The sequence below is a fragment of the Sorex fumeus genome, unplaced genomic scaffold, assembly GCF_029834395.1.
Source record: "Sorex fumeus unplaced genomic scaffold, SorFum_2.1 ptg000024l, whole genome shotgun sequence".
Classification (NCBI taxonomy): domain Eukaryota; kingdom Metazoa; phylum Chordata; class Mammalia; order Eulipotyphla; family Soricidae; genus Sorex; species Sorex fumeus.
In genome coordinates, this window is record NW_026606081.1 from 50,074,279 (window position 1) to 50,305,664 (window position 231,386).

Here is a 231,386-nt window from a genome sequence, read left to right on the forward strand (position 1 = left end):
GCTGCTCCTTACAGGGGGTTGGCAGGTAGGAAGGCATGTCCCACAGTCACCATGTTGTTCTCTAAGTAACTGCACCCTAGATGACGGGGACTCCCACCCCCACCTGGGGCCCTGGTCAGACAGAGCCCGGCTTAGGACCTGTGGCTGCAAGTCCGCTGGGCTTTCATAGGGAGCGGCTCTCTGAAGCGTGTCCATAGGCTCGGAGGGCTCCTGTCCAGAGTCGGAGTCAGGAGAACGAAAGGCAACTGACGCCCCTGGCCGGACCCTCAGCAGGCACAGAGCGGGAGCAAGAGGCAGGAGTATACCGCAAGGCGGCCGGGCACTGCTCTGGGGACTGTGGAGTCATCCCCCCGGACTGTGGGGTCCATCCCCCAGTACTGTGGGGATCAATCCCCAGGTTGTTGCTACCTCTACCCTCTACCTAGGACTATGGGGTGTCTGGCCCGTGGGACTATGGGGGTTCGTCCCCTGGGATAGGGGATCCATCCCCTGGGACTGTGGGGTGTTCATCCCCTGGGATATAGGTGACTGTCCCCTGGGACTATGGGGGTCTGTCCCCTGGGATATAGGTGTCTGTCCCCTGGGACTATGGGGTGTCCGTCCCCTGGGAATATGGGGTGTCCATCCCCTGGGATATGGGTGTCTGTCCCCTGGGACTATGGGGTGTGTCAACACCCTGGGATATGGATGTCTGTCCCCTAGGACTATGAGGTTCCGTCCCTGGGACTATGGGGTGTCCATCCCCTGGGATATGGGTGTCTGTCCCCTGAGACTATGGGGTGTCCACCCCCTGGGATATGGGGGTTCATCCCCTAGGATATAGGTGTCTGTCCCCTGGGACTATGGGGGTCTGTCCCCTGCAATATAGGTGTTTGTCCCCTAGGACTATGGGGTGTCCATTCCCTGGGATATGGGGGTCCATCCCCTGGGACTAGGGGGTATCCATAGTCACAGAATAATGCTCCCCCTCCTGCAGCACCCATTCCCACGCCCCCCAGTCCTCACCTGCAAACAGCCCCATGGGAAGGAGGGCAGAGGTGGGGTGCCGTGACCTTTGCATTTCAGCTAAATAACCATCTTTGCAAAAGTGTCCTGTGCAGTACTGGGGGCGGGGAGGGCCTGTATCACGGATGATTACCATCCGTCTGCTGTTCAGATTGAACTGTGTGTCTGGGGTTGCGTCTACTCAGCCAGCAGAGACTCGGCTCGGCCTCTCAGAGGTACCAGGAGGAACAAGAACGGCTGCCAGAAGAGTGCGTGTCCGTAGCAGGAAACCGTTCCCATACCTGAGCCCAAGGCCACCAAGCTCATCTGTGTCGGGGCTTCTAAATTTAGCTCCGGTCAAAAACAATTATGGGAGGTGCTCAGAGCGGTGAGCGGAAATCATCTCCAAAAGAGCAAAAGAGCGGCAGCCTCCGATTATAACTTTATCTTTTCCACGTTCTGCCCCAGCAGCTTCATCCGCTCCTGGTTTTGAAGTGTCTGCGCATAATGAATGGGGCTAATCACACTCTCCCTGCACGCCAGCCCCCATGGGCCCGTGGCAGAGGTATGGGCTGACTCGAATGACAATGGACTGAATCATTGTTTCTGCTCAATTAACTCACAGTGCCAGGTTGGGTCATGGAGCCCGAGCTCTGAGCCTGGGGTCTCCTGCCCAAGCCCCTCCCCACTCACCACCCCCTCCTATCACCTCCCCGGGCTCTGTCCTGAATGATGTATATTCTTTCTCCCCTGCACCAGGATCCCTGACCCCAACAAAGGAAGCATTAATGGGTTTGCAGTGGTGTCAGACTTGAGTGAGGGGTGTCACGCTTGGGGGGGGGGGGATTGTTACACTTGAGGGTGTCAGACTTAGGGGTTGAAGACTCGGGGGTATCAGAGTTGGGGATATCAGACTTGGGGCTCTCTCTAGCAGCCTCCAAGAATGAGGGGGGGTCGTGTCATCAGACCTGCTGTCCCCGTTCTCTCTCCTGTTATTGACCAGGTCCAGATGTCGACAGCCCTTGGACGTCTCCAGTCAGTCGGCGAGCCGTGAGATGGGCACAGATCTGAACCTCACACGAGCCGGTCTGGTGTGGGGACCAAAGCATGGCGGCACAGGGAGATGAATGTGGGTCCAAAGCCACATCACTGGTGAGGACAGAATCTTTAGGAGCCATTTGGAACCGGAAGTGTGAAGTGGATTGATTCCCACCACAGGCCCCTCAGTGAGCTGCATGATCCAAGAACCTGTGTTTCAAGTGTATGGGATGCGAGTAGGTGACTGTCATCTTCTACAAATGTCCTCCTGACATCATTAAGACAGTCGCTATCTGGGCACTCATTTTGGAAACTATATAATGCCGCAATGAAATAAAATGGCATTTGTTGGCTGGAAATTCTAGATAATCCAGCAACAACACCACGTGTAGGCCTGGATCCCAAGGCTATGAGAACCGTCATTTCAGAGGAGCCCTGGCTGACACAGACAGTCTCAGGACACAATCCCGGAAGGCAGCGCAATGTCTGAGAAGCATTTTCCATGGTCAGAGAGAGAGACAGCGGGGAGTTAAGGTGCTTGTCCTGCATGCACAAGACTTGGGTTCAATCCCCAGCACCTCATACGGTCCCCTGAGCCCCGCCGGGAGTAATCCCCGAGCACAGAGCCAGGAAGCAGCCCTAAGCACTGCCGGGTATGGCCCAACCCTTCACCCCGAGAAAAGCCCTGTGACATGAAGCCACAATTCTGATTTGGATCACATAGATCACTTAGTGGGTCCAGGTTTAAGTCATTTCTAGGTGCTCCACATGCATTCATACTCATCTCCAGCCTCGCCTCGGCCCTCTCATCTGTTCCAGCCTCACACGCGCTGACCCTGCCCATCCACTGAGCCAATCCCTGGCCCTTAGCTCCTTTCCCAAGGAAGTCCCGATTCCCGTTATCAAAATAAAAACATTTCATCCCATATTGTTTCACACACCCACGGAGAAGGAGGACAAGTCCGTCACCACTCATGCCGGCGGTGACCTGGTCTGGGAAACAACCCACGTCTGGTTAGCTTCTCCCTCTGCTGCTACGCCAGCGAGCACCGTGGCCCTGATGAGAGGGCTGGCCAGGAACGCTGGGAGCACCAGGTACGAGCTCGCCCTTCTCCACCGGGGGGGCCGCCTCCCTGCTTGGCGGGGCTGAGGGATCCCTTAATCCACTCTTGGGAAGTGGCTCTTCGCGCTCCAGCACAGCCCTTGTGTGTTGTTGCGAAATATGCCCGACGGTATCACATCGATTTCCTTCTGAGAAGCAATTCAGCGAATGCCAGGGAATAGGCAACTTCTGCCAGCGCTGTTTGCACCGCTGAGAAATTCTGCATCCCCTCGTTGGTATTAAAATTCATGATCTTCCAGCCCTCGGGCAGTAGTTTTGCCTCTGAAGACAATAAACACATCAGTGGTCGATGTACTTGAACAGAACGCTCCAGGCCTCAGGAAAGGAGTCTGCGACATTACCCAGGTCCCAGAGGCCTATTTTTATTTCCTCTCTGAGTTTCTCTCCCAGGGCCAGGCCACCCCGGCAGGAGAGGCCCATCCCCACCCCCAGCAGTGCTGGACTATTCCCATCTCACTCCTCCCAGGACCCTGGAGTCCAGATGTGAAACACAGGTTCTGTGATTTATGACTCCTGCCAGGCCAGACGGGCAGATCTGCAGTGCATAAGACACAGAAAGTGGTTGGCGGATCCTCGGAGCCTCCCACCCACAGGGGTCCATACCTGGCAGGTCACCAGACAGAGGGTGTGGTGGGGAGCACCGGGGGTCTTCACTGGGGTCTCCGTAAGAAAGGGCTAGCAAGCCTGGGAGTGTGGGCTCCATCCTGCTAACAGGCACCAGAGCACAACCCCAGGTGGGGCGCCTAGTGCTGGCCAGGCAGGACGCAGGCACAGCTCTGAGTTCAAGAGCGGGTGGTCCTCAAAGGCCACGCCAGGGATTTTCTTTTCTTCCTTGATTTCTTTTGTTCTGAGGCTGTGCTCAGGGCTGACTCCCGGCTCTGTGCTTAGGGATCACTCCCAGGGGAACTTACAGGGTGCCTGGGATGGTACCTGTGCAAGGTGAGCACCTCGCCCACAGTGCTCTCCCTCCAACCCCTCAGACCACATCCCTCGCTGTCTCAGGAAGGAGCAGATCCCGGAGGGGGCCCGGTCTCAGATCGCCTCTCCGCCCTCCTCTCCCCAGTCCGTTCAAATATTGGGGTGCAGAGATACCCCCTTGCCCACCTCTGTTCTCATGCCATGCACTCACTGGTCGGGGTGACCTCACAGAAACAGGCAGCCCCATCTTGCCCTGTGCCCTGCTAGACCACCTCAGCCAACTCCCTAGTCTCTGGTACCAGTCCATAACCAACCTGTGCCTCTTCAGAAATCCGTGCTGTTCTGGGGATCCACAAGACAAGAAGCATCATACCTGGGCGCCCCTGGCATGCCAAGAGGAGCGTCAGGCAGGCTGGCACAGTGTACAGTTTAACAATTTAACTCCAGTTGTATCACTGGAGATGATACAACTGGGCTCTCTTACAGAGGGCTCTCTTCTATCGGCAGCCCATGTCCTGCGGACCATTTTATTTTGATTTTATAACTTTATAAAAGTCATCAGTTTAGGGACTGGAGCCATAGCACAGCGGGTAGAGTGTTTGCCTTGCAAGTGGCTGACCCGGGTTCGGTTCCCAGCATCCCATATGGTCCCCCAAGCACCGCCAGGAGTGATTCCTGAGTGCAGAGCCAGGAGTAACCCCCCCCCAAAAAAGTCATCAGTTTAGTTACAGACATTCAGTATTCCAGCACCAATCCCACCACCATTGCACCTTCCTATCACCATTATTTCCAATTTCCCAACCACCCTTTGAGCCTGCCCCTATATCAGGCCCTCCATAATTTATTTTTATATTGCTTGTTATAAATAATTGGCTAAAAGGATTATCAAAAAATGTTTTCTTACAAGAAAGTTAGTGAAGAACTGGCGTGATAGTACAGCAAGTAGGGTGTTTGCCTTGCATGAGGCCAACCCAGGTTCGATTCCCAGCATCCCATATGGTCCCCCGAGCACCGCAGGAGTAATTTATGAAGTAACCCCTGCTGTGCATTGCTGGGTGTGACCCAAACAGAAAAAAGAAAAAAAAAGAAAAAGAAAAAAACTGGTGAAGATTGTTGTATCTCACTATGGAGACCTTAGCCCTTGTATAAATGATTACTAAGATGTTGTTACAGGTTAAGTCTTCCGTGTTGGCATTTTGTTCATCGAGATTGGTCACCTTCTACATTTCATCCCACCCAATCTGGTGTGCTGCTCCTGGTGTATCAGTGTTGTAGAGTTTGAGGTGTCGGCATTCCCGGCCACACACTCCAGGGTGTCCAAGATTTTTAATGGAGTGATACAGCTGGAGTTAAATGGTTAACAGGCTGGCAGCTTTGTGTGTGTGTGTGTGTGTGTGTGTGTGTGTGTGTGTGTGTGTTTCTGGAAGTACAGGAAGAGGCGGGGAGGTAGTCCATCCCCAACTCCATGAAAGCCTGGAGTGTTCAGTCACAAAACCCACATCCTTGAGTTTTTCAGTAAATTAATTTCTGGATGAGGCTCATCTGAGCAGCAGCATCTGGCCGGGAGCATGGAGCTGACTTGGAGTGTGGAGGTTTTCAGCTGCCAGGAGGGCTCTGTTTGGGTGGGCACTGGGCTCACTCACCCCCCTCTCCAGGGCAGTGGCACCATTTTAAAAGTAAGGCTCAGGGGGCTGGAGAGATAGCACAGCGGCTAGGGCGTTTGCCTTGCACGCGGCCGACCCGGGTTCAATTCCCAGCATCCCATATGGTCCCCTGAGCACCGCCAGGAGCAATTCCTGAGTGCATGAGCCAGGAGGAACCCCTGTGCATCTCCGGGTGTGACCCAAACAGAAAAAAAAAAAGACTCACCCACAGCAGTTTAGGGGGGGTCACCTGCAACAGTGTACTTCTGCCTGGGGCCTCCAAGGCTACACCCGCCAGTGTACCAGGGGGCCCATGCAGTGCCAGCGTCTCCACCACACCAACCTTGCACCTTTGCTGCCCTCTCTCCCCAGCCATAAGCTTCAAGTTCCTGGGAGCCCCTCAAATGTGGCTTTCCATGGTGAGAACTGGGATGGGGAGCAGGGGATGCTGGAGATATCGGTGGTGGAGAATGTGCACTGGTAGAGGGATGGGTGTTCGATCATAGTCTGGCTGAATCACAAACATGAAAGCTTTGTAACTGTATTTCATGGTGATTCAATAAAATAATAATAATAATAATAATAATAAAACAGTGCAAAAAATGTGGCTTTCCAGTGGGTTCTGTTCCATGTGCCCCATGACCCTGGTTTTCCAAACACCACTAACGTCGTCACTGTGATGAATGTAGTCACCAATGGTGGCTTCCTCCCCGAGCATCGGGCCGGGAAACACAGTCCCCTGAGCTGGATGCTGGGCGCTGAAGCGTGACAGACGGGAAGGCAGAAAGGCAGAGCGAGCACACGGACCCTGTCCTGCAGGCAGTAACACCGTGAGGAAGAGAAACGGGAGCCAAGGTCATCTCAGCCAGCTCCTCACAGGGCCTGATGGAGCCGCACAGGGCTTAGGTGTGCAGGGCCCTGCTGTTTGATCTCTGAAAACCCTCAGGAGCTGCTGGCAGGGGAGAGGGGACACAGCACTCACTAGATCTGTCGGCTTCCCTTTATAATCGTCCAGAGTGCTCACGGGGGGCTCCCAAGCAGTGCTCAGGGGTCCAGAGACACCCCCATTCCCACCCCCATGAGTCACAGCAAACTGTGCTGCAGCTCGCTGCAAGGGTTCCCCAAGGATGTGAAGCTGCGTAGCCCCTGCGGTACTGGGGACACCCAGGCTCCACAGTGCTGAGGCCTCCAGGTCCACACCGCTGATGCTGGCCGGGGAGAAGGGGACCATGTTGATTCAAATCTGGGTCAGATGCATGCTAGGCACAAGCCCTACACACTCTCTCCTGGCCTCAAGATTGCTTTCAATCAGTCTTATCGGTTCCATTTTTCCAGTTTACCACCACCAGTGTTTATTTTCAATTTAGAAAGAAGGGTTCAACTGTAGTTGGCAGCCTGCCTCATGAGCCGGGGGAGAAGGCAGCTGGAATAGAGAAGGGATCACTAAGACAATGATGGTTGGAGGGATTATTCGGGACGGGAGATGTGTGCTAAAAGTAGATAAAGGGCCAAACGTGATGGCCTCTCAGTATCTGTATTGCAAACCATAATGCCCAAAAGTAGAGGGAGAGTATGGGGGAACTTGTCTGCCATGGAGGCAGGGGGAGGGTGGGAAAAGGGGGTATACTGGGGACATCGGTGGTGGAGAAGGTTCACTGGTGGAGGGATGGGTGTCTGATCATTGTATGACTAAATCTCAAACATGAAAGCTTTGTAACTATCTCACAGTGATTCAATAAAAAGCAGAAAGAAAGAAAGAAAGAAAGAGAGAGAGAGAAGAAAAGAGAGAAAGAAGGAAAGAGAGAAAGAAGGGCTCTAGAGGCAGCGGAGCAGGTAACGTGCTTGCCTTGCCCATGGCCAGCTTGGTCCCCCAAGCACCACCAGGAGTAATCCCAGAGCACAGAACCAGGAGGAAGGCTATCACCAGGTGTGATCTCCTAACACAAACCTTTAGAAGTTATCTTACATTTGCATGGGAGAAAATGTTGCTCTGGATTTCTCTGCAGGAGCCCTAGTGTCTCTATGAGGTATAGATCATTTTGTAAATCTCCCTTTTCTTCCCTAAGCTATGTCTGGAGGGATCAGTGGGCCTTCGAGGGGCAGCCTCGGCCCTCCCTGCTGTGGGACACACTCCTGACTTCTGCAGCCTTGGAGGAAATGCTGCTTTTGAACGCTTGTCCAGAAGACCCAGGAGTGGAACCCTCAGGGCAGGTCCAGTTCTTGGAACTTGCACATGGAAAGAGCTGGCGGATGGGATTTCCCAGAGGGATGCAGACCCAATGGGCCCCTCCGAGGTCTGGCTTCCTCTGGGCAAGTGCCCTGCCTGTTGAACTACCTCTCCAGCCCCTCTGACTAGGGCCCCAAGGACACAGCCCTGCACCTCTGATCCTGTGACCCATCCTCCCGGGGATCAAGAGCTCTCCGTCCAGCTATGGAAGTCACAGAAGTCTCTAGAAGCTCCCACGAGGGCCGGAGCAATAGTACAGTGGATAGGGCATTTGCCTTGCATGCAGCCAACTGGGTTCAACCCCCGGCATGCCACAGGGTGACCCCCACCACTGCCAGGAGTAATTCCTCAGTGCAGAGCCAGGAGCATCACTGGATGTGGCCCAAAAAGCAAAACAAAAAACAAAAAAAAAATAAAGACGGTCCCACAAGACTGACCGGAGCTCAGGCTGGGACCCCTCTGCCTTGACTGGGTTTGGCTTCTCTCTGCGGGGCCTCTGTTTCCGGCCTGTTCCCAGCTCCTCTGCCGCAGCCTGATTCCCAGTTGCCGACACGTCACAGCCCCACACCGTCCACGCGCCGTTTCCTCCAGGGGCCGAGCGACTGTTCTCGATGCTCATTCACGCTCAGGTGAGAACAACCGGGAGGGAAAGGATGTTAGAGAGAACATTCATCTCCTCAGCAGGCGGCGGCAGACACAGAGGATAAATTTAGAACTTGATCAAGGGGAATGATTCGGTAGGAGAATGGCTGAGGTGCTGCGTGGCCAGCAGTCAGCCCCTGCGAGAGGCCAGACGTCCTCCAGCAGATCACGGTCGGGAGTTGTCTCTGACCCTCCTGCTCTGGGGTCTCTAGCAGGCCCTGGGAGAAGTCCAGAGCCTTCCTCTGCATCATCCCCACGGGCTTCAGCTCGCCTGTGGTCCAGGGGAGTCCCTCAGTGGCCTGAGCCCCAGAGCCGTGTTCCAGAATATTCTGTTCCCACCTCTGCAGCTCCTGTCCCCGTGTGAGGGAGAAACTCTGGTCGGAGCCCCCTGATCCGCATTGGCTGCTGGGTCACATCCCCATCACACAGAGAGGCCGGCAGGAAATGAAGGTCCAGGCCCCAGGCCGGGGCAAGGAGGCAGTTCGGCCTCAGCATCCAGATGCAGGGCAGGGGCCCTCGGGCTGTTCTGTAGATCCAACGTCCTCGAAGTTTGGGTTTCAAAGCCTCCTGGAGAAGCAGTCAAATGCCTGACTCCTGAGTCTCTCTCAGAGACAGAGTCCCAACTCGGGAAGGCTGGCTTATTCTTCCCTGCTCCAGAAGGCAGTGTAGACCCTGCCTACTCTTTCCAACTCTGGAAGGCAGTGTAGACCCCACTCACTCTTCCCGACTCTGGAAGACCAGTGTAAACCCCATTCACTCCCTCCGACTCTGGAAGGCAGTATAGACCCCATTCACTCTTCCCGACTCTGGAAGGCAGTAGAGACCCCACTCGCTCTTTCTACTCCTGCTGCCCAAAGCTCAGAGCTGGGTTGTTGCTCCAGCCACACTGACCCCTGCAGCCATCCAGGGACTGTCCTCTCTTCCTGCTCCCAACATGCCTTCCCTGCTGGGCACAGCACCAATCCACTGCCTTGTCATGGGCCCCAGCCTCCAGACCTCTTTATTTTATTGTTCTTTTATTTTATTTTATTGGCTTTTTGGGTCATACCTGGAGATACACAGGGGTTACTCCTGGCTCTACACTCAGAAATTACTCCTGGCGGTGCTCAGGGGACCATATGGGATGCTGGGAACTGAACCCAGGTTGGCCACATGCAAGGCAAACGCCTTACCCGCTGTGCTATCATTCCAGCCCCTATTGTTATTATTTTTTAAGTTGTGGCACTTGTGATTTACAAAGTTTTGTTTTGTTTTAGGGCCAAACCTGGAGATGTGCTTACTCCTGGCTTTGTGCTCAGGGAACACTCCTGGTTTTGTGCTCAGGGAACACCCCTGGCAGTGCTCCAGGATCTTTTTGGTGCCAGGGATGGAAGCCGGGTCAGCTGCATGCAAGGCAAACATCCTACCTGCTGTCCTATCATTCTAGCCCATGATTTACAAAGTTATTCATGATGGATGCAAATTGAATCAAATTGGATTAACTGATATTAAATACAAATAATGACGTTAAAATAATAGATTATAAAAATTAGGAAATGAATGATAAAAATATAAAAATATGACGTATTAAAAAAGTATATCAATTAGTTACTATGTTTTAATGTTATATGATAGGTTATATGGTAGGTATTGTACTTTCTTTTTTATCTAGTTACACGTTTTTGTGTAGTTTGGAATACTAAATAAATGGACTGATTAATGAAAGACAAAGTTGTTCATGATGGAGCTGAAGGCATACAGAGACCCGCCCCCAGCCGCTTGAATCCCTTCACGTGTCCACATCCCCCACCAATGTCCCCCCCACCGCCCGTTTCCTCCCCACCTCCCTCCTGCCTCCTTGGCAGGCAATGTTCTTTTTACCTTCCTGGCTCTGTGCTTTCCAGTATCATTACCGAGACGGGTTCGTGCACACCCCTTGCTTCCTTCCAGCACCCCCCAAAGCCAGAGTGACCACTTCCCTCTGCCCACCGGCCCAGTGAAGGCCCCTCCTGGGACTCATTCTCCTGGTCTCCGTTTCTCTTCTCTTTGGGCCTTTGTCATTCCTGACTGTGTTTCTTGATGTCCCGCCCATAAGCAGTCACTCTGTATCTGTCCCCATCCCTCTGACTGACCTCTCTCAGTCCATCCATGGAGCAACAAGTCACCCAAGTGTGTCTTTCCTTACAGAGGCTCCGTGTCACAAAGGAGCTGGGGAGGCCACGTCTGGGCTGGGGGCAGCGGGGGGCGGCTCTTGGGGAAGGGTGAAACGAGACGGTGCTTTAGCCACTCTGAGGGGTTCGTGTGATGAGTAAACACCATGTAGGGGGACCCCTTATGCGCTCGTCTGCCCGGGAACTGTGGCCCAGGCCACAGTCTGTCTGTCTGTCTGTCTACTCATCTCCTATCTCACCACATTTCCTTCATTTCCTTTTCCGACTTTGTGTATTTCTTTAAATGAGGTTTGTTTGGGTTTGTTTGGGTTTTGGGGTTTTTTTGGTTTTTTGTTTGTTTGTTTGTTTGTTTTGCGTCACACCCAGTGATGCTCAGGGGTTGCTCCTGGCCCTGTATTCAGGAATTACTCCTGGTAGTGCTCGGGGGATGTTATGGAATGCTGGGAATTGAATCCGGGTCAGCCCCGTGCAAAGAAAACGCCTTCCCCACTGTGCTATTGCTCTGGCCCTCTTTAAATAAATTCTATGTGGTAACAGCTGCAGGCCACGCCAGCCCCACAGAGCGGCTCGTGTCCCGTGTCCTCATGCCATGCTCACCCCTAGCCCTGCCCCTGCCTGCCATGATCCCTTTTTAATCTTCAGAGGGCTGTGGAGGGATTCTTCAGGACAGCCCCCTGGCAGGGACGGGGGGTCCCTCCTGGCCAGGCCTTTTGCTCAGTCGGGGGGCTGGCCACAGCGGGACACCTCAAAGGCAGTCACAGCGGCATTATTTGAGAGTGGGTTTGTGGATGACTGAGTGATGGGGTTGGGGGGTCACCAATAGCCTCAGATTCGGCGACCAACTTCCTGCCCTGCCTGCACGAGGTCACCTCCTGGTGCCCTGGCCCGGTTGCAGGCAGCGCCCCATCTGCCTTCAGGATCCGGTTTGCTCTGTGGCCCCAACACGCCAGGCACCACATACTGTACCTTGAGGCACCACGGGCCACTGGGCACTCCTCAGACCCCAGAGGATCAGGCCACTATATCTAAGGGCTCAAGTTCCCAACATCTCGACAACATCTGGAAACCAAAGCTCGAACCAGCTCCCCCAGCTGATCTGGCGGCAGTGAAATGACTCCTTCTCCAGTGTTCAGCCGCCAGCGACTCCACCTTTGGACCCTGACAGCCCCGGAGGAGTCCCTGGTGCTTGTCGGCCCTTAGTGCCATTCAGCAGCCAAATGAGGTGCAGAGCTGCCCTCCCGCCCCTCGTGGGCAGCTGGACAGCGGTGGCAACAGTGAGCTGTGAGGGTCCCCAGTGGGCCGTGCCCTTTCCTCCAGCAGGGATGCGGGGAAGGCTGGAAAGTTGGAAAGTGGCCCCTGGGGATATGGTGGGGATTGGAGATAAGAGAAATAGAGTCCCAGATACAAGGGCAGTTTCTAAACGCCCGCCCGCTATGAGTGTGCCACTGGGAGGAGGCACAGGCAGACACTGATCCCCTCCACACAGCCCCCCATGGAGCTGCAGCCCTCCTAGGAATCTGTTTTTCACCACCACCGTCACAGTCCATCTCTCAGCTCCCAGCCACCAGGCCAGGGACAGAAGTGCCTCACTTGGGGATCCCCTGTCCCCTGCTCCCCCATCAATGACCATGGGGTCTCTCACCCTCACTCCCACAGTCTGAGCTGCCCCCTCCTGAACCCCCAGCCCTGCAGCTCAGGGAAGATAAGCAGCTGGGGGCAGCGCAGCCAAGCCCTCCCAGCACCTGGGCTCACGTGGCAAGGATGACCCATGTGCAAGGATGATCAAGGAGTAGCGTGTGACCCCACCCACGCAGAAGCCCCAGGAAGTCAGGTGCCCTGGCCCGGTCCGCCCCAAGGCTGCTCTCAGCGGGAGCTGGGTTTGCCCCACAAAGGCAAAGTTTACAAACTGGTGGAGGGACGTGGCTACCTGAGGCCTGCAGAAGGGCCCCCGTGGCCAGCCCTCAGCAGTGCCGCCGTCCACTTTCCTTCAATACACCCTTGCAGTCACCAGGGTGCTGCGGTTACCGGGGTCTGGGCCCACCTTGCACCAGCTTGGACACGCAGACACACACTGGGGTACCCCGGGGGCCAAGCGGGAGAACTGAGGCCCTGCTCAGGGACTTCAGGGGGGCCCCCAAGAGACTCTTCTCACTTCCTCGGAATAAACAGCCCTTCCTGCTCCCCTCCACATCGCCCTGACCACAGGACTGTTGAGTACGCAAGAAAATGCTTGCTCGGGGCTTGTCTGGAAGCTGCACAGTGCCTGGGACCATCAGCCCCATGAGGCAGAGACCTGCCAGGTGAGGGTTGATTCATGTTAGGACAGCCAGGGGGAGGGTTGAAGCACGTGGCAAGGATGACCCGCATGCAAGGATGATCAAGGAGTAGCGTGTGACCCCACCCGCCAGGGGGCTGCAATCAGGGATGCGCCTCCGGGAAGAAGGGACAGAGGTGGCCACCAGGATGCAAGGAAGCCCAGAGGCCAGCAGAGGGGCCCAGCTCAGGGATTCCAGGGCTCCCCACACCCCGCATTGGTCCTAACAAACAGTGGACAGGACCCCTGCTCTGCACCTCCACAAGAGACCCCCAGACCACAAACGCCTCTGAAGTCAGTTGCAAGGAAAGAGAGGAGGGAAGGAAGAGGGGGAGGGAGGACAGGAGAAAGGGAGGAGGTGGAGGATGGACAAGAGGGAAGAGAACAGGTGAGAGGACAGGGAGGGAGGGGCAGGGGGCAGGCGTGTCTCACCACACCAGGCCTTGGTGAGCACCCGTGGACTGAGAAGATCACGTGGGCAGCAGGCAGCTAAGCGGCTGACAGCCCTGCTCCTAAGTAGCTAATTATGACTGTCAGCTCCGCATTTATCTTCATCTCTAAAATCACAGGCGCTGCCTCCCCTTGGGACCAAGGCTCCCCTAGGCTTCTGCCCAAGGAAGTCCTTCCAGAATTTTCAAAGCAGACATGTTTGATTTCTCCACCACGTGTACCCCCTTCATAAGGCAAAGGTCGCATGCACTCTTGGAGGAGGCCCCTTTCCAGACAGAGAAATCTAGTTCCCATCTCTCCCTCCCCAGACTGGCACACCAGTGTAGAGTCAGTGAAAACTCCCCAAAAGATGCAGTGAACAAAGCCATTGATTTGTACAAAAGACAGTAATTGAAACCGCATGGAACTGGAATAAAGACAGATGCTCAGATCAATGGAATAGAGTTGAATAACCTGAGACAGAGCCTCAGGTGCATGACCAGTTAATCTCAGATAAAGGAGCAAAAAATATGAAGTGAACCAAGGAAAGTCTCTCCAACACGTATTGGGAAAACTGGCCAGCTACATGCAAAAAAATGAATTCAGACCTCTTTTAATGCCATGTACAAAAGTCAAATAAATGATATCAGACCTGAATCTGTAAGGGACATAGAGGAAAATAGAGGCAGATCCATCCATGACATTGAAGCTAGAGGCAGCTTCAAAGATAAAACACCACTGACAAGCAAGTGAGAGCAAAGATAAACAAATGGGACTGCATTAAATTAAGAAACTTATGCACCTCAAAGGAAACAGTGATCAGAATACAAAGACAGCCCATGAAATGGGAGAAATTACTTACCCAAAACTCATTGATATGGGGTGAATATCAACAATATTTAAGGTACTGATAGAAGTTTGCAAGAAGAAAACCTCCAGGGATGGAGCGATAGCACAGCGGGTAAGGCGTTTGCCTCACACACAGCCAACCCAGGTTTGATTCCCGGCATCCCATATGGTTCCCCGAGCACCACCAGGAGTCAGGAGGGATCCCTGTGCATTGCCGAGTGTGACCCAAAAAGAGGAGGAGGAGGAGGAGGAGGAGGAGGAGGAGAAGGAGGAGGAGGAGAAGCAGAAGGAAAAGGAGGAGAAGGAGAAGGAGGAGGAGGAGAAGCAGAAGGAGGAGGAGGAGAAGGAGAAGGAGGAGGAGGAGGAGGAGGAGAAGAAGAAGGAGAAGGAGAAGGAGAAGGAGAAGGAGAAGAAGAAGAAGAAGAAGAAGAAGAAGAAGAAGAAGAAGAAGAAGAAAAGAAGAAGAAGAAGAAGAAAAGAAGAAGAAGAAGAAGAAGAAGAAGAAGAAGAAGAAGAAGAAGAAGAAGAAGAAGAAGAAGAAGAAGAAGAAAAAGACCTCCAACCCCATCAAACAATCGGGAGAAGAGATGAATGGAAATTTACCCAAAGAAGAAATACAAATGGCCAAAAGGCACCTGAAAAAAATGCTCTACATCACTTATCATCAGGGAGATGAAATTTGAAGCAACAATGAGATATCAGCTCACACCACAGAGATTGCCACACATCAAAAAAGAACAAAAACAACCAGTGCTGGCACAGGTGCAGGGAGAAAAGACTCTCACTCACTGCTGCTGGGAATGCCAACTGCGTTCAACCCTTTTCAAAAACAATCCGGAGAACTCCTTTAAAAGATCTAAGAATTGAGCTTGCATTTGACCCAGCAACTCTACTTCTTGGATAGAACCAAAGGGCCCCAAAACAAAATGTAGAAAAGACATTTGCTCCACGATGTTCCCTGCAGCACTATCCACAGTAGCCAAAATCTGGAAACAACCCAAGTGTCCAAGAGCAGATAGTTAAACCATGGTACATCAAAAAGATGAATACACAGTGAAGTATTCCTCGGCCACCAGGACAGATGAATCCTGAAAGTTGCAGCTCCCGGAAGGGACCTGGCGAGTATGGTGCTGAGTGAATTAGTCAGAGAGAGAGAGACCCGACAGATGGTCTCTCAGATTCGAGGCAGAAAGAAACATGATGGGTGCGTGACCGACACCCAAAGGCCACAGAAGACAAGACCTGAAGCCTGGTGTCCGGCAGGAAACATGCCATCCAAGGGGCCAGTGGGGAAGCTAGGGAGGGGGTGATGTCCATGGTTGGGGGAAGCGTCCAGTAGGAGGAGGAGGAGGGGCGCTGAGATGTGGGAGAGTGGGTTTGCTACCCTGACAGCAGGGTGGAAGCCACAGTGCAAAAGTTAAATTTAAACAGGCAAGACTGACACCCGAGGACAGTAGACACAAGGGCCAGGAGGATTGCTCCGTGGTTGGCAGCCTGTCTCATGCGCTGGGGGAGAAGGCAGCTGGGATAGAAAAGGGATCACTAAGTCAATGATGGTTGGAGGGATCATTCGGGATGGGAAATGTGCGCTGAAAGTGAAGGACCAAACGTGATAGCCTCTCAGCATCTGTATTGCAAACCATAATGTCCAAAAGTAGAGAGAGTGTGTGGGGGGGGGGGGGGAATTGTCGGCCAGAGAAGCAGGGGAAGGGCTAGGATGAGGAGGGAATACTGGGAACTTTGGTGGTGAAGAATTGTGCACTGGTGGAGGGATAGGTGTTAGATCATTGTATGACTGAAACTCAAACATGAAAATTTTTGTAACTGTAGCTCACTGTGATTCAATAAAAAAATTTTTAATAAATAAAAATAAACAAGTCTCTTGTAGAAGCAGACTGGTGGGTGAGAGGCTCATGGTTGGGGTGAGGGGGTCGGGGGGCACTGGTAAAGGGACCGGCGTTGAATGTTGCATGCCTGAAACCCAATCATGAGTGACTTTGTAGTTTCACAGTGACTAACTTTTTTTTTTTTTTGCTTTTTGGGTCACACCCAGCAATGCACAGGGGTTACTCCTGGCTCTGCGCTCAGGAATTACCCCTGGCAGTGCTCAGGGGAACCATATGGGATGCTGGGAATCGAACCCGGGTTGGCCGCGTGCAAGGCAAACGCCCTACCCGCTGTGCTATTGCTCCAGCCCCGTGACTAACTTCTTTTAAGAAAAGAAAAGAAAAGAAAAGAAAAGAAAAGAAAAGAAAAGAAAAGAAAAAAAAAGGAACAGGTAATGTTCGGAATCAGACGTTAAGATTCCTGCGTCTATAGGCAAATTGGCTTCAGCCAACTCTAGTTCCATCCCCAGCATCCCAGAGGGTTCACTGAGCCCCACCAAGAGTGATCCCTGAGTCAGAGTCAGAAGTCAGCCCTGAGCGCCTCTGGGTGTTCACCACCCCACCCCCCAACCCAGGGAAAAAAACCAACAAGACAAAAATTGATTCTTGCCTCTGAGTTTGATTATGTCCAAAAGCTTTACCTCCCCCCTGTGATAATGCTTCACAATAGAACTGCATGAAGCCTGAGAATGTCAGTGAGCGTCATCCTTGCCTTTCCCTGCAGGAGGGGGTCCCCGTGGCTGGGGATGGGGGACACCCCCGGCTTTCCGGCAGAGTCTGCTCGGTGCCGTGGGTCCGTTCTTCCCCCCGCCGCCCGCCGCCTTCCTGCAAGAGGCCTCCCTGCGGCCTCCCCCCTCTCCCCACCCCCTTAGTGCATCCCCCTTCCTCCCCGTGTGGCTGCTCGCTGCTCCTGTGGCCTGGAGGGTCACACACTTTGGCACGTGGAGGTGCCGGCAGGGGCAGCTGCGTGCTCTCTGGGTTCCAGTGCTCCCACTCCCACGGGGTCTCTCTGGCTGCTCACCAGGGCTCGCACCCCCGTAGCTGCAGGGTCCCGAGATCACAGAGTCTGTCACAGTGTCCCGGGTCATGGACAGAGGAGATGCTCAGACTGGGACTGGCACAAGCATGAGACACCAGGGATGCGGCTCAGGCTCAGGGTCCAGCGTAAATGGGGGACAAGGGAGGCCTGGACACAGGGTCTTTATGCAGGGGAGACCTGGACACAGACTCTGCTGGGGGAGGCCTAGACACAGGGTCTGGGGGGAGGCCTGGGCACAGGGTCTGCGGGGGGAGGAGCCTGGCTCCCACCATGTAGGGCCCTGAACAGCCCCCGAGCACAGCCAGTTGTTGTCCGTAAAACCCAAGGAATAAAGAGACAGACTCACAGCCTTGTGCTCCTCTGGGGGTGGGAGTGGGGGGCCCAAGTCCCTGGGTTCTAACTCCAAAGATAGATATTTTACTTTCTTCTTTGACATCTTCTGAGGAACAAAAAGAGAATTTGCCTGTTTTTAATGAAGTCGGTTCTTTCCATCTCGCAATTCCCGGCGGGCCCACCGGGCCCCGGGTCTGCGGCGGCACGTCTGAGACTCACCGTCGCTCTCCTCTGTCCTGTTCGTTCCGTATCTCGAAACATGCCACTTTCCCATTCCCTGGCAATTATCGTTACTCACTGTTCCTCATCATTACGCACGAATCATCCCAACCCTGCTTGAAAGAAAGAAAGAAAGGGTAGCACTCATTTGATAATGGAATAATGGAATCTCCAGAGAGACGACGCGGCTGAGGCACCCGCAGCCCAAGTGTCTCCCTGCGGAGGGGTCGCATCCTCTCCAGAGAGGGGCAAGACACCATCTTCACAGGCTGCTTTTCGCCTGCTCTGAACCCCGAAGACAACTCAGCATGCTTCATTTTCTACCCTGACAGGCAAAAAAAAAAAAAAAGGGGGAGAGGGTGGAGAAAGACATTTGCCTTTATTAGCTGAACCTGAAGATGAAATCAATGAGAGGCGATGCTGCAGATGCTGGCCGTGATGGGGAAAATTATCCCAGCCCTGGGAGCTCGATGCAGGCCTCAAATGCCACCTCCGGAGTGAGTTTTCTCACGTTTAAGAATCCACATGCGCACAGTTTGCTTCTCTCCCTTGCTAGGGATCACAGGCCAGGAGAATTGGCGTAGGCCCCAGTGCCAGGTTCCAACTCAGTCTCACTCTTGCTGGACTTTATCTTTAATAAATGGATTTATTTAACTGCTAGTAGATTCAATAGTTATTTAAAAGCTTTAGGGGCAGCAGCAATAATTCAGCGGGTAGGGCATTTGCCTTGCATGCTTTTGACACGAGTTCAATCCCCGGAATTCCATAGTTCCATCCCCCACCCCTGACCCCGTGCACCATTTAAACCTTTGGTGCATGTCAGGGGTTCTTGTGCGTGTGTGCGTGTGTGCGTGTGTGCGTGTGCGCGCGCGCGCGCGCGTGTGTGTGTGTGTGTGTGTGTGTGTGTGTGGAATATAAGCTTTAAGTCTAGATTCTTTGAAGGCATGTAAATGAAGAGCGGTTCAACCCATCTTTTGGTCTCTGGTTTTTGTTGTTCCTTTGGGGCTGGGGACACCAACTGGTTGGTGAGCCATTATTACTCCTGGCTCTGTGCTCAGGGATTACTCCTAGTGGTGCTCAGGGGACCAAATTTGGTGCCAGAGATTGACCAAAGGTAGGTTACGTTCAAGCTGGTGTCTCAGCTCCTGTCCGTATCTCTCCAGCGCAGTCTGGCCCTAGGAGCTATCATTCCGCCCCTCTGTCACTCAGGTCTTTTAAAGCCTCTGAACCAATTCATATTTGGGCAAGCGCTGCTCGTGTTCATCCAGAATGCACCGTGTAACGCCCATGGATGGCACTGTGTTCCTTCCTGTCCCTGTGCCCTGCCCAGGCCCAGAGCCTGGCACCAAGGAAACCCTGGGGGCACGTTTGTTGAATGACTGGTCAAGAACATGGGCAGCTCAAAGCTCCCATCACCCAAACTTTAACAACATGTTAGTGATATCCTATAGAATGTCTTAATGGCTTCTACCAAAATAGAACAATCTTCACACTGTTTCCTGTATGAACACATTTTTGTAAGCATGTTCAGCAGTTCTTCATAACAGACAATATGTAATATATTATTTTGGTTGTGTTTTGGGACAGGGATTGGGGCTTGGGATGGAAACATCCCGAATTTGGTGGTGGGAAGGTGTAATGGTGGTGGGATTGGTGTTTGAATATTGAATGTAATCAAACATTGTGAACTAACTAACTAACTAAAATTAAAAAGAATAGTAAGGACTGGAGCAATAGCACAGCGGAGAGGGCGTTTGCCTTGCATGTGGCTGCCCCGGGTTCGATCCCCAGCATCCCATATGGTCCCCCAAGCACCGCCAGAAGTAATTCCTGAGTGCAGAGCCAGGAGTAACCCCTAAGCATTGCTGGGTGTGACTCAAAAAGGCAAAAATTAAATTAAATTAAAAATAAATAAAATAAAAAGAAAAGTAATATAAAGTTCACGCCCAAATCAATCAGCTTAATCAATGGCTGAATAAATAGCAGTGCTCCTACATTAGCACTTAACTGCAGCACTGTTCTCCTGTTGTTCATCTATTTGCTGGACCGGGCACCAGTAACGTCTCCATTGTGAGAATTCTTGTTACCGCTTTTGGTGTATCGAATACTCCACGGGGAGCTTGCCAGGCTCTGCTGTGCGGACAGGATATTCTCGGTAGCTTGCCGGGATTCCCAGGAGGGACAAAGGAATCAAACCCGGGTCAGCCAGATGCAAGACCGCCCTACCCGCTATGCTATCGCTCCAGCCCACTCCTACATTATGAAAAAAAAAAAAATAAAAGAACATGGGCAGTCCTGATAAGAGGGAAGGCTGCTGGGTCTGGGCTGAGAATCGTCCCCCCACCCCTATAAGCGCGGACACAAACAACACACACACACACACACACACACACACACACACACACATACACACACGGACCCAGAGAGGCATGCGGCACCCCACCCTGAGCCCTGACTCATAGCCTTCTGGGGCCTTTTGTCTCCCAGCAGCAGGGAATCCAAGCAGAAAATTCACTATTAATGGTTCAATAAAACATTCAGGTCCTGGATGCAGCCCCTTTGGAGGCCGAGGCAGCCTGGAATACAGATGTGCTGCCTCGGGAGGGAGCTGCGTTCTCATTTCATCTCCTCTGTCATTAGAGCAGGCGCCGGAGCTCCTGGGGCCAGGCCCGGGGGGCCCCCACGGTGGACCCTGCCACAGAGAAGGGCTGCGTCCATGTCAGGGTAGACAGCAGCCCCAAAAAGTGCCTTTCACAGAAGTCCTCTTTGTTCCCTACATAAACGAGGGGTCAAAGGCCACCACCCCCCACCCCCCACCCCAGACGGAGGGGAGGCCGTTATCTCAGCACACCAGGTGCCTTTGAGATTTCGGGAGGCCCGTGTGACTCCATGAGACGAATTGCATTGTGCAAATGGCCCCTGGCAGTGCCAGCTCCTACAGGGCTTGGTAAGACTTGAGGACCGTGCCCAAGGCACGAGGGGTCACTGAGGGAGACTCCGAGGGACAAGGCAACCAGCTGTCTTCTGAGGGGCCTTTCACAGGACGTGCAAAACTAGACATGGAGCATCATTCATTTCACAGAGGACTAAACCCATTTTCTTTCCAAAACGTTAAAAAAAAATCTGTTAAAATTTCGTCTTCTGAAGCCACAAAAATCTAGCTTTGGGAAGACGGTCTGCCTGCCCCTTCTCACCCCTGCCAGGGTGACCACCATGATTGGATTTTGAGACAGGGCATTCGAGGCACTTTTGCATCAACTGTCTGGGCGCGGGGAGGAAGCGGGCTCTCTCCGGACTTGGCGTGGGGCTCTCAGTTGGCCTCGGGAGGGTTGGGTGGGCTTCCAACAAGAAATGTCAAGAGATTAGAAGATTTCCTGGTGACGCTCTTTGCTGAGAAAATGGAGTTTGTGGCTGGTGGCTTGCCAGCTTGTACGTCTATTTCTAGGGGATTCTCAAGCTGCCGCCGTTTCTACAGAACCAGAGACGAACACCAGCAGAGAGACTCACATGCCAGTAGTGTTTAGTTAGCCCAGTCTAACGCACCCATCAGCCAGCAAAGCTTTCCAAGTCTCCCACTGCCAGGGAAATGCAACTCCCTAAAAGCACTCCCCGGAGCCATCAGCCCACCCACCCGTCTGTGTTCACTCCCTCTGCTGCGTTTTCTCTGCTCCAGCCCCCAGTGGTCCCTCTGCACTCCCCCTGCCCGGATCTCTTCCACCTCCGACATATAACCTAGGGCCCAGAGAGCCAACAGAGGGGTAAAGCACTGGCCCTGCAGGAAGCCAATTGGGGACACCACAGGGTCCCCCAAGCACTGCCACGTGTGGCCCCCAAAACCAATCAAGCAAGAAGCACAGCCCAGATCTTCCCATTCTGCCACAGTTCCCCCACCACCTCAGCTAGAGAGCACCACCAGCTTTAGATGCATTTTCCTACTCTCTTTCTCTCTCTCTCTCTCTCTCTCTCTCTCTCTCTCTCTCTCTCTCTTTCAAATCTTCCAGCTGTGAGCTCACTGAGCTCAGGGCTTGAGTCCACGGAATCCTCTGCCTCTGAAGACGAGAATAGGGTGCATTTGGGGCCAGGGGGACGCATTGCCGTCTGCAGTGGGAGGGGGGAGATGAAAAGAAGTGGCTGCTTCCCACCCCCGTGGTTGCGAGTCCTTCCGGACAGTGAGACATGGACCCTGCAGGGACCGGGCAGGCACACACGGTGCCCCGTGGATCATCAGCATGGATGCAAGCGAGTAGGCAGGCGCTTTGCAAATGCAGGCATTTGTGCTGAAGGGTCCGACGTGGGTGAGACGGCTCCGAGGGGCAGCCACCACATTTGGCAACCATGGGGGCACTTGCATACTGGGCAGATTTCGCCCTGGAGGTCTTACGTCAACCCACTATGCCCGGGTTGGCTTGTTTTGGTGTTGAGGCCACACCTGCTGGTGGATAGGATCAGGGATCACCTCTGGTGGTGCTCTAAGGGACCGCTCATGTGCCGGGGATCAAACCAAGGGAAGAGTCTCACCCTTGTGCTGCTGCCACTCTGCTCCTGTGCCCTGTTGGCAAAGAATGACAGCCAGGGGAGGAGAGCGCCTGGCTGTCGAATGCCCCGGGAATGATTCGGTGTCCAAAGGCAGGTGGAAGCATTAGGAGGAAGTCCCACTTCATGGAATGGGAAATCAGGAAAAGGGGCCCAGAGTAGCTGTGATCGAGTCAGCCACACTGAGGTCTCCAGGACTCAACTCCCTTTGTCGTGGGGCCCTGAAGTCTCCACCCTACTGTTGCCCAAAGGGCCTTTTGCCAATAAACACAGATGTCTTCAAAAGCTTGACATCTTCTACACTGTCCCTCTTGGTCCGAGGCAGCTGCCAGAGCACCTGCGCTCACAGGTGAGATCCAGGCAGCAGGAATGGAGGCCATGAAGAGATTTCCTGCAGCTGCATGGGCTCCCTTCCAAGACTCCTCCTGGCAACTCACCCTATTAATTAGTGGCACCATGATGACCTACTGTGAGACCATGAGCGGGTCCCCCTGCCCCACATCCTGCTTCAGCCTCCACATTAACACACAGCCGCTGGTTCCCTGCGTGATTGGACCTGGCTGTGCTGGCATCACAGCCCAGCTATGAGGCCAGACGGGGCTGCTGGAGGGACGGAACACGCAGGGAGAGCCAGGGACAGCAGCTGAGCGTCTCTGATGGACAATCTGCAGCTGACCCAGACGCAGGAGAGAGCCCAACTGCCTGTAGAGCTGCCCGGCTGAGTGCAGCCTAAATTGCCAATTTGCAGCCGTGCGAGCCAAATGGATAACCTGCTGTTTTACCTAGCAACCATGAGCTGATGCCTGACTGATTGGAAATCAATAGTTAGGGCTCTTCTCTTTAAAAAAAAAAGATTTTAAAAACTAAGGGGTCAGAGAGAACCCAAGAGGCGGTGTTGCAGGCTTGGCGTGGAGGAGGCCTGGGTCCCATCCCCAGCACCGTACTGTCCCCCAACGTGAGACAGGTCCATGGTCAAAGCACAAGCCGGGGGTAAGCCCCTCATTGCCACAGAGGTGGCCCCAAGCCCCAAATTTTAAAATAAACTTTAAAAAAATAATGATAATAATAATTTGAAGCTTGTTTCACTTGAGGGTCACAACTGGCGATGCTCGGGGCTTACTCCTGGCCCTGCACTCAGGGATCACTCCTGCTGGCACTCAGGTGACTATGTAGGATGCTGGGGATCGAACCCAGGTCGACCGCCTGCAAGATAAGCACCTTACCCACGGTAGTATCTCTCCAGCCCCTCATTTGAAGCTTGGATGTGTGATTTGGCATGGCAGTTCCACAATCCTCCAGGGATCAGAAAACTTCTGTCTTTATATGCCATCGGCATTAGTCAAGATTCCCATCCTCAACACTGTACCTCGTGGTCCGGGGCAGCTGTCAGAGCACCAGCCCTCACAAGTGAGGTCCAAGCAGCAGGAAGTAGGCCATGAAGAGATTTCCGGCAGCTGCATAGGCTCCCTTCAAAGATTCTTCCTGGAGACCCACCCGGTTATTGGCACCGTGGTGCTCATGGAGCACTGTGAGCCTCGCAGAGGCCATGAGGTGACCCTTCCTGTCACACATTGTGCCACCGTGTTGTGGTTTAGTAAGAGCGGCCCGGGAAGTGGCTCACGTGAAATCAGGATCGAGGTCTGGGACGCCAGAAGCACAGTAGGAAGCAGAGCAGAGCCCAGGCCATACGCAGGGGAGAGCTGGTTTGCCGGGGCCCTGATGGCTCTGGCCCAGGTATAAGGTTCTGGCCCCAGAACGAACCTCAACAGAAACCGAGAATGTGGCCCCCAAGGCCCCGGCTGACGCAGGCTTCATCCTGAAAGCCGTGGCTTTGCCCCCAGACACGGGCTTGCTTCCTTGCCATTCCTGAGTTCTGCCTTGAGCGGGAATTCACACCACAGCTATTCTAAAGCACACGACACAGCGGCATCAGTGTCAGCCTGTCACCAGACTGGCACCCACAGGCCCTCTGTAATCCCAGAATTCCCCATCGTCACCCCAAAAAAGAGCCCGTCCCCGGTGCAATGAACAGTGAGCAGGAGGTCTGCTTTCCTCCTCCTCTGCCCGGTCCCCAGGGACACCCCGGCACTGAGAGTCTGGGGGTACTTCTGGGTCTTGGGAAAGCAGAGCAAATCTCCCGGGACAAGAAAGGGGGCTCAGGAGGACGAAGACCCTCCTCATTAGGGAAGGAATAGGAGGGGAGGACATTTTCGACAGTTTCAATGCTCTCCCTCCCATGCACACCCAAAGGCACAGACACACTTTCAAGGGGTCAGAGAGATAATATAGAGGTTAAGGCACTGGCCGGAGGAACCAGGTCCCATCCCCGGCACCGCCTATGATCCCCTGAGCCCTGCCAGGAGGGATCCCTGAGCACAGAGCCAGGAGGAAGCCCTGAGCACCGCTAGGTGCGGCTCCCAAACAAAACACACAGAAAACCAGACATACTTTCCAGGCACACTGTTGTGGAGCGGAGTTGCCTTTTGTGGATTCCGGGGGGTGTCCTTTGTGTCAGAAGGTAGAAGGGAGGCCCGGACCGGACACTCGGTAACAGCCTCACGCTCGTGAGGTCCAGATGCAAAGTCATTTTATTCGTCTCCTTCCGGGGAGGGGTTCGACCCATTCTGCAGAGGGAGGACCTCATGGGGTGACATCTAGCCCCGGCACCTGAGCCCCGACTCAGCCACTGCCATGTGAGTGTCAAGTCTGGACATCTGCCCGGTGCCACGCAGTGGGCAGCTGGCAGCCACCTCCTGCCCTGGCCTGGCAGGTCAAGCCACTCCCTCCGGGGCCCTGGCAGTGGCGGCGGTGACGGCCGCCTGTAGCGCATCAGGAAGGTTTCAGGGGGCCCCCGCCCGCTGCCCGCTCCCTCGCCTTTACTCCTCTGGCACCAAGGTGGCTCCGGATTGGGGGGCCGCCTCGTCACTGTCACCGGGATTCTGCTCCTTCCCACTGGCTCGCCACAGCTCCCCACGGCACTCGCAGCCTCTGGAAGCCGGAGAGAGGCAGCTGCGGGCTCCGGCTGCCCAGAGCCAGGTACGGCGGTGGAGCACGCACACACGCCCGCCAGCTCGCCATGTCACAGGTCCGATGTCACACGCCGCCAGGCGGGCTCGGACGTTCTGCAGCCGGCTGCATGCAGGGGGTCAGCGAGCGTCTGTGTCATCGAGGTGGGCAGGGAAGGGGAGGGCTGAGCGTGGGGGTGGGGGAGGGTATATATGCCCGGGTGGCTGAGCCGGCAGCACCCAGCCCCACGTCCGGAGGAGCCCCGAGCAGACACCTCTCCGTCAGGTAGGTACCCGCGCACGAACCCGGCTCCAGACCAGCCACCCGGAGCCGCCTCCGAGACGCGGGGCAGCCGGAGGGGGCTCTCTCCGGCCCTCTCCTTTGTCCAGGAGGCAGCTGCCGGCCAGCAGGGAGGGCCTTTTGACATCGTTTTCTTTGCAGCGCTCGGACGAACGGACGGACGGGTAGGGGGGGAATGGAGGTGGTGCGGGGCGAGTCGTCTTGCTTTGTTCCATCCTAAAGAGGGACGCAGGAGAGAAAGCTGAACTTGGAAAGGAGGAAAAGTTTGGATTGTCCAGATGTGTGCTACTCTGTTGTGGCCAGCTGGGGAAGGGATGGCCATGCCGTGAGGCCGAGGAGGGGGACGCAGCGGGGCCGGGGGGTCTCGCCATGCAGGAAACCCCTTCCCCGTTCTGCGCACCCCATCCCCACAGCGAGGACCCTGGGGAGCTGTTTCTCTCGGCAGCTGGTTCTTCCTTTCCTTCCCAGCCGCCGTGCCTTCGATGTATCCCTGAGGTGGGGTTAGTGGCTGTAGGTCCCAGGGCACCGTTCTCCCGTTTGCACCAGATGGCACCGACTCGCGGGGGAGGGGGGTGCTGTGGGCAGGACAGCCGGACCTGGGGAGCCGTGAGCGGTCGTGACAGGGAGCGGGGCTCCGTGCTCGAGGCTGCGTGGGAATCCCACATCCGCTTCTGCAGGGCTGACCTTGGTCTCTGGCCGGGGCCGGGCGCTGCAGGCGCTTCTGCCGTTGCCTTGCGCTTTGCTCGTCTGTCTCGTTCAGAAGTGGTGCAAACTCTCTGGCTCTTTCTCAGCCCTCCTTTTTTTATTTTTTCCCTCCTCCCTTTGTGTGTCTCTCTTGATTACCCGTGCCCTCCTCCCACCCCGCCCCCGACCCCCCAACATTGCACTCCGTTCCCCGGGCAAGTTCTGGGGGGGGTGGGATTTCAAGTCAGGCAGGCTGATTCGGGAAGCCGACTATTTAAAGCAAGCTGCTTTGGACTTGAATACCCGCTGGAGGGTTTAGACAGCTGCGTCTCGCTTCTTCACGCAGCCCATAATTGCCCCAATTATCACCAGCAACATTGTTCGGCAGACTGACAAAAGAGGAGCTTCGCGTGGAGTGTTCGCCGGCGAGCGAGCCCCAGCCCGGGTTTCTTCAGCAGAGAGGAGGAAAAGTAACCTCCTGGCTTCTTCTCAAAAGCTCCCAGAGAAATCGCTGCTCTTTCTCATTGCCTGTGGGTGGTTGCCACGCGCGCTCACACACACACGCGCGCACACACACACACACACACACACACATTTACAAAGTGTGGTAGTGAGAGCCGTCTCCTCGCTCCCACGCAGGCGGTGATCCCTTCCACCCAGAGGATGCGTGTTCCCGAGTCTCCTGCGGGGAGGGTCCCTGCAGCTCAGGTCAAAGGGTCCGACGCGGGAGCAGCCTGGGCTGGAGGGAGGGACGCAGCTCTTCGGCCCCTGCAGCTCTCTGGAGACGGAGTGGGTGCTGGAGGTGGAGGGGTTGCAGGGTGAGGCTCGGGGCGCTCCTCTGTCCAGTGCAGTCACACTCCAGGGCGCTTGGAGGGGCTCAGGGGCAGTCAGCGGAGGTGGCCTCTACGTCCACCCCTCCGTCTCCCACCAGCCGAGCCAGGGGACCCTCCTCTCCCTAACAGATAGGGCGGTGCTGCAAGGCTGCGATTCACGGTTCAGGGCACGGCAGAGACGGAGCAGGGGCACACCAGGAGGAGGACTACCAGGGGGAGGATATCAGGGGACAGTGCCAGGCTGTAGTGAAGCCCAGAGGAGCCTGGTCCAGACTGGCAGGGCCAGAGAAATGTGGAGGGGAGGGCGGGGGTGGGGGGGAGGTGGGAAGCAACGAGGCTTGGGAGCTGGGCCGGGGAAGGGGCCGTGTCTGAATGCAGGGGGAGATAGGGGAAGGCGCAGGAGAGCGAGGGGAAGGGGGCTTGGCAGCTCCTGGGGGGAAACTGAGCCTTGGGTTCGGGTTCATTTCACACTGATGCCCTCGCCCGCCCGGGAGCACTCAGAAGGAGGCGCTTCAGGTTCTGCTTTCTGTCATCTGTCTGCTGGTTCCGGGGCCTCCCCCTCCCAGCTACAAAGACCCTGGGGACCCCCTTCCTGTCCCCATGCGCTCAAGGAGGGATTCCTCCACAGAGCTGGAATGCAGGGGGCTGCAGCAGGGGGCCTTCTCTGCATCATCATCCTGGCCAGCCGCCGGGAGCACTGCAGATGGAGCAGGCTCTGGGAAACACCTACGTGGAAATGGCTGTCACACGAGGGCTTCCTGCCCCGCACACACTGGCTGAGATTCAGGGCACACTGATGGGGGCGGGGAGGCCGATGGGGAGGGCGGGGGGGAGGGAAGGGGCTTCTCGGTTTCTCCCCAGACAGACCACAGCCTCCCAGAGTGTCTGCAGGTGACCACAGGCTGGCAGCTGCCTCGCCCTGGCACCTTCCTGCACAAACACCGACTTGCTGGCCCTGAAGGCCCAGGGGTGGAGGGGAGGGTTGGACGCAGAGAGTGTCTTCCCCGCCCTCCCCCTAGGAGTCTAGGGTCCCAGGGAAGCAGCGACCCCCTGGGGTTCTGTCCTTCCCTCCTCTCCCTCCCACACTCCCCACTCCCCACTCCCCACTCATGCAGACAAGAACTACCCTGGCATTCCAGATGGGAAGTCAGACCCGGCCCCCTCCCCACTTCACTGCTGGGCCAGAGACCCCTCCCCCTCAAAGGGGCCTGGGTGCTGGGCAATACTGAGTTTCTGCAAATGGAGGTGGGATTTTAGTTTAGTTTTTGTTGTTGTCATTAATGCCATCTTCTTATCTGCGTCTTCGTGGATCAGACTGTCTGGAACACTCACTAACCCGCCTCCCCACTGGCAGGCCAGAAGGTGGAAGGTACTTGGTGCTAAGTGGCTGGCCAGAGGGTGGAAGGTACTTGGTGCTAAGTGGCTGGCCAGAGGGTGGAAGGTACTTGGTGCTAAGTGGCTGGCCAGAGGGTGGAAGGTACTTGGTGTTAAGCGGCTGGTCAGAGGGTGGAAAGTACTTGGTGCTAAGCGGCTGGCCAGAGGGTGGACGGTACTTGGTGCTAAGTGGCTGGCCAGAGGGCGGAAGGTACTTGGTGCTAAGTGGCTGGCCAGAGGGCGGAAGGTACTTGGTGCTAAGTGGCTGGCCAGAGGGTGGAAAGTACTTGGTGCTAAGTGGCTGGTCAGAGGGTGGAAGGTATGTGGTCCTACTCTCAGCTCTTTTGCTTCTGTTATCTTCTAATCTCTCTGGAAGGCACCCGGGGAGGTCTGGTCATAGGAACCGGCTCTGTACAACCCATTCACATTTTTCTGTCCATGAGTGTAGAACCGTGCACTGAGGTTAGGGCGATGAAAGAGCTGCTGCCGTCCAGCCCCAAGCAGCTCCCCGCCCCACCCACCCCTCCCTACCTCCCCAGCCTGCTGCTACACACACACACACACAAACACATGCGTGCATACGCACACACACATGCACACACACATGTGCGCGCGCGCGCACACACACACACACACACACACACACACACAGCCCCCGGAGCCGTGTCCTCTGGCCCTCTGGCCCTTTCCTGCACAGTTCCTCCTTCCCGGGCGAGCACACATGCCTCCGAACCCCTCACACGAGCTAGCACATCAGCCCCGCAGTGCGGGGAGAGCGCGCAGGGAACAATCCGGTGACCCAGGGTGGGCGCAGACAGGGGAGATGCCGCCGCTGAGCCGGTTTGCTTTACGCACGCGGACTGGGCCTGGCTAACGGTGAGGGGCAACTCTGCAGGCGAGACGCCGGCACTCTGGGAACCTTCCCCTAACATCCAGAGAGCGGGCTTCCAGCGTCATGCTAACGCAGTTGGTGGGCCGGTGATTAATGCCACCGTTTCTGAGTTCCAGTGCACGTTTCCTGTCGCTGTGCCCCGTCCATTCCGGCCCCGTTCTCCCGCTCTGTTCTGGCGGTCACCTTGTGATTTGCGCCTCACTCCTCTCTGCCCCGCTCCCAGAATGGGTCACTCAGAGACCCTGCTCTTGCCCCCCACTTCTGCCTCCAACGTTTCCCATTTCAAGCAAAGCTGAGGGTCAGTCTCCAGCGTCACTCGGGAATGCCTACCTGCTACTAGGCCTGGGCAACACTGCACAGCTGACCAAGCCCTGAACTGTCCGACTTGACTGGACATAGTTCCTCAGGAGTAGCCATCCGGGCCCCTTGTGGCCAGCTAGGGAGGCTCCCCACCTCCCCTCCAAAAGAAATATAAGCTATGCACGCTCACTGTCATGGTTTGCACCGGGGAAACTGAGGCCCAGTAAGAAAGGGCCTTGTTTAAGACTCCCTCCCCCAGGGCTGAAGCGATAGTACAGTGGGTAGGCATTTGCCTTGCACGCGGTCAACCCGGGTTCGATTCCCAGCATCCCATATGGTCCCCCCCGAGCACCACCAGGAGTAATTCCTGAGCCCAGAGCCAGGACTAAACCCTGAGCATCACCAGGTGTGACCCAAAAAGAAAAAAAAAAAGACTCCCTCCCCACAGGTCAGTGGCCATTACGGGGAACTAGCCTGGTCCAGGAACCAGCCCTTGCTCCCGGGAACTCCAGGGTCCTTGTAAGTGGAAAGGGACGCATGCTTCCCCTCCACTCCGCCTGACACGCCCCCCCCCCTTCTGGGGGGCATAGCGACCTCCAGAGGGACCTAGTGAAGGTGGAAGAGGAGGAGGAACAGAAAAGGAGGCCAGCCCGTTCACAGGCGAGAGTTCTGGGTCAGGGGTCCTGCTGGTGAAGATTCCGAGAAAGCCCCGTGCTGGGGGGGAACACAGACTGGGGAGAAGTCAGCACGGAGGAGTGGCACTCAGGGGAAGGTGCTCAAGGTGCAGGACAAAAGAGGGTCCTCAGAGGGTCCACTCCCCTGCAGGAAGGCAGACAAGAGGCGGCCGCAGGGGCGGGGGAGAGCCTCATTTGCGCTCCAAATGAGCTGTCCCACCCAGCCTCAGTTTTCTCGGCTCTGAAATGGGCACCACCATGCTCAAGCCCAGGACGGAAAGCAGTGTGCTCGGAGGGCCTCTCAGTGGAGCACGTGAGCCACTTCTCACCACAACAATCACGCTCTCACGAGACTCCGCTCCCACCTGCCCCCAGCCACGGCGCCCAGACACATGATTTGGAGGCAAAGCTGCTGCTTCTCAGTCCCGCTTATTGAACTGAAGGCACTCAGTGCATCTCAGAGAATCAGGGGCCTGGGGCCAGAGTCCATTGGGAGGGCTCTTGCCTTGCACGCAGCTGACCAGGGTGCAGTCCCAGGCACTTCAGGTGGTCCCCCAAGTCCTACCAGGAGTGACCCCTGAGCATAGAGGCAGGAGTCAGCCCTGAGCACTGCCCGCAGTGGACAGGAGTACATGTTGCTCTCCCACATTATTCCGGGGCCTCTAGGGTATATCCCAAGAAGTGGTATTGTGGGGCCATATGGAAGCTCACTATCCAGTTTCTCAGGAATGTCCATATCGTTATCCAGAGAGGCTGAACCATTTGGCATCAAATGAGGAAATGAGAGCCCCTCTCTCTCTACATCCAGGTCAGCGCTGGTTGTTCTTTTTTTTTTTTTCTTTTTGGGTCACAGGGGTTACTCCTGGCTCTGCACTCAGGAATTACTCCTGGAAGTGCTCAGGGGACCATATGGGATGCCGGGAATCGAACTCTGCATGCAAGGCAAAAGTCCTATCCACTGAGCTATTGCTCCAGCCCCTGGCTGTTCTTTTTGATATGTGCCAAAAACCCTGTGTTGTAAGATGACATTTCATCGTTGTTTTGATTTGCATCTCCCAGTTGAGTTACAAGTGCACTTTTTCATGTGCATTTTGACCGTTTGAATTTCTTCTTCAAGAAAGTTTCTGTTCATCTCTTCTCCCCATTTTTGATGGGGCTGTCTACATTTCTATTTTTCTTGTAGTTTTATCAGCGTCTTACCAGGTGGAGCCCTAAAAACCAAAGTAAGGAGGGGGTGGAGAGATAATACAGTGAGAATACCCCTTGCCTTGCACGCTATTGACCCAGGTTTGGTCCCCAGCACCCCATAGGGGCCCTCAAGCACCACCAGAAGTAATTCCTGAGCACAGAGCCAGTGTGTGACCAAATAATAATAATAATAATAATAATAATCCCTCCAAAACTCTAGGGGCTAAAGTCAGCCAGGGATCCTAGGTTGGTGTGGGTGTAAGAGAATCTCGTCAAGGAGCATGGCACACAGAGGTCGCGGGGTTGGGGGGGCATGGCTATCTCCCCCAGCAGAAGGGGAACCCCCACTCCCTTCTCCACCCGAGTACCCAAAGCACAAGATTCCCCATAGGTCAGAAGGCAAATTCAATTAACTTCAGCTTCAGCTCAAGCCTCGTCTGTAATTCTCCAAACAGATAAGCACCTAATTATATTGGCCTTGGAAGCCAGATTACATGCAAATTGATTAAGGCTAAAAACCCGCAATGGTATTTTATCTTTCTAACAGAGGCATGATTAAATTCACGAGACGCCATTCCCCAAACATGAGGCAATTACTCCGCGGCACGGGGACGCAGGGTGGAGACAGAGCTGGGGCCACCGCCAAGACCTCAGGGGGCCTCAGGAAAGTCGGGGTCACTGGGAGGCACAATCGCACATAAAACTCAAATCAAAAATCGTAAAGGGCTATTGGGGCAAAGCGATAGGACAAGGCTGAACTTGCCTGGCATGCGCTGGCCCTGGTCCGTTGACCAGCCCTGAGCACTACAGGTGTGGTCCAACACCCCCAAGATCACTTGAAAATAGCCATGAAGGGCTGGAGTGATAGCACAGCGGGAAGGGGAAGGGCGTTTGCCTTGCACGCAGTTGACCCCAGTTCAATTTCTAGCGTCCCATATGGTCCCCCAGCACCGCCAGGAGTAAGTAATTCCTGAGTGCATAAGCAAGGAGTAAACCCTGTGCATCGCCGGGTGCGATCCAAAAAGCAAAAAAAAAAAAAAAAAAAAAAAAAAGAAAATAGCCATGAATGCTAACAGAAGCATTTTTCAGGCTAGAAATAAAAAAAGAGAGGCAAACAAAGAGAACCCCAGAGTCCAACTGAGACCCTGGCAGCTGTGTGTCCGGGGGCAGGGGTGCTGCAGGGAGAATTCATGGTGTTGCCCCCTGACAAGAGTTGTTCCAATTACAGGGGCTTCCACTCTCATCCTGGGTGTCTCGACCCCTCTGAGGAGTGGACATGCATCCACGCAACGGGGCACAGGACCCAGAGAGGCAGGGGTGGGGGCTCAGGGGCAACCGCGGGTTCCCTTGGGGAGGGCGGGGAGCCCCACCCCCAAGCGGACCCTGTTGGGCTGTCCACAGCAGGACGAGTCGGGGCCACTTGTCCCTGGAACCCCCCTTCACCTAGAACGGCAGCTAACGAACACCAGGCCACCCTCGAGGGCGAAGGGAGTTTTAATGAAGTTCATGAAAAAGACAGAAAAAAAAGAAAGAAAGAAAATTAAAAAAAAAGAAACCTCACCAAGGGCACTTCATTAACCTCGGTCTCAGAATTCTGAATTGAGCAGGACACCGCCAGCCCCTTCCCTCCCCTGTGGCATGCACACACTGCCACCGTGTGGCCATGGGCGGCACAGCGGGCTCCGAGGCTCCTAGGGGGCAGGGGAGGCATTTGGAACCTAACGCGTTTTTCCGGAGCCCATAAGTGGCTGTCTCCGACGACAGAACAACCGTGGGCCCTAACAAACATGGCTCATGGCCCTCGAGGCCAGCGCACCAGCAAAACGTGCATCAGACCCCCTTCCAGCCTGGCTTTGATCGGTCTCTCCCGCTCCAATCTGCTGAGCGATTCTCCTACACGCTTGCTTTGGGGGGGCCACGGCCTCTGGTTCCAGGGTCCCAGCCATGCAGGCGCCTCCGGGCTCCTCCTGGGCCCGGGACAGAGGGACACGTGCCAGCTCCCTGCGCCTCCATGCAGGCAGCCCAGTCTGCGTGTGCCCAAGTGCCAGGCTTTGTGCTGGGTCCTGGAGAGCGGGCATCGCTGTAGGACGTGGTCCTGCCCTCTGGGAAGCAGAGGCGCTGAGGATGCAGACAGGACCTCAACTGGGGCAGAGCAGTGGGGCGGTGGGGGGTGGGGCTGACAGCCGGGCCAGCAGTCGAGGAAGCGGAGTGAAGGCTGCACTGGGCTCCCAGGCTGGGAGCTTCTGGAGGGCACCGGTGAAGGCGCCAGGGGCTGCTCTCTGTGGTGTGGGTTGTGGGTTTGGATCGGGTCTGTTGGCTTGGGGGCCCACTGACAGGTGCCCCGGGATCACTCCTGGCGATGATGGGGGCCATCTGTGGTGCTGAGGATGGAACCAGAGGGGGCTGTGTGCAAGGCAAGGGCCTCCCCCGAGCCCTTTCTCCAGCCCGTGTCACATGACAGCTGGCAAATGGGGAACCTTTAGCCACCACAAGCCACAGACACACTCTGGCCCGTTTTGCAGATGGGAAGCTGATGTTGAGCCACGGAAGCCACGGGGTCTACAGTGCGGGTGGAGGAGAGAACATCACCGTCCCCACAACCCAGCCACGGGGCTGTCCTACCTGCTGGCCCAGGGTCCCCCTGCTTCTTGTCGTAACCTGCTGCTCAGAGGTGCCAAGGAAGTGGAGGATCACAGCTGACCTGGGCCAGGTGGCAGTGTAGAGGGGCTCGTTTGGGAGAGGGGGAGAGAGAGATGGAGGGAGATAAAAAGGGAGGGATAGGGGGAGAGAGGGACAGAAGGAGAGAGAAGGAGAGAGGGGGAGAAAGGGAAGGAGGGAGGGAGAGAGAGACAGAGGGAGAGAGAGTGAGGGGAGGAAGAAAGAGAAAAAGCCATTAGCAAGACTAGAGAGAAAGAGAGAGAGAGAGAGAGAGAGAGAGGGAGGAAGGGAAAGAGGGGGGGAGAGAGACCGGGAAAGGGGGGAGGTAGAAGAGAGCGCGCACAAAGGGGGAAATGGCACTCGCTCTGCATACAGCCAGCCCAGTTCAATCCCCGGCTCCACATATACTCTCCGAGCTCTCACTTGAGCACAGAGCCAGGAGTCAGCCCTGAGCCCCGAAGGGTGTGACCCCCAACTTCCACTCCCTCCCAAAGACATTTAAAAAAAATAATAAAATTCGTCCAAAGGCACGAAGGACCAGAGGGAGCTGGGGACCGGATGAGTCACCGGAGGAGTCAGCCGACTAGAAGGGACGCCAGGACGGGCATGGGGAGGCCAAGCAGGGGCACTGCCAAGTCCTTGGCTCCCTCAGCCGGGGGCAGCGCAGTCCCTGCAGGCAGGAAGTGATGTCAGCAGGCGTGACTGTGGCTGGAGGGAGGCCAGCTCAGTGGACAGATGGACCCGGAGGTGACCCAAGCAGCGTGTAGGAGACCTGCTCATGGGCACGTGCTTAGGATACCCACGCGTGGGACACCTAAGCGCCCAGAAAGTGTGACCCTTGCTGCTCTCAGACGCAGTTTCCCTTTTCGGGGGGTTCTTCCTGGGAGCACGCCTCCGAGAGTCTACGTCCTGTGCTCTCAGCACCTCACCTCTAGCCTGCTGGCTACCTTTGCTCTGGTGAATGCTCTCTAGGTATCTTTTTTTTTTTCTTTTTCTTTTTTCTTCTTGGGTCACACTCGGGAATGCACAGGGGTTACTCCTTGCTCTGCACTCAGGAATTGCTCCTGGCAGTGCTCAGGGAATCGAACCCGTGTTAGCCGCATGCAAGGCAAATGCCCTACCCTGTGCTATGGCTCCAGCCCTTCTCTAGGTCTCTTGATTGTGAGAAATGCGCAGGTGATGTACCATGCCAATGGGGGTCTCCGCCGAGGGTCCCCCTTCTCCTCCACGGCACCTCCTTGGACAAATTCTTCCCGTGCTTGTGCAGGAGGAAACACTTGCCAGTCTCAGAGGCTGGTGCAGACTTTGTGTCTGACAGGCCCCGGGCCGACGGCTGCCTTTGCAAGGCTGTAACGTGCGCCAGCACTGTCTCAGAAAACACAACAAAGGGGCCTGTTTTTGTTTTCCGACACTCAGTCTGCCGAGGCGAAACTTTCCTGCACGGAATTTCAGTGCATCCATCCCTGGCTTCCTCCATCAGGGACACTCACACTTCCCCAGGGCTCCTCGCTTCCCCTTCCTGCTTAATTCACCAAGGCGGTTCCACGGGGACCCAAATGGCACCGCTCCTGATTTAGGAGCAAAGCCGGGAGGCTGCATTTCGAGAGAAGCAGGAAAAACGGCCCCGTTTGCTGGCTGAAGGATAGAAACTCATGCTCCGACCCGGGAGGGCTGCAGCTCTGCTTTAGACTGTTTCTGCTCCCCCTTAAGTGGCTGGTCCTGTGCTTTGCACCAACATCAGGGCTTGCGTTCCGGAAGCAGGGTCATGTCTGCAGAGGTGATAGACCTAGAATCCGGCAGAAGCTTCCAGAAAGGCACATCCCCGGGCAGAGGCACTGCTGGCTACACAAGGTTCATCTCTACACCTCACGCGGGCTGCACGGCCCTTTGCAAACCTCCCTCCGGGGCCTCGCCTCCTTTGCATAGGGGCCCCGAAATAGACAGGTGCCCTCCGTCCCTCTCTCAGTCACACACCGGGAGCAGCCCAGGAGGCTGGCCCGAGCATCTGTGTCCCCGAGAGGAACCGGCCCTGCGTGTTCTGAGGCTGCTCGCCCTGTCTTCCAGGCCCCGCTTTCCCACGCTACACCATGAAGCACCTGCTCTGTGGCCTTCTGCTGCTCAGCCTCTGCCCGGGCCGCACCTCCGGCAGCTGCCACAGGGACTGTCTGAGCTGCCGCGAGAAGCTGGGGCCCGCCCTGGACAGCTTCAGCCTTGAGGTAGGTGCAGGGGTGGGCAACCCGCAAGCTCCTGCCGCCTCCTCCAGGGGGCACCCTGCCCCCGGCCACCCGCCGGGCTGCACGTGGGGAGGAGGTGGGTTCAGACGGGAGTCCCTCCCGAGTCACCCTTCGAACAGGGACTTGCCCCGTCCCTGGTTCCACTCACTTTCGAGAACTTGGCGAACTCACAGAAGGCTAAAAAAAGAAAATTCGGATCACCTTCAACCCCATCCGTCAATCCGAGTTTTTTTCCACTCGCTTTTCCCCCACCAGGATCCCTCCCCTGGTGATTCATCGTTCCAGGAAGCCTTTCTCTCCCCCTGCACTTGACGATCGGTTTTACCCTTCCGCCGTGGGGGACATCTGTCACCCTCCATTTCTAAAACTCTAGATCATGCTACCGAAACACCTTCAAGCTCTCCTGTTTACAATTTGTTGGGTTCTGTTTTTTTTGGTTTTTTTTTTTTCTGTTGTTGTTTGAGGGCCATACCTGGCTCTGCTCTCAGGGGTCACTCCTGGCAGTGCTCAGGGGGCCCTATGGGATGCTGGGGATCAAACCCAGTTTGGCCACATGCAGAGCAAGCACCCTCTCCGTTCTGGCCCCCGAGTCTCCTATACTAAAGGTTGGGTTTGAGGTGCAAATTCAGAGTGAAATTGCCTCTCACAGATTTCTTAGGTGTTTGCTTTTCTGCACAAATTTTTACATTTAACATCCTCATCCTTTTCCTCTGAAGACAAATAAACTCCTTTTAAAGGCTATGCCCTTTGATTTTTTACTTGGGGGCCACACCCAGCAGTGCTCAGAGTTCACTCCTGGCTCTACGCTCAGGGACCACTCCTGGCAATGCTGACGGGACTCTATGTGGTGCCAGGGGTCAAACTTGGATCGGCTGCCTGCAAGGCAGGAGCCTTACCCCCTGTACTATCTCCCTGGGCCCTGGGATGCCCTGTTTTAAACTCTTCAGCCTTTTTATTTATTTATTTATTTTATTTTGCTTTTTGGCTATGCTCAGGATTCCCTCCTGGCTCTGCACTCAGGAGTCATTCCTGGCGGTGCTCAGGGGACCATGTGGGATGCTGGGAATTGAACCCAGGTCGGCCTCATGCAAGGCAAATGCCCTACCCACTGTGCTATCGCTCCAGCCCTCTTCAGCCTTTTTAAAAGCAACCGAAAGGAACTCCTTTTATATGCCGGGTAGAAACATAGCAGTCAAGTGACTGTGGACAAGAGGGCAACCCAGAAGCCCACATGCCAAGCTCTTCCTTGCTGTAGAGACTGTTCGTCTGCTTTAGGAAGCACTGTGCCCTGAGTTTCTTCATCCCTCTGGACTTGCCCTGAGTTTCTTCTCTGCTCAGGACTCTGGGCTAGGGCCAGGGAGTCAAGGGTGAGCAGAGAGAGTTTGAAAGCCACCTGGGGAGACAGGAGTCCCCAGCCACTCCTCAGGAGGGTGATAACTGCATCAAAGAGACACAGAATAGGGGCTGGAGTGATAGTACAGCGGGTAGGGCATTTGCCTTGCATGTGGCCAACCCGGGTTCAATTCCCAGCATCTCATATGGTTCCCCGAGCACCGCCAGGAGTCATGCCTGAGTGCAGAGTGCAGAGTAATTCCTGAGTGAAAAACCAGGAGTACCCCTGTGCATTGCCGGGTGTGACCCAAAAAGCAAAGAAAAAAAGGAGGCCCAGGACCCCAACATTGTCTAAAGAGGGCTTTCGGGGAAACTGAAATCTCTGCAGAGAGAAGAGGCAGGGAGTATGGTCCAGGGGCCTTGGGGAGGAGGACCATCAATGCCTACAGGAGTAAGTGGACCCAATGGACTGAGAAGACCTGGGTTTGGCCACTAGGCCCACATGCCTTTCCCTCTGGGCTGCTCCCTGGAGGTTTCAAAGTTCAGCCCCCAAACACTTGACTTAGTCCTTGTAAATAGAGCAGAGAGCGAGTTTACATGCAGGCCAGCAAGGCGCTGATTAGGCAATCTCACTATCACTGCTCGGAGCCAGGCCTGGGTTGAGGCCGACACACAGCTGAGGTCAGGCAGGATCTCGCTCTCACCAGCTTCCTCCGCAACCCTCTGCCTCGCACTCACACAACGGACTCACATGCTCCCATCAGTGCTGCTCACTGTCACCAATAGGCATGGCAAGCCATGTCCGGCATGGATCTGTGCACCTCATAGGCAAGTGCATGGAATATTATTCGCCCTTGAAAAGGAAGGAGCGCCCAGCGCAGGGGCCAGCGGGGGCGGCCTGAAGAACCCCAGGCTTTGTGGCCAGGCCAGAGAGAGAGACTTAGAGACAGCCTGAGAATGGGCGTGGCGGAGGCTGAGGGGAGGGACGAGAGCTCTTTAATGGAGACAGAGCTCCAACTGGTGCAAATAAAAAACACAGTGGTACTAGCCGCCTGCAGGTGGAACTAGAGCTAAGTCACTGAGCCGCGCAGGGTCACTTTCATACTATGCATATTTCCCAAAGGAGCATTAGGGACTTCTCTGTAAAGATGTCACTGAGGGGGGCAGAGCGATAGTACAGCGGGTAGGCATTTGCCTTGCATGACGCCGACCTGAGTTCAATCCCCGGTATCCCGTATGGCCCTGTAAGTACTGCTAGGAGTAATTCCTGAGTGCAGAGCCAGGAGTAATCCCTGAGCATCGCTGGGTGTGACGCAAAAAGCACTGGAGCACTGGAGCACTGTCCTCCCGTTATTCATCGATTTGCTCGAGCAGGCCCAGTAACATCTCCATCATGAGACTTGTTGTTACTGTGTTTGGCATATTGGATACGTCATGGGCAGGCTTTGCCGTGTGGGTGAGATATTGTTGGTAGCTTTCTGGGCTACAGAAATCGAACCCGGCTGAGCCGGGCCAGCTACACGCAAGGCAAACACCCTACCGCTGTAATATCCCAAAAAGCAAAAAAAAAAAGAGAAAGAAAGAAAGAGAGAGAGAGAGACAGAGAGAGAGAAAGAAAGAGAGAGAGAGAGAGAGAAGGAAGGAAGGAAGGAAGGAAGGAAGGAAGGAAGGGAGAGAGAAAGAGAAAGAAGAGAGAAAGAAAGAAAGAAAGAAAGAAAGAAAGAAAGAAAGAAAGAAAGAAAGAAAGAAAGAAATACTGAGCCTATACCTATACTTGCACCCTGGGCCACTCCTGGCTCAGTGCTTAGGGACTGTGGGTGCCGAGGGTGGAACCCAGGACACCCCTAAGCTTGACATAAGCTCCAGCCGTATCTCCCGACTCTGCAGAAATGTATTATTTTGTACTGGAGGCTGCACCTCGGGACTTACTCCTGGCTCCGTGCTCAGGGCACGGGGGTCCATACGTGGTGCCTGGAATCAAGCCTGAGACAGCTGTGTGAGGCAAGGCCCCTCACCCTCTACTATTGCTCCGGCCCAAATATTTTCACAAAGTGAATCAGCCCTGCGTGTCAGGGCCCCCATGTAACTGCCATCACCCCTACCCCTGAAGCATGTGTGAACGCCCCACCCAGGGACCAAGACTCAGGGGCTCTGTACTGAGATGGAAATGCTCTGGGGTCTCCCGAAGACCCATTGGGCCAGGCCTTCATTCTCTCATCTCCCACCTGCCTCCCGTCTTCCTTGGCCTCTTGGCCATCCTCCTTTATTCCTCCCCAGGTTCTTCCCTCCCCTTCTGGTCACATTTCTTGGAAGAACGATTCACACATGGGACTCTGAACCCCCCCCCCAACACACACACACACACACACACACACACACACACACACACACACACACACAAGAGAAAGGTATTACTCCTGAGCCATTCAAACACACTTCCCTGAGCAACAGAAGATGCTCTTGCCATCTCCCAGGGTGACCCTAGGGTGCAGGACACTCCCACAGATGCCTGCTACTTGCCTCTCTGTGTGCTTCAATGACTGGAAATCCTGTCCTCCCCCCAGCCTGCCCCATGGCATCCAGCTGTGCCCCTTGCTCCCTCCCCTAGCTGCTCCTGTACAAGGTAGGACACCCTTGGGGAAGCGTCCACTCTCCTGAGACCCGAGGTTCTCTCCACCTGTCCCCTTGGGGCCATTTCACTGAGTCCCCTGGACCCCCTCGTATAGGACTGGGCTTCCTCTCCAGGGGTCCCCGACAACCTCTGCCCGTGGAGCTGACCCAGGGGCCGGTCCTTCCATCAGATGGGCTCGCCGCTGGAGACGTCTGCGCATTTTCAAAACGTAACTCTCCGAGAACGTGGAGGCCGTTTCCTCAGCTCCGTAAGGTCCGGAGTCTCTGGGGTCCAGATCGCTGTTCTCTTTACTTCTTCAGACTTCTTCAAACCCCTTCAGAAAAGGGGCCAGTCAGACCTTGGTGGTATCTGCAGACATCCCAGCCCCAGTTGCTCGGTTATTTCTAGTCTGTTTTCTCCTGTAGCCAGTTTTTTGAAGTTTGGCGGAATCCCTCAGAAGAGCAACCACTGCTCAGCTCACCGCAGCTCTTGCAACCCTCGAGATTCAGTTCAGGGTCACCTCCCCAAATTCTTTACCCATTTAGGCTTTCCTGGGCTCTTTCCAGAACCCTCTGGGCCCTTAGCTTCCCGGGGAATCTTTATTGATCCCTCCAGGCTCATGGTCTGAGTGTGACTGGGTTTTGTTGGATTGTAATATTGGTTGACCAATGACTCAACCCACACTAACACATTGCAACATCCCGGGTTCTCTCCTAATTGTGATACTCTGCGATCTCCAGGAGGGGAAAAAAAAATGGATTTACAGAGTTGTTTCAGGGACAAGAAGATAAAACACTACACCCTGGGGCTGGAGTGATATCACAGCAGGTAGGGCGTTTACCTTGCAAGAGGCTGACCTGGGTCCGATTCCCAGCATCCCATATGGTCCCCTGAGAACCACCAGGAGTAATTCCTGAGTGTAGAGCCAGGAGTAACCCCTGTGCATTACTGGGTGTGACCCAAAAAGCAAAACAAACAAACAAACAAAAAAAATTACCCCCTACCCCCTGCAACTAAGTAAAAGGTCTTGGAAATTTTAATTTTTTTTTTTTTTTGCTTCTTTTGGGTCACACCCAGCGATGCACAGGGGTTACTCCTAGCTCATGCTCTCAGGAATTACTCCTGGCAGTGCTCAGGGGACCATATGGGATGCTGGGAATCGAACCCGGGTCGGCCGCATGCAAGGCAAACGTCCTACCTGCTGTACTATTGCTCCAAGCCCGGAAATTTTAATTTATCTAAAACAACTAGCAGGGAAAAAAAATCTACTTTCTGGCAATTCTATTTTTATTACCAGGAAGCTCTTGGCATTGATTGGCAGCAGGGGCCCTATGTTTCTCGTCTGCACGATTGATCTGCTAGTGTTAGCCCCGAGAGATGCTGGCACAACCTCCTCGAGTAAAGAGCTCCCACATGTCTCTTGTCAGAAGTGATCTGAGTCTTTAATGGCAGAAACTGGATGGTTCCGAGTCCGATGAGCTTCTTGTTTCCCTTCCAGCGGACGAATGAGTCTATTTTCCTAATCTCTCGCCCCAGGCATTGAAATGGGCTTTGCTCCGTTTCTCCCCAGCCCAGCTTTACAGCTCCATCTGGCACCAACCTAAGACATTGCAGATGTTCATTCAGCTCTGGCTTAATGGAGCCGTATCCACAGCGTGGGTTGTGACTCTGTACCCAGTTCACTAATGGGCTATTAGCTCATCTATGGAAAGAGACTTGTGGTTCCCTCACACCAGAGGGTTAGGCGTGAAGCTCACATTCCCATCTGGTGCTACAAATGCTATTGTCCGTTAGGTTCCCCATGTTAGCCCAAAACCCTCCCCTGAATCAAGACTGAAAGTGAGAGAAGCTGGAGCGATAGCACAGCAGGTCGGGTGTTTGCCTTGCACGCGGCCGACCCTGGTCCGATTCCCAGCATCCCATATGGTGTCCCCTGAGCACCACCAGGAGTAATTCCTGAGTGCAGAGCCAGGAGTAACCCCTGTGCTTCACTGGGTGTGATCCAAAAAGCCAAAAAAAAAAAAAAAAAGACTGAAGGTGAGTAGGTGAGTGGCATGTTCTGCCCTGGTATGGGCTTGGCCTCTGGACCACAGAGATGCATCTTCCAACTGACATGCAATCTGATTTCCATCTGGGCTTAGAAATCCAGATCTTCTAGAGGCTTCCAGAAGGTCCACTGAAGGAGACAAACAGGAAGCTTGGGTCTCCTAGTCTTTGCGGGATGGGCCATGTTTGCTCAAAGGTTCTCTTGTCCCCAGCCTCCACACACTTCTCTGGACTTCCCAAGGGCTGTGCATGCTGCCCTGCCTACCTGTGGACTCCTGTGTTGCTTCCCCAGACCCTCCGCCGTGATACTGGATAACTAGACAATCCAGATCAGTCGCCGTTATCTAGAAACACCACTTAGGCTTGTTTCTCCTCTCCTTAGTCCAATAACTTAATTAACATCCTAATTAGCAACTTAATTCGACTTCTTCACAAGTCTTTCCAGTGCGTAAAGAAGCTAACCTGCCTCCCCACCACTCCTCACTAGACTGCAGTAGCAGCCCACCCTCTTCCTGTGTGCCCACCCCAGCCAACTCCAGACATTGCCAAACGTCCCCCAAGGGAGGAACATGCCCCAGTTGAGACCCCCGGTGACAGAGTCGTGACTCAGGCTGAGCATGGCCGGAAAGAACAGTCTGCAAACGGGTTCTGGTGCTTCTCTCCAGCGGCAGCAGCCTAAGCATGTGCCTTGGACCCTTCTCCGGAGGCATCTTCCCTCCTTAAAGCAACTTCCAAAGCAGGACTTTTCAGGTTCATCCAGGAGGCTGGTTTAAAATGCAAATTCAGGGCTGGAGCGATAGTACAACAGTAGAGCATTTGTCTTGCCTGCAGCCAACCCGGGTTCAATTCCCAGCATCCCACAGGATCCCCTGAGCGCCACCAGGAGTGATTCCTGAGTGCAGAGCCAGGACTAAGTGCGTTGCCTGATGTGACCCAAAAAGCAAAAACTAAAAATAATAATAAAATAAAATACAATACAATGCAGATTCCGGGGGCTGGCGTCATAGTACAGTGGCTTGCACGCAGCCAACCCAAGTTAGATCACCGGCACCCCACATGGTCCCCCGTGCTGGCCAGGAGTGATTCCTGAGGGCAGAGCCAGAAATAAATAAGCCCTGAGCGCCTCTGGGTGTGGTCCCCAACACACACACACACACACACACACACACGCACGCACGCACACACACACGCACACACTCCAAGCCCCACTCCTTGATTGTTTACATCAAGAGTCTCCAGCGATTGTAGGCTGAGAATTCTCATCCTGACAAATGTCAGAAGTGAGTCTTAAAGAACATTTAAGTGGAGGCCAAAGAAATAGTACCGGGGTTAAGGTGTTTGCCTTGCTTTCAACCATGCCGCAGACCCTGGTGTGTTCCCCAGCACCACATATGGTCCCGAGGACCAGCAGGAATGATCCCTGAGCAACGAGGCGGGAGTGAGCCTTTAGTACAGCTGGGGTAGGCCCCGGCCCCCTCACCCCCATCAAATAGAAAATTGATGAGTAAAACTTGGAGGGGCAGGACTGAGACTCAGGAGAGATTAGAGGAAGTATGTGTGTGAGCAAAACGTGTTGCCCATGCTCACTTCCTTACAACAGAGATGCGTGAAGGTGGAACAAAAAAGTTAATCCAGTGAATCTTGGCTCAGGAACTTTAAAACAGCCATGGGGGTGAGGGTAGAGTGATGTACAATGGGTAGGGCATTTTTTCTTGCATGAGAACAACCTGGGTTTGATTTCTGGCATCCCACTTGGTCCCCCAAGCACTGCCAGGAGTTAACTGCTGAGCACAGAGCCAGGAGTAACCCCTGAGCATCACCAGGTGTGACCCAAAAAGCCGAAAAAAAAAGAAAAAGTAATAGAGGCTTGCTCCACGCGGAGGCCTGGAGCCACTCCAGCCCCACCAATACTACAGCCACGAGGGGATGGAATAATGCCCTCTGACACCCTCTCTCTGGGTTCTGTGAAAGGGCCCGCGGGTGCGCTACTGCTGGGCCCGGGCAGTCAGGGCTCAGGCCAAAGTCAGCCGCGTGCCAGCCGTGTGCCATGGCCCCCTGGCCTAGCTCCACTGCCCCGTTCTCAAACCACCCTGACACCCCCGAGCCCGAGACAGAACAAAATGAACCTTCTGGGGGAACTTCTCGAGCTGTACCCGGCTCCCAGTGCCCAAGAAGGCCCGGGGGTGGGGGTGGGGGGCATGAGCCCAACTCTCAGGTCTGGGGGGGTCTCGGGCTCATGGGAGCTGAGCCAGTGTCTGCCCGGGAGAGGGGAGTGGACTCCGCCCAGCCTCAACTGACACGGTCCCCACCCCGTCACCGCAGGTGTGTGTCCTCCAGTGTGAGGGACAGGGCCTCGCCAGCCCCCTCTGGACTCCGTGCACTGAGGCCATGGCGGGGGGCTCCTGGCAGCTGGACTCCGCCGGCCCTGAGCGAGTCGGGGGCGCCCCCGAGACGCAGCAGCTGAAGCGCATGCCCCGGGTCAGGAGCCTGGGCCAGGAACAGGAGCGCCCTGAGCCCGGCCCCCAAGACGTGGAGCAGAAGCAGCTGCAGAAACGGTTCGGCGGCTTCACCGGGGCCCGCAAGTCTGCCCGCAAGCTGGCCAACCAGAAGCGCTTCAGCGAGTTTATGAGGCAGTACCTGGTGCTGAGCATGCAGTCCAGCCAGCGCCGGCGGACCTGGCGCCAGAAAGGACACGCATAGCCGTCGGGGACCCCCGCCCTGCCGTCTGCCCTCCCGTGAGTGAACAGGGCCGAGAGGAACCCCTCAGATGTCCGCTGTCCACACACATATACATACATACACACACATACATACACACGCACATATATACACATACACACACATATACACATACACGCATACACACATGCACACATATATACACAGAGACATGCATACACACATATATAGACGCATACACACATATACACACATACACATATACATACACACACATATATGCACACACATATATACATACATATACACACATACACACATACACACATATACACACATATATACACATACACGTGCACACATACACGCATACGCACATGCACACATATATACACACACAGACATGCATACACATATATAGGTACATACACACATATACACACATACACATATACATACTTACATACACATACACACATATATGCACACATATACACATGTATGCACATACATATATACACACATACACATGTATATATACACATATACACACATACATACACACATATACACATACACACATAAATATACACACACATACACACACCCCTTCCAGAGTGTTGTCTCCGTGCTCCTGAGCCTCCTCTGGGGAGCCCCCGGCACGGGGCTGAGCAGAGCCAGGCAGAGATTGGTTACCATGGGGATCGCGGTGGTAGGTTAAGATAACTAATTCTCTCTGGCTCTCCCGGGCTTAGTTACTATGGGGACGGTGAAGAGGACAGGCCATCCCCACTCCCAGTTGCCATAGTCACCATTCAGCAGCGCCCCCTCATTCCCTTGGACCCTTTATCTCTAAGAACCCAGAGCTGGAGCTGGCCGTGCTGCACTGGCTAATTCCACGGCTGTGACGTGGGGATTTCCGCCTCGCCGCTCTGGCCTGGATGGGCAGATGGCAAGAACCCACCAGCCCTGATGGCCCCCACATCCCATCAGCAACTGGAGAGAGCAGGTGCCTGGCCAGATGCTTTCCCTGGTCCCATACTGGTATGTCCATGGCTGGCCAGCAACGGGCCCTTTGCGGTGCCCCGGCTGCCTCCCTGCTGAGCATGACGTGGACAGTTTGGCTGTGGACCTCGCTGCTTCAAGGCCACGGGCACCATCTTTCTCTCTCTTTTTCCTGCTTCCCGGGAGCCCCTTCTGCTGTGACGGGGTTTGGTTTGCTCGTCCACTCCATCCCCCCATTCTGTTCCCGCCTGCCCTGGCCCATGTCCCCCGGTACCTAGAAGCCAGATCAAACAGCCATGGCCGAGCCTGGCTGGCCACCCCTTCACGGAAGATTCGCCCACTCTGTCCCCCTCCCACTTCTGTCACTTGTCCCACTATTGGAACTTGTTCCAGCCACTCTGCAGGTGACCCATGCCGGCTCCCGGGTCCTGCTCTCGGACTGGCACTCACTGTCCACCCGCCTCAGTGGCTGGGGCTGCATTTCCTCTGAGCTCAAACTTATTATTCCAGCCCGCCAGTGCCTGACCTACAGGTGGCTTGCGGGAGGGCGCGAAACAAGCGTTAGTGGGCACCAGCAGCCCTAAGGAGCACTTGCCACGGCTAGGCCTACAGCAGGGTACGCCGTGACCCCCTGTGGCCCCAGAAGGTTCCGAGGGGGGGTGTGGGTGAAAGCCATGTCAGTGGGGGACCACAGCAGGAGGTGAGGGGGTCCTCAGAAGGGAACCTTCCTACGAGGTCAGAAGGGGCCACGAGAAACACGGGCTTAAAGGAGGGTCTCACAGCAGGCTGCTCAAGAAAGATGGACATGTCTGGGGGTCGTGCCTGCCCAGGGAGAACTCCCCTCCTCTTCCCAGCACCCCCCGCCCGTCTGTCTGCCTTAGGGACCCCATCCAGCCTTCCGACTGCCCTGAAAGTCAGGATTCGTGAGCTCAAGGGACAGCTTCCTTCCTCTCCCGTGACAGTCACAAGGCCAGAGCAGCTGAAGGGCTGGGAACCTCGGATCACCCTATTCTTATAAAAAAAAAATGGCAGGGTGCACAGCCCGTGGTGCTGGGGATCCCAGGACCACCTCCAGCTTCTCCCTGCAATGCTGGGGGGGGGGGGTACGGTGCCAGGGTCAGACTCAGCCACACACACAGGCACTGCCGTTTAAGAGTAATTGGGGGGCTCCTGTTTAATCCTTTCTGTCTCCCCAGGTATCCCGCTGACCCCCCCAATCAGCATGTGGCCAGCCCACCGGGAGCTGAGGCCGGATCCGCTTCCAGATCGCCCCTGCCCGTCCAGCTGCCCCTCCCCCGCCATCTGGCAGTCCCCCCATTCCGTCTGGCTGTTCCCCCACCGGCATGTTCCGTGACACCATGTGTCCTCACCAGAGTGTATTTTTGTAACTCCCCGCTGACGTGGACCCGCTCGCTGCCCTCCCCCTGCTAGGCGCCCTGGCCAAAGGAAATGGTCGGGGGTACCCCCGGCTGCCCACCCTTCGGGTTTGGAAAGAGCTGTTCTTCTAAAGACGTCTCTCCATTAAACTTCTCCTGAGCAAATGGTTCATATGGTGACTGGGTTTTCTATTTTAATTTATTAGGGCGGAAGCTGGGCCAAACCTGGAGGTGCTCAGGGCTGACTCCTGGCTCTGTGTTCACGGTCACTCATCATAGTATCCAAGGGACCCAGGTCTGTGTTCAGGGTCACTCGTCGTAGTGTCCAGGGAACCCGGGTCTCCCCACTGGGTCAGTTCTGTTTCTCTCTCTGGCCCCTCTTGATTTTGTTGTGGGTCACACCCAGCGGTCTCAGAGCAGACTCCTGGCAGGGCACAGAGAACTGCACACAGTGTCCGAGACCAGCTTGGTGCCTTCCCATGTCCGATCTCCCTTACCTCTCAGGAGTGGAGCTGAGGGGGCTGTGCGATGTCAGGGGTCGCACCCAGGCCTACGCTCTACCCCGGGGGTTATCTATCGCCCCATCCCTGGCGGCTGCTTTTAAAGGTAGAAGACAGAGGAGCGCAGACCCCAGAGTCTCTCTCCCTCTCCCCCGCACCCCTGCACTCCCCAGCCATGGCTTGACTGGACACAAAGCATGACGGTGAAGCCCAGGGCAAGCGCCCAGCTGTGCTGAGCCCCCACACCCAGGGGCAGAGTAACACCCAAACTGTAGGAAGCGGGGACGGGGTGCCCAGCACCTCACCCTGTGTATCTGCAACACGGTCCCCAACACCAACATCACCGTCACCACCATCACTACCATTATCACCATCACCATGATCACCACCACCACCACCACGATGACATCACATCACCACCCACCATGATGACATCACCAGAATGACATCACCGCATCACCATCACCATGATGACACCACATCACCATTACCACCATGATGACATCACCACATCACCATCACCATGATGGGGCATCACATCACCATTACCACCATGATGACATCACCACATCACCATGATGACATCACATCACCATTACCACCATGATGACATCACCACATCACCATGATGGCATCACATCACCATTACCACCATGATGACATCACCACATCACCATGATGACATCACATCACCATTACCACCATGATGACATCACCACATCACCATCACCATGATGACATCACCACCTCACCATCACCACTATGCTCACCATCCCCCCCCCCCGCACTATTACCACCACCCGGCATCTCCAATTTTAAAAATACTTTGCCCACAATCACACACACCTTACTCTTAGTTCTTCTGCCTTTCCTGAAGGTCCAGCAAGGCGGGCAGCAGTGCACTGCCTGGGAATGATATCCTGTTTCCAAAATCTTTTACCCAGGGTGGGAATTCTGCATGGACAAGGCCCAGCTCGGACCTTTGACCCAGCCTCCAGGACGAGAATGTAGCCCCTCTCGGCCGCATTCCCCTCTCTCCCCTTTGTTCTTGTCATACTTGGTGGCCACACTTGGCTGTGGCACTGGGAATCGCAACAGCAAATTGTCGGGGAGACACACCCGACAGTGGGGTGCCCGTAGTCGAATGCTTGGCCTCAGGCATGCAAGGCCCACACTCTGGCACAGAGGGAGCCCATGCCAGGCCTGGGGTGGCCGTGCACGGGTCACTGAGTCATTCTGAGGCTTGTTGGTTCCAGTGAAGGGGAGCAGGTGTAGGGGGATCAGGCCTGGTCTCCTGCAGGATGGCAGACCCCTCCCAGCCCCCAGACCACATTCACCCAGAAGGTGGCAGTGCAGGCCTGTACTGAGGCGCCCGAGAGTCCAAATTGCATGATTTGCACCCTCCTCAGTCACTGCCAAGGGGCTTGGGCATGTGGCCGGAATGTGCTGGCCCCAGAGGACTGATGCCCACAGTGGATCCTCGCCAGACTGCAGGACCATCCTCCATCAGCTCCGACCCAGGGGAGGGGCTGCTGGTCCGTGAGAGGCCAGACTGGGTCTTCCCCTGGAGGGCCACATCACCCCAGTGTAACACACAAAGGAGGGCATGGAGAGATAGTACAGGGGCTTAGGCGCTTGCCTGGCTCATGGCTGACACAGGTTTCACCCCCACCTCCATGTGAGGTCCCCCTAGTTCGGTCAGGAGTCAGCCCTGAGCACCACCAGGTGTGATCCCCAAGCACAGAGCCAGGAGTCAGCCCTGAGCACCACCAGGCATGATCCCCGAGCACAGAGCCAGGAGTAAGCCCTGAGCACCACCAGGCATGATCCCCAGAGCATAGAGCCAGGAGTCAGCCCTGAGCAGTGCCCAGGTCAGCAGCATCTCACCCCATGGACTTCAGGGCCGTGGAACGGGTAGTCACACAGACAAGGCACCATTTATTCCTTATAAAATATATTTCATATGGTTGCTGTAAAAACATTACATTTCACATTTCTCTTTTAAAAAATTTCTTAACAGTAAAAATAATACTTGGAAGACAGCTGCGGGGGGGAGGCGCGGGGGGGGGGGGGTCGCTAAGCTGAATGCACAACGTGGTTTCATCCTCCTCCGCTCCTGCTTTTGTTTCTGTCTGTCTGTGCCGTGCCTGGCCAAGCCAGAGCCGGCGGGCCCAGGGGGAAACAGGACCGAGTGCTTCCGAACATCCTGAGCACCCCAGCTGGCATCTTGGGGGTCCCCGGGGCACAGGTGGGGGTGCTGGCACACGCCAGCCAACCTCTGCCCCTCCGATGCTTTGGGGCCAGCTCAGAACCTCCCATCAGACTCCGTGGTTAGCCCAAGTGCTGGGTGGCTCTCGGTGGAACCTGACCGTGGGCCTGACCCAGTAACCGAGCCCAAGGCTCGGCCATCACAACCCCAAAGGCTGTTCCCCCAAGTCCGTCCAGCACAGGAACCATCCCCAGAAGCAGAAGTTTGCAGACAACTGCTTGGCCAGTCAGCGCCAGTCCTTCCTGGGACCCCTCTCTGCACTTAGGTTAGCTCTGCCCCTGGAGAGGGGGTCCTGGGGAGCGGCAGGGGGATGGAGATGAACAGCCCTGGCCTCACAGGGCAAACCCCCTCCCCTTCTCCAGCAGAGACAAGCAGGGCAACTCAAATTCACACATGACAGCCACAGGGTGGGGCCTGAGCACGAAGCCTCCCCTGGAGAAGGCCGGCGGGTCCGAGCGATGCCAAGAACCCCCCACCCCACGGCTCCTGGACAGGGCAGCTGTGAAGGGGTGGAGTGAGGACACGGGTCTGGGGGCGGCGGAGTCCCCCCAGCCCGATCTGGGAGCAAGCCTGGGAAAGCGCCCGCGTCTGCTTCCCACGGGGACCGGGGGACGAGGCAAGGGTCCCACACACGGCTTGGACGAGCCCTGGCCCAGCAGGGGCAGTGGGATCTCTCTCCTATTATTTTTAACAGTAAAAACAATACTTGGGCCCAGGGCCTCAGCTCAGCTGTTTGCGAGGTCCGAACGGAACCCAACAGATCCCCAAGCAGCAGCTCCTGTTCCCGGGAGGCCGCCACTGGTGACTCAGCAGACAGGATGATGCCAGGCACGCATGCCAGCTCCACGGATCATTCACCCACGCCGGGCACACATGCCAGGTACGCCCAGCTGAGGCCCAGAGGCCAGTGTGGAATAGAGCCCAGGGTGGATGAGGCTGCCTGGCCCCAGGGAAAGCAGGGGTGGGGGGGCGGAGGGGGCTTCTCTGAGCCCCTAAGGGCACCCAACAGGCCCTGGGCACCCCCAGCGGGCGACAGCTGGGTGGGCCTCACAGGGTCAGCTGTCCTCACTCAGTCCCCAGCTGAAGCCCCGGAAGCAGCAGGCTGTCCTCCAGGCTCCTCTGCCTGCCCGTGCCAGGCCCCTGTGCTCGTGGGTAGACAGAGGGGCCCAAAGGGACAGCTGGGCACTCTAGGGCACCACATTTGCGGAGCGTGGTGCAGGCGTGCCCCCAAGTGCTGGCAGAGAAAGGGGGTGAAAGCGGGAGAGAAGGCGGGAGTCGGGACGGGGCTGGCCTTAGCCGCCCTGTGACAGCAGGTGCAGCCCTGGGTGCCCACGTTCAAGTGGCCGTCACCCCCAAGGAAGTATCCGGCCGCCAGGAAGGCTGCTGAGTGGGCACAAGCCCCTGCCGCACCCGGGCGCTGCACCTACCGGCTGGCATCAGCCAGAAACGGGGGAGAGAACCCCACGTGCCCACAGTTCCCTCAGAAGAGCCGAAAGCCAAGAACCCCCGGTCTGGGAGTCGGGGGGTGTGGTGGGGGGGGTCCTCATTCTTTGGTCTCTGGTTCATGGCAGAACACCCCTGGTCAGGCGGGGCTCGCTCCTAATTTTAGGGGAAGAAAATAATTCTTTTCTTTAAAAGACAAAAATCCAAAGTTCTCCTGGGCAGGGACGGCGTTCCGAGGGAAGCCTCAGCTCCGAGCGCCCCAGCCCCAGTCCACTCCTGCTCTCGGCTTCAGTCCAGGAAGCGCTGGCACGCCTTCTTCCAGCGGCAGGCCGTGCACCACTGCGCCCGCTGCTCCACGCCGTATACCTTGCGGCACTTCTTGGCCTCGCCACGGCCTTTCCTGGCAAAGTGGGAGGACACCGTCAGCCAGGCAGAAAGTGGGGGCCACCAGCCTCCCCCCAGGCTCGCCACGCTTCCTGATGCTGAAGCCCCAAGTGTGCTGGACAGGACAGGAGCACGGGCACAGACCATGGGCACAGACCACGGGGTGAGACTACGGGCACAGACTACGGGGTCAGACCACAGGAGAAGACCACGGGGTCAGACCACAGGCACAGACCATGGGCAGACCACAGGGTCAGACCACAGGAGAAGACCACGGGGTCAGACCACAGGCACAGACCCCTGGCACAGACCATGGGATCAGACCACGGGGTCAGACCACAGGCACAGACCATGGTGTCAGTCCATGGGCACAGACCATGGGTACACGACCGTGGGCACAGACCCCAGGAAAAGACCATGAGATCAGACCACAGGATCAGATCACAGGGTCAGACCACAGGATCAGACCACAGTATCAGACCACAGGATCAGATCACAGGGTCAGACCACGGGATCAGACCACAGTATCAGACCACAGGTACAGACCACAGAATCAGACCACGGGCAGAGACCATAGGATCAGACCAAACTACAGGATGAGACCATGGACACAGACCCTGGACACAGACCCTGGACACAGACCAGGGATGCAGACCACAGGCTGACCACATGTCAGACCCTCTCACCTGGCACTGCTCTGGGTCCGGGGTGGAGAAGTGACAATCAGGTGAGACTTCACGGCAGGAGGCGGCGGCTGTGGCTCACTGAAGCTAAGCGAGCGGCTCCGGCCCTGGCCGAGGGAGAGAGAGAGGCTGTGAGCGGGAGGTGAGTGCAGGAACTATAAGGAAGGTGCTTCGGGGAGGGAGGTGGAGAACCGGGGGGGGGGGGGGGGAGGAGGGGGGGGGCGTGGCCAGAGGTGTGGCCGGAGGCAGGTGGGCAGAGAAGGGCACCAATGGCGGCGTGTTCCTGCCTGACAGGGAACTGTTTTCTTTCACTTTGTTTTGGGGCCACTCTGGGCAGGATTCAGGGCTAACTCCTGGCTCTGTGCTCAGGGCTCCCTATGGTAGTGCTTGGGGGACTCAGTGCCAGTGATGAAATCTAGGTTAACCTTTTACCAAGCAAGCGCCCTATCTGCTGTTCGCTCCTCTCGGCCTCCAATCAGAAAACTTCACATCCAGCTGAAACCCACAGTACCTGGTCCTGGATGTGTCCACTTTACATCCGGGACCAGCAACCTCAGGCCCCGGGTCCCGGGCATCCTGACCACCCAGAGGTGCCCACTTCTTCTTCTCTCAATTTCCGGCATCTCCTCCCTCTGCTGCCTGAGACCCCCAGAAACTACGCTCAGGCGGGATGACCTGGCCTCATCCACCCACAGTCTGGCCCTGACCCTGATCTCAGGCCCAGGTTCACTCTGAAGACGCCCCTCATCCTCCTATGGGCCTGGGCAGCAGTCCTAAAGGAGCATGGGACATCCATGGACGGGGCCACCTACCGGAGAGAGGGAGGCAGCCGTGGACGGGGCGGCCCAGCTGACGCTGGTGTAGATGTGCGGGGACACGGGCATCTGGAAAGACGGCACGGCCTGCGGGGACACCAGGGGGGTGAGCCTAGAGGTCCTGCCTTCCCGGAGCGGCTGCTGCGTCTCCATACCGGGGCCAGCCCAGAGCTCAGCCTGAGAGGGGATGTGACCGCCCCCTCCGCCTCTCCGACCAAATCCATGTACCCAATTACTCAGGTCTTCACCCAAAATGTTCTAGAACCCGCTCAAGAGCGAGCAACCCAGAACTCAGGACACCCATACCGATCTTTCCTCTGGAGGCAGCTCCCGTGGGGTGCTGAGGAGGCTGTCAGGGGCATGGGGGGAGGGTGGCTCATGGCCCTGGGGGGCTCAGGAACCCGGGAGGTGCTGGGGACCCTGGGAGCTGCACCCGGGTGCTCAGGGGACGGTGTGGCAGTGCGGACGGAAACCAGGTCGGGCAGGCCCTTGCCAGCCACGTGCCCACCCGCTGCTGATGCCCGCACAGGGAGGGCGACATGGGACAACAGGGGTCCAGCGTGTGCCCACCCCGCCCCATACCTGGTAGGCGTGGTCGGCCTGAATGTGCCAGAAGGAGCCAGGCGCCGACTTGCTGAGTGCGCGGGCAGGCGGGCGGGCCTCCGGGCTGCCCTGCTCAGGCCCCGAGGGTGGCGCGGGTGGGGGCAGCAGGGCGAGGGGGGCATTGGCTGCACCAGGGGCGGGCACGGGCTCGGCCGCCCCCTCCCTCGCCTGCACCTCGGTGTAGTAGAAATCCTCCTCCCGTTTGAATTGGTCGGAGCCCGCGGTGTCCCTGTAGGGAGAACCCGGCCCTTCAGGGGCGTGACGCCTCGCTTCCAGGATGGGGGAAACCGAGGCACCAGGGAGGCAGGGGAGGAAGGAGCCCCCTCCCCTCCCGATAAGGAAGCATGTGCACATGTGGGGTGGGGCTCCCTCCTCTGGGCCCGAGCAGGGCTCCGGGATCAGTGCTCCCCAGGTTCCCGCTGGGGCCGACCCACTCCCACTCCCGCAGGCACTAAGGCTCTGGCCGGCACCTACCCCAGGTGGAGGGTCCTCACGTGTCTCTTGATGCCCACGGTCGAGCGCAGGACCTTCCCGCAGCTGGGCCACAGGCACTTGTACATGACCTTGACGGAGTTCTGGGGGGAACACACGTGACTGAGGCCTGCTCCCCCCCAGCCCGGAGGGGACCCCGGCCTGACACCCGCCTCACCACGCACCTTCCGCTTGCGGGGAGCCGGTTCGTCCAGCAGGAACGCGTCGGGGTCGGTCTCGAAGCCGGCGTCGGTCTGGGGCGAGCCAAAGGCGTCGCCCAGATACTTGGGGCTGGCCTGGGGGTGCGGGGGCGACGGGGTGGAGATGCCGCTCCCACTCCAGTGCCCGCTGGTGGTGCTGCTGCCGCTGTCCGACACGTCTCCGCTCTCCTTCCACGGGTCGCAGGCCGCGCGGGACACTAGGGAGCAGGAGGGTGTCACTGGACTGAGCCAGACACAACACTTCCGCCCAGAACGGCCCGTCTCAACGGGAGCTGACGCATGCATGGACACATGTGCATGTGCTGTGTATAGTATGTTGTGTGCATGTGTATGTGTGGCATTATGTTGTGTGTGTGGTATAGGTGCGTGTAGTTTATGTATGTGTGGTGTGTGTAAGGGGTACAGGTGTGTGTAAATATATGTGGTACAGGTGTGTGTACTTGTGAGTGTATATGGTTCAAGTGGTGTGTAAATTTATGTATAATTGAGTGTGTGAGTGTGTATGGTTCAGGTGGGGAAGTGTAAATGTCAGTTTAAGTGTGTGTGTTTGTGTGCATGTATATGGTACAGGTGTGGATGTGTGTTAATGTATGTGTACAGGTGTGTGTGTTTGTGTGAGTGTACATGATGTAGGTGTGAGTGTGTGTAAATGTATCAGTGTGCGGTGCAGGGGTGTGTATTATACAGGTATAGGTATGTAAAGATGTGCAATACAAGTGTGTGTGTGTTATGTGGGTGTATGTGTATGTATGTATATACATATGTGTAGGTGTGTATGTGACACAGGTGTGTGTATATAGTACAGTTGTGTATCTGTGTACTGTATAGGTGTGTGATACAAGTGTCTGTGGTACACTGTGTGTGGTATAGTTGTGTGTGTGTATATACAGGTGTAACTGGGGGCTGAGAGCGGGACTCCCCCACACACAGGGCGGACGCAGATGCCCACCCTGAGGACACTTCCAGGCCTCATTCTGATGCTGCCGCAGGCGTACGAAGCAATGGGGTGCTGACTTGGGGGGCCCACACTGGGGGGCCCATCTGTCTGGGGCGTGGGGACAAGCCTCCTTAGGCTTCTCCCCCTGCGACCCGCACATGCTCCCCGAGGCCTGGCTCACTCCTCCTGGAGCAGCCCACAGCCCTGCTCCCCACCTCCAGGGTGCACCGAGGGCTCCCCACCTCCAGGGGAAACTGAGGCAGTGATGGCCCAGCAGCCCCGTCGCCCGGGGTCCCCCTCCTCACCTGAGAAGCTGGCCTCGGCGCCCGGGGGGCTCTGCAGCACGGGGCTGCAGGACAGGGAGGTCAGCACCATGGCCGCCATCATCTCGTCCATCTCCACTGCGTCCGACTTCCTGTGTTAAGCCAAGAGGCCGCGTGAGCTCCTGGCCTCCCCGCCACCCCCCACACCCCACTGCCTGCCAGGCTGTCGCCTGCACTCCCTGCGCCAAAGCTCCGCCCGGTTCCTGCAGCTGGGGCAGGTGGACACAGCTGACACCCCAGGCTGCCCCCCTCACCCCTAATTCACCTACATCCCATTGCTGAAAGTACAAAACCCACCTTCCCGTTTGTGTTTTGGTTTGGGGCCACACCCAGCTGTGCTGAGGGTTTACTCCTGGCTCTGCGCTCAAGTGGATTCAAGGACCATATATGGGGTGCCAGGGATCGAACCCAGGTCGCCTAGAGTAAGCCGCTTCCTAGTAGAAGGCGAGCACTTTACGCACTGTGCTATCCTTCCAACGTAGGTCTGATACCTGGCTTCTTGGCTAGACCCCTAATCTTCATCTTCCTGCTCTTTTTGTTGTTGTTGCTGTTGTTTTGTTTTCTTGGCCTCACCCGGAGGTGCTCAGGGCCTACTCCTGGTGGACTCAGGGAACCAACTGGGGTTCCAGGGGGGCTGGCCTGTGCTTCCACCTCTCCCGTCTCCTATTTAACAAAGCGACTATCCATCTCAGGGCCCTCCCCTCCCTGAGACAATGACACTCTCCACGTCAAGCATCGAGTTTGGACGAAGCAATGAACAGAAAGTCGGGAGCACGGAAACCAATCTCCCGACACAAACCTCAGGGCTCCATAAAATTTCACAGATTTATTTTGCTGGGGTAGGAGGCTCGGGTCACACCCACTGGGGCTCTGGGGCTACTCTTGGGTCAGTGCTCAGAGGTCACTCCTGACAAAGCTCGGGGGTCTACACCAGGCCCCGCGAGCAGACCCTACACTCAGCCCACCCAGCTGTCGCTCTCACCTCAGACCGAAAGCACAAACCTTGATATGTGAGGTCCTGGGCTGGGTCCCCAGCACCCCCCCACCACACACAAACACACAAACACACACACACACACATGCACACAAAACCCATAGTCGCATTCTTGGGAAGCAAGACTTCAGTGGCCGTCTCACGAACACGCCAGCAGGAGGAGCTGAGAGGACTCCCAGAGGCTGGTCTACACCTGAGCAGCAGCACATGTGCTCGAAGGTCCTGACCCGCTTCACTCTGCCACCGGACTGGGAGCAGCGAGACCAGCTGGGTTATCCATGAAACCCAGGAACACGTCCGTGGCTGGCGTGGTATCCTAGCCCTTTCCTTCCCATGTCGAAAGCAAATTCTCTGTCAGTCCATGGAATACAGGGACAGACATGGTCTTGGCCACAGGTGGGCTGGTGGTGCGTCCACGTGTGATGAGCGTGGACCCTGCATGAGCCCGGCTCAGCATCTCAGAACAATGCATGTGGAGGAGAGACACAGACAGAGGGACACGTGCTTGGGGGATGCTCTGTTCAAAACCTGCCAGTTCCGGGGCTGGAACAATAGCACAGCGGGTAGGGCATTTGCCTTGCATGCGGCCAACCCGGGTTCAATTCCCAGCATCCCATATGGTCCCCTGAGCACCTCCAGGAGTAATTCCTGAGTGCAGAGCCAGGAGTAACCCCTGTGCATCACCAGGTGTGACCCAAAAAGCAAAAAAATAAAATAAAAACCAAATATGAAGCAGCAGAAACAGCAGTGTGTAAGCAGGCCTGGCTCAGGGCCAGCTTGGGTCTGGCCCCCCAACACCGCTGGGTCCCCCAAGACCACCAGGTGTAGCCCCAAACAACAAACAAAATTAATAATAGTTTTTTTTTTAAATCCTGAAATCCAGGCAGTGGGGAGGGCATTCCACGTGGCCAACCCGGGTTCGATCTCCTGCATCCCATATGGTCCCCTGAGCACTGCCAGCAGTAATTCCTGTGTGCAGAATCAGGAGGAATCCCTGAACATTGCCAAGTGTGACCCAAAAAGACAAAGAAAAAAGAAAAGAAAAAATACCTAAAACAAAACTTCAAAATTTCGATCCTAGTGTCCCCTGATGAAGTGTTACTGACACGCCCCCTGCCTGGCCCCAGGGCCGGCTGTGGCTGAGGGCAGCAGACGCTGGCCATCCATCTGGAATTCAGTGACTGAGACACCCCAAACCTCAGCCCACTCCCCAGGGAAATCAGTTTCCCCGCATCTCACAGGCCGATGACACTCCCTTCCGGTTTGCGTGTACCCTGGGTGAGTGATGAGCGGAGCCCTGGCATCACTTGGGAGTGGAGCAGGGAAGAGCAGCGCAGAGTTGACAGTCCCGGGGCATGGATGCTCCCACACAACCCGGTCCCCAGAGAACCCCCAGGAGAGGCCCACAACAGCAGCAACAGAAACTAATCACAAACAGCCGGAGAGAACACAGCCCGGCCATGCAAGCGGCCAACCGGGTTGGATCCCCGCCATAGCACAGGGTCCCCTGAGCCCGACCAGGAGTGACCCCTGAGCATAGAGCTGGGAGTTAAGGCCTGAGCACCACCAGGCATGGCACTAAGGCACACCCCCTCCCCCCTCAAAATAAAACCATCCTCGGCCAAACCCCAGGGCTCTAACTGAGTTCCAGGACAGCAAGCACTGCCCTGGATATCTGGGACCTCTCTGCTGCCCGCCCTGCCCAGCCAGCACCCCCAGCGCCCCCATAGGCCGCGCCCCGCACCTCTTTGGGACGTCGATGTTCCTGGACACGGGTCTGTAGACGGGGGTCTGGGGGCTCGGCTCCAGGGGGGCCTGTGCCTCAGCTGCCCGCACCTCCTGGGCACGGCCACGCCCCAGCGGCCTCCGCTCCGGCAGACCTGCGGTCACTGGCTCCTCTGCCCAGCTGTGCTCCGGCAGCCCTGGGGCCCCGTGCCACACAGCCACCTGGGGGCAGAGACCGATGGTCAGAGATGCACCTCGCCCGCTACCCCTGGGGCCCCCACCTCTCCCAACACACGGTTGCGGGAAGCCCCAGCCACCCCCCCGTGGCCCCCAAGGAGTGCCGAGCAGACCTGCCCTCTCCCGGGATTTCTCTTCTGCTGATACGGGGGTCTGGACCCGCTTCAGACAGACTGTGACAAGGCCGGAGAGTGCATGAAATGGGGGTGCATGGCATGCGGGAGGTCCCCAGCCCCCGCCTTGCTTTCCTGGGGGTTCCCAGCACCTCACCATCGGGCCCACACTACTGCGCCTCAAATCCCCAGGAGTGGCTCCAAGACCAGCTGGGAGGCGCAAAAAAAAAAATTTTTTTAAAAAAGCAAACAAGTCGGGGCTGGAGCGACAGCACAGCAGGTAAGGTGTTTGCATGTGGCCGACTCAGGTTCGGTTCGATTCCCACCAACCCATACGCTCCCCTGAGCACCGCCAGGAGTGATTCCTGAGTGCATGAGCCAGGAGTAACCCCTCTGCATCGCCCAGTTTGACCCAGAAAAAAAAAAAAAAAAGCAAACAAGTCAATAAAAGGCAACAGAAGGACCCCCAAGACAGGAGTAGTAAGATATTCCCCACCCCCCCAAAAAAAATAAAACTCAGCCACACAAGCAGAGAGCTGGATGATCAGAAGGAAAAAAAAAGGCCCCATCTATCTGCATGCTGTCCCCAGGTACCCTCAAATCCCAACCTTCCCGCTGACAGCGTTCGATGCAGGGATTGGACAGCCGCCCTAGATGACCACACATGGCAGGGACCTCCCTGTAGGCCCTTGAAGGGGCTGGAGGGGGCTGTGCCAGGAGAGGGGGCCACTGGAAACCTGTGTTGGGGGAGAGAAAGATTCCCAGGGGCATCTGCCCGGCAGAAGCTGTAGACTGAGGCAGACAAAACATCACCAGCCTCCAGCTTCCACAGCTTCCAGGAGAACCCGGGTCCAGACCTGAGCGGCCGGCCACTTCAGGTCAGTGGCAGCAGTTCCTTCTCTGGCTGTCTCAGGAGCCGGCTGCAATGGGAGAGGGTCTGTGTCCCAGTCAGTCCCCACACATGGGACAGTCGAGCCTCCCACCTACCTTCTGCCCAGGCTGGAAGGCCGTCGAGGGCAGCCCTGCAGGGCTGGCAGCCTGCAGGGCCTCCTGGGGCTGCTCGGGGCAGGGCGCGTCCTTGGTGGTGGCTGCCTCCTCCGGCACTTCGACCTGTGGCTCCAGGGAGGGTGCAACTCCAAGGGGGCCCAGCACCCGGGCGCCCAGCAGGGACCGTTTGCCCAGACGCCGGGACAGCGCGCTGGCCATGCTCCTGCCGTTCCTGCGGGGACAGATGGATTGCAACCTAAGACAGATGCCCAGAGCTCTTGGAGGGCCCGGGACCCAGGAAACTCGGCCAGCCCCTCTTCTTTCCCGGGGCCTGAGGGGATGAGGAGCAAAGTTCCAGTAAGCAGAGAACTGCTTGCACGGATTCTAGGACGAGCCCTTCGGGGGGCACCCATTTTTATGCTTCATTTTAGTGACGGCAGAGTCTCCTGCCCCCACGCCTGGCTGTCCTCACCTTGGAAGGGGGCAGGTTGAGTTTCCCTCCCCACCCCGAGCAGAGCCCCGGCAGCAGAAGACCTCCAGAACCAGCCACAAGCATGCTGAGACCACTCTCCACACGCATGAAGGTACCAGCAGAGAAACAAAGGCATGTGGGTCCCAGGGCTGAGATCTCCAAGCCTGCTCGGATCGGGGCTGAGCATCCTCCACCCAGATCCTCCATCTTCCAGTAGGTAGGGGTCAAACCCACCAACTACTCCCAGCCCCTGCCAGCACCGTGTAATCCCATCAACAGCAAAGACCCAGAGCCTATAAAACCCAGCTCCTGGAAGCACACGGCTGCATTTGCGGCCGCGCGACATCTTATTATCTCATTCTTACTTTGGACAACCTGACAGGCTACCGAATGTAACCTGCCCACACGGCAGAGTCTGGCAAACTCCCCGTGGTATACCCAATATGCCAAATACCAGTAACAATGATGGGTCTCATTCTCCTAACCCTGAAAGAGCTTGAATATGGCACTTTTTAAAATCTCAGGGCTAGGGCGAAGGAGACATTACTGGTGCCTACTCGAGGCAATCGAGGAACAACAGGATGACCGTGATCGTGATTTTAGTGACTGAGGTTCTGTGGAGTCCAATAATGTTGATGGTTCCCGTGTCCGGGATTCCGACTCGGGCTTTGATTGCTACAAAGTCACTGTCCACTGTGGGGGGAGGATACAGTGGCCAGGATACTCTGTGCACGCAGTCAACCCAGGTTCCAGCCCCAGCACCCCACAGGCTCCATTCCCCGAACCCTCTCCCTCGGCCAGGAGGGAGGCTAAGTCGGCGTTTCCCAAATCACACATGCACCGAGGAACACGGGCAATGCTAAGCGAAAGGCTTTGGCTCTCTCTCTCCCCTCACCCCAGCATTTAATTCCGAATTTCAAGGTCTGGAATGAGAAAGCCAACCACCTCCTCCAGGAAGCCTCTGGAAAGCAGAGGCAGGGGGATCCCGGTTTGAGCAGATCCCAAGGAATCTCTTATGTGCCTGGAGGCTTTACATCGTGGAACTGAATCAGAACAACCAAAGGAAGACAAACGTCAGGTGTGGGATCTTCACCAGGACCAAACACCCTGAGAAGCTCTCTCTCCCCCCTCATGGCCCCGGGACTTCAGAAGCAGTGGCCACAAAACCACCAACGAACACCAGAGGGCAGCACATACCCAGAGCCCCAAAACCGCCCTTCTCATCACCAAAAACAACCCCGGGGCCGCCCCCACTTTCCAAACAGGAAGTTTGAGGTTTCCACCCCTGAAAATGAAGAAAGGGTAGTTATTTCCAAAATTCCTGGCCTTCCCGCCTGCAGACGGAGCCTGAGGGATCTGGCCCACGGGCCGGGAAGCAGCTTCTCTAAGTCTTTTCTAAGTTAAAGCAGGTTTGTGCTTTTTGTTGGGGCAGCTTGGACAAGATTGCATGAAGCTCTTCGTGGGGGAGTTCCTGCAGGGGTCCTTCCTGCTCTGTGCTCTGGCCTCTCTCAGCGCCCACCCCCACCCCAGTCCCTCTTGAAATGTGTTTCTGTGTTTTCATTCTTTCATTTACAGGAGGCCCAACTTTTAATTTTTGAATTCAATTTTACACAAGTTAAATTCGCAAATTGCATTTGTATGTAAAATACACAAATCTTAATTTTCACGTGTATTTTATTATTGGGGGGCTGGGTGGGGCACCACACCTGACAGTGCTCAAGGAGCCACATACAGTGATACAGTACCACGGGCACATCACATGCCTCACCTCGGGGGGGGGGGGGGGGGACCCAGAAGCAGAACAGTGGGTAAAGGGCTCGCCTGGCAAGCCGCCAACCTGGGCTCCATCCCCCGCACTATGCATAGAGGTCAGGAGTGATCCCTGAGCACAGAGCCAGGAGTATAAGCCCTGTGCGGGTGATTCAAAACCCCAAGAAGGATGAGTGGGTCCCCACCAGGGGCCCCCACTTCAGTGCTGAGTGAGGCCATGCTTCTGGACCTTTCCTTGATTGACGCCTCACAGATGGCTTAGCGGGAGAGCCCAGTGGGCAAGCCCCTCACCTTGTAGGCACAGGGCCGGCTCTGCCTGGGGTCCAGGGTGGTCCCCAGCGCCACAGCCAGGTGGGATGGTCCCTCCTGCGCTCTGGGCAAGTGTGAGGACCCCCCCAGGCAGCGAGGGGAAGGGAGGGGGGCTTTGGCTGCAGCCTAAAGCAGTGTCTGAGCGCTCCTGGGCTGCCCCAGGTAGCCACAGGGGGTGGCTGCCCCCAAAAAGTCAACACCCACAGGCACCAAAGCCCACAGCTGCAGGGAGGCTGTTTCAGTTCATGTTTAGAGGGTCACACTTGTCCAGGCTCAGTGGTGTTCCGGGGGGTGGAGCTGGCAGCCCTTAGTGTGAGTCCCCCAGGACACCTGGCACTAGCAAGGGCAGGCAGATTGATAGCACAGTCCTGTCCCTCTTTCACTGCTGGACATGTGACATGACATGGCCGGTCCCTGTGCATGTGTATGTGTGTGTGTGGCTGTGTGTTTGTAAGTCTGTGTGCATATGTGCCTGTATCTGTGTGGACATGCATAGATATATGTGTCTCTCAGTAAGTGCATATGTGATATGTCCGTGTGTGTGCATATACGTGTATGTAAGTACATGTGTGTCTAAGTGCCTCTGTGTGCATGTGCCAAAATGTGTCTATATATGTAAGTACACGTGTGTATGTCTCTGTGCATGTGCCAGAATGTATGTATACATATATGTAAGTACATGTATGTCTGTATGCATGTGCCAGATTGTGTCTGTATATGTGTGTACGTGTGTATATGTGTCCCTGTGTGCACGTGTCAGTGTATGTGTCTGCACAAGTATGTCCATGTATATATGCATGTGTACATGCTCACGGGAGGCACCAACACGCAGGGTTGCTGACCGCTGGGGACAGTGGTGGCACCCAGGAGAGTGTCCGATGACACAGCCAGGACACAGGCCCTAAGCCCCAAGGACGCAGTGCGCAGTCTCTGCTGAAGCCAAGGAGGGTGACCTGGCAGAGTCCCTCCCCAGTGAGCGGGTACAGACAGGGACAGTCGCTGCCTCCAGGGTCCACGCCAGGCGTCCCTCTTTCTATTTTATCCCCTCACCTGTCCCACGGCACAGGAGCGAGGCTGCAGGGCGCGGCCCGCGGGCTGATAATCTGCGTGTTGCTCGGAATCTCGGATCAGAAACTGGCTCGTTTTACTCTTTCTGTTGCAGCAGTCCCCGGGGTTGAGGGGGTCACATCTACCAGGGCCCGGGGCACGCCAGGCTCGTTCCACTGGACCCTCCTCCATCTGCTCTGAGTATTCCTTTTCCTATTTTTAGAACCACGCCTGGCTGTGCTCAAGGATGACTCCTGGCTCTGCACTCAGATCCTGGCTCTGCACTCAGGGATCACTCCTGGAGGGGCTCAGGGACCCGCTGGGGAGACGGGGATCAAACCTCGGTGAGCTGCGTGCCAGGCCAGAACCCTCCCCGCTGTACCTCAGCCCCTAGACCTTCATTTCTCCCCGCTTTGGGGTGGTCAGAGCTCACTCAGAGGCCGGACTAAGCCAAGGCTAAAGCAAAAAATCACATAAAAAACCCCTGGGACAAAGGCGCTCCCCGCTGCCCCAGATGTCCCCACATGGAGACACCACCTGCTGGACCCCCGCAAGGGACCGCGGTAGCTGGTCAGGAGGCCAGACTCAGTCACCGCCCCGATGCTCCCAACAGCTCCCAACCTCAAGCGTTCCCGGGATGCCTTTCTATCCAGAAAGTTCCAAAGATCCTAACTGCAGGGCACACAGTGGTCTGCACCCCCTTCAAGCACTCAGGGCATATGTGGGGGTCTCATGAGGGGGCCCCAAGTCCCATACCCCGTCCCACCCATGTGGCCCCTAAAAAGTGAACAGGTGGGGAGACAATCAAAGGGGCAGACAGGCAAGGCCCCAAATTCAACCCCAAGTGCCAACCCCGTGGAACCTCTAATTTATTTTATTGCTTTTGAGGCCACACCAGGCAGTGCTCAGGGCTGACGCCTGGCTCCTCACTCAGGAATCACTCCTGGCGGTGCTTGGGGACCAGTACAAGGCCGTCCCCACTGTACTATCGCTCTAGACTCTCTACTTCGAAATAAGTTTCTCCATCACTCCAGCAGGCACCAGGCTCGGCCACCAGTGCTCCCAGAAAAGCTTCCCCAGCACCAGGAAACACAGAGCGGCCAGCTCAGCCACCCCCTGTGCCGACCCCCAGGCCTGGGGCTCAGGAGAAGGACATGGATGCTTCAGACTCTGGGAAAACTTGAAACTGGACTCTCAGGTGCCGACCCCCAGGCCTGGGGCTCAGGAGAAGGACATGGATGCTTCAGACTCTGGGAAAACTTGAAACTGGACTCTCAGGACTAACAGGATGCCTAAAATTGGTTTTGGTTTGGTTTGGAGGCCACACCCGGCAGTGCTCAGAGGTTACTCCTGGCTCTGCGCTCAGGAATCACTCCCGGTGGGGCCCAGGGAACCACCTGGGATGCCAGGGATCGAACCCAAGGTGCAAGGCAAGCACCCTGCCCACTGCACTGAAGCCCCAGCCTTGGAGATTAAAGGTTGCCGGGGACCCCTGGAGGTGGGGATGATCCCTCAGCCGGCCTGTGAGCGAGCAGCAAGCAGAGACGCCACACTGGGCATCAGCACGTTCTAGCAGCAGGGCTGAGCCAGTCACCCTGAATCTCGCTCCAGCGGATCAAGGAACCTTGATCACAGCAAACACGCAGCAAACACATCAGTCACCCAGTGACGTGTGGGAGAACACAGTCTGCGGGGCTCTGGGAGGACCTCGTGGTCTGATCCCCGACATCCCAAAGGCTCCCTAAGGCCCAGCAGGAGTGACCCGAGTGCAGAGCTAGGAGTACGCCCTGAACATCACTGGTGTGGCCCCAAGAAGAGGTGGAGAGCAACAAAAAGGGTGAGGCAGGAGGGAAAGAAACACTGAGGCCTGCTAGGTATGGGGGAGCAGGAACCCCCCCCACAGGCACCGTGGCGGGGTAGGGGGTGGGGTGGGGTGGCGGGTGCTGACTCAGCATTTCCCAGGGAGGCCCAGCCGAAGCACTACCGCTGACCACTGACGCGCATCACCCCACAAACCTGCGTTCTTCCTCTGCGCTTTCCAAGCCCCCCTGCACCATGCTCCCGTCTCTCCTATTTCCCAGTGAATCAAGGAAATTCGGAGGAACGATAAATTCCCTTTGAGGGGCTGGAGCGATAGCACAGCGGGTAGGGCGTTTGCCTTGCACACGGCCGACCTGGGTTCGATTCCCAGCATCCCATAGGGCCCCCTGAGCACCGCCAAGAGTAATTCCTGAGTGCAGAGCCAAGAGGAACCCCTGAGCATTGCCAGATGTGACCCAAAAAAATAAATAAATAAATAAATAAATAAATTCCCTTTGAACAGCTGGGAAGTTTGAGGTTCCCCAAGACGGTCACAACCGACTCTGCCCAGGTATCTGCAGCTTTCCTGGATGTTGGGGGGAGAAGAAGGCCCTTCCTCTGCACGAAGAGCCAGAGCCAGTGGAGGGGAGCCTGCAAGGGCCTGGGGAAGCCAGCAAGGGGTCACAGTGAAAGCCCGGGTCTAGGAACCCCAAAGTGGACCCCTCAACACATTCCAGGTCGTCCAAATGGGGACAGTCCTTGAGCACTGCAGGGATGACTACCTGTACCTCAAAAAAATAATGTGAGCTGGGGCTGGAGCGATATAGTACAGTGGGGAAGGCTTTTGCCTTGCACGCGGCCGACCCAGGTTCGATCCCCAGCATCCCATATGGTTCCCAGAGCTCCGCCAGGAGTAATTCCTGAGTGCAGAGCCAGGAGTAACCCCTGAGCACCGCCCGGTGTGACCCAAAAAGCAAAAAAAAAAAAAAAAGTGTGAAGGAGCGGGGTTGGGATGTGTGAGGAAGCAGGTTGGTTTGTTGTAGAAGCAGGACCAGGATGCGTGAGGAAGCGAGGTTCGGATGTGCGAGGGGCAATGGTGTGAGACGGTCCCGATTTCCACACCCAGCACTCTATGTCCCCATCCCAGTACCACCAGGAGCAGGTGGCCCCTACAACCCGCCACGAAAAGCAAAGGAATGCAGCATCTGTGTATCTCCAGGTACCCCGGGGTCGCAAGCGTGCAAGGCTGGAGGGGTCCGGGTTTGCTGGAGAGCCTGGCCTGTGGGCAGGAATCAGATTCTTATTTGAACATCTCCCCCTCCTCCCTCCCCCTCTTTCTGCTGCAGTGCTGACCGCGGTCAACCACATTTGCTTGTGCCACTCACACACCCCGGCGAGCAGGGCCATGGCACGTGGCTACAGTGCTGGCCACTGACCGTGGCGCACACGGGCAGCAAGCACTGCACATCACACACGGTGTTTATGTTCTGAGTCACTGAGCCATCTCGCATGACCCACTTCAGAGGGTTTGGGGGTGGCGTTGGTTAGGGCCCATACCAGGCGGTGCTCAGGGCTTACTCCTGGCTCTGCACTTAGGGATCACTCCGGGTGGGCTGAGGGGACCGATGCACAGCGCCAGAGATTGAATCCAGTCAGCCCCCTGCAAGGCAAACGCCCTCCCCACTGTCCTATCGCTCAGACACCCCATAGTGTTTTTTTTCCCTTGCTTTTTGGGTCACACCCGGCGATGCACAGGGGTTCCTCCTGGCTCTGCACTCAAGAGTTACTTCTGGAGATTCTCATAGGACCCTATGGGGCAGCCACCACCGGTCTGCCCTTCCAGCTCTGACTGCAAAAGTCACCCCTAAAACCTCACTGCTACCCGCCTGACCGACAGCCATGGCTGATGAATGCTGAAGCGTGCTGGCATGGCCAACAGGCCTGAGAACCCGCTAAGAACATCAGGAAGGAAACTCCAGGCAGAGCGGCCCTGAGTCGCCGTGATGGATCCCCCATGCGCTCGGGGTTCCAAACGGACTTTCACCTCCGCACAGACTGTCCGGGGCTGGAGGCGGGGCAGAGTTGGGCTATGGCTCCCCTGGAAATCAGCAGGGTTCAGCCCAGGATGGGCGGGGCTCATGGACAGTGAGCAGCAGGTCCTCCAGGGTCACCTGCTTAGGAAGAACGGCACTCTCAGGCGAGACTGTGTTGATGGTGGTTGGAAAGTGGACGAGATGACCACAAGGGCAGGCACTGGCTCCCCCACATGCCGAGAGCTATCCTGTGTGCATGGATGCATGAAGAGCTGGGGTGCTGAGCCCCCGTGTGTGCATGTGTGTGTGTGTTTGTATGCACATGCAGAGCCTCAGCCAGACCCTAGCTGCACAGGCTGACAACCCCACGGAAGGCAGCTTGAGCATGTGGTCAGGGTGACCTTCCAGCTCCCAGGTTCCCTGAGTGGGAGGGGACTTGGACACAGGCCGTAGGGCTCGGGGGGTCGCAGCCAGGCCCTGGCGTGTGCAGCCAGGAGTGTCCAGAAGGAACCCACGAGCCGGTGGAGCCATCATAGCTCCAGTGACAGCTGGGACATGTTGCCCCTTCCACCCAAGGCAGGCACTGCGGTGACCCCACCCCAGCGGAAAACCCTGGCCCATGGGCAGCTGTGGGGCCACAAGCCCCAGCGCCTCCCCGGGGTTGGTGGTCCGCTTAGATCCCCATTTGCTAAAGACTGGCCAGGCCCTTCCCCCCAGAGCAGAGCTGCGCCGAGCGAGCTGGCGTAAGGAAGCGTTGGCAGAACTGTGGGAGTCTCTGAAGGAGGCGGCAGGAGGCCAGGGTCACAGCCCGGGGTCAGGGACGCAGGCTTTGCTGGGTGAGGGCCAGAGTCCATCCCGGCAGCCCTGTTCCTGCACCTCAGGGTGGGCCTGGTGTCTGGGCAAGAGCACTGGAAGGTCCAGCGCAGTTGGCCAAGTACTGCCAGGAGTGGCCCCCTACTAGGGCCACCCCCAAAAACAGGAAGGAAGAATGTGGGCTTCTTGGACACTTTCCTGTTGTTTGGGGGCCACACCTGGTGGTGCCCAGGGCGCACTCCTGGCTCTGCACTCAGGGTCCCTCCAGGAGGACTTGGGCAGAAGGCGGAGCTGGGGGGTGGGACCCGAGACAGCTGCGTGCGAGGCCGCGCCCTCCCGGCTGTGCTGGGGCCGTGGCTGGCCGCACTTCATCCCTGTGTGTGCAGCCTCTGGCTCGGCCGCCGAGGGAGCCTCCCGGGGGCCAGCCCAGCCCGTGGCCGCCAGCGGGATCTGGTTTCAGTCCCACCAGCCTCGCGCTGGGCGGGCAGCGCTGTGGGTTGTGAAATGTAGATACTAGTTCAAGGAGAGGCGGGAGGAGGGGGTAGGACAGGGGGTGTCTGGGGGACCCGGAGGGCGGTCCCGGAGAAATTCCAGTTCTGCGAGCGGAGCAGAGCATGTCGCTGGCGCTCTGGCCAATCTCTGCCCACACCCCACCCCCACCCTTCCCCCCCACCCCACCCCGCGCCTGCAGTTCTGATCCCTGACATCCAGCCGGCCCCAGCTCTGAACCGCTCCTATCTGCTCACAGCCACAGAACCACTGAGAACACCATGGGGAGGGGGGGCTTTAGAGGTCACCCTGGGTGCACTCCAGCCCGCAAAGCCTGCAATGTGGCCTGCTGAGCCTGTCCACTGCCTAGGACTGGCCTCACTGTGCACCAGTCACCACACAAAAGCACCCACAGGTGAGAGGGATCATGGGGCCAGGAGGTCGGAGGTGGATTTCACTGGCTGCAGGGAACCTTTCTGGACCAAGGAACCTGTCCTGCCCCAAAATGCACTTGCCAGGGGATGGAGCAACAGTGCAGTGGGCAGGGCACTTGCTCTGCATGAAGCCAACCCGGGTTCAATCCTCAGCACCCCAGATAGTCCTCTGAGCCCTGCCAGGAGTGATCCCTGAGCACAGAGGCACGAGTAACCCTGAGTACCGCTGGGGATGCTCCCAACCCCACCAAGAAAGAAAAGATACGTTAAAAAGCAGCTGTCAAAAGGGCTTTGGAGGGACTTGGGCAATAGCACAGCGGGTAGGGCGTTTGCCTTGCATGTGGCTGACCTGGGTTCGATTTCCAGCATCCCATATGGTCCCCTGAGTACCACCAAGGATAATAATTCCTGAGTGCAGAGCCAGGAGTAACCCTTGTGCATCGCTGGGTGTGACCCAAAAAGGAAAAAAAAAAGGTGGGGGGTTTCGGAACCCAGCACTGGGCCTTATACAAATCATTTCTCAATTACACCCAAGGAAAAGACAAAAAGGCCCCCCTCAGAGCAGGCCCTGTGCCCCGCCACCGGCCACCCACTGCAGAACTGTAACAGGGCCAGCAGGCAGCTGAGAGCTCCACGGCTCTAGCAGAGCGAGTGCCACGGTGGCAACAGTCCCCGTGAGTGACAGGACAACGGGCAGGACACCTGCCTCACACACGGCTGACTCGGGCCCAACCCCCAGACCAGGAGTGACCCCTGAGCACAAAGCCAGGAGCAAGTACGCCCTGAGCACAGCCAGGTGAGGCCCAAAGATCAAAAAAGAAAAAAGGGAGAAAAAAATAGACGACAAGGTGCCTGCGGAGCGAGAGCATGAGGGAAGCCCAGTGTGGGGAGAGCCCTCCGCAGCGCACTTGGAAAGGGGGCGCTGACCCCCCAGGCTCAGCCTAATAAGTTCCCAGGCCTTCCGGGTCCCCAATAACCAGAGGACAGAAAGGGTAGAGGGCGTCTGTCCTTTTTCCTGTTTTGCTCTAAAAACACACAGTGGCGCGTATGCTGCCCGAGCCCATGTGCTGCTTGTGCCCGCGTGGCCGGGCACATGTGTGGCCCGCATCTCCTCCCTCGAGATGTGGACTGTGAAGCTCTCCTACCTAATGCTGGGGTGTGTGTAGGAACTCTCTCTCTGACTCTGGAGAAGCCCGTGCTCGCTCTTGAGCGCGGTACTATCTCTCCCTTTCTCTCCCTCCTTCCCCTTCCTAAAAAAAAAAACCTCCAAATATAATATTTTTATTTCAAAAATAAATTTTACACACACACACACACACACACACACACACACACACACAAAGGCCCAGAGAGTGCAGAGGTTAAGGAGCTTGCCTTGCAGGCAGCCTACCCAGGTGTGATACCCGGGGCCCTCCAGGAGGGCTCCCTGGGCAGAGCCAGGAGGAAGCCCTGTGCACCACCACACGTGGACCCAAGTCCAAATACAATTTTTTTAAAAAAGGGCCAAAGAGACAGCACAGTGGGCAGGGCACTTTCTTGCACACGGCTGACCTGGTTCTGATCCCTGACTCCCCATCTGGTCCACTGAGCCCCGCCAGGAGGGACTCCTGAGCAGAGCACTGGCAGGGTGTGTCCCCCAAACCAACAATAAACAGAAACACAGACACCTATGGGTGCGGCCAAATAAATCCTCCCTTGTCCCGCTGTGTGGCCTGGAAACCGTTCTCAGCACAAAGCAGTCAATGGGCAGCTGCAGCCCTTTACCACCAGGAGTCCAGAGACACCAATGTCGGTGACAAATCACCAGGCACTACCTACATGTTTATTATCCGGTGCCCAGGATGGAACCCAGGGCCTGTGCTCTAACCACTGAACCATCTCCCCGGTCCCTACTGTTTCCACCTATCACAAGCATCTAAAATGGGTCATTCCTGGGCTGCAGTGATAGTACAGCGAGTACGGCATTTGCCTTGCACACAGTCAATCTGGATTCAATCCCCAGCATCCCATATGGTCCCCCAAGCACCACCATGAGTGATTCCTGAGTGCAGAGCCAGGAGTAACCTCTGAGCATCCACTGGGTATGACACAAAAAGCCAAAAAAAATTTTTTTTTCGTAAAGAAATAAATAAAATGGGTCATTCCCAGAGTCACATGCCCCCCACACTGTTTTTCTTCGTGTAAAGAGAGGGCGCTTTCTGGCACAAGGCTCTTTTTCCCCCAAGGCTGAAATGTGTGCAAGCATCTTGTGGACCTGCAAATCATCTTGTGACTGTCTCCAAACAGGAGAGAGACATCCACGCGTCTCCCTTCTCCACTGAACTCGCCAAAAACTCTTGCTGTGGGATGTAGCCTAGCAGTGTGCGCCCCCTTCCACAGATAGGGCAGATCCAAAGACACCAAGAGATACTTTGACACTGGCGACATCACTGAACCTCAGTCCCTGAGAAGGCGGGAAGCAGAGCCCACCCCACCCCCCGCCAGTCGCCCCACGGAGCTCGGGCAGAGGCATCCTGGGATCGGGGGCTGCCAGCTTCTCCTGTCAATGCTGGGCCTGCCCCGCCTGCCAGTCTCACCCATCTCAGGGCTGCACCAGACACTCTCCCGAACAATTTCACAGCATCGCTCCCACCTGCCCTGCCTCCTCCCACCCGACCCGCCTCTGCCTCCCACGTGGGTCCACGCTGGACCACAAAGGGCAGAAGCCTCTTCCATGGCACACTGTGTGCAGGGACCACCAGCTGACCCCATCACATCCTTGAACAGCTGCAGCAGAGAGAAACAAGTCACACGTGGGGAGAAAAGATGTGTCGAAGGACAGCTGGGGGTGCTGAGAGATGATACCACGTACACGTCCAGCAAGCACCCAGTCCGGGTTCAATTCCCTGCCCCACACAACTACCCCAGGACAGCCCAGGGACCCCCAGCATGACTGAGCAGCACATCCTCAGGGGCTTGAATGGAACTGGTGGCCCAGTTGCGGAGAATCACCCCTGGGGCCCCCAGATCTCCTGAGCACTATTTGAGAGAATCCCCCACACAAAGCTGGCACAGAGCACCCCCAAGCCCACCAGGAGCTCCGCAAACACCACAGCAAGGCAACAGCTGACTTAGAAATACTGAAGACTTTAGCAGGGGACGCCGGAGGGGCCATTCAGCAGGCAAAGCCACCCAGGGACAAATGCCACAGCGAGTTACAACAAGACACCCCGGCACACAGCCGGAGCACGGACAGACACTGGTGAAGGCACCCCGGGCACGCTCATTGGGGGAGACACAGCCACAATGACACAAAGGACGGTGGTTTGGCGGGTTCCCACCAGTTCAAGACTCTCCTCCCAGATGAGCCAGCCACCTTCATCCATGGCGTCTCCTCTGCCAGAGCTGAAAGATTGTTCAAACCAAAACCTGCCTACGGGTGCTGGCGAGCTGGGCTCGCTGCTAAGTGCCACCACAACCTGTAGGGCCGGCCTTGCATGCCTCAGGCTGACCCACCAAGTGTAGCCTCAGAGCACTGTGGCCAGTGTGTCCAGTACCCACAGCAGAAGGGACGAAGGGAGGCCCAGAGAGATCCCCATGAGGCGCCCAGGACAGAAACCACAGGTGGCCCATGCAGACGAGGGAGGCTGTCCAGCTGGGCTGCCGGCCTGACTCTAGGACAGTGCGTCCATGTCAGTGGACACCTGTCCACTCATGCAGTGGACATCCCCAGAGAGGACGTAAACCAGGGACTCTGGATGCAACTTACTGACCGCTTCACATGAGACTCCCACCTCTCCCATATTGTCTCAGTGGCCCCTTTGAAAACTAGGATATAGGAGCAAGCAGTACTAGTGTTTTGGAATGAGAATTGCTTCCTCCCAGTTATTATCTATGCACCAAGGTCTTTTCTTGAGGGTGGGGAACAGAGGAGGGTGCGGGCCACACCCAGGGTTGCTCAGGGCCTACTCCTGGCTCTGGACTCAGGGATCACTCCTGGTGGCTGTAAGAGACACTGGAGCTCACACCGGGCTTGGCCACACAGAGGCAAGTGCCTAACTCCTCTCCTCCTTCTGGCTCTGTTTTCTCTTGTTTGTTTGTTTATTTTCTTAAGATTTAAAATCAGGGGCTGGAATGATAGTGGGTAGGGCGTTTGCCTTGCATGCGGCCAACCCGGGTTAATTCCCAGCATCCCATGTGGTCCCCCGAACACTGCCAGAAGTAATTCCTGAGTTCAAAGCCAGGAGAAACCCCTGAGCATCGCCGGGTGTGACCCAAAAAGAAAAAAAAAAAGATTTAAAATCATATCCTAGATGCCTCTTAAGGTTTCGCAAAATCATTTCTCCCTGTGGTTTTAAGACTCCTAAACAGTTCTAGAGAGACAGCACAGAGGGCAAAGTGCAGGCAGCTGACCCGGGTTCGATGCCAGGACCAGCATATAGTCCCCAGAGTCCGGGCCAGGAGTGATCCCTGAGCAGAGAGGCAGGAGTAGCCCCTGAGCACTGCCACGTTTGGCCCCAAACCAACAAACAAAAAAATTACGGAAAAACACCACCAGATTTGACGTTTATTCCTTGCCACATTCGTTTCTGAATCCGGGCCCTCATTTGAGATGCCTGGATCCATCTTCTAAAGACGCGAGGCCTCCCTCCTACCTCGGCACCCTCCACCCAGCTAACAAGCAAACCGCTGCACCCTCGCCTCCAGCTCTCGGGGAGGGAGCGCGGAGCTGAAGGCTAAGAATAGAACCCAGGGCACTCACGGTCAGACCCCCTTCCAGGCTGACTCAGAGCTGCTCACAACGGGTCTTGCAGACGACTGTCAGATTAAATGAGTAACACCACGCAGCCCACCCCTTTGCAAACACGGTCCATGCCCCAACGGGTGCTCCAGCTGCTGAGATCTCGAGCAGACACGGCGCAGAGTGGGAGCAGGGGACGGGGTCCTTTCAGCAGGGAGGCTGACGGGGCCTCACTTCCCCCCAATTCATGTGTTTGTCTGCTTTTTTTTTGGTTTTAGGGCCACCCTCAGTGTGCTCAGGGCTTTCTCCTGGCTCTGTGTCCTGGGGTCACTCTGGGGCGGTGCTCGGGGGACCCTGTGCTCGCCGGGGTCTGCCTCATGCAAGGCAAACGCCCTCCCACCGTCCTGTCGCTCGTCTCCCAGTTTAAGCTTCAGCTTCCACTCAGAACGCAGCACAAAGCCCGGTTTTCTTTTATCACCATCAGACTTACAGCCCAGGGCAAGCAGGGCACGTCCCCTCACAGACCCGGGGCTCCTGAGAATATAACAGGTGGTACTGACTCACACGTCCCCACGCTATTACCCAACCTGGCTCTCTAGGGATGCAAGACCGGGCTGGCACCTGGTCACGCCTGCCAGACATTAAGAGGGGAAGGTCTGAGAGTCGCTGAGGCCCCTGGGGTCCCTGGCTCCCAAGCACGGCTCAGAGCCTTCACTAGTGGGACCTCCACTCCCACCGGAAGGGGCTACAAACCCAAGGCAGAGCCACCGCATAGGCGGAAGGGTATTTGCCATTGCACTGGGCCAACCGGGATTCGATCCAAGTACCTGATATGGTCCACTCCACTGACGATCTGCTGGGGAAGGGAGAGAGGGAGGGAGGGAAAGAAAAAAGGAAGAAAGAGAGAGGGAGGGAGGGAAGAAGGGAGGGAGGGAGGGAGGGAAGAAGGGAGGGAGGGAGGGAGGAAGGAAGGAAGGAAGGAAGGAAGGAAGGAAGGAAGGAAGGAAGTAAAGAGGGAAGAAGGCAGGGAGGAAGAAGAAAGGAAGGCAGGGAAGAAGGAAGGGAGAAATGGAGAGAGGGAGGGAGGGAGGGAGGGACGGAGGGAGGGAGGAACGAAGGAAGGAAGGAAGGAAGGAAGGAAGGAAGGAAGGAAGGAAGGAGGTCAGGCAGTTAGTTGCAGCCCACGGAAATCTCCGGTGCCAGAGAGTGAGCCCCAAGCCTCAGTTCCCATGTGTGGCTCTCAGTGACTGAGGTCACAACCACAACAGCCTACAGGGCCCAAACCAGGGAACGAAAAGTGAGCGAGTGTGAGAGAAAGTCCTGCGGTCAGGCAACCCCAGGAGTCCCAGCAGCCCCACTCAGAGCCAGCAGCCTCCCAAAGGGACCTTCTGAGCCCCCAATCCTGCAGTTTCCGGGACGTCTGCCCCTCTCCACGCCCAGAGCTCCCTGGGGCATGAGGGACAAGTGGTGCTTACAAGGACCCAACACCTTCCTCCCTACCTCCCCCCACTCCTGAATTACTGTTTGGGTTCAGGGGAAAGCAGGCAGAGGCCCCACAGACAGGCAGCCCTCTGCAGTCCCACCTCACGGCTCCGCACAGTCCCGAGCTGCCATCTGTGCTCAGTAAAGCCACATCCACGTGTGGGCCACGGGTGGTACGCGCCAGCACCCACCTGATGATGGAATCTGTGCTGGAATTATTCCACACCAGGGGATGCCACGTTCCCCAGTGTTCATTCTCAGATCTACCTCACAGGCCACATCTTCGTGTGGCCTAGAGACCGTCATGGCACAGGGCACAGCCCCCAACACAATTCACGCTCCCAAGTGCCACATCTTGGCCCTACACACACACACAAACACACACACACACACACACACACACACACACACACAAATACACACACCTCCCCGTCAGTCTAGTGGCTTCTGGCCATGTGCGGGTCCTGGGGGCCTGAGGAACCAGGTTTTCCTCTGGCTCAGGAAGCCACCTGCGGCACCCCCGCGGCATACGAGGTCTCTCCCCCCACACCCACAGCTCGCCAACACCTGTCTCTCCTGGACCTGTCACTTCTCTCCAGAGCTCAGGAGTGACTGCAGACGACTGACCGAGCAGAACAAGCTCTACCCCTGAAGACCTTCCACATCCCACTACAAGCCGTTCCTGTGTGATGCAAACTGGTGGAATCCGCTCTCCTGGGGCACAAGAAACCTTTTCGATCGAAACAAAAAAGGAAAAAAAAATGCATCCGAGGAGACAGCACTGCGCAAAGGAAGGACAAACTTCCAGAACTTAAATTTTTACCAGCAAGAGTAAGTGCAGCATTCACCGGTGGTGTCCATTTCATGTCCTAACGCAGGTCATGGTTTTAAAAAACGGTGCAGAAAACACAGCTCGAAAGTGATGAAACCAGCTTAAGCGCCTGCTCCGGGCAGTGGGGTTTTCACAGCCAGATTCCCACTGAAGGTTCAGGGCCAGTCCGCCGGCCCCTCTCCCCACCCAAGGGAGAGCCAGGCCCCGGCCAGCTGACAGCGGGCGCCTTCTCCGCTTTCTGTGGCCTTTTGCAATCCCGCGCCGAATCGGGCGGCCCTCAGATGTTGCAAGGGGAGGCCTGGGGAATTCATTCAGCGAACCACCCCGCGTCATCCTTGCCATGAGAACGCGGACCCGGGCGCCCCAGGAGCCAAAACAGGCCTGCTCATGGCGGGGGTCCTGCACCTGGACGTCCTACAGCTCCCCGATCTCGGTGCTCACACCCACACACACCCCCGCCCCAGAAAGAGCCACCAGGGAGAGTCCAAAGGTCTCCATGGAGAACAAATGTGAAACTGTCTGGAAGCTCCAGTCTTCAGTTTCGCATAATTCCACACAACTTTCCCCCCATTTCTGAACCCCGACTCAGGGTGGAGCCCATGGCCCCGTTTTCGGGTGCGCCTCGATCCCACCATTCAGGGACTGCACCATGCTGGCATTTCAGAAGCAGGCCTTCCTAAAGTCTCCTCGCCCTGAGCGCCACGCTCCATCCGTGCCCATCACCTCTTCCCCCAGGGGCCCCGGCAACCTTTCACCACACACCCACCCGCTGCCTGCAGGTCACCTAGCTCAAGCAGGCTGGGCAAAGGCCTAGCACCTTCTCTGCAGTCCAGTGTGAACTGCACCTCTCCAAAACACGCTTCCGATTTCTCAAGTTACCCATGCCGGAGGCTCCCAAACCCTGGAGTACCGTGACTTTCCAAGAGCTCGTTTTTATACATCTCTTTCCTTCAGATGTGGGGGCTCCTCCATCACCAGCCCCGTTGTGTACTTGGAGCAAGTTGCGTTCTCCAAGGCTGGAAAATCTCCTCCTTCCCCTTTCCAGTTTATCCCAGTCCAAACACAGGACATTCCTGCTTATTGATCTGTCTCCTCAAGTACTTTGGAAAGAAAAACTTCCTTTGGGGCTGAAGTGATGGTACAGCGGCACTTGCCTTGCCCGCGGCCGACCCAGGTTCAATCCCTGGCATCTCAAGTGCTGCCAGGAATAACCCCTGAGCATCACCAGGTGTAACCCCAAAACAATTTTAGGAAAGAAAAGACTTTCCAAATACTCTCTCATGCCACAAAGGCCCCCCTGGGACACCCCCCCCCCAAGTGTATACGGCATATTCGAGGTAAAGTGCTCTCAGGGACTGGAACCACCCTCACTATCGCCTCTCACCAGCTTTCATCTCCTTCTGCTGAGGGAAAGGCCCTGGTGTGGCCACAGCCATCTCCCTGTGTCGGGAAAGCCGCAGTGCAAAGGCCCCTCTCACTCCTGCACCTTCTCCTGCGCAGCCCTTGCCCCTGCACCTTACGGAGACTTTGGTTTTTGGCTTTTTGGGGTTACACTTGGTGATGCTCAGGGGTTCCTCCTGGTTCTGCACTCAGGAATCACTCCTGGAGGTGCTCAAAGGACCCTGGGAGATGCCAGGTATCGACCACCCCCTGCGCCCCGGGGTCAGCTGCAGCAAGGCAAACGCCCTCCCCCCCTCCCCGCTGTGCTATCATTCTGGCCCCTTATGGCGACTTTCATGCTTTGGCGCTACATGCATTTGACTTATTTCTGAGCTTACTGCTCTAAGTGGAGCAATAGCACAGCGGGTAGGGCGTTCGCCTTACAAGCGGCCAACATGGCCGACCCGAGTTCGATTCCTCCACCCCTCTCGGAGAGCCCGGCAAGCTACCAAGAGTATTCGATATGCCAGACACAGTAACAACAAAGTCTCCAATGGAGACGTTACTGGGCCCGCTCGAGCAAATCGACGATCAACGAGAGGGCCTTTACCTTTACCTTTACCTTACTGCTCTAAGTCCAATCTCCAAAGTTCACCCCACTCGGATACCACCCCCCCTTTGCAGTCAGAGGACATTCCCTCCAAGCCAAGCTCTTAGACCATTCCATCTGGCGGTGGGGCTCCCCAAGACCACAGGTTTCTGGGCCTGCACTGTTCTCCCTGGAGCGCCAGGCCTCACTGCAAACACACAAGCTCTGCAAAGGTAGCTGAGGCCTGAACTCCACTGCTTCTTCCTACGGCCCGGAGTTCCTGGGGACCCCACCCTCCGCCTATACCCCACATGCTGGAAAGCCTCCGGTCCATAGCTGGTCACCCACTTTCCATCAACGGCACCACACAGGCTTTTTCCGACTAGAGGGGTGTCAGGAAAGTAGGTAGGAGCCTCTTGCACCCACGACGGGCCGGGTGCTGGAGGCTTCCAAGGCCACCAAGAACCGACGAGGGAGGAGGCCGAGAGGGCGGGGGGAGGGTCCCCCCACATTGCCAAACAGGTGGGCTGCTTCAGATTCCAAATGCACCGCGAAAACCCAGGCGCCCGGCCCTCGGCTCCAAGGCGGGCAGAGAAACTGTTGCCTTGAAATTATTTGCACATGCCAAATTCCCGGCCCGCTCGGGGAGGCCCCCTCCCCCCAGCCGCTCGGGCACCCCGCGTGCCCCTAGTGCCAGCTCCCGGGAGGGCGGGGCGGGGGGCACCGGTGAGGCGCGGCAGGGTGAAACCGCGCGGAAGGAAGTGGGGGTGGACAGAGGGGCCAGCAGGGTGGGGGCGGCCCCGCGCGCGCTCGAGGGTGTGTCGCTGCGCGGCCCGGGGCCCGGCACCCGCTCGCTGGCGCGGTGGAGGAGGAGGAGGAGGAGGAGGAGGAGGAAGAAGAGGAGGAGGAGGAGCGGGACCGCCGAGCCGGAAAGGGTCCGAGCGAGGGGGGCAGGTCCGGCCGGTCCCGTCCGCGCGGCGACTCGGAGGCCGGCGCTGGAAGTTGGGGCCGCGGGGCGCGCGCGATCCACAGTCCCCCCCCGCGCCCCGCGCCCCGCGCCCCGCGCCCCGCGCCGCTCACCTCGCCCGGGCAGCTCCCGCCCCGACAGCTCGGCGCCGCCTGGCTCGGGGCTGCTGCGGCCGCGGCCCAGCGCCTGCTTCGCGCCCACCTGGCCGGCCGGCCCTCCCTCCCCGGCCCGGCGCTCACGTACGCGGCCGCGGCCACAACCCGGCCCGGATTCCCCGCCCGGGAAGGGAGCGCGCGGGCGCGCGGACACACCCCCCGCCCCGCGTACACAGTGGGCGCTCAATAAGTGCCCGGCGCACATGCGCACTCGGCCCTGACCCGGGGCCGACCCCCACCCCCCGAACCCGGCTCCCGGCTGGGCCCCCTCCCCCGCGCGCCCGCGCCGCCCAAACTTTCTCGCGCCTCCGCTTCCAGGCCTGGCGCCGGGACGGGCGGCTCCGAGCGCGGCCGAGCGCGGCCCCCGGGCGGGGAAGGCGGGGGCGAGCCGGGCCGGGTCGGGCCAGGCCGGGTGGATCGGACCGGGCCGGGCCGGGCCGGGCCGGGCCGGGCCGGCGGAGGCGCAACCGGGACCCGCCGGGGCGCGCGCGCGGCGAGCTGCAGACCCACCTTTGCATGGCCCCGCGCACGTCATGGTGCCTGCTCCATTTTAGGGCGTTTGACTGGGTTTTGCTCGGCGGAGGTGGGCGGGCGAGGTCTGGAATGAAATGGGAGAAAGTTAACGATTAGCCGTCGGGGCCTGGGCGCACGGTCCCCGACGCGCGCGGCCCCGGCCTTTGGAGAATTTGCCGCGAGCGGAGTCGAGCTGTTCCGCTGTCTTGCTGAGTGTGGGTGGTTTATCGATCTATTTCTTTTATTATTATTATTATTATTATTATTATTATTATTATTATTATTATTTAGAGCTAAGGCCGGGGAGCGCCAAGGAGGGGGGGGGCAAGAACCTGCATATTCATCAGGAAAGCAGCGGCGCGAGGAATCCGCCCTCCCCTCCCCGAGCGCCGGATCTGTTTTGGGTCCTACTTGTTGAATTTCCAGTTCCCCTACAGTCTGAGCCAGGCTGTTTTTCTTGCAGCGAGGGTGCTGGGAAGACGCAGAGGCGACGAGCCGGGCTTGTGATTCTGATGTAACTGCCCCGCCAGCTTTATGGTCTCCCGCTGGCCCCTGAATTTGCCCTGGGAGGGGGGACACCGGGCGTAGTGCCTCGCTCGGGCCAAACAAGCAATAAATATCCCTGGCCTCTCACTGACCACCTCCCACCCTCCCACCCTCGGGGAAAGAAGGACAATCTCTAAATAGAAGCCAAAGTCCTTAAGGACCTTGATTCTCCACTCGGGGCGGGGGTGGTTGGGGGCCCCAGGAGACAGGCTGGCCAAGTGGGGAGACCTTTCTGATCATTGCAATCAGAGGAAGGTTTGCTTCTCAAAACCGGCTAGTAGGTGGAGCCCATCTGCTGTTGCTAAAACCCAAAGCCCAGCCCACAAGGGTCTCCAATGCCAAGAGCGCCATGTCCGAGGAATCGCTGGGGAGTCCAGCTGCTCCGGAATAACTCACCGAAGAATTCTGCCCTTTGAACTCCTCTCCTCCAGCGAGCCTTCTTGGTTTGCATTAAAAAGAAGCAGAGGTAGGGGCCAGAGCAATAGCACAGGGAGTAGGGTTTTTGTGCCTTGTGCACTGCCAACTCGAGTTCAATCCCCAGCACCCCTTAAGGTCCTGTGAGCACGGCCCAGAGATTCCTGAGCTCAGAGCCAAGAGTAAGCCCTGTTACTGCAAGAGTAAGCAGACTGCTGCGTGTGCTACACCACCCCCCACGCAAAAAAAAAAAAAAAAAGTGAAAAGACTTTGAGTAGCTAAAAGGACCCCAGGGAGAAGCTCGGAGGGCCAGAGAGATAAAACCGTAGGTCTGGGAAACATGGAAATACAAGGCCTGGAACAGTGCTGGGCAAGGGAGGCGCAGACCCTGGCTCCCCCCGTCCCCCCAGCACTGCCAGGGACAGCCAGAGCTCGGCACCAAGAGTAGCCTCTCAGTACCTCTGGGTGTGATCCCAAGACCAAAAACAAAAACGCAAAAAAGGTTGGGAATGTGGCTCAGCCCTGGGTTCGAGTCCCTGGCATGAACAAAAAAGCATGCAATGTGCTTGTGTTCTTGGCTGTCAAGGCGCTAGGCTCTGGTGGGGGATTTATTAAAGAGGAGCTGGGCTCGGGCTCCCACAGTCCTCACGGGGAGGGGGAGGATTACCCCCAATATCCCTTAGCCTCAGGTATCTCCTTCAGTCTTGCTGGAGGAACGGAGGCCCTAGGGATGGTGAATACGCACACACGACAATTACCACACAATCACCATCCATCGCTGGTAATTACGCTTTAATTGCAGCACAGAAGAAGTGCCTTAGAGGAGAGGGAGAATGAGTCCAGGCGCACACACACACACACACACACACACACACACACACAGCATGCAGGAAATGGCTGTAGTGAAATAAAATTGTGCCCTTTTGGACGTGAGCTTGGGCCCGAATGAACATGAGCAGCTCCGCCTCAGGATTGAAACCACGGGTTTCTGTACACGAGGGGGGCTGGGGGGGGGGGGGGGGGTCCGGCCCTGGGTTTGGGGATTTTGTGTTGCTTTCTCCAAACACTAAGTTCCAAGGCTTAGTTCCAAACAGTCTTCCTAGAACAATTGAGACTGCATCCACTTGACACCGTGTGTGAGAGTGTGTGAGAACCTGCCGGTGCAAGGGAGAGCTTTCGGATCTGCAGAGCCCTCCGGAGTGCTGCCTAGAGGGTGTCTGGCGAGTGCGGTCTGCACGGATGTTGCTGCAGGTACGCACTTGCACAGCCCACATTCCAGAGGTTTGCACACTAGCGCCAACAAGGAGAGTTTCCTGCCCCAAACAGCAGTCTCGGCCGCACCCTGCACCTAGCGCTTTCTTGCAGGATCAGGAGCACACGTGCCTGGCACACACAACCCAGAGAGAGAGAGAGAGAGAGAGAGAGAGGGAGGGAGGGAAGGAGTAGGGAGAGGGAAAGGGAGGGAGAGAGAGCCCTAAACCGCACTCATGGCCCCCTGAACTTGCCCTTCTGGGGCTGCCCTTGTCTTGCTTCCTCTCACATCTCACAACCCCTCTCCCTGCTGTGGCAATGTAGCATTTGCCTGGAGGCAGGAGGGGGGAGGGGCCATGGCTCAGTGATAGAACACAGGCCTTGTGTGTTTGTGGAGGGGAGGGGGGTCAAGAAGGGGGTACGGTCACTAGCACTGTAAGGAAACATGCAGGCCCTGCGGGGGGCTCAGGCCCTGAGTATGCACTTTGCAGCTGATTCTCAGTACCCCCCCATACCCGTGATACCACGGGGAGCAACCCTGAGACCAAAGCCAAGAGTAGCCCCCAAGCCCTATGGGGCGTGCCCCCCCCAGAACTAAATGGAACAGAAGCAAAACTGTGTGGGCATCTTAACCCTCCTGTCCAGCTGGGGACGCGGCTTCTGCAGAGTTTCACCCTGAGACTCACAGGGTCAAGCAGAGCCAGCCCACCTCAGCTTGGGGGTTCCTGCTGTTTCAGGGTGATCTGAGGCAGAGGGGAGGCAGTGTGTGTGTGTGGAGGGGGGGGAGCTGCTTCCAGAATCACCTGTCTCCCACCCACTCACCTACAAGGCTTCAGAGGGCTCAGGACGGTGAGCGGCTTGACCGCACCCTCCTTGTAAGTGAGAGGCTGGATCCCAGCCCCAGTGCCACGCTCTCCCAGGGTACACGTGTGCACTGCCACCAAAGCACACAGCCCCCACCAGCACATGCCTGAGTTCACAGCAACGCACGCCCCCCTGCCCCCGCCATCACCCACAAGTGTGACATCAGAACATGCCAGAAGCTGCAGCCATGCACCACAGACAGACGGCAAACACCACAGCCACGCGTGTCTGGTCACCGCAGCAGAGGGAAGGGGGTATATACAGTTTAAAACTTGTGATGCCGATACAGATTTTTTTTTTTTGTCTTGGGGGTCACACCCAGCAGAGCTCAGGGCTTGCTCCTGGCTCTGTGCCCAGGACACTGCTGGAGGCTCTGGGACCATATAGGAGGAAGGGGGAGGAGGGATCAAACCCGTTTCGCCACGTGCAAAGCAAGCGCTCTACCTGCTTTATTACGGATAGCACAGTGGGTAGGGCGTTTGCCTTGCACACGGCCAATCCGGGTTCGATTCCCAGCGTCCCATAGGGTCCCTTGAGCACCGCCAGGAATGATTCCTGAGTGCAGAGCCAGGAGTGACCCCTGAGCATCGCCCGGTGTGACCCAAAAAGCAATAATATATATTGTAAAAAAAAAAATCCAAAACAAAGCTCCTCCAAGGCACCACACTGGGCATCATCCTCCCCTTTCCCCCCTTGGCAGCTGACGACGAAAGCCAGGAACTAGCTGCCCAGCCTCTGGCGCCCAGAAGCAGGCTTGCCCTTGACCTGGCTAGACCCCCTCTTCCCTTATGCACGGTTCGTTCTTGTCTGTTCTGTTTGGGGGAAGTACACCCCGCTGTGCTCAGGGGTGACTTGTGGCATGCCTGGGAAGGAACCTGGTCAGCCCCTGACGCCCACCTGACGCCCACCCATCAGTCGCCCTCCCCGCTGTGCTGTCTCTCCAGCCCCCAGCTCAGGACCTTCTGAGCAAGTTCCCTCGACCTGAACCCCATTCTCTTGTCCTAACCCCCTAGGAGACCAGGCGTTCTCTGAGGGAAAGCGGTGTGTCTTGTTCTCTGTGCAGCCCCCAGTGCCTGGGCAGACTCCATCACTGGACAAACGGCAAACGCTAAGTGGCTGTTTAACTAAGCAGGGGCTGGGGACAGGGTCAGGCCTCAGAGGCACAGTAGTTTCAGGGGCTGGGACACCTCCCAGTGTTTTCTGTCCTTGGAACAGGAAGGGGACAGCAGAATGCACCGTCCTTGGGCCAAAGCAGTAGTACAGCAGGGATGGTGCTTGGCTTGCACACGACCAACCTGGGTACAATCCCTGGCATCCCACAGGGTCTGCTGAGCACCACCAGGAATCATTCCTGAGTGCACAGCCAAGTAACCCCTGAGTGCCACGGAGTATGCCCAAACACACTTGATCACTTGATCACTTGACATCCCGTTACTCATCGATTTGCTCAATCGGGTGCCAGTAACGACTCCATTCGTCCCTGTCGGGTGCTAATGTAGCCCAATGGTGTCTGCTCGTTCCAGGAACACGAAGAGCCTCAAACCAATTGTTCAGGGTCTTGACGAAGAAGTCCGACCATCTCATAGGTGGGCGGCCATGAGATTTTTTGACGTCCCATGGAATCCAATCAGTAATGGCTCAAGTCCAGCGGTCATCTCCAAATCTCATTACGTGTCCACCCCATCTGATTTTCAACGCTTTGGCAAATGAGACAGCGTCCCTTTTTCTTGATCATCGACAGAGGTCAGAACTTCGGATTCTTTCCCTCATTTGAGTGAAGCGTGATACTCCAAGCATAGCTCTTTCGATTCCTCTTTGGGAGATTCAAATAGTGTTCTCATCCTGTTTTTGTAGGGCCCAGGTCTCTGAGGTGTATGTTAATGCAGGAAGAACAGTGGACTCGAAGAGATGTGCCCGGAGCTGGAGGTTCTTCATCCTCTTAGCTATTTCTTCTATGTTCTTGAAGGCATTCCAAGCCGCTCTCTTCCTCCTGCGCAACTCAGGTGCCAGGTCATTCGTCATGTTGACTTCTTGACCTAGGTACACATAACTGTTGCATTCGGAGATGTTCGTCCTGTTGAGAGTGAATGGAACGTCAAGAATGAGACCATTTCTCATAAACATGGTCTTTGTGAGATTCAGCTATAGTTCGACCTTTCCACACTCATGGTCAAAGTCGGCTAGCATTTGTGCCGCTTGGCTAATGTTTGGTGTTATAAGAACGATGTCATCAGTGAGCGGAGGTGGTGTAGTTGCCGACCATCTATCTTAACTCCCATTCCTTCCCATTCCAGTCATCGCATAACGTTCTTGAAGGCGGCACTGAAGAGTTTCGGTGAAATGGTATCACCCTGCCAAACCCCTCTCTTGACTTCAATGATCACCTCCCTGTAGAATGGTGAGATCCTGGTAGTGAATTTGCAATACAGCTCATGGAGGATCCTGAGTGCCCAAACACACACACACACACACACACACACACACACACACACACACACCAAAAAAAAATGAGGAGAAGGAAAAGGAAGAGGAGGAGAAGGAGGGGGAGGATGGGGAGAGGAGGAGGAGGATGAGAGGAGAAAGAGAGGAGGCAGAGGAGGAGGAGAAGGTGATGGTGGTAATAGAGGAGGAAGAAGAGGAGGAGGCAGAGAGGAGGAGGAGGAGGAGAGGAGGAAAAGGAGGTGGCAGCAAAGACCTGGTCATATCCCGCCTTGGGCACAGTGCCCCATCTGTGCCTCCGTCTCCCCCCTGTCTTTCCCCTCTGGCTCCAGGCGGATCCTCTGTTGGCTGCAGCCAGTGCCCAGTGCCAGGGCCAGTATCTCCCATCCTGCTCCCAATAGCCTGGCTTTCCCTCCTCGGTCCCCACAGCCCTTCGCTCTTCTCCGGCTCTGCTCCCAGGCCAGCAGTGCCTCCGCTGTCCTGAGAGTGGAAAGGAGCTTCCTGCAGATGTCCCCTGTGAGAGCTCGGCCCACTCACAGGTGCTGGTGACAGACACTAGGCCATGTCCCCACTGTTCCCGAGCACGTGGCTCCCTTTGTCCCAGCACTTTACACCACACAACAACCTGTCGCCACTGACTCAATTCTAAACTCAGGGAGAATCATCAAGCTTTTATTTTTGTGGGCTGCTATAGGCACCATTTCTGAATCATAATCGTTATTCTACAAATAATCATGGATCTGCTTAGAAAAGCAAGAAGCTCCCCCAGCCCCAGGTTCTGTCCACACTGCCTCAGCCCCAGCCTGTCCCTCTGGACTGACCCTCCCTTACTGCCACGGGACTGTGGTTCAACTGCTTTGGAAAATTTCTCAAAAGTTTTGGAGAGTTCTCAGGAGATGAAGAACTGCGCATCCACGTGATCTGTGACTCCACTACAGGGCACACGCACACAAAAACCGTCCAAAAGGGCCTGGGCATACCTGTGTTCGCAGCAGCCAACGTCTGGCCACAGGGGGTGAGTGGGGAAAGGGATCGAGGTCTGCATGCACGGCGCACACGACTCAGCTCTGAGAGACTCTGTTGAAATCTCACACTTGGCTGCAACTTGGATGGAACTGGGGGCTGTCATGCTAAGTGAAGTGAGTCAGAAAGAAAAAGACAAACACAGATGATCTCACGCTTATGCAAAGTACAGAGAAACCAAGCCAGGGATTGGATGGTCCCTGGTGGAGACAAACCTCGAAACACTCCCAGAACTGTGATCTGAGGGGGCGCAGGGGGAAGGATTTTGGAATGATGGTGTGGTCATCCTGGCACACTGACCTGGCGCGGTGTAATAGCACCGCAAGTATGAGACAATAAGAACAGTGCTGTTGCAAAGGAACTTTTATCGTCATACAATATTTCCTAAAAGGTGCTGGAGAAAAAATGCAGCAGATAAGGGTTGGCCTTGCACACAACTGACCCTGGTTTGTCCCCAGATACTTTTACATGGACCCCCAAGCACAGAGCTAGGATTAGACCCTGTCCACTGACTGGAATAGCCCCTAAAATAACAAGTTTAATAATAGCAAAACTAAGGACAGTATCAGGGGTCTTTGTCATTTGGGTGATGGCAAAGATAGAGCAACTTTTTATAATCAGAGTATGGGCACTGGCACTATTCAAATCATGCTATTACATTAATTATCAGTCACTGTCACTGTCCTCCCATTGTTCATCGATTTGCTCGAGCGGGCCCAGTGACATTGTGAGACTTGTTACTGTGTTTGGCATATTAAATACGTCACAGGTAGCTTGCCAGGCTTTGCTGTGCAGGCGAGATACTCTCGGTAGCTTGCTGGCCTCTCTAAGAGGGGCAAAGGAATCGAATTCAGGTCGGCCATGTTGGCTGTGTGCAAGGCAAATGCCCCACCCGCTGTGCTATTGCTTCAGCCCACATTAATTGTAATAAAATAAAAATTAAAATTTTACCAAAAAAGCAGAACTGAGTACTTCTAGAGGGTGTTGCCCCCCGCTTCCCAGCCTGTTGGGCTGAGGACGCCTATGACGTCCAATCCACGGGTCTAAACACACCTTCCACCTGGGCTCAGGTGAGCGGAAGAGCTCCAATGAGAAGGCGGAGAGAAACACTGCTAACTCTGAAAGGCTGGACCATCATCACAGGCTGGAAAGCACCATACTTGGGGCTTTCCTTTTGATTGGGTGGGGGTGAGCTGGGGTGGAGGGGATCGCTCTGTATCTTAGTGGGCAAAACCAGGCCCAGCACTGATTTTTCCAAAAATGGATTTCATTCTGCAGGTCCCAAGATTGAGGAATTCTAAAGAGATGCTATTCAGAAGGGCCGCCTGGGGCAAATGCGTCTCCTCTCTAGTCCCTCTGCCAGGCGTCCGGAGGAAGCAAATTGGGCGAGAAAAGATGGTAACTTACATCTGGGTTTGTCGCGGTCTCCCGAGAGGTGCTGCTTCCATCCCCATCACCACGTTTACAAGCCAAGCCAACAAGCCCCCGCCAGCCCCCACAGGGGCAGCCCTACCTGCAGCCCGCTCCAGCACCTCTGTGCCAGCCTTGGCATGCCTCCCTCTGAGTTCTGAATTGGTGAGTGTGAGAAAGAGGGCGTTTTTCAAAGTGGGAAGGGGGGGAGTAGCTGACTTTGGGAGCACGGGCCCTAAAGCCCGAAGACCTGGGCTGTGGAAGAATGCATAAGTCTGAGCACATCTGGTTTCCCCTTTGATGGCTCAGTGATTTCTCTGGCACAGGAAATCTATTCTGGATCAACGCTGTCTGCGCTCTCGTGAGCGCATGAAAGACGTAGAGGGAGTGGGGGAGGATGAGAACTGCTCATCTCCCTGCTTCGGGTGGGAAGACAAAACCCAGAACAGAACCATGCGAGAGGGGCCTGGCTCTGGCATCACCCCAGCATCATGCTCCCAGAGAGCTGTGGTGATGGACACTCAGGGTCAGCGGGGAAGTTTCTGCTCAGGCTCCGGGCTCCAGACACACCCCTCATGGGGCGGTTCACCAGGGAGCGAAGACAGAGGGTTGAATTCAAAAGCAACGTTCTCTGTTCTCCGTTCTCCGGAGCGAGCGCTTTCCCTTCTCCAGGAGGGTCCCGCTTTATACACTCTGCAAAAGCATTCTTCTACACATTCCTCATAAAGAGGCCGACAACAGCCAGTTTCCCTTCCATGAGGGAGATAAGGCAGCTGTTTGAAAGATAAGCAAGTTACAAATAAGGTGGGAAAATGACAGGAAACCTACAGGGAATGTCTAAAGAGTTATGCATCCCAGGGGGAGGCCAGCAGTCACCTCACTTCCTAGAAAACAAATATTTCTAGAAAAACCCCAGGAGGCCATGAAAAGAGAGAAGTCAGACAATAGCAGAACCACCAGTAAGAAGTCAGGAAGTGGGGACCTGGAGAGAGCTGGGAGCCTGGAGCACACACCTTGCTTGTACCAGGTCCTGTGTGGAATCTCCAACACGCTTGCCCCCCCCCCCCCCCGCCCCCGCCGGCACTGCCAGCAGTGACCTGAACACCCAGACACTGCTGGGGAGCAAGAAGCAAAGAATAGTCTGAAAAGTGTAAAGAAAATGTCCAGCCCTGTCCACGGACACTCATTTCCCACCAACGTATGCAAATGTCTGCGAGTTGTTGTCCTCGTGGCCTTTGTCCACTAGGCATCTGCTCCACCTTGTCCCCTTACAGCCTCCTGCTACTCATACCCCAGCTCCCCAAGGAAGCAGATTTTCCAAGGTGGACATCTGGATACTGTTTGTCCAGCTCTTCACCTTTATCTCCTCAAAAACTTTCCATCTTGGGGCTGGAGCGATAGCACAGCCGGTAGGGCGTTTGCCTTGCGCGCAGCCAACATGGCCGACCCAGGTTCGATTCCCAGCACCCTATATGCTCCCCTGAGCACTGCCAGGAGTAATTCCTGAGTGCATGAGCCAGGAGTAACCCCTGAGCAACGCCGGGTGTGACCCAAAATGCAAAAAACAAAACAAAATAAAACAAAAAAAAATCCTTTCCATCTTGCTCTCAGGCATTCCAACACTTCTTCATCTTCCAAGGACCCAGAGTTTGGTGGGAGGGCACTGTGACACAGGACACCCTGATCATCAGGAGCCTGGGGGCGCCCAGCAGAGGGACCCCCACAGAGGCGTGTCATAGTTCTGACCAAGGGAAGAGCAGAGGGAAGGGTGATCTGCACCCCGCCTCGCTACTCTGGGTCCCTGGGGTCCTGCAGGGTACCCAGGGTCGGGCTGAGAAAACCAGCAGCCCCTCAGTGGGCAGAATGTAAGAGGGTTTTGAGAAGTTCATGAACTCATAAGCATAAGCACGTCAGACAAACCCCAGCAGGAGAACCTGTTTCTGAAAACCTTTTTTTTTTCCTTTTTAGTCACACCCGGCGATGCACAGGGGTTACTCCTGGCTCATGCACTCAGGAATTACTCCTGGCAGTGCTAGGGGAACCATATGGGATGCTGGGAATCGAACTCAGGTCGGCCACATGCAAAGCAAACAACTTAGCCACTGTGCTATCACTCTAGCCCCCTGAAAACATTTTTGAAGCTGTGAGGATTGCCATGATTCTGTTGGAAGAGCTAGGACATGGGCCGTTTGAAGGCAACATCTTGATCCATACACTGAGTGGTCAATGACCAGAGTCTATGGGAGATCTGCCTCCCCAGTGCCTGGCGGGATTTGAATGTCCTAAGACCAAATGGTTTCAGGAAGGCAGAATCTAGAAGTCACATCTAGAAGTGTTGGGGGCCAGTATAGTGCTGGGGACCAAACTTGACATCTTACCCAGGCAAAGCATGGCTCTGCCACTTGTGCCAGCTCCTTGGCTGCCCCATTTGGAAGATTATAGAAGCCCAAGCAGACAGCTGCCCTCATTGAAGTCCCTCTCACTGATAACCTGCTAGGCTGTGGTGACATGGACAGCCAAGACTAAAAGGCTGGGTCATCATCGAGGACACACAACCCCTACCCCCATGCTCGCCTCCTCCTGGAAACAGAGTTCATCATCGTTGCTCCAAGGACCCCTGTGTGTTGGGCAGGTGCTGGGATAAGACACTGTAGCACCTTCAGTAAGAGGGAGAAGTGACCCAAAGGCTGAGTGTCCACCTGAATCCAGGGGGGGTGTCCTGGTCAGGAGGAAACAAACTCAACTTGAAGGAGCCTCAGAGGACCCAGGGGAAGCTCAGGGATGAGGCACCTGCATTGTGAGCCCAAGGCTTTGAGTTCAATCCCCAGCCCCACCCACATGCATTGAACCAGGTCCCTGTGGTACTACAGTTTGGGACCACCAGAGCCATAACAGAATGTGGAATCTCCAGTGCACAGTAGCCCCAAGAACAAGAGGGTGCAAGCCCTCACAAGCACTGCAATGCAAAATGTTTGAGTATCAATGCCAGAGTCTCGAACCACCCTCTGCCCCATCCCTAGCAGTACATGTATGAACACCTCGTGAGCCCAGTGGGTGCTGTCACTAGAATGGATGTGAGCGTCACAATCACACCAGCATGAGACCTGCATTCATGGCACTACTACAGGGGGCTGGAATGATAGCACAGCAGGTAGGGCGTTTGCCTTCCATGCGGCCGACCCAGGTTCAATTCCCAGCATCCCATTGGTATCCTGAGCACTGCCAGGATTAATTCCTGAGTGCAAAGCCAGGAGTAACCCCTGTGCATCGCCAGGTGTGACCCAGAAACTAAAAAACAGAAAAGAAGTAGAGTGAAGGGGAAGGGAAGAAGAGACAAATGAGAAACAATGGGGACTCGGGTACACTGGCGGAGATAAGGAATGATGGAGCTAGCTATCCAAATATCCCCACCAAAGACTCAACAACACTGAAGTCGTGAGACCCAAACTTTAATAACTAAACTTCACAGGTGCCTGTCGAGCAGGCCGGCTGGGGCTGGGGAACCTGGGAACGCTGGTGGAGGGAGTCGACAGTGGCGGTGGGATCAGTGATGAAACACTGCATGTCAGCAACCAACTATGAATTACTTGTAACTCACAGTGCTTTAATAAAATAAGTGTTGAAGAAAAATAAAGACAGAGTACTTTGAAAATAACCTGTTGGCTATTCTTTCTCTCGGGACAAGCCCGGGGCTGGCTCTCAGCTGCCTACCCCAAGGTATTCCTCTGCCCCTTTTCTTCCCTCCGTGCTTCATCTTTGACTTTCTCCTCCGGGTCCCCTCCCCTGGTCTGAGTCCCTGCCCCTGGACGGCGTGGGTGTGTGTCCTTCACTTCTCTCAGCTTCCTTCTCTCAATGTTCTCTCCATGCCGAGCCGGGCCAGGAGCTGAGGGACGAAGGTTTCCAGACCTTTCACCCCTGGATGCTGAAAAAGGTCAGGGCAGACAGATGTGGGGAAGGACCTGGCCCTCCTGCCCTCCTGAAGCCACTGATGACCTTTGGTGGGATCACCGTGGGCTGAACCACTGGCCACTGTTCAGAGGACAAGTGATCTGCGGTTGCTCCATCTGGCTTTTCGACTATGTGATTCGGGTCTACAGATAGCACAGGGGTAAGGCACTTGCCTTGCATGTGACCGATCCAGGTTCCAAGTCTAGAACCAAATATGGCCAAGCCCTGCCAGGAGTGATCCCTGAGCACAGAGCCAGGAGTCAGCCCTGAGCACCACCAGTATAGCTGCAAACCCGTTCACCCCCCAAAAAAGATGCTGTGATTCTGGTCCAGAGTCACACCAGGTTTGATCCATGGCACTGTGTGGTGCCCCAAATATGACCCAGAGTCTCCCCCAAACACCACTGGGGGGCTGGAGCAATAGCACAGCGGTAGGGTTTTTACCTTGCATGCGGACAACTCAGGTTCGATTCCCAGCATCCCATATGGTCCCCTGAGCACCGCCAGGGGTAATTTCTGAGTGCAGAGCCAGGAGTAACCCCTGTGCATTGCCAGGTGTGACCTAAGAAGCCAAAAAAAAAAAAAAAAAACCCAACAACCCAAAAAACAAACACCACTGGGGCTACCCCAAGCACAGAGCCCCTAAGCACCATTAGTTGTGACCCCAGGCCCTCCCCCGACAAAAAAGATGGCAGGATTCCAAGTGGCCTCTACTCATGGCTGGTCCATGTCTGTCCCTTAAATTGCTTCTTTGAACCCGCCCCCTCACCTTTCCATCCCTAAAGTCTTGTCTCTGGTTTTTATTCCTTTCCCCATCTTGCCACAACGCCTGCTGTAACCCAGAAAGCTCAGCCTTTGTCTCTGGGTGATTTCCTCAGAGCAGGGGTGCGCTTGAGCGCGCAGGGTGGAAGTGAAGCAGCGCCACCAGCAACGGGCTGTGTCCACTCGTGCACTCCTTCTCATCCAGCACATCCCGGGGCCCTCACTCGGATGACTCAGAGGAGCGGGAGCACGCCAGGCCTGCTCTCGGTGGCCGGCACCCAAGTTCCATTCTTCTCCGAGAGAGAATCAGCTACCTCTGCCAAACGGATTAGTCAGATCTCTTCTGGAGGCAGTGACAGGCCCTGATTCCTGCTCGCTTCAGCAGAAAATGTAACCGTGCGGCTGGCTGCCCTGAGTGGGAAGTCCAAGAGTCTGTGGAGAGGACAGACTTGGTGCAAGCCTGGTCGAGAGAGAACCCAGGGGCCCGAGCCGAGCCTCAGTGGCAGCTCCCAGGCCCCCGGTGGTGGAAACTCACCTCAGCTCAGCTCAGGCTCTGCAAGATTTTCTTTTAACAAGTTTCCTGGTGGGCTTGGCAATGGGGTGGGGCAGGAGAGAGAGAGTGCAGGGGGTGAGGCTGTTGCCTTATCCACCCAATCCGGGCTCTATCCCCGGCACCACATAGGGCCTCCCAGCCCTGAGCACAGCCTGGTGTGGCTCCCAAACAAACAAATAAATAAAAAGTTTTCTGGACAGGACAGCTGGTCTAGAGGTTGAAGCATCTGCTTTGCACACCACTGACTCGTTTCCATCCTCAGGGATGCAAATGCTTCCATGAGCACTGCCAGGAATCACTCCTGAGCACAGAGGCGGGAAGAAGCCCTGGGAGGCTTAGATTCCAGCTCCTCCCACCCAAAAGTGTCCCAGCAGAGAGAGTTCAGGGTGCTGGAGCACAGACCTTGCATGCAGGAGGCCTGGGATGGAGTACCGAGAACTGAGGGTCCCCCAGCAAGGAGCAGGAGTAACTTCTGAGCACCAGGGTCTGGCCCCCAAACAATCTACCAGAAGAAAGTTCCCCCCCTCCCACTTTACGACACTAAAGATTTTCCTTAGGGTACTTGGGAACGAGACTGGTAGCAGCTCCCAACTATGACACCCCAACTTGGCAACACCAGCAGAAAACAAATATCATTTATATATATTTTGTGTGATATTTTAAAATATTTTATTTGTGATGGTGGGTGGACAGGTTGGCTTGAAGCCTATGTAAACCACAGCAGACAGAGGACTGACTTTCCAACAAAATGAAACCTCGAAAAGGAAAATTTACACATGTTCTGACAAGAGAGGGGTTAGAGGGGCTTCTGTTCCTGGACCCTTTCACTAGCCACGATTTGAGCCCTGGGCCCTCCTGTGTACGTGGCCACAGGGCAGTGTGGAGGACAACTAACTGTCCATCACCTGTTACAGGTGATTAGTCAGTGCCTGAACCTCAACTCGGTGAGGGAGGCACGCTGCCAAGTGCCTGCTCTCTGCTGTCCTGATGAACCTCGGGAGCGTTCCACAGTGCAGGGAAACCTCTTTCATCAACCTTGGGCAAAAGCAGCCACAGAGGCTGGACGCCTGACACCCGCCTGACTAGAACAGATACCTGCAACTGTAGCCAGAGGCAACTGCCGTGGAATCATTTCCTGCAGTGAGAAGAGGAGGCAGAGCCCCCACTGGGGGCAGCAGGAACGCAGACAACCCCCCCTTGGAAGGCAGTGACCCCTAGGGAGCACCCATGCACCACAGACTCTGGGGAAGGGGGTCCCATAGGTAAAGCAATTTCAGGGGCTGCCCTAGGAGTTGCCGGCAAGCATGTGTGTGTGCATGCGCGTGTGTGCGCGTGCATGTGTGCATGTGTGTATGTATGTGTATGCGTGCGTGTGTGCGCATACATGTGTGCGTGCCTGTTTGCATGCATGTATGTGCGTATGCGTGCGTGTGTGTGCATGCGTGTTTGCAAGTGTGTATGCATGTGTGCATGCGTGCGTGTACATGCGTGTGTGTGCATGCGTGTGTGCGCGTGCGTGTGTTTGCATGCGTGTTTGTTGTGTCTGTGTTCGCGCGTGCACGCAGAGCAGGACGCGCAACAAGCGCGGAGCAGGCTAAGAAATTCAAACGACGCACAACGCCCCCTCCCCCTCCAAACCCAAATTGCGCAAGAGCCCCCGCCCGACCCTGGAGCGCAGCCGCCTGGGCCCCTCCGGCTAGCCCCCGCCCGCGGCCCCGCTCCGGCTCCGGCGGCAGAACGGATCCGCGCCGCGTTTTCGCGCCCGCCCGCCTGCCCTTCGGGTTCAAGCTCCCCCGCCAGGAGTAAACAAGCCGCCGAGCGGCAGCCAGTAGGACCGGCCCCCGGCCCGGTTTCCGGCGCCAGCCCTGGCAACAGGCCCCGCCCCTCGCGACAGGCCCCGCCCCCGGCCCGCGCCGCGCGCCCGGGCTCGTCCCCTCCCCCGCGGCGCCCGCCCTGCCCGGCGCGGTGCCCGGTCCCCGGCCGCGGAGGGCGGGTGCGTGGCGCACACGTGACCAGCCGGGGCGGGGCGTCCCTCTCCGGGCCCCGCGCTGGCCCCTGCTGGCCCCGCGCCCGGCCGGCTCCCGCGGGCCCCCGACGCCTGCGCCGCCGCCGCTGCAGCCGGGACCCGGATTCGCCCCCCTTGGCCCTCCCCGGCCTCCCGCGCGCCCCCCAGCCGCGTGCACGGGCAGCCCGCCCGCGTCCACGCAGCACCGCAGCACACAGGCCTCCGTTGTCCCTCCTGCCCACACCTCCTTCCCGGAATGTCGGAGGGCCCCGCTAGCCCAGCCCCCTGCCCTTCCTCTGACTTCCAAGCTGGGGAAACCGAAGGTTCTGCAAGGTGGGCTCTTCTCCCAGGCCAGAACCCTGTCTTCCTTTTCTGGGGGTCCGTCGGGACATCCTGGAACCGGTAGAGCCGGTCGTGGGTAGCCAGTTCGCACCTTTCGAACGCCCCCGCCCCCACCCAGCGACCGTGTCTTTGCCGATGACTTCCATCTGTCTGCGGGTAGCTGCAGGAAATGGATCAGAGTCGCAGAAACGATAGAAAGATAGTGCAGTGAGCTGGGCGCTTGCCTTGCACGAGGCCCACCCGGCCGGCTTCAAGCCCTGGGCCCTCATGCGGTGTCCCCAGCCCCACCAGGAGTGATCCCTGAATGCAGAGCCCAGAGTAAGCCCTGAGCACCGCCGGGGAGGGAAATAAATAGAAAACCCTTTAGGAGCCGGCCTGGAGGAGCAGTTTCCTCCAAAGTTGAGAACCTTGGCTGTGGAGCCTGGCTGGAAGGTTTTGCTCAGGGGCAACTCCCAGTTCCGTGCCCCTGGGGTTGTGTCTTGCAGTGCTGGGGCCGGAATTAGTGGGCTGTATGCAAGGCAAGCACCCTAACCCCTCCTCACCCCCCCTTCCATCTTTGCGGCTCTATGCTGGGTCTTTCTTTGATTCTGTTTTGAGGGCCACACCCAGCAATGCTCAGGGGTTACTCCTGGCTCTGGACTCAGGAATCACTCCTGGCAGCGGCCCAGGGACCATATGGGATGTCCTGGATATAACCCCGATCGGCCACGTGCAAGACAAGCGCCCTATTGGCTGTGCTATGGCTCTGGGCCTGTGCTGAGGTTTTAGAATTCTTCTCCCTCTGCCTGATACCTCCCACTAGGTTGCTGGCAGATAATCTATCAGACCAGGAGGAGCACACACTTTTGCATGCAGGAGCCGGGGTCTTGGGCACAGCAAGATCCCTGAATACCCCAGGGGAGCCAACAACCTTAGCATTATCGCAGAGTGGGGAGGTAACTCCTCCCGTATGGCCAAAAGGAAAAGCTAAAGGTAAAGGTAAAGGCCCTCCCGTTGATCGTCGATTTGCTTGAGCAGGCCCAGTAACGTCTCCATTGGAGACTTTGTTGTTACTGTGTCTGGCATATCGAATACTCTCGGTAGCTTGTCGGGCTCTCCGAGAGGGGCGGAGGAATCGAACTCGGGTCGGCCATGTTGGCCGCGTGTAAGGCGAACGCCCTACCAAAAGGAAAAGTCTCTCAAACCTGGCTCAGCTCTCAACCAGAAAGCCGGTGTTGGGGACTCACAGAAGCTTAGTGGAAAGTGGATGAGTCGATTGGAAGCTGGTTTATAAGTCAGGGGACTCAGTGTGTAGCATAGAGAAAACAGGCCGAGAAATTCTGAGTAGAGTCTGCAAAGTGTGCAGGGGGCAGGAGGTGTGGGGACAGGAAAAAGATGGATGCAGAGAATGAAGACAGCCTACTGGAGCAGGGAGGCAGGAGACCCCAAATATCAGACAGATAACCTTCCTAGGAAAGAGCCTGGCCACCCATTCAGTAAATACCAAGTGAATATGCTTGTAAAATTGTAAGTTAAATTGTAACTTCACTTGTAAATTGCAACTTGTAAGTTACTTCACTTGAGCGGGAGCCACATGTTTTCTTTTCTTCAGCTTTTAATACCTAACTCAGCTCTTAGGGAGTGAATGATCAGACACATATTTGAAAATTTTAGAAATAAAATTACAGGTATATATCAGGAATTGGTCCCATGGAAAGGGCCCTAATTTTATGAAAATTTAAACTTTGAACTTCTTCACTTTTTGAATTCAAGGTGTCTCGTTGGTCCCGTGAATGCTGCAGTTTGGAAGCAGAACAAGGCTTTGCTTTAGTCTGATGCGATTTTCATGGCCAGACACTGAACTGACCGTGCAATTGAAAGGAGGAAAAACTAAGCTCCCTAAAAGCTATAGATTACAAACAGTGTGTGGCTCGGGCCTGAGACCTTGGTGCGGTGCGAGGTTTGGTAGGGGAGGACTAAACTGTCCAAGGGCTGTGATGAGTCAGAAAATGCTCAAATTCTCACTGAGAGACAACCTGGGCTAAGAGAGTTCCATGGTGGGGGAGGGGGCGGCTCATGCTTTGATCCCTGGAACTGTCCTGCATAGCCCTCCCAGCAGCACAAAATCCCCCTTGGATATTGGAGGAGTGACCCCAGCATCTAGTTTGGAGTGACCTGGGGTGGGGGGGGGGAGAGAGAGAGAGAGAAATCTGAAGGATGGTAAAGAATCGGTAATATTGGCACTGGCCAAGACAGAGAATTTCTGGAGCGGCAAATGGCTCTCCTCTAAGTCAACACCGGATATTGAGAAAACCAAACCGGGTCAGAGAGATTTGAGTTGGATCATAGTGGAAGAAGATGTTAGAAGGTTAAGTAGAAATCAGATTTGGGAGAAGTTTTACACTTTCGGTGAAGGGGTTTTGACCTCAGCCTGTGGCTGATGGGGAAACCCTGAAAATAACCTCCCAGCCAGGTGCTGAAACAAGAACAGGACTCGGGCAGGCCTCTGCGCGCGCTGCGATTTGCATCTTTCGTAGACGGTTGCTGGCCATATATGAGCATTCACTTAACTTACACACATAGGAAGGCAGCTTCGCCAACCAGCATGTCTGTTTATTTCCAAATGCACATATCTCTGTGTGGGCGTGGGGTGAGGGAAGGGGGATGAGGTGTGGGTATCGGGGTCCCAGACCCTGGGCATGGTGAGATCACAAACCACTTTACACACCGCAGATCTAGAAAGAGGCTGAGCCTGGATTCCAGCTGCCCTGTGGCAGGGAGACTCTCCTGTCACCACCATCCACTGAGGAGACAGAAGCATTGTGTCCCCACCCTCTGGGTCTTTCTCCCAAGGGCCAGGGGGACATGAGGTGGAGATGGCACCTAGACTCATATTTCTAGAAAAAACAACATTCTGTTTTTTTTTTTTTAGGGGTGTTGTCTGCGTGCAACAGGGCGGTAGGGCGTTTGCCTTGCACGCAGCCAACTTGGCTGACCCGAGTTCGATTCCTCCGCCCCTCTCGGAGAGCCCGGCAAGCTACCGAGAGTATCTCGCCCACAAGGCAGAGCCTGGCAAGCCGCCCGTGACGTATTCGATATGCCAAACACAGTAACAACAAAGTCTCCAATGGAGACGTTACTGGGCCCGCTCGAGCAAATCGACGATCAACGGGAGGGCCTTTACCTTTACCTTTACCTTTACCTTTAGGGGTGAGTGTTGCTTTGTTTTCAGGTGCGGGGCCACACTCAGAGTATTCAGGGGTCATTCCTGGCAGTGCTCAGGTATTAAACTCAGGCATTATGCAGTTTGAGGTATTAAACCAGGTAGGCCGTATGCAAGGCGAGCTCCTTACCTGCTGTCCTATCTCTTTAGCATGTTTTGAAGGAAAGGAGATCCCTGTTTTGTACCTTTAGGAGCAGACGGAGCTGGATTTGTCCTCTGCTTCCAGCTCCAGAACCCTAAGCTCACGGCTTGCACCAGTCCCTTGCAGTTTGGGGTCCCTTGTACCCAATTTTGAACTCCTGTGCGCATTAGGCCCTGATAGTCCTTTCAGCTTCACAGCCCATAAAACCCAGATCTATTCCAACTGCATAACACCCAACTTGCTTCCGAAACTTACTTTCCTCATGGGAATGAAAGGGTCCTGAATGGGCTGTGGTTGAAGGTGGACATCTAAGATCAAGGCAGCTGGAGCCCCAGGTCTCGCCTAAGGCAAAGGGCCCCCGGGCTGAGAAATCCCTAATGAGCCACTTACCAAGCTGTTAGGGCCAAGCACTTTAGCAAGTATTTATGGCCCTAGCAGTTTCCTCCCTGTTGGCAAAAGTAATCCATGTAGAGATTTTTTCATTTTATGGTTTTGGGGCCACACCCAGCAGTGACCTAGAGTCTGGGCAGTACTAGGGGCTGGGGAGAGCCCTGCATTGGGCCTCTCTCCTGCACAGGAAGCGCTCCAGCCCTGTGAGCCGCCTGGCTCTTTGCTTCCTTCTGGAGTCATGCTCCTGCTTTCACGGAGACCGAGCCTGCCTTGCAGTGCATTGCACGTCTCTGGCCTTGGAATCAGCCGCAGCCAAGAACCCAAGGCCTCTCTCTCTGGAAGGCCCGAGGACACTGTTGGTGTGTTATCTGCTCACCAGGTGATACAGAGTGATAGGAATGAGAGATCCCAGAGCTAAGCAGATGGGGCAGGAAAAAACATAGGGATAGCCTCGGGGGCAGCGCAATGACCAGAAGGCCTCCACCAAGGAGTAAGGATCTGGAGAAGGGTAAAGTCTCCTGGAGTTTGAAAGTTGAACCCATTTATGAATTAGTGGTTCTTAGATCATGGTCTTGCGGGGTCTGCGGGACTCCCACGCTGTGCTCAGGAGGTCTGGGGAACACTCCCAATGAGGCCTGACCTAGTGGATCAGGTGCTCAGTGCTGAAAATCCTTAAGGCTCTGTCCTGTGGTGCTTCAGGCCTCCAGGGCCACACCCATGTTGGGAGCGAAGTTGGGGCTGTGAACCAAAGGAACCCCTTGACCCTGAGCTTCCTCCTGCCCCTCCCCGCCCCCACCCCCCAGCAGGATTGCACAGAGCCCTAAAGAAGAACGAGGCCTGGGCTGGAGCACAGCAGGTAGGGCATTTGCCTGCCACGCGGCTGGCCAGGGTTTGATTCCCAGCATTTCATATGGTCCCCTGAGCACCGCCAGGAGTGATTTCTGAGTACAGAGCCAGGAGTAACCTCTGTGTGACCCAAAAAGCAAAAAAAAAAAAAAAAAAAAAAGAAGAACGAGGCCTCCAGGGAAGGGTGAAGGTGCCTCCGGATGAGAGACAGGACCGGGGTTAAAACACTTGCTTTTGCACGGCTCACCCAAGTCCAGTCCCCAACACCACACAGCATCCCTTGAATCCCACTCGGAGCTTTCTTTGAGCACAGAGCCAGGAGTAAGCTCTGAGCACTGCAGGGTGTGAAGACACAGGGTATCAAAGATTAACAGCAGCAGGTGAGTGGATGTTCTGGCTGGGGCAGTGGCCGTGACTAGAGAGCACAGGGAATGCAGTGGACAGCAGAGGACAAGAGGGAGCGCAGCAGATGGCAGGGAACACAGCAGACAGCAGAAAATGCAGTGGACAGTGGGGAATGCAGCAGACAGCAGTTTTGCATGAGGTGTGCTTGCAGCTGCTGCATTTAGCCCCTTGAGATGCACCCAGCACACGGGGCCTGGGTGCCTGGCCGGGGGCACAGCTCAGCAGGACAGACAGCCTGCTGTGGGGGGGTGGAGTCCTGGATTTGACCCTCCCCACCCAAACACACACTGCAGAAAAGACATGAGGCAGGGCGGGCAGGCCATTCCTTCACCTCGCGTCATGGGAGCAGAGCGGGGGCTTTGTAAAAGCAAAGTGACAGGTGCAACCCTCAGACCTGGAATCTTCCTGAGATGGGGCCAGTGCCGGAGATGGCCCCAGGAGCAGAGAAGTGAGGATTGATTAGTGGGACTGCTCCGGCTGGTTCCTAGAATATTCTTCCGAGATTCCGGACTCTCTCAGAGCCTGCCCCGTCACACTGTCGGAGGATCACATCTGGTTTGGCTGGTTTGCTGGAGACTGCAGACTCATTTCTTCTCCAAGGAATTCCTTCTTTTTCCAGCTTTGCTATCTTTGTCCTCATTATAGTTCTTGTCCATTTCATTTTTTAATATTTTTTGTGTGTGTGTTTGGAATGAGGCTCAGAGGGAGGTCATTTGCATGAAGAATGTTGCTTCTCTGTTCATTCTCTAAGGTCTGTCACTGTGCAGCCTTTAAAAACATTAGTAAAATGGGCTGGAGTGGTACCACAGGGGTAAGGTACTAGCATGCTCGGATCCAGGTTGGTTTCCCTGCACCCCAGATGGTTCCCTGAGCCCCACCAGGAGTGATCCTTCCTTGCAGAGGCAGGAGTGAGCCCTGAGCGTCACCTGGCATGACCCTCCCCAAGACAAAACAAAGTAACTAAATATAAACAATTAAACATTAGTGAAATGTATTGTAGATAACATTGTATAAATTTAAGGTTCATAAAACACTGACTTGATACATTGAAGCGGCCAGTGTAGCTTTAAGTAGCATTCCCTCACACCTGCTATTCTCTTTCCTTTTTATAATGGAAATGGTAAAGATCTGATCCTCAAGTAAGATATATTACAATGACATAATAGAATATTATCCCCTAAATCACTATTGTAGCACTGTCCTCCAGTTGTTCATCAATTTTCTCAAGCGGGCACCAGTAATGTCTCCATTGTGAGATTTGTTGTTATTGTTTTTGGAATATCGAATTACGCCACAGGGAGCTTGCCAGGCTCTGCTGTGCAGGCACAAGATACTCTTCGTAGCTTGGTAGCTTGCCGGGGCTCTTCGAGAGGGAGGGAGGAATGGAACCCGGGTCTGCCGCGTGCAAGGCAAACGCCCTACCCACTGTTCTATCACTCCATTAAATCTCCCGTTACAAATGTGTATCCTTTTTTTCTTTTTTGCCGGACTGGGTGAGGTGGAGACCCCATCCTTACGCCTGCCAGACCCACACTTAGCACCTGTCCACGTCTCAGGCCCAAATCTGTATCTTTAGCGACAGTTCCTACATGCCTTCCAGGCTCCGGCCTCTGACAACCACCATTTTCGTTCACAAGGTTTGTTCGTTAATCTTGGCTGGGCTTTTGTGCCCAGTTTCCAGGGATTTCACATCAAAGCACTTGGCCCAGTCTGTGAATCAGGGTCCCTCAGTGCCTTTTGCTTGGGGCCTGAAGGCTGCAGAGGGCAGGATTGCTAGGGCTGAGTGATGCCCTCGGGACGTTCACCCGGGTCCTCGGCCACCCACAGCCGCAGACACAGCCTGGGTGAGACGTGAGCTGTGTGCACCAGACTGGTGTGTGCACACTCTGTGCTGTCCACACAGTGAATTCTCCTACCCATGCAGGTTTTCATCGCTGTTTGCTAGCTTGATTGATTTTTTTTATTTATTTATTTTTTGTCAATGCCAGCCTGGACCCAGGGCCCTCCCTGCAACCCAGCCACAGCACCTGCCCAATGCCCAGTGTTTTTTTTTTTTTTTCCAATGCCCAGTGTTAGGTGGCACATGGAGAAAAGATTATTTCGCTCTCCTTTCGCCTGCTGATGGCACATAGTCGCTCTCGGCAAGTGCTCTCAACCATCAGCGTTCACCAGCCTTTCATCTGGAACCAGCCCCTCGCCTGCCTACGGCCCCTGCGGGGCAGTGAGCACTGGGCAGTGAGCACCGGGCAGAGGTCAGCAGTTTCTAACCTTCCCACACCTGTGGGTCCGCACCAGCGTGTGACGTGATGGCTGAAGGCTGCAGCGCCGAGGATTCGTTTGTCTCCACTCCCTCAGCTCTGACCAGCCCAGGCCTTTTGCCTCACTGCCCTTTGCCCTATGTCCTCAGCCTCTGCAGGGAGCTCTTGGGCTCTCTGGGCAGCTTCACCGTGGGAGTCCACATGTCAGGAGGACACTCTGGCGGGGCACCCAGTGATGGGTGGGGCTTAGAAGAGAGATTTCTGCTTAGTCCCTCTTTACAGAAGGATGGGGGCTGTGGCCATTGAGGCCTTTGAGGGACAGGAAATGATGCGGAAGCTGAGGAACAAGAACGGGTCATGATCCATGGGTGGTTGATGTCCCAGTTCCAAATGCTGTATTGTTCTCCACACTTGCCCTGGCAGGAAGGAGGCGAGCCAGCATGGAGGGTGGGGGGAGAGCAAGGCACAAGGGTCCGGGCAGCTGGGACTTTCCCTGTTCCCCTCAGGAGGTGTGGGAAGACCAGCCTCCCCCTCTAGGGGCTGCAACTAGGAAGGTGTCAGTTTTGGGGTTTTGATTTTAGCTTTTGTTTTGTTTTTGCAGGAGTGTGTGGTGAGGAGGGGTCAGGCCTCACTCAGCAGGGCTCAGGGCTTACTCCTGGTAGTGCTAAGGGAGCCATTGGTGGTACCGACAAATGGTATAATCTCTCCCGCCATAGTCTTCTGGAGAAACTGAGTTAACATTCATCCAGAACTTTAAAAATATCTGCACCCTCCCCTTTGCGGCGGCGACATGGTGGCCTGCATCTTTTAGAGCCTAATGACCAGCCAGGTATGAGACTGCATTGACGAGGCATGTGGGGCTTCATGGGATGGGAGTGGAATCGGCCCTGCTCCCTGCCATGACAATGCTCTGGGTTGCCACTCTCAAACGCCTCCTCTGGCTTCTGACCGACCATGATTCCAGAGGCACACATACCAATCTCAGAACCCAGGGGCTTCTGGCAGTAATCCCTCTAGGTTTATTAGTAAAATATCAGAAATCCAAATTCACATGGCCGACATCATATGCTCTTTATAATCAGCAACAGAAAACAAATTTTCTAATGATGTCTTTGTGGCAGGTCTGAATATTGGGGAAAATTCCAAATAACAACGTTGGGTCTTTTGTTGTAATATTGAATGTGATCAACATAGACAGAGAGAGAGAGTAAAGTGGAAATCTGCCACAAAGGAGGGAGGTGGGTGAGAGGCGGGTTATACTGGAGTTCTTGGTGGTGGAAAATGTGCACTGGTGAAGGGACCAGTGTTTGATCATTGTATGACCGACCGAGACTTGAACTGAAAGGCTTTGTGACTGTTTTCACGGTGATTCAATAAATAAAAAAATAAAAACCTTTAAAATGTAATCTTTAATGTTATTTTATTCTTCACTGTTATTTCAAGTCATTGAAATGAACGTATTTTGGATATAGAATGGTATATTTTTATATTAATAAAATAAAACATGCTTATAACTTTAAAAAAAATAGCTGCACCCTTTGGATTGTGCAAAGATGAACATGGTTACCCTTGGGTATACAATGTTAGCCCAGAACCACCGAGCACTGCGAAGAGGGCTGGAGGGAGGCCTGGGGTTTGACTGCCGACCCTACGTGACACCCTCACCCCACACAGCTCAGCGCCCCCACAAGTGGCCCAGGTGGTCCCAAGCAATGCTGAGTCAGAGCAGCCCCAACGCCCTAAAACACATGTGATGTGTTGGAGGAAAGTGGAATGTCAGAGATATTCAAGGGTGCTCAGCGCGGGCTCTTCCCAGGTATGTAAGGAAAGGGCCCAGCAGCCAAGCCGTGTGCGACGACACCCACTGGTGCCACGCCGAAGTTGGCACCGCGGCTCTCCCCGAACTTCCTGGTCCTTTCCAGAAACTGGCCAGTTTGATACAGCGGCACCTGCTACTTTGACACGGTGGCAGGTGGCCTCATCCTCTCTCCGTCCTCTCCAAACCAGGCTCATTTCTCCCGTAGAGACCCCTCAGCGCACCTCGACCTGCAGGAAGGAACATTCCAGAGGCCCCGGTGCAGAGTGGGGGCGGGTCCGCGTGAGCACACCGGGATCTGGGGGCGCTGTTCGCGCTTGGAACGGGGAGGTCTCGTGGGGGGGGGGGGGTCCTGCCCGGCCCTGTCTGGTCTTGGGAGGGGGCCGCCCCCCCAAGGCAGAAGAACCCGGGTCGGGAGGTGCCGCCCTACTGGCCCCTCCCCGCCGGCTCAGCCTCAGCGCGGACGTGCCGGCACCCACGCGCCCTTGCAGCGCCTCCCGGGGCGCGGGGCAGGCGCTCCCCGCCGAGCCATGGGCCCCTCTGCCCTGCCGTCCGCTCCCCGGAACGAAAGGGTGGTGTCGCGGGGCTGGGGGCGCAGTGATGAGCGCGCTGCATTCCGGACCGGCGGCCAGGAGGCAGCGGCTTCTCCCCGCGCGCGCCCTCGGGGCTGCGACCCCCGGCGGGCTCTCCCCCGCGTTTCCCGGGGACCCACCAGGTTTTCGGGCCCCTCTCTGCCAGGACCTTCCACCGCCTTGAGCTCGGTTAACCCCCTTCCACCTGGAAACCACCCACCTCGCCCACCAGCTGTGCCTCTGGCCAGCCAACGGGACAAGGCACTGGCCACTCCATTCCCAGGAAAATAGCCCAAAGCCGGGCACTAAACTCTGCCCTAAAGGAACAGTTCCAGGGCCGGAGCGAGAGGACAGCGGGCTGGGTGCTGGCCTGGCGCACAGCCGAACCCGGTTGGGTTCCCCGCAGCCCAGTGGGTCCCCCCACAGCTCCTCCAGGAGGGATTCCTGAGCGCAGAGCCAGGAGTCAGCCCCCGCCAGCTGTGGCCCCGAACAAAAGCAACCGGAAAACAAAAGGGAGGGAAAGAACAGTTTCAAGGACTTTAAAGCATGCGGGCCGGTGTAGGGGCAGGACCCTGTGTGCTCAATCCGCAAACAGGGTCAAACAGGGGTGTTTGCTGAGCGGAAGGCGGCGCCGAGTGTCTCCGCGCCTGGAACCCCGGCTTCTCTCTCCCTTCCCGGGGCCCCTTCCCCTCAGGGTCCCCCACCGTCTGCGGCTCTCTCAACCTTTCTCCTTTGCCTGCCTGGGTGTGCCCCGGGGCTCTGCTCCCCCCTTTAGCAGCCTCTGGAGGCCGCCAGCCCGCCCTGTCCCCCATCACCACCTTTGTGGGGTTAGCGCTCCAGCCGGGAGACCCTCCCGACGCTGCTGTTAGCCCTGCTACACACACACACACACACACACACACACACACACACACACACACACACAGACACTCACACACACACACACACACACACTCAGGTGTTCTGGCAAGTTCCATGCGACAAGGCACAAAGTGAAGGTGTGTCACTTGGCCCCTGCTCCTTGGCTTCCTCCTCTTCCTCTTCCCACTTCTCCTTCATCTCCTCCTACTCCTCCCTCTCCTTCCTCCCCCTTCCCCTCCTCCTTCACCTCCTCCTCCTTCTTTTTCTTCTCCTTCACCTCCTCCTTCTCTCCCTTTCCTCCTCCTCCTCCTCCTCCTCCTTCTCCTCCTCCTCCACTTCCTCCTCCACATCCTCCTGTTTCTCCTTCCAGGTGGGGACAAAAGCCCAGAGCACGACTGTCAGGGACGCTGAGGACCAGGGCAGCCGGAAGTCACGCCGACTGACTATAATTGCAGTCGGACACCAGAGCCTTCGGCCATAAGGACGTTACTCCGTCAATGACAGTGAAGGCTGATTGGGCCTCTGGGCAAAGGGGATATGGGAGTTAAGGGGGTTCAGTGCAGGGCTGACTCCTGGCTCTGCAGTTCAGGGATCACTCCTGACAGTGATGGGGGACCTTGAGTGGTGTCTCAGCCCCATGCAGAGCCAGCACCTTCTGGGTTGTGCTACCTCTCTTGGATTCCCAGGACCTTTAACATTTTTTATTTATTTATTTATTTATTTATTATTTTTACAGCACTGGTGCTGTGCCTCTTGTGCCTCTCTGCCCAGCCACCTCCTGGCCTGCCTGGGTTCTTTGAGCATCACCCTTACCTCAGTCTGACAGGACTGCAGCCAGGAGAGGCACTTCCCTGCAGGGTTGGCCAAGTGCAAGGTTCTTCCCATCATCCCTGTCCAGACCTCCGGCCACTGTCGCTCTCTGCCCATCAGGCTCCCTAAGTCCTGCTGGATCTTTTGGAGGGGCGGATTTGGGGCTCTACCTGCAGTGCCCAGAGTTCGCCCTGGGTGATGCCTGGGGGCTCAATGTGGTGCTGGGTCTCTAGCTGGGGTCACTGCATGTGGGGCAAGTGCCTAAGCCCCGAATCCCTTCTCTGTTCTCTTATGCACCTTCGGCATTAAACTTCCACCGTGCTCTGGGCTTTCTTCATCCTAAGGAGCGTCTGAGAAAGGAACCGGCATTCGAGAAAGCAGCACGCCTCTGGCAGGCCCTGTTTCTCCGTCTGCAGCTGGGGCTGGGGTTCTTTCTCACTGGAATTCCCGCCTCATCTTCCTGACTTGACTCACCCTGTATCCAGTTACCCTCGTAATCTGCCTCAGAGCATAATTTAGCCTTGGGGTCCTGCTTCCCGAGCTCCTGGGAACCCCGGTGGTCTGGCCCATATTAAATGACCGTGACCTTGCCCAAGAGAAAAATGGAGCCGCTAGTGTTTCCTAGGCTTGCAAGGCTGACCACTGCCTGGCCGTTCCCTCCATTAGGGTCCAGTCTTTGATCTGCTGGCTGGACCTGAGGGTCCCTGCTGCACGGGCTCGGCTTCCTTGCAGGCACCTTTGCGGGGGATGCGGGCGTCCTGACGTGGGTCCTATTATCACCCATCTCCTGCTCCACAATTTTTTCTTTCTTGGCCCATGGAATGAAAGCTATCAAAACTGCATTGCGAGGCAGTGGGAGTAAAAGGCCTTCCCTCCCGAATAAAAAACCTCAGCTCTCTCTCTGGGCTTCCCTGGCCTTATCACTCCCACTCCCTTCCCGAGTCCTTGGCCTCGGACAAAGTTGTCTAATCTCTGTTCTCTTGGCTTCCCGCCGCCCCCCCCCCCCCCGCCCGCCTTTTTCTTTTGCTTTTTGCCTCACATATGCCAGTTTGGAACTCCGTCCTGATGCACACCTGTTTCTCTTATTTAGTCATTCATTTTAGGGTTTCCTATTTTTTTTTTCTTTTTTGGTCCACACCTGGTGATGGTGATGCTCAGGGGTTACTCCTGGCTATGCATGCAGGAATTACTCCTGGTGCTGCTTGGGGGACCCTATGGGATGCCAGAGATCGAACGCAGGTCGGCTGCGTGCAAGGCAAATGCTCTCCCTGCTGTGCTATCTCTCAGGCCCTTCACATCTGTTTCTAAACCCCTCCTGCCTTCCAGGACCAAATCCACATTTGACTTGGCAAGAACTGATAGTGCCTGCCTGCTCTCCCGACTCGGAGCCTGTCATTCAGCCAGGCACGTGCTCTGGGAATGGTACAAACCCTCTTTGCCATCTATCCTCTGGCGGTGGGGGGGGGGAGGGCAATGCCAGCTGCCCCCAGTCACATGGCAAGCAGAATATGGTGTCGAGGAGAAAGAAGCGACGAGCTTGGAAAGCACTCAGGCTCGGACCGGGACGGTGGGCTCTGTTAGTCATTAGTCGGTCGGTTCCTTATTTTGCAAACAGCAACGTACAGGCAGTCCCAGGGCTCAGTGGGTCACTCGGCTCAGGGGTGATGCCGGGTCCGTTTCTAGCATGTGCCTGAGTGTGGACGGTATTGGTCCAAGGAGCAAGACAGTAGGGATGAGCCTGGCTGGACCTTTAGCTAAAGAGTGAGTGCTGGGGAGGTAGTACAGTGGGCAAGATGCTTGCCTTTGTGTGGCCAGGTGGGCTTGATGCCCACCCTGAGCACAAACAAAAAGTCAGCCCTGAGCACAGACCTCAAGTAAGCCCTGAGCCCTGCTGTAGGATAATATTGGTTTGTTGTTTCTTCCCTGTTACATTTATTGGGTTACACCCATCACAGTGCTCCCGGTGCACTCCCATTCCTCTGGGTTTATCTTTAACTTCTCCTTTGTGCTCTGCTTCTCCTATCTGTTAATCACCTATATCCCCAAGGTCAGCTCCTTCTAAGGACTCTGGATTTGGTATTTGTAAGTGAAGTATTGCTTTTTTCTTTCCCTTATGTCATTTGCGTAGTTTACTTTAAAGCAATGTCCTTTTTGTATAGACACAGGGAGACAGTCAATGCTATGCTTTTGTAACTTGGGGGTTAATTGACTCCGAATAATATTTACTCCTGGGCATCTGTCATATTTACTCCACTTAAGCCTCAGTTGCCCTTAGTTCCTAGCACCCCAAAGCAGGGTCCCGACGAAGGGACTGGATGGAGAGGTAGTAAGGTACCCTGTAAGGTATCCTGGCATCAAAACAAGAGAGGCCAAGTGCCATAAAACTTATAATATGTGAAGAGCACAGTCGTGGACAAATTCTGTCATGACCTAAAGAGAAGAGACTGAACAAAGACCCTGCAGGGATTAGGAAGGATTTATCTGGCCTGAGCACTGTAGTCTGGGATCTGTAGGAGATGTCCCCAGGAGAGCCACTCTATATAAACTCAATATAATCTCTTACTGTGCCCATACAAAATGACTAAATATTTTTAAGAAGTAGAATTAAGGTAAATGGTTTTTGGACTAAGGAAAGGAGAAACACACCCTCAGTTGAAATTCTGCCCTTGAGGGATCTTCTAGCGGGAGGAGACCTTTGTCTTAGAAGAGCTTCCCCTGAAGGAAGGGCTTTACATATGTTGATTGTGCTCACCAATTTATGTGTCCTTGCTCCCTTGCAGGTTGGGCTCTGGACTAAGGCAGTGAGACTGGGCACGGGGAGAGTGGAGACGGGAATGAGGGGTGGTGTGAGACTGGAAGGATGCTCAGTGAGGCGCGCAGGGAGAATGGAGTAAACGGCAGGACGGAGATTGGGATAAACAGCGACTGATCACCAACCAGCCTGGCGTCCGTGTTCTCTCCTTCACGTGTCCATTGCTGGCAGCTGCAGGCCAGGGTGGGGAAGCGGCTCTTGGCCACTGAACACAGGTGGCGAGAGAGCCCACATACATATTCTATGGACATATACCCTGGCCACTGCATTTTTGCTTTCTCCCCTGTACTCTCTAGCTCACCCATTTACTTCTGGAGCTATTCCTTCATACACTCTTATTTATTTATTTATTTATTTTGGGTCACACCCGGCGATGCTCAGAGGTTACTCCTGGCTCTGTGCTCAGGAATTACCCCTGGCGGTGCTCAGGGGACCATATGGAATGCTGGGAATGGAACTCGGGTCGGCCATGTGCAAGGCAAATGCTCTACCCACTGTGCTATCACTCCGGCCCCCTCTTCATGTCACTGTCACTATCCTCCTGTTGTTCACCAGTTTGCTCGAGCGGGCACCAGTAACCTCTCACAACAAATTGTAAGACTTGTTGTTACTGTGTTTGGCATATCGAATACGTCACGGGGAGCTTGCCAGGCTCTGCCGCGCAGGCGGGATACTCTCAGTAGCTTGCCGGGCTCTCCGAGAGGAGCAGAGGAATCAAACCCAGTTCAGCTGCGTGCAAGATAGACGCCCTGCCCACTGTGCTATCCCTCTGTCCCCCTCTTCTTATACTCTTGAATCTTTTTCTAAGTTAACTGACGATGTCTTCTACAGATTTCTGCATTTCTCTGAATGTTGATTGAATGTTGGGGATACTGTCAGCCCCAAAACAAAACAAATAAACATGTGTGACTTTGAAAATAAAACAGTCCAAGACTAAAACTTGAATATTTTCTAAAGGTTCACAAAAACCTATAATATGGGGTTATGGGGGGCGGGGGGTGGAGGAGCCTCAAATGTCATTGCCTGCCTTTAGCAACACAGAGCGATTGTAGAGCAAATGCTCTGTGATCAGTACCCACTCCCGCATGTGGACAGGCCTCAGCAGCCCTCGGCAAAAGGCCTGGACTCGAGTCCTCCACTCACTGCCCCTGATACGCTCCTGCCTTCCCCGAGCCACAGTTGTTCTTTTTTGTTTTCTTTTTCAGTTGAAGGATTATTATCGTTATTTTGCTTTTGTATGTTATTACTATTTGGGGCTAGAGCGATGGCACAGAGGGTAGGGCGTTTGCCTTGCACGTGGGTGACCCGAGTTCGATTCCTCCGCCCCTCTCAGAGAGCCCGGCAAGCTACCGAGAGTATCCCACACGCATGACAGAGCCTGGCAAGCTCCTTGTGGCGTATTCGATATGCCAAAAACAGTAACAAGTCTCACAATGGAGATGTTACTGGTGCCCGCTCCAGCAAATTGATGAACAACGGGAGGACAGTGACTGTGCTATAGTGCTACTATTTGGGGGGTACTCACAGCTCTGTGCTCAGGGATTCCTCCAGTGGGTGGTTCCGGGGGTCAGACCCAGGCTTCTGGATGCCAACTCTATACCCAACCATTCACTTCTCTCCAACTGTAGTTTCTTCCCTTCCCTCCCCCTTCTCCTCTCTCTCTCTCTCTCTCTCTCTCTCTCTCTCTCTCTCGCCGCACCTGGCTGTGCTCAGGGCTTACTCCTGGCTCTGCACTCAGGAATCACTCCTGGCGGGCTCGGAGGACCCTCTGGGGTGCTGGGGACCTAACCTGGGCCAACTGCGTGTGAGGCAAGGGCCCGACCCCTTGTGCTATAACTCTAGCCCTTCCAACCTCAGTTTCATTTGAGAAATCCACCAAGTGCTGTTCTGGAGGGAGGTTTGGGGGCACGCCAGTGGGGTGCTCAGGAGTGTCCCCTGCCAGTGCTCGGGGGACCATATGCCTTGCCAAGGCTCTTAGCAGTTTTAGGCACATGCAGGGCAAGTGCCTTGTCTCCTGTTTCATCTCTTTTACGAGTCTTCTGGAGGCTCCTTGATCTGTGCATCTTTCCTTTTCTCTCCCTGCTTTAAAGAGTTTCTTTCCAATTCTCCCATTTCGGTTACCATGTGTCTTGCAGTTGTGTTTGGGTTTGTTTTGTTTGAAACATCTTCGCTTCCTGGATCCGGTTGTACGTATCTCTCCTTAGATTGGAGAAGTTCTCCAGTTGGTATTTTTAGTTCTACCAGAGCTTCTTCCCCTTTCTTTCCTCTCCCTCTGGAATTCTTCCCATGCAAATGTTTGATTCAAGTTTTGGCTTCTTCCCTTCCGCTGACAAGACCTGCTATTGCAGTGTGTGTGTGTGTGTGTGTGTGTGTGTGTGTGTGTGTGTGTGTGTGACCGTGTGTGGTGCTGAATTCGAACCTAGGGCAAAGCAAGCACCTCTACCTCTGAGCTGTGTCTCCAACCACTGCATTACCACTCCCACTCCTCCCTGTCCTGTACTCTTTAGCTCACTCATTTATGTCTGGAGCTGTTTCTTCAAACGCTTCCATCTTTTTCTAAGTTGACTGATGATGTCTTCTACAAATCTCTGCATTTCATTGAGTGCTGATAGAATCATTGTTCAGAGACTTCCTTAGGTACTGTAGAAAGTTCTGGCACACTGGGGCATCTTTCTGGACGCATCCATCGGCAAGGGGAGTTCTCCTCCTCTTCACTATCCTTGGTGCTGGGGAGCATTAGGGGCAGACACCTGAGTGCTCGCTGGCTAAGCAATGACCAAGAACTCACCGATTACAGAGTCTGCCCGTGGCTTTGACACTGGGTGGTTTGGAGGCTGGCTGGGTGTCTGTGGTCACATGTGACTCATAGCAGCCTCCATACTGCCCCCTACAGCTCACTACATCCGCTGCATCCAGTGTTGGAGCACCCGTAGCCCCAGGCCTGGTCCCCTGGAGGATCTTCTTGGCTTCACTGGGGCTCTGTTTTCTAGCAGAGGCGGGGCAGCCTGTGACCTTTCGCTGCTCCAGGCAGCCTGTTGCTATCCAGGGGTGCCCACACCACACAGCGGCTCTGCCTGTGGCTTAAAAAGACGGAATTTGGGGCCAGAGTGATAGGACAGTGGGTAGGGCGCTGCTTTGTGCGTGGGTTTGGTTTGATCCTCGGCATTCCACATAGTCTCCCGAGAGCCCTGAGCACAGAGCCAGGAGTAAGCCGCATGCACTCCAGGCTGTGGCCTCCAAATAGCACTGTCCTCTCGTTCCTCCAAATAAAACAATAAAAAAAAACACCCAAACAGAAACAAACAGAAGGTGGAACTTTCCCTGCATTGCTTCCTACTGGGGAAGCTGGAGCCGTGAGCTGTCCAGATTATTTCATTCAACGAATTAATGTACTGAATTAATTTAATTTATTATTATTATTATTATTTTGCTTTTTGGGTCACACCCGGCGATGCACAGGTGTTACTCCTGGCTTTGCCCTCAGGAATTACTTCTGGCAGTGCTCAGGGGACCATATGGGATGCTGGGAATCGAACCAGGGTTGGCTGCATGCAAGGCAAACGCCCTATCAGCTGTGCTATTGCTCCAGCCCCCTCTTCATTCTTCATTCTTAGTAAAATAAAGTGCATTTATCTCATGGATTTTATTGATTTTAATTTACTTTCTTTTCTTTCATTAAAAATTTTTGTTCTAACTTATTTATTTTACTCAGCACTGTAGCACTGTCTTCCCATTGTTCATCGATTTGCTCGAGTGGGCACCAGTAACATCTCCATTGTGAGACTTGTTACTGTTTTTGGCATATCGAATATGACACGGGGAGCTTGCCAGGCTCTGCCATGCGGGAGGGATACTCTCAGTAGCTTGCTGGGCTCTCTGAGAGGGACGGAGGAATCGAACCCAGGTCAGCTGCATGTAAGGCAAACACCCTACCTGCTATGCCTTTTTTGCTTATAACTCTTTTTTGGTTTGAGCCTGCACCTGGCAGTGTGTGTGTGGGGGCTATGCCTAGTCTGTCCTCATAGCCCCTCCTGGGGGTACGCAGTGGTGCCAGGGTCATACCCGGGCCACTTGCATGGCCGAGCCCATTGACGTATCTCTCTTGCTTCTTTTGACTTGTTTTCAGTGTGTATCTTATTGTGTTTTTATTTCATTTCATATATTTTATTTTATTCATGCCATTGTCTTTGGTGGGCTGGGGCGGGGGGCTGGGCACCCACCAGCAATTCTTTGACAACTGCTCTGGGCCTTTAGGCAAGATTAAAGCTACGAGTTGTTCAAGCCCTGCGGGGTGGAGGGGGCACCCCGGGTTATCTCGGGGCGCTCAGGGTACCAGAAGGTGCTGGGAACTGAACCCGGGCAGGCATCTGAACTGCAGCCCAATCATGGCACCATCATTTGTGTTATTTCATTCAATTTAGTTATTTTGTCATTTGTTTTGTTAATTTATTTTCATTACTTAAATTTATTTTGTTGGTGTCATTTTATTTCACTTTTATTTTCATACAAGTCATCTATTCTATGAATCTTAGTAAGTCTTATTTTATTTCATTTGTTTTACTTATTCTCTTCCATTTACATAATTTTGTCATTCAATTGTATTATTTTATTTTATTATTTCTTGGGGATTTGGGGTTTGGGGCCACACCTGGCAGTGCTTGGGACTTACTCCTGGCTCTGTGTTCAGGAATCACTCCAGGGACCATATGGGATGCCGGAGATCGAACCTGGGTTGGCCGCATGCAAGGCAAACGACCTGCCTGCTGTCCTATCCCTCTGATCCCCTATTTATTATTGTCGCTGTCACTGTCCTCCCGTTGTTCATCGATTTGCTCGAGCGGGCCCAGTAACATTGTGAGACTTGTTACTGTGTTTGGCATATCGAATACATCACGGGGAGCTTGCCAAGCTTTGCTGTGCGGGCGAGATACTCTCGGTAGCTTGCCGGGCTCTCCGAGAGGGGTGGAGGAATTGAACTCGGGTCGGCCATGTGGCTGCATGCAAGGCAAATGCCCTACCCGTTGTGCTATCGCTCCAGCCCTATTGATTTATTATTATTATTTTAAAATTATTTTTCCCCTATTTAATTTTAGCTCCAGAGTTTAGGGGACCAAACCCAGCCTCACTGATGTGAACCAGTGGCTCCACTTCTGAGTCACAGCCAAACCGTGGCAGGTAGGTCCCTTGCCTGGCACATAGCTGACCGGGTTTGGTTCCTGGTACCCCATGTGGTCCTCACGCACCACCAGGAGTAACCCTGAGCATCCCAGGGGTGGTTTAACCCCTCAACATCCCCACATTTTGTTTCTTCCTAAGACTAGGTGTGGATTCTTCAAACATCAGGTGGAGGGTCAGAGAGATAGTACAGAGGTTGGTGCCTTTTTCTTTTTTTTTGGGGGGGGGTTTGCTTTTTGGGTCACATCTGGTGATGCTGAAGGGTTCCTCTGCACACAGGAATTACTCCTGGAGATGCTCAGTGGACCCTGTGCAATGCTGGGAATCGAACCCAGGCCAACTGCGTGCAAGGCAAACTCCCTCCCTGCTGTCCTATCACTCTGGCCCCTTCTTGCTTTGGGCTATCCCCAATTAGATCCAGGGAATTGGCATATGGGCCTCTGAACAGCCCAGGTGAGCCCAACCCCACGACCCCAAAAAAAGAAAAAAAAGACCCTCTGTGGATGTGTGTTGGCTCGTTGTGCTGTAATCAAAGTCCCGAGCTGCATATCTGCCCCCCTGCATTAATACCGCCCGCAGGGGGGCAGATAAATATCCCCACGCCCCTGCGACTCGGGCTTCCCGGCCTCCCCTGAGCCCCTGGACGGCAGGGCCGCCCCCGCCGCTCTCTGGGCGCTGCGCGCCCTCTTGTGGTCTTTCTCTATCATTGCCACCGAGTGAAGCCCCTGACTGAGACCGGCCACCAAAACCCAGTGAAACGCGGAGCTGGGAGAAGGTGCCTTGCGGATGGGAGCGGCAGCGGGTCAGGCAGAGCCCCCCAAAAGGACAGTGTCAGGAAGACGAGAGGACACCGGCGGCAAAGGAGGAGGAAGGTCAACTTCATATCTCCGTGCCCACCTGGCTGGTTCAGGCCGATGCCTGGGACTGGGCCCCAGTGCTGGAACTTCTTGTGGCCTTCGTGGTCACGCAACTCCTCTAGCCCCTGCTTCCGTGGCACACGGGTAATCCCTGACATGCCCTGGGGTTCCATTCCCCCAAACCCATCATGCACGGACAGTATCATTAATCGAAAATGTGTTTCATACACGATGCTACTGGACTTCAGAGCTTAGCCAGCCCACCCCTGCATGCTCAGAACTCCGTGACCACGAGTGCAGAGCCAGGCAGGCCATGTGCCTATGGCTAGGTGATCACAGGGTGGACAAGCCCAGGGAATGGGGCTGGGGGCCACCGGGCTGAAAAGGAGCTGGCTGACGACCTACACAGTGCTGTGTGGCCGTGGGCACAGAAGGCAGAGCCAGGCTCGCAGGGAGAGCTGCTTCTAACATGTCGCCCTCACCGCCCCCTCCCCCCAATAGTTCTCAGTAGACCCGCTGGAACGTGTGATGGGAGTAGCAGCCAAGGCATGAGAAACTCGGTCCTGTGGGCTGGAGAGACAGAACAGCAGGGAGGGTGCCAGCCTTGCTCAAGACTCACCTCGGTGCCTTCTCTGGCACCCTGTGGGGTCCCCTGAGCACCTCCAGGAGTGACCCTGAGCACAGAGCCAGACCCCGAGCACCACTGTGTGAGGCCCCCGAACAAAAACAAACGCAGAATCTGGACACATACAGACTTGACATCACCTGGTTGTTCCTCTCCCTCTGCACCTGTTTGGGCCGGGAATGGGGACGGAGGGGGCCGTTTAGCATGTCTGACTCCAATTTTTGCAGGAAAGCAACAGTTTCTGTATTCCCTTCCAAGCCCGCTGCTCCTTCGTGGACATGGGTGCCCACCTAGTTAGGGCGAACATTCCTGCTCCCTCCTTCCCCAACCTCTTCACAGGTATGACCAGGTAGGTGCTGATGGAGTTGGGGTTCTCTGCCCCCTGTGGGCTCTGTTCTGACCTGGGTCTCACTGGATCAGAAACCACCAGGTCTGACCTTTTTTTTTTTTTTTTGCTTTTTTTTGGGTCACATGCGGTGATGCACAGGGGTTACTCCTGGCTCTGCACTCAGGAATTACTCCTGGCAGTGCTCAGGGGACCATATGGGATGCTGGGAATCGAACCCCAGTCGGCTGCATGCAAGGCAAACGCCCTACCCACTGTGCTATCTCTCCAGCCTGGGTCTGACCTTCGAGCCTCAGCAGACGGAGCAGTTACAAAGCCCCATGAGGCGGCTGTGTCCTGGGGCTCCACCGGCCCCTGTGATGTTCTTGGCATCCCACAGGGATCCCCTAAGCTCTGGAACTCAGGACCCTGCTGTGAGCAGAGATGAGTCTTCTCTTCTGAGGTAACTAAATGAGGCATCAGTGTGACACTGTCCTCTGAGGAGAGGACAGAACACAGATGCGCACACAGGACACAGGACTTCAGGTGAAGTCCTGAGGTCCCAACCTGGACACCTCCGTCTCAGACTTCAGCCTCCAAGAGGGCGAGAGAGAAATACCCTGTCACCACTAAACCACTAGGGTGTCTGGTATCCTCTGATGCTCGGCAAGTTTTCTTCAGGTTTCTTTATATATTTATTTATTCATTTAAATTATTTTATTTATTTACTTTTGCTTTGTGGGTAACACCCGGCAATGCACGGGGGTCACTTACTCCTGGTTCATGCACTCAAGTATTACTACTCCTGGCGGTGCTCAGGGGACCATATGGGATGCTGGGAATCGAACCCGGGTTGACTGCAGACAAGGCAAACGCCCTATCTGCTGTGCTATCACTCCAGCCCCAAGTTTCTTCAGGTTTTCAACTACTTCATCGACTTACTGTGAGGCTAGTTCCAACCTTTGCTGGAAAGCCACGACATTTCTGGGGTGGCAGCTGGGATGAAGATCCGTCGTCCTCCTGGGTGAGTGCTGTCTGCATCCTTCTTGAACGCCACTGGTGCCCTCATGTCACTGGGTGTGAGTCTAACCCCCTTCTTAATGTGACCTGGTGTAGCATCACCTGTGTCCTGAATGTGTATCCCGAGTTACCCCCGGAATGCCTTTCCCAACAGCACGCACATGCCACACTAGAGAATCTGAAGGACCGGCCAGAGTGATAGCACAGCGGGGAGGGAGTTTGCCATGCACGCCGCTGACCCAGGTTCAATTCCCGGCATCCCCTATTGTCCCCAACCCCAGCCTCTGAGTGCAGAGCCAGGAGTAAGACCGGAGCACATCTGAGTGTGGCCCCCAAACAGAACCAAAACAAAACAAAAAGTATTTGAAGGAAAAGCTTCTACTAGAGGGCGGCCAACATGCATCCAAGTCCTTACAGCATCAAGTGATCTTGTGGTGGCAACAAACACATTGTCCCCACTTTAAATCAACGGTACATCCAGGGCCCGGCCGGGGAGCAGCGGGAGCCTGGGCTGGCCCCGGAGCTGCTGTAGGAGAATCTTCGCTGCTACTTCCGTGGTTGGGAGCGTTGCCGACGGCTCAGGAGACCAGGCCAGCCTGGCCGGCACTTGGCGGGGGGAGCTGGGATCTGCGTTCAGGGATACCTGGGAAGGAGAGAAGCTGTGACTCCCAGAACTCCACAGGAAGTGCTCCCACCAAACTGTTCTCGTGACAGGAAGCAGGGACGGTGAGATCAGACTTCCCACCAGCTCCTGCCCACTCCTCATGCAACTGAGTCTTGGCTTCCAGCGACAATGAATTCATTCCTGGGGTTCCAAAATGCCTTCACAACCAGCAACTTCCCTGAACCTCAAGAACGGGGGTTCCCGAGCAAAAAGAGTGTGAAGTGTGTGTTCCGGAGACGGGATATGGCCAGGGGTGGCTGGAGAGAGCTGCCATGTGGTGATGGGGACTGAACATGCAAGGTGTGTGCTCTGCGGCCACATCCATCCCCCAGCTGCTGGGCCGGAGACCCTCCAGGCAGCCGAGGCTGGGAGCATCCCCTTACATGCCCCCCTCCCTGCTCTCCCTGCAGGCACAGGCTGAGACCCTCCAGGCAGCTGAGGCTGGGAGCATCCCCTCGCATGCCCCTCTCCCCGCTCTCCCTGCATGCATGCACACACTGCCGGCTGGCACTGCAGCCCAGACTCACAGTGAGAAACAGCTTTTCCTTGACATCTGCACGTGAGCAGGAGAGAGGAGCAGAGGGAGAGGAGAAAGCAGGAGAGAGAAGAGCCACTGAGCTAGCAGCAGAGAAGAGGGAGAGAGAGAGAAGCTTCTGCCTTGATCCAGACCTGGGCCAGAACATTCTGGACAGGGGCCCAGTGGCACAGCCTTTCCTGATGTCCCTGCCGGGCCTTGTTCCACGCTTAGCTCATTCCTTACTGCTACACACGAACGCAACTCGCAGGGCGTGGAGTCTGTGGCAATACCACACCTCCCCCCCTTCTGTCTCTCTCTGGGCTCTAAAGCCCCCCTGGGGGTGGCCCCAACCCCACAACAAGCAAGCAAGCAGAACTTGGCTCTGCCGGTGGCCTCATCTCCCCGCCTCTTCGCTGCTTCTAAACGCCTCACTGCTGCACAAAGTGGCACCTGGCAGACACACTCCCAGCTGCCGCCGGCATCTTCCTGACGGCGTGTGCCCTGGGTGGGGACCTGGGTTGGATCAGCCTGTGGGCCCAGTGTCCTGCCAGCCTGGCATGGCTTTTGCTGATGGTTTGCCAGAGGGTGGGAGAGGCCAAACTGGGGTGAAGCGGAGCAAAGGGAGTACCCGAGAGACCCTGGAGAGAAACTGCCCTGGACTGACGCTAGGATGGCTGTGGGGGAGGTGTGCTTGTGCGGCGGGCACCAACCCAGGTGTGCAGGGGGCTCTAACCCGGATATGGGGCGGGCACCAATCCAGGTGTGCAGTGGGCTCTAACCGGATATAGGGCAGGCACCAACCTAGGTGTGCAGTAGGTTCTAACTGAATATGGGGCAGGCACCAGCCCAGACATGCAGTGAGTTCTTCTTCTGTTTTCTTTTTTTTTGCTTTTTGGGTCACACCCAGCTTTGCACAGGGGTTACTCCTGGTTCATGCACTCAGGAATTACTCCTGGTGGTGCCCGGGGGACCATATGGGATGCTGGGAATCGAACCCGGGTCGGCCGTGTGCAAGGCAAACGCCCTACCGGCTGTGCTATCGCTCCAGCCCCATCTTCTTCTGTTTTCATGCCTTACCTAGCGATACTCAGGGGTTACTCCTGGCACTGCACATCATTTTCGGCAGTGCTCGGGGGACCATATGGGGATCAAGCCCAGGTCAGCTCAGCCGTGTGCAAGGCAAATGCCCTCCCTTACTGATCTCTCGCTCCAGTGCTCAGAAGTGCCGTGGATTCCTGCGGGGTGATGAGTTCTAACCCAGATTGCTGCGGGTGGGTCCCAACCCCCATGTGCTCGAACCCAGATGAGGTCCTGGATGCCCCTCGGGAGGCTGCCTGTGCTCCCCCGGGCCCCAGGGACAGGAAAGCGAATCCAATGCGATGCGCTAACCACCTGTGAGGAACCCTGCCTCCACACCCTGAGGCCTACAGGCCCGGGCAGGCGCCTACAAGCTGCTGCTTTGGCTAGGGCCAGTCCCCAGTGTCCTCCCTCCCTCTGGGTAACTGTCACTCATCCCTGCAGACTGTTCTGGGCTCCTGACCCCACCCCTCCAGCTGCCCCCTGAAAACAGCGGCTGCAAGGGGCTCTTCGTGGAAGATTTAAATGTTCACAGCAGAGAAAAAAAAGATGGAAGGCCGCAGGCAGTGGGGGCAGTACAGAAGGGGGTGAACTCTAGGATGGGGAGCCGTGGTCATTCCACGAAGAGCAATCACGGCTGAGAATCCCAGAGTGGGAAGTTCCTGCCGCACACACTCAAACAGTTGCGGTTACTGCATCAGCATGCAGTGGGATCAAGAGAGGCCCAGGAGCCGGGGATACTATCCACGGCAGGGACAGTCCATCTGCCCAGCCTCTCTCCGAGAACGGGGCCTCAGGGGCCCGCTGTGTGTCCTGACATTCGCCTTCTCCCCAAGAGTCTCCTGGCTCTCGTCTGCTCCCACCTAGCAGTGCAGGGGGCCTTCCTTGGTCACCCCCTTTGCAGAAGGTGCCCTGTTTCCTCAACGCTGCCCACTCTGGTGAAAGCAGAGTCAGGGAGAGAGACAGCCCTAGCTGGCCCTTGGTTTCTCTTCTCAGTAACTTGGAGTCAGCAGAGGCTGAGCGACTGCAGGGATGGCCCCGAGACTGAGGTCAGACCCCACCGCCTCCCAAGGATGCGGCAGGAGCGAGCCCCGGGGTGGGCACAGGCCTCAGACTCATCATGGGGCCGGGTGGAAGAGGAGCCTGGGGACAAAGCTCCTGTTCTGTGCATCTGAGACCCCCAGTTCACTCTCTGGCACCCAAAGCACAAGGGAAGCGCCAGGGAGACAAGACAGAGATTGAGGCGCTGGCCTTGCACGCAGCTGGCCTGCTTGGATCCCTGGCACTGCATGGGTCCTCCAAGCCCCTTCAGGAGTGATTCCTGAGCACAGTCAAGAGTGATTCCCTGAGCACGGTGAGGAGTGAGCCCTAAGCACAGAACCAGGAGCCAGCCCTGAGTACAGCCAGGAGTGAACAGTGAGCACAGAGCCAGGAGTCCTCCCTGAGCACAAAGCAAGGAGTAAGCCTTGCGTGCAGAGCCAGGAGTGAACCCTGAACACAGAGCCAGGAGTGAGCCCTGAGCACAGAGCCAGGAGTCAGCCCTGAGCACAGAGCCAAGAGTGAATCCCAAGCACAGAGCCAAGAGTGAGCCCTGAACACAGAGCCAAGAATCATCCCTGAGTGAATCCCAAGAGTGAATCCCAAGCACAGACCATGGAGTGATCCCTAAGCACAGCCAGGAGTGAGCCCTGAGCACAGAGCCAGGAGTCAGCCCTGAGCACAGCTAGGAGTGAGCCCTGAGCACAGAGCCAGGAGTCAGCCCTGAGCACAGCTAGGAGTGAGCCCTGAGCACAGAGCCAGGAGTGAGTCCCAAGCACAGAGCCAGGAGCGATCCCTGAGCAGAGCCAGTTGTGATTCCTGAGCACTGCCTGGTGTTGCCTTACAACAAAGATAAACCCAATCAGAAATGAGCATCAGCAGAAAGGCTGTCTCCAAATGTCCCTGTGCAGACCTGGGCTGCTTGCCCATTTGTGGGGAGATGTGCGTGGATGAATGCGATGCATGTGCCTGCGTCCCATCTTGCTGTAAAGGTAAAAGGTAAAGGCCCTCCCGTTGATCGTCGATTTGCTCGAGCGGGCCCAGTAACGTCTCCATTGGAGACTTTGTTGTTACTGTGTCTGGCATATCGAATACTCTCGGTAGCTTGCCGGGCTCTCCGAGAGGGGCGGAGGAATCGAACTCGGGTCGGCCATGTGGGCCGCGTGGAAGGCGAACGCCCTACCCGCTGTGCTATCGCTCCGGCCATCTTGCTGTACGTGTTAAAAATCCAGTAGTGGGGCTGGAGTGGTAGTACAGTGGGGAGGGCCTTGTGAACTGTTGGACTGGGGTCCATCCGTGGCACCCCATAGGGTCTCCTAAGCCCTGCCAGGAGTGATCCCGAGCACAGAGCCGGGAGCAAGTCCTGAGCAGCACTGGGTGTGCCCTCACCACCCCACCTCCCCAAGAACCCTTAAAACCCAGCAGTGACAGGGATTAAGATTTCTCGCAGGAGGATGCCGAGAACCAGGAGTGCCGCCGACACAGGCTTCTCTCCTGCCGACTCCAGCAAGAAGCCCTGGCAGGCGCAGGGCCGGGGTGGGGGGGCCGGGGGAAGCACTCGCTGATTCTCTGCCAACTGATTAGTGGGTTCCGGGCCAGGCCCAGGACTGGTGCTGCTTAGCCCTGCCCTGGTGGGAGGGAGGAGTACCTGGGCCACACCTGGCACAGCTGTCAGGGGTGGGGGGTGGTGGGGGGGAATGTGGGAGACTAGGGGGTGCTGGTGGTGTGGGGCCGGGCAGGGGGAGGGGAGGATGTGTAGTCTGGGGGTCGCTGACCCCCTGGTCCTCCACCCTGCCCTTGGTACAACCCTTTCCGGGGGTGTGGTGGGCGGTGGTAAGATAGACCCTGGCAGTGCCCAGGGCTTTCCTCCCTTAGGGATCAATAAAAAGTGCAGCCGGGAGGTCGGTGGGTGGACGCGTGCATGGAGCCCAGAGGCTGCTGTGGACACAGGGAGGCGCAGGGAGCACGAGAGGGCCCAGGAGGATGCAGGGGGGCACAGAGGAGTGAGGGGTGCAGGGGGCCCAGGAGACCCAGGCACAGGCCGCCAGGCACCACATACGGGTTCCGGGGTCCCGTAGGGCCCGGCAGGAGAGGACAGTGTGCGTCCACTCTGCACTTTCACTTCCCACAGCTGTGACTTTCGACATGGGGGCCCCTAGGGCGTGGGGTACAGAGGGGAACAGGCTCAAACGGCTGGCTGCGCGGGAGGAATGAACGAGCAGGGGAGCGAGCGGGCGCCCCCTGCTGGCCGCCCCGCGGACCCTCACCCTCAGCGGCCGTCCCAGGCCCGCAGCTGGCCACTGACTGAGAGGGCCTCCTTACCAGCGACCACTTCTGGCTCCCCCCAAAAAACAAACAAAAAATTATTTTCGTTACACCTGGAGGTGCTCAGGGGCCAGGAGTGAGACTGGTGGTGCTTGAAAGACCGTATGTGGTGCTGGGGGTGGGACTGAGGCCAGCACCACAGGAGTATAAGGGGCGAGACGGGCTCCCTGACCCCTGTACTAGCCCGCTACCCGACTTGTTAAAATTAAAGAAAAAAAAATTATGTGTGTGTTTTTCACATCTCTACGTAAGAGAGGAAAACCCCTGAAATCCCATTTAGAGGATGCCTGGCTACCCGTCATGCTTATTTTTAATTGCTTTGCTGTACATGGAATTTTATTTTATTTTTTTATTATTACTACCCAAACACAGTAACAACAAAGTCTCCAATGGAGACGTTACTGGGCCCGCTCGAGCAAATCAACGATCAACGGGAGGGCCTTTACCTTTACCTTACCTTTTTTCTTTTTGGGGTCACACCCGGCAATACACAGGGGTTACTCCTGGCTCTGCACTCAGGAATTACCCCTGGCGGTGCTCAGGGAACCATAGGGATGCTGGAAATCGAACCCAGGTCAGCTGCGTGCAAGGCAAATGCCCTCCCCGCTGTGCTATTGCTCCAGCCTCAGTACACGGAATTTTATAATCACGGAGCATGGGTCACTGCTTGGGGTTTAGATGCTCTCGATGGCAATCTTCGCCGCTGTAAAGCAGCCAGGATCTGATAGGCGCCATTCCCGTCGCTTATCTGTGAATCCCAGGGGAGGGTGGCACAGGTGAGTGAAGCCGCTGTTAGCCGGCAGCCCTTGACCTGGAAGCTGCTTCCCGAGAAAGGGGTCCTGGAAAGCCTCAGCTCCCTAAACAACGGCGAACATGACCAGCCCGCAGCAGAGCCTGGGGGTCTGAAACAACTCCCCAGGGACGCTCAGAGAAAGATCCGGAGTCTGCTGGGATGGCAAGTTGTGGCCAGCCCCCCACCCTCGCCTCCACTCACCCCTGCAGGTCTTATGCGGGATGCTTCCTGGCCGGCCAGCCCTGCCACTCGCCCAGCTCTAGCTTCTCCAAATATCAACTGTCCTTTATGGGGGCAGGGAGGAGCTCCCCACAATGTCCAAACCACTACCCTCCTCCCAAAGGCCTTTCATTCTGGCCTTTCACTGTATCACTGTAATCCTGTTGTTCCTCGATTTACTCGAGTGGGAGCCAGTAATGTCTCTATTCGTCCCAGCCTTGATATTTTACCAGCCTCTCCTAAGTCATCTTTCCCAACGACTGGAGGCTCTTTCAGGGTCAGGGGAATGAGACCTGTTACAGTTACTGTTTTTGGCACATTGAACATGCCACAGGGAGGGTGCCAGGCTCTGTCCATCTGTCCGTGTGGGTGGGACACTCTCGGCAGGCTGCCGGGCTCTCTGATATATATATATCACTGTCACTGTCCTTCCATTGTTCATCGATTTGCTCGAGCAGGCCCAGTAACACTGTGAGACTTGTTTCTGTGTTTGGCATATCAAATACGCCATGGGTAGCTTGCCAGGCTTTGCCGTGCGGGCGAGATACTCTTGGTAGCTTGCCGGACTCTCCGAGAGGGGCGGAGGAATCGAACTCGGGTCAGCCATGTGGCTGCGTGCAAGGCAAATGCCCTCCCGCTGTGCTATCACTCCAGATATATATATATATATATATATATATATATTTATATTTATATATATTCAAACCACTACCTTCCTGCCCAAAGGCCTTTCATTCTGGCTTTTAGAGACAGTGCCCCTAAATTTGGCTTCTCAAACTGTTTCTCTCTCCCAAGCACTTTTCACCCAATACATTTTTCAAGCAGCTCCAGGTATATGCGAATATAAAACAGGAATACAAACTGAACATTTACCGATCGTGAATCAGAAACTTACCCTGAAACTGGGTTGGAAGAGTACAGGGGCTAAGGGGCAAACGTGTTGGACCCCTGTTGGATGGTGGTGGAACCAGGGTGGTCCCACACATCCTGCTGGAAGTGACTCCTGAGCACTGAACCAGGAGTAATCCTTGAGCACCTCCAGGTGTGGCAGGAAACACGCCCACCACACGAGGCCCTAAGTCTCATCTGCTTGCCTGTTTTTCTAGCTGCTTCTGAAGTCTTCCCAGAGACAGTGGCCTCAAGATTCTAGAACTTTCTATGAAATGAGTACGCAATCTTCTCCACCGCAGCTGTGGTTGTCAGGGTGGCCCCTGCTTCTCCTGGGTCTCCAGTGGCCTCTCCTCCATCTCTGTCCCGAGTGGCAAGACCTTCCTAGTGGCCTCTTGCCACTGCGTGTGACACCCCGCTCACCCAGTGCAGAGGGGCTGACCAATCACAGACTTGGGGCCCTGCCAGCCAGGCTTCTCCCCACCCCTCCCCAATGGGAGAGCACAGCAGGATTGGGGGGCCCAGTGCTCCATGCTCAGTGCTCTCGAAGAAGCCTGCTCAGCGACTTAGAGAAACACTCTGCCTTAGTACATCGGCCCTGGTCTCCCTCAGAGCTCTAATGTATTCCACTTTTGGGGGGCTGCAGGTGTATTTGGCGTCATACCCGACAATGCTCAGAGGCTACTCCTGGCTCTGTGCTCAGGGATCACTCCTGGTGGTGCTCAGGGGACACTATGTGGTGTCGGGGATCGAACCAGGATCGGCTGTGTACAAGGCAAATGTCTTATTCCTGGGACTATATCTCGGACCCTAAACTACTATTTCCTTTGTTTTGGGGGCCACACACATGGCAGGGTGCAGGGGGGTCCCTGGCTTTGTGCTGCTGTGTGGGGGCAGGGATCTCCCTGCCGGGCCCTCAAGGCCACCTGTGTGCAAGGTCTGAGTGCCACTTTTTATGTCTGTAACAAATGACCGATATTTTCATGTGAGCCAGCGCAGAAAGTGCGTGACAGATGGTGAGTGTCAGAGCCCCGGGGTGGCTTCTGATTAGCCTTTTTGATTTGTTTAAGTCTGAGGCCATTTGTCAGTATGCATGGCCCTACCCACTCACTGGCCTTCAAGTTCCCTGTCTACCCAGACCCACTGGCTACTTCCAGGGCACCAGGTAGGAGTGCCGTGACATTAGCCTCGTGCCGTTATTCTGCACAATTAAGTTTCCACCGACAATTTTACTGCGTGGCTTTAAAATCCGCAGATGGCTGCCATCAGCACATCCTGCCCCACAGGCTTGCCCCCCGCAGGCCCACTGCTCCCTTTAAAAACGTTCATTTTGTCCCTCATTTTCTCTCTGAACATAACACTTGAAAATGCATTTAAACAGAAAGTAACAGGGCTTTCACGGGGGGCCATAAAAGTGATTTATTCAAGAGCATATTCTCACTCCTCTCCCAAATGGCATCTGTTTTATATGAATTTTCCTTGTGTGTGGAGCCTAAACTTCTTTCAAGATCTTTATGAGTAATCAGAACTTTTTATTCCATCCTCATTCCCTTTTACCTTGCTCGCGGGACCTGTACGGCACCCCGTCGCTGGAAGGGATGGGAGGGGTGGGTGCAGAGAAGCACCCCTGGGAAATTCTGCTACGAAATGGGAATGTTCCCTGTCCCCAAGAGTGGCTTTGGCAGATAGTCAATTAGGTCTTTTTTAATCAGGGAAGGATAGGGTCTTAATTCTTTTTTTTTTTTTTTTAAGTCACTTGAGATGCACTTTAATAATCCTGTTTCCCCAGCAGCCGCAGGAAGGATGCGAGAAGCCTGGTTTTCTATTTGGGTCAATGGATCCTGCATTCCAAAGAGAAGTCATTTTCTGCACCCTCACACCCCCACCTGCCCCCTAGGACTCCCAGTGGGATAGAGACCTATAACGATGGTCCTTTTCACTGCTTCCAAAGCATATTCATTCCCATACATTCATGCACTTCTCTTAAGCAGAGAAAATGAGCTGAGATGAAATCAAGGGCATCTGAAGGTTGTAAACTGAGTAAGTGATTTCAATCAAGGTGGCTGGAGCGATAGCACAGCGGTAGGGCGTTTACCTTGCACACAGCCAACATGGCCGACCCGCGTTCGATTCCTCCGCCCCTCTCGGAGAGCCCGGCAAGTTACCGAGAGTATCTCGCCCGCCCGGCAGAGCCTGGCAAGCTCCCCGTGACGTATTCGATATGCCAGACACAGTAACAACAAAGTCTCCAATGGAGACGTTACTGGGCCCGCTCGAGCAAATCCATGATCGATGATCCTGGTATATTGAAAAAAAAAAAACAAACCCAACTTTGACATAGGCTCTTTGGTGGGGCATCTTTAGTAAGTCGTACTCACCAATGACTGTGCTTTCCTTAACTTAGCTCTGTCCTGTAGTTTATTTTTCTTATCGCGTGACTGCTGGCTGGAATCTGGGGTCATTTCGTGCCTTTTCCTTCTCCTGTAAAGTAAAAAAAGCACAGCAAAGGTGACAAATGGTTGTTGGGCATCTCGGATGCTTGCCCGAGCTATTGGTCCCGGGGGTCTTGTTCCTGTGATGGAAATGGTTGCCTTCTCTCAACTGGAAACAAGTGGATGTCCATGAATGGAGACACGGAGGGTTGCCATTTCGGCATCACGCAGGAGGGAGAGCGGCAGATCAGTACCCACAGCTGCTGTGTGATCTCCACAATAGACTCCTTCATGAAGAAAGAAAGTGGGGTCAAGGTGCATATTGTGCTACTCAGAAAGGGGTCTGTGAGTACATCCGCTGATCTCTGTTGAGGTGGGAAAGTTACACCCAGAGATTTGGCACCATGGTCATCCCTCAGTAAGTTCTCATGTGATCGAATCAAAACCGAGGAGCACAATGGCAGAGAAGCTAGATTTCTCCAGGCACATCTAAGATATTTGGCTTTGGAATCCTCTCTATCCATGCTACCCCCACCCCGCAATTATAAAAGGAAGTGAAGTGTGGGGGTGGGGGAAACCCCTAAAACTGAAAAGCAGAATCAATCAAGCAAATGATGTTGTCTACAGAGTTGGTGGTTTACCATACCCAGAGAGATTATGGGTGGGGCTTGAACACCGTCATTTGCTTGAATATTCTCGGGATGACATACGCTGAGGACAGAACATAGGCAAAAAAATGAAATGTGGGAACACATGTGTCATCTGGTGTCTGTATTCATGTTAGTATTTGCTTCTCACCATCTTCTTTCTCTCTCTCTTTCTCTCTTTTCCTTCCTTCCTTCCTTCCATCCTTCCTTCCTTCCTCTCTCTCTCTCTCTCTTACTTTATTTTTCTCTTTCCCCCCTCGTTCTATTTTTTTGGTCACACCCAGTGGAGCTCAGAGCTTACTCCTGGCTTTGCACTCAGGAATCACTCCTGGTGGGCTTCGGGGAACATAAGGGATGCCAGAGATTGAACCCAGGTCAGCTGTGTGCAAGGCAAGTACTCTACCCACTGTACTAACTCTCCAGCCCCCTTAAATGATATTTTCTGGGGATAAAGTAGGAATTAGCCATCACTGTTTTTACATTCACCTCATAAGATAAAGGCTTCTGCCTCCACAACCACACAACCATCATTCTATCTTAGAAGAGCTTCATAGAAACAGTCATTGTGGGCCAGAATGATAGTACAGTGGGGAGGGCATTTGCCTTGCACGCGGCCGACCTGGATTCAATCCCTGGCATCCCATATGGTCCCCTGAGCACTGCCAGGAGTAACCCCTGATCATCACTGGGTGTGCCCCAAAAAGCTAGAAAAAATAGTCATTATGTCTTTAAGAGACAGGGAAACCAGAAAGAGGGGACTTGTTTTATTTCTGCTTTTACAATTGCCTCGAACTCCCTAAGGTGAAGAATCCAGACAGATTCATCAGAGACTCTCCAACTTCACAAGGGTATAACACCCCCTCTGGCCACCAGTGTCCCACAGTAGATGCACAGATGTCTGTCCTCGAGGCTGGTTCCTGGAAGAGGGGTCTCTGGTTCACAATGTGAGACCGGGGTTGGCGTGTCAAAGCCCAGCTCAGCCCCAGTACAACACGGCTCTATGCACCAGCAGGTGTAGCCTGATGGTCTCTGGGCACACCGGGGGCGGGGGTCCCTAGCCGGGTGGCTTGAAGTGTGCCCCAATGTCCTCAACACTGCTGGGGAGACCCCCTCCTAAAAGTAGATACAATTTATTCATTTTGTGATTGTTTTCATGAGAGGTCATCAAGATTTATAAGCTATGTGACATTCTCTATTTTCGTTTTAATGTGGTATGGATTAGCAATTCTGAAATTACTTTCATTAAGTTTAAGTGAGTACATCCTGTACACATTATTTAGGAAAGATAATATTTGGGGGCACCACCCCAGCTTCAGGAGCCGTCCCTGGCGTGGCACGGAGAAGTACGAGGCACCAGGCATTGAGCCCAGGGCTCTCACATGTCAAGCCAGACTGGAATGTTGAGGTGTTAAAAATACTAAAAACAGCTGTCATGTTAACTCATTCCAGCTACAGGATGCAAACAAATCCCAATTAACCCTGCAGATTTACTAAAAACGGTTCATTTACTTTTCAATTTGTTTTGCATGTATCGAAAGCATTTGCATATTTTCCAAGCTCTATTTTCATCTTTCCATATCCCAAAGGGCCAAGAGCAAAGCTGGGGAGGGGGCAGGGGCTGCCTACCCTGGCCAGGCTTGCTCAAGGGGGTCACAGTTGTCCAGGTAGTTGAAGCGGATGATATCCGTGGGGTGCTTGTCGGAGGATCGCCACGGGGGCTGTGCCCCCTCCCGGGGTACATTCTTTTTTCTCAAAGAAGAGAACCAGAAGGTGGAGGAAGGGGATGCCTTTTCTTCTGGAGGACTGTGTGTAACTGGCCGGACATCGGCGATCTCAAAGCCATCTTTTGGAGGAGTCTAAAGAAGAAAAGAAAGAAAAAAAAAGAAAAAAGAAGAAAAGAGATATCGTGGTTCTCAAAACACTGTCATAGGGCCTGAGTGACAACACAGCGGATAGGGGGGTTTGCCCTGCACGTGGCTAACCTGGGTTCAATCCCCGGCATCCCATATGGTCCCCTGAGCACTGCCAGGAGTAATTCCTGAGTGCAGAGCCAGGAGTAACCCCTGAGCATCGCTGGTGTGACTCACGGTCACGGTCACGGTCCTCCTGTTGTTCATCGATTTGCTCGAGCGGGCCCAAAAAGCAACAAAACTAAACAAAACAAAAACACTGTTATAGTAAGGGTGGCGAAACCAAGAGCATCACTGAACTCCATTCCAGGCACTGTAAAAGCAACAGCTGTAAGAAAGTCAAGGTAAAGGGCAGGTGAAAGGACTTGCTTTCTTTATCAAACCTCACTCCAAGGAGAAAGTGCCAATGGGCTAACCCAATTCATTTGCCCCTGACTGTTTCAGGGGTAAGACATGGGGTCAGAGCTGGTATCCAGCTCTATGATGTCAAGGCCCTCCTCCCCTCATTCCATTCTGTCACTCTTCTTGCCACTGTGTGGTTTCACCACAACTGCAGATAATTTATTCCTAACAATTCCCAGTCCCACCCACCCCCACTCCCAGCCCTACACAAAGGTACTTGAGAAATAATTACCTATAACTCACAGAGACAATTTCAAGTTACATAGATATGATTGGTCATCAGATTTCAAGTGGGCCCAAAGAATACTTTTGCTCTCATTTTCCAAATGGAAATTCTCTTCTCTGTGTGTGTATGTGTGTGTGTGTGTGTGTGTGTGTGTATGTGTGTGAAATTCATAAGACTTGCATATGAATGTAGCCTGGGGGGAAGTGGTATTGGTATGTTGAGAAGCCATTAAAGGCTTAATTTTGTTCTTTAGGAGATTAGGGAAGCTTTGCTGGGTAAATTGGTTTGCTCGAATTCTGAAAATGAAGAAATTCCCCAGTCCCACCTCCAAGCAGAATCAGCTTCTTGTCCTTGTTACCGCTGCCCTTTGTCTAGGTTTCTGTTACAGGATGCATTTGGTACCCAGAGTGCAAGAAAGAATTTCTGTATTTCCCGGGCCTCTGGCTGATGTGCCTAGTAAAAAGTAGGGCTCGAATAATTGTATTCTTAGCACCCAGGATATAATAGTGCTTAATACATAGTGCTCAAGGAATGATTGTCATCTGCAGATCAAGAAGATACTTTATATATTTGTATCACTGACAGCTCATTATTGGTAAAGTGTGTGATATTTGGGTTTCATTTAGATTATAAAACCCATTTCTCTGAACTTCTATCAAATCAGAAGCTGGGAAGGACAAGATAAATACTACCAGAAATAATCAACAATAATAAAGAAAAATTACAGAACTCAAAAGTGCCACCATAAAAGTTAGGTATGATACATACATAAACATCATGAATTCTTAAAAATGTGCAAAATGTTTGGGGCTAGAGAGAGGGTATAGTGGGTAAGGCTCTATAGCGGGTAAGCCTTGCACAATGCTGACCTGGGTTCAATCCCTGGCACCCCATATAGTCCCCCACAATAATGTCAAGAGTGATTCCTGAGCACAGAGCCAGGAGTAAGCCCTTAGCACTGCCAGGTGCGGCCCCTGGCAAAAAATACAAAATGCTTGACACTTCAGCAACATAGGGAATGATGAAAGTGATGATGCCATTTCTTATGAAGTTTGTTCACTTTCCCTGGAGTTTTTTTTTTCTTTTTGGGTCACACCCAGCGATGCTCAGGGGTTACTCCTGGCTCTGCACTCAGGAATAACTCCTGACAGTGCCTGGGGGACCATATGGGATGCTGGGAATCGAACCTGGGTCGGCCGCATGCAAGGCAAATGCCCTACCCGCTGTGCTATCACTCCAGCCCCATCTCTGGAGTTTTTGAGACTGTTTCAAATTATGAATTGAAACTGAATGTTTTGGTAAATGTTTTGTGCAAATTTGACTGTTCCTACATCTTTCTCTTTTATCCTGTGAATTCCAACCATTGCTTTTAGAATAGTGACGCCAAAACTTGCCACCCCCAGATCCAGCCACGTGGGCATCACCCCACTTCTATTATTCTTTTTCCCCCACGCATTACTGGGTTTAATTGACTAATATTTAAAATGAATTTTTAAGTCTCTGTGCATGAGCGATATTGATGTGTCTTTTTATGGGTTTTCTTGTAAAATCTTCATCTGGATTTGCTATAAAGTTAATGAGTTGGAAAGTAAGTGTTCTCCATTCTTCTGATTTTCTAAAAAAGAGTTTGTGCAGAATTGTCATTTCTTCCTGAAATATGCTATAGAATTCACCAATGAAGCTAGTTGGGGGTGTGAGGCTTGTAGAGACATCTAAGTATTGTTTTGGGTTGGAGAGAGAGCTGAAGGGTTGGGGCTCGGGCTTTGCCTGCAGGAGGCTGGATTCCATCTCCAGCATAGCACGGCTCCCCAAGGCTCCCCACCAGCAGTGAGCCACTGGGTATGACCCCCAAACCAAAATAATAATGATAAATTGTGAATTTCTCTGTAGCAATGATGAAAATCCACCTAGATGTCTAAGTGAGACATGTGTTTGGAAGTTTTCCTAGAGCATGTCAGCGGGAGGGACCAGGCACTAGGGAGAGTGAGGTGTGGGAGGGTTGGAGGGGCAGTGACTGGGCTCTACTGAAGCCCCCAGCTGGGAATCTGAGTTTTTCAAATATTGTTCCTTTTTTGGGGGAGGGGGTCACACCTGGCAGTGCACAGGGGTTACTCCTGGCTCTGCACTCAGAAATTACTCCTGGTGGTGCTTGGGGGATTATATGGGATGCTGGGAATCGAACCCAGGTCGGCCGCGTGCAAGGAAATGCCCTACCCACTGTGCTATTGCTCCAGCCCAAAGACTGTCCCTTTCACGGAGGTCGCTGCTTGTAGTGGCTAGGAGCTGCTCAGAGTCCTTCCTAATTCACCTTCTGCAGGGTCTCATGTCTGGAAGCAGCTGTGTTTTCTTCCCTTGCCCCGGAGGAGTGAACCTAGAAACCACAGTTGGACTTATCTTTCCAAAGATGCAGCGTGAGGCCACCAACCTTTCAGCGCTGCTGGTCCCCTTTTCAGTCCACGGATCTCAGCTCTTTATTCTCCTTCCATTTACTTTGGGTTTTAATTATTTTTCCTTTTCCAGATGAAGGTGACTTTTGTAACTTTCATCACTTAATCACTTAATCACTTAACTTCCCGTTAGTCGTCGATTTGCTCGAGCGGGCGCCAGTAACGTCTCCATTTGTCCCTGTCGCGTGCTAGTGTAGCCCAATGGCATCTCTTCGCTCCGGGAACGTGGAGGGCCTCAAACCGATCGTTCATGATCTTGACAAAGAAGTCTGACCATCTGGTAGGTGGGCGGCCACGCGGTCTCTTGACATCCCATGGAATCCAATCAGTAACAGCTCTAGTCCAACGGTCGTCTTTAAATCTCATTACGTGACCAGCCCATCTGATTTTTGACACCTTGGCAAATGAGACAGCGTCCCTGATCCTTGATCGTCGACGGATGTCAGAACTCCGGATTCGTTCTCTCATTTGAGTGAAACGTGATATTCCAAGCATAGCTCTTTCTATTCTTCTTTGGGAGACCTGAATGGCGTTCTCATCTTGTTTGCGTAGGGCCCAGGTCTCTGAGGCATATGTTAATGCAGGAAGAACAGTGGAATCAAAGAGATGTGCCCGGAGCCGGAGGTTCTTCGTCCTCTTAGCTATTTCTTCGACGTTCTTGAAGGCGTTCCAAGCCGCTCTCTTCCTCCTGCGCAGTTCGGGTGCCAGGTCATTTGTCATGTTGACCTCTCGACCTAGGTACACATAGCTGTTGCATTCGGAGATGGTCGTTCCATTGAGAGCGAATGGGGCGTCAGGAACAAGGCTGTTTCTCATAAACATTGTCTTCGTAAGATTCAGCTGTAGTCCTACCTTTCCACACTCACGGTCAAAGTCGGCCAGCATTTGTGCCGCTTGGCTGATGTTTGGTGTTATTAAAACAATGTCATCAGCAAAGCGGAGGTGGTGTAGTTGCCGACCATCTATCTTCACTCCCATTCCTTCCCATTCCAGTCGTCGCATGATGTTCTCGAGGGTGGCACTGAAGAGTTTTGGTGAACTTCGTTGTCTACGCACCAACATCTCATTATGATGAAAGAGAAATCGAGAAGTTCTACATGGAGCTAGAGAAGTTCTATAAAGAAGACCACACCTTCTACAAGATCATTGTGGGTGATTTTAATGCCAAGATAGGACCGAGAAGATCAGCTGAAGAACTTCACATCGGGACCCATGGCCTAGAATGGAACGAACAGGGTGAGAGACTGTCTGAGTTCATCATGTCGACCAAGACCATTCATGGTAACTCACAGTTCCAGAAGGCAGAATCTAAACGATGGACATGGGAGTCTCCCGGTGGACGATTCCACAACGAAATAGACCACATCATATTCAATCGACGGTTTTGCCTGACTGATGTCGCTGTTGTCCCAAAATTTCGAACGGGATCGGACCACCGTCTCCTTCGTGCAAAATTCTACTTCACAGAGCGGGGAGAAAGGGCTGCAAAGTTCAAAAAGAGAACTCCCAGAACGACCACCAACTGGGAACTCTTTGGTACTATTGCGGCAACATGGGAAGATGCCATTGTTGACAACATTGACGAGGAATACGATCGACTGGTTCAGCACTTCCATGAATGTGCGAGGAACGCCAAGAGAGAGATAGCCACAAAAGTCGCCTATCTTCGAAAACTCTTGAACTAATTCGCCAGCGTGGTTTGGCGCATGCCTCAGGCAACCGCAAGCTAACGTCCGAGCTCGCAAAGCAGTGCAGAGATGCGATCAAGGAAGACCTCAAAGAGAGAAGAGCAGAAGTACTGGTAGATGCGGCAGAAGCCGGGAAAAGTATTCGTAACGCCCGCCTGTCCTTCGCCAACTATAAGACCAAGATGACTGCCCTCCGACGTCCTGATGGATCCATCACATCCTCCAGAACGGCAATGGAGAAGATTATCCATGACTTCTACTCAAATCTCTTCGATAGCCATGTCCACTTGCCAACATACCAAATTCCACAGGATGGGTATGTCGTTCCCAACGTTCTCCCTTCCGAAATCCGACACGCCATTTCGTCAGTAAAGAAGCAAACAGCACCCGGCCCAGACAAGGTCAGACCTGAACACCTGAAGAACCTGCCGTCAGTACTCATCAATACACTGGCTCGGCTCTTCACTCGCTACCTGTCTGAATGCAAGGTTCCATCTCAATGGAAAACCAGCAGGACCGTACTACTGTTCAAGAAGGGAGACATCCATGACATTGGCAACTATCGCCCGATCTGCCTATTGTCTGTCATCTACAAGTTGTTCACTCGAGTCATCCTGAATAGGATTGGCAGAACACTAGATGAAGGACAACCATGTGAGCAAGCAGGGTTCCACAAAGGATTCAGCACCATCGACCATATCCACACGATAACCAAGCTCATTGAGGTTTCTCGGGAGTTCAAGATGCCGCTCTGCTTAACGTTCATTGATTTAAAGAAGGCCTTTGATTCTGTTGAGACGGAAGCGGTCATTGAAGCCCTAGCCAATCAGGGCATTCAAGCCCAATACATCAGGATCCTCCGTGAGCTGTATTGCGGATTCACTACCAGGATCTCACCATTCTACGAAGAAGTGATCGTTGATGTCAAGAGAGGGGTGCGGCAGGGTGATACCATTTCACCAAAACTCTTCAGTAACTTTCATAATCATTTTATTTAATTAATTAATTAATTAATTTTGCTTTTTTTGGGGGGGGGGTCACACCTGGCAATGCACAGGCATTACTCCTGGCTCTGCACTCCGGAATTACCCCTGGCCGTGCTCAGGGGACCATATGGGATGCTGGGAATTGAACCCGGGTTGGCCGCGTGCAAGGCAAATGCCCTACCCGCTGAGCCATCGCTCCAGCCCCTCATTTCTTTTCTTTTTTTTTTTTTTAAGAGTAGGAAATGTAGCCTTCAAGACAGTCTTTAGGATTATTCTACTCTGGCCTCCATTTTAAGGTGGAGAATCTAGTATTTACCATCACCAGTCAGAGGATCATAATAGATCTCTGAAAGTTCTGCAGGCGGCAGAGACCGTTGAGGAGGTGAGGCTCTCGCCTTGCACGCAGCTGACCGGTGTGGTCCCTGGCACCGCATACGCTTCCCTGAGCATGACCAGGGGCGGCCCCCAATTCCAAAACTATTTTAAAATAAATAAAACGACTCCTACATTCATTTATGTGACCCCATATGAAATCGCAACCCACATTTTTTTATTATTATTATTTTTGAGCACACCCAGCAGTGCTCATGGTGTATCTCGGCCTCTTTGCTCTGAGATCACTCCTGGCAGGGTTTGGGGCTTATTCCTGGTTCTGTGCTCTGAGATGATTCTGGCGTCATGTGCAAGGCAAGCACCTTGACCCTTGTATATCTCTCCAACTTCACAACCGCCTTTAAGAAGTTAGGAGCTAGGTACACATGAGAGACAGGGAGGGGGGTGGGGGCAGTGAGCGGGCGGGCTCCGTTCATCTGCCTCTGCCCGTGGCCCATGATTGAGGCATCTCTGAGGGAATCACACCAACCTCGGCGGTGCGGTGCTCACAGTGACCCGCATAGCCAGTGAGTGACCTCACTGGCTTTCCATGACTCTATTAACCTGACCATTTTGACTTACAGCAGTTATTTTCTTTTCTCTCCCTCCCTCTCTCTCTCTCTCTCTCTCTCTCTCTCTCTCTCTCTCTCTCTTTAGTCTTTTGTGTCATACTCGGCAACGCTCAGGGGTTACTCCTTAGCATGCACTCAGGAATTACTCCTGGTGATGCTCGGGGGACCATATGGGATTCTGGGGATTGAACCCAACGCCCTACCTGCTGTGCTATTGCTCCAGTCAGCTATTTCTTTCACAGAAAATAAACTTGACTATAACAAAATTCTCCTGACAGAAATTAAATACTAAGCAAAGGAGTGGCAGGTTTTTTGGAATCAAAACGAGGCAATCAAACGAATTTTGTTTTTTTTGGGTCACACTGCTGGTTGTCAGGGGCTCCCTGAAGTCTGATGCTTGGGGATCACTCCCAAAGATGCTCATGGGATTACGTGGTCCTGGGGAAGATTACAGGCTTGCTGCTTCAAAGAGTGCGTTCCAGCCCACTCAGCTACCTTTCCAGCTGTTGGTCATTACTTTATGTGTTTGGGTTTTGTTTGTTTGTTTGGAGGCCACACCCAGAAGCGCTCAGGGGTTACTTCTGGCTCTGCACTCAGGAATTACTCTCAGTGGGACTCAGGGACCATATGGGATGCTGGGGATTGAACCTGGGTCAGCTGTGTGTAAGGCAAATGCCTTATCGGCTGCACTCTCTCTCTGGCTCCTGTTGTTCATTATTTTAAAATGCAGTCACGTGAAAATATTTTGTGGAGGAAGAGGATTTTTCAGGCTTCACACCCAGTGATACTCAGGGGTTATTCCTGGCTTTGTGCTCAGTGGTTGCTCCTGGGGGTGCTTGATGCTGGAGTTTGATGCCAGGGATCAAACCAGGGTTAGCAAATTCAGGGTAAGTACGGCAAACCTTGTCCTACCACTCCACCCTAGGAAGAAGTCAGTTATAAAAACAAGGCACTGCAGTCAGTTTCCTGTCTAATAGTCAGGACTTCTCTCATCCCGTGACTTCATCACTCTTCGTGTCTGTGCTCCCAAACAGCCTAAGCTCAGCATTCAGTGTCTCTCTTGTCTGCAGTTCAGGAAGAAGTCAATTCAGGAAGTCATAACTGAGAATCTTTAAAATGACTTTCCCTAGGAACTGAAGATATCATACAGGGGGACTTGGCTTGCCCCAACAGATCTGGCTTCGATCCCCAGAACCCCCATGTAATTCCCCAAGCCCCACCAGGAATGATTCCTGAGCAACCCCAGGTATGTCCCCCATCAAATGTCATATGTTGTATAAAAAATTTTAATAAAAATAGAAAATCAAAATAACCTTATAAAAACGACTATAGGTTAACATTTTCTTTTTAAAAGAAATCCTCATGAAGCAAACCTACTTCTGAAATCAGAAAGACCGGTTTTATCATTGTAGCATAACATTAATTATGCAGAGTTTATGGCAATATTAAATGTAGATGGATTCTGCTTTAAGGTAATAAAACTAAACCTAAATGAGCAGACATGGAGTTGACTATTCATATTTCAAAAGGATTCTTCAATTGTAAAAACGTTTACTGCTGCCTTTTATAGAATATGATGCCCCTGTGGTTTTAAAAATCATTTTAAAATTTCATTTACACATAATTTCTCAGGAACTCATCTATTCTACAAGATCACACACAACTCTGCAAGTATATGGACTGTGCTGGAAAGAAACAGCTCATAAAAATTTCCAATAAGTTATCTAATTAACTGTGACTGTAAGAATGGGCCACTACGTGACTGGTTATAATACAAAAAAAAACAACTACAAAAAATATTCTTGCATTATTTACTTTTTAATAATTATATGTACATGCTTTACTTTGCTCAAGTTTCTTGCTTGGAAAGGAACTTTAGGGGCTGGAGTAATAGTACAGTGGATAGAAAGTTTGCCTTGGATGTAGCCCACCTGGGTTCCATCCCCAGTACCCCAGAGGGTCCCCCAAACCCTGCCACAAGTGATTACTGGGTGCAGAGCCAGCCCTGAGCATCACCGGATGTGCCCCCACCACCAAAAAAGAACTTTAGGCACAGCGGGTAGGGAGCTTGCCTTGCATGCCTAAGCCCTGGGTTCTATTTCTGGAACCCCATCTGGTCCCCCAAGCCCTATTAGGGATGATCCTTGAGAGTAGACCCAGGAGGAAGCTCTGAGCAGTACCAGATGAGGCCAAGAAACATACAAACAAAAAAGAATTCTAATGTGCTGGTATGCCCTTCCCTAATAACCAAATTATTGAAAAACTTTTCTTTATAACTTACATAAAAAAAAACTTCAGCTCAATTGGAAGAATATAGAAAACTACATTTTTTTTTCCTTTTTGGGTCACACCCGGCGATGCACAGGGGTTACTCCTGGCTCATGCACTCAGAAATTACTACTGGCGGTGATCGGGGGACCATATGGGATGCTGGGAATCGAACCCAGATCGGCCACATGCAAGGCAAATGCCCTACCTGCTGTGCTATCACCTCAGTCCCAGAAAACTGAATTTAATTGGGTCAGATTCGATGACCAGCGATAACACACAAGGCACACGAGCCCCTGAGTCTGGGTATCAGCGTCAGAGATGCAGAAAGTCAGGAAGTGAGGCGGGGGAGAGGGCCTTCTCACTCCTGGCGGGAAGCGTGTCAGAGGGAGGCTCTCAGAGGAAGTTCCCTTGGGAAGGGCTCTCAGATCTTAGAAGGAGGATGTTGACGACCCAGTGTCTTTCTCCCTCAGCATCACCGGACTGTTTGGTCTGAGCTGTGTAGCTCAAGCCCAGATGTGAGCCAGCCATGCCCAGCCCCTGATTTACCTTCGGCTTGGTCACGTGCAGCTCTTCCACCCTCTGAATATAGAGCTTCTTCCACACACCCTGCTCGAAGGGCGTTGGGCAGAAATCGATGCACCAGTTGAACCGCAAGCACTTGAGCATCCACAGTTGGTCCAGCTCCGTTAAATTCTTCCAGTGCCAGCTCACCTACGAAGGCAATGGCATCTGAATGGACGCAGGGCAACTGCCCGCGTGTCCACTGCGCTAGGCTCTAGACGGCCCTCTCACACTGGAGAGAATGAGCAATGTTTTGGTAGTTCTGAGTGCATGGTGCCTGGGGGGGGGTTGCTCCCAACAGTGTTTGGGGGACCCTGCGATGCCAGAGATCAAACCTGGGCCTCTTGCATTCAGAGTCTGTGCTCTGCCCATTAGGCCCTCTCTCCGGCCTTTTAGGCCTCTTTCTAGAAAATCTGTACTTATGCTCGTAGCTTTTCTGGCTTGGCACGCCCGCAGTCTACAGTGTGGGATCCCTCTTCTTGTTGCACAATCCGAGACTGCAGGCGTTGCCGCAGCCACTTCCATCCTGTGAGCCCATCCCCCTCAACAGGCTTGCACTGAGGGTATCTACAGCCCTGAGTTAGATACAAAGGGGACGGGGGCTGATTCGGGCACCCCCATTTCTCCTTCGGGGGACCTTCCTCCCGCCAAGACCAGCCGTTTCCGGTTTCCCACCTGTGCACAGCGGCAGAGGGTCCGGGGGTCCAGGAAGGAGAAGATGCGCAGGGACAGCACGCGGGGCAGCCGGGTGGTGAAGTCCAGTGCCTCGGCCGGGATGCGCGCCTGCAGTCTCCGGCAGCAGAACTTCTGCTGGGACAGCGAGCAGCGGTCCAGCAGGCCAGCCAGGACTCTCCTCCGCTGAGCGTCCGTCCACTTGTCAAACTGGAAAGACAGAGGCAATCAGCTGCAGGTGAGAACTTGCACAGGGGCTACCGCAGGGATGACATGGGGTGGGTCCCTTCATTCTGAAAGGCCGAGCTGGGCCTCTGCCCGTCCTTCCCTACTACATGCCCTAGGCGAGTGCCCTGGGCCCTGGGCCTTAGCAAACAGGCAATGATGCTGGCCCTTCTGGAACGGAGGGAAGTACAGGCAGAAGAAATGTAGCTTCACTGGCCGAGCAAGTGAAAACAGAGATAGATAAATGGGACTATCTTAAACTAAGAAGCTTCTGCACCTCCAAAGAAACAGTGACCAAAATACAAAGACAGTCTACAGAATGGGAAAGGATATTCGCCGAATACACATCTGACAAGGGGTTGATATCCAGGATATACAAAATACTGGTTAAACTCCACAAGAAGAAAACATCCAACCCCATCCAAAAATGGGGCAATGAAATGAACAGAAACTTTCTCAAAGAAGAAATCCGAATGGCAAAAAAGCACATGAGAAAATGCTCTACATCATTAATCATCAGGGAGATGCAGATCAAAACCACAATGAGATACCATCTCACACCTCAGAGACTAGCCCACATTCAAAAGAACAAAAGCAACCGATGCTGGCGTGGATGTGGCGAGAAAGGGACACTCCTTCACTGTTGGTGGGAATGTCCACTGGTTCAGCCCTTCTGGAAAACAGTATGGACGATTCTCAAAAAATTAGAAATTGAGCTCCCATTTGACCCAGCAATACCACTCCTGGGAATATATCCCAGAGAGGCAAAAATGTATAGTCGAAGTGACATCTGCACTTGTTTGTTCATTGCAGCACTCTTTACAATAGCCAGAAACTGGAAGAAACCTGAGTGCCCAAGAACAGATGACTGGTTAAAGAAACTTTGGTACATCTACACAATGGAGTACTATGTAGCTCTTAGAAAAGATGAAGTCATGAACTTTACATACAAGTGGTACAATATGGAAAGTATCATGCTAAGCGAAATGAGTCAGAAAGAGAGGGATAGACATAGAAAGATTGCATTCATCTGGGGGATATAAAGTAACAAAGTAAGAGATTAATACCCAAGAATAGCTGAGATCAGCGCCAGGAGGATTACTCCATAACTTAGAGGCCAGCCGGGTATCCTAGAGGAAAGGGCAGTTCAGATAGAGAAGGGAGCACCAAATTAAGGATGTTTGGAGGATCCTCCCAGGAGGGGAGATGCATGTCGAAAGTAGACTATGGACTGAACATGTTTGCCACTCAATGCCTCTTTTGCAGACCACAACACCCAAAAGGAGAGAGAGAACACAGGGGATTGCCCTGCCACAGAGACAGGGGGGATGGGGGGATGGGGGTGGGAGGGATATTATCCATGGTGGTGGAAAATGGGCACTGGTGGAGGGATGGGTGTCTGATCATTGTATAATTGAAACCAAAGCACAAAAAATTGTAAATCTACAACTTTAAAAAAAATAAAATACAATAAAGGGAAAAAAAAAAAAAAGAAATGTAGCTTCAAGACAAGGCCTTGGGGGCCAGAGCTATAGGACAGTGGGGAGGGCATTTGCCTGGCATGTAGCCGACCTGGGTTCAATCCCTGGCATATCCCATATGGTCCCTCAAGAACAGCCAGGAGTGATCCCTGAGTGCAGAGCCAGGAGTAATCCCTGATGACTGCCAGGTGTAGCCGCCCAAACAAACAAATATTAAGCACTGCACTGTCCTCCCATTGTTCATCGATTTGCTGGAGTGGGAACCAGTAATGTCTCACAAAAAATTGTGAGCCTTGTTGTGGCTGTTTTTGGCATATCGAATACATCACGGGTAGCTTGCCAGGCTTTGCCGTGTGGGCGAGATACTCTTGGTAGCTTGCAGGGCTCTCCGAGAGGGGCAGAGGAATCGAACTCGGGTCGGCCATCACTCCAGCCGGAAGCTGCGTGTTCAGTCAAAGAGGACAGCCTTCCCCAAATAGAGACAGACCGGTTTTCGGTCGAGGGTATATGAGTAGCTGCGCTCCCCTGCTAGAACCTCTAAAACAAGCTCATAATAATAATAATAATAATAATAATGAAAAGGCAAGGGCCCTGGCCCCCTGGACGCCCCTCTCTGAGCTCACCAGCAAACCTTCGGAGACCAGGAAAATCCCCACGAACGGGCCAAAGTTTCATGGGGTATGAGCATGAATGGGGCTGAGAGGAAGCAGCAGAAGCGACAGGGAGTGGAGACGATGACAAGGAAGTGGGGTGGGAAGGAATTAGCCGCCATCCGCCACCCAGACTGCCCAGCTAACGCTCTGGCTATGGCCTGACTGTATAGCTCGAAGAGAATGCTCGGTACCCCCCATGCCCCATTACCAATTAGAAAAATGCATGACGTCACTACACTAAAGCTGACTTGTCCAATAAGGCTTACAAAAATACTTTTTTTTTTTGGCTATATACGTATTTTTGTTGTTACTGTGTCTGGCATATCGAATTTTAGTCAGTTTGTTGCACATGTGTCTCGAACAGGGAAGGGACTTCACGGGGCCCTGAACTGTGAGGATACCTTGGGTGGTCTCAGTCTCCCCTTTTGTTCATCACCCCTTAGAGAGGAGGGGACATTTGGGCTGTATGGGGCACTCACAATACATCCTGGTCAGGATAGGCCAAAACGGTGCTCTTCAAACAGCTGGCTTCCTTATGCCTTAGTATCACTGTTTCCAAGAAACTATTCATGCTGAGAACTGACTGCACTCGGACATTGTAAGTGATTGCATGTCACATGGGTTTCCTGTATTAGTGCAGGTAGCCAGGATGCTGTAAGGAGCATTAGTGGCCAGATAACACCACAGCCTGGCTTGCTCTTCCAAGCCCTGTTCCCCCTTGAACATGGATCTTGCTTATTTTTTTCCATGTTTCTCTGCTCGCCTATTTCCACTCTGGAGAAACGTGTTCTCTCTCAAATGTGCTAATCCCTCTCTCTTTCCCCCGCATCTTTCTAAATAAATTTCAATTAAACCTACCTTGCCTCACAAAATAAGAAAAAACATGTGCAACAAACTGACTAGAAACACGTATATAGCCAAAAAAAAAAGTATTTTTGTAAGCCTTATTGGACAAGTCAGCTTTAGTGTAGTGAGGTCATGCATTTTTCTAATTGGTAATTCTAATTCTTGACTATAAGCTTTCATACTTCTAAACACTATTCAGTGACCCGCAATTGCACTTTGGAGACTAAACCGTGGGGGTGGGGAGAGTAAGGAGGAGGAATCCTGAAAAGAAGGGGCCAGGCCAGGGTCTCAGCGGGTGAGGCCCACACAGGCACCTGACACTCCACTGGTTCCCCCTTAGCATCACTGGGAGTGACCTTCCAAATTTTTCTTTTAAAAATTAGAGCTGAAGTGGGGGAGGGGAGGCAGGAGAAAACCTGGGGGCATTGGTGGTGGGAAATGTGCACTGGTGGAGGGATGGGCGTTGGAACACTGTATGACTGAAACCCGACCATGAACAGCTCTGTAACTGTGTATCTCATGGTGATGCAACAAAAAATAAAAATAAAAACAAAAACAAAAAAATAAAAACAATTAGGGCTAGACAGAGAGTACATGGTTACATGCTTGTCATGTACATGCTTGTCCTGTACTCTCTCAACGGTTTAATCCCCAACACTGCATGTGGTTCCCTGAGTATTGTCAGAAAAGTTTGCTGAGCACAGAGCCAGAAGTAATCCCTGAGCACAGAGCCAGGAGTAATCCCTGAGCACAGAGCCAGGAATAAGCCCTGAGCACAGGGCCAGGAGTAAGCCCTGAGCATAGAGGCAGGAGTAATACCTGAGCACAGAGCCAGGAGTAAACCCTGAGCACTGCTGGCTGTGTCTCAAAAACCAAAACCAAAACTAAGCAAATAAAATCAAACAAACACATTGGACTGGAGAGCTATCTCAATGTGCTAAGGGCAGGCTTTGCTTGCAGGGGCTCAGATTTGACCCCAGCACCGCCTAGTCCCCAAGCACCATTACGATGGACCTCCACAAGCACAGAGCCAAGAGCAGTCATTGAACACTGCTGGGCATGATCCCAAACTAAAAGAAAATAATAAAGAACAAAAACACTAATTCCCTAACCACTAAGCGAATAAACTGTGTTTGTTTGCAATAAACCCTGATTTTTCCTCATCTCATGGCTATACAACCTATATGTCGGCCTCCTGCAAAAGGTGCTTTTGCTCTGACAGGGGTGATGGATGGATGACGATGGTGCAGAGTGAGAAGCCAGACAGGAATGGCCAGGACCACCGACCTCTAGACCAGGTGGCACACAGAGCTGTGGACACGGAGGAGCCCCATGGTTTGAGTTTGGTGGTAATTTGGGGGGCTCACGCTGCAATTACCTCTCTAGCAGCTATAGAGAGAGAAAAGTTCCACATCTGAGAAGTTCCACCGTAACTTTTCATTTGCTTGCTTTCTATTTTCAGATCACACTTGGCGGTGCTTAGGGCTGCTTCCTGGCTCTGCGCTCCAGGATCATTCCTGGTGGGGATTGAGGGACCACAGACATTGCTGGGGATCAGATCTGGGTTGGCTGCATGCAAGGCAAGTGCCTTACTTGCTGTCCTACCTCTCTGGCCCTATACTAGCATAAGTTTTGGGCTGAATTTCCTGTGATTCTTCTTTGAAAAATAAATTGAAAATTAGAATTCATTTTAAAAATTACTTTTGAAGGCCAGAGAGATAGTTCAGGGGTTAATGCATTTCACTTCCAACCTCCCTTCAACCTCCAGCACCTCATATCCCTGGCACAATGCCAGGAATAGTCCCTGCACTGCTGGTGTGTCTCAGAGGACCCCCCCCCACACCCCATTTACTTTAGGGCACCGCTAAATGGTTCTGTGGAAATGAAGCAAATGTGGGAGCCAAGGACGATTAGGTTACCAAAAAAATTCCATCAGATGTTATTAATGAAAGAAATCAGAAATAAAATGCCCAACAGTAGGGAAGCAGGTAAGTAACCAGCAATAAATTAGCAGAGTAATATGGCATTAGGTAAAGGTAAAGGCCCTCCCGTTGATCGTCGATTTGCTCGAGCGGGCCCAGTAACGTCTCCATTGGAGACTTTGTTGTTACTGTGTCTGGCATATCGAATACTCTCGGTAGCTTGCCGGGCTCTCCGAGAGGGGCGGAGGAATCGAACTCGGGTCGGCCATGTTGGCCGCTTGTAAGGCGAATGCCCTACCCGCTGTGCTATCGCTCCAGCCATGGGGTTCTCACGTCCATTCTTCTATTGCTTCTATCACTTGTCATTTTTTTTTCTTTTTTGGTCACACCTGGTGATGCTCAAGGGTTACTCCTGGCTTTGCACTCAGGAATTACTCCTATCGGTGCTCAGGGGACCATATGGGATGTTGGAAATCGAACCCAGGTCGGTCACATGTAAGGCAAACTCCCTACCATTGTACTATTACTCCAGCCCCAACTATCACTTGTCTTAATAAATGACTGAATCCAGTGCCAGCACTCACCGTCTCTCTCAGACTCAGTCCTCATCTACACATTTAAGAATAATTATATCTACAAAGTAATGAGGAGTAAATAAATAAGTGTATAAAATTTCTATGCAGGGACCATAGCTCATGGTCAGCACGGGAGCTAATGTTATAAAATATTATAAATATTGACATTGAAAAGAATAAACATGCGGGCTAAGTGAACGTAAAAGAACATAATTCATGAACAAATTAAAGGAATAAAATGACCTCCTTTGTTCACGAAGGGTCAGAAGTACATTTACAAAGACCGACGTTAACTCATCTGTTTTCACTGAAGCCACAGAAAGAGAATGGTTGGGTTGAAGACTGAGTGATTTAAGATGCATATAAAAGAACATTAGGGTTATAAAACGATGAATAAATCTATAAAACATGAACACATTCTCCTGGAGAGATTCAAAAGATAATGACACTGGCTCCTTCTCATTCAGTTCCCTGGAGACACTGGCCCAGGTAACTGGTGTTTGGCTGGGAGACATGTTCTTTGCCCCCGGGGGTTTTCTTTTCTAATTGTGTTTGCTGAGGTGAACACTCAGGAATTTGCATCCCTGGAACTCCTATCCAAGGAGGTGGCTGCATGACTCAGAACTCTGCACAGAGGGGAAAATCCCCCTGGAATCTACGAGGTGCCAGGAATAATCCCCAAAGCAAATAATCCCTGCGAGAGTTAACTGTACAGGAATTCGCTAATCCCTGAATTTTCGGCCTCGCCTGTCAAATGAAAAGGCCCAAGTGGAAGCAGCCAGGAACCCCATGGGTGAGCCAGAGGTGCAGCTTGAACTTAGAGGCCGCGATTGTTCTGGTCTGCTGGAAGGCCCATTGCCACTGACTTCCTTTCCGACACAGAGTGGCATAGGAGAGCATGATATACTTTACTGTTTATTTAATTGGCTTTGGGGGCCACACACCTCTCCCTCTGCATTCAGGAATCACTCCTGGTGGGGCTTGCGACCAGGGCGGGGGGTGCATTGTTCTCTACGTCGTCCAGTGACTGTGGAATCAGTCCTGGGGATGAAAGTGCCTCGGACAGAACCATCTGCCAGGTTTCTGCATTCCTGGCCGAGCCCTTCCGAGGGAAGGCGCAGTTCCTCGCAGACCCCAAGGACTCTTCGCACCTCCTCCCCCCGAAAACAGGGCCGAGTGTGGAGGGAAGAGTACTTTCAAGCTTACCCATTTGCCCAGCAGTGCTCTTCTTTCTTCAAACACCTGCAGTAGATGAGAGAGAGGGGAAAGATTTCGTATTTCATGGTTCAGTGCTCCCGCTGCCAGGAAGACCTCATTAAAGGCTCACTCGGGCAGCGGTGCTCTTTTGCGTGCTCACAGAGTATGAAAGGACACAGACTAGCACCAGGCAGAGAGCAGAAGTCTAGCATGTTCGAAGCACTGTGTTCTCCTGATCACTGCAGAGGATGGGGCTGGGGTCCTCAGCAGCCTAGTGCCTGGCTGACACTTCCAGGGCGACCCCTATACATTTAAAAACAAGTCCAATCTCATTTCACTATATCACTTATTTGGCTCTCGTTTGGGGGTCACTCCCAGCAGTGTGCAGGTGCTACTCTCAGCTTGGTGCTCAGGAGAACTTGTGGTGCTAGGGACCACTCCCAGGCCTCCTGCATGTGAAACCTGTGCTCCAGCCCATTGAGACACCCCTTCAGTCGCCTTATTATTATATCTTTTTATCAAAAGGAATACTTTTATTAATATTGAATTAGATACATAGTTACAATTTTTTCATTATTGGGTTTCAGTCAAACGATGTTTCAACATCTATTCCTCCACCAGTGTACCTTTTCCACAATCAATATCCCCAGTATCGTTCTTGCCACCATCCCTCCCTCCCTACCTGAATCTATGGAGACACTTCTCTCTATTTTTTTTGGGGGGGGGCATTATGGTTTGCAATACAGATACTGAGAGGCCATCATGTATGTTTGGTCTTTTAACCACTTTCAGTACACATCTCCCACCCAGAGTGATCTCTTCCAATTATCATCGTCAGAGTGGTCCCTTCTCTATCCCAATTGCCCTCTTCCCAAGCACTTGAGGCAGTTTCCAACTGTGTACCAATCCTCCTGGCCACAAGGAATACTTTGTGAAGTAAATATGGTAACCTAAGGTAATGAGACTTACTGCACACATTAAGTTATGCTAATGTTGAATCATTATCTTGTATATCAAGACTATATACTGTTACCAAACAGTTTACAGCTCAATTTAGAAAACCATAAAGCACAAGAAAGCCACAGCAGCAAGTTCTGCTGTATGTCAAAGGATGTTGGCTCTAGCTCCAAGTCAAGCCCTTACATCTGTACCCAGTCGCCTTATTTTTTTACTTGAACACATCTCTTTTATCAGCTGCTCTCTGTGGCATGGATCATGTGAAAGAATAGGGCTGGCGAGAGAGAATGGGAATGAAGGTGCTAACCCCGCACAGCCAACCCCAGTCCCAACTCCCAGGGCCACACCCCCCCACCTCCCACTAATAGACTTTTATAATATTGAGGTGGCGTTTGTCCTATTTCAGAGTGCAGGTGCATGCGTGAGGCAACGCGTGTTTGTGTCTGTAAGGTTGGCGCTTGTGCTTTGGCACCCCTGGACTGATGTCTGTTTTTTTTCTCAGAGAAGGTTTGAGACCCCATGTCACTCACCATCCCGCCATCTCGGAGGTGACCACCATCAGGAGTGACCTGCTAAGTGGGCGGTTTCGGGGCACCCTCTGATGTGTGCTGGAGCCAGTGAGGATGGCAAGAGGAGGGGAGACTGTCTGGTAGAGCAGGCGCGAGCGGGGACCAGCTGGGCCCGCCTCGCCCCCGCTCCCACGCCGCCCTCCCCAGCTCAGCCTTTCCTCCCCACCTCCCCCGTGCAGAGCAGCTTGGGCCTGTCTCTCCAGTTTCTGTGGGGGCTGAAGCGACGCTCGGCAGATGGTGCTTCCCTTCCTTCCTGCCCTCCTCCCTTCCACTCTTGCAGTTGCTCTGCAAAGGCGATTGTGATCATCAACAGTCTCAGGGCCAGTGGAGGGTCTGCACTCTGGGGTCAGGGAACCTCAGATCCCATGGCAGAGGCGGTCTGTACTAGGGGAAGAAGGAAACATGAACCTCTCCCTTGCCTGGAGAGGCCCATGGAAGGGGTCCTCCAGAAGCCAGATGCAGGCCCAGGAAGTTGCTTCCTAACCGAGTCCTCTCCGGGCTGGCCCTGCAGTGGCCTGGCCGACACTGACCACCCCTGCCTGTTCTCCTCCCTATGTGTGACCCATGTACCCCAGCTCTCTACCAGTCTCTCTCCACTTCCGGGCTCTGACCCACCTGTGTGGACAATGGCAGACAGAATAATGACCAACAGGCTTCAGGAGACTTTTGAGGTTAATGGGGCCTTTGGATCTTTGGGTTCAATCTCTCTATTTTATTAATTAATTAATTAATTTGCTTTTGGGGTCACACCCAGCATTGCACAGCAGTTACTCCTGGCTCATGCACTCAGGAATTACTCCTGGCGGTGCTTAGGGGATTATATGGGATGCTGGGAATCGAACCGGGGTCGGCTGCGTGGCAGGCAAACGCCCTACCTGCTTGTGCTAATGTTCCAGCCCCTCCATATTTTTTTAATTAAGAAAAGATTGGCTGGGGGCACATCTGGAGCCCCTCAGAGATTATTCCTGGTTCTGTGCTTAGAGATCACTCCTGGCGGGGCTCGGGTGTGGTTTCATAGATTGGATCCGCCTCCTGCACGGCAAGTGCCCCCCCACTGTCCCCCGCTTCGCTATCTCTCAGGTCCCAGCCCGCCATTCTGCAGGGAACATCACCCCAATATCAGGGATTCAAAGGGATTTCCAGGCCACTAGGCTCAACCCTGATGTGATTCCTTGGGAATTGTGCCCTCCACCCTTTGGACTTTCTGCCTCAGATTCTCCAAGAAACTCTTTGTGTATTGGGTGGTCAGGGAGAAGGAGAAAAGGCCAGCCCCTTTGTCTTCCCGAAGGGGCCAGGAATGTGACTGGACACTGGGAACAAGGCTTGAAAGGGACAGAAAGAAAGGGAGAGAGAGGGGGCAGCAGCAGGGAGTGGGGGGCGTGGCAAGTTCTTCACCGGAAGGTGAACAGACCCACATGGGGCTGATGGGAGAGAGGGACGAGGATGCCTATGGAGGAAGTGATCCGGTCCCCCTTCTATGGAGCAGGGGACCAGTCATTCCTCCTGATGAACCAAGAAGCCACTCCCAATCCCCAGACTGGAACGGGGGACCAGTGACACCTCTTCTCCACCCTCTACAGAATGGTGAAGGACCCGCGGCTGCCAGATTCTTTCTTGGTGGCATCTACAGGGGCACGTTGGCATGAGGCGCTTGGTCTTAAAGAACCCCAAGATGCAGAGCAGTTGGAGAAATACAGGGCAAGGCACTTGCCTTAAATGCAGCAGACCCTGGTTCTAATCCTCAGCAGCACACAGAGTCCCCTGAACACCACCAGGAGCTGCCCTGGGGAGCGAGCCAGGAAGAGTTCCCACACATTGCAGGATGTGGCCACAGCCCATTAACAAAAAGACCTGGAAGGCAGGATTGGTTTGGGGTGGAAATCTGGGAAATGCTCATTTGGCCTTGCAGAGAGCTGCTGTCTGTTTATATCACAGTCTGCTCGGAGCCGGCAGCTAAGGCTGTTTTTCACGGCTGTTATTTTTATTGGTTGAAACTGCAGTTACGTGGCTCACCCTGTGCATCATCCCAGGACAGGAGGAAGGCATGAGGGGCTCCGAAGGCAAGAATGATGATGGAACGGGGCGTTTCCCTTCTCAGGACACCTTCCCTCCAGACACTGCACAAAGAAATGAGTTTCCTCCCGTGGCAGTCCTTGATGGCACAGAAATGCATCTTCAGGACTGGAGCGATGACACAGTGGGTAGGCATTTGCCTTACACGTGGCTGACCCGGGTTCGATTCCCAGCATTCCACATGGTCTCCTGAGAACCTCCAGAACTAATTCCTGAGTGCATGAACCAGGAGTAACTCCTGTCCATCACCAGGTGTGACCAAAAAAGCAAAAAAAAAAAAAAAAAAAAAAAAAAGAACATTCTCACCCTTCCAGACATATGAAGCAACCCTCCTCTCTAAATCCCTACTGCTTCATAACCTTGCCAGTGATGCTACCATTATATTTTTAGGCAACCCTGTTTCAATCCAATCTTTCTGCCTGCTGCAGAGGAAGGGAAGACGCCTGCTCTTCCCATCTGGAATATTTACCCACGTCACAGCTCAGGATGGAAGAAAGAGAAAAGTGAAGCCAAAATAAACAACCTCAAAAGTAGACTGATCATTGCTGACAAACATTTTAGAACAGAGAATAGAAACCTGCTGGGAGTTTGGCCTACATGCTCTTGATCAGCAAACCCTTGAAATTCATTCTCTGTCTCTTTCTCAGAAGTCTGGGTCCGTGAGGGTCGTCAAAGGCCATGGGATGGAGCTCAGGAATGGAGGGTTCTTACGAAGGAGGACAGGACAGTGTGGGAGCATGAGGCTGCCTCCTCACCCCCCCACCTTACAACCCCCAATACAGAGACAGTGTGGACAGATGAAAATACGGAGGACTTGGGGCTGGAGTGATAGCACAGCAGGTAGGGTGTTTGCAGCCGACCTGGGTTCGATTCCCAGTATCCTATAGGGTCCCCCGAGCACTGCCAAGAGTAATTTTTGAATGCAGAGCCAGGAGTTACCCCTGTGCATCACCAGGTGTTACCCAAAAAGCAAAAAACAAAACAAGAAAAAAAAACACAGAGGGATGGATCCATGCAGGAAATTATGGATACTACAGATCTGAAACCACCATTTTCCATCTCCAGAGCTGCTGTTCTTCATTTACATATATAAATATTTATTTCTTAAATTATGTGAAACTTGGAATTATTTATTATCTGTTAATTGGGGGGAGGTGGAGCGATAGCACAGTGGTTAGGGCACTTGCATTGCACGTGGCTGACCTGGGTTTGATTTCTCCATCCCTCTCAGAGAGCCCGACAAGCTACTGAGAGTATCCCACCCTCACAGCAGAGCCTGGCAAGCCTGTTGTATTTGATATGCCAAAAACAGTAACAAGTCTCACAATGGAGATGTTACTGGTGCCTGCTCAAGCAAATCAATGAACAAAGGGAGGACAGTGCTACGGTGCTAATTTGGGGGGGAGGGCATCCTCTAAGCAGAGCTCATGTGACCAGGATGCCTCCAGGCAATACTTGGCACTGTTGTGTAGCCTGGGGCCTGGGCTCGATGGTTTGGGGATCAGTAGGACCTCATCAAGCCCTGCTCAGGGACCCAGTGGTGTCAGGGGCCAAATTTAGAGCCCAACATCCAAGGCATACACTCCAGCCCTTTAGCTGTGTCTCCAGTCCTTAAAATTTGAAAATTACAGACAAACGAAACCAGAAATATAGGACAGCAGACCTTGCATAAAGCCAGAATTGGATCCCTGGCACCGCATATGGTGTCCTAAGCACAGAGCCAGGAGTGATCCCTGAGCACAGAGACAGGAGTAAGCCTTGAGCACTACCAGATGTGCCCCCCCGCATCCCCCCCCCAAAAAAAACCAAAAGACAGAAAGAAAAAAGAAAGAAAAAGAAGAGAAACACTGTAAGGCTGGGGGCAAGGAGAGCCCACCCCTAGGGACTGCAGGGTCAGAGGTGGGGCAACCAGGCGTTCCAGCCACTAGACTCCCACGACATGACTGACCACTGGGGTTCCATGGGGATGCTAAAGCCCCCCAGATCCAGCAAAAACTAATAGGATTGAGTGTGCTCTGGGGCCAGTGGACAGTCCCCTCCTGCCATTCCCTAGGTTCAAAACCCCAGAATCAAACACCCAAGGTGTGATTCTCTAGGACCACAACCTGCAGCATTAATTCAGTTGTTTCTGGCAATAAAGACAAAGCTGCTGAATTAACTAAGACTTCTAATACCCAAAGAAGATTTCTGAAAAATCAAGGCATCCAATAAATATGGATCTCAATTCAAGTCACTTTTTCACACACGTCTGAAACCTTCACAGTCTTTTGGGGAAACAGATTTCATAAGGAAACGCTGGAGCTGGGGGTGTGTGTGTCTTTGTTTTGGAGGGAGGAGAAGCAGAGAATTTGTTCTGTAAACTGTGACAGAGCCTTGAGCTTTGCAAACAGGCGCTCAGCAACCAACCCGCAGAGCAGACAGGAAAGACTCCCTGGCGCTGTTGTGGGAATCAACACAGGCGGTTCTCACTCCTTGCTCCCTTTCTCTCCTTTGCTCCCCCTTCCCTGACCTTCCTCTCCTGTCGCTCTCCCTTTTGCTTTTCACTGCTCTGATGCATTTCCCCAAATTACACAAGTCTCCCCAAAGTGGGGGGAGACACAGGCGCCAGGGTAGGAGGACTCGGCTAGGTTCCCAGGTACGAAGGGCCACATTCAGGCTGAGGAGTGAGGGAGGGGGTCGTGTGGGGACAGGAAGTGGGTACCCCCTCAAGGAGGTCCCAGAAATCCGAGTTGGACTCTCCTTCCAGACCCCTGGCAGGGACTGGAGAAAGAGCAAAATGGCAGAATTGTATTGAATGCCATGGGAAACTCAACTGCAGGGGTGAGACGAGGGGAGCAGTTGTCCAGGGGTTGCTATTTGGGGGGCCACACCCAGCAGTGCTCAGGGCCATTCCTGGTAGTGCTGGGGGAAAGGGGATCAAATCTGATGCTGGTGATTGAAGCGGCATTAGCTGGGTGCTAGGCTTAGTCCTGTCCAATCACTCAGCCCAGAAAGGCACACTCGGAAGAGACCCTCTGAGCTCATGCAAAGGCCAGGAGGGCACAGCCAGGTTTGAATGGACAGTGAAAATAAGCAGGGACCTGGGCTGGCCTGCCAAGGTCACCTCATAGAGGGAAGGTCCTCATGTTGGGGGGCACCGAGTAGAGCCAGGTGTGGTCCCAAGACCCTAGACACAGATTTATCTTCCTGAGAGGGGCCAGGGGCTCCCAGCAGTGCTCACGGGGGCTCTGGAGGCCTCTCCCAGTACTTCTCCCAGGTCAGCGGTTCAATGCGAGGACCCAAGGGTGTGGAACTGCTTGGCCCTGATGTGCATGGGCCACCCGCTCCCACAGTGCTTGGGTGGGGCCTGAACCAGGGTCTGAATCAGGCTTGGCTGCTCCAGTTCCTTTTGAATAGCCGACATTTGCAACATTGCCATGAGTCGGGGCAGTTTCCAAGCAGTGCCCTGGGCTCTGAGGGTTGCGTTCAGAGCCACCACAAAGCCAAACATCGAGTCACATTCTCAGTACTGGGCTAGAGAACACGGTGCTGCTTGGGCCCTGCAGAGCTAAGGACCACCACAGCACCCCCACCAGTGCTCCACTCACAGTGCTCAGGAGCCCATGTTGGGTTTAAATCTGGATCCCAGTGCATGCCAAGTCTGCACCCCTGACCACAGAGTTATTGTCCCAATTATCCATTTATCGCTGGAGCGATAGCACAGTGGGTAGGGCGTCTGCCTTGCACGCGGCCAACATGGTCGACCCGAGTTCGATTCCTCCACCCCTCTCGGAGAGCCCGGCAAGCTACCGAGAGTATTCGATATGCCAGACACAGTAACAACAAAGTCTCCAATGGAGACGTTACTGGGCCCGCTCGAGCAAATCGACGATCAACGGGAGGGCCTTTACCTTTACCCTTTACCTTATTTAATTTAACACGTGGATCCAGTTGAGAAAATAGCTCTGGTCACTTACTTGGTCATTCAAAAGCTGATGGTTTAAGGGTGTCCAGGTACTCATCTTGGTCTGCATTTTGGGACCGTCTATGCGTTTCGGAGGTGCAAATGCCATTGTGCATGAACAGGACAGTCTTTCCTGAGAAGAACTCTACCTACCAGGAAAAATTGAGTCATGTTACCCTCAAAATGCTAAAAATGTGGATACCGAACAGTCTTCTGGTTTGCTGGAGAGGGCAAAGGGCAGGGGGAGAACCAAGGCTAGGTCTGAAATCTCGGAGGCTCTCACTTGACATTTACCACAATCTCTGAGTTATGGTTGAGGCTAAAACCAATGTTTAACCTTTCTGCTCTGGCCTGCTGCCTTCTGGTCCTGGAATTCAGGTCACAGAGAGATACTTGGGCTCTTCATACACTGCCCATAGCAACCAGGAATTGATACCTCCCATAGGTAGGAAATGACCCGTTAGCTCATTGTCTGCATTGCACAGCTACAAAATTGCACAAGACAAGAGGGGCGCGGGAGAGTGTACTTTGCTGTGCTTTGCATGTCAGAGGCTTGTGGCTAATTCCCAGCACTTTCACAGCCCCCCCCCCCCCCCGGAGCACCAATTTAGGAGTAGCCCAAGATGTACTATTGACTCTGTAGTACATCTGCTCAGGGATCACTTCTGACACTTCTGATGGTAACAAGGGGATCAAACCCAGCTTGGCAACACAATCTTGGGGAAGCATCTTTTATTTTTATTTATTATTATTTTGGTTTGGGGGTCACACCCAGTGGTGCTCAGGACCTGTTCCTGGCTCTGAGCTCAGGGATCACCTCTGGCGGGGCTTGGATGAACTTGGGTCGGCTGCTTGCACGGCTATCCTTTTTTTTTGCCTCCTATTCTCGGTCCGTTCATGCCCTTCTCTCAGGACACACTGACTATCCTTCGCTCAGAAAATACGTCCCAGAGGACTGTTTCTTGGCCCGTATGATTTGCTAATGCCGCACACTTGACCTCTCCTCTCAGTGGCACCTAATCCGCCCTCAGTAACATTTATTGAGTCAACTGAATGAATACAGAAGTGGAGGGCGGCTGGTGGAGAGAGTGAAAGGAGAAGACACGTGGGTTGAGACTGGGGTCATGCTGAAGCCCAGCGCCTTTCTAACGTGAGGTTTCCAGGGCTGAGCAGAACTGAGATGCTCTGGATTGCACCACGCGCCCCCTGTCCACTGCGGCATCACTGTCCAGAGCGCATCTTGGCTCTTATCAGGAAGTTCTCCGCAAAGAGAGGGCCTGATCAGTTTTAAGTGAGAATTCATCTTAGAGTCTGCCCGTTAGAAACCGGCAGGCAGCTGGAAAGGGACGAGGAGCTGCAAGCCCCCGGTCAGACTGCGAAGCGGCGGGGCGGCGGGGAGCGTGCGGGTCTCTAACCAGCGTCTCAATCTGCTGCTCCCGCAGCACCTGCGCGGGCGCTCACCTGTTCTGTGGGCCTCCCTCCTCCAGCCTCGGGCGCTGCTGTTGCTACAGTTGCCAGTTGCTTTCCTCGCACTCTCCAGCCCCCACTGCTTGCAGTGGTCCAATCACCGTCTACGCAGCCTTTCCCCGGCATCCGGGGTCTCTTAGGCAACAATGTGTAGCCTCTCGATTGGCCAGGAGATCCGAGGGTTGGCCCCAAAATGGGGCGCTAGGCGAAAAAATGAGAAGGGTGAGCGCCCAGGGAGTGGGGGGTAGGACTGAGCCCCCCTCCATCCCGACATAATGCCAGGATGTCGACGCGTCCAATCCCGAAACCAGGCTCTCATTCAGACGCTTTTGTGTTGTAGCTCTTCTAACGTACTGAGCATGCCCAAACCTATGCCTCTGGTCACTCCCGGGCGCGGAAACTACAGATCCATGTTTCCAGGTTTTAGGAGCGACCAGCAGGTAAAATGAGGTTTGGAGGAAAAAGAGGTGGCGGGCGCCTAGCTCGAAAGTGTGGCTCTGGCGGCAGGAAGTGGGAGGATGTGGGGGGAAAGGACCCACCCAGATTGGCAGAGGCTTCAGCAGGAGTTTAAACGGATTGGATTCAGAAATTCAGAGGGACGGATACATCAGGGAGCCAGCAGGTGGCATGCCTCAGTAAGGATAATTCCAAATTTGGGAGTGTGTGTGGGGGCATCTAATCTGGCCTAATTAATTAAATTTATCAGAGGCATGCTACCACGTATAAGGAGGAAGGAACAAGAATGAGAAGTGGTTCCCTCCCCACCCCCCAAGAAATCTAAAGAGGAAACACAATGTAAAAATCAGAAATGTAAGGCCCACACTAGTCATTTCTGTGATAGAATTATAAGCAGGACTTGGAAAATAACAACAAAAAATCTGGAATTTCTGAATGGAGCTTCATTGGTGAATGCAAAGCAACTCACATGGGCAGCCAGGAACCAAAAGAAGACAGAAAGAAAAGAAACGGGGTTTTCTTTACTGTCTTGAGTTTCCTAGAATCGTAAGAACTCACTCCCATTCATTTAAACAGGTGTAAACTCTGTGTTTGCATCTGTGTTTGTATTGTTTCATGGCTTGGAAACGGGCAGTAGTTGTAAGAGTGAAGCTTGTAAGAATTGTTGCTTTCCTTGAGTGACCAAATCATCTGTAAGTCGTCTGAAATTAGGATGGAGCTTGTATGAGTTCCTGCTAGTGGTCTTGCCACAGGATCAGATTTATTGCAAATGAATACACAAAGGAGCGGGGGTGGGGAATATATGTAGCTGCTGCTATGCTGTACTAAATTACCACATTGCACCAGTAAACATGGAGGGTTTGAAAACGGGTTCTCCCAGAAAGAGACCAGTTGTAAAGACGCGCCGAGTGCTGACTCTGAAGTCCTGATCATTAAAGACTTTCTATGGGCGGTTACAACATGGAATAAAGGAGACACGGGATTAAAGAGAGCATCTCACTTGATCCCTGTTGGATTTAAATATATATATTTTATCCCTGGAAATAAGGTCCCTTGAGTGCCGGTTCCCAGCCAGCATTTTCCGGGCGTCTTCTCGTCCCACACGTCAACTGCTGACACTCCGTTTCTGCCCCTCTGAACTCTGAATCGCGCCCATCACAATGCACCATAGTGGGCACACAGTGCAGTGTCCACAGAGAAAAGTTTATACTCACCTAAGAAACACCCTTGCATCTCCACTGAGATTCAAAAATTTTATTTATTTGGGAGGTTGTGGTGTCATACCTGGCAGTGTTCAGGGATCATTCCTAACAGGACTAGAGGAACCTTATGTGACACCAGCCATCAAACCAGGGTCAGTTGTATGCAAGGCAAGTGCCTTACCTTCTGGGCTATTTCTTGGCCAGATTTTTTTTTTTTTATAATGGGGAGGTGGGGAGCACACGCAGCTGTGCTCAGGGCTCACTCCTGGCTCTGTGCTCAGGAATCACTCCTGGTGGGCTCAGGAGATCATATGGTGCAGGGGATTGAACCCTAGTTGGCTGTTTAAGGCAAGTGCCACACCCACTATGCTACCGCTTTCGTCCCCGTGGAGAGTTTTAAAATATATTGACATTCTGCTTATTTACTTGTTTGTTTTAGGGTCCTACCACAGGTGCTGTGCTGGGATCACTCTCTACTGTGCTCAGGGATGGGAACTTGGGATTTCCGCATGACAGGCATGCCCTCTAGTTCTTTCAGCTCTTTCCCCAGGCTCTGTCATTTTCTTTTTGGGGTCACACGTGAGCGTGGTGGTGCTCCAGGGATCCTGTGATCCTGTGTGTGTGTGTGTGTGTCTGTGATTAGTGGTTGATGCCTCTACTGTACACTTCCTGAGACTCATTCTCTACTTGCTTGCCTAGAGGCACTATCCTGAGTTGTCGTGTAGCCCTACTGGCCCATTTTTCAAAGTTCATTATTATGTATGCCTGCCCTCTCAAACCACAGTATTGGGTGGCTGGGTGTTTTTAAAGAGGCATCATCATCTCCAGATCTTGTAGCTTGCTTTTTTGCCCTCAAAGCTATAATTCTGACGTTTAATTACATTGATTCATTCGGTGATAATTTCTACATCGTCCCCTTATGATGACAAGCTCTATGTCCAATGACGGTTTCCAGAGGACAATATGTGAAATGCATGGCAATGCGTCAAGCAGGAGGTCTCCAGTAGTTCCATGGGCCAGGATGTGGAAATGGGTCCCACCGTGATCTTCACTCACTTATCTTGGGTACAAGTCAGGCCACTCCACACCAGTGTGCTTAGAGTCAGCCCAAGGATCAATAGCACAAAGTAGCAAATTGTTCAGTGAATTGAGCAGAATGGCCTCCCTGAGCATGGAACACCAGCTCTGCTGGTGTGCCCTCAAACCACCACTCAAACGCATTTGCACAAGTATTTTTTTGTTTTCTTTTTTTTTGCACAAGTATTTATTAAAACCAAAAATGTCAGTTCAGATTCGGTTTGTTATTTTCTCATCGTTTTCCTTCGGATGGGGAACCATAGGTTATCTGAGCTCTGTACTCCAGAACACTAGGCTAACGTTTATGGGCTGTGTGGTCGAGTCCGCAGGACATGGGCCATCCTAGCTCAGGGACACGGTTGGGCAAACAGGGTCAACAGGATTTGATAAGGACAATGAGGCCCGCCAAGTCCAGGCTGAAAAGGGCCGGAAAGGAAGAGCCCCAAAAGCACGTAAGGGGGGGGGGGTAGCTGAGAAGGGGCAGCTCTGGCGTGAAGCGGTTGCCAGTCTCTGGGGGAAAGTACGGAACCTTTCTGGGCATTCCTCTCTCGGTCTGAAAACTGCAGGTGATCCCGAAGAACTCTTTCCGTTTCAAAACCGTTTACGTAGAAACGAGAGGGGAAACGTCTCCCAAGGAGCAGAGGGCGGCCACCAATGAACAGAAGCTCCACCTGTCCACCGGGCGCCTCACGGAGACGCAGGGTCCGTTTCGCAGCTCCCGAGGGGCTCGGCTGGGCTTCGCGTTCTGGCCGCACCGTGGCCGGCCGGAGGCCACCTGCAAGCCCGGCCGCCCGAGGTCCGCACAACCGCTTTCGGCAGAGCAGATTCCGGTTGGATTTTCGGGGGGTCCGGGGTGGGGGAGCGCGAGGGGCGCCCTGCGGCAGGAGAGCGGAGTGGCCGCGCCGGCCCGCGGGGGCAGAGGCGAGGCCCTGGCCGGCAGGTGCATCGAGGAAACCCGCGCGCCCGGCCCGGGGGTCCCCCCGCGGGGGGCCGGGGAGGGGGCGGCGCGGGCCAGACACGCGCGCGGGCGGCCGGGCCGAGCAGGGAGCGCGCGGCACACAGCGCGCCTGCGCCGTGCGTGTGCGCGCCTGCGCCCCCCCACCCCCCGCAGCCCGCGTGAGCGCGCGCGCCGGGCCCGCGCCCGAGCTCCGAGGCGCGCCCCCGCCGCCGCCGCCGCCGCCGCCGCCGCCGCTCGCTCCGCGCCGCGATTACCTGAGGCCGCGGCGTCGCCCGCCCGTCAGCGCCCACTCGGAGGCGGCGGCCCGGCGTGAGGTGAGCTGCGGGCGCACGGCCGGACGCCCCGTCGGCGCCGCCAGGGCCGCGGCGGGGGGCGCGGGGGCCGCGGGGGCGCCGGGCTGAGGAGCCGAGGGGGCGCCTGGGCAGCCGGCGCCGGCGTCGCGGGGGCGGCGCGAACAAAAGCCGGGGGCGGGGGGACCCCAGACTCCCGCCCGCGCGCCCGGACACCTGTGCGAGTGTGGCCCCTGGCGATCCCCGCGGGACCCCCGGGGCCGGGCGCGACCCCTCACGTGGCCCCGGCCCCGCAACGCAGCCCCCCGGGGGTCCCCGCGCCCGCGCCCGCGCCGCGTCCGGCTCACGCGCCGTGTGGGTTTGCGGGGTCGGCTGGTGTGTGTGTGTGTGAGTATGTGTGTGTGAGTGTGTCTGCCTGTGTGTGCGCGTGTCAATGTATGCGTGTGTGAGTGTGTATGCGTGTGTGAGTGTGACTGTGAATGAGTGCGTGTGTGTGTATGAGTGCGTGTGTGTATGAGTGTGTGAGTGTGCGTGTGTGTGAATGTGTGTGTGTGCATGAGTGAGTGCGTGTGAGTGTGAGTGCGTGAATGTGTGTGTGAGAGAGTGCGTGTGTTAATGTGTGTGTGTGTGTGTGTGTGTGTGTGCTCGCACGCGTGCCGCCGGCTCGGGCACTGGAGGGATGCCCGGGGGCCCGCGGCGTGTTGGGACCGTTCACCGTCGACTTGGGCTTGGGGGCTTGGGTGGGGGGGGTCTCTTCGGAACAGACGTCGGGGAGCTGGGGCTGGGGTCTCCCGGGGCGGCACGGGGGCGCGTTTGTTTGTTTGCGCGGTGTTTTTGGAGAACAAAAGCGCCTGCCGGGAACCGGGCTCCCGCCGGGCGCTCCTCGGGAGTTGCAGGCGCAGCTGCCCTGTGGGAGGGATCCCGCTCGCGCGTGGGGGCCGGGAGAGGCCAGTGGGAACCTCGGACCTCGGTGCCGGGGGCCACAGAGCCGCCCCCAGCCCGCGGGCGGCGCCGGCGACAAAAACGGTAGCGGACCCCCCCACCCGCAGCCCCCCGCACTTCAGTCGCCCCCTCCCAAAGTGGCCCCCACGAATGGTGAATTTGGTGGGGTTTCTTAAATGCAGTTTCGCTCGACTTGGCGAGCCTTGTGCCCGGGAAGTGGGTTACTTTGCAAAGCCAGTTGTGCCAACGCGCTCGGAAACAAAGGCCAGACTGACATTGGGGGCTGGGGGGGGTGTGGGGGGTTTGCTCCCGCCGCCGCGCGCCCCTGCGCCCCTCGGGCCAGCGGGCAGCAGCTGCTGGATGCAGCTGGCCAGCCCGGCGGGACCCCCAGGACTCCACGGCCAGGGAAGAAAACCAGCTCCCAACACCCCCCAGAGAAAGGCAAAGAAAGGAGCCCGACTCGGGGAGGGGAGGAAAAGAGGGTGCGCCAGCACCGCAGCCTTCGCTTGCCCACGCTGTTTGGGGACATGTGCAACCCCCTCTAAGTAATAGAACTACCGGAAAATCCGTTCTAATGAAGCCGACCACCCTGCCTTCTCTGTCCTCCTTTTTTCTCAGTCGCTGTTCCTGTTTCCGCGTCTCTCCTCCTGTTAATCCGACGAGACTGTTAATAGGACGCTAAGCCCTTAGTCTCTTTCAGCCCTTTATTTCCCCTCCATCTTACAGCTGCTCTGTCCCCTTGGGATTTCTTTTGTGTTTTGAGCGGGCTCTTGGGGGTCCCGTGATGGGGTGTTTGTGGGCCCATTCATAGGAAGTGTGTGTTTTCCTGAAGAGTGTCATGTGAAGGCTCTGTCGTCCCTGCTTGGAAGGAGCGTGGAGTATTGACACGGGAGAAGTTCTGTTTTCCGCTTGACAGCAGAGGGGAAAAAATGATAGCTCCCCAACTTAGATTTCACATTTGATAGTAAGGCTGTGAGATTTGACATCCAAGCTTCCCCTGAGTGTGCTGTTTGTTGTTAGGTGACTGCTGAATTGTTTTCTTTGAGACAGGTGGTACAACATGGCTTTTATACATTTTTACCTTCTTTCACAGAGAAGAGCACTCTGGCACTATGGTCCCCCCTCCCCTCCCACCCCAAACCCTTTGAACCCTAGATTGATGGCTGCTTAAAAGCATATGGAGAATCCTTACCAGAGACTTTATCTGGGAAAGACTGGGGAAGGGCGGTGAAGCAGAGAAATGGAAAGGACTGTTTTCAGGAGTGGCTTTTCCATAAGGCCAGACACAAGTGTTTGTAGACGAACAACTTTCCCTGGCTAGCAGATAGGTCTAACTGATGGTTTTGTCAGAAACGGATTGGCTCTCAGCTTTCCAATTAATTCCACTGAGAACTATTGGCAGTTTTGGTGGATCCCAGGACTATATTACGAATGGAGCCTGAGATGACTGGAACTAGGGGTGTGGGCTTCAGAAGATCCTGCTCCCCAATCCTATCTCAGAAGTGATTTTACAGTCAAAGCATACAAGACACATAACTTTGTCAGGGGAAAAAGCAACCAGGGACTTGGTATTAAATAACTTTCTGGTTAAAAAAAAAATCTTAATTGGAAATGAAAGCTGGGCTAGAACTTCAGCTTGTTTTATTTTTAGTTTAGAGTCTGGCCATCTTTCACACTTTCTAGTTCTGTCTCTTTTAGTTAGAAAAAAATTGCAAAACTATAGGGCTGGGAGATAGTTTGGAAGGTTAGGTGCTTGCCTGGCAGGGCCTGCCTTCCTGGGTCCAACTCCCAGCACTGCATCAGGTCCCTCAAGCACCATCAGGAGTGATTCTTGAGCACTACCCCCACCTCCAGAAAAAAAGGAACTATATAGTTTGTCTACCATTCATTTACATTTTGAACCTAGAGTTGTTTTATTTATTTTTTGTTTTTGCCCTATCACTGGGCATATTGGAAGATTAGGTGAATAGATGATGAACTGGTGAGAATTTTGTTTCAAACAAGATAATTTTCCTTGATAGGAAAAGCTGTTATTTGGGTTAGTCACGGCTAACTTCTTCAGTTGGTTCTGGAAAAATTCCTCTGAAAGATGACAAAAATGATTGTTCTTGTTCTCACTGTAGCCACTTGGAGTGAGGCAACCTTTCCATAGTGTTTGCAGATCGGAAATGCAGATGTCTGTATTTTATGGGGAGTTAAGAAAAATGAAAACTTAGCAGAGAGTGATGAGATGGATCACTTTCTCTGTAGAACTCGTGAATTGAAATAGATTTGTTTAGATTCTTTTGACAAGTTCCGGGCCCCTTTTGGTATTCACTCTGCCTTCTGGTCACAGTTCCCGCCTTTCCTCCTGAGGTCTTCAGATCCAGCTTTGCAGCCAGCCTGGAAAGACTGTCTCTGGGGAGGCATGTCCCTTCTCCTTTATCACTGTCCTTAGTAAAGATACTTGGCTTATTTTCAAAGCGTGCTCTCTCTCTCTCTCTCTTTCTCTCTCTCTCCTCAAAGCAAAAGTGGGGGGTTTGCGTTGCATGCATCTGACCCAGTTCGATTCCTGGCACCTCATATGGTTCTGGAGCCCTGCCAGGGATTAAATCCTCGAGTGCAGAGCCAGGTGTAAGCCCTGAGGCACATCTGGGTGTGGTTCAAAAAAAAAAAAAAGAAAACTGATAATTGGGGCATTTCAGATTCTTGATGTTACACTTTTGGGAAATAAAAATGTAGATTTAAAATTACAGTTTTGAAAAATTACAATTTAATGATTGCTTTTTGTTTTCTGATAGAGGATTGATCAAGTGCTTAATCTTAAATCAGTTTTCAAGATATAGTTTATTGTCCCATGGAAGTGAATGTGCTCATTTCCCATAAGAACTGTCCAAGAACTAATGTTTTGCTGGGCCCTGACCTCTGAAGCCATTTGCTTCTCTAGTTAATCCATCACTCCAAACAAGTTCATTTACTCAGTTGGGGTAGTATAGATTCTTTTTTAAAAAATGTTTATTCTCATAAGGTTGTTCACATTAATTGATTACATTCAATATTTCAACACCAGTTCCACCGCCATTACACTTTCCATCCACCATTATTTCGAACTTTCCCACCACCATTCACGCTTTCCTGCCAGAGGCAGATGCTAGATAATTCATTCTCTATTGCTTATTATGAATATCATGAGAGGTCATGCAACCATGAAAGAGGTTGCATGCTTCTGGAATTACAAAACTGTAAATGGTTGGGGTCTAGAGACATCTCTGTAGGGAGCTAATCCATTTTGAGATTCATTTGAGAGTCTTTGGATCAAGGATGGTGACGCGCTGAGATGGCGCCAGGAGTCAGATTGTGGGCATGACAGCTAGGACCCCAAGTGGGTGGGGAGATGGGAAGGACAGCCTGTGACCACTGCCACCATGTGGCCTGTAGTTTTAGCCCTTGAACCCGCCTACCTGGGTTTTGCTTCTGGAAACTCATCGCCCTCAGGGTTTTGTCTGGAGTGGGCAGAGAGGGCACGCCCGCTCCATCTGAGGTGCCCCCGATGGAACTGGCCTGGCATGGGGTCCCCAGAGATTTCCAGAAAGCTGCTATCTTCTGAGACTTACTGCTCTTTCCTAGTATAGATTCTTGTAGTGCAAAATATCAGTAAGACTGTCAGAAATGAGTTGCTTTATTTAATGAGTTCCGATATTTTGGCAGAATCCTTGAACCCTGAGTCTTGGTCTTGTAGGTTTGGAACTTTAGTTTACAGCTTTTCCAGGAGAGAATTACTTTTGCTACCTACGCTTACATGATCCTGATGAGGAGCAGATATTTTATTATTGAGAAATTTGGAATATACACAGTTTTAGGAAAAATTGACATTTGATTCACTTGATAGCTCTCTTATTTAATATTGAATATCATTTTGACTCCTGCTAAATTGGCTCTTGCCTTTTTACTTTCCTTACTTCCAGGAACAAGGCACCAATGTGTCCTTGGCTTGTTGAGTAAATTAAAGCCAATAAACCAGTGGTTCCTTAGTTTTTATTGATTTATTTATTTTTGCTTTTTGGGTCACACCCGGTGATGCACAGGGGTTACTCCTGGCTCATGCACTCAGGAATTACTCCTGGTGGTGCTCGGGGGACCATATGGGATGCTGGTAATCGAACCCAGGTCAGCTGCGTACAAGGCAAACACCCTACCCGCTGTGCTATCGTTCCAGCCCAAGTATTCTTGTTAGCTCATCAGGAGACATTTCTAGACGTAGCAGAGTTAAATTATTGCATACGTGAATTAATATATCACAGATTTTTTTCCTGGCTGTGATCAGGACTTACTTGTGGCTCTGCACTCGGATCACTCTTGGCAAGCTCAAGAGACCAATTGGATTCCAGGAATCAAACCTGGGTCTGATGCATGCAAAGCAAATACCCTACCCACTGTACTATTGGTTTAGACCTATTATAAGTTCTTTTATAAAATCTTAGCGCCATCATGAAATGTATTTTTTTTTCTTTTTGGGTCGCACCTAGCAATGCACAGGGGTTACTCCTGGCTCTGCACTCAGGAATTACTCCTGGCAGTGCTCAGGGGACCATATGGGATGCTGGGAATCGAACCCAGGTCAGCTACATGCAAGGCAAACGCCCTACCCGCTGTACTATCACTCCAGCCCTGACACTTTAGTCTTTTGTTGTTTTTGTTGTTGTTGGGTCACACTTGGTGGAGTTACTCCTGACTCTGTGCTTAGGGATCGCTCCTGGTTGGCTTGGGGGAATCATATGTGGTGCCAGGGATCTAACCTGGATTGACCACGCGCAAGGCAAGTGCTGTGCCCTCTGTACTATCACTCCATCCCTTTGGTCTTTGTTTTTTGGCACAGACTCAGCAGTGCTCAGGGGCTACTGTGGGATAGTTGGTTGAGGCTAGGTCATGGGAGTGCTCATGAGACCCTATGCGGAGCTTGGTACCAAACCCAGGCCTCCTGCATGCCTCTAACCCATTGAACTATCTCTGGGGCAATTTGTTTTAGGAGATAAAACACCCCATGCTGGGGTTGAGGTCAAGTGTTTATTTGAAGAAAACACAAAGTAGCAAAAACATTCTCTAAAGTAATGGGAGTGGGGAAGCCCAGTGGGTAACACCCTTTGGGTTTTTTTGGGTGGGGGTAGGGGTGGTGTTATTTTTTTTGGCGATGATAGGGGTAAACCCAAAGCTCAGACATCAAGCAAGTGCTCTAACCCTCTAACCACTGAGTTTCATTGCCGGCCCTTGCACATCACTTTTATGGTCATGTAGTATGCAATTGTACCATGCATCTTGCAACTAGTTTCTTTTTTTAATTTGTTTTGGGCTCATAATCTGGTGGTGCTCAGAGGTCATTCTTGCATGAGGGACTATGCAACAGTGTGGATTGAACCCAGCCTCCTGTATGCAGGGCAAGCTTTCTTTCATGTTGCACTATTCCTTATTCCTCCTGCCCTGCCAGGTTTTTGTTGGTTTTTGGGGGGCAGGGGCACATCCAATGGTGCTCACGGTTTATTCCTGGCTCTGCACTTAGGGATTACTCCTGGTGGGCTCCAGGGACCATATGCCCTATGTGCTGGGGATTAAGTCAGGATTGGCTGTGTGTAAGGCAAGCCCCACCCCACCCCTCCAACATCCTATTTTTTAGGCCACACTCAGCAGTACTTGGGTGCTCCTCCTGGCTCTGTTCTTGGAGGACTGTATGGTACTAGAGATTGAATTCCGCCCTCTCACATGTGAATCATGCCTTATATGTGCATGCTCAGTCATTGGGCTATCTCTCTGGCTCCAGCTTTTTAATTTTTGAGAGAATATTTTACTAACCTCTTGCTTATTCATTTGTACATTTGTATTTCTGTTTAGGGGCAAAGTTTCTAAGTGGTACTTGAAGGGTTTAGGGTCACAACCAGGGACTCTCAGTCAACTATGCCACATGATTCAATATTGGGGACTTGCCCCCAGGCAGTTCTTGGGACCTCAAGGCTTTCACTGGCACTACTCAAAGCTGGGTGGTGCTGGCAATGGAAAGAGTGTCCGGAGTATAGAAGGAGAGAACCTGAATTTCTGCACTGTCTCCTGGACTCTAGTGTGTTTGGTCTTGTAGTTCAAGTTATGGAATGAGTTTGTTGGATCAAACAGTATACATGTTAAGGACTTTTGATGCAAGTAGCTGTTTTTAAAAATGCTAACTAGTCTATACTTCTACGGTTGTTATTTGAAAAGGTTGAATTTTTTTCTTTTGCACCCTCTTCTATACTATATTCAGTATTTATTTTTTGTCCACCAGATATGCAAAGAGTGTTATTTGCATTTTTTATTTACTAATAAAATGGAATATCTTTCTTTGTATTCATTGGCTCTCTATATTCTTTTTCTTTTTCTTTTTTTTGCTCTTTGGGTCACACCTGGCAATGCATAGGGGTTACTCCTGGCTCTGCACTCAGGAATTGCCCCTGGCGGTGCTCAGGTGACCATACTGGAATCAAACCTGGGTTGGCCGCATGCAAGGCAAATGCCCTACCCGCTGTGCTATAGCTCCAGCCCCTATATTCTATATTTTTAAAAAATGGTCTTGGGGCACCCATGGAGATCCTCAGGGGACCATATGTGGTGTTGGGGATCAAGTCCAGGTTGGTCTCACTTAAGATTAGTGCCTTACTTGCTGTTCTATCTCTGTGGCCTGACTATTTATATTCCTTTCTAAATTTATATTTACTTTTCTGTTATTAGTTTTTTGGTTTTGTTTTTTGGGCTATACTTGGCAGTCCTTAGGAGTTGCTCCCAGTTCTGCTCCTGGCAGTGCTTGGGGGACCGTGCGGTGTCAGGGATTGAACCTGGGATCCTGTAGGAAACACACTTTCCTTTCCACATTACTTTTGCTAAACATCACATTTGCTAAATATCATTCACAGTCATGGTCATGGTCCTCCCGTTGTTCATCGATTTGCTCGAGCGGGCCCAGTAACGTCTCCATTGGAGACTTTGTTGTTACTGTGTTTGGCATATCGAATACGTCACGGGTAGCTTGCCAGGCTCTGCCGTGCGGGCGAGATACTCTCGGTAGCTTGCCGGGCTCTCCGAGAGGGGCGGAGGAATCGAACTCGGGTCGGCCATGTTGCCTGCTTGTAAGGCAAACGCCCTATCGCTGAGCTATCATGTGCAAATATACGTACACTCTTAAATCATTCTATTTTAGGGTAGCATTTTTCAAAACATGACACCGGAACCACAGTAGTCTTTGAGATCGTTGTTAGAATATATATCAATCTCTAGATATTTCGATCTACCTTCCTTTCTTTCCTCCTTTATTCCTTCCCTTCCCTCCTTCCTTCCTTCCTTTCTTTCCTTCCTTCTTCCTCCCTCCCTCCCTCCCTCCCTTCTTGTTTGGACCACACCTGGTGCTGCTGAGGGCTGTTTCTGACTCTGTGCTCAGGACTGGCCCCTGGTAGTACAGTGGAGCCATACGTAGTGCTGGGGATTGGCTGCATGCAATGTGGATGCCTTACCTCCTATTCTACCTCTCTAACCCAATATTTTAATTTCTTAGATACTTGACAGAATCTATTAATTTGCCACTCATTTAGAGAATCTGTGAGTCTGACTTGGGAAATGTAAATGAAGACATTTACTGTTATTGTATTTTCCTTTCTCTGTATTCCATATTTTATTTTATTTTGGCTTTCTGGGTCACACCTGGCTATGCTCCAGGGTTACTTCTGGCTCTGCACTCAGGAATCTTTCCTGGTGGTGCTCGGGGGACCATATGGGATGCTGGGGATCATACCTGGGTTGGTCACATGCAAGGCAAACGCCCTACCTGCTGTACTGTCGCTCCTGCCCCCAGTATTTTAGTTTTTATTTTAATAATGTAATTATATAGTTTAAAAGAAACGATATATTAAGATTATGATCCTCAGGCCAGACGATAGTAGTGGGTCCCAGCACCTCCAGCCTGTGATGGGTGCAGCACTGCTGGGGTGGCCCAGGTATCACTAGCACTGCAGGCCCTAAGCACTGTCGCATCCTTGGGCACTGAGGTTGAACCAACATCCTGGCCTGCCAACAATGCGCCCTGGGTCTCCTGAGTGACTCTGGGGAGGGTCCCTCCCACCAAATAAAAGGTTTGTTATCCCACCCCAGCCTAACACAATAGGGTCTACAAAAGTGTTATGATAATGGTAATCATGATATTGGTGACTTGAATGTCCTAGTAACGAAAGGAAATGCATTTATTTATTTATAGATTTTAGGGTCACAGCTGGCAGTACCTAGGAGGATCCTCCTGGTGGTGCATAGGGGACCAGGCGAAGGCAGGGATCAAACCCCGTGTTTGCATGCAGCCTCAGCCTCTCAGCCTGAGCTCTCTCTGGTCAACCCAGGAAGTGCTTTCCTGAGATGAGAGAAAGCTTCACTTACAAATGAGGCTAAATGAGTAATTAAGAAGGAGTGAGGTAAATTAGAGCAGGTAGACAGCTAAGAGAATGTCTCAGCTATTTGGAAGCTCATCCAGGTCTTACTCGAATTCTTTCTCAGTTTTATGTGGTAGTCTTCTCTGACCCTGAATTTGGAGCTTATAACTGCTTGATAAATAGTTTTAAGGTAAATACTATTTTTGAAATTATTACAGATATATTCAAATGGGCAGAAATGTTTCCTGTAATTGTTTCAGTTGCAAGCTGATGAGAATGCTGTATGAGCAGTAAACTACAAAGACTGAGCTTGCACTGGTATGTTAATACTATAACCAAATAAATTTTTCAGCAGTTATTTGACATATTTAATGATAGGTATAATTGTTACTGTGCTACATGTAATTAAGCTTAAATATAAAGTTCTGTGTTTAATATTAGTTTTCTGTAGCTGGACCTTGCATTTCTGAGGCCAGCTTGCGGGAGGAAAAATTTATGTCAGGCCAAGAAACTGTCGCTGGTGTCTCTGATTTAGAGATTTCCACTACCCAAGACTATATCGTAAAGGGAGAAATTGGAAATATTCAGCAAACAGCAAACAGGTTTTTTGTTTTGTTTTGCATTTGTTTTTTGGCCACTGTGTTGAAGGCTGTGTTGAAGACTTACTCCTGGCTCTGTGCTCAGGGATCACTCCTGATGGTCTCAGGGGACCCTGTGGTGCTGGGGATCATATAGGAATAGTCCACATTTAAGGCAAGAGTTTGGCCTGCTGTATTCTCTCTCTTGTCTCCAAATGGGTTTTGTTTTGCTAAAACTTGTGATGCCTAAGTCCCAGTTATAGATAGTTCTGAAAGACACTTTCCCTGCTCAAATCAAACCAGTAATAGCTCTAAGCTTTCTTCTATTTAAGGTGTCCTGGTAACTTAGGTCTCTGAATTCTGAACTGAATTTCTGATGTTTTTCTAACTTAAGTGCTGGATAACAAATATCCAGTGCATATGAAACAGTGAAATAAAAAAATCAAATTTACGGGCCGGGAATCTCTCACAGTAGAGCACTTGGCTTGCATGAATGAAGCCCTAGGTGATTACTAGGTAACCACTCTGGGAAGACTCTGGAGCATAGCTGGATGGAGCACAAAAACAAGAAACAATGAACGAGTTTAATGTCTTTACTGAAACAAATGAAAATATGCTAGCTTATAATGTGTGTGTGAGTGTGTGCGTGTGCGCGCGTGCGTGCACGCTCGCACGTGCATTATTTTTCCCTCCAGTGCCAGGGATCAAATCCAGGACCTCACATTTGCTTAGCATATGCTTTCCCAGTGAGCTGAATATTTGGGCCTAAGGCTGGAGTGATTGTACAGCGGTTGGGCTCCACCTTGCACACAGCTGACCCAGGTTCAATCCCTAATATTCCATACCATTTCCGGAGCATCCCCAGGAGTGATCCCTGAGCGTAGAGCCAAGAGGAAGCCCTGAGCATCATGGGTTGTGTCCCCCCTGCACTCCCCTCCCCAAACAAAGACAGGAAAAATACATACTGGAATATGTTCTCTATCTTCCTCACCCTTTAATCCCAAATAAGATAAGTTTTTTTTGCCTCTAAAAACAAAAGACAAATGAAGGGGCTGGAGCGATAGTACAGTGGATAGGGTGTTTGCCTTGCACGTGACTGATCCAAGTTCCATCCCTAGTGTCCCACATGGTCCCCTGAGCACTTCCAGATGTAATTCCCGAGTGCAGAGCCAGGAGTAACCCTTGTGCATTGATGGGTGTGACCCCAAAAAAGAAAAAAAAACATACAAAAACATTACACAGGTGAAGCTTAGTGGTTGGTCTTCCCTCCCTCTACCCCCTGCTCTGTCTCCCCCTTCCTTCCTACTTCTCCTTTCTACCTTTTTGTCTCCCTTTCTCCCCTCTCCCACTCTTCCTATCTCTTCCACTCTTTACTCTTTTTTCCCAGGATCAAACTCGTAAGTGTGAGGCATGTGCTGTAACGCTGTATGCCATGTCCCCAGCACTTTATTGAAAACATTTTAGAGGGAGGGCGGGGAGTGGAGTAGGGGGACTCTTAAGTTGTGCTCAGTTCAATGTGAGGATGGCTGCTACTTGGACCCTGAGGTGCTGAGGATTACCTGGGGTTACCTGGCGGTGCTCAGGAGGCCTCCAGGACAGCCCCTGAGTTGCAACCGGCAACCCTCAGGAGGCCATGTGGTGCTGGGTTTAGACTGGGATTGGCTGCATGAAAGGCACGCCTTTATCTCTGGAGGTTTTCAAGTTAAGTGAAATCAGTCCAAAGGAGAAGAACAAATACTGGATGATCCCAGTTATCTGTGGTATATAGTATACAAAACATCGGAGTAGACAGTATATCTGGCACACCCTGGACCTTGAGAGAGGCAGAGAGGAACTAGAAATGACAACAGGACAGTGGTGCAGCATCTCGGGCACTTTGGTTGTGGCAGATGCAGTAACTTTGTACATTGAAACCATAAACGTAAACCCTCTGTAACCATGTTATGGCCACTACAGTTAAAAACTGTTTTTATTTATTTTTTACTTAAAAAAAAATTTGTAATGAGGTCCTGTGATTTACATAGTCATTCACTATTGAGTTTCAGGTATACAATGTCCTCATGTCAATCCATTCACAGTGTGACATTTCCTCCACCAATGTCCCCAGTCTCCCTCCCACCACCAGTCTGCCTCTATGACAGGCACTTTCATAAAAAAATTTTTTAGGGGCTGAGCAATAGTACAGTGGCGACCTGGATTCTGATCCCCAGCACCTTATATGGTACCCTGAGCCCACCAGAAGTAATTCCTGAGTGCAGTGCCAGGAAAAACACATGAGCACTGTCATGGGTGGTCCCAAAGCCACAAAAATTTTTTAATTGCTATCATAGATAAGAACTTTATGTTATTTGAGCAACTGAGTATTCCATTAAATACTTTCTAAGGAGTATTTTAATATATATATAGCATAAATAATTAAATGGAAAAGTGTTTTTTTTATAATATTTATGTAGTTTTATATCTTAGGTTGGTATGATACCCCTTACCAAGATTTATTAGGGGCTGGAGAGATAGTACAGCAGCCCCACTACCCTAGATGGTTCCCCAAGCCCTGCCAGGAGTTACCCCTGAGCACAAAGCCAGGGGGTAAATCCTAGCCACAGATGGGTGTGGCCCAAAAACAAAATAAAAAAAAAGATTTTATTTATTTTTCTACTGCTTTGTGAAATTGAATTTTCTGTCTTTTGTTTATTGCTGCTGAACTCTTTGAAGAGTATGGTGTGGAGTCCACAATATTCTGAGAGGAAATTACTAACTTCACTGTTTTTCAAAAATTTCAGATATTTCAGTCAAAGGAAGAACTAGCTCTTCTCCTAAGATGGAATCTGTTGTTTGGGAATGTGGCTGATCAACTTCATATGTTGGCCAAATATGCCCTATGTAATAAAATGAACAGAAGAGACACGATGATGTCATTTTCCCGTGTTGTGAAACCAAAAACAAATGCCTTTTGTGAGACCAAGCTAACGAACCTCTGACAGTGCAGAGTATCGAACTGTTTGAAGAACTTAACAGTAAAATAGAGAGGACACCTTTCCAGCTGAGACCTGCAGGGGTCTGAAGATCTAAAGTACGTATTGAACCTGATTACCGCCGCTCTCCCAGACCCAGGAAGGATGGCTATGAATTGGATTGTCTTTTATTTTTGGCCCTTGACTATGTTTGTGGAGCATATCGGTGGGCACAGTTTGTTTTCTTGTGAACCTATTACCTTGAGGATGTGCCAAGATCTGCCTTATAATACTACCTTCATGCCTAATCTTCTGAATCATTATGACCAACAGACAGCAGCTTTAGCAATGGAGGTAAGGCTTGATTTCTTTGACATGTCTTTAAAAATTGTTCTTAAAAATTTTTTTTTGCCACACTGACTTTGTTCAGGGCTTACTCCTGGCTCTGTGCTCAGGGATCACTCCAAGGTGTGCATCAGGGGACAATAAGGGGGGCTGGGATAGAACTTGGGTCAGCCGTGTAGAAGGCCAGTGAGCTATCCGCTGTACTATGGCTCCGACTCCAGAAAACGTTTCTTATATTGTTCTGTAAACCGATGTGGTGAATTCACCTGATAAGTAACATGGAAAAAGTGTTACTTTTAACTATATCTTGTTTATTAAAAAATCACATACCTACATCCAAACTGATCAATTGAAAAATTTACGTTTGCGGAATGTTATTTTTGACTGACGTTTTAATCTACCTTTATAAATTTGAAATGGTGGAATTTAGGAAAACTAATAGTCATTCAGAAGTTTAAAACTACAAGGTATTACATCGTTTTGTTATTTGATTATAGAACTGGACAGAGAATAAAACATATAATTGAATTATTATTGAAGGAATGTGATTTACAAAATTGAGTTATTCAGCATTTAGGATTATAGCTTAAAAGAATTCTAACCTTCTTGAATACTTAAAATAATTGTATGGTTTTATCACATTCAGTCAACTGAACAATGATAACTCCCATATTATAAAAAGCTTTTGTTCTGTGAATTATCTGTGCTTGACATCTCAGGATTTTATGAAATTTGAATTACTTGAAATTTTCTAATGATAGTTCTATAAATTCTTTTAATGATTTTACTTTAGAAATTATGACAGATTTTTAGGGGTAGTTAATAATAGGTTTATGTAAGTATGTGATTGTTTCTGTAGTGGTGGTTATGGAATTGTTGACAAGAATATATTTGTCAGAACTAGAGCTGGGGGTAATAAAGTATAGAAGCTTTCCAGTTGCACCACCTGGGGTTTGATTTCTAGTTCTATTTTTTAACTGTTGCTTTGGGCAAATTATATGGGAAAAAATTTGTGTATAAAGCCAGAAATTGAACCCAGAGCCTCAGACTTGCAAAGTATATACTTTACCACTGATCTACATCCCTGGCCAAGATATGTAAACCTTTTGCCTGTATTTCTTCATTTATAAAATGGAACTAATAGTAATCATACTGGCTTGATTTTTCTTTTCCTTGGTAAGGTGAAAAATGAAGTTGTATTGTAAAGTACTTGTACAAAGCATGAATAAAAGTGATCACTTTTGCCATTTACTTATTCTCATTGATGGTGCTATATATATATATAATATAAATATGTGTATGTGTAATTTACAGAGAATGTTTTATATTTCAGTCTTTAATTCATTGTTATAGTTCTTTCAGCAAATTGAAGTCTACTTGCTTTGGAATTCTTCCTTTTATAGTCACTGTCACTGTCACTGTCCTCCCATTGTTCATCGATTTGCTCGAGTGGGCCCAGTAATGTCTCCATTGTGACAGTTGTTACATATCGAATACGTCATGGGTGGCTTGCCAGGCTTTGCCGTGCGGCAAGATACTCTCAGTAGCTTGCCGGGCTCTCTGAGAGGGGTGAAGGAATCGAACTCAGGTCGGCCATGTTGGCTGTATGCAAGGCAAATGTCCTACCTGCTGTGCTATCACTCCAGCCTTCCTTTTATAGTAAAAGGTTTATTATTTCCAAGTAGACTAGTATGAAACATGGAAATTTGTGAAAAGATTCTTAGATCTTAAGATATGAAGGGCATCTTCTATAGTCCAAAAAATTGAAAATGGTATAGAGTTTGAACATTTTCTGCTCTTCTTCTGAGTGAGTACACAGTTCTGGCTAATAAAGAGAGATCTGTCAGTTTAGAATGGATGAAAATGGGTATTGGCTTCATACAGTGATTTGGTTCCAGGCATAGTGGTCCCTGTTGTGTATTAAAGGCATCAGTTTTCTGACAAAAAAAAATTGAAGTAGAGTACCTTTGTTTCTAATGCATTATAAATTGTACAACTTCTTTTGAAAACAACTAGGGTAGTAAGGAGGAAGTCAAAAGATATTTGCACTGATTTGTATTCCAGCAGTGCTCAGAGCTTATTCCTGGTCACTCCTGGTCAGGCATAAGGAATGGGGTGTGCTTGGGATCTAACCTGGGTTGGCCATGTGCAAGGCAAGTGTACCTGCTGTACTGTCTCTCTGGCCCCTCTCTGGGTTTGACTCTTGACATTACAATCTAGTGACTTTTCAGACCTTAAATAAGTCAGTTACCATCCTGAGCCTTCTTGGTTTTTTTCTTTGCACAGGCAATAATAACAATACCTCGAGGGATTTTTAAGATTATGCAAAAGATTTATAAAGTAATTGCATAGTCACTGTCACTGTCACTGTCCTCCCGTTGTTCATTGATTTGCTCGAGCGGGCCCAGTAACGTCTCCATCGGAGACTTTGTTGTTACTGTGTTTGGCATATCGAATACGTCACGGGGAACTTGCCAGGCTTTGCCATGCGGGCGAGATACTCTCGGTAGCTTGCCGGGCTCTTCGAGAGGGGCTGAGGAATCGAACTCAGGTCGACCATGTTGGCCGCTTGCAAGGCAAAAGCCCTACCCGCTGTGCTATATGGCACAAAGTAGGTAATTTGCAAATGTAAATATCATTTCTAGATAAAAACACTAGAAAGGTCAAGCCAAGTGGACATGTCCCCCTAGTTGTAGGCTTAAAGGTAGTTCATAAAGATGTTAGGCCAAGTGTTCACTTGACCCTTCTCAAACATATCTGTGTTGTCTGCTACATTATTGGATGCGAGGGTCCTTCTCTGGTTTTTACATAATTTCAGAAGAGCATTTAGGGGCAGTAGTTTCTAAGAGAAGGCTCTAATGATTTGAAGGAATCTTGGGTCTAGTTGCTGTGGATGTTCTATCAAGATGATGATGCCATTGAGAGACACTAGACACTTTGGGAGTATAAAGAACATGGGAACTTAGAAGGAACAGAACATCCAGATGGAAATAAGGATTCTTGGGTACTTTTAGCAACAGCTGTCTGATGATGACACCTACCTCTGATCCCGGAACTTTGGGTGTGCCTATCAGCTGCTACTGGGCACACACAGTTCAAGCTCATTCTTGAACATTCACTATGGAACAGAATAAATAAAAAGATGATTTTCTAGGTCTTTGAGTAGGCTTACTCTTTAGCCTGCCTAGATTTCATTCCCGAACAGATGCTTTGATGAGTCTGGATGCCTGAGCACAGTATTATGTGGCTGTGAGCGAGGGATGCCACAGATGAGAGGAGGTACGGACAGTTGGTTGTTTCAGGTTTGACTTTTCACTACCAACAAGTTGGACATTCTTTCTTTGTATATAAGGGATTCCAGTCTGTGCTTTCATTAAAATTGTGTCATGGTTTAAAAAATTATTATCACCGATACAAAAATGCATATGCTAAATTTTTATTACTCCTTCCTGCCTGTCTGCCTGTCTGCCTGCCTGCCTGCCTGCCTTCCTTTTCCTTCCTTCCTTCCTTCCTTCCTTCCTTCCTTCCTTCCTTCCTTCCTTCCTTCCTTCCTCCCTCCATCTCTCTCTCTCTTTCTTTCTTTCTTTCTTTCTTTCTTTCTTTCTTTCTCTCTCTTTCTCTCTTTCTCTCTTTCTTTCTCTTTCTTTCATTCCTTTCTCTCTTTCTTTCTTCCTTTCTTCCTTACTTTCTTTCTTAGGAAAAACTCCTAGAGTGGTTTGTCTTTGTTTCCATTTCCTGTTTCATTGTTGTGTTATTCTCATTCAACAGTTTCTGTAAATAGGGGCCTATAGGTAAGGCAGGTAAGCCTTGTACATGGCTGACTTGGGTTTGATCCTGAATACCCCATATTCATACCCTGAGCCCACCAGGAGTGATTCCTGAGCACAAAACCAAGAGGAAGCCCTGAGCACCACTGGGTGTGGCCCCAAAACAAACAAACAAGAAGAGAATTTCTGTAATGTTGGAAACTGACTGCAGGATAGATCCCTTTTGGGAACAGAGATTCCAAAGGCCTGAACAGCTGGGTATTCTTTTTGTTTATTGAGAACAAAATGTGTTTGAACCAATCTCCCAGTTATAAAGGCATTATTGTGGAAGAAACGTTTTATTATGGAAAATTTATCTTATAAAAATGTTGATGGTATATACATATTTTTACTTTTTATTAAGACACCATGATTTACAAAGTTGTTTATTCAGCCATATAGTGCTCCAACACCAATCCCACCACCAACTTTCCTTTCCCTCCATCAGTGTCCCCAGGTTCCTTCCCACTCCAATCCCTGCCTCACCTGCCTCCTTGGTAGGCATATTATTTGATATTAATATTAATTGCTCAAATAAAATGTAAAAGAATGGCAGCACATATGCTGCCCAAGCCCATGTGCTGCTTGGGCCCACGTGGCCAAGCAACATATGGTGCCCGAGCACATATGTTGCCCGCATCTTCCCTCTTGAGATGTGTACTTTCAGGCTTTCATGTCCAGTGCTGGGATGTGTCTTCTCACAAGGGCTCTTTCTCTGCCCTTAGAGAAGCCTGTGTTCTCTCTTAAGTGCATTACTCTCTCTCTCTCCCTCTCTCCCCCCCTCCAGACCTCAAAAAACCTCCAAATAAAATAAAATCTATTTTTTAAAAAAGTAAAAGAATGGCGAGTAGAGTTATGAGAAAATAATTCTGATAACTTATTGTCAGTTGACAAATTGACAGTACAAGTCTATTTGGGATGATTGATTGCTATGTTTTTAACCTTTCTTAATCTAGTAGAGGACAACTGTAGGCACCATTAGTGAGCATCATCCTCAGTGCCACATGCTAGGAAGTTTCTCTGGTCCTTTAAAAGAGCTCTTTACACATCTTACAAAGCTGGTTTAAAGGATATGAATTCCCTGAGCTGTTGCCTGTCCATGAAGCTCCATATGGTTCCTTCTGGTCTGAATAATAACACAACTGGATTGAGGATATTCTTGGTAAAAATGTCCTTAAGTATAATGACAGCTGTATGTCATCATCCAACTTAAGAAATTTCCAACTCATTGCCCAGTTGTTTGTTTACAGGTCACACTTGGTGGTGCTTCCCTTTGTGGTCAGGGGTCACTCTCTCAGTGCTGGGGGTACCAGAGTCAGAGCCTAGAACTGCTGCATCTGAAGCCTGTGCTCAATTCCTTGGCCCATCTCTATGTTGCACAAAGGGTTTCTTTGAAATAACTCCCAAGCATCATTGTTTTATCCATAATTATGTGTGTATACATCTAAAAATACAGAAACCTAATAACCTTTATTACTTCCTCAATGTAATCAGTAGCCAGTTAATGCTTAAGTTACTCCTCGAATTCATAATTTTTTAGTTGTCTTTTCAAATAAGATTCACACATTGTATTCAATTAATATATTCCTTAAACCACTTATTTGGTAGTTTCTTCTCTTTCTCCTCCCTTTTTTCTTGTCATGTGTGTACCCTGCAGAGTTTCTCATAGTCTTTTTTTTGCTGACTGTATACCAGGTGGTGTTCACTCCTTTGACAATTTTTCTTGGCGGGGGGGGGGGGAGGGGTGATTGGAGTGGGGTTGAAGGCTCCCAGTGGTGTTTGGGACCCAGAGGCCACTTCCTGCTCTACCTGGTGCAGACCTACATTTCAGTGCCTAGGCCCAGGCTTCAGGGCTCTGCCCTGAGAGCTGGGGTGTCAAATGGAGCTGGGAGTCAAACTCAGGCTCTTGTGCTTGCAAGTCATGTGCTCCAGCCTTTTGAGCTCTTTCCCCAGGCTCCCCTCTTTTTGATTTTCGATAAGGAATATTTCATAGGTACATAATGATTGTCACTTCTTAAAATCTCATCAGCCAGTGATTACTTCCGACATCAGTAATTTTATTAGGAATATTCAAAATGGTAATATTTTATGCTATCATTTATTTCATGGCTGGAATACTTTATACGTAGAAAATACCTCGTTGACTATTCGACTTCTTATTTACTCTGCAGTTTATATTAAAAAGACAGAATGGCTTGGAGCCCAGCTCAGGACTTGGGGTGCCCCAGGAACTATTAGATGCCAGAGATTGAATCCAGGCCTTCGACATGCATTAGGGATAGTCACTTTAAAAGTTTTTGTTTCTCCTTCTCTTAAAATGTTATAAATATGACATTTACATAAAATGATTTTATATCATTATGTCTATATATTCTTTTGCCTTTTTACAAATTCAGTTTCATAATTTACAGTACTATTAGTATCCAGTGATGTTTACTACATCCACCACCAGACTGCCCATGTAAAGAGAAGTAAAATTTTACGGACTGCTCTGGGAATTCCCCTTTAACTTAAGAAGATAAATATGCTTCTGTAATAATGGCAAATTTCTGCAAACCAACTCAACTGAAAGACTTTGAAAGTACTTAATAATATATTCTCATGAAACTTTCAGAAGTGAACTTTTGTAAAAGAAAAGCAAATTTATGAGATTAAAGGTGTTCTGCAAAACTTTTTTTCTTAAATACAGAAGAATCCTTCAAGTTTGAAATATTTCTCATTAGGAAGTAAAATTACAGAAAATAAATTTGAAAAATCTTTTTGTTACTCTAAAAAATTATTTCAGTACAGTTTCTTATTCTGCTTTGGATATGGAATAAAATGAATATCATTTTTGAGTTTTCAACACCATTCCGCATTTGCTTGCACAATTAGTGAGTTCAATCGTAATTTCCCCAAACCCAGGAGGATACAGTTTCTATGGTTACCAAGTCCTTTGTGAAGGGATAAAGATTGGAATCCTGATTCTCATGAGTCAAATTTTGGCCTTTGACTCTGTTCCCCTTTCACACCCTTTGCCAAGCTTGGGCTGTTGCTATGCTTGCAGGCTTGTCAGCTAGCAGGTTCCTATGGTAACAGGGATGGAAATGTGAAAGAAGAAAGAGAATAGGGGCACAAAGACTGGGTCGATTTGAATTTGAACAAAGAATGGAAGGTTCCCTGTAGTGCACCTTTGTTGTAGAAACGAGAAATTTAATTTTAGAAAGTTACTTTCCAGTTTGTAAACTTCCTATATGCTGGTCTTGATTTAGTGGACAGCAGTAGCCTGTGTAAGGAAGTGTTCCACAAGTCTTAAAATTCTGTTATTCTACTTCATAGAGCTTTAAGATATCCCTTCTCTTACAAATTTGATTTCAAATGGACAGTAGTCAGTCTGCCTCATTTCACTTTGGTTTTGCTGAGATTAAAGATAGTTCATGTTTGGGGTCAGAGATTTAGTACAGTGGGCCAGGCCCTTGCCTCCTGAGGACTGCTGGAGGAGTGATCTTTGAGCACAGCTGGGTGTGACTCAAACTCCCTCCCCCCCCCAAAAGAAGTTAATATTAAAATTGAAGCAGTTTGCTTATTTGAGATAGTAATATTTTGTGTTTATATAATTGTTTTATTGAGGTATTACTTGAATACAGCTAACTGCACTTACTAAAGTGTTCAGTGTATTTTTTTTCTTTTTGGGTCACTCGGCTGATGCACAGGGGTTACTCCTGGCTCATGCACTCAGGAATTACTCCCGGTGGTGCTGGGGGACCATATGGGATGCTGGGAATCGAACCGGGGTCGGCCGTGTGCAAGGCAAATGCTGTGCTATCACTCCAGCCCAAGTGTTCAGTATATTTTGTGGCATGTTTATACCTATGAAACCTTCATCACAGTCAAAATATTAAACTTTTTTGGGGGGTGGCATATCTGATGATGATCAGGGGTTTCTCCTGGCTCTGCGCTGAGGAATCACTCCTGGCAGTGCTCGGAGGTCATGTGGGATGTGAGAGATGGAACCTGGGTTGTCTGTGTGTGAGGCAAGTGCCCTTCTCCGGCCCCAGTATAGAAAACATTTTCATCACCTCAGCAACTTCCCTGTGCCTCTGTGTATTCTACTCACCCTCTAACCTCCTGCTTCCAGCAACCATTGAGCTGCTGTCTGTGTCCCTAGATTTTTATTTCCCAGAGTTTATATAAATGTTGTCATTAGTATCTACTTTTTAACTCTGGTTTCTTTGACTAGGAAAAAAACACTTTAAAATTCATCCATGCTGTGTCTGGCTTTCTAGAAAGGCCCTTCCGGTTGACTTTCCTACTTTTGGGGGCAGGGCATTCAGTAGGGTTCACCGTCTAGGGCTGCAAAGGCTCCCTGAGCCTTTAAGCCATCACTTACTGCGTCTATATGCTATTGCATATATAATGATTTATATGATTATTACACAATATCGTAGAAGAAAAGTTTAGATAAACATGTAGGTATATAGACAAATTAAGTTTAAAGACTTGATAAGAATGCAAAGGTTAGACTCTTGTGCCTATTTTGCAGCTGTATAATCTTGTATGTATGTATGTACGTATGTATGTATGTATGTATGTATGTATGTGTTTTGCTGGGAGCACATCTAGCAGTGCTTGGGGGCTACTCTTGGGTTGGTGTTCCATGGTCACTCCTGGCAGTGTTCAGAGGACCGTGTGTTGCTGAGGATCAAACCCTGGCCTCCCTCGTGCAAGCATGCATTCCAGCCTGCTGAGTTATCTTTCTGGCCCTATAGTTCTGTAATCTTGAGCAAGTTACATCATTTAATGTGTTTCATTTTCTTTACAAGTATTATAAAATGGGATTAACAATAATAGCACCCTCCTTATAGAACTGTTGAGAAGATTAAAGGAGATAACAAAGGTAAAGCATTTAGAACATGCCTGGCTATACTGAGTGTTGGTAAATACTAGTTGAGATATAGCACCAAGTATACAGCACTTGAAACTATTTAGTTGCAGAAGTATAAACTTGTAGCTTTAGGCTCAGTGCAAGCAGCATAAAGTAATCACTCCAGTCAATTTTATAATTCACAATAGGGCTCAAAGGTGAGGCTTTAATTAACATGTTATATTGGGTTGCTATTTTTTGTATTGCTGAGACCAAGCTACTTGTAGATTTCTTAAGATATCCTTGCTATGAGTGTGGAAGGTCGGACTACAGCTGAATCTCACAAAGACAATGTTTATGAGAAATGGTCTCATTCCTGATGTTCCATTCGCTCTCAACGTAACGAACATCTCTGAATGCAACAGTTATGTGTACCTAGGTCGAGAAGTCAACATGATGAATGACCTGGCACCTGAGTTGCCCAGGAGGAAGAGAGTGGCTTGGAACATCTTCAAGAACGTCAAAGGTGCTCCGGCTCTGGGCACATCTCTTCAATTCCACTGTTCTTCCTGCATTGACATACGCCTCAGGATGAGAACGCTATTCAGGTCTCCCAAAGAGGAATTGAAAGACCTATGCTTGGAGTATCACACTTCACTCAAGTGAGAAAAAGAATCTGGAGTTCCGACCTCTGTCGACGATCGAGAATCAGGGACGCTGTCTCATTTGCCAAGGCGGTCGAAAATCAGATGGGCTGGACACGTAATGCGATTTGGAGATGACCGCTGGACTAGAGCCATTACTAACTGGATTCCACAGGACGTCAAAAGATTGTGTGGCTGCCCACCTACGAGATGGACAGACTTCTTCATCAAGACCCTGAACGATCGGTTTGAGGCTCTTCGTGTTCCTGGAGTGACAGGGATGGATGGAGACATTACTGGTGCCTGCTCGAGCAAATCGATGAGTAACGGGATGTCAAGGGATCAAGTGATCCTCGCTATATATGTGCTCTCTGTCTCTGTCTGTCTGTCTCTCTTTATATATATATATGTATGTGTGCGTGTGTGTACACATATATGTATGTATATAAGAGTAAGCCCTGAACACTCCCAACAGTAATTAGGACTTAATCCTGACACTGTGCTCAGGGTTCACTTCTGGCAGGGGGGACCATATGCAGTGCCAGGGATTAAAACTCTTGGGAAGTCGCAAAAATAGCACAGAATTTATTTATGCTTCCCAGTTTCCCCTAATCTTACTATCTTATAAAACCATTAAAAGGCTCAAAACCTGGGATGTGAGCGAAAACTCAGCAGAGAGCTAGGAGTAAGCCTTGAGCACTGCCAGAGATGGCCCTAAAACTAAATAAAAAAATATCAAACTCAGAAAAGTGATGTTAATTTTAGTACAGACTTGATCATATTACACTAGATTTTGCATGTACTAATTTTTATGTGTATATGCGTATGTCCCCGTGTATAGTCTTTACATTTTATTACAGGTATAGATTCATGTGGTCATTGACACAGTGAAGCTGTTTTGTCACCACCAGGGCTCTCCTTTGTCTTTCTCCTTCCTCCCTTTTCTAGCCCAGGCAACTATCTGTCAAATTTCTTCTCTTAAGTTTTGTCAATTCAAGACTGTTATATAAATGGAAACATATTATGGGTCTCTTGAAAATGTATTTTTCCCACAGCATAAAGGTTCTTAAGAGTCTTTCACGGTGTTGCCTGTGTTAGTAGTCATAGTTTTTAATTGCTGAGTATTCCATGATATAGGTATACAGCAATTTATTCAGTCAACCATTCGTTGAAGGACATTGGGCTGTTTCCAGCCCTTTTCAGTGACAAAGCTGATATGGACATTTGTGTATAGGCCTTGGGAAAAACTTAAAATTTCTTTTTGTGGGCATAATTGTCCAAGACTATGACTATGGTTGATTTGATAAGTATATGTTTAGGTTTTTAAGAAATTGCTAGGCTGTTTTCCATAGTGGTTGTACTATTTCACATTCCCACAAGCAAAGTATCGGAGTTGTGCTTTCTCTGCATTCTCTACCAACATATGGTATTGTCACTATTTTATTTCAACTTTTCTAATATGTATGTAGTGATATCTTATGTTTTTAATTTGAGTTTCCATATGGCTAATGAAAGTGAACATCTTTTCATGTGTTTGCTTGACATTCATGTATCTTCTTGGGGGAAATATTTGTTTATATCATTTGTTCATTCTCTAACTGAAATATTTTTATTTTTGAGTTTTCAGATTATATATATATATATAGTCTTGTATAAAATATTTGTTAGATATGTGATAGTACCAGCATATCTTTACATTTTATTTTTTTAATTTGGGACCATACCCAGATGTGCTCAGGATCACTCTTGGTGGTGCTTGGAGGACCATATGTGGTGGTGGGGAACGAACCTGAGTTGGCCACGTGCAAGGCAAGCACCCTGTCTGCTGTACTGTCTCTGGCCCCTGTCTTTTATTTATTTGTTTTTATTTTCAAAGAGCTGTTCATATTAATTGGGTACACTCAAAATTTCAACACCAATCCCACCACCATTACATCTTCCCACTACCATTATACCTTCCCACCACCACCCCAAAGGCAGATGGTAAATAATTTATTTTGTATTGCTTGTTATAAGTAATTGACTAAAAATGATCCAAAAAGGTTTCTTAGAGGAAAGTGTGTGAAAATTGTTGCATCTCATCATGGAACCATTAAGTCCCTGAATTAGAGATCATTAACAAGTTGCTAGAATTTGAGTCTTGTGTGCTAATATACTGTTCTCTCTCTCTCTCTCTCTCTCTCTCTCTCACACACACACACATATATATATATATAATTTTTTAAAATCAAGATTGACTGTCTTCTACCTTCAAATGTGGTGTGCTACTCTTGGTATATCAGTTCTAGCCCCTGTCTTTACATTCTTAATTTTTGTGATATGAGCCCAAGATTCACTGGTGCTGGGGCTTGAACCCAGGTCAGCAGCTGCAAGGCAAGTGTCTTAACCCCTGTGTAATCTCTCCAGCTACAGGGGAAATTTTTATTTCTTTATTTAATTGTTTAAAGCTTTCCTTATTTACTTTCAAAATAGTTCTCTACTTTTATTTCCGGAGTTTTCTCCTTAATGTTTCTGAAACCATGCCTTCAATTGTAAGACAAAATCCGCCTACTTCTTAGTTGAACCTGGGTCTTAACCTGTAAAATAAACCCTACAATTATTCAGTCAGTGTGGAGATCAAGAGAACAAGCTTAGTTCTTGTCAACCAAGGGGAAAGAAACAAAACAAAACCATCCAGTCTCACAATTTTCGCTTGAAGCTCACAAAAGATGGAACTGAAGCAAAGGCAGGTAGAGAAGATAATCTTTCCTCTTACTTTCTGGAATTCCTGGATCCTACTCAGTCTGTTGCGTTTTTCCTCCTTTAGGTCTGCAATCTTAAACTTAGAGCATGATTGAAACTCAAGGGTCTCTTTAGAGTTTCTCACTGGCTACTGAGAGGTTTGCAGCTTTTGCTTTTCAGGACATCCTTCTTGGGGTCAGAGAGATAGTACAGAGGTTATGGCACATGCCTGGCACACTGTGAAACCTGGTTTCATCCCTAGCAATATGTTTTCCCTCAGCATTGCTGGGTGCAGTCCGGGCAAGCCTGTGAATACTGAAGTGTGTGGCCCTGAGTGCCACCAGCACAGCCAGGATCGCCCGGGTAACCCCTGTCACCACAGGGCCTATGCAGCACTATTGTTGGGCCTTGCATTGACCTGCCAGCCCAATTGGCTAGGAATTTTTCACTCTGTTCTCAGGAGTAATTCTTGGTGGTGTGTAGTACTGGGGACAGAAACGTGGTTGGGAGCATGCAAGACAAGTGCCTTACCTCTCTCTGGCCCCAAAGTAATCGTCTTTAATGTGATATTTTTATTGAGGGTATAATGAATTGTGATAGCAGCACTGTAGCACTATCCTCCTGTTGTTCATTGATTTGCTCGAGCAGGCACCAGTAATGTCTCCATTGTGAGACTTGTTACTGTGTTTGGCATATCGAATACATCATGGGGAGCTTGCCAGGCTTTGCTGTGTGGGCAGGGTACTCTGGGTAGCTTGCCGGGCTCTCTGAGAGGGGTGGAGGAATCTAACACAGGTTGGCCACGTGCAAGGCAAATGCCCTACCCGCTGTGCTATCACTCCAGCCCAGATTATGATTGTATTAATATTTGTGTTTTAGTCACACACCTATGGGCTGGAGCAATTGCACAGGGGGTAGGACATTTGCCTTGCACGTGGCCAACCCAGGTTCAATTCTTCACCCCTCTTGGAGAGCCCAGCAAGCTGCCAAGAGTATCCCTCCCACACGGCAAAGTCTGGCAAGCTACCCATGGTGTATTCGATATGCCAAATATACTAACAACGAGTCTCATAATGGAGACATTACTGGTGCCCGCTTGAGCAAATCGATGAACAACAGGGGGACAGTGATACAGGAGAGTGGACAGTGATAGTCAAACACCATCACTGCATCACAGGACACAGCTTTTTAGTTTGATACAGTCCTACTTTTAAACTTATACTTTTTTCCTCCCCTTTATCAATGGGGTTGGATCATGGATCATCAGTGTCATGGAGAGTTTATGTTTTTCTCAGTACATGGATTCAAGTCTAATGTTGAGTTTTTAATTCAGTGTGTGTGTGTGTGGGGGGGACGTGGGAATGGACCACACACAGTGGGGCTCAGGGCTAATTCTTGGTTCTCTGTTTAGGGATTAATTCTGTCAGTGTTTGGTGGAACAAATGTGGTACCAGGTAGTAGACTGGGTTGGCACATGCAAGGCAAATGTCTTTACCTCTGTCTCTGGCCTTTAATCCATTTTTACTAACTGTTTCATACACATGAGGTAATGCTCCAGTTTCTTTTTTTTTTTTGATAAGTGGCCTACCAGTTTTCCTCCCATTTGAAGAGGCTTTCTGTCCTTTGTTCTAGATGACCATACCTGGGGGATCACTTCTGGTCTCTTGTTCTTTTCCATTGGCAGAGTCTGCCTTGAGTCCAACAGGACATTCTTTGGTGACCGGGCTTTGTTGAAGGGAGTGTGATGCCTCCCGTTTCTTGTCTTTGAATTATTTTGGACTTCATTTGTTATTGTTTTTCTACTTTATTGAGATGTGGGGATAGGTTCTTCCTCCCCTTTTGCTTCTAGACAATTTTTTTTTTCCTTCCTGGATTTCTTCTTTGACTCATGGGTGCTTGAAATACATATATCAATGTCAGATAAGTTTATTTATTCTTACCCAATAGACACGTCTGCTAAGTAAGACTGTTTGCAGCTGAAAAATCAACAATGACTGTGAAGCTTTTATATAAACAAGTAGAAAAAAAGAATTGATAATCCAAAGTCCAGATGTACTTTCCTTGAAATATTTGCTCTATTCCTGTCATGTAATGATTATTTTATCATAGTTTTATATTTGGGGACACTGGTTTTTTTTTTATTTTGTTTCCTTACTATTAGATTACAGTGTTAGAAATTATAATTTAACAACTAAAACATGTGTATAGATTCTGTAATATATCTCTGACTTAACCAAATCAGGATTTCCAAGGTTAGGATAATGGGTTTTTTTGTTTTTTTTTTTTTTTGCTTTTTGGGTCACACCCGGCGATGCTCAGGGGTTACTCCTGGCTCATGCACTCAAGAATTGCTCCTGGCAGTGCTCAGGGGACCATATGGGATGCTGGGAATCGAACCTGTGTCGACCATGTTGGCTGCATGCAAGGCGAACGCCCTACCCGCTGTGCTATCGCTCCAGCCCCATGGATAATGGTTTTTTTTTTAAACAAACAACTTAATCACTTAATCACTTAACTTCCCGTTAGTCGGCGATTTGCTCGAGCGGGCGCCAGTAACGTCTCCATTTGTCCCTGTCGCGTGCTAGTGTAGCCCAATGGCATCTGTTCGCTCCGGGAACATGAAGGGCCTCAAACCGATCGTTCATGATCTTGACGAAGAAGTCTGACCATCTGGTAGGTGGGCGGTCACGCGGTCTTTTGACATCCGTGGAATCCAGTCAGTAACAGCTCTAGTCCAGTGGTCGTCTTTAAATCTCATTAAGTGACCAGCCCATCTGATTTTCGACACCTTGGCAAATGAGACAGCGTCCCTGATCCTTGATCGTCAACGGATGTCAGAACTCCGGATTCTTTCTCTCATTTGAGTGAAACGTGATATTCCAAGCATAGCTCTTTCTATTCTTCTTTGGGAGACCTGAATAGCGTTCTCATCTTGTTTGCGTAGGGCCCAGGTCTCTGAGGCATATGTTAATGCAGGAAGAACAGTGGAATCAAAGAGATGTGCCCGGAGCCGGAGGTTCTTCGTCCTCTTAGCTATTTCTTTGACGTTCTTGAAGGCGTTCCAAGCCGCTCTCTTCCTCCTGCGCAGCTTGGGTGCCATGTCATTTGTCATGTTGACCTCTCGACCTAGGTACACATAGCTGTTACATTCGGAGATGGTCATTCCATTGAGAGCGAATGGGGCATCAGGAACAAGGCTGTTTCTCATAAACATTGTCTTCTTAAGATTCAGGTGTAGTCCTACCTTTCCACACTCACGGTCAAAGTCGGCCAGCATTTGTGCTGCTTGGCTGATGTTTGGTGTTATTAAAACAATGTCATCAACAAAGCGGAGGTGGTGTAGTTGCCGACCATCTATCTTCACTCCCATTCCTTCCCATTCCAGTCGTCGCATGATGTTCTCGAGGGTGGCACTGAAGAGTTTCAGTGAAATGGTATCACCCTGCCGCACCCCTGGAAGAGCCTGGCAAGCTATCCGCTGTGTATTCGATATGCCAAAACCAGTAACTACAACTGGTCTCATTCACCTGACCCTGACGGCTTCACCGACATGGCAGCACTGAGAAGGATGAGAAAGGAGAGGCCGACAAAATCTCAAGGCCGACCTAGGCTGCCACAATGAAGGAAGACAAAAATGATCGTCTGTACTTTCAATGCACGTACGCTAGCATCAGATGCATCCATCGAGGACCTGATGGTACAAGCGCGAATGATCAAGTACGACATCATTGGTCTGACCGAGACAAGAAGACAAGAATCTCACCATGCCGTTTTCGACACTGGAGAAGAATTGTTCCTCAGAACATGCGATAAAAGAGGTGTTGGAGGCGTCGGTGTCCTTGTCAACACAAACTTGGCCAAGAGCATTGATTCATTCCAATGCCTAACAACCCGAATCGGACGTTTACATTTGAATAGATGTGGCTCACTGCCTGCAGTTTCTATCTTCGTTGTCTACGCACCAAACAAACAACAGCAACAACAAAAAATACTAGACAATTTCTCTGCTTAATTTGATAACCTTTAGAAATTCTTAATGGAAAAATAATGAATATTGTAATATTGTATGTAGGAAACCTTGACTTGTATTCAACTCTTTCACTAATGATTCCATTTTAATTTTTTCCAGCCATTCCACCCTATGGTGAATCTGGATTGTTCTCGGGATTTCCGGCCATTTCTTTGCGCACTCTATGCTCCGATCTGTATGGAGTATGGGCGCGTCACCCTTCCCTGCCGTCGGCTGTGTCAGCGGGCGTACAGCGAGTGCTCCAAGCTGATGGAGATGTTTGGCGTTCCATGGCCTGAGGATATGGAGTGCAGTAGGTGCGGACATCGTGGATTTTCGAGGGCCATTACTTAACATTGCTCTCCGCCTAAATTACTTGTCTACCAGTTCATCTATTTTTAAAATGTCCTTGAAGCATGTATATATATTTAAGTATTTTAAATAGCAATTTCATGGCCTCAGTTATTCATTTCCTTAGAAGTCTGGAGCATGAAATTAATAGAGAAAAAATGTTTCTATTAAAGAGACTTTTGGTTTGGTTTATTTGGGGATTCATACCCAGTGGTCCTTAAGGCCTACTCGTGGTTTGGTGCTTGGGATCACTCCTGGCAGTGCTCAGGGGACCATGTGGTACCTTTCCAGCCCCAAATGGAAAAGTTTTAAAATAAAAATTTGGGAAAATATAAGGCAATAAGTTTTTCTCTCTTACATTTTATTAATTTTATTATTATTGGTTCTGGAGTCACACCTGACTGCTCAGGGATCACTCCTGTTTCTGTGCTTAGGAATCACTCCTGGCAGGCTTACAGGACCATATGTGGTACCAGGGATCAAACCCAGGTCAGCGGTGTGCAAGGCAAGCACCATTACCTATTGCATTATCTTTCTGGTCCCCAATATGAATATTTCATATTCATATTGCATTATCTTTCTAGCTTTGATTTCTGGCATCCAAAAATGGGGTCGGGGGAAAAAGAATAAAAACAATGCAGATAAGGGTAAAGGGTTCTTCCTTGCTTGTCATCTCGACTTCTTTCCTCCTCAAATGTAGTCATCTTTATTTATTAATTTTTCGGTTTGGGGTCTCACCTGGTGGTCTACAAGTGCTACTCTAACCTCCGTGCTGGGTGGATGCGGGAGGGTGGGGGTGAGTCTTGTCCAGCTATCCTCAAGGGACCTTTGTGGTGCCAGGCATTGAACTGGGGTCAGCCATATGTCAGACAGCCCCTTAACCCCTCTTCTATCTCTTCAGTCCTTGGGTCCCCATTATTTTTCCCAGTTCAGGACTTTTTTCTGCATTGTTACTTCCTAGACATTTGTCTGATGACAACTGGCTTAGGGATTTATGCATATATTTACTTAACAATAATTAATCCAGAAAATAGCACCCAAATGTCTTCTCTTGCTTGGCATCATTCTAGGTGTTACAGATGAGCAGTGAACAAAACCTGACCCGTTCCGTTAAGCCGTAGAGGTAGATCAGAAATACACAGATGTCAGCAGCTGGCAATGAGTGCCAGAGAGCAAGAGCAGAGGCAGGTGATGGCGATAGTCAACAGTCTCTCTTCAGACCTCTCTGCCTTTACTTGGCTTTCTTGCTACAATACTGAATGGCATACTGACAAAATTTGAAAAATTTGAATCAAAATTCCATGTAGTTTTGAGGGTTTTACTCTAGGAGGTATTTCAGAAGGTCTGATGAAAGAGTCAGCCTTCTCTTTACCATTTTTTTGCTTTTCATATTGTGTTTACAAGTTTGCTTCTGTTTTTAGACTCAAGATAGAGATCCTGGTTATTTTTTATGTTTTGTCTGTTGTTTAACCATCTTTCTAACGATGATTCCAGTAAATACTTTGATGAAATGTTTCTGTCATTGGCTTTATAATTCTGAGCCCAATGAGGAACATGAATTGTGTTAGAAAATAAAAAGATTAATTAGCTATGGCATAAGGTTTTGCATGTATTTGGCAAGCTTAATATCAATGATTGCTTCTTGGAAACTATTGGATGCATATAAATTTATAAACACGTAGTTAGTAGAAGTCTGAAGGATTAGACACTGATACTGGCAAGAAAACTGACAATGCAGAAAATTCACTCCAATTCATGTAAGTATGTCTGCAGAAGAAGCTGGTTTTTTCTGTCCTCAGACTATGGCACTTTCTCAAGTCTGTGTTCCACAGCCCTCTGGGAACTAGTTAAAGTGTGGATTTATGGGCCCTAGCACAGGCACGCTAAAATAGGACTTGTGGTAAGAGCAAATATTGATACTTCTTAATGGTGATGGTGGTGGTGGTGTGTGTGTGTATGTGTGTGTGTGAGTGCACATACTCGTGTGTATGAACAGTGGAATTCTACTCACAAAAGAAAGTGAAATCTTTTGCCATTTCATGGGCAGAATTTGAGAGTATCATGTTAAACAAAATAAGAGACAAATACTGGATGCATGATCTCACTCGTATGTGGTATATGAAGGAACAAAACAAGGGAACAGTGTCCCGTGAAAGCAAACCCTTAGATTCTGACAATGGAACTGTGGTTACCAACCAGCATGGGAGGGGGGAGTGGGTGGAGGAGCAGGGACAGATGAGAAGGGACTTAGGACAATGGTGACGGACATTTGCCTTTTGTGCGATAACATTGTATGCCTCAAACATAATTAATAGCATTGTAAACCATGCTACCTCAACTAAGAAAAAACTCATACACAAATACAATTTAAACTTGTTTATCTAGAAAAGAATTTACATTTAAACAGTGACCTAAAAATTTCATATATCCACCATATATTCGTATTCATAATTCATATAATAATTTATGTACCCTAAACTAATTTGGCTTATAACTGAATTAAGAGAATGCCATGGTTGGAGAGAAATGAGGGATGGTGAAAAAATAAGTGACAGTATGGACTCTAAAAGGCCCTTCATTATCCCATATGATAAGCAGAGGGTGAGTCTAAAGCAAGAATGTTATGTAAAATCTAAACCTCTTGTAAGGATCTTTAATGATCGTCTGACTGGAACCCTTGGGCTGTGCATTCAGAAAAGAGTTGTGTGTATATTTTGAAATAAGGGCAGCTCCCAGCAGAGCTTAGCCAAGGGCTACTGTGCAGTGCCAGGGATTAAACTCTTGAGCACCTAGGCCTGTGCTGGGCCCCTTGTGCCATCTCCCCAGCCCTAGGAAAGATGTTTTAGTGCTTGTGTTAAATAAATTCTACTTGAGTCTAGATAAATTGAGAACCATATTGTTAAAGTTTAGAAAAAAGCTTTTAGTTATGATTCTGTTGGAGTACACAAATAGTATATTTTATTATGTATATATTTATTTTTACTTTAAAATTCTCCTAAATAGTTTCTGTGTACACTGTCAATTATTAATGACTGTGATTAAATATTTTTGAAAGGACTACTTTTTTCTGTGTGTGTGAATGTGTGAAGGAAGATAGTTTTTTTTTTCTTTTTGGGTCACACCCGGCGATGCTCAGGAGTTATTCCTGGCTCTGCGCTCAGGAGTTACTCCTGGCGGTGCTCGGGGGATCATATGGGATGCTGGGAATTGAACCCGGGTCGGCTGCGTGCAAGGCAAACGCTCTACTTGCTGTGGTATCGCTCCAGTCCCTGTGAAGCAAGATAGTTTTTAATGAAACTTATTTAGGAACATGTAAAGAGGGAGAAAAGAGAGAAGTTCTTGTTGAAGAGAAAACACAGGCTTCTCTAGAGTGGAAAAAGGCAACAAAGAAACATCGAGAATGGCAAGTGAGATACTGTTCAAGGAGGAATATGGGCTTGGAGAACAAGCCAAGACTACTATTTGTGAAGCCAAAACAAAATTAAGTATAAAAGCTTTTCACTTATTTTTTTTCAGTTATGAAAGGCCCAATTATAGGGCCCACAAGCTATTCACTTTATTCCTAATTATTATTATCATGTGTCAAAGACATAAGAATAAACAGGGGAAAGCGCTCTAAGTTTGGAAACTCAAAGATATCAGTAGACTTCCTAGCAATAAAGATGATTTTCCTCTTATATTTTGTAGGTTCCCAGATTGTGATGAGCCGTATCCTCGACTCGTGGATCTGAATTTAGCTGGAGACCCTACAGAAGGGGCCCCAGTGGCAGTGCAAAGGGACTATGGTTTTTGGTGTCCCCGAGAGTTGAAAATTGATCCTGATCTTGGTTATTCTTTTTTGCACGTGCGTGATTGTTCGCCTCCTTGTCCGAATATGTACTTCAGGAGAGAAGAACTTTCATTTGCTCGCTATTTCATAGGATTGATTTCAATCATTTGCCTTTCTGCCACCTTGTTTACTTTTCTGACTTTTTTGATTGATGTCACAAGATTCCGTTATCCAGAAAGACCAATTATATTTTATGCCGTCTGCTACATGATGGTTTCGTTGATTTTCTTCATTGGGTTTTTGCTTGAGGACCGAGTAGCCTGCAATGCATCTAGCCCTGCACAATATAAAGCTTCCACAGTGACACAAGGATCTCATAATAAAGCCTGTACCATGCTTTTTATGGTACTCTATTTTTTTACTATGGCTGGCAGTGTTTGGTGGGTCATTCTTACCATCACCTGGTTCTTGGCAGCTGTGCCAAAGTGGGGCAGTGAAGCAATTGAGAAGAAAGCCTTGCTGTTTCACGCCAGTGCATGGGGCATCCCTGGAACTCTAACTATCATCCTTTTAGCGATGAATAAAATTGAAGGTGACAATATCAGTGGCGTGTGTTTTGTTGGCCTCTACGATGTTGATGCATTGAGATATTTTGTTCTTGCCCCCCTCTGCCTCTATGTGGTAGTTGGGGTCTCTCTCCTCTTAGCCGGCATTATATCCCTAAACAGAGTTCGAATTGAAATTCCATTAGAAAAGGAGAACCAAGATAAATTGGTGAAGTTTATGATCCGAATCGGTGTTTTCAGCATTCTTTATCTCGTACCACTCTTGGTTGTAATCGGATGCTACTTTTATGAGCAAGCTTACCGTGGCATCTGGGAGACAACATGGATACAGGAACGCTGCAGAGAATATCACATTCCATGTCCATATCAGGTAAGGGAAACCTCCTAAATTTCACATTGTGTGTAATAGTGGAAGAAGGCATATTGCTCTAAAGACCTAATTGTGATTGAATTTTTTTCCCCTTCCATACTCAGGATGAATCTTTAACTGGTATGTTAAAGCTTTAAAGCAAAGAAAATGAGCAAAAATATGGAGGATTGGGAGATAGTCATACACATGTTTTTATAAATATTTTTTTCTTTTGCAGAATATGACTTTTTTATGTGTAAGTTATGGCCTTTCGAAGCAATTTAGTTAAATTGCTTCTTGATTATTTAGCGTTCTGCGTACTTGAAAGGAAGAAACACTTTACCAGATGATACAATGGCACTCTTTTTGTGTGTGGGATTTCCTGGTGGTCAGAATAAAAATTGTTTATAATGATTTTGCAAAACTGATAGAATGCATTTCTATAAACTGGCATATCTCTTAACTGGCTTTGGCTTTTCCAATAAACATGGACTGTCGAATCTGAAAATGTTAGTATAGCCTCCTGTAAAACCTCTGTCTTACTTAACATCTCTGAAATAAGGAGAGGGAAGTAGTGTAAGACACTAAGACTTGTTTGTGTTTTGTGGGTTTTTTGGGGGGGGGGCGGGGCTCACAAGCAGTACTCTAGAATCCCAAGTGCTCCTCCCAGTGATTAGCATGAGTCAGTGCTAGGGTTCGAGGATGCCATGCTCCGGGTACCCTCTAGGGCCAGGGTCTACCTGGGCCATGTTGGTACTGCCTGGAGGCCTTCGGGGGTGCACCCAACCATGTTTGTGCGAGTGTGTGATTTGTACAACCCTGCAAACATGCCAGGGGCATCCAAGACAAGCATCTTAAACCCGGTACTTTTTCTCCAGTACTACACTAGGGTGATTTTTAAAGGACAACTTAATTTTTGTGAATAGTGCGTAGGTTTTGGGAGCGGTCTCATTTCTTCTTCAGACAGTTTTGGTAATTAATTTTTAATTCATCAAACTTTTAAAAAATATTTTTACTTAAGATCACTCAATTACAAAAATTGTGTTACTGTTTTCTATTTGGGTTTGCGGGGTATGTTATGTTTTCCCTTGATCTGTTGTGCTTGACCATTTGTGCTTGAATCTTTTTAGTTCAGTTCTTTTCTTATTTTTCTCCAACTGCTTTTCTTTAGAATTATCTTACCTAGATTCTTAGAAAAAAACTTTTGTGGGTGTAGTTTGGTCGATACCCGGCTTTGCTCAGGGCTTACTCCTGGATCTCTCCTGGGGGCCATATGGAATACTGTGGATGGCTCTATCCTGCATGCAAGTGCCTTACTCTACTATTCCTGCAGCTCCCGTTTCTAGATTCTCGAATGGAAAGCTTGATGCATTGTCAAAGCTTGGGCAGTAGTCATTTAAAATTTAACCACCTAATCCATTATTAGCCAAGATGATCACTAGTTCTGTTTCTCATGTATGGCTCTATGCAGTTTAATTTTTTTCTTTAAGTAGTTCAACTTAGAGCATCTCTGAACTTTTTTTTTTTCTTATAAAAATTTTTCTGCAGGGGCTGGAGAGATAGCACAGCGGGTAGGGCGTTTGCCTTGCACGCGGCCGACCCAGGTTCAATTCCCAGCATCCCATATGGTCCCCTGAGCACTGCCAGGAGTAACTCCTGAGTGCAGAGCCAGGAGTAACCCCTGTGCATTGCCAGGTGTGACCTAAAAAGCAAAAAAAAAAAATTTTTTTCTGCAACCTGATAGAAGGGGGCATTTTTTTTTTTTTTTTTTTTTTATTTATTGAATCACTGTGGGAAAGGTTACAAAGCTTTCAGGTATATGTCTCAGTCATGCAAATATCAAACACATTTCCCTTTACCAATACTTATTTTTTCCCATGAAGAACCCCAATAAAACCCCACCCCCCACCCCTCCCCGTCCCTGTGAGGCAGATGAATTCTAGTTAACACTCTATCTGCTTTGATTAGATTGTTTCAATAAAAGATTCACCACTATTATTTAGAGTTTCCCCCCCCCCCCCCCAAATCAGACATGCTGAAAAAGCATTGTGAAGTGATTTGCTTTATACAGCTGGGTTCAAGAATTATATGTTGGTTTTGGATTTCTGCTATTTTACCTATTGACCCTGGAAGTATTTCTACTGAAAGTCAGATAGTTAAGAAATTGGTTTCTGTGTTCTGGAGTCGTGGCCGTGCTGGAGAGCCGCTCGTGGGGGGCAACTGGTGGCCTCGGTAGGGCGTGAAGGGCGGAGCGAAACGGAAGGGGGCATTTTTTAAATGATAACACTGCACGGAGTAAAATACTCAGATTCTATGTATATATTTTAAAATACTGATTGCCATGGAAATAGTTCCTGTAGTAGAGAATATGCTGAGATGTTCCAGGTTCTGAGTCCTTCCCTGGCACCTGCTTTGCCCCCTGACCCCCAGCACTGGAGGATGTGGTCCCTACAAACAAAGGTACAGTGTGTGTATTTCTTCTAGAATCAATTTGGACCTTTTTTCCTCCACATAATGGTTCAGGAGCTGTCTGGAAGGAAGTGAAGTATGATCGGAACTTTATCCTCCACGGGAATCACATTCAGTACCTTCTACTCTCCCTTTGCCTCTTACTTCAGTAGTAGTTCATTTAAACCTGGTGTGTTCAGAAAAGATAAAATGCTAGAAACAACTGTTATATGTGTGAACTTTATTGTGGGTAAAGTCTTCTCTCTATTGATAATAACTACAACAGCCCTAGGGTACAGTCTTCCATCTTACTGATAACTAAGTAGCCTTCTGTCTTGCCACTCCAAAGGGAGGAAGTTGAAGCAGGAAGAAATAATGTGACTTAGAGAGTTGTGTTAGCTCAGGGGTCAGCAAAATGTAGCCCATCCAGACTTTATCTTAGTGACAAGTTCTAGGACTGGATTTTTTGGAATTGTGGTAAAATACTCTTTATAAGAGGTAAGATAAATTTTACCACGTTAACCACCTTTAAGTGCATAGTTCCTTGCCATTAAGTACATTTACATTGTTGTTTAACTCAGCACCATCTCTCTCTCTCTAGGAACTTCCATCTTCCCAAGAAACTATGCCTGTCAATCAGTAACTTTTCCTCCTCCCTTTCTCTAGCCCCTGGTAGCCATCATTCTGCTGGGAATCCTAAGGAATTGCACTATTTTGGGTGCCTCAGATACAGGAAATCACATATTTGCTCCATTTTATGACTTTTTACTACAATTTTAATACAAGTTTTCATTCAGAATTTTACTTTAGAATAGTGCTACACAGTCTTGTGAATGAATGCCTGAGAGGTTAAATTCCTGTTGGAAGATTCCCATATGTAGCTGAAGAGCAAGATTTGCTATCACTGAGCATGCCAAAGAGAGTATTTGGTTTAGGCCCGGAAGGTAGCAGTAAGGACCAGAGTGCATTTCCGCCTGTAGGAGCCCTGGGCTCCATCCTCAGAAAGCCCGTTAAAGAGATTGATTCACCAGCATGCTCTGTGGGTAACCCATAATGAGAATTCTAAAATATTTTTCGTTTGTGGTTGGCAGCGCGTTGAGCAGTCTCCTAGAGCAGTCTCCCTGCTCCACAAGAACCTCATTTGTTTGGCCCCACCTGGTGGTGTTCAGGGATTGTTCTGGACTTAGTGCTTGAGCATCACTTCTGGCGGTGCAGTGTTGGGGGATGGAACATCGAGCCCAGGAGGTTTTTTTTTTCTATTTTGTTCTGTTTGTAAGTGACACCTAGCAGTGCTCAAGGGCAACTTCCGGCTCTGTGGCTATAGTTGTACCTGGCATTGCCCAGGGGACCATGCAGTGCCAGGACTTGAACCCTGGTCTCCTTCATGTAAGGTATTGTTCCAGCCCATTGAGCTTTCTCTCTGATCCAAAAACAAGATCATAGGTGGTGGTGCTAAAGGATGCTCCTAGCTCAGGTACTCGGCTCAATTTTGACAGTGTCAGGAATCAAACCCAGACCTCCCATATGCAAAGCATAGGTTCCAGCCTTTGGAGCTCTCTCCCAGCTTCCCAGGGGAAGGACTGTAAGTGTGTTACTGATGGCCTTTGGAGTGGCCTCGTCAGGTGACCTGACAAACACAATATTTGAATATATTTATTTTCTTAAAGAACCAGTAAGGTGATTTTGTAGTCATTCACATAATGTGAGGTTTTCGAGTACCTGAAAAATAAGGTTTTTAATTTGTTGATTATGAGTTCAAAATACTAAGTTCAAAATATCAATTGGATTTAATGTAATTTGTGTATATTTAAAGTTCGTTCATAACATGAAGAAAAATAGACTGGTATAAGGTATTTTAAAATACTTCGTGTGTACTTGAAGAAAGTGCCGAGATACTTTTTGACAAACACTTTTTTTAAAATGTGTGTTTAACAATACCTCAAGTAATACTTAATTCCTTAATTCAAAATTGATTATATGCTAGAGTCAGAGTTGTTAGAATGATAATAATTAGAATGAGTGATAATAAGTGAAATTTGTTTCATGAGTATATTTCTATATTATGTGTTATTTAAAGGATATACCTAGTAATTTTCCAGGTAATTTTGTTGTTTTTCCTTCTTTAAAATTAATTTTAGGGGCCCCGAAAGGTAGTACAAGAGGTAGGGCCCTTGCCTGCTCCTGGTTTGATCGTGGGTACCACATATAGTCCCCTGAGTACCACCAGCTGTGGCCCCCAAAACAGAACAGACACACGTGGGGAGGGAGGGTCTTTGGGGAAAGCAGCTCTGAGCTGGAGGGACAACTCAAAGGGCTGGAATGGACTGGAGTGAATACCAGCTGTGGCCCCAAACAGAACAAGCTATTGTCTATTTGATACCCTCTCAGAGATGTCAAGAATTTTATGAGTTTCAAGGCTCAGCATTTGTTAATATTTCAGAAAAAAAAACTTTGAATGTAGCATTTTGTTTAAAAATCTGGCTTTAAAGTCTGACAGCTGGGTTTATGTCCTGACTCTCATTCTCAGCCTGTTTCCTTATATAAAATGCAAGGAATAGTGTTAAGCATACTAATATCTACCTCACTGGTAACTGTGAGAATTAAATGAGACAATAAATTTAAACCTCTTAAAAAGAAAGTTTCAATATTAACTTCTGTTGGTACCAATGTATCTGATTCATTCTTGTATGTCTTGAGGTTTCAGTAGCTTACAGTAGTAAAAGCAGTATGGCTAGAACTATCAAGTGTGAATTTGAGCTACTTGTAGAGTTCTTTTTAAGGATTCTTTTTATGAAATTAGTTGTATTCTTTAAGCCAGACAAGGCAACCATCTGTTGTTTATTTAGTTCTGATTCAGAAAAATAGCAGAATAATGTCAAATTTAACTTACTATGATTTTAGCTTCATTTTCTAATAAGAATGGAATTCCCTTTATCAGGCAATTCCAAAAGGAATCAGCTTTGTTTATGAAAGAACCATGAGGGAAATTAGTATGTTTCATGCTTCCACTGTTAGTGGTGAATAATTTTTTATAAATATATGCTGCTACTGATCTCTTTTTTTAAACCTGCTGTAATTTCTTTGTATCAAATTAATTTTTTCTCAAAATCTGTCATTTTTCTCAGAATTTCTCAAAATTTTTCTCAAAATTTGTAATAGAAAATACTTAAAATTCCCTGAAATATTCCTAATAGAAAAATATTGCATAAATTAAAAAATACTTTAAAAAAGTTTTTTTAGTGAAACACCATGAGGTACAGTTGTAGACTTACAAATTTTTGTGCTTGGGTTTCAGTTAAAAAATATTTATTTTCTTATAGGTAGCACTGTAGCACTGTTCTCCCGTTGTTCATCGATTTGCTCGAGCGGCCCCAGTAACATTGTGAGACTTGTAGTTACTGTGTTTGGCATATCGAATCTCGGGGCGCTTGCCAGGCTTTGCTGTGCAAGCGAGATACTCTCTGGTCAGCCGGGTCGGACGCGTGCAAGGCAAACGCCTTACCTGCTGTGCTATTACTCCAGCCCATGTTTTTATATATAAGGAATATTTTAAAAGCAGCAGAGAGATGGTTTATATGTCTTGCATGCAGTCAGCCCTGATTCGTTCCTTGGCATACATATCAGCCCCTGAGCACAGAGCCAGGAATAAGTCCTAAGCACCTCCAGGTGGGGCCCCAACCTTCCCCCATATAAAAATAAATTTATAGATAACTATCAATACATTTATATACTGATTGTAAAATACCACTAATGGCACTTTTGGATAGCTATATTTGAATGTAAAAGTTGCATTTTTTCTGATCTTTGTTAAAAAGAATACCTCAAGCCACAAGTTCTGTTTGGGTCTGAACTGCAGATATATTTGATGTAAACATGGTTTGTACATTTTCAGGAAAAATAATTCAATATCCCACCACAATCTATAGCAGGGCATGACATGCTAAATTCTTGGGCTTTGCTGGCCCTCTGGTTTCTGTTGCAACCACTCAACCAAACTGATATAATGCAAAAATAGCAAGCAGTTCACTGGATGTGAACAAATGCAGTGATCCTGCAAGTTTTATTTATTAAAGCAGATGTGGTGTGCAGATTTAGGTTTGCCTGTCCCTGGTGTACAGTAAGCACTATTCTGTATCCTTTTACTGCACACCATATTCTGTCACTGTAATAAAGATGTGCCAGTAAATCTTATTTCCATTAGTCTTGAAGGCATCATGACGCCAACTTAAGGAAATAATTTTAGTAGTTTATGGGAATAATAAAATAGAAGCAGCATAGTTTAATCATCACAGAAGCGTCTAGTTATTATGCTCTATGCACCAAGCCCTGTACACAGAAAATTATATTATATATTTCAGTTCTGGTAATAACTCAGTTAGGTCATGCTCAGTTTCCCAAATGAGGAACTGAGTCTCATAATTATGCAACTATCCAAATTCCCGTAGCAGGTGTTAGAGCTGGATATCAGAGCAAGGGATTCAAATTGCCTTCCTGATTACAAAACCTACAATCTTTCTATCAGTGTGTCCCTCATTTTTAAAAAACATCAGCAGCAACAAAAACACAGTATGGGGAGTTGGAGAGCCAGTCCCAGCAATATTTAAGTTATGTGTTTGTATTTATTATTGGATTTCATTGTATTTATTATTAGTGTTTAAGATTAGGGAATTGGATTGAGTAATCATTCAGGTTACTCACAGGTCTAATACTAAATGACTTTAGAAACTGTTCTTTTGTAAAACACAGTTTACTTATTCTCTTTTTAAAGCCCGTTCATTATTTCAGCAACCATTTATTACGTATTTGTCATCTGGGTACTGCTTTTACCAGTAAGTGCTGGAGAGGCATCAGTTAACGAGATACTCCAGCCCTCAAAGGCATTAACCCCAGTTCCAAATGTAGTTCCAAATGTATTTTTTTATCATTTTTCCCTCAATTAAAATATGACACATGAGCCCAGCAAGCTACAGAGAGTATTTTGCCCGTACGGTAAAGCCTGGCAAGCTACCCGTGATGCATTCAATATGCCAAACACAGTAACAAGTCTCACGATGGAGACTGGGCCCGCTTGAGCAAATCGATGAACAGCAGGAGGACCGTGACAGTGACTGTGAATCCCAAAGGGTAGATATGGAACAAAATCCTGATCATTGTAAAAGCGCCATCAAAGGGTATTATTTCCCAAGGAAGGAGTGCATCCGCAGTAAGGAAAAAGGAAAAGAGAATCATGAGAGTTTTCACTCAGTTCTTTGAAATTCTCTTTCCAACTGTCCATCTGTTGGTCCGATGGTTTTTTTGTTCTCTTTGAGGTTTGCTTTATTTATTCATGGCTTAGAACATTTTTGCTGTCAGAGGTAGAATCAAGAACTGAGACGTGAGCCCTGCTTGAGATGTTCGGTTCCATAAACAGATCCCAGTTATGCTGTCCCAGACAAGACATGCCAAGTCATAGCAGGTCGGTCAGGTTTCATAATGTAAACTGATGACCAGGATGTGTGCATGTTTGGGTAGAGGGCTGTCTTCTGGAATACCTGATTACTTTGCATCCTTACCAAAGACCTTTATATTAATATGAGTACTTGTAATGTTGATTCAAATCTATTGCCTTCATTATATTTATCCTAACATCTTTTTCTGACAGTGGTATGTGACAATTCAATGTAGAATTAAACTAAGTACTAAGTAAACCATTGAAGTATGAGATGGAAAAAATGTGTTCTTTTAATAATTGATGGCTTCAGAAAAACTCAATAAGGCAAGTCGATTTTTAAGTTACAAGATTATTGATTTTACTATGGGAAAGGGGAAACATGAGTTTTATATTATAAAATTATCATTTTGCACTTAGATTGCTATATACATATTTGAGTTCTCCTATTACTTTAAAGAAAGAAATGGGTTGTGATGGGTGATAATTAAACTGGTAGCATCTAAGGAAAAAAAACTGGAATTTTAGCCACCTGCCTATGTCAAAATGAAATACTGTCATTTCCTTTTGTGACTCTCAAAAAATTCTGTCATAGACTTTATAGACTGTGAAGGTCACTGACCTCACTATTATTTTGTAACTTTGCCACAGAAAGAGCTCCTTGTCTTGAAGTTGTTAGGAGAGTACTAATACACAATCAAGGATCTAGAAGTCAACTGAAAATGACTTTAACAATCTAAACAGGAGTGTCAGCAGTTCAAGTCTACGCCAGCCTGAAAGAACATCCTGTTTGAGTCATAGTGCAGGAAAGATCTCCAAAGAGTCCATCACCTGAAAAATCATGAATTGGAACTGGGCTGACGGGCAGATGGGAGTGGAGGGTTGCCTGAGTGTGGGAGCAGGTGGGTAGCAAGAGACTCGGGCCAGCTGGGCAGTTGAGAAAAATTGCCAGAAGGCCCTGGTGAGCTGAGATCACCAGAGCCTCGGTCGGAGTCACAGCCTGACATGTTTACAGGTTAATTGTACCTCCTGGCAACCCACGGAGCCAGTTCTCTCTGCAGGACTTCCTCGGGTTGGCTAGCCAAGTCACTACTAGTATAATGAGCTGAGAAAGCAGGCCGCTGTGAGGTGGAGTCTTGGGCTGTGATGGCAGCCGAATCTCTCAAACCTACAGGGATCAGCACGGTCAGGTGTGCACAGCTAGAGGAGATAAGTGTGGGGCTGGAAAGATGGTGCTGGGGTGATTGCATGCCTGGCATGAGGTCGACCCTGGTTGAAGCACATGATCCTGCAAGCACTGCCATACGCAGCCCTGAAGGTGCCCAAGCACTGCAAGATGCCCCGAGAAACGCTGGCATGGCAGGGCCCAGGCAGCACTGCATCTTTAGGCCCCTGAATTAAATTAATGGGTAGGCTGTCTGGGATTCATCTGGAGGGGCCTCAGGCCTCCTGAGTATCACTTGGGGGTCCCCCTCAAAAATAAAGTGTCATATGTGTAGAAATTATACAATAGTGGGGCCGGAGCAGTAGTACAGGGGGCAGGGCACTTGTCTTGCACATGGCCAACCTGGGTTGGATCCCTGGAACCCCACTTGATACCCTGAGCCCTGCCAGGAGTGATCCCTGAGCACAGAGCTAGGAGTAAGCCCTTAGTACTGTGTGGCCCAAAAACCAAAAAATCAGAAAAAAAAAGGAGAAGGTTATTGATCTATAATTTCTTGAAATAATGGGCTTTGAAAATTTTAGACTTCTAGTGTTTGAAATATAAATACAGTGAATTATGGAAATGTAAAACAGCAATTTAGATTGCTTTTTGAAGAGAAATTGGGGGAAATGGTATTTGTAGGGGAAATTAAAGTTTCTCAGAAATTGGCAAGAGATGAAGAAAATATGAAAATGATGTTACGAGAAATGAAAGAAAGAAAAAGAAGGCCTAATAGTATAATCAGAGTTCCAGGAGGAAGGGTGAGAGAGCGTAGGAGATGCATTATCCAAAGATGATAGCTGTGATTTTCCAGAACTGCCAAATGCTGATCCACAGATTGAGAAGGTACTGTGTAACCCTCAGAGAATTAATTAAGAGACTGTTAAAAGCATGCCAGAGAAGGGATAGATAATTACAAGAAAAAAATCAAAACCAATGAAATGATAGCAGAGTTCTCAACCACAACAAAACCCAGAATTCAAGAATGGGTGGTGGCTGGGTGGCCCAGGGGCAGTGGTCCTGCTGGTGTATCTGAGGCCCTGGGCTCAGTCCTGATGACAGTAAAACCATGTCTTTAAAATATGGAAGAAGAACATACCCCACCAGGAATATGCGCTGTGTGAAATCACTGTGAGGGCTGAGGTGCTGACGGCAGAGATCTGCAGAGAAGGGCTTGCTGCTCCCGGCCTTCCCTGCTCACTCGCTGCGGCCATGCCCTTTCCAGGACAACCTCCGCCAGCAGTCTGGGGTGGGCTGCGAAGGCCCGACCCTTGCCCCTGCAGGGGACCCTCCACGTCTCCAGCCTTCTCTGCCAGTCTGAAAGAGACAATGCAGCAGCTCACCTTCTTGGCCTGCCCATTCCTGCTTCCCTTTTATCCAGATAACTTCCCTTATCGACATCTTCCAGCTGGACTGACTCTCAGCCTCTCCTGGAGAAACTGTCCTCATTCTCAAGAACTAGCATGAACTAAGCCGTTTCTCTATTTCAAGAAAAATACCGAGTTTACCATCAGGAGTGATGTTCTAAAGGCTTTATTTCAAGAGTGAAAATGAACTCTGAAGGATAGTAGGTAATGCAACAGAATGACAGGAAGTAAAGCTGTACAAATATTTCTGTGCAAATATAAAGCTAAACAAATATTTCTTTTTATTTGGTGGGAGTGGAGGGGATGGGTGGATTTGGCCATGCCTGGCTGTGCTCATGACTTACTACTGACTCTGTGCTCAGGAATCACTCCTGGGTGTGCTCTGGGGACTAGATGCAGCACTGGGAATCCATCTGGGGTTGGCTATATGCAAGGCAAACACTTTACCCCTGTTGCTATCTTTCCAGCCCCTAAACAAATATTTCTATAAAATGCGCCCAGCAGCATATCGCTTAGGGGTTTAAAATACATAAAATTCAGGAGAAAAAACAATCGGGCAAAGTGTATGTACAGATCAGAGTCAGGTTAATGTTGGAATCGGTTACCTGCATAAGTCAGTTATGGTGATCTAGAACATTTCTCTCCAAATGGCCTTGCTCTCCCCCTGAAAGGTCTTGCGTTTGTTAGTGGTTTTATTTTTTGTTTGTTTTATTTATTGCTTTGTAATTTTTTTTGCCGGAGCGATAGCACAGCGGTAGGGCGTTCGCCTTACAAGCGGCCAACATGGCCGACCCGAGTTCAATTCCTCCGCCCCTCTCGGAGAGCCCGGCAAGCTACCGAGAGTATTTGATATGCCAGACACAGTAACAATAAAGTCTCCAATGGAGACGTTACTGGGCCCGCTCGAGCAAATCGACGATCAACAGGAGGGCCTTTACCTTTACCTAATTTTTTTTGCATAGGTGGTATCTTGGCATGAGTTGTAATGTTAAATATGTAAAGAATATATATATGGAAGCATTGGTCCTACTCTTGCTCTTCATATTCTCAAATTTTACCTCCCTTTTACCTACCTTAAGTACAGACAGTTTCTTATATATATATGTATATGTATATATATATATATTTTCAAGATTTTGTTTTTTCATAATGAGCCAGGAGTAACCCCTGTGCACCGCCAGTTGTGACCCAAAAAGCAAAAAAAAAATTTTTCTAGGATAGCACAGCAGGTAGAGTGTTTGCCTTCCAACGCGGCTGACCCAGGTTCGATTCCTCCGCCCTTCTCGGAGAGCCCAGCAAGCTACCAAGAGTATCCCTCCAGCACAGCAGAGCCCGGCAAGCTCCCCGTGGCGTATTCAATATCCCAAAAACAGTAACAAGTCTCGCAATGGAGACATTACTGGTGCTTGCTCTAGCAAATCGATGAACGATGGGATGACAGTGCTACAGAGCAACAGCACAGTGGGTAGGGCGTTTGCCTTGCACACGGACCACCCGGGTTTGATTCCTCCTCCCCTCTTGGAAGAATCAGAGTATCCCGCCCGCATGACAGAGCCTGGCCAGCTCCCCGTGGTGTATTCGATATGCCAAAAACAGCAACAACAAGTCTCACAATGGAGACGTTACTGGGCCCGCTCCGGCAAATTGATGAACAACAGGAGGACAGTGCTTCAGTGCATTGTTTTGAGAAGTGAAAGCCATAGTATGAGCACCTACCTCACTTGGCCTGAGGCTCTAACTTTGCTCCCTAGTACCACCCTCCACCCAGAAGCTATACCATTCTTAAAAGAGTCCAGTGTAGAATAGGGGATCAATAAGCTTAATTCCCTCATCTCCTCTACCATTTTATAGCATTAGGATCCAGAAAAGATCATGTATTTTGCCACTAAAAGCAAGAATATCCTTTATATCTATAAACACAAATTAGGATATTTTCTGTATCTCCTTTGGCAGGGGGCAGGCATGGACGTTAGGGATTGAACCTCGAGCCTCATTCTAAAACTGACCCACACTCCTGGCCATGCCTGTCATTCCTCTTTCCCCAGTGTTTTGGGGACCACGTTCTGGGGTCTGAGCCTGACCTTCTGCGTGCAGAGCACGCGCCCCAGCCTTGGAGCTCTTTCCCCAGCCCTTCAGTCATATTCTTAATGAAAAGTTCACCGGGCTCCTAATCCTGGTCTAATCCTAATTGCAAAATCAGCATTTTAATAAATGAAAATTGTGAGTTTCCTGAAAAATAATTCTGATGGTTTAGAATTTGATATTCATGAAATCCTAAAGTTTGGTTGCCCCTATTTGGGGCGGAACTTCCCTTTGGGGCTACAGTTGGTGGTGCTTAGGCGCTACTCTTGGCTCCACGTTTCATTTGCGACTGTGCTTGGGGCCATGGCAGTACTGGGGGCTGATGTCAGGGCCCTGGTTCAGCCCTTCGAGCTGTCTCCCGAGCTTCTGCTTGTACTTACGTCTTTCCAAAATAAAAGGTTTTTAAAATTATTTAAAAGTAGTAGGAAAATAGGAGATGAAGCTTTTGTTTTATTGTTTTACTTCATAAATCATATGAATGCAGAGCAATTTTGAAGCATTTCAGAAGACTATTCATTTATTTATTTATTTGTTTATTTTTATTAGTGAAACACCATGAGGTACAGTTGTAGACTTAGAAATTTTTGTGCTTGGGTTTCAATTATACAGTGTTCCAGTACCCATCCCTCCACCAGTGCCCATTTTCCACCACCACTGATCACAGTATCCCTCCCACCCCCCCCCTTCACCCCTAATCCCACCCTGCCTCTGTGGCAGGGCATTCCCTTTTGTTCTCTCTCCTTTTGGGTGCTGTGGTTTGCAAAAAAGGCATTGAGTGGCAATCATGTTCGGTCTATAGTCTACTTTCAGCATGCATCTCCCATCCTGGGAGGATCCTCCCAACACCCTTTATTTGGTGCTTCCTTCTCTATCTCTATCTGAGCTGCCTTTTCCCCTAGCATGTGCGGCTGGCCTCTAAACCATGGAGTGAACCTCCTGGTACTTATCTCGGCTATTCTTGGGTGTTAGTCTCCTATTTTGTTACTTTATGTTCCCCAGATGAATGCAATCTTTCTATGTCTGTCCCTCTCTTTCTGACTCATTTCGCTTAGCATGATACTTTCCACGTAGTACCACTTGTATGTAAACTTCATGACTTCATCTTTTCTAACAGCTACATAGTACCCCATTGTGTAGATATACCAAAGTTTCTTTAACCAGTCATCTGTTCTCAGGCACTCAGGTTTTTTCCAGATTCTGGCTATTGTAAACAGTGCTGCAATGAACAAACAAGTGCAGATGTCACTTCAACTATTTTGCCTCTCTGGGATATATTCCCAGGAGTGGTATCCTGGGCCAAATGGGAGTTCAATTTCTAATTTTCTGAGAATAGTCCATACTGTTTTCCAAAAGGGCTGAACCAGTCAGCATTCCCACCAGCAGTGAAGGAGGGTCCCTTTCTCGCCACATCGGCGCCAACACCGGTTGCTTTTGTTCTTTTGGATGTGGGCCAGTCTCTGAGGTGTGAGATGGTATCTCATTGTGGTTTTAATCTGCATCTTCCTGATGATTAATGATGTAGAGCATTTTCTCATGTGCTTTTTTGCCATTCGGATTTCTTCTTTGAGAAAGTTTCTGTTCATTTCATTGCCCCATTTTTTGATGGGGTTGGATGTTTTCTTCTTGTGGAGTTCAACCAGTACTTTGTATATCCTTGATGTCAACCCCTTGTCAGATGTGTATTGGGCGAATATACTTTCCCATTCTGTAGACTGTCTTTGTATTTTAGTCACTATTTCTTTTGAGGTGCAGAAGCTTCTTAGTCTAAGATAGTCCATTTGTCTGTCTCTGTTTTCACTTGCTTGGCCAGTGACGTGATATCTTTGAAGATACCATTAGCTTCAATGTCATGGAGGGTTTTGCCAACCTTGTCTTCAATGTATCTTATGGATTCATTATGATGTTGAGGTCTTTTGATCTTACTTTTGTACATGGTGTTAAGCAGAGATCTGAGCCCATTTTTTTGGGGGGTATGTAGCTGTCCAGTTTTGCCAGCACAATTTGTTAAAGAGGCTTTCCTTGCTCCACAGAAGACTCACTTTTGGACCCGTCTGTCTCAGGCCAGAGCCATTGTACAGGTAGGGTGTTTGCCTTGCACGTGACTGACCTTGATTCCATCCCCAAGATCCCATATGGTCTCCCGTGCCTTACCAGGAGTGATTCCTGAATGCAGAGCAAACAAACAAACAAAAAATACCTGTCTCCTAGATAGTGTTTTTGGACTGAAGTTAACCAGGGTAGTGCTGGACAGTCAAAACTTGTTTCCTGTTTCATTACACTGTTTCATTTCATTACATCTCCAACAACTAATAAATTCTTAATCCCCCCTTTTTTATTTTACATTTCGATAACAGAGCTTTTTAAAAATCATTTTTCATTTGATTTATTTTTGGAAAAACTTTTTGTCTGTTTACTTATTTATGGCTTCTGGACCATGCCTGGTGATGCTTGGGAGCAGCGTTCTGCTCTGTCCTTCAGGATCGCCCCAGGGGTGCTCAGGGGACAGTCTGTGTCAGAGTTTGAACCTGCACAGCATGTCCTCCAGCCCTGGCTGCCTGGCCTCTTCCTAATTTTTTTAATACAAGAAAAAGATGATACTTTTAACCTGATGAAAGGACATCGGTATACTGTGACTGAAGATTAGAGTTGCTTATATGCATGAACTTGTCTGTGTTGTCTGTATGCAAGATCTACTTCTCTCCAGTTTACCATTGCATCTGTTATGACAAAGTGTAGGTGTTCGCATTGTTTTTCCATTTTCTAGTTACTTCTAGTTCATTAAGACTAACTTCAGAGTGATGATCACCTCTCACCTTCCCAGGTGTAATTTGGATGGAAGTTCAAAGTATTGTCCTTAGCTCAATCAAAAGCAACTTCTGAAAAAGTGAACACTTGTATTTCACAAGACAATCAAAGGAAAGGAACAATGGACTAGAATTGAGATAGCCGTGCTGTTTGGGTTGCTGTTTTCAGTTATTGAGTGAGTTTTGGCTTCAGGCCCTTCTTACCTCATTTGTGAGTTTTCTATGAGGCTGATTGAATAGTGAGTATAATATATCCAGCGGTCGGTATGGAAGTTTGAGAGAATATTCTAGGGAGGACTTCTATGAACACTTATGCTCTGTACCGATCAATTCTTTTCCTCTCAAGCAACTTTTGCATTATTTCCTGGCTATTGACTTTGTCTAGCTAGTCAGATTTCCTTTTCACTTGGGAACATGGGTGTCCCTTAAATGAGGACATAATTTTTTTCTTTAATCTTTAATTTTTTTATTTATCTAAAAGTAATTGCCCAGAGCTTTATGGCAGCAATTGGTAAATTGAATCTAAATTGCTTAACTTTCCTCATTCCATTAGCCTTGCATTTGAATTTCAAAGGAAGAATCATTTCAAGTCAGTTTCTGTGTTTGAGAAGAAAGTGAGCTTGTTTGCAGAATATTTTAAATGTGGAGTTTGTGCTTGGTGAAGCTTGAGTATTGATTTTAAGTGCACTATACTTATTTCTCCCTGGGTTAAAAATTAATTAAAGGATGAACTCAGAGAACGAGTGTAGCTAGATATAAACCTAGTTAAAGGAGTGACTTACTGGACTGCGTGGTGCCTCTCGTTTCCAAACCATCCCCTCCATTGCAATGATAGAAGCTCTGACTTCCCTGTTGTCCTTTCTTTGTCTTTATTTAAAAGTATTAATGTTTCAAAATAAAGAATAAAGTGTGAACACGGCTAGACCTGCCAACCATTGCATAAGTTGAACTATCACAAAATACCTGATATCCCGCCCTGATAGAATCTTCCTTTCTTAAATATCATATTAGGCCAGAGAGAGAGTGCAGGGATAGTGCCTGTCATTCAGCTGACACTACAGATGGTTCCTCAAACACCACCAGGAGTTATCTCTTAGCACAGAGCCAGGAATAATCCCTGAGCACTGCTGGAAGTGACCCGAACACCACACCCACCAAAAGAGGTAGCGCGTTCAGTTAAACCTCGGTAATGTTAAGGGCAAAACTTCATTACTTAACAAAACAAATTAGTAAAATTAAAATGTAATATCATTACCAAAAGTGTTTTGCATATATTCATGTATAATTTTTCCTTTAAACATTATAGTATTAAAATTGGATTTGCTTTCTTCAGGTTTTTCATTAAGAAGACTTTATTGTCTATATAATCTTATCTTTTTTTCTAATTTAATTTTAATTGATTCATGTAGGATCATCATTTTCTGTTAGGTTATAAAAACCTTGTAGGAAAGAAAACCTTAAGGTCTTCCTAAATCCAGCCACCATTATTCTTCCTTGGTTGATTTGTAATGACTTAATGTAATGTTAATTTATTATCTGTGATTGAGTAGTACAATGCTTTTTTCTTCTGGTCAGTCCTATGTCTTAGTAAGTCACTCCATATATGTAACTTACTTCATCATTCTCTCCTCGTCTGTATCCTGTATCCTGTATTTTTAACCTTCCGTTCTTGTCCTCAGTGCTGTAGTATTATGATTGACCCTTATGTCTGATTCAATAAGTAGGTGTCTTTCGAAGCAGAATAAAATTGAGTAGAGGAAAGCAATGTAATGTAGAAAGTATACAAAATTTGCAATCAGAAGACTTCCATTGTAGAACTATTGTCAGTGAAAACCTAATTAACATTATTTTTACATTCACTTTCTTTGACCACAGGCCGAGTAGAAACCAACATTTTATGATAAACCTTTTTTTTGTTCATTTGTTTTGGGGCCATACCCGGATCACTCCTGGCAGTGCTCATGGGACCATATGGGATGACGGGGATTGAACCCAGGTCAGCCATGTGCAAGGCAAACGCCCTAATTATTGCTCTGGCCCCCTGAACCTAATGCAGATCTAATGGAAAATGTGTCCACAATAGAAAAGTATAGATTCTTCTGAGAGGAAAGAAGCCAGGGGCCCTTGCAGGCTGACACAAAGCCAGAGTCTCAGGAGAAAGAATTGAATTTAAGCTGTCACAATTGCCATAAATGTGACCTTGGTGGCTGGCTGGCCTTCCTTGCCTTTTCCCCCTCTTGTGCAAGGCTTTTCCCCTCCCTTAGCAGAAATAATTTTTTCCTGTTTAAAGATAGTTTTAAGCCCCAGGGTCTTCGATGGATTATGGATATAAAATCGGAAAAACAGTATCAGAAAATATTTTCCACATTATGGTTGAACCAGGTTCTATTGCACAATTGTGTTGGTTACAATTAGAGGGTGTTTTTGGAGCTCAGTTCAGCAGATAGTGAAGATGAGCTGGTCACAGCTATTCAGGCTGATGTAGAAAAGGAAAGGAATTAAAACGGGCCTTTCATTAATGCCGACGTCACCATGCTCAGTAAACAGGCCAAGGAAACCTATCTGATGTACTTTCTCAGTTATATGATATACTTTAACACTAATAGTAATACAGTAGAAGAATGAAGTTTCTCACATGTTTAATAATCTAAGGAACTGAAACATTTTGTGACTTTTTTTCTTAAATAATTCATAGGTATGGGTATTGGAGAGATAGATGAGTGGGAAGGTGAAGCCTTGCATGAGACTGACCTGAATTTGATCCCTGGATGGTCCCCTGAGCACTGCGCCAAGAGTAATTCCTGAGTGCAGAGCCAGGAATTGCTCCTGCACATTGCCAGATGTGGCCCAAAATAAACAAACAAAAAAAAATTCACAGGCGCTTAGATATTTCATAGCTATTTAAGAGTAAAACCTGGACGTGATATTTCCTTTCCTTGAGGTGTTTTTCTTCAGTGGGCTTCACCTTCCCAGCTGGTACACGCTCTGCTTACCTCCCAGCTTCCTGCATTTGTTTATGATCCCCGTCAGGATGGTGGAACCGTGCTCCCTCCCGTAGCCAGAGCAGCAGCTTCCTCGTTCCTCCCCAGTGCCCGAATGTGCTCACCACGCGGAGGTTGCCCGAGTTGCTTTCTCACTGTATCAGAGCATACAATGTTCTGTGTTTCTTTTCTTCTTCTCAGTTCTCCTCTGCATTATTCTGCCTCACAGGGGTTTGGTTGGTGCTGGTATGTCTGAAGTTTTTAGCACTCCCCTCCAGTCGAAGGGTTCCCATTATGTGCACAGGAAGTATTTCTTTCTCTCTCTTTTCTCTCTCTCTCTCTCTCTCCGTTTTGGGCCCACATCCAAAGGTTCTCAGGGCTTACTCCTGCTCGGTGCTCAGAGATCACTGTTGGCAGAACTGGGACATGTATGGCATGCTGGGGATTGAACCCAGATTGACCGTGTGCAAGGCTTACCTTACCTGCTGTACTGTCTCCTGTTGTGCTACCTCTAGTAATGTCCAGGAATGACTCTTTGCTCTGAGTTCAGGGATCCCCCCGGTGGTGCTTGGGGGACCTTCTGGTATGCTGGGGATCAAACCCGGGTCAGATGCATGCAAGGCAAGCACTCCCTGCTGTCTTATGACTCTGGCCCTAGTATTTCTCATTTATTGGAGAGAGCATATTGTCGCCTAGAGCCTGATAGGAAGGACAAGACAGGGTTTTTCCCCGTGCCTCTCCTCTGCTTCTCATTTTCGGGGCAGTAGGGCACAGCCAGCCTACCAGGTGGGAGGTAGAGTGCTCTCATTTTCTCCTTTGCCTAATCTCTGCAGCTGGTCCCTGCTCACCCCCATTCACAAACTGCTGAGACTCCTGCTCCTCCTCCTCTCAGATTTCAGTGCTCCTGACTTTCTCACTTTCTACCTCCAAGCTATCCCATGGCTGAAAGCCATAATGCCCTTCTTGTGTTGTCCAATTCTTTTTTTTTTTTTTTGCTTTTTGGGTCACACCCAGTGATGCAAAGGGGTTACTCCTGGCTCGTGCACTCAGGAATTACTCCTGGCGGTGCTCGGGGGACCATATGGGATGCTGGGAATCGAACCCGGGTCAGCCATGTGCAAGGCAAACGTACTACCCGCTGTGCTATTGTTCCAGCCCCCCTGTCCATTTTCTTTTATCTTATTCCTTTTTGATTATTTCTACCTCAGTCGCCAAGATGATCCTTTTTGTTTTGTTTTTGTTTTTATTTGGGGGAAGGCCACACCAGCTGTGCTCAGGAGTCACTCCTGGCTCTGTATTCAGGAATTATTTCTCTCAGACTTAAGGGCTCATATGGAATGCTGGGGATCCAACCAGAGTCAGCCGCAAAGGAAGCGCTCTGCCCGCTGTACGATCTCTCCAACCCAAGGATGATCCTTTTTTAAACATGAGGTCTTGCTGCCCTTCAGACAAAACCCTCCCAGTGACTTCCTATTACTGGTAGCATAGAATCTGTGATTCTTACTGTTGCCTGCAGTGCCATATGTAATTTGGCTCCCGCCTGCTTTTTTTTGCCTTCTTTCCTGCTGTTCTACGTATGTGCTCAACTCTAATCATGCTGGCCTTCTATTTTCAGAGAGAGAGTGTTCTCTTAGGATTACCGCTAATGCTGTTCCTTCCACTTCAAATACTGTCACTACAGAACATGTTCCAAATCCCTGCATAATTGTATCCTGTTCTCTCCACCCACCACACCATATCCCAAATGCTATTCCCTGTTCTGTATAGTTCTGAGTATATTACTGCCGAAAACAACATGATGCCTTTCTTTCCTTGCTTACTCGCAGCATTCCATCCTCCCCCGGCCCCATTCCTCCCTGTGAAGAGACCTAACAGTGTAGGGGATTCCTAGACTCATTCATTGCTGCTTCTCTGATACCTTCCAGAGTCACCTCCCGAGGCTTAATTTCACATGTATGAAGACAAAGGTGTGAGACCACATCTGTAAGGACTCCAAAGAACCGTATTTTAGAGCGCAGTCAGCTATCCAGAATGGAAGGCAGTGGCTGGCCGAGGTCATTCACTTCAAATCCTACTTTACAAGTGATTTCACCTAGATCGGCTTGCTCTTTCTCTTTGGACAGAGAAAAATATGGGGTGGGGGCGGAAATTTTGATGGTGAATGACAGGAGCTGTGAGCTGTGAAACCCCTGGGATAATCTACAGCTCATTCGAGCCTCTGTACTCATGGCTTATTTTTTGTATTAATCTTTCACTTTAGAGAAGATTATTTTGAGATAAAAATCTATAAGATTCAAAAATCTTATCACATTTTTAGAAGTGTATTTTTTTTGCAACAACACCACTACAGAACAATGTAAGTGCAAATATTCAAATTTGCCATAATAATTTACTATGACTTTACTTTAAAATTTTATGATTGCTTTTAATGGAAAGTTCTTTTTGTATATTGGAAATATTTTTATTTCTCTTCCTGTAGGTTACTCAAATGAGTCGGCCGGACCTGATTCTCTTCCTGATGAAATACTTGATGGCTCTCATAGTGGGAATCCCCTCTATTTTTTGGGTTGGAAGTAAAAAGACTTGCTTTGAATGGGCCAGTTTTTTTCACGGTCGTAGGAAAAAAGAGTAAGTTGAAATTGACCATCAGAATATTTGTGAATCTCACATTCATATCGATTTCTTGTGTTGCTTATGTCATGACAATTTGAATTTGGAGAAAATACTGTGAGTGTCACCTTGGCTGCCACAAGTTATAATTGGCACAGCATCGCCTCAATTGAAATTAAAAATTAATCGGAAAAGATGTCCAGTTAGAGCTAAGGTCTACTAACGATTTGCTGTATTTGCTCCTCTTGATATTTCTGTGTTGGTATAGTTTATCTCCACGTGACTGATAAGAAAGATTAAGAGATTAAGAGAGATGGTACAGCAGATAAGGGGATAAGTCACTTGCCTTGCATGTGGCTGACCCAGGTTCGGTTCAATCCCTAGCATCCTATATGGTGCCCTGAGTACCACCAGGAATAATTTCTGAGCATTGTCAGGTATAGCAAAAAAAAAAAAAAAAAAAAAAGGAGGAGGAGGAAGAAGAAGAAGAGAAGGAAGAAGAAAGAAGATTAAATACCTTGGCAAGAATAGAAGGAGGAGGAGGAGGAGGAGGAGGATAAGGAAGAGGAGGAAATTAAATGCCTTGGCCAGAATCACAGGGGGATTAGATTAGATTCCTACCTGTCTGTTGTTCCTCTCAAGATAGAATTAATGATTTAAGGAGGTAGCATGCTGATCCCATGTTAAACCCCAAATAGACTAATAGCACTAGTGCATAAGGTGAACTCACGCAGTGTCCTGATTTGAGACTGCTCCTTTGCACCACCCTGCTAATCTTCAGCACAGCTGTGGGAGCTCCCCAGGGAGCAGAAGGGCCAGGTGTGCAGCTCTGGGTCAGGAAAAACAGTGCATAGTGTAGGGTTTTTACAAAATGCCCAAAAGCATCTTTAGAGGACATACCTTAGTCCTTTTTTTTTTTCTTTGTATGCCACACCCTGGGCTGGAGCGATAGTACAGCGGTAGGGCCTTTGCCTTGCACACGGCCGACCCGACCGACCTGAGTTCAATTCCTCTGCCCCTCTGAGAGAGCCCGGCAAGCTACCGAGAGTATTTTGCCTGCACGGCAAAGCCTGGCAAGCTCCCCGTGGCATATTCGATATGCCAAACACAGTAACAACAAGCCTCACAATGGAGACATTACCGGGCCCGCTCAAGCAAATCGATGAACAACGGGAGGACAGTGACAGTGACAGTATGCCACACCCAGTGGTGCCCGGGAGTTTCTCCATACTCTGCACTCAGAAATAACTCTTGGCAGTGCTCAGGTGACCATAGAAGGTGCCGGAGATCAAATCTGGGTCAGCCGCATAGAAGACAAGCACCTTGTCCTCTGGATTCTTCTCCAGCTCTGAATTTTTTAAATTCTTAATTCATAAAGAACTTACAATATTCACGTGGGAACAGATTTTTTTTTTTTTTTTGCAGGGGAGAGGGAAGGTGGGGGAATACCTGGCTATGCTCAGGGCTATTCCAGGACTGTGCTCAGGAATCACTCCTGGTGGTGCTCAGGGGACCATATACAGTATGCTAGGGTCAGTTGTATGCAGTGCAAGTGCTTTACCTGCTATACTCCCTCTCTGGCCCAGGAATAAATAATTTAAAATTTTGTACTTAGTATGATCGCTATGTGTATACTATATCTGAATTGAGAGTTCATAGTTTTAGAATTTTACTTCATCTGCGGGCTGGAGCGATAGCAGGGCTGGAGCGATAGCACAGCGGTAGGGCATTTGCCTTGCACGCAGCCAACATGGCCGACCAGAGTTCGATTCCTCCGCCCCTCTCGGAGAGCCCGGCAAGCTACCGAGAGTATTCGATATGCCAAACACAGTAACAACAAAGTCTCCAATGGAGACGTTACTGGGCCCGCTCGAGCAAATCGACGATCAACGGGAGGGCCTTTACCTTTACCTTACTTCATCTGCAGCCTATGGAAAATGATTTTGGGAATAATAGTCTCTGAAACTCACAAGAATACATATGAAATATTGTGCCTTAAATAGGCTAAAGGACTTTTTTTTTAAAGGACTTTTCTTATACAATACAAAGTACCTCAGCAAAACCTCTAATTTCTAAGATACCAGTAATTAGCTATTTCTCTCGGACTAATTAGATCAAGATAAAATAATCACAGTTTAAAAATGTACACTTCTTATATCTCAGACAACTAGTAATTCAGATAATGAAGTTTCCCTTTATTAGTTTATTTATTTTGGGCCACACCCAGCAATGCTCAGGGCTGACTTCTGGCTCTGTGCCCAGGGATCACTCTGGATGGGTTCAGGGAGACCATAGGCAAGCACCTACCTGCTGTGTTATTCCTCTGCACTCCCCGCCCCCCTTCAATGCATTCCCCTTTTAAATACAGCTTTAGGGAATGGGATATTAGCACTGGGAGAGTATTTGCTTTGTATTCATGAGGCTTGGGTTTGACTGTCAGCACTACAGAAACGATCACAATAAATAAATAAATCACTTCAGCTCTGTAAGACAGGGAAGGAAAGAAGGGGCACATTCATTGAACAACAATACAAAAATGTATTTCCTAGCCATTTATTCATCCTCCAAGAAAGCCGTTATTGAGCTAGAGAGAGTCAGGGGCACAAGCTCTGCGTTTCTGAGCTAGGAAGAGAGGTCAGGGGGCAGGGGCACACGCTCTGTGTTACTGAGCTAGGGATAGAGGTCAGGGGTTGGGGCACATGCTCTGCATGCCAGGTTTGATCCCTGACACTCCGTACCTCAACCCCCAGCAGCACCAGGAATGAGCACTGGCATATACGAGCGATATAATAATTATTATAATTAAGTTTTAGAAAATAGTGATCAAGACTGATTTGTAATATAGCTCTATGTGATATCACCATTGGTGATAAAAAAAAGTCGTTTACTTATACTGTTTTATGCTTATTATTTTTCCTGTTTAGTTTTGATACTGTTTTCAGCATATTTCATAAACTTGTATCTTTCATTATTTTAAAATGTTCTATCAAGGGCTAGAGAGATAGCACAGAGGGTAGGGCATTTGCCTTGCACGCAGCCGACCCATGTTTGATTCCCAGCATCCCATATGGTCCCCTGAGCACTGCCAGGTGTAACTCCTGAGTGCAGAGCCAGGAGTAACCCCTGTGCATCGCCGGGTGTGACCCAAAAAGCAAGAAAAATAATTAAATAAATAAAACGTTCTATCATTGTTTTATGATTGACTTCTAAGACATTTAAACTTATGTTCAATCCACAACTTTTGATTTTGTTGAGTGATTTTTAGAAAGCTTTGTAAATCCTTAGAACTTTCATTTCTTTGCCTATAAAATGGGGATCATGATATTTATTAGTGATAGTTTTCTTATATCCTTTTAGGACATTTATCTCTGGAATAAAATCATTCATAAGAGAGCCAGACCTAGCACGATGCAGGCCCTGAGCTCATGTTCATGTTCAGTGTCTCTTCCCTGTTCTACCAGCAGCCTTCAGCAGCAGCCGCCCTGCCGTTGAGCAGTTGGACTGTACTTTCTCAATGTATGACCCAGTCTTTTGGAATTTTATCTACTTTTTATTTAAATTTTTTATCTACTTTTTAAAATTTATCTATTTGGGGGTTGTCGGGCCATACTCTGCTGTGCAAATGCTTAGAGGTCACTCCTGGTAGTGCTCGGGGGACCCTACACAGTGCCAAGTATTGAACCAGGGTTGATTGTGTACACAGCAATTGCCTTTATTCCTGTACTATCTCTTTGGCCCTGGAGTTTTTTCAATAAATCATTGATCTTATTTTAACCTCCTCATAGTCATGTACACAAAATAAGGCATTGATCTTTATTATTAGTTCACTGGCTCTTTTATTTAATTTAATCACTGCTTTGTACAAAATCATAATCATCTCTGCCTTGAATCCTTTCATAGCAGTTAAAAACTTTTTTGTTCCTGCCAATAATTCATATCCTTCTGTTTTCCCCTTGAGTTTTCTATATGTCTGGGATTTCATTGTATATTTGCTCAAATTAATTTTTTATTAGTTTTGTTCTAATTTATGCTCTGTGTTTCTTATAGCACTTTACTACTGCTGTCATAAAAATCAACTTGTAGCTTAAAACAGCTGCTCCTACAAGTTAAAAATTGTTCTTTCTACACTACCACCAGGTCTCTCCTACTACCATAAACTGAGGGAGAAAATAATTTCTCCATAATAGTGTCTTTATACTATTGTACTATTCTTAGAATTCTCAAAGTTTTTTTTAGCTGAAAGGGACATTTTAGAAATCATGAAACTGCATCTTCATTGTTTAGATGAAGAAAGGTGACTGAAAAGGAATACTGACTTGCCTAAGATCACATACTTATTGATAGAGTCGGAGCTGAAGCCCTCATTTCCTTACTCTGACAGGTCTCTCCCTAGTCCCTCCTTAGGGGCAGGGTGATAGGGGTGTGTGTTAGTCTTTCCTCTGGCCAGTTTTACCTTAGACTGAAGATGTTCCAGAGTAGTACCAGTGTGTCTCTGAAGTGGTATTGCTGGATCTGGAGGGTCAGTAACCTATACCTTATTCTTAGCCTCTCTCTGTCTTCCAGGATAGTGAACGAGAGCCGACAGGTGCTTCAGGAGCCTGACTTTGCTCAGTCCCTCCTGCGGGACCCAAATACTCCTATCATAAGAAAATCCAGAGGAACTTCCACCCAAGGGACATCCACGCATGCCTCTTCCACGCAGCTGGCCATGGTGGATGATCAGCGGAGCAAAGCGGGAAGCGTCCACAGCAAAGTGAGCAGCTACCATGGCAGCCTGCACCGCTCCCGCGATGGCAGGTGAGGCCCCAGGCACACACCAACACACACACACACACACACACACACACACACAGTTTAATCCGGAAGAGTGTGGCAGCTGTTCCTGAGCCTTTTGAACTTGGTCCAGTTATTCCAGATGAAGATCAGACTTGGAGCCACTCGAAGAAGGTTAAAGGCACTGAAAGTATTGAGCAAGGAGAGGAAGTTGGGTAGAAGTGGATGGCAGGTGTTTGTGGAGTACCTACTGGGACAGCATGACACTGTGCAGGACACAGGCTGTACAGAGATAATATAAATGTGAGCATTGTCATACTATGCACACAACAGTGTCCCTAAGAAAGATTTTACAGGGCCAGAGCAAAGTACAGTGGATAGGGCATGTGCCTTGCATGCAGCAGACGCAGGGTTGTTTCTCGGTATCCCATGTCATCCCCTGAACACTACCAGGATTAATTCCTGAGTTCAGAGCCAGGAGTAACCCCTGAGCATCACTGAAGGTGGCCCCCAAACCAAAAGAACCTGAGGGAATGTGTGTCCCGGAATCACACCCCCCCACCTCCACCTCCCCCACCACCCCCACACACACATACACACTCACACTGTCCTGTCCTGAAATCATACACATCCGATTGTCCTTAAAAAGGATTTTGAAAAGAGGGTCCTGGAATCACATATGCCTGTCAGTCCAATTTCCTCATTTGTAAATAGAGTTGATAATATTTGGCACGTTAGGAATGTTATAAAAGTCAAATTTAGGATTATATATTTTATTACTTGGAACACTGCCTGTCTCAGCAAGTGCCAGATATCAACTTCCATGATGATTGTAAGTGAACAATTCATATAGACATGTAAATAAGTAAGATGGTCCCATTCCCGGCAGACCCAGGCTAGTGGTCCCAACCCTTTAACGATAAACAAATGTTCCTGTTTGTTTTTGTGCCGCCTCCAGTAGTACTCAGGGCTTATGCCTGGCTGTGTGATCAAGGATCACATGGGGTGGGGCTGGGGAATCAATCATACAGGGTGCTCGGGATCAAACCTAGGTTGGTCTGGCCATGTGCAAGGCAAGCGACCTACCCTCTGGACTTGTACTACATAACAAACTTTTTCTGTAGAGTAACATAATAAATATTTTATAAATAAATAGTAAAATCTTAAAATGGTAAGATATTTTAAGACTTTTTTGGTCCTGAGGCCTCTGACATAACTATTCTGCTGTTTTAATATGAGAACTGCTTACAGGCTAAAGTACGAATGGCTGAGTTCCCCCAAGACTATTATTTACAACAATGGGGAAAGGGAGGTAGGCTTGGAGGCAATTTCTAGCTGCTATGGGAGCATTAAGGAGAGAATGGCTAATTGTGGTGGAGGGTTGGTCTGGGGCACCTCATGGGAGAAGGCTGGGTGTGTTTTCTTGTAGCAACACTAGTGCTTGAACTTCTTTTGGAACTTGAGAGTCAGTGAGGCTTCTGGAGGGTAAGGGTAGGGAAGGAGAGAGAGCCAGGGACCAAGTACTCTGGAAGGGAAATGAAGTGATTGGAGTTGGTAATGGGCGCAGCTGTAGGAAGGAACACACCGAAAATGATTTTTTCCAGATGTCTAATTAGAGCGACAAAAAGATTTTAAAATTCTAGTGCCTAAAATGAAAAACAATCATTCTTCCTTTTAAAAATCTGCTTCTGCGGTATTTTGTTTCCTTCCTGACCTCTCCCCTGACCCAAAAGAAGAAAATTAAAGATTAATCTCTGTTCTAGGCACCTATAGCCTTATAAGAAATAAAGAATATATGTCATTAAAATAATGAATGTTGGGGGCCAAAAAGATAGGAAGCTGGTAAGGTACTTGCCCTGTATGCAGCTGACCCGGGGTTCAATCCCGGAACCCCATTTGGTCCCCTGAGCCCACCAGGAGCAATCCCTGAGTCAGGAGTAAGCCCTGAGCACTGCCAGCTATGCTCCTCTGCCCTCCCCCCCCCATTAAATAAATAAATAAATGAAATAGTGAATATTAGAGATAATTGGAGCTATAGAACTTAAGAAAACTGGAAAGATTGAGTTGGCCCATGAAAACATCTTAAAGGAGCTCAGCAAGAGGATAATGGTGAGGTAGAATCACTTGAATTGTAGTTTTAAGAAGAGACAGGTTAAGAACAAGAAATGGTAAACAGGTAGAGTCCAAATAATGCTGGAGGAAGAGCCAGCACAGGTCAGGGTTGTGTGGGGGGAGAGGAGATCCCGGCTGCCCTCAGGGCAGTGGACACTCTGAAGAAGCTCAGGCTACATGGGTCCAAAACACTTCAGGCCCATCATTGCAAGCGCTATCTCTCCGTGAGAGCCTGGCCTACCTTTCCACTCCTTCACAGTCAGATACCCTCCAGGAACTGCTCCCTTCCCCTGTCTGTGACAGCTGACTGCTTTTTTTTTTTTTTAGTATGATCTATTTTTGTATTGTTATCTTTCTTCTGTCAATTTTGCTGCTCTGGAGAATGAGAAACAGGCCAGGCCCCTGAACGCCCTGTCTCAGCATGTAGCACAATACTAGTGTGTACACACTTGGAGCTGAGTGAATCTGATGAGTAATTACTGACTTTAGGAATAACTCTCCCTTGAAGTCCAGAACCCAGAACTACAATTGGCAGCTTGTAAAGGTCATGCTGTGACGTGGCACAGTGCCCTCCTAGGCCCTCTGCCACACCCTGGGCTTCAGAGCAGATATGAAAGATGCCAAGGCTATTTGGAACCTAAAAAAATCAAAACAACTATTTCCATAATTCCAAGTCATCTCTCGGTGGTTTGTTTTTCTGTTACTTTTCAAGTTTACATGTTAACACTCTCTTTGATCATTATTTTCTCCTCATCTCCAAATATCTTGGCTCTGAGATCATATTTATACACAAACCTGCTTCTCAATACTTTAGTCCAGGGGGTATGGTGCCGCCAGCAGGTTAATCTGTACCTGTGAGGTAAGTGTATCAGCAGCCTGATGGTGCCGTCAGACTTCTAGGTACCCCAAAACTGCCGCTATGCCTTTGACCAGACCCCAACAACTTGGGGCAAAGTTTACCAAAAAGTAAACGGCCAGAAGTTAGGTATGTGGGAGACACACCCACAAACCATCTCCGGCTCAGCTATATAATTGGAGGCAAGACCTCTCTGGTTCCTGATCAAACTGCTTAATGGCCATGATCCCAGAAACTCAGAAATAAATCTCGGAACCCAGCAGCTTTTGGCAGAAATGCGTCCGGTCCCCGCAGTGGGTTACCGGCACTGGGCCACCCCAGGTAGGAAAGGGCGCTGTCCCTCCACCTGCTCCCTCTGGATGGCTCAGTGGCCGCCATCCTCCACAGGCCACTGGACAGTCAGGTTTAGACCCGTAGTGACGAGACACGTGGAGCATCATGGGATGAGGGTGGAACCGTCCCTTTCCTTCCTGCCACCATGAGACCCTGAGTAGCCGCCCATGAACAGCCTCTCTGGCTCCTAATCAAGCTGCTTAAGGGCCATGATCCCAGAGACTCAGAAACAAATCTCGAAACCCAGCGCTTTTTGGCAGAAATGCGTCTGGTCCCCACAGTAGGTTAACGGTGCCAGGCCACCGTAGGTGGGAATAGGCGGGAATAGGTTGTGTGCTTTGGCCTGTTCCCCCTGGCGGTTCGGTAGCCACCATCCTCCAGAGTCCATTGGACAGTTAGGTTTGAGCCCTCAATGACAAGACACGCGGGGCCTCACGGAATGGGGGTGGAACCAGCCCTTTCCTCCCCACCCCAACGAGACCCCGAGTTGCCACCCACGAACGGCTTCTCTGGCTCCTGATTAAGCTGCTTAATGGCCATGATCCCAGAGACTCAGGAACAAATCTCGGAACCCAGCAGGTTTTAGCAGAAATCCCTCAAGATTTAATTGTTAAAATTTTGGAATTTCGAAATTGTGTGGCCACTACTGTGGCCACGCAACATCATATGTAATTCATAATCAGCAATAGAAAACAAATTGTCTACTGTTGCCTTTTAGGCAGATATGAGTGTTGGGGTAAAATCCCAAATAATAATGGTGGATCTAGTGTCGAAATATTGATGTATCAAAGTAGAGAGAGAGTAATGTGGAAATCATCTGCCCCACAGGTAGGGGTAGGATGTAGGTTGGGGGGTAAACTGGGGTTTTTGGTGGAAAATGGGCACCGGTGAAGGGACGGGTGTTTCATCATCATATGACTGAGACTTAAACCCAAAAGGTTTGTAAATGCTCTCACGGTGATTAAATAAATAAATTTATTAGAAGGAAAAAAATAAAAGTAAGGCGGAGTTCATGCCCAATTCAATCAACCTAATCAATGGCTGAATAAATAGCAATAGTCCTACATTAAAAAAATACTTTAGTCCAGATTCATTGAGAGACATTTATTGATCTCAGTGTCCTGTAAAATAAAATAGTCTTAAAAATATGTACTGGGGGCCAGAGCGATAGTAGAGCAGGTATGGTGCTTGCCTTGCATGTGGTCAACCCAGGTTTGATCTCCTGCATCCCATATGGTCCCCCAAGCAGCGTCAGGAGTAATTCCTGAGCAGAGAGCCAGGAATAACTCCTAAGTATTGTTGAGTGTGACCCAAAAAGCAAAATATATATATATATATATATATATATATATATATTTGTACACATATGTCTAATTCAAAGAATAAGTAATTGGTAATTAGAAGAGAAGAGAGTCCAGAAAAGCAGTAGATTAATAGGTAAATAGAGCTGGAAAAGATTTTATGGTAAATAAGAAGGAAAAACTAGGCAATAAATAATGAGACAGTAAAATTACAAGGACTTTAATAATTTTTATTCATGTTGGCAAATGAGATCAAAAAGGAGTAAATCATCTTCAGGCTCTCTGCTATTGACTTGGAATGACATCATATTTCAACAAATTAGCTATCATAATTGTTTTACTTCAGCTTATATGAAATAAAACACACATTTTCATAGTAAATGTTAGAGTGCATAGCCATTGCATTTCAAATGACTATGAAAAGAGAAATAAATTTGGTTGCTCCCATAAACCTAAATATAAAATTAAACCCTGTAATTCTTATTCTCTTTCCTTTTTGGCTTTGTTTTTTGGCTGTGCCAGGAATCAAATTGAGGGCTCAGAGTAAGATCTCTATCTTCCCCTGAGAACACTTTTTTTTTTTCTCATGGCTTTATTTTTCTCTTAAAAATCTTTTAGAAGTCAGGGATTGAATCCAGGGCATAACGCATGCAAAGCATGCACTCTACACTGAGCTATATCCCCAGCAAATTAATTTTTCTATGTAATCGATTTCTAATTATCCATGGGCAGATTGCATGTATTCTAGAATTTCTTTACCTTAAGTAATTAACTGTCAGCACATAATTTAGTGGAGATTTTCCCTGTGAAAAATCTGCCTTATTTGTAATGTAAAGATTTAGGTTTTGCTCTATCTCATGGTGATTCCATTTTTTAAAATTAATTAATTAAAAAGATGTAGTTTTTGTCTTGCTAAAATCTCAGGGCTAGGACGAATGGAGATGTTACTGGTGCCTGCTTGAGGAAATCTATGAACAAAGGGATGACAGTGATACAGTGATACAGTTTTTGTCTTAGAAATACCCAGCCCAGGACTGGAGAGAGCTCAGCTGGCTGAGCACATGGTTTGCATGCAGGAGGACCAGGTTCCAACCCTGGCACTGCATGGGCTGAGGGGAGTGACCCCTGACTGCTACCGGGTGAGGCCTAGAAATAAGTAAAAACACTCGATTCATATTTTTAATAGTTATTTGCCTTTATATTTTAATTAACTTGATATTCCTAAAATACTCTATCATATAATTGCTTTTTAAATTTGAATTAGAAATAGATTTGGAATTGGAGAGACAGTACAGTGAGTAGGGCGTTTGCCTGCACGCAGCTGACCCAGGTTTGATCCCCAGAACCTCGAATGGTTCGCTGAGCCAGCCAGGAATAAGCTTGGGCACAGCCGGGTGTGACCCAAAAACAAACAAACAAACAAACAAAAAATGTGGAGTAAAGAGATGAAAGATTTCTAAGCTGGCAGATCATATTTGGAAAACTCCTTCACACAGGGCAATGGTCATTCTACAAAATGATAACGATTAACTAGAATAATAAACACACTACAAAATGTTTTCATTTGAGAACATTGTGATTCTTTTACCAAAACATGCAAATCAAATTTAAAAGAGTTTAGATCTGTACCACAAAGTGTCTTTTAATAAACAAGAATTGGTACTTTTCCATTAACATGAGAAATATTTTAATTGTTTAAAAATGAGTCTTTAATTTTAAAAACGTCTTTTCTACCTTTTTTTCCCCCACAATTGTTAGACGTCACCTGATGGTGCAGGGACCAAAACCAGGGCCCCCACATACAGAGCATGAGACCCAGCACTTCACACCTTCTCTCAGCCTTTATTCAAGTCGTAAACAAAAAAGCATGCTTTCTTTTGTCATCATTAACAGGACTTCTCCATTTTTATTCCCAATCTAATAAAATCACTTAACAAGACCACTATAAAATGAAAACACCTCAGTAGTGTTTGAATCAGTCTTCAAACTGTTTAAATTTTACAGCGGACTCACTTGCATTGAGTCATGCAACTTATTATTATGAAAGAGTAAGTGAGCACTTTTTGATAACTAGTTCTATAACTGCTTATAATTAGTTCTTTTGATGACTGTAAAATGAATGGCCTGTTATGTCCCTTTTATTTTTAGAAACGTCACCTGATGCTTACTATATTAAAGTTATAACTCGTATTCAGTTAGGTTTTCTTTGAACTTTATTGTCCTGAATTAAATACTCTTAATAAAAGGTGTGCTGTGGGTTTTAGTTTTCTGACCCCTAAGGGAGCTCAGTGAGTCAAATTTGAGCCAGCTCCCACTGTTGCCTTTCCAGATAAGGCCCTTGAGGGAGAACAGAGACCCTCTGTGACCAGCACTGTCAGCTGTTGTCACCCTCAAAAGGAAGACGTCTTACCTGGCCTTGGACTCAGGGAAGAAGAGGCATTTTGCTTTGGCAGAAATCTAGGTTCCACGTTATTCGAATGGTCTGTTGAAATAGCTGTAGCTTCTAGGAAATAAGGCGCTCACAGCCTCCAGTCCTAGAGAGGAGTGACTAAGCCTATTTCCAGGTGGCCAACTCAGCCTTCAGCTGGGTGGGAATGTGGAATTAATCACTACTTGCAGTTCATTCACTGCTTAGTCTCTTTTTTTAGCTTTCACTAATTTCTCTGCTAATTCTATATTCCAATCCTAGTCTTTTAGCCTCGGGATCATTGTCCTACTGTGCTATCATTCGACTCATATCCAGACTCACTGGGACTGTGTCATATTTCTCTGCTGTTCTCCTCAATCCCTGCCCATGGCCCCACTGAACTTTTTTTTTTTTACTTTTCTTAAAATTTTGTTGAATCACCGTGAGATAGTTAGAAGCTTTCATGTTTGCCCCACTGAACTTGAAAGAGAAAAGTACCCAGTCTTCATTCGGGCCCCAACCAGTCGGCTTTCTTTATCAACTTTCGTAAGCTCTAGAACCTCACTTCTGAACTGAGTGAATGGGTGATTTCTGCCCGTCTAGTGAGCCGTCTGAGTAACAGCCGTCATGTTAATGAAATGGCTGTGAATCAGAAATCAGTCATTACTTTTTATGCTTTTTTGCGGGGGGTCACACCTGCCTGTGTTCAGGTTTGGGGAACCCTAAGCAAGGCTGGGGATGGACCCCCATCAGTTGCATACATACTATCACTCTGGCTCCCTACTCTGTAGCTGTCGGTCTCCAAGCCCTTGCACTCCCTGAGACATTTGCATGAGACACGTTAGTGGCCTTGTACACGCTGCGTGCCACCCACTGAGCCAGTTCTCCTCCTCCAGGTACACCCCGTGCAGCTACCGGGGCATGGAGGAGAGACTACCTCACGGCAGCATGTCGCGCCTCACCGACCACTCCCGCCACAGCAGCTCCCACCGGCTCAACGAGCAGTCGCGCCCCGGCAGCGTGAGGGACCTCACAAGCAACCCGCTGACTCACATCACCCACGGCACCAGCATGAACCGGGTCATCGAGGAAGACGGAACAAGCGCTTAACTTGTCTGCCCCATGGGAAACTTGTGCTGTTGAAAAAGCAGGTTTTATTTTTTGCCTTTGCATGACTGATGGCCGTAACTTGCTGTTATCACGCTCTCAGTCAGGTGCAGATTGTCCACTGGAAAAGTAAAATCTTGTCTTTTCTATCGCATCACACTGGGGCACCGAGGCATTCACAATGCCGCCAATTAATGTCATCGCGCCAACACTTATTTCTAGGTTATAAAGAGATTACTTATTTGTCTGGTAAGCATTTTTATAAATCTACTTATTTTATATTTAGAAAACTCCCAAGCGTGTGGTGACTGCTTTGTAGTGAACTTTCATATTCCGAACTAGTCGTGAGAGAACGTTCTGGTAGTTCTGTGAATAAAACAAGAATTTCAGAATTAAATTTTCTATGCAAGATTGACTTCTCAGATTAATAGCAGGACTTTGTAGTTTTCTTTCCAATAAGTGAAAAAGAACTGTGTTTTTAAACCATAGGAGAGTTTGATAAATCAGCAAGGGTATTTTAGCTACTAGGATATGACTGCAACTGAAGAATCTAATCAGTGTACTGAAGGCTTTCTCGAAATTCTGTCAAAACAGTCTTTATCCAGGGAGATGCAGAATGAGGACCAGCAATGGAATGAAGGCAGAGATGGGCATTTTCCCCGAGAATTGTCCTAATCTATTATTTTTGTAAATATTACTTTTATTGGCTGTGTTCTTACAACATCCATATGCATGATGGAAAAAAATTTAATTTATAGCCATCTTTTATCCCATGTGGAAATTTTGATTCCTATTCAGATCTGTTCTTGGAGGCATGTAATAATATAAACATCACGCATTAAGGGGCTTTTGGTGGTAGCAACAGTTACAAAATGGCAGAATGTTCTCTCGGTATTTATGGTTGTACTTTTCTGCAGTGAAATGTGATCTTGCCGAAGCCACCAGGCCATACCCAGGCCCGACTATCAGTGAGTTGATTGTCTGCACTTGCATTGTCAGCAGTAGCATTGAGGCTACAGTTTTTGTCCTATCCTTTATTTTCAGATTCTGGATCATTCCTGTTTATAGCTGATCTATATATACATAATCTGAGTCCAAAGCAGTGATGAATCTGGGGTATTTGAAAATCACTGTAGCTAAATGAAGCATGAGTAGTTTTGCTGTGAAGTATCTTTTAACCTTAAAAACTATTAACTCAAAAATGTTTGACATTTTTGTCGTATAGTGTTTAAATAATTTATGATAAACTGTGAATTTTATCAGGCATGAAATTTATCCAAAGGGAAAGAAAGATTTTGGAAAATGCTCGACGTTTTCTATAGAAAACCATATTTAAACAGGTGATCCTCAGCCATAACTACAGATAAGAATCTTGTGGGGAACTGTATTTCCAGCTCCTTCCTGTCATTGAGATGATAATTGAGAGTTCTTTTGTTTTTCTTTAAGTTTTCAAGATGATTCTAATCACAGCCAGGCTTGAAACCTACTATTTAAACCTTAAACTGACTTGCCCTTGAGGACCATCCGGATGCCATCGTATTGTACCAAGTGGGAAAGCTAGTTGGATTCAGCATTATGCTTTTATATCGTTACCTGATACACAGTAGTTCTCCACTTTATTTGCCATAATAAAACGTGGAATTCTGGGCCCCTCTCCTAAGAGATTCTTCTTCAGTTAATAGAAGGTGGTGTGACTTTCAAAGCTGTACTTCTAAAAATACCATAGATGATTCTTAGACTCAAAGTCCAAGAATCACGTTTTGAAGAAATGTTCCGGACTCTAAAGAGACCTGGCTATGCCATGTGCTAGTTTTCAACCTTTAATAAGTCAGCCTCTCTGAACCTCAGACCTCCTGTTTGTAAGTGAAGACAGAAGATAAATACCTACCTCAAAGTTGTCAACTAGGGATCAAATGAAAAATCCTATGAAAGCTCTTTGAAAACTTGGAAACACGATGAAATAGAAGGAATTAAGCTTATAGAGGATTTAAGAGATGTTTGAGGGTTACTATAGGACCTTCCTAGATATGCTTATTTCAGGTGTACTTTTCTTTCATTTTCTAAGACAAAAAAGTACCCAGACTCAGGTGTTGAAAAGGAGCTTTCATCAGGCACAAAAGCCAGGTTTCTGATAATGATAAGTTGTTTGTATATCATATTGTCTCTTCCAAAGCATATGTATCTTAGTATTTGCTATTGACCAATTTGCATCAGATATATTTTGGCCCCAAGTGTTTTTCTTTTTCCTGTCTTCATTGTCTTTCTCCTTGGAAATGGAGTTAGTGCTCAAGACAGGCAGACTCTGAATTAATTCCCTCATAACTGATGGTTAGCAAACCTTTCTCTGAAGCCAGATTTATAATGACTTAGTTATAAATAAATCGGTTACTCATGAGACTTTTGTCTGAGAATCTCTCCTGAGAACAGCCTGAGAGGACCCAAACAAACATTCAGAAATAAAAATAAGAAGTTAAAATAGAAGGTACCAGTTTGAGCTCAAAGATGTTGTCAGGCATCACCATCTGCATTCTATCAGCAATTGCCAACATGTTAGTCGGTTTCCTTGTACAAGTGGGCCAAGTAGAGACAGCTCAGTAAACATCGATATGGAACTCTTGTGCTTCCTGATTTGGATATATTCCTTTGTTTCTTCTCTATTAAACTACTATCATTATTGACTTACATACAAATGCTATATTGACCTTTCCGTTTCTTTCGGTATTTTGCTTTTTGCTCCACAAAATTTATTATTTTAATGAATACTTTGAAATTCACTTAATTCATTATTTTAGATAACAGTATTTCATCTGTGCTGTATTAGATATCTAACTAGTGATCCAAATTCATAATTTATTTAAAGAGACAGTTGAAGAATTGTAGCAAAACATCTAGCTTAAATCCAGTTGAGCAAGTCTGGGCAGCTTTCTTTCCATATGTTTAACTTAGTATGTTTTGCAGTTGGCATATGATAGTGTTTAGTGTTTAGTCTTT

At 50.6% G+C, this 231,386-nt stretch overlaps 4 protein-coding genes across 9 annotated transcripts; 2 read left to right on the forward strand and 2 right to left on the reverse strand.

Moving 5' to 3' along the window:
- The first annotated feature begins 25,168 nt into the window (after window positions 1–25,168).
- On the forward strand, window positions 25,169–45,188 carry PNOC (prepronociceptin). Of its 4 annotated transcripts, none has more exons than XM_056114210.1 (3): window positions 25,169–25,497; window positions 36,301–36,452; window positions 44,782–45,188. In XM_056114210.1, the coding sequence occupies exons 1-3, from the start codon at window positions 25,404–25,406 to the stop codon at window positions 45,157–45,159; spliced, it is 624 nt and encodes a 207-aa protein (XP_055970185.1). In that variant the 5' UTR covers window positions 25,169–25,403; the 3' UTR covers window positions 45,160–45,188. The 4 variants fall into 4 exon arrangements, with proteins under 4 accessions (XP_055970185.1, XP_055970188.1, XP_055970187.1 ...); XM_056114213.1 differs by having other exon boundaries at window positions 25,169–25,412; XM_056114212.1 differs by having other exon boundaries at window positions 25,169–25,363.
- A 6,805-nt stretch (window positions 45,189–51,993) lies between these two features.
- On the reverse strand, window positions 51,994–79,655 carry ZNF395 (zinc finger protein 395). The gene is made up of 10 exons (XM_056113933.1): window positions 79,475–79,655; window positions 60,225–60,456; window positions 58,907–59,109; window positions 56,151–56,260; window positions 54,873–55,105; window positions 54,691–54,791; window positions 54,196–54,445; window positions 53,611–53,700; window positions 52,802–52,905; window positions 51,994–52,131 (listed from the first exon to the last, which is right to left on the reverse strand). Exons 2-10 carry the CDS (start codon window positions 60,441–60,443, stop codon window positions 52,020–52,022), a joined length of 1,422 nt encoding a protein of 473 aa, XP_055969908.1. The 5' UTR covers window positions 60,444–60,456; window positions 79,475–79,655; the 3' UTR covers window positions 51,994–52,019.
- Window positions 79,656–118,320: 38,665 nt separating this feature from the next.
- Window positions 118,321–156,619, reverse strand: FBXO16 (F-box protein 16). Of its 2 annotated transcripts, none has more exons than XM_056113935.1 (9): window positions 156,312–156,619; window positions 154,864–154,993; window positions 147,318–147,353; window positions 140,413–140,619; window positions 139,723–139,887; window positions 129,929–130,158; window positions 127,602–127,704; window positions 118,894–118,919; window positions 118,321–118,345 (listed from the first exon to the last, which is right to left on the reverse strand). In XM_056113935.1, exons 2-9 carry the CDS (start codon window positions 154,957–154,959, stop codon window positions 118,336–118,338), a joined length of 873 nt encoding a protein of 290 aa, XP_055969910.1. In that variant the 5' UTR covers window positions 154,960–154,993; window positions 156,312–156,619; the 3' UTR covers window positions 118,321–118,335. The 2 variants fall into 2 exon arrangements, with proteins under 2 accessions (XP_055969910.1, XP_055969909.1); XM_056113934.1 differs by having other exon boundaries at window positions 154,864–154,999; window positions 156,312–156,615.
- A 3,115-nt stretch (window positions 156,620–159,734) lies between these two features.
- FZD3 (frizzled class receptor 3) lies at window positions 159,735–231,157 on the forward strand. 2 transcript variants are annotated; one of them, XM_056113932.1, is made up of 7 exons: window positions 159,735–159,848; window positions 173,009–173,533; window positions 189,668–189,864; window positions 193,586–194,603; window positions 215,376–215,524; window positions 220,070–220,303; window positions 228,185–231,157. In XM_056113932.1, exons 2-7 carry the CDS (start codon window positions 173,345–173,347, stop codon window positions 228,396–228,398), a joined length of 2,001 nt encoding a protein of 666 aa, XP_055969907.1. In that variant the 5' UTR covers window positions 159,735–159,848; window positions 173,009–173,344; the 3' UTR covers window positions 228,399–231,157. The 2 variants fall into 2 exon arrangements, with proteins under 2 accessions (XP_055969907.1, XP_055969906.1); XM_056113931.1 differs by lacking the exon at window positions 159,735–159,848 and adding an exon at window positions 160,221–160,324.
- The last annotated feature ends 229 nt before the right edge of the window (window positions 231,158–231,386 follow it).

Excerpts from the sequence above, each read along its gene's own strand:
- PNOC (XM_056114210.1), top strand. The coding sequence starts at position 25,404 with ATGTCACAGGTCCGATGTCACACGCCGCCAGGCGGGCTCGGACGTTCT. Across the intron at positions 25,498-36,300 it reads CGAGCGTCTGTGTCATCGAG|GCCCCGCTTTCCCACGCTAC; the intron begins GTGGGCAGGGAA and ends CCTGTCTTCCAG. Across the intron at positions 36,453-44,781 it reads TGGACAGCTTCAGCCTTGAG|GTGTGTGTCCTCCAGTGTGA; the intron begins GTAGGTGCAGGG and ends CCGTCACCGCAG.
- ZNF395 (XM_056113933.1), bottom strand. The coding sequence starts at position 60,443 with ATGGCCAGCGCGCTGTCCCGGCGTCTGGGCAAACGGTCCCTGCTGGGC. Across the intron at positions 59,110-60,224 it reads CCTTCCAGCCTGGGCAGAAG|GTGGCTGTGTGGCACGGGGC; the intron begins GTAGGTGGGAGG and ends CTCTGCCCCCAG. Across the intron at positions 53,701-54,195 it reads AGGCCGACCACGCCTACCAG|GCCGTGCCGTCTTTCCAGAT; the intron begins GTATGGGGCGGG and ends GTGTCCCCGCAG.
- FZD3 (XM_056113932.1), top strand. The coding sequence starts at position 173,345 with ATGGCTATGAATTGGATTGTCTTTTATTTTTGGCCCTTGACTATGTTT. Across the intron at positions 173,534-189,667 it reads CAGCAGCTTTAGCAATGGAG|CCATTCCACCCTATGGTGAA; the intron begins GTAAGGCTTGAT and ends AATTTTTTCCAG. Across the intron at positions 215,525-220,069 it reads CACGGTCGTAGGAAAAAAGA|GATAGTGAACGAGAGCCGAC; the intron begins GTAAGTTGAAAT and ends TCTGTCTTCCAG.
- FBXO16 (XM_056113935.1), bottom strand. The coding sequence starts at position 154,959 with ATGGCATTTGCACCTCCGAAACGCATAGACGGTCCCAAAATGCAGACC. Across the intron at positions 139,888-140,412 it reads CCCTCTGCCGCTGTGCACAG|GTGAGCTGGCACTGGAAGAA; the intron begins GTGGGAAACCGG and ends TTGCCTTCGTAG. Across the intron at positions 118,920-127,601 it reads TAAGGAAAGCACAGTCATTG|ATGTCAAGGAAAAGCTGTTT; the intron begins GTGAGTACGACT and ends GCTCACGTGCAG.